The 279,091-nt window shown below is 43.7% G+C and overlaps 5 protein-coding genes and 1 long non-coding RNA gene across 12 annotated transcripts in view; 1 reads left to right on the top strand and 5 right to left on the bottom strand.

Moving 5' to 3' along the window:
- Window positions 1-36,001: 36,001 nt before the first annotated feature.
- Window positions 36,002-82,914, bottom strand: klhl8 (kelch-like family member 8). 3 transcript variants are annotated; one of them, XM_068038724.1, is made up of 10 exons: window positions 82,668-82,914; window positions 70,296-70,598; window positions 67,318-67,866; window positions 57,415-57,601; window positions 52,171-52,314; window positions 51,976-52,087; window positions 50,413-50,581; window positions 47,929-48,088; window positions 45,348-45,549; window positions 36,002-38,147 (listed from the first exon to the last, which is right to left on the bottom strand). In XM_068038724.1, exons 2-10 carry the CDS (start codon window positions 70,491-70,493, stop codon window positions 38,024-38,026), a joined length of 1,845 nt encoding a protein of 614 aa, XP_067894825.1. In that variant the 5' UTR covers window positions 70,494-70,598; window positions 82,668-82,914; the 3' UTR covers window positions 36,002-38,023. The 3 variants fall into 3 exon arrangements, with proteins under 3 accessions (XP_067894825.1, XP_067894835.1, XP_067894844.1); XM_068038734.1 differs by lacking the exon at window positions 82,668-82,914 and adding an exon at window positions 72,378-72,622; XM_068038743.1 differs by lacking the exon at window positions 67,318-67,866 and having other exon boundaries at window positions 36,004-38,147; window positions 82,668-82,909.
- LOC137373667 (uncharacterized) lies at window positions 82,754-142,937 on the top strand. Its single transcript, XR_010975668.1, has 3 exons — window positions 82,754-83,111; window positions 138,758-138,847; window positions 142,385-142,937. It is a non-coding gene; the product is annotated as an uncharacterized lncRNA (long non-coding RNA).
- On the bottom strand, window positions 95,088-111,468 carry LOC137373659 (flavin reductase (NADPH)-like). Its single transcript, XM_068038775.1, has 3 exons — window positions 111,279-111,468; window positions 110,892-111,093; window positions 95,088-95,325 (listed from the first exon to the last, which is right to left on the bottom strand). The coding sequence occupies exons 1-3, from the start codon at window positions 111,411-111,413 to the stop codon at window positions 95,192-95,194; spliced, it is 471 nt and encodes a 156-aa protein (XP_067894876.1). The 5' UTR covers window positions 111,414-111,468; the 3' UTR covers window positions 95,088-95,191.
- LOC137373646 (flavin reductase (NADPH)-like) lies at window positions 140,764-170,432 on the bottom strand. Of its 2 annotated transcripts, none has more exons than XM_068038758.1 (5): window positions 170,297-170,432; window positions 159,977-160,169; window positions 159,590-159,791; window positions 143,656-143,823; window positions 140,764-142,605 (listed from the first exon to the last, which is right to left on the bottom strand). In XM_068038758.1, the coding sequence occupies exons 2-5, from the start codon at window positions 160,109-160,111 to the stop codon at window positions 142,448-142,450; spliced, it is 663 nt and encodes a 220-aa protein (XP_067894859.1). In that variant the 5' UTR covers window positions 160,112-160,169; window positions 170,297-170,432; the 3' UTR covers window positions 140,764-142,447. The 2 variants fall into 2 exon arrangements, with proteins under 2 accessions (XP_067894859.1, XP_067894866.1); XM_068038765.1 differs by having other exon boundaries at window positions 159,977-160,119.
- A 67,743-nt stretch (window positions 170,433-238,175) lies between these two features.
- On the bottom strand, window positions 238,176-251,828 carry LOC137349123 (placenta-specific gene 8 protein-like). Its single transcript, XM_068014531.1, has 3 exons — window positions 251,720-251,828; window positions 241,681-241,805; window positions 238,176-238,265 (listed from the first exon to the last, which is right to left on the bottom strand). The coding sequence occupies exons 1-3, from the start codon at window positions 251,826-251,828 to the stop codon at window positions 238,176-238,178; spliced, it is 324 nt and encodes a 107-aa protein (XP_067870632.1).
- Window positions 251,829-270,591: 18,763 nt separating this feature from the next.
- LOC137373624 (flavin reductase (NADPH)-like) overlaps window positions 270,592-279,091 on the bottom strand; it is a 67,375-nt gene continuing 58,875 nt past the window's right edge. For 3 of the 4 annotated variants that reach the window (XM_068038690.1, XM_068038701.1, XM_068038681.1), the window contains exon 5: window positions 270,592-271,363. In XM_068038690.1, the coding sequence (XP_067894791.1) occupies window positions 271,206-271,363 (158 nt within the window). In that variant the 3' untranslated portion in view covers window positions 270,592-271,205. Of the gene's footprint in view, window positions 271,364-276,357; window positions 276,804-279,091 lie in introns of those variants that run through there. The other variant, XM_068038710.1, reaches the window with a different exon arrangement.

Below are 279,091 nucleotides of genomic sequence, written 5' to 3'. Positions count from 1 at the left end.
GGGAGTGCTGCTCTCGACAGCATGTCAGCATTGTCCATCTGTTTCCCTTGCTTGTCCGTCATGTCCAGATGATATCTCTGTAACCAGAGTAACATTCTTTGCAGACGCTTTGGTGCAACTAGTAGTGGCTTAAGGAAAATGCTTTGATGTGGCTTGTGGTCGGACTCGACTGTCACTATGTCTCTTCCAGGTAGGTATTGATGAAAATGTTCACAAGCAAAGACAATGGCCAGGCACTCTTCCTCGATCTGAGCATAGCGCATTCCGTTTGCGTTAACACCCTGGATGCAAATGCAACTGGTTGTTCTTGCTGCATTTGGGTTTCTCCAAGTCCTGTCTCGCTGGCATTGCACTGCAGGGTGACTTCTCATTTACGCCGTCACTAGTTGCTTGATTTTAGTGAACGCTGCTTCTTGTTCTGTGCCTCAATACCACTCACTGTCCTTGGCAGTGAGTTGGTGTAATGGTTCACACTCCAACGACAAATTAGCCAATAATTTTGCTAAATAGTTGACAAAACCAACAAATCATTGCACTGCTTTTACATCTGTTGGTCGCCGCATCGCTGCTATTGCTCTCACATTTTCGGGATCTGGGGAAAGACCTTTTGTTATCAGTTTTTGACCTATGTACTTGACTTCAGGTATCTTTAATTGCAATTTTTTTCTTGTTCAGCTTCAGGTTCATCTGGCGAGCTCTGTCCAGCAGTTGCGCTGGATTTTGATCATGGCCAGCAATAGCTTCTTCCATTATATCTCTGCATCCATAAACTAGCAGATCATCCACTATAGCTTCCACTCCGGGAAGATCACTAACTATCTCACGCTGTCTGCATTGATACTCCTCTGGAGCCATGGAAATGCCAAACAGCATGCGTAACCATCTGTATCTCCTGAACAGTGTCCAGTATGTAGTTGGAAAGCTGCTGCTTTCATCCAGCTTCACTTGTCAGTCACCATCCTTCACATCTAGAGTAGTGAAGATTTTTACCGTTGCAAGTTGTGGCAAAATTCCTTTGATGGTTGGCATGGGGTAGTGAGATCTCTTCAGAGCTTTATTTAGATCCTTTGGGTCGATGCATACTTTCAGCTTTCCAGGTTGTTTCACTGCTACCATGCTGCTAATCCATTCCATTGGGGTTGTCACTTTCTTGATTACTCCCTTCTTTTCCAGCTCTTCTATCTTGTCTTTCTGGCTGGCCTTCAGGGCAGCTGGAACTTTCCTCAACAGATGCTGAATTGGTCTTACCCTCTCATCTACTTCGAGATGATATTCTCCAGGAAGACATAAATCTCCAGGTACATAACCTGGGTAGCAACCTTCAGGGATTTAATAGGGCTGTTAAGAAGGCATATGGTGTGTTAGCTTTTATTAGTAGGGGGATCGAGTTTCGGAGCCATGAGGTCATTCTGCAGCTGTACAAAACTCTGGTGAGACCGCACCTGGAGTATTGCGTGCAGTTCTGGTCACCGCATTATAGGAAGGATGTGGAAGCTTTGGAAAGGGTGCAGAGGAGATTTACTAGGATGTTGCCTGGTATGGAGGGAAGGTCTTACGAGGAAAGGCTGAGGGACTTGAGGTTGTTTTCGTTGGAGAGAAGGAGGAGGAGAGGTGACTTAATAGAGACATATAAGATAATCAGAGGGTTAGATAGGATGGATAGTGAGAGTCTTTTTCCTCGAATGGTGATGGCAAACACGAGGGGACATAGCTTTAAGTTGAGGGGTGATAGATATAGGACAGATGTCAGAGGTAGTTTCTTTACTCAGAGAGTAGTAGGGGTGTGGAACGCCCTGCCTGCAGCAGTAGTAGACTCGCCAACTTTAAGGGCATTTAAGTGGTCATTGGATAGACATATGGATGAAAATGGAATAGTGTAGGTCAGATGGTTTCACAGGTCGGCGCAACATCGAGGGCCGAAGGGCCTGTACTGCGCTGTAATATTCTAAAAAAAAAAGACATCCTAAACCTGTAAACACATTATTGTACTCCTCTAGGATCTGTTCTGCAGTCAACGGTTAAGTGTGCTGTGACACTTTGCAAATCTCTTTTTGCACGTTGAGGGTTACCAGTCCAAGCTTTAGACTTGCTCCAGTTGAGATAAGTGGCTTTTGCTTGCTGTCTATGATCTGGAACTCCAGATCTTTGTTCTTGTCATTGCATTGGGCTCTCAGAGTAATTTTTCCTCTCAGCACACGTATAGTGCCATCATAGAGCCTCAACCTTACTTTTGAGGGCTTCATTTTTGGATCACCATGTTGAGTCACTTCGCACAGGTCTGTGAAGGTCATAATAAAAACAAGAAATGCTGGAACCACTCAGCACTCTGTGAAGGTCATGATGTTGCATGATGCACCAGTGTCTATCTGACTCTTTATGTTGACTTGATGTTCACCTTTTGCAGTCATCATTCCAACAGTCACAAACCATTTATCATCCATCAACTGAACCAACCTGTTGTATGTTGTATAGTGAGTCATCAGAATCTTCAGCTGATATCTCTCCAGTGGCCATCTGTACCTGCTTGTTGTGCTTCCTTCTAGCCAAGCACTTGTGTGCAAAATGATTTGGCTTCTTTCAGAAAAAAACCCGCTGCTTTCCCCACACTGGGCACACCTTCTTCTCCTGTGTATGATGTCCTCTGCAGTATTTGCATCCTGCCCTTTGTCCATGATCTTTCTGCCCTTTCAGCCAGGAATGTCTATCAGCATAATGCAAGGCCTGGTCTGTTCTGCCATGAATATGCTCTAACTGCTGATTTACAACCTCAGCGCTTCTGCACATGTCGATCGCTTTCCTGAGAGTAATTTTCTCCTCTCTCAGTAGACATGCTCTCACTGTGGAATCTCTTATGCCTAATACAATCCTGTCTTTAATTAGATCATCTTTTAGTTGCGCAAATTCACAGGATCCTGCGAGCTGTGTTAATGCAGTCACATATTGATCAATGGACTCCTTTTCACCTTGGGGCCTAATATTGAACACATACCATTCATATGTTACGTTCACTTGGGGTTCAAAGCATGCCTTCAAGGCTTTCAAAATTTCTGCAGTCCATTTTTTTTTGTTCTTTGGAGAGATTTATGGTGGAATACATTTTGTAACTGTCTCTCCCCAACAGTAACAAAAGTGTAGCTACTTGTAGCTAGTCTGGTTTGTTAATTAAATCTGTCACAGCTTCATAATTTTTCCATTGCGAGTGGAAAACTGCCAGTTCTGCTTCATATCACCTTTCATTTTGACTGGCGCAGGAGAGGAAGAGTTGCAGCCATTGTGTCATGCCCAGTGCTTTCAGTGCTTCTTTGTTCCTTTTCTGTGGCTTCCTGTGGCTTTTAGCAACTTTGAACATTCCTGTGTTCCTCTTTTAGTAGCTGTGCTTCTATACCACTCTTCAATCGCAGCTCCACTCTGACACCACATTACGAACTCACATAGCAACTGCCTTGCTTGTACTGTCTCTTTATTGAACTGCCCTCTGATGGATGCCTGCAGTGAGTGCCTCATGGTAGAGGTCAGATGACTGTGGCAAACCAGGAGGCACATTGGTACAGTATTACATTTCTCTCCCAAACAGCTGTACTGTATTTTGCTGCCTTAAAGACAGTTTTAGTGCAGCCATAGATGATCTGGCAGCTCTGCTTTTGGGGCTGGAGGGCAAGGAGGAGTTCCCAAGACTGGAGTGAACAGGAGAAGCTGGACAAAGAGGGCACTGCACAGGAGGCCTCACCCACAGCGGGTCTTCAACGACAACTTCTTCTAGCTGAATTTCACTGAGGAACAATGTCTCAGGCACATTCACTTCACAAAGGAGGCTTTCACTGAGCTACATCACCTGCTGCAGCCACAACTCAAGCCTCAAACCAAGGTATGGCTGACACTCCCTGTGGGGGTGAAAGTCAGTGTTGCCCTTAACTTTCATGCAGCAGACTCCTTCCAGGCTGCAACAGGTGACATCAGTGACATCTCCCAGTTTGCAGTCCACAGATGTATCAAGGAGGTCACTGAGGCACTTTACACCAGAAGTAATATCTACAACTCATTTCCAATGGACAGAGCAAAGCAAGACGAGAAAGAACTAGGCTTCGGTTGCACAGCAGACTTCCCCAGGGTGCAAGGTGCCATAAACTGCACCAACATTGCCTTGCATGCTCCCCACCACCAACCTGGCATCTTTATCAATTAAAAGGGATTCCACTCCCTCAACGTACAGCTGTTTGTGACCACAGACAGTGCAGGTCTGAGCCTGATTTCCTGGCAGCAGTCATGGCTCATCGACCCTACACTAGTCCTTTGTGCCACTTTTATTCCAACTAGGCCATTATGTTATAGGCTGGCTACTGAGCTACAAGGGATATTCCCTTCTAACATGACTCATGATTCCTGTCAGGAACCCAAGCACAGTTACAGAGGTGGCTACAATGAGAGCTATAATGCTACCTGCTCAGACAGCATTTCCACTATGTGGGCTATTTGAGAGGAGCTTTGCAGTATAACACTTACTCACACAAAGACTAGTGAAAATCATAAACTCTCTTCCCCAAGAAGGCTGTGACTACTGGGTCAATTGAAATTTTCACGACTGAGATCAATAGATTTTGTTAGGCAAGCGTATCAAGGAAAATGAGTCAAAGTGGGTCAATGGAGTTGAGCTGCAGATCAGCCATGCTCTGATTGAAGAGCAGAACAGGCTCGAGGGGCTGAGTGGTCTACTCCTGTTCTTATGCAAATCCCACATATTCTCGTCTCTGCAGCGGCAGTTGTTCACTTCCACCTTTGAAAGTCTAAGAGATTTATCTGTTACCATGGCAACAGGCATTTGTTACCACAGCAACAAGTCTTTCACACATGTGCAATGGCTTTAGTTTGAACTCACTGCATGGTTCCTTGTGTAGAAATATTAACTCGTGATTTAAACTTTAGGAGCAATTAATGTTCTACTGCACCCTCATGGTTTATTAAAACCTTAGCTAATAAGAAAAGCACAGTTGGTTAAAGTGCTTAGACGAGGGGAGTCTGTGACAATCCCAAGTGGGGCAGAGTCTCTTTTACCTCACCCGTTGAGCCCCCATTAGCAGGAGTGTGGAACTCGGTGGAATATTTCAGCAAAAATTTTAACTTGTTAAAATAATGAAGTTGTTTTTGATATCAGCCACACTTGACTGCCAGCAGGCAGTGGTATTAAGTTGAACGTTGCTTGTCAAGTGACTACTGTATTATGATTAAGAATACCATAGACGACATGTCAAACCTTCTGACACAAACAAAACAGAAAACAAAATAAACATCAAGAAAGTTTTTCAATAAAAGTTCTTTTGAAAATTGTGTGGCTCAGTGGCACCACACATTGAGCACCCACAAGTGACCATGTTCCCATTGTGCTACTGTGGAGAGATGCCAAGCAGATGCCAAATGTTCCTCCCAAAGACAGAAGGGTAGAATCAGGCTGGCTGCTCTTGAGCATCTTCTAGTGGCCATCTTAAGAAGAACACTGGCAGAAGCCTGAAAACAGGTCATCAGCCTCTTCCTTCTTTTCTGGCACAAATTGTTGCTGTTAAAGGGGCACTAATACCATCAGGAGAAAAAGGGTCAGGAGCTCAATAGTTCAAGAAAATTGAAATTGTTTCATGAATTCAGTAAATAAACAAATTAAGAATCAATAATGTATGGCACTTAGACCTAACTCCCAACTATCTAGTCATTGGTCCTCCATGCACCACAATACCTCTTCAGCTGTTGCTTTGCTCTACCATTCCTTCACTTCTACTTTCAACGTCCTCACTTCCAGTGAAACCATCTCCACCCTGGTCATTTTTCAGGTACAAACCCCATCTTCGCTCTCTCAAGTTCAAAGCGCGTAAACTTGAACGTACCTAATGTACAACTGCCTTAGATACCTGTTGCCAGACCGGCCATTACCACTGCGCATCGCATTCTCCTCTACCAAATCTTCCCACTATGCTAGGACATCCTGGAGATTAAAGGTAACCCTAAGCTCCTTTTCTCTCCTATCAAGCACTTCCTTAAAGCCATCTCCCCTGCCTTCTTCACCCTCAGCTCTAAGAACAAGTGCAAGGGACTCAGAAAATTTATTTGTCATCAAAGTTGAGTTCATCCACTCAGCTTCTTTTGTTGCTTCCCTTCTCCCCAATTTCTTTGCCCACAAAGGAAAACCTTACCTAATCTCCCCTCCCTGGCCATGGATGCTTGTGTCTGTTTAGTTTCTCCCTCATTTTCCCCCAATGGTGACTCCAAACACAGCTCATCTCTATGACCCATATCCTCAAACATGTTCCTATTACACTCCTGACCACTAAACCTCCCTTCCTGGCCTCCATACTAACTAGCATGGGGAATGGTTCCCTCTCCTGAGCCACTCTCCCCCTCCTTTCAATACCAACATCATCAACCCCTCTTCAAAAAAAAACACTTCCTTGCCCCTCTGTCCTTGCTAATTACCATCCCATTTTCAATTACCTTTTCCTCTCCTAGGTTATGAATGTATATTCTCATGCTTCATATCCATGTCCTTTCTGTAACTCCCTCTTTGAATCCAATCAGATTATTGCTCTTTCCGCAGCACCAAAACAGTCCTAACCAATGACATGAACAGCATGCTTTGTAACTGTGCCCTTGGTGTATTAATTCTTGTTGACCTCCTCAATCTACCTGCAGACTTTGAAGTGGTTGGCTATACCAATCTCTTCCAATGGCGCTCCATTGTCTGGCTCAGGGGAACTGCTCTCACTTGGTTCCAGTCTTATCGATCTGATTATAACAAAAGCATCTCTAGCAATGGTTTCTCCTCCCACCCCAACATCACTAACTGAGGAGTCCCTCAAGGATCCAGCTTTGCCCCCCTGCTCTTTGTGACTGTTGTCTCAGGCTGAACCAGACTTTTAGCAACCTCAATGTCCTGTGCAACTGCAAGCTGAGTTTCCAACGCCTCCTATATCTCAGTCATCATAAAGGCTGCCTACTTCCACCAATATATTATCATGTGTCTCTGTCCCCATCTTAGCCCCTCTGTTGCTGAAACCCTCACTCAAGCCTTTGCCACCTCAATATTTGACGATTCCAATGCCTTTCCGGCCAACCTTTCAACCTCCACATTTTGTGAACTTCAATTCATTCAACTGTCCGTATCCTATCCCCCACCAAGTCCTACTCACCCACCACTCCTGTCCTCATGACCTGTATTGGGTCCAGGTCCATCAACCCCTCAAATTTAAGATTCTCAACCTTCTATTTAAATACCTTTATGGCCTCATTCTTGATTATCTCTGTAACTCCCTCCAGCATTACAATCCTGCCTGAATTCTGCATTCCTCTGATTCTAACTTCTTTTGAATACTTCCATCCCTTTCCCCATCATGGAGGTCATGTTTTAGCTGCCCAGGCCCCATTCTCTGCTATAATTCCCGAATTCCACCTGCCTCTCTACTTTCTTCACTTCCTTCAAGACCCTCCTTAAAACTTGTCTTTTTGACCAAGATTTTGGCTACCCAAGCAAGGGTGTGGAAGGTTATCGGGGGTAGGTGGAAATGTGGAGTAATCAGTTCAGCCATGAACTTATTGAATGGCGGAGCAGGCTCGAGGGGTCGAGTGGCCTACTCCTGCTCCTAATTTGTATGTTCGTATGCACCCCTCCTAATATTTCCTTCTGGGGCTCAATGTCAACTTTTCCTTGCATTTCTGTGAAACCTTTTTATGTTAAAGGTGCTATATCAGTACAAGCTGCTGCTGCTAGAGGAAATCATGCTGTTACTATGGATAAACGAAAGCAACTGAGGTTACATCTTAACATGAAGAAATTTCTCTCTCAGTTTTGGTGTAACTCTAGCAATATTTGATCAGATATGGATGAGTTAAAAAAAGTTAGAGTACATGTCCAGAATATTTTTTCTTTATCTTCAGACCAAGCCTTTAGTCAGCATTCAAACTCTGATTTTCAAAACATCGAAACAAACTTGTTTTAATTTTCCATTGCAGAGTAAACAAAGTCAGGAATTTTTACAATTGGAAATAGCCAGTATTAAAAGTATTACACCATTCTGCCTGTTTAAATGCAAATAAAAATCAGGTGTTTTTTTCATGGTAGGCTGTTTTGCAATGCCAAGTTACACACAAACGACCAGCTGAAAATCTACCTCGCTGTGTAGGCATGGTGCCCTCCTGGATCTGTTATTACACCAGATGATGTACAGCAAATCTCCTTCTACTTTTCCCAATATTTACATCTCTAGTCAGTCAATAATAGCTTTCAGGAGGCCTATGATTCAAAACTGTGTTTTCAAAACCATATGTGTCTAGACACAGTACATGGTTGCCATGCAACGGTAGTGTTACAAGCTGCATATTAATTAATCACAGCAATATGTGTGACCAGAAGTAATTGCAACAACTCTCGAAATAATGGACTATGGAGAGTTGGGTGGCACAGTGGGTTCGAATAACACCTTTTCATCTTTCAGACTGGATTTGAAAGACAGTTTCAACATTTGCTTTTGCTTTTCTCAGGAAAATTTTGCAACTTTGATTAACAGGAAATGTGATAATATAGCAACCTTACGCTTTAGAGGGACTAAAATATCATCGGCAGAAAAATCCATGTGGCTTGACGTGATCGCTCACTGTGAAAGCTTGGCAGAAGCCCCGGAGAAATGTGACAAACAGCTGTACGAGGTTTCTCCAGGGTCACCACTGATCTTCCACCAATGTTACACAGAAACATAGAAAAATAGGAGCAGGAGTAGGCCATTCGGCCCTTCGAGCCTGCTCCGTCATTCAATACGATCATGGCTGATCATCCAAACTCAGTACCCTGTTCCCGCTTTCTCCCCATATCCTTTGATCCCTTTAGCCCTAAGAATGGAAGATTGGGAACACCTGTGGAAATTATGCCCTCATTAGTTCCAAATATTGCTAAAAAATCTATTTAGTACAAGATGCAAATATAGAATCCAATAAAATGACTACCATTGTTAATGATTTGATGGATGAGATGGTTTTTCTATCCTGTTCACAGCATTGAGACTGCTCTGCTTAATGTGTAGTATTTTCTGAGACTCCTCCTCAGCCTATCCATTACATTTAACATGGCAAATTTCTTCCACTGCTTCCCCTCTGTGACCCAGCTCAGTGGGTTTGCCCCACATTTCCACTTCTACCTGTCTCAACACAAAATATAATCACAGTCTTAGTGCGGCTGCAAATGGTATTTAGACTTCTGAGCAACATTCCCTCTAAGCCGTGTGGGTGCATGGCCACGTAGCAATCGTGAATGTGCCACGCAGGGTACAAACAGGCCGTGCACAAGCAACGGACACTTTAAGACACTTTGTTTAAGATAAACCTGCCATTAAAGAAATGTCCTTCCATACATTCACTAGAATTATATTCCTATACCGTAACATGTGTTCTACTGGTGACAGATTAGAAACCTGTCAATCTGCTTTTTGCCTCCAGGTGGCAGTGTTTGCGAGTTGATGATTTGTTTCATTGGCCGGAATTTTACGCACCTCCCCGGGTGCGGGCTAGAGGCTGGAGTGGGGAATGCGTAAAATCAAGTGGGAGGCGGGGAATGCCATTCCTATCACCTACCCGCCCCTGCTGCCATTTTATCAGCAGAGGTGGAAAATGGTCTGCCTGCCCCAGGCCAATTGAGGCCCTTAAGTGGCCAATTAATTGCCACTTAAGGGCCTTCTCCCACCACCGCTGATATATTACCAGCGATGGCTGGGCACTTCACCAGCTTAGGAGGCTGTCCAGTAATACATGGTGGCCTCCTTGCAGACTCAGAGGCGGGGCCTTCCTGATCGGGTACACTGCGCCCTAAGGAGAGCCCCCCCCCCCACTGGCACTAGCAGCACCCACTGTGAAATATTTGGTTCTTTATGCTGCCACCGTATAGAGTCTAGCCAGAGAGGTTCTTAGACTGTATTGTTTAAACATTAATTTTTATTCTATAGTAACTGTATACACGAGCCTGTTTGTTTCCTTCAAAAGCCACGCTGTAACTGTTCTCGAGTCTTCCCACATGATTTCTTACTTCATCATGGTGAGCGGTAATCTTTACATTCTTTCAAGAATAACCTTTTGATACCCTTATACTACATCTCCCCCCAAGTCTGTCATCACTATCAAACCCAATCTTTCCTCATTCAACATCCACACACACACTGTCCATCCTGAAGGAATCAATGGATAGCAATTAGAAGTGGAAACATGTGGCTGATTTTCCCCTCCCTAAACCAGGGCACTATTACCACCCTAACAAGACTAACTCACTCTACATCATGTCAAAAGTTGACTTCCTTACCTCCATGAGTTGCACATTTTAGAGTTGACCTGGCTAAAAAATTGGCCTTTAGAGCCAGTACTGAAATCAGATAGGTAAAAGTGTTATGATTCTAGTGAAAAAAGGCCATATGGATTATACAAAAAGGAAAAGCAAAGTTCAGGTAATTAGGTAAGGAAGTCAACACGATGTAGAGTTAGGTAGTCTCGGACAGGGTGGTAATCATGTCCTGGTTTAGGGAGGGGAAGATCAGCCACAGGTAATAAACTAAAATTGAGAAAGAATAAGGAAGGAGGATGAGTTGGGGAAAGAGGAAACGGCGTGTCATTTTTCATTTAAGTTTTTTTAAAGTGTTTAGTTATGCTGGGTTAATATAACAGTCATAATACTACTCCTAACATCTGAGCAGTGTTATTACTGTTATAGAGTCATAGGGCTAAATTTCATTAGTGCGCTGCACATCGCAGCACTTCGAAGTAATCGGCCTTCTGAAATGGAAGTGCCGCCACTGAGTCCCCATGATATTTCGCACGGGGCTCATTTAAATGATGATGTAGAGGGGGTGGCCGCTCCGTCCCCGGTAATGGCGTCCGGTGCCACCGTGCAGGCGCTGGAATCCTTTTTAAAGGGCTTCAAGCCCTTAGCAAAAATCTGAATTTTCAAAGAGAAATGATTAATTGTTTAATCAAAGCTGGAGGCCCTTTCCCAACCACCCCCCCCATGGTTGTTTTATAGGCCAATATGACAAACAATAAATAAACCCCGAACTTTTCCCCCCAACCTCGTAACATTTGCCCTTCAACCCCTTCCCATCATCCCCACAGTGAATTTAAAGGTTCTCCCCACTCCCCCCACTCCCCACCCTGATCATTTCAGACCTCCCCCCTTCCCACCAGTGTCTCGCCTTGGAACTCTGTACGGAGTTCCGAAGGCACGCGCGTTGCGGCTGGCAGCTGTAAAATCGGCATGGGAAGGCCGCCGGGACAAGGTAAGTTGATTAGCATCTTATCTTAATTAATTTGAATATTTAAATGAAGGCCCCGCCGCTTGGCGGAGGGGTGGGGTGGGGGGACCGCACCGAGGCCTTGCCGTCGCCGGTTAAATGTGGTGATGCCTTGTCGGCGTCAGAGGTTGTGGCGGGCCGCTGCCACGAGTATTTTACAGGCCTCCCTGCCACAAACCCTGACGTTGAGGGGCTGGTAAAATTCAGCCCATGGAGTCTAGCCAGAGAAGATTTGCCAGAATATTTCCAGGGAGGAGGCGCAAAAACTTTCTTCCTCACATTCCCCCTGCATCTCTTGCCCAAAACCTTAAATCTCTTTCCCCTAGTCCTTGTACCATTAGTTAATGGGAACAATTTTCCCTTGTCTAACCTATCTAAGCCTGTCATAATCATGTACACCTCTATCAAATCTCCACTTAGTCTCCTTTATTCCAGGGAGAACAATCCCAGCTTTTCCAACCTAACTTTATCATCAAAATCCCTCCTCCCTGGAACCATTCTGATAAATCTCCTCTGCACCCTCTTAAGGACCCTCACATCCTTGCGAAAGAGTGGTGATCAGAACTGGATACAATATTCTAGTTGGGACCTAATGAGAGCTTTATAAATGTTTAGCATAACTTCCCTGCTTTTGTACTCTATGCCTCTATTTATGAAGCTCAAGATCCCATCTGCTTTATTAACCACTCTCTCAATATGTCCTGCCACCTTCAAAGTTCAATGTACATGCACCCATAGGTCCATTTGTTCCTGCATACTCTTTATAACTGTGCCATTAAGTATATATTGCCTCACCCTATCCCTTCTGCCAAAATGCATCATGTCACACATGTCTGTATTATACTCCATTTGCCACTTGTCTGCCCTTTCTGCTAGCCTACCTATGTTCTGTTGCAGGCAGTTCATACCATCCTCACTCTTTGCCACTCCTCCAAGTTTGGTATCATCAGCAAATTTTGAAATTTTACTCTGTATTTCAAGATCCAAGTCATTTATATAAGGCAAAAAAAGAAGCAGTGGTATTGCACTGATCCTTTGGGAACACCATCCTCTAGTCTGAAAAACAAACATTTACTATGACTTGCTGTTTTCTGTCCTTAACCCAATTTTTTTTATCCAATTTGATGCTGACCTTCCTATTCCATGAACCTCAATTTATGTTAACCAGCCTTTTATGTGGTACTTTATCAAACGTTTTCTTAAAATCCATGTAGACAGCATCCACCGCGTTCCCCTCATCAGTCTTCTCTGTTACTGCATCAAAAAATTCAATTAGATTAGTCAAGCATGATCTGCCTTTTACAAATCCATGCTGATGATCCTTAATTAACTCGAGACTCTCCATGTGCCTGTTGATTTTTTTCTCTGATTATTGTCCCTAAAATATTACCCACTACTGATGTTAAACTAACTGGCCTGTAGTCGTTACAACTGTCCTTACATCCTTTCTTGAATAAAGGTGTCACATTTGTCACTCTCCAAACCATTGACACTTCCCCCATATCTAGGGAAGATTGGAAGATTACGGCAAGCCCTTCTGCTATCTCCAGCCCGATTTCCTTCTGCAACCTGGGTTGCAATGCATCCCGTCCAGGTGTCTTATCTACCCTAAGCCCTTTCCATTTTCACCTCCCTCTCAATTTTTACCCTGACAATTGCCTCTACTCTCTCCACTTCTACCAATTTTTTGTCACATTCCTCTTCCTTAGTAAACACTGGTACAAAGTACTCATTAAGTATTCTAGCCTTGCCTTGTGCCTCTAAGCATATATTAGCCTCTTTGTCCCTGTTAGGTCCCACTCCACCTCTTACTACCCGCTTACTATTTACATGCCAGTAGAGATTTTTGGTTTCCTTTTTATGTTGACTGTCATTCTGTTCTCATATTCTCTCTTTGCCAGTCTTATGTTCCACTTCACCTCACCTCTCAATGTATTGTATTTGTACTGGTTCTCACGTTACAAATTCACCGGATATCCATCATACACCCTTTTTTTGTTTAATCATAATCGCTATCTCCCTCATCCAAGGAGCCCGATTTTTGGTTCCCCTACCTTTCGCCCTTATTGGAATGTACCTAACCTGTATCTGAAGCATTTCTTCCTTAAAGATAACCCATTATTCTGTTACAGTTTTTCCTGTCCGTCTTTGTTTCCGTTGTATCCTGGCTGGATCCCTTCTCATCACATTGAAATTAGCCCTCTTCCAATATAGCCGTTCTACCTTATATCATTCCTTGCTTTTCTGCATTACCAGTCTAAACCTTACAATACGATGATCACTCTTATCCACTGCTCCTCCACAGATACCTGGTCCACTTGGCCCACCTTATTTCCCAGCGTCAGATCCAGCAATGCCTCCTTTCTAGTTGAGCTGAGAATATACGGATCAAGGAAGGTTTATTCCAGCATCTCAGTGATGGTACTTTTGGTTAGCCTCACTGTGGCAGCTTCCTTAAGCTCAGTGATCTATATCCATATCTATTCCCAGTCAGACGGCTCTGGTACACTGCACTTACCCAGGGCCACATCTACTGCCAGACATGCTATTCTGTTATCCTCTGGTGCAGATATCCTGGAGTGCCAAATAAGCAACCCGCCTCACACCAAGCACATGGAGTAACACCTCAATTTCACCATCTAACAAACTGGGGTGGGGAGTCCTATACCACTCCACCACGTGGGCACAGGTTCATTTCCTCCCTCCATGAATGTATTGTTACCCGAAGTTTTGCTAATACCTTTTTAAAAAAACTTCTTTGTTTTCCTGAAATAATTTTTTTGCTCACCAGAAAAAACATCCCCATCCGAAACAGTTTGACAACCAGAAATGTTTGCCCTCCACCGTATCCACCCACTTCATTTTGTGGCCACCTTTGCTTTAAATGGCTGGCTGCTGTCCCTGACATAGCCATAAATTCTGCTGTCCCCTTCCCCACTTATTGAGCTCCCATAGATGGGGGTATCCCAAATAGGAACTTGCTGTACAGTGTTAAGTAGGCAAACCCTGGAAGTTGCAGTGGGTTTGTACTTTCAAAATTATGAGGTGCAGAATACTTAGCCTATAGGTCTCATAGCCTAACTCCCAGAACCAGAACCTCCACTAATGCTCAGTTGATAAAGCCTAAATGTAAACTTGATAAAGGCACCAGGTTTCAATTCTCCTGTGCTGTATATTATGAGGAAATTGTCCTGTCAATATATAACAATCCAGTCACATGCATCACACATTAATGTTGCAGCAAACTGAAACAAAACCAGAAGCTGCTTGGCTTTGAGAAACATACCACATTTACCACTTTAGCTAATTTACATAGAAAGCATTTGCTAGAATTTTGTCTTAGGATAAATTTTAACTGTCAGAAGGTTCGAAATAGAATAGATTTTACGAGGTCAATCTGGGACATTAATACTTAGCTCAGTGACTGATAGCTTTTTAAAGATTGCTAATTTTTCTCATTTTAGCCGGGAATGAATAGAGAAAAATTAAAGACTGCCAATAAATTAAATCAATTGTTTTCTGTCAGAACTAGAGATCTTTTTGTAATGAGCAATCATCACTGACCACAAATGGTAAATAATGAATAGCAATTACTCTTGGATTAATGCCCTTTTACTGTATGATGTTGGTAAAAATCAATGGATATTTTCAGAATCAATGACTGGTTTCACAAAATGGTGCCTTTGTGGAAGAACAACACAGAATGGAATAAAGAATCAACTTGCAGGATATGCCGCCACAGGGTTGGTGTTTCGGTCAATCTTGCTGCTAAATTCTTAATCTCAGCCTCAGTACTGGGAGGGGTTGGGGAAAGGGTAGAGATCAGATTGCTTTCTTACAAGCCAAGTGGAAATTGAATGTCCCAGGACATTTTACAACACTCCTGGAGACTGTTTCAGATCAACCTTAACAGAAGTCTAGTAGCAGCAGCTGTCTTCTGCAATATAGTTGGTGCAGAACTTGGAGAAACTGCAGGAGGAAACTAGGAAGAGTTTTGTTTAATTCAAAAGGAAAACTGTGCTTCAAGTCTTGTTCTTTTAACGCTATAATCAGTGGTGGAAATAATGCAAAAATGCCAAGTTAACTTTACACAGTGTATGCTGTTACGCCAACTTGCTTTGTTGAATGATAATTTTCTTCAATCCACTGACTGGAGATCTGAATTTATATTTTTGAAGAAATTTTATAAAGAACAGATAAAAGGATGGCCACCTAATTTGCAACACTGTATCCAACTTTGCAAGGCCTGTGAGGAAGGAGACAAAATGTCTGCTCATGCCAGCAAGATCCGAGACCCAGAAAGTTTAAGGGAACAGCTTGTTCTTTTTCTTTTAGCAAGAAGAAATACTGCTAACTATTATGCTAGAATCACTGAGTGACTGCCATGTGACAAGCCTCTCCCCATCAAAAAAAAAGCAGAAGCATCTGGCCTCTGACACATGCAGTTCCAAGTGGGGGTCCCCCCCTCTCTCTCTCTCCATTCCAGCTTGCAAGCTTCAAATCCTGCCTGTTGACTGACCACCTTTGCATACTCCAGCTACAATCAGAAACCCCATTGGGAAATAATCTGTGTCGCTTTCTGAAACAGACAAAGTAACATTAACTAAGATACAGCTAGAACAGAGGAGACTAGAATTAGAATTCCAAGAAAAAGGAAGAGCTTCCTACAGACAGAAAAGAGGAGAGAGAATTCCAGGAAAGAGTAATAGAAATGGAGGAAAGAGAAAACAAAACCACCGAATCTGTCATCTATCTATTCAAACTAAAAGCCTCAGGAACACTGAATTCATCTGGAAGCCAGTTGAATCACCAAACTCCACAGACTGTATACCTTTTTTCTATGGACTTTAACTCAACCAATCTACCTTTCCCCACTCTGTAACCTATTCACATGTGTGTAAACCCCTAGTTTGTGTGTGCGTGTGAGAGTGAAAGTTAGCACGTAGTTTATTATTTTCATTAGTTCAGTTTAGGTACAATAAAGTTAACCTCTTTCTTTGTTAAACTCAAGAAAACCTGTCCGATTGGTTCTTATTATGATCATAGCAAGTAAGTAATCCAAAACCTACTGAATTGGCCAGTACATCCACCTTAAGAAAGAATTAAACCTGTTGTGGTCAAACAAGGGCAGGGAAAGGAGGGAAACCCTTCAACCCCTCCTCACTTGACCATAACAGAAATTTAGGGTCTCGCATCCGGGATCAAACCCAAAGACAAATGGAAAATTGGAAGCGGGAACTAAATAGATCCCTAGCAATAATTTTAAAATGTCATTTCAGGTTTTCCTGTGCTTTTCAGTGTTATAGTACTAAAATGTTTACATTCAAGGCCAGTGCCTTCCAAGAACAGAGTGAAGTAACTTGGGCCAGGTTAAAAGCCCTACCGGTTAAGAGTTGAGGAATGTTAGAAACTGCTATCCGTCCAAGAGCTAGTAAGTCCGAAATCCTAAAACTTGTGGCCAACAATTTTAAAATTGACACTGAAGAACCAGAGACAGGCATAGAATCTGAAACAGACAGAGTAACATTAACTAAGATACAGCTAGAACAGAGGAGACTAGAATTAGAATTCCAAGAAAAAGGAAGAGCTTTCTACAGACGGAAAAGAGGAGAGAGAATTCCAGGAAAGAGTAATAGAAATGAAGGAAAGAGAAAACAAAAGAGATTTCCAAAGGGAATTAAGGCAACTTGAACTGAATAGGAGAAGACCCAATTTAACCAGTGAAGGCACCACTAATGAGGGAACTACCCCTAGCTCAGGAACGAGTGCTGAGCTCTTAAAGTTCTTCCAACTGACACCAAAGTTCAATGAGGAGGATGTGGAAATATTTTTCATCTCTTTTGAAAAGCTTGCAAAACAGTTGAAGTGGCCAGTAGACAGCTGGAGACTGTTATTGCAGAACAAACTAACATGAAAAGCCCATGAGGCTTAGTCACTGTTGCTTGATGAGAGTTCATCAGATTATGAAATGACTAAAAATGCTATCTGAGTGTATATGAGCTAGTACTGGAGACGTACCGCCAAAAATTTTGAACTCTCCAAAAGCATCCAGAACCAACTTTCATCGAGTTCGAAAGGGTTAAACAACTTGCTTTCAACCAATGGATATGGGCACTTAAGATAGAGTCCACCTGTGAAAACCTCAGATAGGTGATCCTCCTCAAGGAGTTCAAAAACTCACCTCTCCTTTCCATAAGAAACCACATGGAGGAACAAAAGGTTCCAAGAGCCAGGCAAGCAGCAATCCTGGTTGATGATTATACACTTGTTCATAAGCCCTTTCCCCAAGGGAAACTCTTCCCTAGTCACCTCCAAAAACCTGAAAAAGATAGAAGGTGGGAGACTGATAGGAGGATGAATAGCCATGGGCAAGAATGGAGAGCTGGAAATACAGGGGGTCCTCCTCAGACCAAAAAGAAAGGTGCTGAAAACAGGCATGAAGCCCGAAAGCCTGTATGTTTCCATTGTAACAAGGCAGGTCACCATAAAGCTGATTGCTGGAAGTTACGGGGAAACCCAGAGGTTTAGTCAGGGTACACCAGACCAGTGCAGGAAAAGGGGTCCTGTTGGAAAACACAGCATACCAGGCTGTGGCTTTACTGCTGCAGTAAAACCCAGTAAACCTACTGCTGAGTGTGCGGGAAAACTTAACAAAATCCCAGAGTTACCAAGAGTTTGTGTCCAGAGGAAAAATGATCCCACCTTGTGCTGAGAAAAGGCATGACCTTCCCCCCAGAGAGCGCATTGAATGCTAAAGTGCTAGTAAACAGTATTGGAGGAAGACACATGCCCATATCTTTATACCGGGTGCATCTGGAGTGTGACCTTGTTTCAGGACCGGTAACCCTGAGGATTGTCCCTAGTTTACCTGTGGACGGGCCAACCTGCTTCTGCGTAATGATTTGATGGGGGCGAAGGTGATAGCTTCCCCAGTGGTTTTAGAGAGACCGAAAAAGGTCAGGGAGACAGAGCAGTTACAGGAACAGGTCCCTGGCATTTTTCCTCACTGTGTGGTGACCCAGTCCATGGCCAAACAAGCTACGTCAGAGGAGGATGAACTGGCACTGCAGACGGATAACCTGACTGTCTGGTTATCTGAAACCTTCTTTGGGAAGTTAGAGAACCCAAAGGATGGGTCAAACAGGTCTTCCTTGGTCAAGGCTTAGCAAACCGATTCAGGGTTAAAGAAGTTAGCACAGACTGCCCAAACTGAAGCTGAATCAGAGGGAGTTCCAGAGATTACTATTTAAAGAATGAGGTGCTGATGAGGATGTGGAAACCTCCTCACAGACCTGCAGATGAAGAGTGGACAGTGGCTCACCAGGTAGTGGTGCCAGTGAGGTACCGTAGGGAAATATTGAGAATAGTCCACGAGATTCCAATGGCTGGACATGTCGGTGTCAGAAAAATCCAAGCCCACATCAGACAGCATTTTCCCTGGCCACAACTCCACAAGGATGTGTAGAGTTTTGTAAGACTTGCCACATGTGCCAGGTTGTAGGGAAGCCTCAAACTGCAATAAAACCTGCACCCCTAATTCCCATACTGGCTGTTGGGGAACTGTTCAGCAGATGCTGGTACATTGTGTGGAGCCCCTGCTAAAAACAAAAGGGGGCAACCAGTATTTTCTCACCTTTATGGATGTGGCTACCCAATTTCCAAAACCATCCCTCTAAGAGCTATCTTTGCCAAGTGGAGTGGCTAACCCAATTCTTCACCTGATTATGGGCTGCTTGCTGAGATCCAGATCAGGGCACAAATTTTATGTCCAGTATTTTTAAAAGGTCATGGGTAATCTGGGCATAACCTAGCTGAAGTCCTCAGCCTACCACCCACAGTCACAAGGGGCTTTGGAACAGTACCACCAAATCCTAAAGACAATGATCAGGGTATACTGCTATGATCACCCCCATGACTGGGACAAAGGGCTGGGATTTCTTCTGTTTGCTACTATAGACTTACCCAATGAGTCTACTAGCTTTAGTCCCTTTGAATTAGTTTATGGACACGATCCTCTAAAACTAATCATGGAGAGGTTTTTGGGACACATGGAGTAATCTTCCCTGTTAGACTACATCTCCATGTTTCTAAAAACCTCCCAGACAGCTATGAAAAGGCAGGTGGATAAACATGCCAAGCCCAGAACATTTCAGCTTGGAGACCATGTGTTAATGATTAGATTAGATTAGAGATACAGCACTGAAACAGGCCCTTCGGCCCACCGAGTCTGTGCCGAACATCAACCACCCATTTATACTAATCCTACACTAATCCCATATTCCTACCAAACATCCCCACCTGTCCCTATATTTCCCGACCACCTACCTATACGAGTGACAATTTATAATGGCCAATTTACCTATCAACCTGCAAGTCTTTTTGGCTTGTGGGAGGAAACCGGAGCACCCGGAGAAAACCCACGCAGACACAGGGAGAACTTGCAAACTCCACACAGGCAGTACCCGGAATCAAACCCGGGTCCCTGGAGCTGTGAGGCTGCGGTGCTAACCACTGCGCCACTGTGCCGCCCCAATTACCAATACAGGGAGAACCATTGAAAGCCCACTTCAGTGGCCCGTGCAGAGTAGTAAAGAGAATTAGCAAGGTGCATTATATAATTGACACCCCAGATCATACAAACATATGAATTAGGAGCAGGAATAGGCCACTCGGCCCATTGATCCTGCTCTGCAATTCAGTAAAATCATGGTTGATCTGATTGTAACCTCAACTTCATATTCCTGCCTACTCCCAATAACCTTTCACCCCCTTGCTTATCAAGAATTTATCCACCTCTGCCTTAAAAACATTCAAAGACTCTGCTTCCAGATCGTAGGAAAAAGCAAAGGCTGTGCCACATCAATATGTTAAAATGGTATCACAGCCGGGGAGGGGATAGGCAAGCACAGGTCTGTCAGGCAGTCAGGAAAAGAGGAGGGTGAAAGTAACAGTGAGGATGAGTTAGAGGGAGGCCTGGAGGATTCCCAAATTGAACTCCCTGCCATCCGGTTAGCTAACACTGAAATGTTAGGGAAATTAGACACTTTACTCTACTATTTAAATGCAGAACAGAGAAGAGACCTAACAAGGCTGCTCACAGCATTTAAAGTGATCTGTAGGGACAAATCAGGGCGCACAGCCCTTACCCTTCACAATGTGGATGTAGGAAAGAACCCTTCCATAAACAAATGTTATGAAAGTGTTTCTATTTCAAAAATTTTTTTGAAGACTTGTATTTTAGAATTATGGACATTGGTTCATTTGGGGAAACTGAAAAGATTCCATGGATGTGTTACATTTTAGAACGGTCACTGAGAGGTCTTGTTTGAAAACAAACCTTTACTGGATGTCATGTGCCTTAAGTTCAATAAACAACAGAAACCTTGATGACTTGGGGAAGATATTTACAGAGAAGTGGCATGTCAAGATTTATGGTGGTCAGGAGGTTTCGCTTTTGGGATATTGTTTTGGTTCAGTTGGAGTGTGGACTGTATTGAAAGCAGTTGGATTTGTAGCCTGCTGAAAAACACCCAGCTCCTCTTTCTCTACCTCTTTGGAAATACCCTGCGAATCCAGTGTGTGAGAGCTAAAACCCCTGATGTCGTATTTCTCCTGAGACACTCCTGGAAGGCCTGCCAGATTACTTTTTGATGCCACCTGAAAAGAATTGCTCCAGAAAAGATCCCAGTGACCCATCTATGTGTACTCGAACACCAGATTGTATGCCAGTTTTGGGGCAAAACATATCTTATCCTTTTTCTTCAAGAATTAGCAAGTATTTGGCCAAAGTATTCTCTTTCATAAGAACTAGGAGCAGGAGTAGGCCGTCCGGCCCCTCGAGCCTGCTCCGCCATTCAATAAGATCATGGCTGATCTTTTCGTGGACTCAGATCCACTTACCCGTGCTCTCACCGTATCCCTTAATTCCTTTATTGTTCAAAAAGATATCTACCTTAGCTTTAAAAACGTTTACTGAAGAAGCGTCAACTACTTCACTGGGCAAGGAATTCCATAGATTAACAACCCTCTGGGTGAAGAGGTTCCTTCTTAATTCAGTCCTAAATCTGCTCCCTCTAATCTTGAGGCTATGCCCTCTTGTCCTAGCTTCACCTGCCAGTGGAAACATCCTCTCTACTTGTATCTTATTTATTCCCTTCATAATTTTATATGTTTCTATAAGATCCCCCCTCATTCTTCTGAATTCCAATGAATATAATCCCAATCTACTCAGTCTCTCCTCATAAGCCAACCCCCTCAACTCCGGAATCAACCTAGTGAACCTCCTCTACACCCTCTCCAGTGCCAGTACATCCTTTCTCAAGTAAGGAGACCAAAACTGCACACAGTACTCCAGGTGCGGCCTCACCAGTACCTTATACAGCTGCAACATAACCTCACTGCTTTTAAACTCAATCCCTTTAGCAATGAAGGACAAAATTCCATTTGCCTTCCTAATTACTTGCTGTACCTGCAGACCAACCTTCTGCGATTCATGCACAAGGACACCCAGGTCCCTCTGCATAGCAGCATGCTGCAACTTTTTACCATTCAAGTAATAATCCTTTTTACTGTTACTCCTACCGAAATGAATGACTTCACATTTATTAACATTGTATTCCATCTGCCAGACCTTTGCTCACTCACTCAATGTATCTATGTTCCTCTGCAAAGTTTCACAGTCATCTGCACACTTTGCTCTGCCACTCATCTTAGTGTCATCTGCAAACTTTGACACCCTACACGTGGTCCCCAACTCCAAATCATCTATATAAATTGTAAATAATTGCGGTCCCAACACCGATCCCTGAGGCACACCACTAGTGACTGATTGCCAACCAGAATAGCACTCATTTATCCCCACTCTCTGCTTCCTGTTAGTCAACCTATCCTCTATCCATGCTAATACTTTACCCCTAACGCCGTGCATCCTTATCTTATGCAGCAGCCTCTTGTGCGGCACCTTGTCGAAGGCCTTTTGGAAATCTAGGTACACCACATCCACTGGGTCCCCATTGTCCACCTTGCTCGTAATGTCATCATAGAATTCCAAAAGATTTGTCAAGCATGACCTGCCCTTCATGAACCCATGCTGCATCTGCCCAATGGGACAATTTCTATCGAGATGCCCTGCTATTTCTTCCTTGATAATGGACTCAAGCATCTTCCCCACTACAGAGGTTAAGCTAACCGGTCTATAATTCCCCATCTTTTGTCTACCTCCCTTTTTAAACAGTGGTGTCACATCTGCTGTTTTCCAATCTGCTGGGACTACCCCAGAGTCCAGCGAATTTTGGAAAATTACCGCCAGTGCACCTGCTATTTCTCCCGCCATCTCTTTTAGTACCCTGGGATGCATTCCATCAGGGCCAGGAGACTTATCAATCCTTAGCTCCATTAGCTTGCCCAACACTACCTCTTCCGTAATAATGATTGTTTCCAGGTCCTCACCTATGTTCGTCTCTTTGTCAATTACTGGCATGTTATTAATGTCCTCCACTGTGAAGACCGATACAAAATACCTGTTCAATGCCTCGGCCATTTCATCATATCCCATAACTAAATTCCCCTTCTCATCCTCTAAAGGACCAACGTTTACTTTAGCCACTCTTTTTTGTTTTATATATTTATAGAAACTTTTTCTATCTGTCTTTATATTCTGTGCTAGTTTTTTCTCATGTTCTATCTTACTTTTCTTTATAGCTCTTTTTGTGGCTTTCTGTTGACCTTTAAAGTTTTCCCAATCTTTTAGTTTCATGCTGTTTTTGGCCACTTTGTATGCCTTCTCTTTCAATTTGATAGCCTCTCTTATTTCCTTAGACACCCATGGCAGATTACCCCTTTTCTTCCAGTCCTTCCTTTTCACTGGAATATACTTTTGCTGAGCACTTTGAAAAATTGCTTTGAAAGTCCTCCACTGCTCGTCAACTGTCCCACCATAAAATCTTTGTTTCCAGTCTACTTTAGCCAAGTCCTCCCTCATTCTATTGTAGTCCCCCTTGTTCAAGCGTAGGACCCTGGTATTGGATTTTATCTTCACACTCTCCATCTGTATTCTAAACTCAACCATACTGTGATCACTCCTTCCAAGAGGATCCCTAACTATGAGGTCATTAATTATTACACAGGACTAGATCTAGGATAGCTTGCTCCCTCGTCGGTTCCATTACATACTGTTCAAGAAAACTATCACGGATACACTCAACGAACTCCTCCTCAAGGCTACCCTGACTGAGCTGGTTCGACCAATCTACATGTAGATTAAAATCCCCCATGATAATTGCCGTACCATTTTTACAGGCATTAGTTATTTCTTTGTTTATTGCCCGCCCCAATGTGATGTTATTATTTGGTGGCCGATAGACTACGCCTATCAATGACTTTTTCTTCTTAGAGTTTCTAATTTCCACCCAAATGGATTCAACCTCATTCTCCATAGAACCTATATCATCTCTCAGCACCGCCCTGATGTCGTCCTTGAATATCAGAGCTACACCACCTCCCTTACCTTCCTGTCTGTCCTTCCGAATAGTCTGGTACCCCTGGATATTTAACTCCCAGTCGTGACCAACCTGTAACCATGTCTCCGTAATGGCTACCAAATCATATTCATTCGCGATGATTTGTGCCGTTAACTCATCAACCTGGTTACGAATTCTACGAGCATTCAGGTAAAGTGCCTTTATGCTAGCTTTCTTACCCTCATGATTTCCAACATCTCTAATAATAACTCCTGAGTTATCCTTCCTTTCTGCTTCTTTCATAGTCTGCCTTGAACTTAAACCCTCCTGCACACATGTTAACCTGCTGCTTACCTTTTTATTTACCATCATACTCCCTTTTGTCTCTGTTGTGCAAAAGATCTCTGCAGCGAGATATTTTCTTTATTTTTTCTTTAACCAGTGCATGTGTGAGTGTGTGTGTGATGGGTATTCAAAAAGGGAACTTTCATATTTCAATCTGTGTGTTAATGCTTTACTTCATTACTGGATAAGTCTTGTCTTATAATAAACTGATAATTTTGTTTTTAGTAAAGAAACTTGGTTGGTGTATTCTGGGATAAAGAGTCAAGTATATGATTGACCATATCAGTAACTGGGTAAACATTTAAATATATGTTGTGACCTGTGGAGAAGTGAAACTGGAAAAGACAGTGTACTCCTCTTACTTCAGTCGGAACACAAAATTCCTATTGCCTAGGTCCCAGGAAACTGACCCAAGTTCTGGAGGAAATTCAGCATATACTGGAGCACAAGCTGATTGAGCCCAAACAGAGCAGTTGGAGTTCCCAGTTGTGCTGGTGCCCAAACCCGATGGGTCAACAAGGCTCTGCATTGATTACAGAAAGATTAATGCAGTGACCAGAGCTGATTCCTACCCAATTCCCTGCCTGGAAGACTGTGTAGATAAAGTAGGAAACACCATCTACATAAGCAAAATGGTCTTGTTAAAAGGGTACTGGCAGGTTCCCTTAACCACCCGAGCTAAAGAGATTTTGGCTTTTCTCACCCCAGATGGCTTATTCCAGTGCCAGGTGATGGCCTTTGGATTAAAACATGCCCCAACCGCCTTCCAAAGGCTGATGAGCCAGGTAGTGGCTGGCCTGGCCAATTGTTTCGTGTACCTGGATGATCTGTTAGTGTACAATGACCCCGGGGGGAAACCACCTAGACCAGTTAGAAGCCCTCTTCCAAAGGTTACAGTCAGCTGATCTGTGGTAAATCTTGCAAAGAGTGAGTTTGCTAAAGCTCAAATAACCTACCAAGGGCATATTGTGGGTCAAGGGCGAGTGTTGCCCAGAGCAGCAAAAGTACAGGCACTGATAAATTTTCCCATCCCCATGACCAAACAGGAAATAATGCGATTTTTGGGGATGTGTGGGTTTTACTGCAAGTTTGTCCTAAACTTCAACGCTATAACCGCCCCACTGACAGACTTATTATGGAAAAAAGCAAAGGTAGTGTAGTCAGGGAGGTGCCAAACAGCTTTCGAGAGGCTGAAAGTCATCTTAACCAATGAATCGGTGCTTGCAACTCCAAACTTTAATGAACCATTTAAAGTGGCAGTTGAGGCTAATGACCTAGGGGTAGGTGCTGTCCTGCTCCAAGATGATGAGTCAGGCATTGAGAGACCAGTTGAAAATTTCTCCAAAAAATTAAACAAACATCAAACATCAATCAAACAAACATAAACAAACATCTACTGTGAAGAAGGGAGCCCTGGGACTGTTGCTGGCTCTCAAACATTTTGAGGTATATGTCCAAAATGGATATAAAGAGACCGTAGCTTATACTGACCACAATCCTTTGACCTTTGTAGAAAGATTCAAAACACAGAATTAAAGGTTTTTTCATTGGAGCCTGCTTCTGCAACCTTACCACCTAAAGATTGTCCACATTGCAGGAAAAACAATGTGATAGCTGACACTTCATCCAGGGTTTAGCTCAGCACGGAACCAACCTGAATATATAGAAAAACTGAACCAGAACATGGCTATGACAGTGAGACTGATGGGTATGTGTGTACAGTTTCTTTTTAATTTGCGACCTCATAATGAAATGTTCCTTCGACACGTTTCATTTTGCGTGGTGGGGAGATGCCACGTCAATTTGCTTTGTTGAATAATAATTTTCTTTAATCCACTGACTGGAGACCTGAATTTATATTTTTTGAAGAAATTTTTTAAAAGAGCAGATAAAAGATGACTTTGCTAGCAGCTTAAGATGACCACTTAATTTGTAACACTGTATCCTGCATTGTAAGACCTGCAAGGAGGGAGACAAAATGTCTGCTCATCCCAGCAAGAACCAAGACCCAGGAAGTTTAAGAGAACAGCTTGTTCTTTTACTTTTAGCAAGAAAAAATATTGCTAACTACTATGCTTGAATCACTGAGTAACTGTCTTGTGGCAAGCCCTTCCCTATCTGTAGTTTTAAGCTTATGTTTCTCTGCAGCAGCAAGGAGAAGCATCTGGACTCTGACAGGTGCAGACCCAAGTGGGGGTCCCTCTCTCTCTCCATTCCAGCTTGCAAGCTTCAAATCCTGCCTGTTGACTGACCACCTTTGCATACTCCGGCTACAATCAGAAACCCCATTGGAGGAAATCATCCACATCACTGTCTCCAAGAGACCCACTGAATTCATCATCTATCTCTTCAAACTAAAAGCCTCGGGACCACTGAATTCATCTAGAAGCCAGCCAAATCATCAAACTGCACAGACAGTATATCTTTTTTTCTATGGACTGGACCTCAACCAATCTACCCTTCCCCACTCTGTTAGCTATTTGTGTGTGTGTGTAAACCCCTAGTTTGTATGTGTGTGTGTGTGTGTGAGTGGAAGTTGGCACTTAGTTTATTATTTTCATTAGTTAGGTTTCGGTACAATAAAGTTAACCTTTTTCTTTGTTAAACTCCTACTGAATTGGCCAGTACATCCACATTCAGAAAGAATTAAACCTGTTGTGGTCAAACAAGGAGCGGGAAAAGAGGGAAGCCCTTCTCCCCCTCCTCATTTGATCGTAACAATGTAGATAGCATCACATTCAATGCAAGAATATTGGTAAAGAAATCAAAAGTATTACAAAGAAAACAGAGAGCTCAGGAAACTTGCATTGCTACGAAAAGCCACTGCAGTCAAAAGATCCCTGCTGCTGAATCATCATTTTCTAGTCATACTAATACATTGGTCAGTTGATGAATACATTTTTTTACATATACAAGAGGGTATGAGTTGCAAGAGAGATTTCAGAAACGAATTCCACAGTGCCAGCTATGGGCCAGAGCCTGCAACTAGATTAATAACAGCAATGTTGGTCATGTTTATTTGCAACAGTCGTGGGTTTGACCAAATGTTTGATTGGTCCCCTTGAAGGACAAGACACATCCAGCAGTTTGTCTGTATGTGTAATTTGATCCAGTCATTGTCAGACAGGCAGGCTTCAAAGAACAAAGAACAAAGAACAGTACAGCACAGGAACAGGCCATTCGGCCCTCCAAGCCTGCGCCGATCTTGCTGCCTGCCGAAACTAAAACCTTCCGCACTTCCGAGGTCCATATCCCTCTATTCCCATACTTTTCATGTATTTGTCAAGATGCCTCTTAAACGTCGCTATCGTACCTGCTTCCACCACCTCCCCCGGCAGCAAGTTCCAGGCACTCACCACCCTCTGTGTAAAGAACTTGCCTCGCACATCCCCTCTAAACTTTGCCCCTTGCACCTTAAACCTCTGCCCCCTAGTAACTGACTCTTCCATCCTGGGAAAAAGCTTCTGACTATCCACTCTGTCCATGCCACTCATAACTTTGTAAACCTCTATCATGTTGCCCCTCCACCTCCGTCGTTCCAGTGAAAACAATCCGAATTTATCCAACCTCTCCTCATTGCTAATGCCCTCCAGACCAGGCAACATCCTGGTAAACCTCTTCTGTACCGTCTCCAAAGCCTCCACGACCTTCTGGTAGTGTGGCGACCAGAATTGCACGCAATATTCCAAGTGTGGCCTAACTAAGGTTCTGTACAGCTGCAGCATGACTTGCCAATTTTTATACTCTATGTCCTGACCAATGAAGGCATCTTGACTACCTTATCCACCTGCGTTGCCATTATCAGTGAACTGTGGACCTGTACGCCCAGATCTCTCTGCCTGTCAATACTCCTAAGGTTCTGCCATTTACTGTATACTTCCCACCTGCATTAGACCTTCCAAAATGCATTACCTCACATTTGTCCGGATTAAACTCCATCTGCCATTTCTCCGCCCAAGTCTCCAACCGATCTATATCCTGCTGTATCCTCTGACAATCCTCATCACTATCCGCAACTCCACCAACCTTTGTGTCGTCTGCAAACTTACTAATCAGACCAGCTACATTTTCCTTCAAATCATTTATATATACTACAAAGAGCAAAGATCCCAGCACTGATCCCTGCGGAACACCATTAGTCACAGCCCGCCATTCAGAAAAGCACCCTTCTACTGCTACCCTCTGTCTTCTATGACCGAGCCAGTTCTGTACCCATCTTGCCAGCTCACCTCTGATCCCGTGTGACTTCACCTTTTGTACCAGTCTGCCATGAGGAACCTTGTCAAAGGCTTTACTGAAGTCCACGTAGACAACATCCACTGCCCTTCCTTCATCAATCATCTTCGTCACTTCCTCAAAAAACTCGATCAAGTTAGTGAGACACGAACTCCCCTTCACAAAACCATGCTGCCTCTCGCTAATAAGTCCATTTGTTTCCAAATGGGAGTAAATCCTGTCCCGAAGAATCCTCTCCAATAATTCCCCTACCACTGATGTAAGGCTCACCGGCCTGTAATTTCCTGGATTATCCTTGCTACCCTTCTTAAACAAAGGAACAACATTGGCTATTCTCCAGTCCTCTGGGACCTCAGCTGTAGCCAATGAGATACAAAGATTTCTGTCAAGGCCCCAGCAATTTCCTCCCTTGCCTCCCTCAGTATTCTGGGGTAGATCCCATCAGGCCCTGGGAACTTATCTACCTTAATGTTTTGCAAGACGCCCAACACCTCCTCCCTTTTGATATCGACATGACCCAGACTATCTACACTCCCTTCCCTAGACTCATCATCCACCAAGTCCTTCTCTTTGGTGAATACTGATGCAAAGTACTCATTTAGTACCTCGCCCATTTCCTCTGGCTCCACGCATAGATTCACTCCTCTATCCTTGAGTGGGCCAACCCTTTCCCTGGCTACCCTCTTGCTCTTTATATACGTGTACTGCTGCTGTGATTGAATAGTGTGACTGAGGAAGGCGCAAATCATATACCAACAGTGAAATGGTTGAATGCACAAATTGGAGCTGTAGTTAGCTTTGTGAAGATCCTCTGTTATCTAGTGTCCTGCAATTGTAATCATAGTTGCTCTTGGCTGGTTAAATAAAAGACATATTCTAATTAGTCGGTTAGTTACTTCTTTGGAGTTTTTTTGTTTCTTTCCTTTCTGGAAGTGATAAAATTTATTTTACTCAATGAAGGAATGAAGGTCAAGGCTACAACTTAAGGACAGAAACATTCATTAAAATAGGATATGAAAACCAAGAAGTGCAAATACTCAATGGTCTCCGGATCTCAGTGGTGCTAATGTAACAGGAAGCTAGTAAGGAATTGCTTGTCAATAAACCAATGGATGCATGTATATTGGTGTGTGGGGTGTGTGTATGTGAGGACATGTACTTGAAGAGGACTAATTTACAGGGTTATGGGGTAAAAGCTGGTGTGTGGGATTAAATTGGACATCTCTTTCAAAGAACTGGCACAGGTGTAAGAACATATGAACATATGAAATAGATGCAGGAATAGACCATTTGGCCCCTTGAGTTTGCTCATCATAACCTTTGACTCCCTTGTAGATCAAAAATCTTTCTAGCTCAGCCTTGAATATATTCAATGACCCAGCCTCCATTGCTCTCTGGGGGAGAGAATTCCAAAGATTAATGACCCTCTGAGAGAAGAAATTCCTCCTCATTTCCATCTTAAATGGGAGACCTCTTATTCTGAAACTGTGCCCCCTGCTTCTATATTCCCCCACAAGAGGAAACGTCCTCACAACATTTACCCCATCAAGCCCCCTCAGAATCTTATATGTTTCAATTAGATCACCTCTCATTCTTCTAAACTCCAATGAGTATAGGCTCAACCTGCTCATCCTTTCCTCAGAAGACATCTTCATTCCATGAATCAATCTAGTGAACCTAGTGAACCAAGGAGACCAGAACTGGATGCAGTAGTCAAGGTGCGGTCTCGCCAATGCCCTGTACAGTTGTAGCAAAACTTCCTGACTTTTATACTCCATTCCCCTTGCAATTAAGGCCAACATTCCATTTGCCTGTTGCAGTGCTGTAAGATTCAGCATATATGTGCTGTAGCTTCACGAGGTTGGCACCTCATTTGCAGGTACACCTGGTACAGCTCCTGGCATGCTCTTCCATACTCCATTACACCAGACTTGATGGTATCAATTTTAAGACTGTGGCTGGGATCTTGGATTGAAACATTAGATTGCTGAATCCACCACTCAGGGTTGAGGTGGTCCTAAACTTCCATCGCCAGACATGCTGGAGTCACATCAATCTCAAAAAGACATTGTTTATCTCCCCCTCCCATATCCTCCCACCCCAACCCCCTCCCTCACAAAGAGAATAGCCAGTAACTGTTATTAGAGAACTCACACATGTGGGTCTGAGGCTTCGCTTGATGGACAGCAAAAACCAGGAACTACTTACAAGTGGCCTGATAAGCAGCACAACACAACATTTAATGTATGAGTGCATTACTGTTACTTTTTGGAATGCAACATGAACAGTATTATAACACCAATTAAAGATTTGCAGCTTCAGCAGTAGCTGCCTGGCTTCAGGCTCAGCAGGGCAAAGTAATACACTTCATGCAGCAGGCTTTAAGGAAGGCAAAGGAGCCCCAGTTTCTGCAATGCAACAGGCTCAGGAATGGCAACAACGTGCTTCAGCAGCCTGGTCCCACTTCTGGTCTCCTGCTCCTGGAGCCTCCTGCCTGAAATTGGCCTGTGAAAGCACATTGTTTCCGAGCTTATTATGTTGCCTTGTCACGCCTGGAGTCTGGAAGCAGGCAGCTGTTGCTGCTTATCAGGCCACTTGTAAGTAGTTCCTGGCTCTTGCTGTCTACCCAATGAGACCTCAGATCCATATTTGCTTCAGGTTCCAGGCTTGCTAAAGCAACATAACAGGCTTGAAAACCAACGTGCTTCAGTGAGCAGGCCCCACTTCCAGTTTTCTCTCCAGTCAGCACTTTGGAGTCTGGGCACATGCATGGCCGCAACTAATCAAGGACATATGCGCTATCCCAAACAGGGTGCTCATGAGCAGAGGAACTGATGCACCTTGCAAGTGTCTACTGTTACGACCGAGGCGGGAGGAGTGCACTGTCCTTTCTAGTTCCACTTCTCCACAGGTCACAACACAAATTTAAATAGTTACCCAGTTACCAATGCGGTCCGTCAGATATTCTACTCTTTATCCCAGAATAAAATAGTGACCAGGTTTCTTTAATAAACAACAAAATTATCAGTTTATTATCAAACAAGACTTATCCAGTAACGAAGCAAAGCATTAACACACAGATTGAAATATGAAAGTTCCATTTTTAAATTCCCCATGCGCGCACACTGAACAAAATACAGAAATCCTCTCTGCAGAGGTATGTTACAAAAAAAAAGACAAAAAAAAAGAATACTTTGGTCAAATACTTGCTAATTGTTGAAGAAAAAAGAGAAGATATGAAAGGAAGTCACTTTTGGTCTGGCATCCAGGTATACAGAGATAGGTCACTGGGACCTTTTCTGAAGCAGTTCTTTTCAGGTGGTGTTGAGAATTAATCTGGTAGGTTTTTCCAGCTTCTCAGGAGAGATGCAGCACTGTGGATTTTAGCTCTCCCACGCTGAATCTTTGCAGGGTTTCTTCAAAGAGGCAGAGAAAGAGGTGAGCTGAGTGTTTTTTCTTTGGCAAGTTGATCCCCAACTGCCTTCAAAACAGTTCACACCCCAACTGAACTAAAACAGTATCCAAACCCCAACACTAGAGTCAACCTCTTGACCTCCATAAACATTAACATTTCTCGGCTTTTGTTCATAGCTGTCTTGAGGTGGTGGCGGTGGGGGAGGAGGGAGTGGGTGGTGGGGAGGGTCACAAGATGAGGCTGTATAGGATATTCTCAGTCCCCCAGGAGCTATGCAGATAATTTTTCACAGGGTGTTCTCCCGATTGTCCATTGTAACTTTGGCAGATGAGCCATGGAAACACCAGAAAATGGCTTCAATTCTTCACGCTGCTTTACAGAGTTTGTGGGGCCTTTCGTCAAATTTAGAGAGGACAATTGGGAGAACCCCTGCATGAATTCAAACCCTAAGTCTTTCTGCCCTATTAATGGTGAAACCATAAATCCCAGAAAATGGTATCTGACTGCTATGCAAGTAGCACTCATTCACATGGACAAGTTTGTGCTGATTGCACATTAATAGATCTCTTCTATTCATGGGATTTGAGGGTTAGCCGATGTTTGGCCACATACTAGTCATCAATAACACAAGAAAAGTTTACTTTTCTCTCATATTTCTGGCTGGTTTCCATGGGAAACAAAGGAATTATCCTTACTAAAAAGGCATCAGTGACCGACACTGGGATTGTTTGAAAGGATCAGCTCATCAGCCAATGAGAGAACACTGGAACATAGGAGCAGGAGTAGGATATTCAGCCAATCAAGCCTGCTTCACCATTCAATATGATCATGGCTGATCATCCACTTCAATGCCTTTTTCCCCACACTATCCCCATATCCCTTTATGTCATTGGTATTTAGAAATCTGTCAATCTCTGCTTTAAACATACTCAATGACTGAGCTTCCACAGCCCTCTGGGGTAGAGAATTCCAAAGATTCACAACCCTCTGAGTAAAGAAATTTCTCCCCATCTTGGTCCTAAGTGGCTTCCCCCTTATTTTGAAATTGTGTCCCCTGTTTCTAGATTCCCCAAAACTACACACAGTACTCCAGGTGCAGTCTACCCAAGGTTTTATACAATTGAAGCAAGACTTTTCTACTCCTGTACTCAGCTCCTTTTGCAATACAGGCTAACATACCATTAGCCTTCCTAATTGCTTTCTGCACCTGCATGTTAGCTCAGTGACTTATTGACAAGGACGCCCAGGTACCTTTGTACATCTACACTTTCAAATCTCTTACCATTTAAGAATTATTCTGCACTTCTATTCCTCCTACCAAAGTGGATAACCTCACATTTTTCCACATTATATTCCATCTGCCATGTTCTTGCCCACTCATTGAGTCTGTGTAAATCCCCTTGAAGCCACTTTGCATCTTCCTCACAACACACATCCCCACCTAGTTTTTTGTCATCTGCGAACTTGGAATTACTACATTTGGTCCCCACATCCAAATCATTGATATATATTGTGAACAGCTGGGGCCCAAGTACTGATGCTTGCAGTAGCCCACTAGTCACAGCCTGCCAACATGAAAATGACCCATTTATTCCTACTCTCTGTTTTCTGCCTGTTAACCAATCCTTAATCCATTCCAGTACATTACCTCCTATCCCATGTGCTTTAACTTTGCTAAGCAACCTCCTGTGAGACTTTATTAAAAGCCTTCTGAAAATCCAAGTATACTACGTCCACCAACTCCCCTTTATCAATTGTTAGTAACATCCTCAAAAAACTCCAACAGGTTTGTCAAACACGATTTCCTATCCATAAATCCATGTTGACTATGCCCAATCAGACCATTATTATCCATTCCTTCATGGTACTTCATTGACTTACAAGACAGTACTTTTTCTATATATTTTATCAGGTTGAGGGTGACCTTGGCAAGGCCATGTTTATTACCCATTTCTAGTTATCCTGACATGATGACAGTAATCTTTTTGGAGCAACTGTTTCAGCATTTTTGTACACAAAAATGTTTCATCAGTAAACAGAGGAATTTTCAGTGTTCCCCACAGGCCACCAAATGGGTGAATAACCATCAAAGGAAATATAGACAGAGCAACAAAGCTTGAAAAGATTCATTAATGGCTCATTTAAATTGACTGAATCAGTAATAATTTCCTTGGCCTTTAGCTAGAATAGAAAAGTCACAGAACTTGTAGCGAATTTTATAAGCTGCTCCGAGAATATTAAGTCCCAACTTTCTACTTTCGCACATCTGGCAGTGACATCACAGCAGACCTGCCAGATTTAAGGTCAGCAGAAAGGAAGACTTTTGTTTAGAAAAAAAGCTTCCCCCCAGCAGTTGGCCTTAGCAAAACCAGCAAGTTTATCTTGTGGGTCTTGTATAGCCATTGACAACATCAACACTAAGTGCAATGGAAAATCCATTAAAAAGTTTTTAGCTTTACTAAGAGTATATTTTGATTCAATATAAAAACAGCACAACACATCCCTGTCTGCTACATTTTGGGCAACACATGTGTTTTCATACATGAAATTCTGGATCACATTTTTTTGACTCAAATTTGTTTCCCCAAAGTAAAATATCCAGTCCTCCCAGTAATATTCTTCACATACTAAAAGTGCATTTAAAAATTGCATATATCACGATTTAAATGTATTTATAAAATAGTCTAATTTCTTTCATCAATACTTTCCCTCCCCTATCCCCACCCAGAGCTGTGTTTCTTGCAAAAGTCTGTGCTTAGAGTTGAGATTCTTCCCAGATCTAAACCTTTATAAAAATTGGTTAAATCAGGACAAATATGGAATCCTGTTCTGAGCCCCTAACTCTAGGAAAGGGGTCAACGCCTTGGTTGAGGCTGCAGTAAAGACTTGCCAAGTAGATCTCGAGATTAAGAGGCTTTAGTTAAGAGGAGAAAATAGACAAGCTGGAGTTCTTTTCATTAGCAAAAAAAAAACAATTGAACAATCTAATAGAGACATTTCAAAATATTAGATGTTCTGATGAAGCAATATCAGGAAAAATGTTCTTCGGTCAGTGACATGGTAACTAAAAGACAGGAAGTCAAGATCACCAAAAGAACAAAGGGAGAAGTTAGGAGAATTGCTTCCCACCCAAAACCACAGTATTATTTGGTAAAGCGAATGCCCAAACAGAATCCTAATAGCTTTTAAAAGGGAGCTGGATAAAATTTGAGCAAGAAAGGGTCTAAGTGGACAGCTCTTTAACCACAATGGGGCGGCACAGTGGTTAGCACCGCAACCTCACAGCTCCAGCGACCTGGGTTCAGTTCTGGGTACTGCCTGTGCGGAGTTTGCAAGTTCTCCCTGTGACTACGTGAGTTTCCACCCACAGCCAAAGACTTGCAGGTTGATAGGTAAATTGGCCATTGTAAATTGCCCCTAGTGTAGGTAGGTGGTAGGAGAATGGCAGGGATGTGGTAGGGAATATGGGATTAATGTAGGATTAGTATAAATGGGTGGTTGTTGGTCGGCACAGACTTGGTGGGCCCAAGGGCCTGTTTCAGTGCTGTATCTCTTTTTAACAAGAAGTCACTACTCTCGCGCTGCTAAATGTTCTGATCCTGGACCCTAGTAGTAGATTCATTCTAAATACACTTCTGACTTTTGATGGTTATACAGCATTCATCATCTCATGGGTATGACAGAATGGATCAAAACAGTGATTGATGTTAAAACAGTGGCAGAAGTAAAATCTGATGGACTACACTCTTAATAAAACACAGAACATAACAGTAATGCTGGGATTAAAACTCAGGTTCTCTGGATTATTGGTCCTGGCCTCTATTACCAGACCAGTAACATAACTATTACTCTATCATACCTCTGTAATCTGGGTAGGAGAGAATTAAAGTTGGTTGCAGCAGAGGAGTTTCTCTGATATGTAAACAGAGTACTTTAGATGCAAAACTGAGACAACACAAAACCACTGGCAGGAGGGTGTAACTGCAGCTAAAAAGTTTACTTAAGTGGTTTTCATTAGAATTTGGACATAGAAATTTAAAATGAAAATAGTTGACAGCAAGGTTTTTAAAAATATATTATAGATAGATAATATTATAGACAATGTCAGTGCCCAAATTATAACAAGGTAACAAATCTTATTCGTAGACAAAGATTATGACACTGCAAAACACTTTTCCTCTCAAAAGATTTAATGTAAATCAACATTTCCAATAAAAAAGTAGTTAAATTTTATTGCATTTTGAAATAGTCACACAACCACTATTAAACTGTTACAAACAATTTACAAATGGTAACATTACAATAACACAAAAAACTTTAACAAAAAATAAATGCTCTTTCATTTCAAATAAGCGTAACATTATTTTGGTGTTTCTCATTTAACCTTTAAGCAATTATTCATGCTTCCAATTATTACAATGAAGCCCATTCCAACAGGAAAATGATTGCTGAGAATACTAAATTAAAGACCATTAATTTTGGATCAGTTTATAAATCTATGCATCCAGATTTTTAAACAATACATTGCATAAATATACTTAATGGTTAAATAATGACGTGGATTCTCCCTGCTGCCATATTATTTACCAGCTCAGAAAACAAATGGTCATGACAAGAATTCTTAGAATTGTTATACAACCACAAGCATTCACAAAAATATATTATTTACAGTCTTTGTATGCCACCCCACATGATGTGAATTCTAACTTAATGTGCTCTGATTGCTCAATGACAACACATTTCTTATTGCTATAAGATTATCTTAAATTAAAAATAAATTTGTGATCAGAAGTTCTGTATGTATTAGCTTTCTCCCATCTCCTTCCCAATCCTAATTTGGGAGATTATTTTTCTGACCCTCTAAGTCTTCTCTGTACTACCCACAATTCTTCAACCAAGAGGCCTTTGCCAATACTCCTGTGTAAGTGGCCACAAATGAAGCCTGGGCTGAAGTTGTCCTTGTGTTTTAAATGCCCTGTGCGGGGAAGCACATTTCTGAAAAATAATCTGCTGTGATTAGGAACTCTCAGAGCTTTCCCAAATTTAAATAGGAGAAATGCATTGTGTAATGATCCCCTTTTGTTTTATTCACAAAAATCTATAATTCCTTCGTCCTAAAAATAAAACTGCAAACAAAACAAAAATCAGTGTCACTGTTAATTCATAGAGATCTGAAGGTATGTCAACTAACTAATGCAATGTTTAAGGTGCGTGTTCACAGAGTTTGGAGAGATATGATATAAAACAGGGATCAAAGATACTATTGAAAATTATAGCCCATCCTCCTCTCCCAAAGAAAACTAATTTGGAAATTGTTACTGCTTTCAACTTGCACAGGAGTGCAAACCACTGACAAGCACACAGGGCTTCAGTTTGGACATTAAGCTAAAGTCAAAAATAGGAACCTATTATTTAGTTAACCAATTTGATAATTGCAAGATCTTTTGTAAAAATCATGTTAAGAATTCAAGAAAACGAGATATATAAATCATAGCACTCTTGTAAATCTTATACATAGTACTAGCTAATAAAGGAATTGTGCACAATTGCATTTAATGTCACAAAACCGGTGAATTATTGCTTGGTAAACTTCTTGCTGAACATCCAGATAACTATATACAGCTTAGAAGTTTTACAGAGAAAACAAGGCCACACATATACCACGAATGACTTATAAGGAGAAAACGGAGGCAGAGGAGAAGGCGGACAAAGTATATTTAATGTTTCCTTTAAAAAGATACTTCATACCAACAAACCCATTTTCAATGTGAAATACAATCTACAATATTTGTGCTTTTCGCTTGTCACCTTTTAAAACTGCCACCAAGAATGTTTTTCTTCAGCATCTGTTCATGGTGCTGTACTACTAGGAATTCTACTACTAGATTTATCTGTCTGAGGCTACTACTGTGGTTCATGCCAGTAAGTTCAATTCACAAAGAGCGAGTGCATTATGCATTCAATGCTGTTTTGTGAGGTTCCAAAGGAGCAGCACTGCAATTGAAGATAACCAGGGAGGTGGCAGAACCACTTCCATTCATTACAATGCAAAATATCACCATTTAGAAGAGTTCTGTGAAATCAAATCTTTCAAGAAAATGCTATGTATTCTATACATATATATTGAAACAAAATTACATCAGAGTATATGATCAATTTTCCCTGCCTTCTTTCTAATTCTGCAAATAACTGGCTACGCAGAATGGAGATTTTCCTCTGTAACATTATTTTCTTCAGAAAACTCCACTGTATTCCATGTCAATTGTAAGTCACATGCAGTCGACAACATTGCTGGATCCTTGACCCACATCTCTTATTTGGCTGACCAAACAGGCACACACAGCAACTCCAGCTCCAGCCCTGCAGTGTGAAATAGATCCAACCAATTCCCACCTATAATATAGGAAAGTATAAGAAAAAGAATAAACAAGACATTATGAAAAACACCAGTTATTAATTTCCTCCTTCCAAGAAGAGGTTATCCATACTGATGCTTACCATTCTAGTATCCCTAATGCAGGAATGCATCCTGATAATTGTCTCTCTCACCGAAGTATCTTTTGTGAGCCTACTCTGGTGCATCCAGCAAGGAAACGAAATTGAGTTAAAAGCAGTGACAAGAATATATAACCCAGGTTGACAGCATAGCAGCCCTTGCATCAATCATCACGCTTCCCACTATTTGTATTCCCACTAACTCATATGCAGAGACAGAGAGGAAAGATATTCATCAGAATATTAGATATTAATCACAATGAGCAATCATAGATGATTCTTTGGGGAAATAGTTTGGTCTTCTACTTTTCTTTGTTCTCCACAATCCTACTGACAAGTTAGAAAATGTTGTAAACTACACATACATGCGAACCATCCATGCTGAAGATGGACAGTGAGTATTTTGAGGGCACATCTGCAAACCCACTTTTGCAGGTGAAAATCAGATTAGGTCAGGTACCTCCCCTCAACCCAGAAACACTTCCAAGTTTCCAGTGCCTGTCGTCACTGCTGCTGCATGCGGTGTGTGGAAATTCTTATGAGATCAGGAATTCTTACCCAGAGCAGAATTCAATGACTTACAGCAGTGACCAGGGGTGGTGGAGCAGGGGGTGGATGGGAGAAGGGTGACAGGGAAAAGAAAGAGGGAAGCATTTAAAAGGAGTGTACAGCCATAACTGGAACGTTACTATGAAGGTCAGTTTGGGATAATGCCTCTGGTCAAAACGTAATGGATTCAGGTTTGAATCCAGGCTGACAGTCACTGTGAGAGAGCTGCATTTTTAGATGTCCCAGCTTAGGGATAAGATGTTAAACCAAAGCCCCATCTGCCTATTTGAAGAGAAGCAAGAGATTCTCCTGGTGTCAACATTTGTCTCTCAAATCAATACAACAAATTGGTTGCTATGTTTACAAATGAAAGAGAGAGAGCGGGGAGAGGCTTCATTTCAAACAGAGCGGGGAGAGGCTTCATTTCAAACAGAGCGGGGAGAGGCTTCATTTCAAACAGAGCGGGGAGAGGCTTCATTTCAAACAGAGCAGGGAGAGGCTTCATTTCAAATCTAGGTGGTCAGCAATTTAGTGGGAATAAGGTCAAAGGAGCAGGAGGTGGATCCCGTGCTCAAGATGAGCACAGAGAGGACAAGAGAGGAGATGGCAGAGAAAGTAGTGTGTTCAGGGCAAGGGGAACCTTCAGGGAAGTTTGTCATGGTTGGCTACCATACCTTCGGTCCCTTCATCTAAGTCATTTATATAAATTGTAAAAAGTTGAGGCCCCAGCACTGATCCCTGTGGCACACCACTCATTACATCTTCCCAACCAGAAAATGGCCCATTTATGCCTACTCTGTTTCCTCTTAGCTAGCCAAGGTATGGTTGCTAAATTTGCTGATGACACAAAGATGAGCAGGAAAGTAAGTTGTGAAGAGGACATAAGGAGTCTACAAAGCGGTTTAAATGAGTGGGCAAAGACCTGGCAAATTGAGTATAATGGAAAAATGTGAAATTGTCCATTTTGGCAGGAAGAATAAAAAAAAGCATATTATCTAAATGGTAAGAGATTGCACAGCTGAGATGCAGAGGGATCTGGGTGTCCTAGTGCATGAATCACAAAAGGTTAGTATGCAGGCCCAGCACGTAATTATGAAAGCTAATGGAATGTTATCGTTTATTGCAAGGGGAGGTTATGCTTCAGCTATACAGGGTAGACCGCATCTGGAGTACTGTGTACAGTATTGGTCTCCTTATTTAAGGAAGGATGCAAGTGCGTTGGAAGCAGTTCAGAGAAGGTTTACGAGACTAATACCTGGAATGGGCAGGCTATCTGATGAGGAAAGATTGGACAGACCAGGCTTGTATCTGCTGGAACTTAGAAGAGCAAGAAGCGATTTGATTGAAACATATAAGATCCTGAGGGGTCTTGACAGGGCGGATTTGGAAAGGATGTTTCCCCTTGTGGGAGAATCTCGAACTAGGGGTCACTGTTTAAAAATAAGGGGTTGCCCATTTAAGACAGAGATGAGGAGAAATTTTTTCTCTCAGAGGGTTGTGAGTCTTTGGAATTCTCTTCCTCAAAAGGCGGTGGAAGCAGAGTCTTTGAATATTTTTAAGGCAGAGGTAAATAGTTCTTGATAAGCAAGGGGGTGAAAGGTTATCAGGGGTAGGCAGGAATGTGGAGTAATCAGTTTAGCCATGTACATACTGAATGGTGGAGCAGGCACGAGGGGCCGAGTGGCCGACTCTTGCTCCTAATTCGCATGTTCATACGACTATGAAGCACTCGCCGATATTCTGGTGATATGAAAAATGATACATAAATGAAAGTATTTTTTCTGGATTTGACTCCTCCATTTATTAAATTTTTCAGAACAAGAACATTAATTCAATTTTTAAACTTCTCAGGTGATAGATTATCACTCGCTGTTGGGAGAAAGAAATTTTGAAACAAAATAAATAGAATTCATTCCAAATTGTAAGAGTGCAGTTTTCAGTAAAATTGAGCAAATCACCTTCTTTTGTAGATGGGGAAAAGACTCATTACTCATTTCGATGTAAATTCTGAAGTATTGGAAAATTCACTAAGTATAAAGATCAAAATTTTCTGGAGAGGTAATGCTTACAGACACCCCTGTCTCTCCAGAAAATAATCTTGTGCCATCAGCATTTGTATCCATATTTCAGATTTTCATGTGCTTATTGTTTTTGTTCCTTTAATAGAAAGGGATGTTGAGGTTAAAAACCCCTGTATTTTCAGTATAATCACTTGTTTTTACATGTTATTAACTTATATTTTAGGGTTGTCTGAAAGGTCAGTTTTTTTGTGGGTTGTTGAAGTGGTCCGTATGCTTATTTTCTGGGTTGAAATTGATGGCGAATTCAACAGAACAAGTCTGTCCCCTTCCATCACGCAAAACCTAAAGACTCCCTCTGCTCCCCTGCCCTCTTTGTACCAGAAGCCTCAGAATTTATCTTTCTCCAATCTGCATCCCACCCATTTGTCACTGCAACTCTCGTATCCTCAGTCTTGCAGTGAACGAATGGGCTACAGCAACAGAGTTATCATGTGTTTCTCAATACCAGCAGAAATAGTCTATTGCCTTCACTAGTGACGCTCAAGATAGCTTTAGCTAATGCTCCCTATTACAAGACTAAAAAGGGAGCGGCAGCATAGTTGAAAAGAGCCAGAAAGGTAGCAGATGGACATGAAGTGCACATTAGGCATGGAGAGGATACTCTGGCCAACAGTAGGGTCATGGTCAAGGCACTTGGAAAATCATAACATGATTAGGCAGAATCAACACTGCCTTATTTACTCTCCCTCAACCAGGTCGGTCTCCCAGTACGACCATTATCCCCGCCCCTGAAAGTCCAAGGGACGCAGACTTGAATAGATATTTCATTCCACTGGTTTAGCCAGCCATTCACTGCCAGATCCAGCCCCTTATCAGGTCAAACTTGTCTGCTAAAACTGCTCACTATTCTAGGATCATTCTGGATTGCAAAGATAACCTCCGGCTTCTTTTCTCTACTGCAAACCGTCTCCTTAAACCCCTCTTCCCTCCAACAAGTGCGAGGAGCTCATGGACTTTCTCAGTTGGTAAAATTGAGACCATCTGATCTCCCTCCCCCCTAGCCAACCATGACAAACTTCCCCGAAGGTTCCCCTTGCTCTGAACACTCTACTTTCTCTGCTATCTCCTCTCTTGTCCTCTCTGTGCTCATCTTGAGCATGGGATCCACTTCCTGATCCTTTGAACCTATTCTCACTAAACTGCTAACCACCTAACTTCCCTTCCTGGCACCTATATTAGTTGATATTGTCAATGGTTCCCTCTCCTCAGGTACTGTCTCCCTCTCTCCTTCAAATCTGCCATCATCACCCATCCTCAAAAAACCAACCCTTGATCCCTCTGTCCTTACAAAGTACTGCCCCATCTCCAGCCTCCTTTTCCTCTCCAAAGTTCTTGAACATGTTGTTGCCTCCCAAATCCGTGCCTATCTTTCCCTGAACTCCATGTTTGAATCTTTCCAATCAGGTTTCCACCCCTGCTACAATACCAAAACAGCTCTGAACAGTCACAAGTGCCATCCTATGTGAATGGGACAAAGTTAAGCTATCCTTCCTCATCCTTCTCGAGTGCCTACAGCCTTTGAAACACTTGACTACACCATCCTCCTCCAACACAGCTCCATTGTTGTCCAGCTGGGTGTGGCTGCACTCGCCTAGTTCCACTCCTCTCTAACCAATCATAGTTTGCAGTGTCTTCTCTTCTTGTCCTGCACTGTTACCTCTGGAGTCCCACAAGGATCTATCCTAGGCCCCCTATTTCTCATCTACATGCTGCTCCTCAGCGACATCAGACCGAAAGCACAGGGTTAGTTTTGAAATGTATACTGATGACAACCAGCTCTACCTCACCACCAGCCGTCCACTGTCCCTAAATTATCAGACTGCTTATCTGACATCCTGTACTGGAAGAGCAGAAATTTCCTCCAATTAAATACTGGGAAGATTGACGCCAATGTCTTCAGCCACCGCCACAAAGTCCGTTCCCTCACCACCAACTCTATCCCTCGCCCTGGCAACTGTTTGAGGCTGAACCAGACTGTTCATAACCTTGGTGTGATATTTGACCTCGAGGTGAGCTGCTGACCACATATCCGTGCCATCACTAAGACTGTCTATTTCCAACTCTGTACTATCGTTGGACTCTGCCCCTGCCTCAGCTCAGCTGCTGCTGAAATCTTAATCCATGCCTTTGCTACCTCGAGACTTGACTACTCTAATGCACTCCTGACCAGCCTCCCACGTTCTACCCTCCATAAACCTGAAGTCATCCAGAATGCCTCCCGTGCACTAACTCACACCAAATCCTGTTCACCCATCACCTTAGCACGCTGAGCTACATTGATTCCTGGTTAAGCAATACCTCGATTTAAAAATTCTCATTCTTCTTATCAAATCCCTCCATGGCCACGCCCATCCGTTTTTCTGTAATCTCCTCCAGCCCTACAATTCTCTGATATCTGCAAACCTCCAATTTGGCAATTTTGAGGGTGTAACTAGCGGGGTAAATAAGGAGGAACTAGTTGATGTAGCATAGGACTTTTAAAAGGCATTTGATGAGGTGCCCCACAACAGGTTGCTACACAAGATTAGGGCTCATGGGATTAGCGATAATTTATTAGCATGGATTGAGGTCAGAAAAGTGTGTTCCGGAATAAATGGGTCATTTTCAGGTTGGCAGGCTGAAATTAGCACAGTGCTGCAAGGATCAGTGCTTGGGCCTTGGCTATTTGAATTCTACATCAATGACTTAGACAGGAGTGGGGCACCGAACGTAATGTGTCCAATTTGCTGACAACACAAAGCTAGATGGAAAGCAAGCTATGAGGAGGATACCAAGAGGCTGCAAGGGATATAAATCAGTTAAGTGAGTAGGTAAGATGGCAGATAGATTATAATATGGGGAAATGTGAAATGATCACTTTGGTAGAAAGAATAGGAAAACATTTTTTTTTAAAAAAAGGGTGAGACTAGTGAATGTTGGTATGCAGAGGGATGTGGCTCTCCTCCTACACAACTCACAGAAAATTAGCATGCAGGTACAGCAAGCAAATTAAAAAAGCTAGCCTTTATTGCAGGGTCATTTGAGTATAGGAGTAAGTAAGTTTTGCTGCAATTATATAGAGTTTTGGTGAGACCACACCTGGACTACTGAATACAGTTCGTCTCCTTGCCCGAGGAAAGGATATGCTTGTATGCGAGGGAGTGCAACGAAGGTTGACTAGATTGATTCCCAAGATGAGGAAGTTGTCTTATGAGGAGAGATTGAGTAGAATGGGCCTATATTTGAGTACAGAAGAATGAGAAGTGATCTGATTGGAATGTATAGAATTCTTGTAGAGGGCTTGGCAAGGTAGATGCTGAGAGGCTGTTTCCCTTGGTTGGAGATTCTAGAACTAGAGGTTGTAGTCCCAGGAGAAGGGGTCAGCCATTTAGGACTGAGATGGGGAGAAATTTCTTTAATCAGAGGGTTGAGAATCTTTGGAATTCTCAACTTCAAAGGGCTGCAGATGTTCAGTCGTTGACTATTGCCAAGGCTGTGATCGAGAGATTTATGAATGCTCAGGGAATAAAGGGATATGGCAGCAAAGTAGAGCTGAGGTAGAATATCAGGCACAATCTTACTGAATGGCACTGCAGGCTCAAGGGGCCGTATGGCCTACTTCTGCTCCTATTTCTTACATTCTTAAAGGTAGCAGGCACAAGCAGCATCAAACACTATTAGATCACAAATAGGTAAAATCTGATCAATAAATTGTCACGTGGAACTGGCAATTTTTAGTGTCTAGACAATCAAATCAAAACATTTAACAAGACAGTTAATTTCATAGCAGTGGTCTTAGTCACAAACTTTCTATTATTGTGAGTTTTATTAGCAAATTAAGTGGCATGTGCTGGCACTAATTTCAAAAACATTTACAGTGTATACATTAAGAGCCAAGACAGCACCATGGGATTCACTATCCAAAAATGAAGCATTTTCTAGTAGAACCTGGATGATTACATTATCTATGGGGTGGGTGGAGGCATCATAATACACATTGGCCTGCTTCAAATAACCAAGTTATGGAAATGTTCTGTAAAGCACGGAGTGGATTAGAGTAGTTGAAGTTGTAAAAGTTGTGATTCACAGCATGCTGGTGTTACAGTGATACAATAGTAGGTGAGGTTGTGTTCCTATTCATTTTAATGTTGGGAGAGGAAGAAATCATCAGGTGAAATCAATTTTCTTCCCCCATTAGCATTTTGGGGATATCTCTAGAATCTGTACCAGGGAAGGGCAGATAGGTTCTCTTTTCTGAGAGTCCACAACACCAACTTATACAAAATTCACATTAAATTTGTTCCACCTGAAATTTATGTAAATGCTTGGGATGCAGGTCAACCAATGTTTTCCTGTCTAGAATGCTCATTAATGGACTTTGCTACAAAAAAATTACAATAGTCTTCACAGAGAAAAAAAAACTCAATGCCAACATTGCCACATTTTGTACCACATATCAATTGCTGAGCAACCAGAGAGGCACATTTACCTGTTCATCACTGGATCATAAGCTTCCACAGTATTCAGATAAACGTTGCCATTGTGACCACCAACTGCGATGATTTTACCCATTAGAGTCGCCACCCCAACACCACCACGGGGCGTCGTCAGCTCCGCCACATACTCCCACTTGTTTTTACGAGGGTCAAATCGTTCCACAGAGCTGAGTGGAGAGTTATCATCAAAACCACCTGAACATAAAGAACAAACATACCATGGGCACAAAGGGGTAGAGACAAAACAGCTGCTGCAATGGTGGAACAGTGTGAAGAATTGCCATGTGGTGGGATATAGGTTAGGCGCTTTTCCAGCATTGGAAGTTCCCAATCTTGGCAGCTTGGGTGGGGGGGTGGGGGGGGGGGGGGGGTGGACACTGAGCTCAGTCAATCATCTGTGTTACTTAAAAGGGAAACAGAAACTGACAGGCTCTTCACTAAACCACAGTTGTGCACAAGATAGCAGCGAATCAAGAGTGTTATTGGCAGTGAGCTGGATCCTGCTTCCCAGCCACAGGAAGGTGAAGGAAAGGAGAGCTTATCAACTTCAAAAAGCAGAAACACAAATGAAAATTATGTATACAAGAAAATTAAAGTTCTATTCTCAAAATTACAAAACAATAAAAGAAAGATAGGTAGATCATGCTACTGGGGGTATTCTATAGGCCTTCAAATAGTGAGAGAGATAGAGGAGCAAATCTGCAGGGAAATCACAGAGCTTTGAAAGAACTATAGAATGGTGATATTGGGAGACATTAATTACCCAAATATTGATTGAGTTAATGTTAAAGTAAAGGGTAAGGAGAGTGATAAATTTCTGAAATGGGTTCAGGATAACTTCCTTGACCAGTATGTTCTTGGTCCAACTAGGAAGGAGGCATTGCTGGATCTGGTGCTGGAGAATGAGGTGAGTCAAGTGGACCAAGTGTCTGTGGGAGAACATTTGGGCAAGAGTGATCATTGTATCATAGGGTTTAGATTAGCAAGGAGAAGAGCAAGGAACAACCTAAAGTAGAAAGTCTACATTTGAAGAGGGCTAAATTCAATGGATGAGAAGGGATTTCGCCAGGATAAAAATAGAACCAAAGACTGACAGGAATATCTGTAACGGAATAATGGGTGACCTTTAAGGAGGTAATGTTTCAGATACAGGCTAGGTACATTACAACAGGGGTGAAAGGTAGGGGAACCACAGTCAGGGTTCCTTGAATGACAAAGGAGAGACAGAATATGAACAACAACAAAAAAAAAAAAGAGGGTGTATGATGCATGTCAGGTGAATTCTTCAAGTGAGAACCAAGTCAAATACAGTAAGTTAGAGGGAAGAAAAGGAAAGTAAAACTGGCAGAGAAAGAATGTGAGAATAAAATGGCATATAGTAAATGTAAATAGTAAGCAGATAGTAAGAGGTGGGATTTACTGAGGAAGAGGATGCTGATAAAATATCAATGGAACTGGAGATGGTAGAGGTAATGGATGGGGTGAAAATTGAGAAGGAGGTGGTATTGGAAAGGCTGGCTATGCTGAGTGAATAAGTCACCTGGTTTGGATGGCTTACATCCAAGGTCACTAAAAGAAGTTGGGGTGGAGATAGCGGAAGGGCTTATCATAATCTTCCAATCTTCCCAAGAGATGCATAAGGATAAGAAGAATTTTTTAACGTAGCAAATGGCGATGACCTGGAACTTGCTGCCTACGATGGTGGTGGAAGCCCAGACGATCAATGACTTCAAAAGGAAATTGGTTGGGCACTTGAAGGAAATAAACTTGCAGGGCACCAGGGTTAGTGTGGGGGAATGGGACTGACTGGATTGCTCTACGGAGAGGCGGCATAGACTCAATGGGCTGAATGGCCTCCTTCTGTGCCATAAATGAATCTCTGAGGTTATTTTATTGTAATAAGAGTCAAATTAATATAACACTAAATAAATCAATGCAGCAGCAGTTTCAACACTAATTCAAAGACTGTCCAACCCAGAGAATGTGCTGCGTTTTCTTCTTCTGGAGACAGTGGAGCTGAACAGAAGGCGGTAATTACTTCTCTGAAACAGAATCATCCTCCCAAATTTGTTTCACGAGAAACAGAAGTTAAGAGTAAATGAGCTCATAAATGGTGTACCGGGAAACAGCAAGTTATTCCACACGTCATTGGCTTCTCTTGATCCACAACATGCATTGCATTGCTCCTTAAAGGCTAAACAGTGTAAGATTAGACTCATGTATATATGCATTACAAGTAGATAGTAATCACATTGCAACAGTATTATTGCAATGGTAAGCCAATTGGGATATTTAAATGCATCAGAGTTCACCACAAGTAGGTCCCACACAGCTTCTAGTAACATTTCCATCTTTCTCTACTCTTCATTTCTTTCCTAGTCTCCAAGTATTGTGCACAGTTAAGCAGGCTACCTTTTGCTAGCTTCAGCCAATGTCTTTCTGAATTAGCCATAAGGAGGCTACATGAAGGCAATCCAGGAATGACTATATTTTGTCACCATCTTGTAATTCCATTGGTTCATATTTACGTTGAGCCACTTATCTTCTGGAAGATTATGTAAAGTTAATACTCACCTACTATGTACAGGCAGCCATTTAGCTCACCAACTCCATTTCCAGCTCTTCTTTGTCCCATGTCCTTAATTTCCATCCATTTGTCTAAGTAGGGATCATATCTCTCAACGCTAGATAAAGATACCACCCCGTCATTCCCACCAACAGCATACACATAGTTCTAAATGTGCAGAAATGAACAAAAGATTAGATGCAGTCACATCATGAAACAGGAAAATGAGCTGGAGTAGGAAGCTACATGGAGACAAGAACCATTGCTACAGACAGAACTCAGTATTGTGTTCACATAATTTTGGCTGCTTGGAGGCAAAACAAGAATGATGCAAACAAGATATGATAGGGTTAAAACTCCATTTTTAAATTTTCTGTGTTCAGATTGTTGACTAAAAAAAATGGCCAAAGTCTAAAAGGGCTATTAAATGAGGCAAATTACTTTATTTTCTTGTGTTTATGACTGTTTTAGACTCAGATTTTTGACAGATGCAACAGCCAATTGCCACATCTAAAGAAACCACCCAACCTTTTGGCTCAGGTCGGTGGATAAAGGCTCTTTAGAATTGGCAAGTACTGACCATGACATCAGCACAGCAAAGGGTAGATCACCTTACTTGTGAGATCAAAGCAGTTAAGAGTAAAGGCCAGGCAAAATCCTAAAATGGGAAAGCAAGTAACAGTCTCAGTCATACTTCTGATCTTCAAATACAAGACATGATTTAACCTACTTTTTTGACAGTGAGAAAGGAACACCAAGAAAGTTGATTTGCCAGCTAATCATCCCCCAATGTGTGTTTTAGTCCTAAAAATTGAATATTCAATCTTGGTTAGCTGCGACTAAGGTTCAAGACAAGATTAAAACAATGGTTTCAGCTGCAATGTGGACTAGGATATCCTTAACACCCATTGCTAGTCTGCATATACAATCATGCAAACTTAATGCCTTGGTGTGGTCTCTGGGGCTGTTGCCACAGTTAAATCCAGGACAGTTGCCAGAGAACAAATTTTGCCCAATGAATTGGATAGCTTGCATCCAGGATTGGTAACGCTGGTTGGATGGGTTGATCATGTGACATTCCCTATTTTCCCCCATCACATTACCTGCATTTTTTTAAAATCACTTCTCACTGCAGCCACCCATTGTGTTATCCTGCATCCACCCTTCTCTCTTCCTGTCAATCAACTGCCCCCACCTGCAATCTGGCCCAAAACCCCATTCAGAATCCACATGGGTGATTCAAAATTGAGGGGAAAACTAGAATGCTGTAAATGCAAAGGTTAATTCTTCAGCTTTAATTTCATAATCCCCCTGCAGAGCCTTTCCCACCCTCCCAGTTAATCGGCTGATTTTACCATCACTGTCACCATATTTCCTAGATTCTCTCCACTGCAGATGGTCTAAGGTGCAGAAGGCGTAAAGTTCCTCCTTTCTTGGTTACTAGCAGCAGTACCCCGGACAGCACCACTCAATTCCGGACTATCCAGGAGGGTTGGAAACCCTACTTGCATCTCTTCTGTTTGCTGCACTCTCCTATGCAGTCCCTTGCCCACTGGTGCCATGATCTGGGCTGCACTCCTTCAAGGTGTCCTCACTCCCAGCAGTCTCCAAAGCTGAGTACTGGTTTGAGCGTAGCACACACCCCGAAGACTCCTGCACCTCATGTCTCTTCCTACTTTTCCGGATGGCCACCCATCTACTAACTCTGACTGCCTGTGGGGTGACCACTCCTGGAATGCATGATCCAGGAAACTCACATCCTCCCTGATGTTCCACAGTGACTCCAACTGCCCATTAGCTTGAAAATCCTGAGCTTGAACTCAAGCAGCTGGAGACACTTCCTATACACGTGGCTCCCCCAAGACACATGAAGTGTCCTGAAGTTCCCACATGGTGCAGAAATTGCAAGCAACAGGTCTCAGCTGCCCATCCATGATCTAAGAACAAACCTCTATTCCCTTTTAGAATCTAGTCAATACCTTGTAAAAAATTATTAATTTTAATTCATGCCTCTAGACCTGCTCTGAGCTAATACTCTTAATACTAATTCCTTTACTATTATACTTACTGATTGAAATTTTATTAGTTTAACTAGTTAAGCTATAAATTCAATACAGTACGTTATAGTTTCCTAGTCCAAACCACTGCCCTAGTTTTAAAATAAAATCTAATACTCAACCAAGCAATCACCTACCTGCTGTTCTCTGATGTTACTCTTTGCTTTTTTGAAACTATACCAATCAGGTCCATTCTGTCCCCTTGCTCGCTCTCTCTTTTATCCTCTGCCACCACTGCAGCTATTTCTGATCAGGTCCACGGTGTTTTTTAAAAAGTTTATTGCTTTAGAATTCATATTCATAACTTTTCAAGGGATACCAGAAACAGTCTTCATTGCACTGTGGTATGCTATTACGTCAATATCTAAACCGTTTTGATAATCTTCCTAAACTGTTCAGAAATAAAGATAACTAGGTATACAAAATTGTGCTTACCCTGAGCGCAACTGAACCTACACCACCCCTTGGTGTGTTCATTGCTGCCACAGTGCTCCACAAGTCTGAGTCAATGTCATATCTCTCAACATCACTAAAGCACGTATGGTCATCTAAACCTCCTATGGCATAAATTGGACCCCCAAGGGAAGCCAGTGAAATGCCCCTCCTGTAGATATTAAAATCACATCAACTTATTCATAAATTATAAAGCTATATAGAATATAAATATATTAAAAAAAGACCAGCTTTGAAAGAAGTTACAATTTTCTGTGTTCCTCATTCAATATTAGGAAAGAGAGTACGCTTACAAACTCCATTAGGGCAGCAAAAATAATACTGGCAAAGTAGAAGACAACTTGGAGGTAGACATTTAAGCATATTTTGGCTAATGCAAGTAATCTCTACCCAATATCTGTCTGCGTTTACACTACATCATGATCACTGCTGGCAAGTGTTAAATTATTTCATTCTCCAGCACTAGAAGCCTGTCCACCAGGAGCAGTGAGAACACATATGGTGCAACTGAAGAAATTAATATTGTGAAAATAAAAGACCAAATTATCATTTTGCAAAAGGTCTATAAAAGTGAAAGGGCAAAACAGCATACAAACCAAATGGAAAGGACTTTTCTTTCACAAAAATCTATAATTCCCTAGATTTCTGAATATTTCACAATATCTTCTGCCTGTTTACCATACAATGCCATTGGGGTTTCAATTGCAAATCACACTGACAAGCTGTAACATCATAACCTGGCATTTGGACAGGTCAACTGGCGAGTTTGACAGCAAGGGATTGAAATTGCCACATTAAAAGGTGGTGTTAAACATCTTACAGTAGTTATACAGTGTCATAGTAGTAGTGCTAAAATAATTTATTTAGCACCTTCACCACAGAAAAAGTCCCAAGCTAATTCTCACAGATGTGAGGAAAATGGATGCAAGTTCAAAGAAATGATGAGGAGGAGTAACCAAATGCTTGGCCAATGAGGTGACTTTTAAAGGAGGGTCTTAAAAAGTGAAGAGGCAGATAGGTTTGGGAATGGAATTCCAGAGTGTGGGATCTAGGCAGTTGAACACAGTCAACAAAGGTAGGGTGAAGGAAGTGGCCAGGAACAGAATTTGAAGAGAAGGGGTGTAGAGCTGCAAGTGATTAGAGGTAGGCAACGGCCTTTGAGATTTAAAGACACTGGTAAAAAAAAAAATTGAGGCACTGGGGGACCAGGCGCCAATGTCAGTCAGCAAGGACAGCAGTGATAGGTGAGTGGGACTTAGTGCAGGATAGGATACAGGTAGCGGATGCCCTGGAACAAGCTGGGTGCTCCCAAACTACCACCAGATTCCTTCCACATGCAAGAAAGGGCTCATCCCCAACTCCTTTCTTCCTGTTCTAAATTACTGAAATGATTACTGCTTCAAGTTATAATGACAATTAGTACTCTGTCAAGTCTTGTTAAGTGGGCCAGCATTTTACTGTACAGGTTTGAGATTTAGGTTATCATACTAAAAATCAAACCAAAGCACCCAGAATTTAAATGCATCTATTTAAAGATAACCCTACCTTTTAGTGTTCATGGAAGCTTTCATCATCCATTTGTTTGTCTGTGGATCAAATACTTCCATACTGCCTAAATGTTCATTTCCATCATGCCCTCCAACTGCATAGATTTTTCCTGTGGTTCAACAAAGTAAGAACTGTTAGAAAAGTTATGAGTTTATCAAACATAAATGGAATATTTTAAAAAATATTATTCACCATCCACTGAGATTACTCCAACATGTCGCCTTCGGCTGTTCATTTCGGGTGCAAAGAACCAGCTGTTTTTGCTAATTGAGTAACACTCGATACTACGGAATGGATCACCTGCTCCTCCTCTGCCACCGACACAGAACAAGACACCTGTGGCAAGTAGATTAAAGATAGGTACTGAATTTTCTTGCTTTTATATGAAACTAAGAACTTCACCTTTTAGAACAAAATAATAAATGTCAACCATAAATCCTCATATAAAATGGAGTGAATTATAGTGGCTACAAATAGATTCTAATTCAGATCAAGTTTCCCCTTTAACTTATTGGTGCTTTTACAATGTATATGCCATGGACAAGCAGAAATAAGTTAGGAAAAGTAAATATTTGATGACGTATTATGCAAGAAATTTCTTTTTTGCCCCACAATCAGACCACCAGAAATCTGATTCAGACTGCAATATAGATTGATCTTGAGAAGTCAATATCCTAGTCTAGTGATTATTCAGGCTAAAGGCTTAACTTTTAAATGAAAATGAATAGATTAATTGGCAGAAACAGCCACCATTCTTCTCAGGGATGACATAAAATTACATGGGCCTGTTAACTTAGAATATGTAATTTGAATCAGTTTACAGCACTGTCCACTGAAATTGCGTTTGTTAAAAGTACTCACCTTCAAGGCAAACTGCATTAGAATTCTGGTGCTGTACCTACAGTCAATATAAGTAATTTAATATAACCTATTTTAACAGAATAATGCCTCTGGAAAAACTGCAGTTTTCCCAATTAATAAGACACTTTTGACAGTACTGTAATATGAAAATGGCTGATTGAAAACGTTCAAATTTCATGTGGTGGGAAACAAAGGGCCTGTAGATTTCTATTTAAATGAAAGATAATCATTTTCTAGCAAGATATAATCTTGTTCATGCACTAGAAAATGCATTTTGCCAAAACAGCTTTTACAAAAGTCTCCCTTTTCCTACCAGATTTAATTGCTTTTTTTTCTCTACCTATACACAGACAGTTTGATTTTTACCCCTTTCACCCTTCTTTGCCAAGTTGCCAATCTGCAACCGGGATAAAAAGACTCCGTGGGCAATTTAACCACTGGGTCATCACAACGGACCCCAACCCTGTGCCCGCCCAATGTCTACAGATGTGAGTTTCGAGCAGGGATTCACTGTACAACAATCAAGAGAGGGACAACAGTCCTATTCTTCCCACCCGAGACTGCCAATGCTGGTACCAACAGTCACCTCCACTTCTTCCCCCTTCCCACTTACAAGGTCTCAATTAGTTCAGCTAACTCAGCACAATCCAGAGCTAGAACACAGGTCTGTATGGCTCACACCAGACAACGATCTTACTCATCACATTACCATACCGTTTGAGGAGAAAATAGTCCAAAATAGAAAAAGACTTACAATAGAGAGAAAAATTTTACATTAGAATTGCTCATTACATACGTTCTTGTACACTTACATGACAAAAATGTCACAATAAACCTTCAAACCTAGCCATAAATTTGGCTCCAACATTATTTAGCTCCACCCCCACAATAATTTTCATTCAATTTCATTGCTTCAAGGTACAACACATACGAACATATGAATTAGGAGCAGGAATAGGCCACTTGGCCCCTCGAGCCTGCTCCACCATTCAATAAGTTCATGGCTGAACTGATTTCTCCACATTACCACATACCCCTGATAACTTTTCACCCCCTTGCTTATCAAGAATCTATCTACATCTTCTTTAAACATATTCAAAGACTCTGCTTCCACAGCCTTTTGAGGAAGCGAGTTCCAAAGACTCACGACCCTCAGAGAAAAAATTTCTCCTCCTCTCGGTCTTAAATGGGCGATCCCTTATTTTAAACAGTGACCCCTGGTTCTAGATTCTCCCACAAGGGGAAATATCCTTTCCACATCCACCCTGTCAAGACCCCTCAGGATCTTATATGTTTCAATCAAGTCGCCTCTTACTCTTCTAAATTCCAGCGGATACAAGCCTAGCCTGTCCAATCTTTCCTCATAAGGTAGCCCGCCCATTCCAGTTATTAGTCTAGTAAACCTTCTCTGAACTGCTTCCAATGCATTTACATCCTTCCTTAAATAAGGAGACCAATACTGTACACAGTACTCCAGCTGTGGTCTTAACAATGCCCTGTATAGCTGAAGCATAACCTCCTTACTTTTGTATTCAATCCCCTCGCAATAAATGATAAAATTCTATTAGCTTTCCTAATTACATGCTGTACCTGCATACTAACCTTTGGCGATTCATGCACTAGGACCCAGATCCCTCTGCATCTCAGAGCTCTGCAATCTCTCACCATTAGATAATATGCTTCTTTGTTATTCTTCCTGCCAAAATGGACAACTTCGCTTCTTCCCACATTATACTCCATCTGCCAGATTTCTGCCCACTCACTTAACCTATCTATATCCCTTTGTAGCTTCCTTATGTCCTCTTCACAACCTACTTTCCTACCTATCTTTGTGTCATCAGCAAATTTAGCAACCATACCTTCGGTCCCTTCACCTAAGTCATTTATACAAATTGTAAAAAGTTGAGGCCCCAGCACAGATCACTGTGGCACACCACTCGTTAAATCTTGCCAGCCAGAAAATGACCCATTTATGCCTACTGTTTCCTCTTAGCTAGCCAATCTTCTATCCATGCCAATATGTTATCCCCTACACCATGAGCTATTTTTTGCAATTACCTTTAATCAAGCAATTATCAAATGCCTCCTGGAAATCGAAGTAGAATACACCCACTGGTTCCCCTTCATCAACAGCACATGTAACTCCCTCAAAGAACTCCAATAAATTGGTTAAACATGATTTCCCTTTCACAAAACCATGTTGACGCTACCTGATTACCTTGAATTTTTCTAAGCGCCCTGCTATAACATCTTTAATAACAGCTTCTAACATTTCCCCTAAGACAGATGTTAAGCTAACTGGCATGTCGTTTCCTGCTTTCTACCCCCCTCCCTTTTTGAATAAAGAAGTTACATTTGCTATTTTACAGTCTAGCGGAACCTTCCCTGAATCTAGGGAATTTTGGAAAATTAAAACTAACTAATCAACTATCGCACTAGCCACTTCTTTTAACACCCTAGGATGAAGGCCATCAGGACCCGGGGAATTGTCAGCCCGCAGCTCCAACAATTTGTCCAGTACCACTTCTCTGGTGATTGTAATTTTCTTGAGTTCCTCCTTCCCTTCCATTTCCTGACTTACAGCTAATACTGGGATATTACTTATATCCTCTATAGTGAAGACCGATGCAAAATACCTGTTCAATTCATTTGCCATCTCCTTATTATCCATTATTAATTCTCCAGACTCACTTTCTGTAGGACCAACAATCACTTGAACTCTTTTTTAAATATCTATAGAAACTGTTACTATCAGTCTTTATATTTCTAGCTAACTTTTTCTTGGACTCTAATTTTATGTTCCTCATTAATCTTTTAGTCAATCTTTGCTGTCTTTTACATTCTGTCCAATCTTCTCACCTGCCACCCATCTTTGCACAATGATATGCTTTTTCTTTAAGGTTGATACTATCTTTAACTGTTTTCGTTAACCACGGATGGTGGAATTTTTCTTTTTCGTTGGAATGTATCTATTCTGTGTATTCTGAAATATCCCCTTAAATGTCTGCCACTGCATCTCTATTGACCTATCCCATAACCTAATTTGCCAGCTTACTTTAGTTAGCTCTGTTTCATGCCCTCATAATTGCCCTCATTTAAGTTTAAAATACTAGTCTTGGATCCACTCTTCTCTCCCTCAAACTGAATGTAAAATTCAAGCATATTATGATCGCTGCTACCAGGGGCACCTTAACTATGAGGTCATTAATTAATCCTATCTCGTTGCACAATACCAGGTCTAGTATACCCTACTCTCTGGTTGGCTCCAGAACGGGTATTGTTCCAAGAAATTATCCCGAAAACATTCTATGTACTCCTCATCTAGGCTACCTCTGCCCATCTGATTTTTCCAGTCCATAATGTAGGTTAAAATCCCCCATGATTATCGCCTTACCTTTCTGACAGGCTGCCATTATTTCTTCCTTTATTCCCTGTCCTACAGGTGGCCTGTACACCATTCCCACAAGTGACTTCTTGCCTTTATGATTTCTCATCTCTACCCAAACTGCTTCTACATCCTGGTTTCAACTTAGGTCATCCTTCTCTATTGCGCTAATACCATCATTAATTAACAAAGCTACCCCTCCACCTTTTCCTAGCTTCCTGTCCTTCCTAAATGCCATGTTCCCTTCAATATTCAGGTCCCAATCCCTGTCATCTGCAGCCATGTCACTGTAATGGCCATCAGATTGTACTTATTTATTTCTATTTGCGCTCTCAGTTCATCTATTTTGTTTCAAATGCTACGTGCATTCAGATACGGAGCCTTTAGTTTTGTCCTTTTATTATTTTTTTTGTAACCTTTAGCCTTATCTGTTGATTTACTCTTAGATTTGTACACTGTCCCTTCTTGTCATAGTCAGTTTATCATTTCCCATATTAATACCTTCCTTTCTTGCCTTGTCTCTACTTCTTGATTTACTGTATCTTCCCAAATTTGATCCCTTGCCCCCACTATTCAGTATAAGCACAGCTTCCAGCCACTTGACACTGTTCCAGTGTACAGCACTTATGATTTCTTTCGAGGAAATTTGCAACTGGAGCCTTCCTACCTTTGTCTAAACCCGTTTATCTGTTACTGTTCACAAAATGATCTTATGTATTCATCAATTGATATGGTGGACAAAGATTCCACATTTAGACAATATTTGCAATCCCAATTACTGTATGTAGATGTCATACTTGAAGACCTATATATATATTTAATTACGAAAGTATATCAGTGGTACTTATAATATAGCCTAGCCTAGAGGTCACTGCAGCCCACTTACCCCTCATCAAATGTGCTGCCTCATCTGTCTGCAGGCCTGTATTTGGACCTTACCATTGCCAGCCACTGGCAAGGTGGGGGTGGGAATGTAGATTGTATATGGGAGATGAATGTTACAGATATTTCATGAAAAGTTTGAAGAAGTAGGATTATAACAGCAACTCCAATTCAAAAAAGGTGAGATTAGCCATTACAGCTCCTGTTACTATATTAATAGTTGGAAACCTTCCCCATCTCTTTAAGAATTTAAAAAAAACTGTATTAGAGTATATCTGATCGAGTCAAGTAAATAAAAGTTTTGTTACCAGCAGTGTGTTTTCTTGATGTTGTACGCAGGGAATATTCAAAGTCTGGTACTGGCTTGTTGCTCAACTGAAGATGGTAGTTTCTAGCTTCATCCAATAGGTCCCTGCACTTCAAATTCTGTTTGATTATGGTTTCTTTAGCCACAACCCCCATGAGAAACTCAACAGGCAATAAAGGCAATCGAACCTGTCAGCAAAGCGCAGAAGTTTATAAAAATATCTACATGTTACCCTATATTCATACAGTATTTAAATTATTTCAATCTACACTGGCCTACATAACAGTTACTGCACTTCAAAAGTAATTTAATGTGTGAAAAGTTGTGCGATGTTGACAATGTGATGAGGCACTAATAGCTTATATTACTTCCAAATTGGTGCATGTTTGTGTAGCTGTTACTGTAACTGCAACTGTTTTTAACTCTATTTTCCATCCCCTTGTAAATGAACCGTTGTCTACTTAAATTACAAGTAGATTTTGTATGGAGCTGCAGAAACCAAAAGGACTACTTTTGTGAAATTGCAAAAGGTACAGTGGATTTTTTTCCCTTCTAAAAATATAGCCAAAAGGGACTCTCTGTTCCTGCTGTATTTAGCAATACTATCAACAATTAGGCTTGAGAACAAATATAAAAATATTCATGAACTTCAACATAGTGTTATGACCAGGTGAGAAAGGGGTCTCAGGCTCCCCTCTTGCCCCTTTCCTGGTTTGGCTGTAAAGTGAAACACCGTGATTTTATCTTACCCCCTCAGTGAGCCCCTTTGCTCACTGCACTCTAATTGTAATTGTAAATAAACCAATCAGACAGGTTTTCTTAGGTTTAAATAAGAAAGATGCAAGTTTATTAACCTTATCTCTCACTCGGTTAAAATTACTAAAATACGCAACGCAACCACACTAGCATGCATACGTGATAACCACACACACAAATAGATAGAGGGGAGGAAAGAATTTGTGGGGGGGGGGGCAGGGGATTGAAGTAGAATTCGTAATAAAGGGAATTCAGTTACTGGCTGGAAATGTCCTTGATTAAAGTTGAAGTCTTGGAGTTCTCGCTGGGGCTCACTGCACAATTTCCAACTTGCTTCGCTGGTACCAGAAGGCTGAAGAAGTGCTCTGTCTTGAGGCTGAAGCTGCTACCATGTATCTCTAGGACTTCGCTAGAGAGAGAGAGACAGGGAGAGACCTTCCTTCTCTTTTGTCTTCAAATCACAGTCAAATTGTTACCTTTCTGTGAGGCACAATTCAAACAGTCCCCGGTCTGGCCAGCAGGTAAGTCATGCGACCATCTCCATTTGAAATAGCAACTTCTCAGAGGGTTGCTGGATTTTAGAGTCTTCCAGACATTCGGTTTTGGGGGCGGGGGGAAAAGGGGTGTGTGTAGAGGTTTGTCTCTTACAAAGTCAATGCCTCTCAATGTCTTTTGATCATCACTATTGACAAAACCCATCTCGCTAATTGAATCAGGCAGCATTCCCATTGTCTCTCTATTCAACTGTCTCTCAGAATGCAAATGTGCAACCCTGTTTTTAGTTGTTCAACTCGGTGGTCCTTTTGAACAAGCTATGTTCAATGTCCAGTAAAAAAGGTTCAAGTAGTGCTTCATATGAGAAAATTAATATGCTTCCATTTGGCAGGTGTGATGTGCCTTTGTAGGAAAGATTTTTTTTTAAATTGATCAACACCGATGTAAAGTAAAAGATAAAAAGCAGAATGTTAATAGATCTTAGATAACAGAAAATGCTGGAAATACAAAAGAGTCAGGGAAATCAACACTGATTGGGACCCTTCAACAGGGCTAACAATTCTCTTTTAATAAAGCGCAAAAGTTCTCAGATGACAGCATTCAGAATGTTCTCACTTTGATGAAAACACTGAAGTGTTCAACAGTAGAGTTTCATGTAAGTTCCATGGTGTGAGAACATACCCCTTATCCCTTCTATTTACCATTTTACTCATTGCCATCATGCTGGTGGTTCTTCCCCCTCTTATACCATACACTTCCTTGAAGCATATTAATGTGAAAGATTTAACTTATGAAGATTTTTTCTAATGACATTGCATTTCTCAGCCACCATTCCTTCAATTCTGGAGGCAGTATAAACACTTGGTCATTTGGAAAAAAAAGTTTATTATAACTCATATTAGGGTCATTTTCAGGTTTGATTTCTGTTGGGAAGAACCACCTAATTACAACTGGCCGAATCCCTACTGCCGCTGCCGTACTGTTTGATCACAAAAAAAGGAACAAAGGAAGACTTTTATTTATATCTTGGCTTTTACAACCTAAAGATGTTCCAAAACTCTTTAAAACCAATGAAGTACTTTTAGAGTGTGGTCACACGGCATCCAATCTTTGCACAGCAAGTCTCCAGAAACAGAGTGATAATGATCAAGAAATCGGTTTTAATTATGTTAGTTAAGCAATAAATCTTGGCCAGGTCACTGGAGATAACTCTCCTGCTCTTCCTCGAATAGTATCAAGGAATCTTTTACATCTACCTGAGCGCGCAGACACGGCCTCGTTTTAATGTCTCATCCAAAAGATGGCACCTCCCGACAGTTCAGCACTCCCTCAGTACTGCACTGGAGTGGCAGCCTAGATTTTGTGCTCAAGTCTCTGGCGTCAACTGTTCAGTAAGATTACCAATGACAAATTTATCTCTGCTGTTAATTTCCCCTTCATTTTTTTGATTCATTCATGGGATGTGGGCATTGCTGGATAGGATAGCATTTATTGCCCATCCCTAATTGCCCTTGAGAAGGTGGTGGTGAGCTGCCTTCTTGAACCCCTGCAGTCCATGTGGGATAGGTACACCCACCGTGCTGTTAGGAAGGGAGTTCCAGGATTTTGACCCAGCGACAGTGAAGGAACGGCGATATAGTTCCAAGTCAGGATGATGTGTGGCTTGGAGGGGAACTTGCAGGTGGTGGTGTTCCCAAGAATCTGCTGCCCTTGTCCTTCTAGGTATAGGTATAGGTCGCGGGTATGGAAGGTGCTGTCTATGGAGCCTTGGTGCGTTGCTGCAGTGCATCTTGTAGATGGTACACACTGCTGCCACTGTGCATCAGTGGTGGAGGGAGCGAATGCTTGTGAATGGGGTGCCAATCAAGCAGGCTGCTTTGTTCCGGATGGTGTCAAGCTTCTTGAGTGTTGTTGGAGCTGCACCTATCCAGGCAAGTGGAGAGTATTCCATCACACTCTGGACTTGTGCCTTGTAGATGGCGGACAGGCTTTGGGGAAATCAGGAGGCGAGTTACTCGCCACAGGATCCCTAGCCTCTGACTGGCTCTTGTAGTCACTGTTTTTATACGGCAGCTCCAGTTCAGTTTCTGATTAATGGTAACCCCCCAGGATGTTGATAGTGGAGGATTCAGAGATTGTAATGCCGTTGAATGTCAAGGGGGAGATGGTTAGACTATCTCTTGTTTGAGATGGTCATTGCCTGGCACAAATGTTACTTGCCACTTATTGGATATTGTCCAGGTCTTGCCACATTTCTGTCCACACGGACTGCTTCAGTATCTGTGGAGTCACGAATGGTGCTGAACATTGTGCAATCATCAGCAAACATTCCCACTTCTGACCTTATGATGAAGGGTAGGAAATTGGTGAAGTAGCTGAAGATGGTTGGGCCTAGGACACTAACCTGAGGAACTCCTGCAGTGATGTCATACACAATTGAAAACTCCAAATGTACCTCATTTGAATCAAGAAGTGACTAATGACTTCACATTGTTCAACTTCCTTAGTCTTTTCAGAGAACGTGGAAACCAAGGCTAAATTATTTTCTTTCCGTCAGCCAGTTGTCTGGCACACACCAAAACCCATCACCATGCACAGGAGCCTCTACAACAAGCTTTTGTGAGATCCGCACAGAGAGTTTCTGTTCTCCAATGTGCAAAGAAAGAGCGCTCACCACTTACCATGCTGATAGCTGCCCAGAGCTTTTGTGGGCTTTTGAGCAGAAATTTGCTAATTGGACGTCTGATCCAGTGCGGTACTATCTACAAGGCATCTGTGATGTGCACAAGCAGGTCAAGCAAGAGCAAGGCACTTTATTCAAGAATTCTCACATCCATGCATGGATGAATTTCAGCACACAAAATGTAGGGACAAGAGGCAGACAGCCAACCAGCACCCAGGAGGCTGGTTGTCAATTTAAATATTTTAATGAAGCTGCCAGTCTCTGATTTTACAAGTTTTACAGTGGGCATCTGGGATGTGAGGCGAGAACAGCTTCGGGGACAAGTTAAGTGCCTTCACGACAATACCTGTGGGCCAGACGAGCTGCAGTGCTTCGCCACCAATCCCCCAACTTCGCCCAGAGCAGCAAAAGGTGCCAAAAGATGCACGCTGTGGAGTTAGAACTTCACAATATGTGGGGAAACCTGCACTTCTGTCCACTCCTGCCTAACCTGCCGCTGTTAATCTCCAGGCCACAGAGTCTAAACCAGAAATATGAACCAGGAATTATAATTTTATATTAAGTACAGAAAGCAAAATAAAGATTAGGAAAGAAAAACAGGATCAAGGGAAAGAGATAAAACAGAGACAGAGAACGCTTTTTAAAAATTGCATTTTTAAAAAGTCTCTAACATTTTTTAAATTCTGAAGGAATGAGGCTCTACATTTGTAAAAATTAAAGTTTCAATGTCAGATCAGTTGTTTGGCAGTAATTTTGACTTTGCACACCATTAAAAATTTGCTTACAAGTGAACGCAGCAGATGGTAACTTTTTTGGCATGTTTAGTGGGTAACTAGTGGGCAAGTGCCACAACTTCATGCCTTTACGTAGATTTCAATGCTGAGTCTATCAGGAGGTACTGTTACAGCACAACCTTTGAAGAAGCAGGGTAATTCAGACCACAACCTTTGGATTTCTGTGACTAACTATGCATGTGTACACTCTGGATGTTGCTCTCCCATTTACACCTTGTGTGAGACTCATCATTATACTCAATGCAAAATCTGTGCCTTATATGTCAACTACTAGATGAATGACTTAAAACCTTGTTGCAGAATAGTCGTGATGCAAATAGAAACATAGAAAATAGCAGTAGGCCATTCGTCCCTTCGAGCCTGCTCTGCCATTAATTATGATCATGGCTGATCGTCCAACTTAGTAACCTGTTTCTGCTTTCCCCCCATATCCTTTGATCCCTTTAAACCCAAGAGCTATATCTAACTCCTTCTTGAAAGCATACAATGTTTTTGCCTCAACTGCATTCCGTGGTAGCGAATTCCACAGGTTTACAACTCTCTGGATGAAGTAATTTCTCATCTCAGTCCTGAAAGGGTTACCCCGTATCCTTAGATTACGACCCCTGGTTCTGGACTCCCCCACCATCGGGAACATCCTTCCTGCATCTACCCTGTCAAGTCCTGTTAGAATTTTATAGGTTTCTAGGAGATCCTCCCTCACTCTTCTGAACTCCAGCGAATATAATCCTAACCAACTCAATCTCTCCTCATACGTCAGTCCCGCCATCCCAGGAATCAATCTGGTAAACCTTCACTGCACTCCCTCTATAGTAAGAACAACCTTCCTCAGATAAGGAGACCAAAACTACACACAATATTCCAGGTGTGGCCTCAACAAGGCCCTGTATAATTGCAGCAAGACAGCCCTGCTCCTGTACTTGAATCCTCCCACTATGAAGGCCAACACACCATTTGCCTTTTTTTTTTAAACCACCTGTTGGACCTCCATGCTTACCTTCAGCGACTGGTGTACGAGAACACCCAGGTCTCACTGCATATTCCCCCCTCTCAGTTTATAGGCGTTCAGATAATAATCTGCCTTCCTGTTTTTGCTACCAAAGTGGATAACCTCACATTTATCCACATTATACTGCATCTGCCATGTATTAGCCCACTCACTTAACGTCCAAATCATCCTGAAGCCTCTCTGCATCCTCCTCACAACTCACCCTCCCACCCAGTTTTGTGTCATCTGCAAATTTGGAGATATTACATTTAGTTCCCTCATCTAAATCATTAATATATACTGTGAATAGCTGAGGTCCTAGCACCGATCCCTGCGGTACCCCACTAGACACTGCCTGCCATTCGGAAAAAGACCCGTTTATTCCTACTCTGTTTCCTGTCTGCCAACCAATTTTCTATCCATCGCAATACACTACCCCCAATCCCATGGGCTTTAATTTTACATGCTAATCTCTTATGTGGGACTTTGTCGAAAGCCTTCTGAAAGTCCAAATAAACCACATCCACTGGCTCTCCCTCATCAACTCTACTAGTTACATCCTCAAAGAATTCTAGTAGATTTGTCAAACATGATTTCTCTTTCGTAAATCCATGCTGACTCTGTCCAATTCTACCACTGTTCTCCAAGTGCTCTGCTATAAAATCTTTGATAACGGACTCTAGAATTTTCCCCACTACCGACGTCAGGCTGACTGGTCTATAATTCCTTGCTTTCTCTCTACCTCCCTTTTTAAATAGTGGGGTTACATTAGCGAACCTCCAATCTGTAGGAACTGTTCCAGAGTCTATAGAATCTTGGAAGATGATCACCAATGCATCCACTATTTCTAGGGCCACTTCCTTAAGTGCTCTGGGATGCAGACCATCAGGCCCTGGGGATTTATTGTCCTCCAATCCCATCAATTTCTCTACTCATTGATTTCCTTCACTTCCTCCCTCTCACTAAACCCTGGGTTCCCCAACATTTCTGGTATGATATTTGTGTCCTCCTTTGTGCAGACAGAACCAAAGTATGCATTTAGTTGGTCAAGAGTCAAAGCTTAGTGCCTCCAAAGTTAGCAGACAATCTTCTAAAAATAAATTAACAGCTGCATGAAACAAATGATAAATGACTGCACTATGAACAGCAAATACAGTATACCATTGATAAAACTGTGTAACTTGCAGAGTTTGTTTGCACTTTTGCATGTGTGGAAAACACAGTCTATTGTGTAGAGGGAAAAGCATCACAGTGCTACAATTTTTTTTTTCCATTGTCCAGGTTAACTCTACCTAGAATCATCGTGGACAATTCTGAGATTGAAGTAAAACTGCATGAAAAGAACATACCTGGGATGCAAGTTTGCCGCCCAAAATTCTTGGGGGCGTACTTTGCCGGCATGCGCGGCAGGGCAGGACTTCCAGTCGTCAGTCTATCGCATTTTTGACTCTGCCCCAAACTCCATAAAGGGGAAGGGTACAAGTGGATGTACCATAGTGCTCCCTCGGCTTCAGAGTGGCACCTTTGCACTCTCTTGGGGAAGCAGGCAGAGCCATTCTAGTTGAAGATTCAGGACTTTTATTTAAGGAAAAAGGTAGTATTTCTCACTTTGTACTTCCCCAATGAGACTGAGAGTTCCAGTTCAACTAGACAATATCCTGGCAAATAAAAACAAAGTGCTGGAAATACTCAGCAGGCTTGGCAACCCGCTTGATTGGCACCCCATCTACAAACATTCACTCCCTCCATCACCGACGCACAGTGGCAGCAGTGTGTACCATCTACAAGATGCACTGCAGCAATGCACCAAGGCTCCTTAGACAGCACCTTCCAAACCCGTGACCTCTACCAACTAGAAGGGCAAGGGCAGAAAATACATGGGAACACCACCACCTGCAAGTTCCCCTCCAAGTCACACACCATCCTGACTTGGAACTATATCACCGTTCCTTCACTGTCGCTGGGTCAAAATCCTGGAACTCCCTTCCTAACAGCACTGTGGGTATACCTACCCCAAATGGACTGCAGCGGTTCAAGAAGGCAGCTCACCACCACCTTCTCAAGGGCAATTAGGGATGGGCAATAAATGCTGGCCTGGCCAGTGACGCCCACATCCCATGAATGAATAAAAAAAAAAAAAATCTGTGGAGAGAGAAGCAAAGTTAACGTTTCAGGTCTGTGACCTTATATCAGAACTGTCAAAGGTTACAAAAGAATTCTGTTTTAAGCAAGTGAAGGGGAGGGGGGTGGGGGAGAGAACAAAGGGGAAGGCGTTTGATAGGGCAGGACAGATTAAATAACAAAGCTGTCCTGGGTCAAAGGCACAAAGAGTGCGTCAATGCTTGTGGTGAAAGACAAAGCATTAGTCCAGAGAGAGTGTTAATAGAATAATGAGCAGCTCTTACTACATGAAAAGCAGAACACATGGTTAAAAAATAAAATACTTTTAAAAAGGCCAGTAATGCTCTGAAGTTACTGAACTCAATGTTCAGACCAAAAGGCTGCAGAGTGCCTAATCGAAAGATCAGGTGCTGCTCCTTGAGCTTGCGTTGATGCTCACTGGAACACTGGAGCAGGCCAAGGACAGTAACGTTGCTATGACAGCAGGGGCGTGTGTTGAAATGGCAAGCAAACGGAAGCTTGGGGTCATGCTTTCAGACTGAGCGGAGGTGCTCAACAAAGCAGTCACCCATTCTGCATTTGGTCTCCCCAATGTAGAGGAGACCACATTGTGAACAGCAAATACGGTACACTAAATTGAAAGAAGTACAAGTAAATCGCTGCTTCACCAGAAAAGACTGTTTGGGGCCTTGGATAGTGAGGAGAGAGGAGGTAAAAGGGCAGGTATTACACCTCCTGCGATTGCATGAGAAGGTGCCGAGGGAAGGGGACGAGGCAATACTTGCTTTGGGGGCAAAGGAAAAACAACTGCCGAGATATGGCAGGTGAGACCTTCCCGTCAATCCCACCTCCTTTTCTGACATCTGCAAGGGTGGATCTCAATTAGTGCCTTCCCCTACCTCCGTTGGAATTTTATGACATACAAAATGGGCACAGAGCCAGCAGAAACACATCCAGTCTCAAAGTTCAACCCTTCCACCCAGTTTACATAGTTGCAGTGCCCCCAATAGCCCAAGCATTTCAGGGGATTGATCTCCTAGAAGAAAACAAAGATTTTCTCTGAATAAAACTTGCATTTATATAGTGCTTTTAATGCAATAAAACGTCCCAAAGCACTTCACAGCAGCACTATAAAACAAAGTATGACACCAAGCCACAAAAGGATATTAGGTCAGATGACCAAATGCTTGGTCAAAGAGGTAGGTTTTAAGGAGCGGCTCAAAGGAGGAAAGTGAAGTGGAGAGGTGGAGAAGTAGGGAGGGTATTCCAGAGCTTAGGGCCTTGGCTACTGAAGGCATGGCCATCAATGGTGGAGCGATTAAAATCAGGGAAGCACAAGAGGCCAGAATTAGAGGAATGCAGATATCATGGAGGCTTGTGGGGCTGAAGGGAATTAGAGAGATAGGGAGTGGCGAGGCCATGGAGGGATTTGAAAAGGATGAGAATTTTTAAAAATCAAACTTTAATTTAAATCTGAACTTTAAATCAAAAAAATTAAACTCTCTAAATGCAAAGTCAAATCTGTAAACAAAAGTCATAATCAATGGCACCATGACCAGTCATCCAGCATTTGCATTTTCAAGAACAGACATGGATGAAGGGTAAAACAGTGATCAAAACTATGTGCAGGTGACAAGGACATCCAGGAGATATGGGACCACCAGTGAACTATCTGAGTAGCAACGATCAAAGATACAGATTATAGTACTCTTGCAATTTTGTTACTCACCTGTTTGTCTGGCATTTTATTTAACTGCAGTATAACTTTTACCTTCTTAATGCCCTTAAGATCCTCTACATGCTGCTCGAGTACACCTGTTCATTAAGCTTCTCATTATAAAAAGAACTGCAATGGTGATCAGAAGTCACCTAAAAAACTATTTTTCTACAGCATTAATACCATTGCATAAATAGTGTTTACTGAATGCGACATTGAACCTTGAACATTGATGTACAGAGCAGTAAGTTAATAATACTTCATTCCACTGTAAATAAGTAGGTAGCCCTCTTGAACTGTGTCAAAATGAATTATCTCCAACTTCCAACTAAAAATTAATGTCAGCTTACCTGGGCAACAACTTGATCCAACCACTTGGTGTGATGATGTGGATTTGAGTGCAGCCACTTCATAGCAGCATTATATACTTGCTTTTCTTTCTCCACATACAAATCATTGGACGAAAGGAGTGCAATGAGGTGTTTCGGTGAAACATTTACAAAGTCTTCACATTCTACTACTTCATTAAAATGTTCACAGGCGTACTTATCAGCCATGCCCATCAAGTCAACTCGGTTATGACTCTCAGCAAATGACCGGACCGCTAAGCAGTTTGATGGGTGAAAATGGGCTTTCATGTATTCACAGCATGCCTTGGCCACAAGCTCTACCTGCAGAATGCAAGCTGCATAGAGAAGAGGTTGCACGTTGTCTACAGTAAGTGTAATCCTGGAGCAATAAGCAAACTTGACAAGGTCATCCATTGCATCGCCATCAAAATCTTTAATCTCTATCAGGTCCTGCTTGGCTTCAGCCATTTCAGAAAGAAACATTGCTCTGAAGTATGGAATCACACAGGCTAGCACCAATTTGTGGCATGGGATTAATTTGGACCCAACCTATTGGGAAGAGGGAGCAAAGAATATCACTTCAGTAGCTCAATTTAAAATGGAGATAAACCCAGAGTAGTCTTTGGGTGTGTTCACCACCAAAAAGTGCCCAGCTCTACTAAGCTGGGAATGATAGCTAAAACAGATCACTTTTCCTTACAAAACCACAATATGCAATAAACAGCAAATTACACTTGTAAGAGGTTAACATGAATATTCTGACCAACTACCTGATTTTGTAGTTTTGACTATACCTAATCAGATAAATTGATTTGTACATGTACAAAATTAAGTTTAACACATTAGGTGTAAAATCCAGCTCTTGAAAAGTGGAAAGATCAATTCCAATATTATTATTAATAAAAAGCAAAAATTTGAATTTACACAGAAATTACCAGCGACCCCAAAAGAGAAGTTCAATAAGAGTTTGAGTGTGATATGTGTGAATACATACACCATAGGCAATTACTGCTCTGACTTGAAGAAAGGGGTCAGATAGCTTTAAAAAACATTAGAATTAAAATGATCCATTACTAGTAATATCAGAAACAGTTAATCCTTAGTTTGGAAAGCTGGTAATTTGCAGCTCACTTGCAGCTAAACTCTAGCATCCCAGTTACAAGTCACCCTGTGATATTATTGCTGGGATCAGCATGAGTCCACCTTAAATAGTAAGTGAGAAATATGAGCTGCTCCATTAATGTATGTCAATAGAATTACATAGAATGCACATTACAGACACAAACCATTCAGCTCAGCTGATCTATGCTGGCGTTTATGCTGCACAAAAGCCAATGACAGAGCCATTACTGTTATTACCTGTGATAGCCTAATTATTTCAAGGAAGATATCTCAAATGACTATTTAACTCTCTTCACTAGAAGATCAGGACAGCGGCGAGAATTGTGTCACCACAAAACTCTCATGAATCTGTTACGTAATTGGACAATTTTACTACCCTTCAAATACGAATTTTTAACACACTAATTTCAGTACTTTCCCTAAACCAACTAATGACAAATACTGTAGTAATTACCTATAGTTCGATGATTTTCATCAAAGCTCACAATTGTCAAAAAAATTAAGTTTGTTGACATTAAGCAAAGCAGTCATAAATCAACTATTGCATTTTTTTTAAAACAAAAAATTGAATTGAAAGACAAATAGTGTTTTTTAACCCTTATTCCAATTTTACACACAGATATTTAAGCACCATTACGTCCTCAACATTGACCAGTTAGCTACATTAACTATTTTGTGTATTGGTGATCAGCAAATCTAATACAATCTGCATTACACCAAAGGACTCCAATATATTTCTGACAGGGCTGGATTAACACCTACTACCCCATTTGGAACATGCAAAATTACACCAGGCTAAGCAGAAATTTGTTAATCACTGGAATAATTGTCCACATTATTCAAATATACACTATGAAGAGGATAGTTAGACTGCCTTTATAGTTCTAGTGGGTTGCTGCAAAGAAATTTTAACATAAAATCAGAAGCATAACTAGTATTCTGACTCCCAAGACATTTTGGCCAAGAAGTAAAACCACTTCCAGTAGGTGGTTTCACACCTCTCTGTCTTTGCACCAGTGTAAAAGAACTCAGGACTCATGTTGGACAGCCTGGTCAATTTATAAAACTAACTGCAGAATCCTTTTAATGCTATTTTGAGAATGTGGATGCTGCTGCCCATGCTCTCAAAACATTAAACATTTGTGAGCTAGGGATCAGAGCTTTGTGTATTTGCTCCTACCCAAGCTTTTCCCTGGTTAAGCTCAGTGCAACAAGACCCAGTGACCCACAACCTGGTATATACTCTGTGGCCTTTATTAGCAAAACAATAAAACAAACCCAGAGGGAACTGTATTAAGGGAAGGTACGACAGAGAATTTAACCCTGGTGGTCTACAAGAATCCATAGTGCAAGTCAGAAATTTCCCCATACCATTACAAGCTCCAACAATCCTGACTGAGCAAGTGATAGCGTGGTGCCAACACTTTTACAAACAAGGGATACGTGATGACACAGCCGGGAAGAGTTCCATAAGCAGCAAAAGCAGTGGATTAAATTCTGCCACGAGAAGGCTGAGAACACACTGCAGTGCAGCTGCTACAAATCTTGCTTCTGTTGGGCATAAATTCTGAAATGCTCAGAGTTGCACTAGTACATTAAGCCATTGGAACATTATTATTCATCATTTTCTAGATTGCACCAATTGTTAAGTGAGCCCCTGTGATTGCCAGCCCAGAAAACAAGTTAATTTATCACTCCAAATGAATGTTTACAATTAATATGTCCTCATTACGAGATTTTTAAGATCAATATTCAGATGCTAAATTACTTTCCACCAGAAAACGTCAGGATTTTGATGAGATGAATGATGCTCTAGGATAAATGCACAAAGATAGAGGGGCAAGTACTCCTCTCACCTTCAATGTTACATCACATAGTTCTTTGGCTTCATAGAACTGATAGAGCGCGCGGTGATATTCCTTCCAAGCTTCATCTGCTTCAAAAAGAAAACAGCCATTTGCTTCGGTGTCATGGTTAAATGACCTATTGGGAAGCTTCCTGTTCTTTAGCTGATGATGCTTCAAATTTTCTGGAATCATATCACTTGAAGCCATTTCTTCAAATATTATTAGTTCAGCTGTAAGTATCTAATGGAGACCTTCAAAACACAACCTGTTGTGGATCAAGCATCTCGGTAATATCGGCAAATGCATTCTTTCCTGGGTAAAAAGAAAACACCAATTAATTAGTAATTTCACAAACTCACATCCACATCAACACTATGCAGTATTTGTTAGCCAGTTTCAGTCTGAGAAAAACAGAATACTACAAGCTCTCAGTTTTTTTTTTATTAACAGTGAATAATGTGGGTTATTTTTAAAACCATGTGGTGGCAGTGGAATTTTTTGTTTCATTGTGATGCATTTCATATTCCAAAAAATTATAATTCCATATGCTGCATTCCTCTAAAATCAACTTTTATAACTGGGGTTTCCAGAGCCAAGGGAATCCATTTGGAATCTGTGAGCTCACAGGATTTACCAAGGTGTTATTTTAATTGCTGTATATAAACTGTAATAAATATCTTCTCCAATAAAAAACAGTACTTCCTTCAGGTAGCTGTTGCTGTCTTTTGGAAATTAAGGCAGTAGATTCTTGGAAATGTGTCAATATTTGCAACTTGAAAAGAAATCACTGAACAACAGATGTGTGCAGATGGAATAGCATTTTGAAGCTCCAAAGCATATTGAAACAGCGGCGGGGCACCATCAGTTCCTCTTGCTTTATACTCCTGACATTTCTCCCTCGCTTTCCTCCTTTAAGACACTATTACTCATCAGACCTAATATCTCCTTATGCGGCTTGGTGTCATACTTTGTTTTAGAATGCTCCTGTGAAGCACCCTGGGACATTTTATTACATTGAAAGGTACTATATAAAGTTCTTCTTGTTATTGATCATATCTGCAATGCTGTTGAGGAAGTCACTGTGTTGGGTGGGTGGGGGCAGTTGTATCCTTATAGTGACAGAAGGAAAACTGCTCTGGTCTGCGGTTTCAAATCTATGGAAACTAGTTTTAAGCAGCACTGTTGGAACTTTGAGTTCACACACAGTTGCTAAAAGAGACATGGAAAAAAAGTCAAATCCAAACCTGAATTCCTTTTAAGTTTTCAGTGTGTATTGAGTCACGTTTTGAGAAGCAAATTTATAAAGAACAAATGTACACTCATTTCTTCTGAGCCTAGAATCAAAAATTCCTTTTCATTTTGAAATAAGAGCTAGTCTCTGGATTGACTTCAATGTAAGATACAACCAGCAGAAACAACCTTCCAGTATTTATCCTTGCAATGTGTTGAAAAACTTTCAGATTCCCCCTTACCTTTCTACGTTCAGTGAAAAAAGACCCAGTTTTGAGTCTTTCTTCATAACTATAACTTCAATAATATAAAATGTCAATGCATATCGAGAAAGACCAGGGATAGTGATTTCCAGTAGATAGTTCCACCTGAGGAGCAAACACTGGCATAGGTCCAATGTGTCCCCTTCTGGATGAGAATCTTTAAGATTAAAACCACATGTTCACTCAAGTAGATCCACTTTGAACACAGAAGTAACAGCAGCCAATCTGTCTCCCAAAAATATTTTTCATCGCTTCTATGCTTTTTGAAAATACATGATTACTATCTTGTGCATTTCTCAGATTATATTTAAATTACTCAAAAGCCAAGCACCATACAACATTGAGTTAAGAAAACATACTGCTGAAGAACACGGTACAAAACTCAATACTGTAGTCAGGCGCCAATCTGTGAGGAGTTAACCCCTTATTCACAACAGGATCGGATGTGACAAAAGTTCTGTTGCGAAGGTACTTATTGAGACAAAGTAAGAACAAGTTTATTAAGTTTCATGTAAACTATGGCAATAAACTCAGGCAGCGATTTACAGTCTAACGTGGGCTATATACTTCCCGTATTAGTCCTGCACAGGGAACATACATTTTCTCTTGCAGCTTTTCGTCTTCAAACTTTTGTTCTTTTCTCTGTTTTCTTGTTTCTGGTTCTCTCCACTGTGCAAACCTGACCAGGAGGGTCTCTTTTATCCTGGCTCTTATCCAATTAACCCCTCCCAGTGCTCTATCATGTTCATCCCCGTGTGATCATGCCCTGAGCATGCTTTTCTTGGCCAATCAGGTGTTTGTTCACATGGCTGCCACCAACCTTACACAATTATGTAATGCCCTTAATTTCAACACTGTCTTATTTCCTCCTTATCTCAAGATTTTTACATCTATATAAATGCAAGTTTTTTTTTCTGAATGTGTAATGCACCATTCAGTTATTTCCCAACACAAACATGCCATTAAATCAATCATTCTCTTAAAAGGCTTTCTAAAAGTCCTTCAACCTTACATAGGCACAAAATGTTTCTTAAAACCCTTGCTTGGGCAATCTTTGTTAACCTGAGCAGTCCTATTATAAATTTCGAACTGGATCTTTGCTAGTGGACAAATGCAGCCTATAGTTCAGAATAATGTGAACTGTTTACGCTGCAAACAAAATCGAGCACAATGGTAAATGGAAGAATTTGGAATGATAATAGTTAAACAAAGGAACCCTGGCACCTCCAGGCTAATTATCATTAGTACAAGTGAGGACATGGAATGAAGTAAGTGCAGTAAAATTTAAATGGTGCATTGCGAAGGTTCACATTCCTTTTTGAAAGTCAGTGATTCTTTCTTTTCTTCTTTTGGGCCTCCTTATCTCGAGAGACAATGGATACGCGCCTGGAGGTGGTCAGTGGTTTGTGAAGCAGCGCCTGGAGTGGCTATAAAGGCCAATTCTGGAGTGACAGGCTCTTCCACAGGTGCTGCAGAGAAATTTGTTTGTTGGGGCTGTTGCACAGTTGGCTCTCCCCTTGCGCCTCTGTCTTTTTTCCTGCCAACTACTAAGTCTCTTCGACTCGCCACAATTTAGCCCTGTCTTTATGGCTGCCCGCCAGCTCTGGCGAATGCTGGCAACTGACTCCCACGACTTGTGATCAATGTCACACGATTTCATGTCACGTTTGCAGACGTCTTTATAACGGAGACATGGACGGCCGGTGGGTCTGATACCAGTGGCGAGCTCGCTGTACAATGTGTCTTTGGGGATCCTGCCATCTTCCATGCGGCTCACATGGCCAAGCCATCTCAAGCGCCGCTGACTCAGTAGTGTGTATAAGCTGGGGGTGTTGGCCGCTTCAAGGACTTCTGTGTTGGAGATATAGTCCTGCCACCTGATGCCAAGTATTCTCCGAAGGCAGCGAAGATGGAATGAATTGAGACGTCGCTCTTGGCTGGCATACGTTGTCCAGGCCTCGCTGCCGTAGAGCAAGGTACTGAGGACACAGGCCTGATACACTCGGACTTTTGTGTTCCGTGTCAGTGCGCCATTTTCCCACACTCTCTTGGCCAGTCTGGACATAGCAGTGGAAGCCTTACCCATGCGCTTGTTGATTTCTGCATCTAGAGACAGGTTACTGGTGATAGTTGAGCCTAGGTAGGTGAACTCTTGAACCACTTCCAGAGCGTGGTCGCCAATATTGATGGATGGAGCATTTCTGACATCCTGCCCCATGATGTTCGTTTTCTTGAGGCTGATGGTTAGGCCAAATTCATTGCAGGCAGCCGCAAACCTGTCGATGAGACTCTGCAGGCATTCTTCAGTGTGAGATGTTAAAGCAGCATCGTCAGCAAAGAGGAGTTCTCTGATGAGGACTTTCCGTACTTTGGACTTCGCTCTTAGACGGGCAAGGTTGAACAACCTGCCCCCTGATCTTGTGTGGAGGAAAATTCCTTCTTCAGAGGATTTGAACGCATGTGAAAGCAGCAGGGAGAAGAAAATCCCAAAAAGTGTGGGTGCGAGAACACAGCCCTGTTTCACACCACTCAGAAGGTTCACATTCCTTTTTGAAAGTCAGTGATAGTCCTCACATAATCCCTACAGTGCTGAGAACTGGGTGTCATTATCCTCCAAGAAATCTTTGAGGTATAGCAGACCTTGCTTTTTGGAGTGACTGTTTCAGGTTAATTTGCTTATTGAAGCCACTGCAATCCTTTGCAGCTAATGTGGCGAGAAATTACCAGAAATTTTCATTAAATGACTTTCCAACAAGAGTGAATCCAATCACAGCAGATACAATTGTCTGAAAGCTTCAGCTGCTGGGAATCTAATTTGCTGCTTTATAAGCAAATTATGTTCCTATTTGGTGTATAGCCTACATTTTTCCCCTTGCAGGATTAATGAGGTGCCAATCTAAAAAATGGAAATTTGCAGACTTTTGTGCAAAAGGAAGAACTGGGGTATAACAGTATTTTCCAGTACTGTGCACGTCTTTCCACTCCTTCCCAACACCCCTTTTGGTTCCATTTTATGGAGTTTTTACTTGGCTATGCTTCTAAAACAAAAGAAAAAAAAGACTTGCACTGATATAGTTCTTTTCAAGAGCACTGAATGTCTGTCTCAAAGTAGTTTACAGTCAATGAAGTACTTTTGAAATGTAGTCACTGTTGTATTGTAGTAAACATGGCAGACAATTTGCACACAGCAAGCTACCATAAACAGCAATGTGATAATGACCATTGATTGGGAGATAAATATTGGCCAGGGCATCAGGGATAACTCCCCTGCTCTTCAAAACAGTGCCACGGGATCTTTTACACCCACCTGACAGGACAGATGGGCTTTTGGTTTCACTAGAAAGATGGAATCTTAGATAATGCAGTGCTGCTTCAATAATGCACTGGAGTGTCAGGTTTGATTTTTGTGCTGACGTCCTGGATTGGGACATGAACCTACAGTCTTGTGACTCAAACACAAGAGTGTTACCAATTGAGCCACGGCTGTCACCTTGCAAACAAACACAATTGCTGGAAATCTAAAACAAAAGCAGAAAATGCTGGGCATGCTCAAGCCAGTCAGCTCAAGAAGAAAAGACAGGTTAACATTTTGTGTGTAACCCTCTGTCAGAACTGAAAATTCCTGAGATTCAAGGAGATTGGGGTTGCCACGATGCTCCCAAAATTTTGTTGCTGCCTTTTTGCTTGAAATGACTCGAGGGAAGAACCAGCAGAAAGGCAAACAAGTACACAGAGTGCAGTTTAGTTCAGTAGTGTAAAAATATGAAACTTGTGCCAGAGCAGTGTTCTTTTAAAAAAAATAGCTGTACAAATCTAATTTGCTATTAAGTGTCTAGATTAGACATTTCTCACTATGCCAAGTGACAGAAACAGATGAAGTAACTCCTGATAGAAGAGGTAGACGAACCAACAATTCACTAAATTGGAATTTATTGCTATAAAAGGAAATGCTACACTTATGTTCTAACAGATTAAACATGTTTATCCTTATATGAATCAGTGGAAATCAAGAGGACTGTGGATGAGAGAAAGTATAAACAGCTGCTGAAAGATTCTGGCTACCCTTGACTTGTCCAAACTCAATTTTTAAAAAACTGCTTCAGAATATAATGGAAGCAGGTGGTGCGCCCAAGACTTCTCCACAAAATAACAATGAAATTTAATTGCAGTCAAATTTCAGCATATTATTTATGCACCCCGAAAGGAAATTGTCCTACAAGTTGCCTCTGATGTCCTCCAAGGATCTATCCTTGACCCCCCCTTCTATTTCTCATCTATATGCTGCCTCATAGCGACATCATCCGAAAACACAGCATGAGTTTCCACACGTACGCCAATGACACCCAGTTCTACCTCACCACCAGCCCTCTCGACTCTTCCACTGTTGCTAAATTATCAGATTGCTTGACCGACATCCAGTACTGGATCAGCAGAAATTTCCTCCCATTAAATACTCGGAAGACCAAAGTTATTCTCTTCGGTCCCTACTCTGATCATTTGCGACCCTGTTCATCCCTCTTCTTGGCAACTGTCTGAGACTGAACCAGACTGTTTTCAGCCTTTGTGTCACTGCTGACCCAGAGATGAGCTTCAGAACACATATCCACATCAGTAGGATCAGCCATTCCCACCTCCATAACATTGCTAGAAGCTGCTCCAGCCTCAGCTCATCAGCTGCTAAAACCCTCATTCATGCCTTTGTTATCTCTAGCGTTACGACCAGGTGAGAAAGTCTAGGGTTCCCTTTCAGCCTTCACCTGGTCTTACTGTAACAAGGTTTTATTTTTAAATACACTGTGTTTTAGCTCCCCCTTGGTGAATCCTTGTTCACCGCTTTCCAATTAACTGGCAAAGAAATCAGCATATCAGGCTTTCTTAGGTTTAAAGGTGAAATTTTATTAAATTTAAACCTCTAATTTGGTTACACCTATGGCTACATGCTGCGCCCCACGCTAGCATGCATATGCAATATGCACATGCAAATAGAGACAGAAAAGAGAAGAAAAATGAAGTGGAAAGGTTTGAGGCAATATCTGAAGAGTTTTTGTTATGGGTCTTTGAGCTCACTGTAGAGTCCTTGCTTGTAGTTAGATCTTGCTTTTCGTTGGGGCCCAATATTCTTCTTAAACCTTATTGACTGTAGGAGACTTTTCTCTCTTGGGATTCATGTGTCTTCAGTCAGATTTTGGAATTCCATGAGAAAGAGATGGGAGCAGACAGGAGAGGCTATGGCAAGCCAGCCAAGAGAGGTCTTTTCAATCCAGCAGCAAAGAGCTTTCTCCAGGCTCTCAGTTCAAAACTCTACAACAACCAGCCAGGCATGTGACTAACTGGTCTGACCATGTGTTTGTGGATTGAATTGGAGCAGGGAATAGCTCCTTTGTCTACAAGCAGTGTCTGTTAATATGCAAAAATGTCTTTCCAGTCAGGGGCCTGGTAACCCCTTGTAACAGGCCTTCTCTTCTTCCCAGCAATAATTTGAAAATTATTGCCCATATGATGAAATTAATATGCCTCATTCTTGGCAGGTGGGGGCCTTCGTGACACTAGACGTGACTATTCCAATGCACTCCTAGCTGGCCCCTCACAATCTACCCTCTGAAAACTTGAGGTCATCCAAACCTCTGCTGCCCTTGTCCTTACTCGCACCATGTCCCTGTTAAGTGGTAGGTTTTAAAGATTGTCTTAAAAGGAGGAAAGAAAGTGCATTTCAAAACTGACCTACATTGGCTCCTGGTTGAACAACACCTCAATTTTAAAAATCCCATCCTTGTTTTCAAATCCCTCCATGGCCTCAGCCCTTCCTAAATCTGTAATCTCCTCCAGCCCCATATCCCTCCAAGATATCCGCGTTTCCTCCAATTCTGCCGTCTTGACCATCCCTGATTTTAATTGCTCCACTATTGGCGACCTTGCCTTCAGCAGCCAAGGTCCTAAGTTCTGGAATTCCCTCCCTAAACCCCTCTGCCTCTTTTTCCTCCTTTAAGACACTCCTTAAAACCTAATACAAAAGCAAAATACTGTGGATGCTGGAAATCTGAAACAAAAACAGAAAATGCTGAAAATAGTCAACAGGTCAGGCAGCATCTGTGAAGGGAGAAACAGAGTTAATGTTTCAGGTCATGACCTGAGTATTTCCAGCATTTTCTGTTTTTTGCTCCTTAAAACCTACCTCTTTGACCAAGCTTTTGGTCATCTGCCCTCATCTCATTATGTGGCCTAGTGTCAAATGTTGCTTTATAACACTCCTGTGAAGTGCCTTGGGACATTTTATTACATTAAAGGTGCTATATAAATATAAATTGTTGTTGTGATATCATAGTATCATTTTTCAACAACACTGGAACAATAGTTTATATGAAACTGTGAAAATGTCAGCTCGAGTAGCTCATGATGCATTAACTTTGGCATTTGGTGCTAAAAAGTAAGTAAGGATCACACAGTAAAGCCTGTCTTGGGTATAAATTTAAAACCCGACCCGACCACAGCCAACCTGAACCTGGCCTGGGCCCGAGCCCTTTAATTTTTCCACACCCAACCTGACACGAATATCATTTATCCGTTCTGGCAGCAGGCTATTCCTGCAGATGGAGTTGTGGGAAATCATGGGCAAGCCTGATCCTGTGAGTTCCCAGAAGCAGCACTGTCCAGGCCGACCAGAGCCCGAATGCTGGGCTCTGAAAATAGACCCGACCCGAACCTGACACATGTAGTCGGGTCTCATCAGACTCAGGTTCAGGTAGCCAGGCTTTATCACATAGTCAACACGGTGAAACATTAAAAGACTGCTGTATGTGTGTACATAGTGGCAGATGGATGAGGAGCTGTTGGGACGGCAATGCAAAATGGAGCATAGCTTGCAGTCAAAGGAGAAAACAAAGGCAAGTAATGGGTATTCTGACAGCAACCTGATGTTTTAATCTAGTTTTAAATTCTTGGTTCCTGATCTAGTAGTTACTTTGCGAAGCTGGTTAGATTTTTGTAGAGTAATGCACTTTCCTGACTCTCAGCTCGTGAAGGCGAGGTCCTTATTTTAAAAGGCATCTTAGGCATTGCAAACTGTAAGGGTGTACCACAGGCAGTAAACAGTTAATTTTCCCACACCAGACATTTGTTATTGTTTGCAGTAAGCCCTCCTCTCCCTTTTAAAATACCCCTCCAGCTCTATTGTGTCACTTTAACATTAGGAAAAGAGATTGCCAGCAGCTGAAAACTGAGGGCAAGCAGCAGGCCAAGTGCCAGATGGAAAACTTTAAAAAGAAATCCCAACTATCAAATAAGCTTTGTTCTGCTATAGGTTCAACTTAACCAAGTCCCAGTGGAAAAGACCACTTTAAAATATAACTCACCAATTTTCACTGAAAAATTTGGCAAACTGGAGGGAGGCAACATTGGTACTCACAAGAAAATCCAAAATTTATTGTTGACAAATTCTGCTGTTTAATAATGAATGATTCTGGAACGATAATACCTACTTCCAGCATTGTAACATTGACCACCTCCAGCCGACCTCAGTCCATCTGCTGCTGAAACCCTTATCCATGCCTGCGTCACCTCCACACTAAACAATTTCATTGCTCTCCTGTCCAACCACCCATTCTCCACTCTCCTTAAATTTCAGCTCATCCAAAACTCTGCTCTCCTAACTAGCATCAAGTCCCACTCACTCATCACCTGCACACCTGCAATGACCTACACTGGCCCAACATCTCAAATTTAAAATTCTCATGCTGTTAAAATCCTTTTGATGCCTTCTCCTTCTCTGTAATCTCCTCCAGCCCGACAACACCTTCCCTGAACACTTTGTTTCTCTTATGCCTATCCTTTGCAACCCTGGTCTGGAATTCTTCCCTCTTCTCCTTAAGACCCAACTCTTCAACCAAGATATTGACAACCCCTCTAAATATCTCCTCCTTTGGCTTGGCATCCATTTATTGATTACACTTCTGTGAAGTGCTTTGGGACATTTTCTACATTAAAGGCATTATATCAATGCAAATTTTTGCAGTATACTGTAAACTAGGTTCAGACTCTGTAGACACCCAAGTGTCATCATCACTATGATTAGCTTTCCACCAGGATCCCTACATTCCTTGTGTACTACATTGAAACTATATTCCTTGTATTTCTGTGTACATCATTTTTGGTTATTTGTATAACTGGAAAAGGACCACAAGTGCTTTAGGTATGTGAACTAAGGCAGATAAAGTGCACCATTTAGCAGAAACCTTTTCAGATAGGGGCAGAATTAAGGAAATGAATAGATGTGCAACTTAGAATGTAAAAAAAAAAGTGCTATCACAATGATATAATAATCCTTTAATTGACATCAGCTTTCTTGAAAAGCTTTTGGCAATTTATTTAAAGTTTTACATTCCTACAAAAAAGAAAACCTCATTACAATGTCTTCTGTACAATTTCAGAGAAGACAAATTATCCAATATAAAAGTAAAAAAACAAACCAGTAACAAATCAGAACAGCTCACAAAAAGACAACAAATAACATGATAAGAATGGGGGTTGCAGAGGATACGATTCAGAATTGGATTGTCTCAGAAAAACTACAAACATGAGGAGCGGAGGAGTGATGAGGTTACAAAGGGGGATAAGACACAGAGTGGAGACCAGTACAGAACCAAAAGTTTTCCAAACAAATGAAAGTGTTTTTGCTAAATCCACTTGAGCCTTTGAGACGCATGAAGTGTTCAGATTTAGCTACATGGGAAAGCAAAAGAAAAACAAGCAGCTGTGTTTGTTTATTATTCTCAATACAACAGAAACTCACTTGCTACAAACTGCCAAACCATAACATTCCAGGAAGAGGCTCCAGATCCCCAGAATAAAAATTAGAACAAGAGATCATAGCTTTAGGATAAGGGGTAGCAGATTTATAACAGATATGAGGAGAAATTACTTCTCTCAAAGGGTCGGGAGTCTGTGGAATTCACTACCCCAGAGTGCGGTGGATGCCGGGACATCAAGTAAATTTAAGGAGGAGATGGACAGATTTTTTAATTAGTAATGGATTGAAGGGTTATGGAGAACGGGCAGGAAAGTGGAGTTGAGGCTGAGATGAGAGCAGCCATGATCGTAATGAATGGCGGAGCAGGCTCAAGGAGCTGAATTGCCTACTCCTGCTCCTAGTTCTTATAAGCAGCACAAGAACAATGGGGAACACAGCTTCAAGCCAAGTCCTTAAGAACTCCAGAAGGGGGTAACCCAGGACATTCCCACAACAAATGGATCAAGGTACCTAGCTTTCCATTTTCAGCCGGCCCAATGTCGGACACTGACAGATACCCATCACTGCCCTTAGGAATCTTCAAATCAAGCTATTGAGCAATGTTCCTGCAGGGTTTGCCTCCTAGGGAAGTACACTTCCTACTTAGCAAGTCCAGAGAGCTTGAGTACAGATTGGTAGAGCCAAGATTTAGAGACCACCCTCTCAAACTCAAGTGTGCAGAGCTTCTGCTGGAGTTTAATCAGCTAAAAACATGCAGCTGCTAATTGAGCTGACAATACTGAGGCTTCAACTTGCAGAGTTATCTAGATCAGTAAGAACTCCGACCCCAGTGATAGCTCTATCCACCAAGGTTCCATCAGCAAGTACTGCAGACTTGCCTATTTCAGGTAATAGATTACTGAAATAACCACAGAGGGTTGATTTGGTTACAAGCTTACATTACCAGGTGTGTATTCTTTGAGCCACTTCCAGCCCACATATCAGCACTACTCGCCATCAAAACTTACCCAGTTAGAAAAGTCATGTGGGAGTTCTTTGCAGCCTTACTGAATTGAGAAACTAAGGAAGACATGACAGGAATGTTGTGGATTATTATTTGGTGTCTCTCACTTCCTCCCCCTGGGCCAGACTAAATACAAAACCAGGAAAAAAATTTACTAATTGTTATTAAAGGCACAAAAACCTCAAATTGTTTGGTGGCAAGTGAGATGACAAAGGTTGTTTTCCCAGAGAAATGCCCTTCCCAGCACAACCTTTTCTGGTATTGCTTGCTTTATGGTAACCAAAACAGTGTTCTTTAAAAATAATTCATTAAAATTCAGATTAATTCTCCTATACTGCTGAGTTCCCAAATCATAGGAGGAGTTGGCCATTCATCCCCTTGACCTGCCCAGATATTCAACTGGATCATGGCTGATCTGTACTTCAAATCCATTTGCGTGTCTTTGCTCCACATCCATCCCTTGATCTTTACAAGGAGTTGTAGGGAGGTCAACTGAGTGGGAAAATGAGAGAGTCTTTAACAGATCACTGAATTTTCTACTGTACTGTGAAGTGTTTCGGGGCAGGCCTGAAACTAGTCGCCTACCCTCTCGATTCATGCTGCTTCGTGATCCAAGGGAGGATAAATGAACATTTATAACTGTACAAAAAAGTAGCTCTTCATTTTTCCCATTCCGTGCGTTGTTCCATCGGTATAAACAAACATACGTGTTGAGGGAGTTTATCTGGCGTGTGACTCCCAACCTGGAGCAGCGAAAACCTGACAACATATTCAGCCGCCACACTGCGCTTAAATACAAAGCTGCCTTGAGGCAAACAGCCTGGAAAGTCGCTGGAGAAAATTATTCCGCAACCCCGAGAAAGTGAGAGGAAACACAGTTGTTTACAAAACACACAGGCGCCCAAAACATTGCGTTGAAAAATAAAACCGAGCCCAGTTGAGATACAGAGCATGGGAGTTTACTCTTTGTCCATAGCAATACTGAACAAGCATTAACCGGCTCTGATCCTAAGCCTCACAATAATGATTAGTCAGGCTGCATTTCAGTAAAAATCAGATAACACGGCATTTTGTTGGTTTAGTTTTTAAAACTAACCAACTATTTATCTGGGCTGAAGCGGCTCTTCCATTCTCAGACATACCTTTTCCTGGTGTGATGTTTGTGCAGCCATAGCAGAGGGAGCCAGTGCCCGGAGAGCGGCCCGAACTCTCAAGCTCAGCCTCAGCCCAATCCGCACCGGCACCAACCGCTGCCCCACCCCCACACAGCACTTCCGGACTGCCCGGGTGGGGTGACAGCCGGTCCCGGTCCCCCCTTGACCCCGGGGCCGATGTTCCGGGTGCTTCTCCTCCCGCCCCTGACGCGCGAGCGCAATCGCCCTCAACAGCAAACGCTGCTGGAAGCTGAAAGCACCGAGTGCAAAATACGCAAGCTCAAACTGTTGAACAAATGAGTTGAAAGTTCTGGCATCTTCTATTTCACCAGTCGATCCATCTGTTCCTTTGATGCAATTCAACTGTCCCAAAGAGTCCACATGCCCTCTGCCTGCTATGAACCAGGCCATTCTTCGCAGCTAATAAACCAGGTACCCTTAAAGTCTCCGTGTTACTCTTGTAAGCAACCTTCTCTAGTTTCTTAGACATTTGATGAAAGATTGAAAATGCATGTTGCACGCCAATAACCTGCCCGAAAACGAACCTCTTCACATCAGAGTAAACATACAAGTAAATACTTGAAATTGTAAGGCTAAGTCCAACTTTTGTTCTTTATGCCCAGCCTTTTTACAACAACAGCACATCTGATTGCTCATAATTAACAGGACTATTTGTTGTCTGCCATAAAACCCAATTAAGTAACCACTTCATGAGTAGCATAACTTAAATCTTCACCTGACCCCTTACTTTTTTTTAAAATTCATTCATGGGATGTGGGCGTCGCTGGCCAGGCCAGCATTTATTGCCCATCCCGAATGGCCCTTGAGAAGGTGGTGGTGACCTTCTTGAACCCCTGCAGTCCATTTGGGGTAGGTACACCCACAGTGCTGTTAGGAAGGGAGTTCCAGGATTTTGACCCAGCGACAGTGAAGGAACGGCGATATAGTTCCAAGTCAGGATGGTGTGTGACTTGGAGGGGAACTTGCAGGTGGTGGTGTTCCCATGTATTTGCTGCCCTTGTCCTTCTAGTTGGTAGAGGTCGCGGGTTTGGAAGGTGCTGTCCAAGGAGCCTTGGTGCATTGCTGCAGTGCATCTTGTAGATGGTACACACTGCTGCTACTGTGCGTCAGTGGTAGAGGGAGTGAATGTTTGTAGATGGTGTGCCAATCAAGCGGGCTGCTTTGTCCTGGGTGGTGTCGAGCTTCTTGAGTGTTGTTGGAGCTGCACCCATCCAGGCAAGTGGAGAGTATTCCATCACACTCCTGACTTGTGCCTTGTAGATGGTGGACAGGGTTTGGGGAGTCAGGAGGTGAGTTACGCGCCTCAGGATTCCTAGCCTCTGACCTGCTCTTGGAGCCACGGTATTTATATGGCTACTTCAGTTCAGTTTCTGGTCAATGGTAGCCCCTAGGATGTTGATAGTGGGGATTCAGCGATGGTAATGCCGTTGAATGTCAAGGGGGAGATGGTTAGATTCTCTCTTGTTAGAGATGGTCATTGCCTGGCACTTGTGTGGCGCGAATGTTACTTGCCACTTATCAGCGACATTGTCCAGGTCTTGCTGCATTTCTACACGGACTGCTTCAGTATCTGAGGAGTCACGAATGGTGCTGAACATTGTGCAATCATCAGCGAACATCCCCACTTCTGACCTTATGATTGAAGGAAGGTCGTTGATGAAGCAGCTGAAGATGGTTGGGCCTAGGACACTACCCTGAGGAACTCCTGCAGTGATGTCCTGGAGCTCAGATGATTGACCTCCAACAACCACAACCATCTTCCTTTGCGCTAGGTATGACTCCAGCCAGCGGAGGGTTTTCTCCCTGATTCCCATTGACCTCAGTTTCGCTAGGGCTCCTTGATGCCATACTCGGTCAAATGCAGCCTTAATATCAAGGGCAGTCACTCTCACCTCACCTCTTGTTCAGCTCTTTTGTCCATGTTTGAGCCAAGGCTGTAATGAGATCAGGAGCTGAATGGCCCTGGCGGAACCCAAACTGAGGGTCACTAAGCAGGTTATTGCTAAGCAAGTGCCGCTTGATGGCACTGTTGATGACACCTTCCATCACTTTACTGATGATTGAGAGTAGGCTGATGGGCGGTAATTGGCCGGGTTGGACTTGTCCTGCTTTTTGAGTACAGGACATACCTGGGCAATTTTGCACATTGCCGGGTAGATGCCAGTGTTGTAGCTGTACTGGAACAGCTTGGTTAGGGGCGCGGCAAGTTCTGGAGCACAGGTCTTCAGTACTATTGCTGGAATATTGTCAGGGCCCATAGCTTTTGCAGTATCCAGTGCCTTCAGCCATTTTTTGATATCACGCGGAGTGAATCGAATTGGCTGCAGTCTGGCATCTGTAATGTTGGGGACTTTAGGAGGAGGCCGAGATGGATCATCAACTTGGTACTTCTGGCTGAAGATTGTTGCAAATGCTTCAGCCTTATCTTTCGCACTGATGTGCTGGGCTCCCCCATCTTTGAGGAGCCACTTCCTCCAGTTAGTAGTTTAATTGTCCACCACCATTCACGGCTGGATGTGTCAGGACTGCAGACCTTAGATCTGATCCGTTGGTTATGGGATCGCTTAGCTCTGTCTATCGCATGCTGCTTACGCAGTTTGGCACATAAGTAGTGCTGGGTTGTAGCTTCACCAGGTTGACACCTCATTTTGAGGTATGCCTGGTGCTGCTCCTGGCATGCCCTCCTGCACTCTTCATTGAACCAGGGTTGGTCTCCCGGCTTGATGGTAATGGTAGAGTGGGAGATATGCCGGGTCATGAGATTACAGATTGTGGATGAGTACAATTCTGCTGCTGCTGATGGCCCACAGCGCCTCATGGATGCCCAGTTTTGCAATGCTAGATCTGTTCGAAATCTATCCCATTTAGCACAGTGATAGTGCCACACAACACGATGGACGGTATCCTCAATGTGAAGGCGGGAATTCGTCTCCACAAGTACTGTGCGGTGGTGACTCCTACCAATCCTGTCGTGGACAGAAGCAATCTGCAGGCAGATTGGTGAGGACGAGGTCAAGTATGTTTTTCCCTCGTGTTGGTTCCCCCACTACCTGCCGCAGACCCAGTCTAGCAGCTATGTCCTTCAGGACCCGGCCATCTCGGTCAGTAGTGGTGCTACTGAGCCACTCTTGGTGATGGAGATTGAAGTCCCCCACCCAGAGTACATCTTGTGCCCTTGCCACCCGCAGTGTTTCCTCCAAGTGGTGTTCAACATGGAGGAGTACTGAGTCATAAGCTGAGGGAGGGCGGTAGGTGGTAATCAGTAGGAGGTTACCTTGCCCATGTTTGACCTGATGTCATGAGACTTCATGGGGTCTGGAGTCGATGTTGAGGACTCCCAGGGCAACTCCCTCCCTACTGTATACCACTGTGCCACTACCTCTGCTGGTCTGTCCTGCCGGTGGGACAGGACATACCCGGGGATGGTGATGGCAGTGTCTGGGACATTGTCTGTAAGGTATGATTCTGTGAGTATGACTATGTCAGGCTGTTGCTTGACTGGTCTGTGGGACAGCTCTCCCAACTTTGGCACAAGCCAGTAAGGAGGACTTTGCAGGGTCGACAGGGCTGGGTTTGCCGTTGTCGTTTCTGGTGCCTAGGTCGATGCCGGGTGGTCCGTCCGTCAGGAAACATAGAAAATAGGAGCAGGAGTAAGCCGTTTGGCCCTTCAAGCCTACTGTGACACTTTCTCCTCCTTTGAGCATCTCGTCTTGTTCCAAACTCTCACCCCTCATTCTCTACTGACCGCTCAAGAACAATAAAATTTTTCTCACCAAGATATCTTCACCCCTTTCTCTCTCAGCCTCTGCACTGAGTGACTTCTCAGAATAAACAGATATCCCTCGGCTTCTTTTCTCTACTGCAAACCATCATCTTAAACCCCTCTCTCCTGTCTGGTCCACCCTCACATCCGTCAATGTGTGAGGCACTCATGGACTTCTTTGTCACCAAGATTGAGACCATCTGATCAGCTGCCTCTGCTGTATCTCTTACTGGGCCGAACTTCCTCTAAAGCTTCCCCGTTCCCTAGCCCTGAACTCATTTTTATTTTCTCTGCTATCTCCCTTCATGCCCTCTCAAAGCTCATATTGTTCAGGAGACTCACCTCCTGCTCCCTCAACCCTATTCCCACTGAACTGCTGACTACCCACCTTCCCCCCCACCCCATGTTCGCTGATATTGTTAATGGTTCTCTCTCTTCAGGTACTGGCCCTCCCTCCTTTAAATCTGCCATCATCACGCCTCTCCTCAAAAAATCAAACCTTGACCCGACAATCCCTGTGAACTATTGCCCCATCTCTAACCTCCTTATCCTCTCCAAAGTCGTAAGCGTGATGTTGCTTCTCGTCTTTCCCAGAACTTGTAGATACATAGAAAATAGGAGCAGGAGTAGGCCCTTCGAGCCTGCTCCGCCATTCATTATGATCATGGCTGATCACCCAACTCAGTTACCTGTTCCTGCTTTCCCCCCATATCCTATGATCCCTTTCCCCCACAAGAGTTATATTTATATATTTATTTTATTTATTTAGAGATACAGCACTGAAACAGGCCCTTCGGCCCACCGAGTCTGTGCCGACCATCAACCACCCATTTATACTAATCCTACACTAATCCCACATTGCTACCACATCCCCACCTGTCCCTATGTTCTCCTACCACCTACCTATACTAGGGGCAATTTATAATGGCCAATTTACCTATCAACGTGCAAGTTTTTTTTGGCTGTGGGAGGAAACCGGAGCACCCGGCGAAAACCCACGCAGACACAGGGAGAACTTGCAAACTCCACACAGGCAGCACCCAGAATTGAACCCGGGTCTAACTCCTTTTTGAAAACATACAATGTTTTGGCCTCAACTGCTTTCTGTGGTAGCGAATTCCACAAGCTCACCACCCTGTGAAGAAATTTCTCCTTCATCTCAGTCCTGAAAGGTTTACCCTATATCCTTAGACTATGACCCCTGGTTCTGGACTCCCCCACCATCGGGAACATCCTTCCTGCATCTACCCTGTCAAGTCCTGTTAGAATTTTATAGGTTTCTATGAGATCCCCATCACTCTTCTGAACTCCAGCGAATATAATCCTAACCGACTCAATCTCTCCTCATGCGTCAGTCCCACCATCCCAGGAATCAGTCTGGTAAACCTTCACTGCACTCCCTCTATAGCAAGAACATCCTTCCTCAGATAAGGAGACCAAAACCGCACACAATATTCCAAGTGTGGCCTCACCAAGGCCCTGTATAATTGCAGCAAGACATCCCTGCTCCTGTACTTGAATCCTCCCACTATGAAGGCCAACATACCATTTGCCTTTTTTACCGCCTGTTGCACCTGCACGCTTACCTTCAGCGACTGGTGTACGAGAACACCCAGGTCTCATTGCATATTCCCCTCTCAGTTTATAGCTGTTCAAATAACAATCTGCCTTCCTGTTTTTGCTACCAAAGTGGATAACCTCACATTTATCCACATTATACTGCATCTGCCATGCATTTGCCCACTCACTCAACTTGTCCAAATCACCCTGAAGCCTCTCTGCATCCTCCTCACAACTCACTCTCCCACCCAGTTTTGTGTCATCTGCAAACTTGGAGATATTACATGTAGTTCCCTCATCTAAATCATTAATATATATTGTGAATAGCTGAGGTCCTAGCACCGATCCCTGCGGTACCCCACTAGTCACTGCCTGCCATTCGGAAAAAGACCCATTTATCCCTACGCTTTGTTTCCTGTCTGCCAACCAATTTTCTATCCATCGCAATACGCTACCCCCAATCCCATGCGCTTTAATTTTACACGCTAATCTCTTATGTGGGACTTTGTCGAACGCCTTCTGAAAGTCCAAATAAACCACATCCGCTGGCTGTCCCTCATCAACTCTACTGGTTACATCCTGGAGGAATTCTAGTAGATTTGTCAAGCATGATTTCCCTTTCGTAAATCCATGCTGACTCTGTCCGATTCTACCACTGTTCTCCAAGTGCTCTGCTATAAAATCTTTGATAATGGACTCGAGAATTTTCCCCACTAGCGACGTCAGGCTGACTGGTCTATAATTCCCTGTTTTCTCTCTGCCTCCCTTTTTAAATAGTGGGGTTATATTAGCTACCCTCCAATCCGTAGGAACTGTTCCAGAGTCTATAGAATCTTGCAAAGTGACCACCAATGCATCCACTATTTCTAGGGCCACTTCCTTAAGTACTCTGGGATGCAGATTATCAGGCCCTGGGGATTTATTGGCCTTCAATCCCATCAATTTCCCCAACACCATTTCTCTACTAATACTGATTTCTTTCAGTTCCTCTCTCTCACTAAGCCCTGTGTTCCCCAACATTTCTGGTATGATATTTGTGTCCTCCTTTGTGAAGACAGAACAAAAGTATGCATTTAGTTGGTCAGCCATTTCTTTGTTCCCCATAATAAATTCCCCCTTTTCTGACTGTAACGGACCTACATTTGTCTTCACCAATCTTTTTCTCTTCACATATCTATTGAAACTTTTACAGTCGGTTTTTATGTTCCCCGCAAGCTTGCTTCGTACTCTATTTTCCCCTTCTTAATCAATCCCTTGGTCCTCCTTTGCTGAATTCTAAACTGCTCCCAAGCCTCAGGACTGTTTTTTTTTCTGCCAAATTTATATGCCTCTTCCTTGGATCTAATGCTATCTCTAATTTCCCTTGTAAGCCATGGTTTGGCTACCTTTCCCATTTTACTTTTGCGTCAGACAGGGATAAACAATTGTTGCAGTTCATCCATGCGCTCTTTGAATGTTTGTCATTGCCTATCCACCGTCATCCCTTTAAGTAACGTTTCCCAATCCATCATAGCCAACTCGCGCCTCATACCTTCATAGTTTCCTTTATTAAGATTCAGGAACCTAGTCTCAGAATCAACTCCTTCATTCTATATCTTGATATAGAGTAAAGCTCCCTCTACACTGTCCTCGTCAAACACTCCCAGGAAAAAAAAAAGTAAAAACAGGATTGACTGCTCTCATAGAAACATAGAAAATAGGAGCAGGAGTAGGCCTATCGGCCCTTCGAGCCTGCTCCGCCATGCATTATGATCATGGCTGATTATCCAACTCAGTAACCTGTTCCCGCTTTCACCCCATATCCTTTGATCCCTTTAGACCCAAGAGCCATATCTAACTCCTTCTTGAAAACATACAATGTTTTGGCCTCAACTGCTTTCTGTGGTAGCGAATTCCACAGGCTCTCCACTCTCTGGGTGAAGAAATTTCTCCCCATCTCAGTCCTGAAAGGTTTACCCCGTATCCTTAACTATGACCCCTGGTTCTGGACTCCCCCACCATTGGGAACATCCTTCCTACATCTACCCTGTCAAGTCTTGTTAGAATTTTATAGGTTTCTATGAGATCCCCCCTCACTCTTCTGAACTCCAGCGAATATAATCCGAACCGACTCAATCTCTCCTCATACATCCGTCCCGCCATCCCTTCGCTGCACTTCCTCTATAGCAAGAACATCCTTCCTCAGATAAGGAGACCAAAACTGCACACAAGATTCCAGGTGTGGCCTCACCAAGGCCCTGAATAATTGCAGCAAGATATTCCTGCCCCTATACGCGAATCCTTTCGCTATGAAGGCCAACATGCCATTTGCCTTTTTTATTGCCTGTTGCACCTGCATGCTTGCCTTCAGCAACTGGTGTACGAGAACACCCAGGTCTCGTTGCATATTCCCCTCTCGCAGTTTATAGCTGTTCAGATAATAATCTGCCTTCCTGTTTTTGCTACCAAAGTGGATAACCTCACATTTATCCACATATACTACATCTGCCATGTATTAACCCACTCACTCAACTTGTCCAAATCACCCTGAAGCCTCTCTGCATCCTCCTCACAACTCACCCTCCTACCCAGTTTTGTGTCATCTGCAAATTTGGAGATATTACATTTAGTTCCCTCATCTAAATCATTAATGTATATTGTGAATAGCTGAGGTCCTAGCACTGATCCCTGCGGTACCCCACTAGTCACTTCCAAACCCACGACCTCTACCAACTAGAAGGACAAGGGCAGCAAATACGTTGGAACACCACCACCTGCAAGTTCCCCTCCAAGTCACACGTGATCCTCAACGTTTGGTCCAGAAAACCATCCCGTATACACTGCATGAATTCCTCCTCTACGGTATTGTGACCAATTTTATTTGCCCAATCTATATGCAATTAAAGTCACCCATAATTACAGATGTTCCTTTATCGCTCATGACTGTTCAAGGTTGTAACCAATTCCTTTCCTTCCCAAAGTTATCTACTTCTTGTAAAATTGACCGTCCACGCACACTCCTCGCGCCCGCTCCCCCACCGCCTCCCACATTATCCACATAGTTGACCACAAGTTGGGAAAGTGACTTGTTATTAATTAAACCTGTTCGCAAACAATCATCTTGTAAACCGTGGCGCGGAGTCAATCCCCTTGGCCCCTTTATTCCCTGCACCCACTTGATCCTGGCTGTCATGTGGGACTAAGTCCTCTTAATTCAGGCTCAGGCTGGGTGTTTGGGATATCGGGGTTACAGGAGAGCCACCCTCCACTTAATCCACGTTGCTCACGCAGGATCTTCCACTTCCGCGATGGTTGGTTTCCGGAGTTTCTCGCTGGCTCGATGCCCGAGAATCTCTATACTTATTCTCTTTCTTATCTCTTCAAAACTGAGCTGTCTCTTTCCGGTTGGTTTAAGCCTGCTCACCTCATTCGTATCTTCTCCTTATTGGCCCAGGCCCAAAGACCCCGGTATCACACCGTGTCCAAATAAGGCTCTATTCCTGTGATCTCTCCTTTGTCTTGTCACATAAATTAATTAGTTCAAACTGGTTTTTTACCAGCACAGGCCAGTGTCGGAACCCAGGTTACTATAGTTCAACAAGCAATCCAACAGTTTGTAACAGGTTCTGTATTTCTTGTAGCCCCTGGCCAACAACCTTTACTGTCCCAGGAGCATTATATTACAAAATTGTGCTCGTGGGGCAGCAAATCACACTATTTGTGGTAAGTGCAGATGTTCACGGAATTTGTTGCGAGTTGTTGCATTGGAACTCATCACTTGTCCTAACACAGGACATTTGTGAAAATGAATGGATTTATGTTTGTAATTGAAGCATTAATTGAAATAGTGCTGCATTTTACTGCAGAAGCAGTTCTGGAAAGAATGGCCCACTCTTTGTGGAAGCTCTCTACCTCCCAGATCATGTACGTCATGAAAGAAAGAAAGACTTACATTTATATAGCACCATTCACAACCTCAGGATGTCCCAAAGTGCTTTACAACTAATGAAGTACTTTTTAAAGTGTCATCACTGTTGTAAATGAAGGACATTTGGAGCCAATTTGCACACAAACGACTGAAGGCACTGGATACTGCAAAAGCTATGAGCCCTGACAATATTCCAGCAATTGTACTGAGGACCAGTGCTCCAGAACTTGCTGTACCCCTAGCCAAGCTGTTCCAGTACAGCTACAACACTGGCATCTACCCAGCAATGTGCAAAATTGCCCAGGTATGTCCTGTACACAAAAAGCAGGACAAGTCCAACCCGGCCAATTACCGCCCCATCAATCTACTTTCAATCATCAGTAAAGTGATTGAAGGTGTCATCAACAGTGCCATCAAGCAGCACTTGCTTAGCAATAACCTGCTCAGTTTGGGTTCCGCCAGGGCCACTCAACTCCTGACCTCATTACAGCCTTGGTTCAAACATGGACAAAAGAGCTAAACTCAAGAGGTGAAGTGAGAGTGACTGCCCTTGACATTAAGGCAGCATTTGACCGAGCATGGCATCAAGGAGCCCTAGCAAAACTGGAGTCAATGGGAAATAGGACAAGAACTCACCACTGGTTGGAGTCATACCTAACGCAAAGGAAGATGGTTGTGGTTGTTGGAGGTCAATTATCTGAGCTCCAGGACATCACTGCAGGAGTTCCTCAGGGTAGTGTCCTAGGCCCATCCATCTTCAGCTGCTTCATCAATGACCTTCCTTTAATCATAAGGTCAGAAGTGGGGATGTTCGCTGATAATTGCACAATGTTCAGCACCATTTGCGACTCCTCAGATACTGAAGCAGTCCGTGTAAAAATGCAGCAAGACCTGGACAATATCCAGGCTTGGGCTGATAAGTGGCAAGTAGCATTTGTGCCATACAGGTGCAGGCAATGACCATCTCCAACAAGAGAGAATCTAACCATCTCCCCTTGACATTCAACGGTATTACCAATGCTGAATCCCCCACTATCAGCATCCTAGGGGCTACCATTGACCAGAAACTCAACTGAAGTAGCCATATGTGGCTACAAGAGCAGGTCAGAGGCTAGGAATCCTGTGGCGAGTAACTCACCTTCTGACTCCCCAAAGCCTGTCTATCATCTACAAGGCACAAGTCAGGAGTGTGATGGAATACTCTCCACTTGCCTGGATGGATGCAGCTTCAACAACACTGAAGAATTTCGACACCATCCAGGACAAAGCAGCCCGCTTGATTGGCACCCCATCCACAAACATTCACTCACGCCATCACCGACGCACAGTGGCAGCAGTGTGTACCATCTACATGATGCACTGCAGCAACACAGCAAGGCTCCTAAGACAGCACCTTCCAAACCCGCGACCTCTACCAACTAGAAGGACAAGGGCAGCAAATACATGGGAACACCACCACCTGCAAGTTCCCCTCCAAGTCACACACCATCCTGACTTGGAACTATATCGCCGTTCCTTCACTGTCATTGGGTCAAATTCCTGGAACTCGCTTCCTAACAGCACTGTGGGTGTACCTACCCCAAATGGACTGCAGGGGTTCAAGAAGGCAGTTCACCACCACCTTCTCAAGGGCAATTAGGGATGGGCATTAAATGCTGGCCTAGCCAGCGATGCCCACATCCCATGAATGAATTAAAAAAAAAAACGAGGTCCCAAAAACAGCAACCTATAATGACTAGATAATGTGTTTTCGTGGTTTTTTTTGTTTGTTCTTGGGATGTGAGCGTTGCTGGCAAGGCCAGCATTTTTGTCCATCCCTAATAGCCCTTTAGCAGCTGGTGGTGAGCCACCTTCTTGAACCGCTGCATCCAATTGGTGTAGGTACACCCACAGTGCTGTTAGGAAGGAAATTTTAGGATTTTGACCCAGCGACGGTGAAGGAATGGTAATATAATTGCAAGTCAGGAAGTTGGAGGGGGACTTGTTGGCAGTAGTGTTCCCATTTGTCTGGTACCCTTATTCTTCTAGGTGATAGTGGTCAGGGGTTTGGAAGGTGCTGTCGAAGGAGCCATGGCGAGTTGCTGCAGTGCATCATGTTGGTTGAAGGTTAATATTGGCCAGGACACCTGGAAGAATTCCTCTGCTCTTGTTCATAATAGTGTCACAGGATCTTTTACATCAGACAGGGACAGACTGGACTTCGGTTTATGCTTCGTCTGAAAGAATATCTTCAGGCAAAAGCTCCTGTCGTCGTGTATTTCATCATCACAAATATTGTTCATTACCTTGAATGCTTCTAATAATGCAGTTTCATGTTTAAATTGCAACATTGGGCTGAATTTTGTTCTGGTGACAGGGGTCCCGGCAGCAGACCGGAAGTTGGGGGTGGCGGTGGAGACCCTGCTGTGACCCTCTGTCGGACTCCCGTAGCTATTTCAAGGCGGGCAGGCAATTAACTGCCCGCTGTTGGGGAACACTGTTCCTTTAAAGGATGTGCTCCTGCCTCCAAGAGTTGCTGGCCAATCAGAAGGCCGGCAACTCTGCAGTACTGGCAGCGCCACTGGGAAGCCCTGCAATACCGAAGATGTCGGAGACCCAAGAAGAGGTGAGTGGGGTCAGGATTGCTGGGCACATTTAGACAGGCTCCAGCAATGGGGCGGGTTTGGTGAGGGTGGGGATTGTCTTGGCGGCATTTCCCCATGGTGGCGGCCCCCTCAGCCTTCAATTAAATTACGGTAGATGTGGGAAGAGGCTCTTAAGTGGCCATTAATTGGCCTGGGGCGGGCCTTCCCTGCCCGGGACTAAATTGGAAGGCATGGGAAGGCATTGGGCACTCTGCCCCCACCTTCCTATGCAATTTATGGCCCCCCCCGCCTCTGTTCCCATTACTAGGGGACCCATAAAATTCAGCCCATTATTTCCAAATAATTGCAATTGGTCGTCGGAGATTCACTCAAAGAAATGAGGAGCATAAAGTGAAATGTTTCGCTGTACTATTTTTAAAACTGGATGCCATTGTCTGTTATTAAGTATTGTAATCATGAGATGTGCAGGGGCATATATTCAGATTATCACTAATTTTACTGGCACACTGCATTTAGCACTTTAATCAAACAGAATATTTTATTGAGATTAAGTTTACTGTACAAACTCCAGAGTTAGTTTAACATCACCATCAATGAGATAAAATCACTTATGTAATCCATGGACCCAGGTAAATTATATGATTTTTGCATAATCTGCTATGTGTAGCTTTTTATGCTACACTCCAACTCTATGTGGTGCGAAGCAGTTTTCCTTTGTGCTGACGCTGCAATCCATTATCATGACTTGACTGTGGAAGGAAGCTGAGTGAGATTCCCTGGAGGTGCTGGTTAGTTCAGATCTTTTGCACCCTGTGACGGAAATCACACATGCCAAATAGAAAAATATTAATTTCATCATATGAAACTCTGCTTGAAAACTTTTTATTGGATATTACAGATAACTGTTAAAAAGCAGAACTGTATCTCTAAAATGGCCACGCACATTGTATTTTGAGAAGACAAAAGCTGGCTGAGAGACAGAAGTAAATTACCCCAGTCTCGCTTAAACAATGAGGGTGCTCCCTGATTCAATTAACGAGATTGGTTTTGTCAGTAGTGGTAAGCAAAAGACGTCAACCTCCTTTGACTTTGTAAGAGCCAAATTCCCCTCCCCTCCCCCCCCCCCCCCCCCCACCCTGCTACCGAGTATGTCTGAAAGACTCTGAAATTCAAACAACCCTCCAGGAACTGCTGTTTCAAACAAAGAGATGGTCAAATGACATACCTGCTGGTATAACACTGAGGTTTTTGAATTGTGTCTCAGAGAAAGTAAAGCGACTGCAACTGAACTGCAAGAGAAAAGCATCTCTCTCTGTCTCTCTCTCCAGCAAACTCCCAGGGAAACCATGGTGGCAGCTACCAAGCCTCAAAACTACAGAACTTTACAGGTGACCATTAAGCAGACAAACGAAATCTCTCTTCAGCCTTCTGGAACCAGAGAAGCAAGCCTGAAATTGTGCACGTGGCCCCAGCAAAGCCTCCAAGACTTGAACTTTAATTAAGGACATTACAACCCAGTATTTGCATTCCACTTATAACCAACTTTACTTCAACCTCCCGACTCTTTCTTCCCCTCTGTACTGATTTTTGTATGTGTGTGCCTCGCGTATGCATGTGAGCGTGGATGCGTCGCCTATTTTAGTAATTTTAACCGGTTTAGATTGTTACGGTTAATAAACTTCCATCTTTCTTGTTTAAACCCAAGAAAACCTGTCTGATTGATTCATTTGTAATTATATTTGAGGAACCGTGAGCAAGGGCTCACTGAGGTGGTAAGGTAAAATCACTGTGTTTAAAAAGGTAAACCCTGTTATGGCTAAACCAGAGAAGGGGCAATGGGGAACCTGAGACCCCTTCCTCACCTGATTGTAACAGGCCACATTATCCTCCTGAGTTAGCATCAGTGCAGAGTAACAAAAACAATGCTAAGTTTGTGGAGTATTCTTTATTCATTCATGGAATGTGGGCACTGCTGGCAAATGAGCATTTAATGCCCAACCATAATTGCCCTTGAGAAGGTGGTTAGCTGTCTTCTTGAACTGCTGCAGTTTATGTGGTGTAGGTATACCTACAGTGCTGTTAGGGAGGGAGTTCCAGGATTGTGACTCAGCAACAATGAAGGAACGGTGCTATATTTCCAAGTCAGGATGGTGTATGACTTGGAGGGGCACTTGGAGGTGATGGTGTTCATATATGCCTGTTGCCCTTGTCCTTCTAGATCAGGGGTCAGCAAGCTGCGGCTCCAGAGCAGCATGCCACTCTTTAACCTCTCATTTGCTGCTCCCAACCTTTTCCAGTTGGATTGTATTAACACGAGAAATGTCTAAAAAATTTAAGTCAAGAAAAGTAAGAGCTCTGTTGTTATCGTGGGGATAAAAGGCTAATCATTATGCTGCACTTTATGGTTTCAAGTGATAATTTTAACGAAAAGCATCGTGCTCTAAATGAACCCATTCAAGTGGTATAGCTACACCATGGTTATAGATAATGCGTTTGATTCGAGGAATAGGGTTTATGTTTGCAACCATTATTGTTTCTAATATAGTTGAGATGATAGATTATTCTGAATTTTTATCTTGAGAATCAATAGCCAATAAAATTGTTTTAATTCTGCACATCTTAAGTTAAAATTTGTTTTAAAGATGACCTAACTGACAAAATGATAGCAAAAACAGTCCAAAAAATGATAATTCAGAGTTAGGTCTACTTTAATTTCATTTTTTTATAGCGATACACAATTCAGTACATGTATTTTATTTATTATCTATGTAAATAATGCATTTTACCAGAGACACTTGGCAATTTACCAAGTATTTGGTTTAGAAATGCTGAATTTTCATCTTGTGGCTCCCAGTAGTTTTTATTTTAGGCTTTTTTTTAAAAAAGGTTCTTCAGGTAAAAATGGTTGCCGGCCCCTGTTGTAAGTGGTAGATATCGCGGGTTTGGAAGGCGCTGTCTTCGGAGGCTTGGCAAGTTGCTGGAGTGCATCCTGTAGATAGTACACATTGTAGCCACGTTGCACTGGTGGTGGAGGGAGTGAATGTTTAAGGTGATGGATGGGGTGCCAATCAAGCAGGTTGCTTTTGTACTGGATGGGGTCAAGATTCATGAGTGTTGTTGGAACCGTGCTCATCCAGGCAAGTGGAGAGAATTCTAATGCACTCCTGACTTCTGCCTTGTAGATGGTGCAAAGGCTTTGGTGAGCCAGGAGGTGACCTAATTGCCACAGATTACCTGGAGTAATTGGGCGTTTAATTGTATTCTGGCGGTGGGCATTAACTGGGGATTCACCTGTGCTCTTATAGGAGCAGACTGAAACTGTGGTTAATGGATTGGAGGTGCATGATATTGTCATGCCCAGTAAAGGCATGTCCCATTCATAACTTTAAACAGGGACTGTATCCTGCATAGAATTTTCTGGAACTGAATTTTTCTTTTGTTTTAAATGAACCACAGTGGACATGGACTGCAAAGATGGCTGCCGAAGGTCAGCTGACCTGACCCATGTATTCAAAAACTGACTCTCTGTCTCGAAAGGACAAAAGGATACCTTCCAGACTTAGAGCTGTCATCAATGCCCATCCTGAAACCATCAGGAGAATTGAATGGGTTTCTCCTGAAACAAAGAAGGTGATTGTCTTAACACTCCTCAGGATGAATATCTTACAACAATAAACCAGGATGGGCGAAGTCAACTTAGACCCCCACCGTATTTGGAAAAGGAACTGTGAGAAGTCACATGGTGGGGCAGCCAGTTTGGTCTCCTTTTAAAAAAAATTAAAGTACAGACTGCAGAAAAAGCAGCAAGCAGACCAGGGAGTACCATCATGCCTTAAAAGAACTGGAGGCTGTAACATCTTAAGGTCTCCAATGTTAAACTCCTGAAAGCTTGCTGTGGAAGGATAATGCTGGAGCCTGTCTTTACTCGATTTCACATTTGTTGTACAGAGTAAAAGGATTACAAACATGTAGCTCTTCACTCAAACCCCTCACCAGTCTCAGTAAGTGTCTGCTTAGAAGTGCTCAAGTAAGACCCCAATTAACACTCTCCACCTACATATAATCAAACAATTGATACACACTTAACAGATTAACAACCAAACCTGTTCCTTTCCAAGTCCACCAGTACAGAAAACCAACTTCTTAGTAATGGGACGACAAGCAATTAACTTCACGACCTGCTGAAAATCCATCTCTTCGAGCGAATCCTACAACAACTTTGATTTACGACTCTGGCTATCGAATCCAGCTCACTACGCTTCAGGAGTGAAAACGCCGCCTTCACTGGGCCACAATGTGTGCCTTTTCCCCAAGTCGAGCTAAATCACATGACTTACGAACTATTCCTTTGCTTGTAATTTGTAAAAGTATACTATCCTTTTAATGCCTTCCTTTCTCGAGTGTGTGTGTGTGTGAGTGGTGAGTGAATGACATAGCGTTAGACTTTCAGATTGAACGTGTCAATGAAAATAATCCTCTTTATTTAAACCTGTGAAAAGTGTGCTCTTTGTTATTCAAATTGGCCGCACACTCGGGTTAAGAACCACATACACCTTCCTTGACAAAAACACACTGATTATGGACAGTAAAGGGAAAAGAACTGGGATTTCAGTTCTCCCTCAATTCTGTCCCTAACAATATGTAATGTATGCCTCTGTAAATGAAAGCTTGTAAGTATATAAAGACGAGAGACGAGGTTCCAGTTATATCCTTCACTGTCTGGCTTTCTGAATTATAACATAAAAGCAGAGGATGGTTGCCTAAAGTGAAGGTTAGAAACTACAATTTTTTTAACATGATCTGTTAAATGCCATTGAGGCCTGGTCAGAATTTGATAGATTTCAGAAAACAGATGGCCATTCTATGAGTCACACTTACGAGAAGTGCGACAATGAAACATCACAGACTAAAACTGAAGAGTTCTAAAAATTGACTTTGCCTTTTCAAGAAAATGGACAATGCTGCAAAAGATGGCCGCATGTATATTTGAATATTGCCAGACTCTCTGTTTTGAACAAGGAATACCTGCAAAGCTAAGAGGTGTCAATTGCATCCATCCTTAACCCATCCTGAATTGAATGGGTTCTATTGAAACAAAGAAGGCATGAAGTGAAAACATCATAACCGGATTATTCTCATCCTGGGCCGTTGTGTGATCACCATGAGGGAGAGACCAAATTGTGTCCTACCAGAAGATGATGTGACAAACTTTTTACCTTAAAAAGACAGCCCTCAAAGAGAGAGAAAGAGAGACTCCCAGAAAAGAAGCATCACCAAACAGCTTGTCCAACTAAGGGCTGGGAAAAAAGTCTAGCATGCAGAAGGGAGGCACCCTGCTGTTTCAATTTATCCAGCAGTGAATTTGGAAGTGATCCTCTGTCTTCAAACTGAACTTTCAACCAAGACAGAAATCTGCAAATCCCTCAGGCCTGCAACCAACAAGAACTTGACTTCCGAGAGAATTCAACAGGTTTACCGTAAACCCTGAAACCTTACCTCAACTGAAAACCACCTTACCCCTTTTCCTCTTTATCTGTCTCTTGTGTGTGTGAGGGAATTCGTGAATGGCTGCGGTTGCGACATAAGGCATATTGCTCAATAAATAATTGATCTTATGTTTTAAACCTATAAGAAAACCTGTCACTGTTTGTTTATTTGACAAAACAAATAAGACAAATCAAACCCTAACAACACAAAACATTTGCTGCAGTCAGATGGGAGTTGAACAGTGGGAATCACCGACACCTCTCACCATGTGGCTGTAACATATAAAAGAATATATTATGGACTTTAATAAATTGTATAAAAGGTTGACAGTTTAATTTGGGGATCCCTGGATCAGTGCTAGTGTTTAAGTGTCTTATATGGACAGGCATCTGGTTCTAACTGACATGCGGTTCTCTGAGAAGGAGAATCTGTTAGATCAAATATTTGCTAGTTTAAAAAAATCCCGGGGAAGCAGTCATTCCCTTCAACCTTCATGGAACAAATGAGAAGTTCCGCTGTGAAACGAAGAATAGAAGACTCGATGGTGACCAGATTTTAAAATCGTCCTAATACTGTACACCGGCATCAAGGCAACGGAAGGACTAAAGACAGATAGAATGGTGATGAAAGCATGCATAGCAGATCCACTTATATCAGCAGAAAATTAAATTGCAAGAATAGCAATGGACGAATGAATCCCAGGAACTCCAAGGATAAGTTAATAGGTGCTTTAGGTGTGACTGTAAGCATCGTGCGGTGAATTGCCCAGAGTGAAGGGCAAGGTCTTTGAAATGACACATGATGAAGATAATGCCAAATCTGAACAAATTATGCTGTTCACAAGGAGTTTTAATCCTGTGATGAATGTATTGGTAATGAGCTCTAATTGTGTGGTATTATATAGTGCGTGTACTTCATCAGTATGCGGGATAGATTGATTAAAATGTCATCTTGATTCACTAAGTAATGATGATCGATGCAAGGTTAAGGGATATAAAATTACTACTTGCTTTAGCTTTGATCATACTACCTGAGGTCACTAAAGAAAATTGTAACTCGATGTAAAATAGCTGGAGGAAGCCATTTGTACTGATGCAGTCTCTAGTGAGACACCTATACTTTTGAGTAAACCTTCAATGAAATAGGCACAAATGGAATTTGACATGGAGCATGATAAAGCAGTTATTTTTGGGAAATCAGTTTATCTGCACTTTACCCAGTCAGGACAATATTCCCTTAACAAAACATGTTGGGTTGGATTTTACCTTAGGCAGAAGGGAATTCGCCACCAACTTTCATGTTGGTGGCGAACTCGCATCCGCCTAGCCCGGGGATTCGCCCCGCATTTTACTAGTCCCCGGGCTTTAATTGTCCTGAGGCGGGACTTCCACCCACTTGAGGGAGGAGGTCCCGCCTCAGTGATCTGCTGGCCAATCAAATGGGTGGTAGCTCTTAGGCCCAGTAGCACCAATGGGAGCAGTGGCCACTGCTGGGACTGCAGCCCAGCCAACGCCATGGAGCCTGGAAGGGAGATAAGTTGGGCTTGCCTTACCAGGGGATCGGTCCTTCCCTAATGAGGCTGGGGTGGCCGTTTGGGGGGAGGGGGGGGTGCGTCTTGGGTCCCGGGCGTGGGTTGGGAGGTGGGGACGGCCCTCAATTGGACACCCTGTGCCTGATAGTCATGCATGCCCCCCCCACCCCGGGGTCGGAAAAGCCGGAAGCTATCGCTGGACGGCCTTTCACGTCCCCAGCATGCCCGCTTGCCACGGGTAAAATACCGGTGGAGGCGGGCGAGAGCCGTTAAGTGGCCACTTAAGGGCCTTGATTGGCCATGGACAGGCAGGCCGTTTCCTCCCACCACACCCCCGCCCGATGCCGTAAACATGACCGGAGGCAGAAGCAGGACGGGTAGGCCTCCCGGAGCCTCCCACTCAATTTTACACTGCCCCCATGCCACCATCCCACCCCCTGGGGCGGTGTAAAATTCAGCCCATTATTTCTCATCAGATTGTTAGACAAGTGTTAATGCTGCCAAGTAACAAGGATAAGAGAGAGAAAAAAAAAATGCTTACACTTACATACAATTTTTTCACCCAACTTGTCAATGCTTAAAAATCCTGCTAAAAGACGCAGGTATAGTTGATGAGGAGTATATGAGGCTGATGGAAGAGATTAGTGAAAATTGTGAAATTTCTAAGAAGTATCAAAAGATACCTTCACAGCCTATTGTAAGCCTTCCATTGGCACATGACTTTAACAAGGTAGTAGCCATGAATCTAAAAGTGTGGGTAAAGATAAAAATGTTTTTATCTTGCATCTTATTGACCTGGCTGTGAAATTTAGTATATTATTACATTGATATATAGCAAGGACAAGAAAGTTATTATTGATAAAATTATGGAGGAATGAATAGGGACTGGACTTGGGACACAAGCAAAGTTTTTGACGGATAGTGAAGGTAGATTTGCCAACAAGGAGTTCAGAGATAACAGATGAAAATGGGAAATATTGTCTTTTTGCTTGGATAGCTAAGAAAACAAAAGGGATTGTTCAAAGTACTCTGGCTGCCAAAACAGTGGCTCTCGTAGAGGTAGTGGATATGGGATTTCATTTGGCAATTTTTTAGGTGACTTCCTGCACAATGTGAGTACTGAGGGTAATATATCCATTGAATATTATGTAGGCAATCATTGATTGGCAGATTATATACAATCTACAAAAAATGTGAATGAGAATAGATTTTGGATTGACCTTGCTGGCTTGAAACAAATGTTGGAGAAAAAGGATATCTCTCAAATTACGTGGGTGGAAGCACAAGAATAAAGGAAATGCATGTACAAAGAAATTGTTAGGGGTTCTGGAGGAGGGGCATTTCACAATGCTATGCCTTGTATAGAGTATGGAAATCTTTTTTTGACAATTTGGCTGTACATATAAAGTTTAATTTTTCTATTTAGAGAGAGAGAAGGGAATCTGTTACCTGTATATTAATTGGGCGTCTAATTGTATTCACTAAGTGGGCATTAACTGGTGATTTATTTCTGCTCATATATATAGGCGCAGGTTGAAACTGTGGTTATTGGATTGGAGGTGCATGATATGTAATGTGTGCCTCTGTAAATAACAGCTTGTAGGTGTATACAGACTAGGCTCCAGTTATAACCTTCACCATCTTGTTTTCTGAATTATAACACTTGTAGCCACTTTATTTTTGTGGCTAGTCCAATGTTCTGGCTGCAGTATGTGGGAGATCCTGGATGCCATGGTAATCCATGGCAACTAGGTCTGCAGTAAGTCTCTGCAGCTTGAGGAGCTTCGGTTCAGAGTAGATGAGCTGGAGGCCGAGCTGCCAATATTGCAAAGCATCAGGAAGGAGGAATGTTACCTGGACACTTTGTTCCAGAAGGCAGTCACACCCCTTCGGATAGGGTTGTCTGATGTAGTCAGTGGTCAGGGGCAGGATGGTGTGACTGAGAGTCAGGCAGGTAAGGGGATTGCAAAGGTGGGAGTAGAGAAGCCTCAGCCCTTGCAATTGAGCAACAAGTTTGAGGTTTTGCAGCTTGTATGGACAAGAGCGAGGGCTGTAGTGTGGATGAGCAGGCTGACCATGGCACTATGGTATAGGAAGCCATTAAAGTGGGGGGAGTTAAAAGGAATGTAGTGGTAGTAGGGGACAGTACAGTCAGGGGGTTAGACAGTGTTCTCTGCAGCCAAGAGCGAGAGTCCAGAAGGCTGTGCTGCCTGCCTGGTGCCAGGGTTCGGGACATCTGCTCAGGGCTGGAGAGGACCTTGCAGTGGGAGGGGGAGGATCCAGTCGTTGTGGTCCACGTAGCTACCAACGACACATATAGGACTAGGAAAGAGTTTTTGCATAGTCAGTATGAAGAGCTAGGTGCTCTGGATTATTACCTGAGCCATGTGCAAATTGCTACAGAGTAAATAAGATTAGAGAGATGAATGCGTGGCTCAAAGACAGGTGTGGGAGCAGTAGGTTCCAGTTCATGGGGCACTGGCACCAGTACTGGGGACAGTGGGGGATGTACTGTTGGAACAGACCTCACCTGAACCGTGCTGGGAATAGAGAGGGCTTTAAACTAAATAGAGGGGGGAAGGGATCATGGAGGGGAAGATTGAATAAATTAAAGGGAAATGACAAGGCAATAGATCAAGGTAGCAATAAAGGTAAGGATAATCAGAGTATGGCAGGAAGGGGCAGTGATTGCAAACTTAAGAGTGTGCCAGCAGATAGGGCCAGAGTTTACAAAAACAGAAAAAAAACTGAATTATGGGCTCTGTATCTGAATGTCCACAGCATTCGCAATAAAACAGATGAATTGTCAGCTCAAATAGAAATTCATATGTATAACCTGATAGCCATTACAGAGGCATGGCTACAAGGAAACCAAAGTTGGGACCTGAATATCCAAGGGTACATGACATACAGGAAGGAAAGGAAGCTGGGTAAAGGTGGTGAAGTAGCTCTGTTCATTAAAGAGGGCATTAGTACTGTAGTGAGTGATGATCTTAGTTCTAAAGATCAAGATGTAGAATCAGTTTGGGTGGAACTAAGAAACAGCAAGGGGCAGAAAACATTGGTTGGAGTTGTTTATAGGCCACCAAACAGCAGTGGTAATGTAAATCACAGTATAAATCAGGAAATTAGATGTGCATGTAACAAGGGTAATCTAGTAATCATGGGGGATTTCAATCTACATATAGACTGGTTAAACTTTATTAGTACTAATGTTGTGGAGAACAAATTCTTGGAATGTATGTGAGATGGTTTTCTAGAGCAGTATGTTGAGGAACCAACTAGAGAACGGGCTATTTTAGATCTAGTATTGTGTAATGAAAATGGCTAATTAATAATCTTCTTGTAAATGAGCCTGTAGGAAAGAGTGACCATAATATGATAGAATTTGACATTAAGTTGGAAAGTGTTGTAGTTCAATCAGAAACTAGGGTCTTAGAGTCACAGAGTTATACAGTACAGAAACAGACCCTTCAGCCCATCGTGTCTGTGCCGGCCATTAAGCACCTAACTATTCTAATCCCATTTTTCAGCACTTGGCCCGTAGCATTGGATGCTATGGCATTTCAAGTGCTCATCAAAATACTTCTTAAATGTTGTGATGGTTCCTGCCTCTACAACTTCTTCAGGCAGTGTGTTCCAGATTCCAAATCTAGGCAAAGGAATTTATGAAGGTATGAGCGGCAAATTGTCTACGGTGGATTGGGAAACTATGTTAAAAGGTATAATAGTAGGCAGGCAATAGCTAACATTTAAAGAACTAATCCATAGTTTACAACAAAAATACATTCCTTTAATGCACAAAAACCCAGCAAGGAACGTGTTGTAACTAAGATAACAAAAGAAATCAAGAATCGTATTAGAGCCAAGGAAGAGGCGTATAAAGTTGCCAAAAAAAAAGCCTGAGATTGGGAGCATTTCAGGACTCTGCAAAGGAGGATCAAGAAAACGATTAAGAAAAGGAAATAGAATATGAGAGTAAACTAGCGAAAAACATAAAAATGGACTGTATAAGCTTCTATAGGTGTGTAAAAAGGAAAAGACTAGCAAAGACAAATGTGGGTCCATTATAAGCGGAGTCAGGAGAATTTATAATGGGGAATAAGGAAATGGCAGAGAAACTAAACAAATACTTTGTGTCTGTCTTCACAGAGGAAAATACTAAAAACTTCCCAGAAATAATGGAGAATCAAAGGACTAGTATAAACGAGGAACTGCTAGATATTAATATTAGTTAAAAAAAAGTACTAGAGAAATTAAGGGGGCTTAATTAGATAAATCCCCTGGACCTGATGATCTACATCCCAGAGTGTTGAAAGAGGTGACTGAAGAGATGGTGGTTGCATTGGTCATCTTCCAAAATTCTCTAGATTCTGGAGCAGTTCCTGAAGATTGGAAGATAGAAAATGTAACCTGACTTTTAAGAAAGGAGGGAGAGAGAAAACAAGGAACTACAAACCTGTTAGCTCAACATCAGTAGTAGGCTATAAACTGAGAGAGGGGAATATGCAGCGAGACCTGGGTGTTCTCGTACACCAGTCACTGAAGGTAAGCATGCAGGTGCAACAGGTGGTAAAAAAGGCAAATGGCATGTTGGCCTTCATAGCAAGAGGATTCGAGTACAGGAGCAGGGATGTCTTGCTACAGTTATACTGGGCCTTGGTGAGGCCACACCTGGAATATTGTGTGCAGTTTTGGTCTCCTTATCTGAGGAAGGATGTTCTTGCTATAGAGGGAGTGCAGCAAAGGTTTACCAAACTGATTCCTGGGATGGCAGGACTGACGTATGAGGAGAGATTGAGTGGGTTCGGACTATATTCGCTGGAGTTCAGAAGTGTGAGGGGGGATTTCATAGAAACATATAAAATTCTAACAGGACTTGACAGGGTAGATGCAGGAAGGGTGTTCCCGATGGTGGGGGAGTCCAGAACCAGGGGTCATAGTCTAAGGATACGGGGTAAACCTTTCAGGACTGAGATAAGGAGAAATTTCTTGACCCAGAGAGTGGTAAGCCTGTGGAATTCGCTACCACAGAAAGCAGTTGAGGCCAAAACATTGTATGTTTTCAAGAAGGAGTTAGGTATAGTTCTTGGGTCTAAAGGGATCAAAGGGTATGGGGCGGAAGAGGGAACAGGTTACTGCGTTTGGAGGATCAGCCATGATCATAATGAATGGCGGAGCAGGCTCGAAGGGCTGAATGGCCTACTGCTTCTATTTTCTATGTTTCTTCCCACCCTCCTCTCTTTCACTTGCTCAAAAGATAATACATTTCTAACTCTAAAGTAAAAGCAAAATACTGTTGATGCCGGAAATCTGAAATAAATACAGAAAGTGCTGGAAATATTTAGCACGTCTGGGAGCATCTGTGGAGAGAGAAGCTGAGTTAATGTTTCAGGTCGATGACCTTTCATCAGAACTGGCAAAGGTTAGAAATGTAATAGGTTTTGAGCAAGTGAAAGTGTGGAAGAAGGGAAGAAGAACAAAAGGACAGGTCTGTGATAGGGTGGAGGGTGGGAGAGATTAAATGACAAAGGTATCATAGAACAAAAGGAAAAGGGAGTGGTAATAGTTGTAGTAAAAGACAAAGCGTTTCTCCGGAGAGAGTGTAATGGCAGCATAATGAACAGCTCTGTCTGAAAGCAAAAACATGAAAAACAAGTTTAAGACCAAGTCATGGTCTGAAATTGTTGATCTCAATGTCGAGTCCATAATATCATAGGAGGCCAGAAGGCTATAAAGTGCCTAATCAGAAGATGAGATTCTGTTCCTCGAGCTTATATTGAGCTTCACTGGAACACTGCAGCAAGCTGAGGACAGAAATGTAGGTGTGAGAGCAAGGTGATGAATTAAAATGGCAAGCAACTGGAAGCTCTCGTAGAATGCTTGTGGACTGAGCGGAGGTGTTCTGTAAAGCGGTCACCCAATCGGCGTTTGGTCTCCCGATGTAGAGGGGACTGCATTGTGAGTAGCAAACACAGTACACTAAATTGAAATAAGTACAAGTAAATTGCTGCTTCACCCAAAGGAGGTGTTTGTGGTCTTGGATGGTGAGGAGAGGAGGTTAAAGGGCAGGTGTTTCAAAACAACACATCTAAATAACATAAAGCAAGTCATTTATAATCATAATGCTATTATAAATATTTCAGAGAGCTTATGTTCCACCTGTTTATTAAATCATGAAAAATTGTTGGTGTAGTAAATTACCAATGGAACCGGACAGAATGCAATTTTGAAGGTACCGCACCACTGGTAGAACAGTTTCCCCTTAAATGTGTCTGTGCTGTTCAGCTCAATTATTCCTTTTGTTGGCGAGTTCCACATTCTTACCACTCTTTGGATAAAGAAGTTTCTCCTGAATTCCCTATTGGATTTATTGGTGACTATCTTACATTTATCTCCCCTAGTTTTGGTCTCCCCACAAGTGGAAACACCTCCTCTATAGCTACGTTATCAAATCCCTTCATAATTGTAATGACCTCTATTATAGAGAAAGAGCACCAGCATATTCAGCCTTTCCTGATAAGTAGGTCTTCTCAGCTCTGGTGTCATCCTTGTGAAACTTTTTTGTACCTTCTCAAATGCCTCTATATTGTTTTTATAATGTGGAGACCAGGACTTTAGTCGAAATGTGGTGTAAATAAAGTCCTACACAGGTTTGACACAACGGGCTGAATTTTAACAGCCCTCTAACGTCAGGGGGTCGTGGTGGGGGGTGGAGTGCCCGGAAAGCTGTTCCAGGAGAGGCCCGCCTCAACCCCCAACGCTGAGAAGGCCCTGCCGCATTTTACCGGCAGTGGCAAGGCCTCGGTGCTGCCCCCCGCCGCTCGGCGGCAGGGCCTTCATTTTAATGTTAAAATTAATTTTAAAACTTGCAAATAAACCTAACTGGTCCCGACGGCCGTCACACGCCAATATTCCAGCCATCAGCCGGAACTCCCGTACCTTCAGAACTCTGTTCGGAGTTCTGAGGTGAGACACTGGTGGGAAGGGGGAGGAATGAAATTATCAGGATGGTGGGGGGAACGGGAAAAACACTTTTTATTGGCTGTGGGGAGGGTGGGAAAGGGTTGAAGGGCAAATGTGACGAGGTTGAAGGGAAAGTTCGGGTTGGGAATAAAGTTAATTTTCGTGATATAGACAAATAAAAAAAATATTGTGCTGGGGTGGGGGATTGGTAAAGGGCTTCGAGCTTTTAATTATTTTTTTGAAGAAAATGCACAGGGCTTGAAGCCCTTTAAAAATGGCGCCAGCACCTCCACGGTGGCACTGGACAGCATTGCCGGGGACAGAGCAGCTGCCCCCTCTATGTCATCGTGGGGCAGCCGTTCCACCCCCTCCATTTAAATGAGCCCCTGCTTGAAATATCATGGGGGCTCAGCAGCGCGCAAGTCGTGCATGCGCCACACCTACTTTCAAGCGAGCTTCTAAAATTTAGCCCAACATCTCTGCTTTTCACTTCTAGCCCCCTAGAAATGAACCCAATGCTTAGTTTGTTTTATTTATGGCCTTATTAAACTGCGTCACTACTTTTAGTGCATCTGTACCCCTAGATCTGTATTGTGCACAATTCACAAGTTCCTTCAGAGTACAATCTAAATCTTCTCTAAACAAAAATCTCTGAAGAGTGTCTTAGTGTACACACTAATAGTCCATGTCCTGCAGGTCTTGGCACATGTTCTTCCAAGTAACTATTGTAACAATGGGCTTACCAAAAAGTAACTTCCTGTTAATCAAAAAATACCATACCAAATGCTGTTCTAGTATAGCTACAACACTGGCATCTACCCAACAATGTTGAAAATTGTCCACATATTTCCTGTCCAAAAATAGCAGGACAAATGCAATCTGGCCAATTGCCGCCCATCAGTCTACTTTCAATCATCAATCAGAGACGTTGTTGACAATGCTATCAAGTGGCACTTACTCACCAATAACCAGCTCACCAATGCTCAATTTGTGTTCCGCCAGGGCCACTCGGCTTTTTAAAAAATTATATTTAGAGATACAGCACTGAAACAGGCCCTTCGGCCCACCGAGTCTGTGCCGACCATCAACCACCCATTTATACTAATCCTACACTACCACATCCCCACCTGTCCCTATATTCCCTTACCACCTACCTATACTAGGGGCAATTTATGATGGCCAATTTACCTATCAACCTGCAAGTCTTTGACTGTTGGAGGAAATCAGAGCACCCGGCAAAAACCCACGCAGACACAGGGAGAACTTGCAAACTCCACACAGGCAGTACCCAGAATTGAACCCGGGTCGCTGGAGCTGTGAGGCTGCGGTGCTAACCACTGCGCCACTGTGCTGCCCTCTGACATCATTACAGCCTTGGTCCAAACGTGGACAAAAGAGTGAACTCGAGGTGAGCTGAGAGTGACTGCCGTTGACATCAAAGCAGTATTTGACTGAGTGTGGCATCAAAGAGGCCGAGCCAAATTGAAGTCAATGGGAATCAGGTAAAACTCACCACTGGTTGGAGTCATACTTAGCACAAAGGAAGATGGTTGTGGTTGTGGGAGGCCAAGCAGCTCAGCCCTCAGTACATCACTGCAGGAGTTCCTCAGGGTAGTGTTCTAGCCCCAAACATCTTCAGCTGCTTCATCAATGATCTCCCCTCCAACATAAGGTCAGAAGTGGGGAAGTTTGCTGTTGATTGCACAATTCCATACGCAATTCCTCAGATACTGAAGTAGCGCATGCAGCAAGACCTGGACAACATTCAGACTTGGACTGATAAGTGGCAAGTAACATTTGTGCCAGACAAGTGCCACGCAATGTCCAACTCCAACAAGAAAGAATCTAACCATCTCCCCTTGATATTCATCCATCGCTGAGTCCCCAACCATCAACATCCTGGGGGGTGACCATTGACCAGAAACATAACTGGACCAGACATATAAATACTGTGGCTACAAGAACAGGTCAGAGATTCAGAATTCTGTGGCGAGTAGCTTGTCTCCTCACATCCTAAAGCCTGTCCACCATCTATAAGGCACAAGTCAAGAGTATGATGGAATACTCTCCACTTGCCTGGATGGGTGCAGCTCCAACAACACTCAAAAAGATTGACATTCCATCCGCCATCTTAAACGTGCACTCCTTCCACCACCGATGCACAGTAGCAGCAGTGTGTACCATCTACAAAATGTGCTGCAGCAACGCACCAAGCCTCCTTCAACAGCACCTTCCAAATCTGTGAACTCTACCACCTAGAAGAACAGCAGCAGCTTTGTAATGGAAACTTTATTCACCACTCCTCACTACCAATAGCACTGTTGTTACATCTTGACAAGTTTACTTCGGCATTATTCATAATAAATATGAACATAGTCTAAGAAGGACTCACGTTTTGTATACCAGGATGTCATTGCTATAATTTGAGTCACTTTTGCCGCACGCATAGCAGCAACTATAGCTTTTATTGATTCCGTATATCCAGTAACTCTGGAAAATATGCTTATTGGGAACCCAAGACAGGACATGATGACATCCTGCTCAGTAAGGTGCTCTACAAGGCTGTCAGCTGAGAAGATATTTGCTTCCACCACCTGCAAAAAAGTTAATAATGTATAAGGAGCAGTTTATAACGGATTGTGAGTTGTCTTCTTTATTAGAAATTAAAACCCAATAAAATTCTTCATTTAGTATCATTCTCTCTGTTGAGGAATCTGCCATTGTTAATAAGTGGGCTTCATTGGAGTACACAAAAGAATTCTACATTACCAATAATTACCTTCAGGTTATCATGCTGAATGGTAAGCTTGCTGGGAGTTCTTACAACAGCTTTCACCACATGGCCCTGTTCTAGGGCTTGTCTCACTAGAAACTGGCCAGTTTGTCCTGTGGCCCCAAGCACTGAGAGCTTCATTCTTCAATCTGAAAGCAGCAGTCACGAAGTTACACAGACTATCAGCAGATGGTCATACCTACAATTAAAAATGCAATTTTAAATGGAATAATAATTTCCTTTTAAATTTCTATCACATTGTCACAATCATGTACTGACCATAAGAACTCAAATGTTCTCTTCAATCTACACATAAATTGTCAGAAGTAAAGGAGGGGCTGGATTGTGCAGTTGTCTAAAAAACACTACCCTTTCACTTTTGGACTTTGGCTTTGAAAACAGGCCATCAACGGGTGCAAAGCCTCTTACTGTTGGCACAATCTTAATTCAATTCCTGCTAGTGTGAGTTCTCAGCATAAAAATGTGAATGACATTCTCACTCAGAACTGAGAGGCATAATGATGAGTCATGTGTGAAATGGGGTGCACAGTATCCCCCTTAGAATACATTCAAACTCTACTTGTTAGCTGCTGTGTTGGTCCATTCCATAGCAAATGTTACATTTGGAATAGTGCAATTTTTTGGAATTTGTTTTTCTACGTAACTGATAATTAAAACTTGAAAATTTGTGTTAAATGCAATTAAGGATTCATTATCTATTTTGTTGTTGCTCACTTTGATGGTTTATAGTTCCAAGATACTGTATCACACAATAATGTTCTTTAAGGGTAAACCTCTTTTGCACTTTTCATTTCCCAAAATAAAATAAAAATTCTAATACAGGTTAAATTGAAGTAGAATTAGAAAAAACACAGAATAGAGCATTTCTTGGTGAATACGTAGCATTATGATTAATCTAGAATGTTCCCATGTTATCCCCTTCCTAATAGCAGCTCAAAACTAAAATCACCAGATTCTCTTTCCCAACTTTATTGCCTTCTTTCAACCATCTAACAACAAGTTGGATTGATAAATGGATCTTCTTAAACAGATATAACCTTTGCTATTGATTCCATGTGCTTTACATTACTCCTTGTCAAACACTTCAGTTTAAACAAGTGGGCTGAATTTCACAGAGCCCCCGACGTCAGGGGTTGTGGCGAGTTGGGGGGGGGCTGGAAAATGCATCCGGGAGAGGGCGGCCACGCACCCCAACACCAAGAGGGCCCTACCCAATATTGTCGGCGGCAGCGAGGCCCGGTGGCGCCCCCCCCCCCCCCCCGGTCGCTCGGCAACAGGAGCCCCATTTAAATATTGAAATAAATTAAAGTCCATGAATTAATTACCTTTACATTCTCTAGCCAGCGGAAAAGCCCCTGGGAAGGACGGCATTACCCCTGAAATAATTAAGAGTGCTGAGCCTGCTATACTTTCAGCAGTCCATGAACTGCTTTGCCTGTGCTGGGACGAGGGAGCAGTACCACAGGACATGCGCGATGCCAATATCATCACCCTCTATAAAACCAAAGGTGACCGCGATGACTGCAACAACTACCGTGGAATCTCCCTGCTCAGCATAGTGGGGAAAGTCTTTGCTCGAGTCGCTTTAAACAGACTCCAGAAGCTGGCTGAGCGTGTCTACCCTGAGGTACATTGTGGCTTTCGAGCAGAGAGATCGACCATTGACATGCTGTTCTCCCTTCATCAGATACAGGAGAAATGCCGCGAACAACAGATGCCCCTCTACGTTGCTTTCATTGATCTCACCAAAGCCTTTGACCTCGTCAGCAGACGTGGTCTCTTCAGACTACTAGAAAAGATCGGATGTCCACCAAAGCTACTAAGTATCTTCACCTCATTCCATGACAAGATGAAAGGCACAATTCAGCATAGCGGCGCCTCATCAGACCCCTTTCCTATCCTGAGTGGCGTGAAACAAGGCTGTGTTCTCGCACCTACGCTGTTTGGGATTTTCTTCTCCCTGCTGCTCTCACATGCGTTCAAGTCTCCAGAAGAAGGAATTTTCCTCCACACAAGATCAGGTGGCAGGTTGTTCAACCTTGCCCGTCTAAGAGCGAAGACCAAAGTACGGAAAGTCCTCATCAGGGAACTTCTCTTTGCTAACGATGCTGCATTAACATCTCACACTGAAGAGTGTCTGCAGAATCTCTTCGACAGGATTGCGGCTGCCTGCAACGAATTTGGCCTAACCATCAGCCTCAAGAAAACGAACATCATGGGACAGGATGTCAGAAATGCTCCATCCATCAATATCGGCGACCACTCTCTGGAAGTGGTTCAAGAGTTCACCTACCTAGGCTCAACTATCACCAGTAACCTGTCTCTCGATGCAGAAATCAACAAGCGCATGGGAAAGGTTTCCACTGCTATGTCCAGACTGGCCAAGAGAGTGTGGGAAAATGGCGCACTGACACGGGAAACAAAAGTCCACGTGTGTCAAGCCTGTGTCCTCAGTACCTTGCTCTACAGCAGCGAGGCCTGGACAACGTATGTCAGCCAAGAGCGACGTCTCAATTCATTCCATCTTTGCTGCCTCCGTAGAATCCTTGGCATCAGGTGGCAGGACTGTATCTCCAACACAGAAATCCTCAAGGCAGCCAACATCCCCCGCTTATACACCCTACTGAGTCAGCGGCGCTTGAGATGGCTTGGCCATGTGAGCCGCATGGAAGATGGCAGGATCCCCAAGGACACATTGTACAGCGAGCTCGTCACTGGTATCAGACCCACCGGCCGTCCATGTCTCCGCTTTAAAGACATCTGCAAACGCGACATGAAGTCCTGTGACATTGATCACAAGTCGTGGGAGTCAGTTGCCAGCGATCGCCAGAGCTGGCGGGCAGCCATAAAGGCGGGGCTAAAGTGTGGCGAGTCTTAGAGACTTAGCAGTTGGCAGGAAAAAAGACAGAAGCGCAAGGGGAGAGCCAACTGTGTAACAGCCCTGACAACCAATTTTATCTGCAGCACCTGTGGAAGAGTCTGTCACCCTAGTATTGGCCTTTATAGCCACTCCAGGCGCTGCTCCACAAACCACTGACCACCTGCAGACGCTTACCCATTGTCTCCCGAGACAAGGAGGTCAAAGAAGAAGAAGACTCCCGCTGGCGGCACTCCCATGCCTTCAGATCTCTGTCCGAGGACCCGAGGCATAACACTGGTGGGGAGGGGGTAGCAGGTATGTTTCTCAGTGCGGGAGTAGGGGGAGTGGGGTCAAAGTAATATAATTGCTGTCGGGGAAGGTGGAAGTGTTATAGTGTGAAGTTTATGCATTTTGCAGGGAGGAAGGTCATGTGGACAAAGTAAGTGTTTTGGGGGGAGGGAGGGCAAGAAATTAATGTAATTGTTAATGGGGGGGGTGGGAGAGGGGCAGAATAAATGCATTTAACTTTTTTTTTCAGATTTTCTTTAAATATGTAAATTGAAAGTTAGGGTTCGAAGCCCTTTAAAAATAGCGTCAGCGTCTGCGCACAGGCAACTGACGCCATTGCGGGGGACGGAGAGCCTGCCTCCTTTTTTTAATTCATTCTTGGCATGTGGGCATCGGTGGCTAGGCCAGCATTTATTGCTCATCCCTAATTATCCTTGAGAAGGTGGTGGTGAGCTGCCTTCTTGAACCACTGTAGGTACACCCACAGTGCTGTTAGGAAGGGAGTTCCAGGATTTTGACCCAGCGACAGTGAAGGAATGGCGATATAGTTCCAAGTCAGGATGGTGTGGCTTGGAGGGGAACTTGCAGGTGGCGGTGTTCCCATGCACTTGCTGCCTTGTCCTTCCAGTTGGTAGAGCTCGCGGGTTTGGAAGGTGCTGTCTAAGATGGTACACACTGCTGCCAGTGTGCGTCGGGGGTGGAGTGAGTGAATGTTTGTGGATGGGGTGCTAATCAAGCAGGCCGCTTTTTCCTGGATGGTGTCGAGCTTCTTGAGTGTTGTTGGAGTTGCACCCATCCAGGCAAGTGGAGCGTATTCCATCACACTCCTGTAGATGGTGGACAGGCTTTGGGGATTCAGGAGGTGAGTTGCTTGTTGCAGGATTCCTAGCCTCTGACCTGCTCTTGTAGCCACAGTATTTATATGGCTACTCCAGTTCAGTTTCTGGTCAATAGTAACCCCTAGGATGTTGATAGTGGGGAATTCAGTGATGGTAATGCTATTGAATGTCAAGGGGAGATCGTTTGATTATCTCTTGTTGGAGATGGTCATTGCTTGGCACTTGTGTGGCACAAATGTTACTTGCCACTTATCAGCCCAAGCCTGGATATTGTCAAGGTCTTGCTGCATTTCTACACGGACTGCTTCAGTATCTGAGGAGTCACGAATGTTGCTGAACATTGTGTCATCATCAGCGAACATCCCCACTTCTGACCTTATGATTGAAGGAAGGTCATTGATGAAGGAGCTGAAGATGGTTGGGCCTTGGACACTACCCTGAGGAACTCCTGCAGTGATGCCCTGGAGCTGAGATGATTGACCTCCAACAACCACAACCATCTTCCTTTGCGTTCCAACCAGCGGAGAGTTTTCCCTTGATTTCTATTGATTTCAGTTTTGCTCGGGCTCCTTGATGCTATATGCGGTCAAATGCTGCCTTGATGTCAAGGGCAATCACTCTCACCTCACCTTTTGAGTTCAGCTCTTTTGTCCATGTTTGAACCAATGCTGTAATGAGGCCAGGAGCTGAGTGGCCCTGGCAGAACCCAAACTGAGCGTCACTGAGCAGGTTATTGTTAAGCAAGTGCCGCTTGATAGCACTGTTGATGACACCATTCATCACTTTACTGATGATTGAGAGTAGGCTGATGGGGCGGTAATTGGCCGGGTTGCACTTGTCCTGCTTTTTGTGTACAGGAAATACCCGGGCAGTTTTCCACATTGCATGGTAGATGCCAGTGCTGTAGCTGTACTGGAACAGCTTGGCTGGGGGCGTGGCAAGTTCTGGAGCACAGGTCTTCAGTACTATTGCTGGAATATTGTCAGGGCCCATAGCCTTTGCAGTATCCAGTGCCTTCAGTCGTTTTTTGATATCACGCGGAGTGAATCGAATTGGTTGAAGTCTGGCATCTGTGATGCTGGGGACTTCATGAGGAGGCCGAGATGGATCATCAACTCGGCATTTCTGGCTGCAGATGTTGCAAATGCTTCAGCCTTATCTTTCGCACTGATGTGCTGGGCTCCCCCATCATTGAGGATGGGGATATTTGTGGAGCCACCACCTCCAGTTTTTTGTTTAATTATCCACCACCATTCATGGCTGGATGTGTCAGGACTGCAGAGCTTAGATCTGATCCATTGGATATGGGATCGCTTAGCTCTGTCTATCGCATGCTGCTTACGCAGTTTGGCACGCAGATAGTCCTGTGTTGTAGCTTCACCAGGTTGACACCTCATTTTGAGGTATGCCTGGTGCTACTCCTGGCATGCCCTCCTGCACTCTTCATTGAACCAGGGCTAGTTTCTTGGCTTGATGGTAATGGTAGAGTGGGGAATGTGCCGGGCCATGAGGTTACAAATTGTGGTTGAGTACAATTCTGCTGCTGCTGATGGCCCCCAGTGCCTCATGGATGCCCAGTTTTGCATTGTTCGATCTGTTCGAAATCTATCCCATTTAGCACGGTGGTAGCGCCACACAACACGATGGAAGGTAGGACTACGTCTCCGCAAGGACTTTGCGGTGGTCACTCCTACCAATGCATCTGCGGCAGGCAGATTGGTGAAGACGAGGTCAAGTATGTTTTTTCCTCTTGTTGGTTCCCTCACCACCTGCCGCAGACCCAGTCTAGCAGCTATGTCTTTTAGGGCTCGGTCAGCTTGGACAGTAATGGTGCTACCGAGCCACTCTTAGTGATGGACATTGAAGTCCCCCACCCAAAGTACATTCTGCTCCCATGCCACCCTTGGTGCTTCCTCCAAGTGGTGATCAACATGGAGGAGTACTGACTCATCAGCTGAGGGAGGGCGGTCGGTGGTAATCAGCAGGAGGTTTACTTGCCTATATTCGACCTGATGCCATGAGACTTCATGGGGTCTAGAGTCAATGTTGAGGATTCCCAGGGCAAAGTGGCGCAGTGGTTAGCACCGCAGCCTCACAGCTCCAGCGACCCGGGTTTAGTTCTGGGTACTGCCTGTGAGGAGTTTGCAAGTTCTCCCTGTGACCACGTGGGTTTCTGCCAGGTGCTCTGGTTTCCTCCCACAGCCAAAGACTTGCAGGTTGATAGGTAAATTGGCCATTGTAAATTGCCCCTATTGTAGGTAGGTGGTAGGAGAATGATGGTAGGAAATATGGGATTATTGTAGGATTAGTATAAATCGGTGGGCTGAAGGGCCTGTTTCAGTGCTGTATCTTTAAATAAATAAATAAAAAATAAACTCTCTCCCAACTGTATACCACTGTGCCACCACCTCTGCTGGGTCTGTCCTGCCAATGGGACAGGACATACCCGGGGATGCTGATGGCAGTGTCTGGGACATTGTCTGTCAGGTATGATTCCGTCAGTATGACTATGTCAAGCTGTTGCTTGATTAGTCTGAGGGACAGCTCTTAAGGAGGACTTTGCAGGTTCGAAAGGGCTGGGTTTGCTGTTGTCATTTCTGGTGCCAAGGTCGATGCCGGGTGGTCCGTCCAGTTTCATTCTGTTTTATTGACTTCGTAGCGGTTCGATACAACTGAGTGGCTTGCTAGGCCATTTCAGAGGGCATGTAAGAGTCAACCTCATTGCTGTGGGACTAGAGTCACATATAGGCCGGACCAGGTAAGGACAGCAGATTTCCTTCCCTAAAGGACATTAGTGAGCCAGATGGGTTTTTACAACAATTGACAATGGTTTCATGGCCATCATTAGACTAGCTTTTAATTCCAGATTTACTAATTGATGTCAAATTCCACCTCTGCTGTGGTGGGATTCGAACCGATGTCCCCAGAGCAATACTAGTAACTGGGTTACTAGTCCAGTGACAATACCACTACAACACTGCTCTTCCCTAAGTCATCGGGAGGGCGGTGGGGGGCACGTCTGCCCCGGCTATTTAAATGATCCGTCGTGCTTTATATCGCAGCGGCTCCACGAAGTGCGACCCGCACGGTCGGGCCGCCATTGTTTTTGCCTACCGCTGATCTCGGTGGCAGGACTATAAATTTCAGGCCAGTGTTTCTGAAATTAGGCCAAATTATCCTGGCCACATGTCATTGCATGAGAGAACTTTGTTGTAATACCACTTTTATTATATCAACAAAATACAGTATGTACAGTACTATTTTCCCATTTTGATGTAAAAATATTTTTATGGTAGACCAAAAGATGTATTTGAATGGGCTTTATTTTAAATCAGGAGTCTCTCGCTTCCCTTGCTAGCTAAATGGAGTGATGTGGTACTGAATCATCCAGGCTAGGAGGTCCCAATTTCAATCTCTGGTCTCTGTTTAGTTAACACTACAGTTGGCTTCTATCCTGGACTACAGAGCAGAGGATAAAACATTAATCGCCACTCCATGATTCAGCTGGAAAGTCAGGATATTGGGTGAGAACAGAATTGGGCTCAGTTACGATATCACTCAGTTTTCACTGATGAATCATTTTCAGCAGAAGAGCAGAAGAAAGAAAAAGGTCTTCAGAAAATCTTTGTGTCTAAGAAGAAACAGCACATGAATGTCCTTGGGGCTTGGAGTGGAGTACTGCTGTAAAAAGCAGAGGGAATAGAAAATTAGGCAGGATCCAAAAACACCAGGCATCCATCTTGAAGAGTGAAGCATAGGAATTCCTGCTGATGGGTTACCCCATTAAAGGTCTGACATCAAGAAGGAGGTAAAGAGGCTGGATAGCATCACCTGCCAGAATTGCTACTACTGCCACCTCCTTTATCATAAGTGACTTAGACACTGGTTTCTTGCCAGTGTCCAGAGCCTAAGTGGGAAAAACAAAGGTGCTCATGACCATGATCTTAGCCTGCAAATCTCCAGAAGGTTATGAGCTGAGAAAATGAATTTCATCAACAACAACTGGTATTTATATAGTGCTTTTAACATAATAAAACATCCCTAGGTGCTTCACAGGAGCAATATAAAGCAAAATTTGACAACAAAGCTCATAAAGAGATATTAGGGTGGAGTGACCGAAAGAGATAGGTTTTAAGGAGCATCTTAAAGGAGAAGAGTGAGGTACAGAGGGGGAGAGGTGTAGGGAAGGAATTCTAGAGCTTAGGGCCCAGGTACTGAGGGCACGGCCACCAATGTTGCAGTGATTAAAATCAGGATGGTCAAGAGGACAGAATTAGATGAGTGCGGATATCTCGGAGAGTTATGGGGTTGGAGGAGATTACAGAGATAGGGAATGGCTAGGCCTTTTGAAAACAAGGATGAGAATTTTAAAATTGAGCATTACTTAACCAGAAGCCAATGTAAGTTACTGAGCACAAGGGTGATGGGTGAATGGGACTTAGTGTAAATTAGGACGCAGACAGCAGAGTTTTGGATGACCTCACGTTTACAGAGAGTAGAATATGGGAGGCCGGCCAGGAGTGTGTTGGAATAGTCAAGGCTAGAGATAACAAAGGCATGGCTGAGGAAGATTTAAGCAGCAGATGAGCTGAGCCAGGGATGGGAGTTGGGCAATGTTACAGAATGGAAAAATGCGGTCTTAATGATGGCGTGAATATGTGTTTGGAGCTCATCTTGGGATCAGATATGGCACCAAGGTTACAAACAATCTGGTTGACCCTTCGACAGTTGCCAGGAGAGGAATGGAATTGGTGGCGAGGGAGCAGAGTTTATTGTGGGTACTGAAGACAATGGTTTTAGTCTTTACAGTATTTAATTGGGGGAAATTTCTGCTCATCCCATATTGGATGTTGGGCAAACAGTGACAATTTATAGACAGTGGAGGGGTCAAGAGAGATGGTGGTGAGGTAGAGCTGGATATTGTCAGCATATATGTGGAAACGACACTACGGCTGGAATTTTTCTGAGGCAGCAGAAGTCCCTCTGCCAGAGCTGAAAGTGGGAGGCGACCCTGCTGCAGCAGGCTGTGGAACCCGGGGCCAATTAAGAGGCTGCTGCCAGGGCTGCCATTCAATTAAGGACAGTGGCCCACCCCCAAGAGCTGCTGGCCCAATCAGAGGGCCGGCAGCTCAGTAGTCTCAGCAGTGCCACACCTAGCAGTGTCCATTGCTGGGGCTGCAGATGCTGGATGAGGGCACTTCAATGGCTGGATGCCCTCGAAGAGGGGTAAGTGGGGTTGAGAGTATCCAAGGCTTGGCAGGTGAGGGAGGGGGGAGTCGCTGAGGACAGGCGACGCTGTTTCTGCAGAGCCATGGGGTGCCCCTAAAGTGGGTCCCGACTCCCCAGAGTCCACTGGGAGGCCACCAGGTTTCACTAGGCGATCTCGCCACTCGGCAACAGGCCCTCCCGTCATAGGCAAAATGCCCATGGAGATGGACGGTGGTCCTTAATTAGCCACTTAAGTAACTCAATTCGCCTTTCAGTGGGCAGCCTATCTGCCAGCTTTCCCGCTGCTGGCAAAATAACATGGTGGCGGGAAGAAGTTGGGCACACCCCCCGACGCTTTACCTCGCCATTTTGCCAACCTTCCTGCCTCCTAGCCATCCCCAAAGGGCTGGTAAAATTCAGCCCAATGTCTTTTAAAAAGGAGGCTGATTTTCACAGCTTTTGCAATTATCAGTCATGCTGCTAGCTTCTTCCCAAGCATCTACTAAGTACCGTATTTTTCACCCTGCCCCCTCCCTGCCAAACCTCAGCTGATGCCCAAGATGGCCCACTTGCACCCGTCCCCTGTATTTATACAGCACCTTTAAGAAAATAAAACATCCCATGGCACTTCACAGGAGAATTATAAAGCAAAATTTGACACCAAGCCACATAAAGAGATACAAGAGATAATGACCAAAAGCTTGGCCAAGGTGGTAGGTTTTGAGGAGTATCTTAAAGGAGAAAAGAAATTTAGAGAGGCAGAAAGGTTTAGGAAGGGAATTACTGAGCTTATGCCCTAGGTAGCCGAAGCCACGGCCACCAATGGTGGAGTGATTAAAATCAGGGATGCTCAAGAGGCCAGAATTAGAGGAGCACAGATATCTCGGAGGGCTATGGGATTGATGGCGATAACAGAGATAGGGAGGGGCGAGGCCATGGAGTTACTTGAAAACAAGGATGAAAAATTAAAAATCAAGGACATTGCCTAACTGGGAGGCACTGTAGGTGAGCGAGTACAGGGGTGATGGGAGACTGGAACCTTATGTGAGTTAGAAGACAAGCAGCAGAACTTTGGATGACCACAGGTTTCCTGAGGGTAGAACGTGAGAGGCCTGCAAGGGGAGTGTTGGAATGGTCAAATCTAGAGGTTACAAAGGCATGAATGAGAGTTTCAGCAGCAAATGAGCTGAGAAAGGGCTGAAGTCAGGCAATGGTATGGGACTGGAAATAGACGGTCTTAATGATGACACGGAGATGTGGTCAAAAGTTCATATCAGGGTCAACTATGACACAAAGATCATGTTAGTCTGGCTCAGCTTTGGACAGTTACCAGGAGGAGACATGGAGATGGTGACCAGAGAACAGAGTTGGAGAGGGGACTGAAGACGATGGCTTCAGTCTTCCCAATAGTTAATTGGAGGAAATCTCTAGTCATCCAGTACTGGATGCTAGCTTCTTCCCCAAACAGCTACCAAACACCATACTTTGCATCCTTCACCACACCCGCATGCCTACATCCCCCGCCCCCCAGCAAAGCTCAGCTGGTGTCCAAGATGGCTCATGCTGGCACATGTACCCACCACTTTTATGTAAACAGTCTGCCCCTGGAACCTCTCGTGGGTCAGGCTTTCCTCCCATTGGGAATTTCAGTCCATCATAGATATGACAGCGAGTTGGAAAGGGGAACTATTGAATGATGGCAAAGCGCAAATGTTGATCAAGTAAATATTTTGTGATATAAAGTGAGTTAATTTCTGTCTTTAATCAAAAACTGGACTTTAGAACGTTCTGTATGATTAATACACTTTGTGGAATAGACGTAATGAACACATTATTTTGGTAATACATCCTTAAAGCAGCTCTTTTAATTGAATGCATCCACTTATCACATACTCTCATCCATGCTTTGCTTTAAATCTTTCTTTTTCTTTCTTTCTTCTTTTTGGGCCTCCTTATCTCGAGAGACAATGGATACGCGCCTGGAGGTGGTCAGTGGTTTGTGAAGCAGCGCCTGGAGTGGCTATAAAGGCCAATTCTGGAGTGACAGGCTCTTCCACAGGTGCTGCAGAGAAATTTGTTTGTTGGGGCTGTTGCACAGTTGGCTCTCCCCTTGCGCCTCTGTCTTTTTTCCTGCCAACTACTAAGTCTCTTCGACTCGCCACAATTTAGCCCTGTCTTTACAATGGTGTCGTTGTGCCCCTTTCAAATTTAGATAATGCCAAATTATGTTTCAAAAACCAGCTTTCATCATATTTTTCTGTCACATTAAAATCAATTTGTTTTGAAACATTTCTCTAACACATCCTTGATGATGTCTTTTCCTGGACAAAAGCTTTTCTCAGTAGCCACAAAAAGCCAAAACTCCATTGGCGATAAAATGACATGCACCGTAGCTCTTAACAGTATACAATACACGAATTGTGGCCTTGTTCTCTAGTTGATTAACGATTTGCACATTCCTGAACATTCAATCCAAATATTGACTATTGTTCTTCTTTGGATAACGAATCATGATGAGAGTTTGAATTTTTTAAGACGTCAAAAAATTTAGTTCGACATGCTATAATCTTAAAACTATCTCTAACCACCCTCTCTGTAACAAGTAGATCAAATTTCATTCCATTTGTGTCAGTGCTGTACTTCACCAAAAATATAAGTACAGGAAGATTCCATTAACAGCATAGAAAACTGTAATAAGAGTCTGTGTTTTTTTCCACATATAGAGCCTGCATTAATTGAGTATGATCTATTCTGTGGATAAAATGTACCACATGGTGGAATACTGAACCATATGACGCAAGAAGGGCCCAGCTTTAATCCCAATCTGTTCTGCACTGGTCACAATCATTCGTAGATAGGGAGCATTTAGAGTGGTCACAGTTGCCAACCTGTTCCAGGAAATCAGCCTGAGCCAGATCTCACCGATACAACAAAAAAACCTTCAAGAGTTCATTTACACTACAATTTATGATATAAATACACCCTGAATCTGGAGTCAGGGCCCAACCTGACACGAGAGATTCACTTTGGAGTTAGTCTGTGCCTTAATACTGGTTTATATTTATAGGAAAGAGCCCTTTCCTATCCTGAGTGGTGTGAAACAGGGCTGTGTTCTCGCACCCACACTTTTTGGGATTTTCTTCTCCCTGCTGCTTTCACATGCGTTCAAATCCTCTGAAGAAGGAATTTTCCTCCACACAAGATCAGGGGGCAGGTTGTTCAACCTTGCCCGTCTAAGAGCGAAGTCCAAAGTACGGAAAGTCCTCATCAGAGAACTCCTCTTTGCTGACGATGCTGCTTTAACATCTCACACTGAAGAATGCCTGCAGAGTCTCATCGACAGGTTTGCGTCTGCCTGCAATGAATTTGGCCTAACCATCAGCCTCAAGAAAACGAACATCATGGGGCAGGATGTCAGAAATGCTCCATCCATCAATATTGGCGACCACGCTCTGGAAGTGGTTCAAGAGTTCACCTACCTAGGCTCAACTATCACCAGTAACCTGTCTCTAGATGCAGAAATCAACAAGCGCATGGGTAAGGCTTCCACTGCTATGTCCAGACTGGCCAAGAGAGTGTGGGAAAATGGCGCACTGACACGGAACACAAAAGTCCGAGTGTATCAGGCCTGTGTCCTCAGTACCTTGCTCTACGGCAGCGAGGCCTGGACAACGTATGCCAGCCAAGAGCGACGTCTCAATTCATTCCATCTTCGCTGCCTTCGGAGAATACTTGGCATCAGGTGGCAGGACTATATCTCCAACACAGAAGTCCTTGAAGCGGCCAACACCCCCAGCTTATACACACTACTGAGTCAGCGGCGCTTGAGATGGCTTGGCCATGTGAGCCGCATGGAAGATGGCAGGATCCCCAAAGACACATTGTACAGCGAGCTCGCCACTGGTATCAGACCCACCGGCCGTCCATGTCTCCGTTATAAAGACGTCTGCAAACGTGACATGAAATCGTGTGACATTGATCACAAGTCGTGGGAGTCAGTTGCCAGCATTCGCCAGAGCTGGCGGGCAGCCATAAAGACAGGGCTAAATTGTGGCGAGTCGAAGAGACTTAGTAGTTGGCAGGAAAAAAGACAGAGGCGCAAGGGGAGAGCCAACTGTGCAACAGCCCCAACAAACAAATTTCTCTGCAGCACCTGTGGAAGAGCCTGTCACTCCAGAATTGGCCTTTATAGCCACTCCAGGCGCTGCTTCACAAACCACTGACCACCTCCAGGCGCGTATCCATTGTCTCTCGAGATAAGGAGGCCCAAAAGAAAGAATATTTTTGCATTGATGCAAAGTTGAAACTACTTTGAACCAGGGCTAAATTTGTAGTATAATTGCACCCTAAGTCTGTTTTGTTATTTTATGTTTGTCCCTGACTCTTTCCATTCAGAGCACTGAACTGTCAATATCAGGAGAAATATTAGGAGCAACATTTGTCATAAGAGTGTCGCAGGCTGCCCAATATTTAAATCTTAAACATTTTGAATCAACACATGTTAAAACAGTTCATATTTGTATTGTTTTTTTATTAACTATTTGAACATGTGACAATATAGAGACCATGCTTATAAACAAAAAAATTCAAAGACTGTCAGATCTAATAAGTGGCATTTTGCACTTCTGGAATTTCATGTTGCTCAGTAAATCAGGACTGTTCACTGGAAGAAAAACTTGCATTTAACAAAGTTTTTCACATCCTCAGGATGCCTCAAAACACTTCACAACAAATTCATTACTTTGGAATTGTTGTTATGTGGACAAATGCAAGTCAGGGGTCAATAGTCAAAGTATAAAACGAAAACTGAAAATGTTGGTATTACTCCAGAATAGACAAGTCAAGGTTTCAGCTGTGGAGAACACCCTGTCCATAGATGCTGCTGAAACTATTTTCCGATATGTTTGCTTTGGTTTCAGAATTGCAATGTTGTAGTTTTTTTGATTTAACTAACTATGACTTTGGATTTTATCAACGCTGGCAAGAATTAATAAGAATGCACAACCAATGTTTTACTTAGTAACATAGTTGACAACACAATTTAACAGGATATAACTCACTTAATGAAAAATAAATCACAATGCAGTTGTTCCCTTGAATGCTTATGCTGGTGAATAACTAAGCTTGTCAATGTTGTATGTGATGTCCTGAAAATCAGTGTCTCCGCCTTTTAAAACATTCCACAAACAACGCTGTTTGACTGATGGAGCCCAGCCCTTCAACCTCCACCCTACCCTCAAGTAAAAGGCTATTTTTCTACAGCACGAGAAAACATTGCATCAATAGTGTTTACTGAATGCTGTATTGACACTAAAAATTGATGTACAGTGCAGTAAGTTAATAATTCTTCATTTCATTGTAAATAAGTAGATAAACCTCTTGAACTGTGTCAAAAGGAAGTATCTCAACTTCCAACTACATCTCCGATCTCCAACTAAAAATTGGTGTCAGCTTACCTGGGCAACAACTTGATCCAACCACTTGGTGTGATGATGTGGATTTGAGTGCAGCCACTTCATAGCAGCATTATAGACTTGCTTTTCTTTCTCCACATTCAAATCACTGGACGAAAGGAGTGCAATGAGGTGTTTTGGTGAAACATTCACAAAGTCTTCACATTCTACTACTTCATTAAAATGTTCACAGGCATACTGATCAGCCATGCCCATCAAGTCAACTCGGTTGTGACTCTCAGTAAATGACCGGACCACTAAGCAGTTTGCATAGGGAACATAGGACTTAGGAGCAGGAGTATGCCATTCGGCCCTTCACGCTTGTTCTGCTATTCGATAAGATCATGGCTGATCTAGTTGTGGTCTCAACTCCACTTTCTTGTCTGCCCCCCATAACCCTTGACACCCTTGTCTATCAAAAATATAACTCAACCTTGAATAAATTCAATAACCCTGCCTCCAGTTTAATGGGTGAAAATGGGCTTTCATGTATTCACAAGCTCTACCTGCAGAATGCAAGCTGCATAGAGAAGAGGTTTCATGTTGTCTACAGTAAGTGTAATCCTGAAGCAATAAGTAAACTTGACAAGGTCATCCATTGCATCACCATCAAAATCTTTAATCTCTATCACCTCATCTGGTGGCCTCATTACTGAAAGGATGTAATTACACTAGAGAGAGTAATGAGGAGATTTACAAGGATGTTGCCAGGACTGGAAATATGCGGCTATGAGGAAAGATTGGATAGGCTGGATTTGTTCTCCTTGGAACAGAGAAGGCTGAGGGGAGATTTGATTGAAATGTACAAAATTGTGAGGGGCCTGGATAGAGTGGATGTGAAGTGCCAATTTACCATAACAGAGAGGTCAGTGACGAGGGGGACATAGATTTAAAGTGATCGGTAGAAAGATTAGAGGGGAGATGAAGAAAATGTTTTTCACCCAGTGGGTGGTAGGGGTCTGGAACTCACTACCTGAAAGGGTAGTAGAGGGAGAAATCCTCAACTCATTTAAAAAGTGTCTGGATATGCACCTCAAATGCCGTAATTCTCAGGGCTACGGACCAAATGCTGGAAAGTGGGTTTAGGCTGGGTGGCTCGTTTTTCGGCTGGCGCAGACACAATGGGCCAAGTGGCCTCTTTCTGTGCCGTAAACTTCCTATGATTCTATCAGGTCCTGCATGCCTTCAGCCATTTAAGAAAGAAACATTGCTCTGAAGTATGGAATCACACAGGCTAGCACCAATTTGTGGCCTGGGATTAATTTGAACCCAACCTATTGGGAAGAGGGAACAAAGAATATCACTTCAGTAGCTCAATTTAAAATGGAGCTAAACCCAGAGACTTTGGGTGTGTTCATTGCTTGAAAAGTGCCCAGCTCTATTAAGCTGGAAATGATAGTTAAGACAGATCATTTTTTCTTACAAAACCACAATATGCAATAAACAGCAAATTATACTTGTAAGAGGTTACATGAATATTTTGAAAGCTTCCGATGAACTAACTGATTTTGTAGTTTTGACTATTGTTACAAAAGTGGTTCCATTTAAAAAAAGAAATTTTGAGGACTTGTGTTAAAACTGAAAAGATTCCATGGATGTGTATTTTTTACCAAGTTCACCGAAAGGACAGTTGAGATGTTGTTGAAAAACCGCCTGTGATGGAGGTCATGTGCTTTGGGCTCAGTAAACAACAGAACCGTTGGTGACCTGGGGAAAAATGGGTATCGAGAAGCCACATATAAAGGTTACTGGAGGGCAGGAGGTCGATTCTCGGTTTGGGGTTCGGACATCGTTTTCAGTTTCGTTGGGGTGTGAACTGTTCGAAGACAGTTGGTGCATTTCCTGCCAAGGAAAAAGAAACCACCCAGCTCACCTCCTTCTCTACCTCTTTGAAGAAATCTTGCAGAGATCCTGGGCTGAAATTTATGAGCATGCTGAAAATCACAGCGTCACACTCTGATCTCAGCAATCTTCCCACGTGGATGTGCCGTCGCTGAGCCCCCTCAATATTTCGCACGGGAGCTCATTTAAACGGAGGGGGCGGAGCGGCCACCCCCGATGATGTAGAGTGGGCAGCTGCTCCATCCCGGCAGCGGCGTCAGGTGCCACCGTGCAGGTGCAGGTGCCGGCACCATTTTTAAAGGGCTTCAAGCCCTTCAGGTAAATTTAAATATTTAAAGGTCCTGCCGCACTAATATTAGAAATAAAACTTTGCATCCCCTCTCCCACTCCCCCAATGAGTTCTCAATAAATAAAACTACCTATGTCCCCAGAAAACCAATTTTTTAAATGCTGAACTTTAACCCCCGACCTTCAGAACATTTGACCCTCAACCCCTTCCCACCATCTCCACAACCAATCAGAGCAGTTTTCCCCGCTCCCACACCCTTCCCGATCTGAAGATTTCATTGCTCCCTCCTCCCCACCAGTGGCATGCCTTGGAACTTCGAATGGAGTTCCGAAGGCGCAGGAGGTCCGGCCACTGGCCGGAATATCAGTGTGGAACGGCCGCCGGGACAAGTTTCGTTCACTTGAATGCACCGAGGCCTCACCGCCGCCGGTAAAATGCGGGGGAGCCTTCTCAGCATTGGGGGTCATGGCAGGCCTCTCCCGGAAGAATTTTCTGGGCCCCCCCACCACAACCCCTGACGCCGGAGGCCTCTTAAAATTCAGCCCCTAGGGACTGCTAATGGGAAAGCTGAAACCCCTGCATGCATAGCTCCTGAGAAGCTGGGAAAAAATCTTGCGATTCAAGTGTGTGCTGGCAGAAAACCCTGATGCCACATTTCTCCAAGAAAGCCTACTAGACTAATTCTTGACATCTCCAGAACAGACTGCTTCTGAAAGGATCCCAGTGACCTGTCTCCGTTTACCCAGATGCCAGACCAAAAAAGGGACAACTGACTTCCTTCCATATCTTCTCTTTTTTTCATCAAGAATTAGCAAGTATTTGGCCAAAGTAGTCTTTTTTCTCTTTTTTTCATCAAGAATTAGCAAGTATTTGGCCAAAGTAGTCTTTTTTGTCTTTTTTTTGGAACAGACCTCTGCAGAGAGAATTTCTGCATTTTTACAGTGTGTGTGTGTGTAATTGGAGAATTTAAAAAGGGAACTTTCATATTTCAATCTGTATGTTAATGCTTTGCTTCATTACTCGTTAAGTCTTGTTTTATAATAAACTGATAATTTTGTTGTTTATTAAAGAAATCTGGTTGGTGTATTTTATACTGGGATTAAAAAATAGAGTATATGATTGGCTGTATCGGTAGTTGGGTAAACATTTAAAAATGTTGTGACCTGTGGAGAAGTGGAACTAGAAAAGACAGTGTACTCCTCCCGCCTCAGTTGTAACACTATACCTAATCAGATAAATTGGTTTGTACATGAACAAAATTGAGTTTAACACATTAGATGTGAAATTCAGCTCCTGAAAAGTCAAAACATTAATTATAATAATTTCATTTATGATGCAAAAAAACAAAAATCAAAATTTACACAGAGATTACCAACAACCCCAAAAGATGTCAAGTTCAATAAGAGTTTGAGTGGGTGTGTTATGTGTGATGTAACATACCATAGGCAATTACTGCTATCACTTCAAGAATGGAGTCAGATAGCTTAAAAAAAACTTATTTGAATTAAACTGATCTATTACAAGTAACATCAGAAACAGTTAATCCTTAGTTTGAAAAACTGGTCATTTGCAGCTCACTTGCAGCTAAACTCCAGTCTGCCAATTACAAGCCACCCAGTAAGATTATTGCTGGGATCAGCACAAGTCTGCCTTCAACAGTAAGTGAGAAATAGCATTAATCCATTCATGTATGTTAATAGAATTACACAGAATGTACACTGCAGATACACTGGAGTCTACTCGCACACTAGGTCAGACAGCAAGCTCTACAATCTATCAAGGCTGAAAGCAAAGACAAAAACACATTGTGTCCTGATCAGAGAACTCCTCTACACTGATGTTGCTGTGCTAGTCGCTCACACGGAAACTCAGCTACAAAGACTCATGGACCGTCTCTCCCATGCCTGTAACTTGTTCTCCTTGACTATAAGCATCAAGAAAACCGTGGTCATGGGACAAGGAGTTGTATCATTGCCCTGATCACACTAAATAACACTCCACCGGAAGTGGTTAGCAAATTCAGATACCTTGGGTCCATGGTGACAGACAATCTGTCCTTTGTTGCAGAGCTCGATACACACATAGGGAAAGCAGCTATCGCCTTTGGCTGACTTGTGAAATGCACATGGGATAACACCAAGCTGACCCTTAGGACCAAGCTGATGGTTCATAAGGCCTGTGTTCTCAGCACCTTGCTGTATGGCTGTGAAACATGGGCGACTTACAGCTACCAGGAAAAGGAATCTCAATAATTTCCATCTTTGCTGCCTGTGGCGCATTGTGGGTACATCCTGGCAGGACAAAAATCACAAATGCAGCAGTCCTCTCAAAGGCAGAGCTCCCAAGTGTGTTGGCACTAATCAAACAGAGGCAGCTTCGGTGGATTGGACATATCCACAGGATGGAAGACGATTGTATACCCAAGGACCTTCTGTATGGTGAGGTAGCCTGGGCCAGGCGACCAGTGGGGTGCCCAAAGCTCTGTTTCATGGATGCTTACAAGCGTGACATGAAGGCCTAAATGTCGACTATCACACCTGGGAGTCATTAGCTGGCAAAAGAGGGAAATGGCGACAAATCCTGTGGACTGGTGTGCACTACCACGACGACCAGTTGCGACAGCGGCTTGACAATAGGTGCCAACATCATAAACAATAACTCACAGCTTCACATGCAGCATTTAGAGTTATACAGCACTGAAACAGGCCCTTCAGCCCACCAAGTCTGTGCGGACCAACAACCACCCATTTATATTAATCCTACATTAATCCCATATTCTCTAACACATCCCCACCATTCTCCTACCACCTACCGACACTAGGGGCAATTTACAATGGCCAATTTACCTATCAACCTGCAAGTCTTTGGCTGTGGGAGGAAACCGGAGCACCCGGCAGAAACCCACGCAGTCGTAGGGGGAGCTTGCAAACTCCACACAGGCAGTACCCAGAACCGAACCCGGGTCACTAGAGCTGTGAGGCTGCGGTGCTAACCACTGTCCCGCCCACTTGTGGCAGAACTTGTCTCTCAAGGATTGGCCTTCACAGCCATCGGCAAAGGTGCACCAACAGAAGACACCCCACCTAAATGGATTGTTGCTGCATGTCCGTCATCTTTCATAGATGGAAGGATGCCAACCAACACTACAGATACAGGCCATTCTGTCAGAATTTAAGGGATTCGAACTTGATACAAATTGGTTACAACAAACCTTCTACTGGCACACAACAGAGATTAACACATTACAACATCTAGGCAGTAACTTACAGAGCCGTACAGATCATATATCACCTGCTGGATAACTGGACAGAGAAGCAAGTGCAGTCTTGTTTGTTGGCTAAGTAGGCGTTAGGCTCTAGCCAGCATTAACATCCACCTACACAAGATAAGGTGTCTTCTCCTTGACTTTTATGCCCATAAGTGCTGGTGATGTGACTCAATAAGACTAATCATTTTTGTCCACACCAGCGCAAACTTTGTTTTTTCTGCTTAACCAGCAAGTTTAAACATTTTGAGCTCAATTTCACAAAGGTATTTCCCTTTCTTATTCAATATTTTGTAAAGTCATTGGCCAGAATTTTATCAAAGGGCAGGATGTCCTGCTTGTGGCAGTGAGGAAAGTGGGACCTGAGCCTGTGCGGGCAGATGGCGGGACCCTTGGCGGTATTTTATCAACAGTGGCCAATTAAGACGTTGCCACCCGGATTGCTATCCAATAGAGGACAACGGTGCACCTCACAGAGGTGCCAGCCCTCTAATCGGGCCAGCAGCTCAGCAGCTTCAGCACGCCACCGATAGAGGTGGCCACTACCGAGGCTGCAGGAAGATGAGGGCGCCTCCATGCTGAAGCACCCTCGAAGGCAAAGTACGATTTTTTTATTTACCATGCTGGGGCCAGGTAGGCAAACCCCAGTGATCGAGGGGGTGCAACTTCCAGCAACTGCGCTGGAGCTGTGGGGGTGGCCATTGTCACCGGAGCTGGGGGTGGGGGGTGCAGGGGTTCCTCCATGGGCCACGGAGCGACCATAAAGGAGGCTCCCTCCCCACAGGAACCCGCTGGGAGGCCACCAAGGTTTACTGTAAAATGCTGGTGGGTGTGAGAGTGGCCTGTAATTAGCCTCTTAATTGGTTTAATTAGCCACTCACCTCAAGTTAGCGGGCAGCCACTCCGCTAAGGTTCCCACCGCTGGTAATATCCCGTGGCGGTGGGAAGAAATTGGGCTCACCACCCAACACCTTCTGCCATCATTTTACGAGACCTACCCCTCCCAGCCCATCTCCAGAGGGCTGCTAAAATCCAGCCCATCCTATTTTTTGCTGGCTTGTGCATGCGCTGGCTGTGTTGGCAAGAAAACCCCAATACAGAAGACATTATACACTTACAGTGAAGAAAAATTTGCAGTATAAATAAATGGAAAAGCAAACAGGACAAGTCACAAAAGATAGCAAGAAATAGCAGGATAAGAATGGGGGTAGCGGAGGATAAGATTTAGAATTGACTTTTCTCAGGAAAACTACAATCTTGGGCAGAGGAGGAGTTATAAGAGTTTGCAAAACAAGAGTGGAAACTGGTACAGAAACAAAAGTTTCCAAACAAGATAAAGAGTTTTGGCCAAATCCACTTGAGCCTTTGAGACAAATGAAGGTGGACAATTAGCATACATATGTACGAACATACAAATGAACATATGAGTTATGAGCAGGAATAGGCCATACGGCCTGTCAAGCCTGCTCCGCCATTTGATAAGATCATGGCTGATCTGATTGTGGCCTCAACTCTACTTTCCAGTCTACTCCCTATTCCCTTTGACTCCCTTGTCAATCAATAATCTATCTAACTCAGCCTTAAAAATATTTAATGACCCTGCCCCCACTGCTGTCTGGGGAAGAGAATTCCACAGGCTAACGATCCTCTGAGAGATAAAAATTTCTCCTCATTTCTGTCTTAAATGGGAGACCCCTTATTTTTAAACTTTGTCCCTGGTTCTCTCATAAGGGGAAACATCCACTTAGAATCCACCTTGTCAAGTCCCCTCAGGACTTTATATGTTTCAATAAGATCATCTCTCATTCTTCTAAACTGCAATGGATACAGACCCAATCTGTCCAACCTTGCCTCATAAGAAAACCCCTTCATCCCAGGAATCAGTCGAGTGAACTAAAGGCCTGCTCAGGTTGGGAAAAAGAACCCGACCTGAACTCGACCAAATCACAGCGGACCCGAGATCGACCAGGCCCAAGCCCCTCTGATTTTGACCCGAGCCCGATCTGACCATCCCTTTACTTACCTTCCGACTCGGAACCTCCAGGAAGCTGCAGCGCATGCGTGATGATGTCATAATGACATCACTCACTCACTGCGCAGACTCAGTTTCGTCCCGGACTCCCAGCTCAGGTAAGTTTTTTAATTTCTATACTTACCAGCAGAGCACTTACCGTGTGTGTCCGGCCTGACCCGACCCGGCCCGACCTGGACTCGGCCCGACCCAACCTGAGCCCGAAAGCCGGATCCGGAAGATGGGCCCGACCCAACCCGAACCCGACATATGTTGTATGGTCCCGTCGGGTTCGGGTCCGGTAGCAGGCATTTAGAGTGAACCTTCTCTGAACTGCTTCCAATGCAATTATATCCTGTCTTAAGTAAGGAGACCAAAACTGTACACATTACTACAGATGTGGTCGCACCAATGCCCCGTACGACTGTGGCAAAACATCCTTACTTTTATATTCCATTCCATTTGCCTTCCGAATCACTTGCTATACCTGCATACTAACTTTGTGTGATTCATGTACCAGGATACCCAGATCCCTCCGTACTTCAGAGTTCTGCAATCTCTCTCCATTTAAAAATATACAGCTTTTCTATTCTTCCTGCCAAAATGGACAAGTTCCACCTTTTCCCACATATACTCCATCTGCCAAAGTTTTGCCCGCTCATTTCACCTATCTAAATCTCTTTGCAGACTCCTTATATCCTCCTCACGATGTACTCTCCTACCTATCTTTGTGTCATCAACAAATTTAGCAACCATACATTCAGTCCCCTCATCCAAGTCATTTATATAGATTGTAAATAGTTGAGGCCCCAGTACTGATCCCTGTGGCACCCCACTAGTTACAGCTTGCCAGCCTGAAAATGACTCATTTATCCTGACACTCTGTTTCCTGTTAGCTAACCAATCCTCTATCCATGCTAATATATTACCCCCTATACCATGAACTCTTATTTTGTGTAGTAACCTTTGATGTGGCTTCTTATCAAATGCCTTTTGGAAATCTAAATACACCACATCTACAGGTTTCCATTTATCCACTTTTCCTGTTACTTCCTCAAAGAACTCTAGTAAGTTAGTTAAACATGATTTCCCCTTTACAAAACCATGTTGACTCTGCTGGATTGCATTAAGATTTTCGAAATGCCCTGCTATCACCTCCTTAAAAATAGATTCTAGCATTTTCCCTGTGACAGATGATAGACTAACTGGCCCGTAGTTTCCTGCTTTCCGTCTCCCTCCTTTCTTGAACAGAGGTGTTATTTTCACTATTTTCCAATCTGATGGGACCTTTCCAGAATTTAGGGAATTTTTGAAAATTACAACCAATGCATCTACTACCTCAGCAGCCATTTCTTTTAAGACCATAGGATGTAGGCCATCGGATCGTGGGGACTTGTCAGCCTTTAGTTTTGATAGTTTTCTCAGAACCCTTTCCTTGGTGATTGTAATTGTTTTAAGTTCCTCCCTCCCTTTCACCTCTTGATTTGCAGAAACTCAAGAGGTCCCAAAGGGCTTGGCCAATTAAGTACTGTTGAAGCGTAGTCACTTTTGTAGGAAATGTGGCAGCCAATTTAGGCATCGCAAGTTCCCACAAACAGCAATGTGATAATGACTAGATAGTGTGTTTCGAGATGTTGTTTGAGATATTGGCCAGGACACTGGGGAGAATTGCCCTGCTTGTCTTCCTAATATTGCCATGGGATCTTTTATGTCCATCTGAAAGGACAGACAGGGCTTTGGCTTAACGTCTTATCCAAAAGAGAATCTTTAGGCAAAAGTTCCTGCAGTCTGTATATTCAATCAGCACAAGGATTGTTCATTACCTTGTATGCACCTAACAATGCAGATTAATGGTTAATTTGCAACATTATTTCCAAATAATTACTTCTGGTCATAGGAAAATTCACACAATGAAATAAGGAATACAAAGTGAAATGTTTCAGCATACTAATATTAAAACTGGATGTCATTGTCTGTTTTTAAGTAATGAGGTTGTGAGATGTGCAGAGGCATATTCAGATTGTCACTAATTTTACTGACAGTCAGCATATAGCACTTAATGGGGAGAACATTTTTATTGAGGTTAATTTCACTGTACAAATTCCAGTATCAGTTTAACTCTTCAATTAGTGAGATAAAATCACTTATTTAATACTTTGATCCAGTTAAGTGATATGATTCTACATAGTCTGCCACTTGAAACTTTTTAGGCTACACCACGGGCACATTCACACTCCGACTCTACGTGGCGCAAAGCAGTTTGCCTTTGTGCTGACACTGCAATTCACTATCATGACTTGACTCTGATCGGAAGCTGAATGAGATTCCCTGGAGGTGCTGTTCTATACTCCAAAGTTAGCATCAGTTCAGTAATTTTCATTCACAACAATGTTAAACTTGTGGGACTGTGTTTTTATCAGAAGCCGCAGGTTCCAACATCAGTACCGAACACTGGTGGGGCTTCCGTCGGGGCCATGAGCGGCCAGCCGCACGTGATCAAATGGAGGCCAGCCAATTAAGTTGAATGAGGTGCAGAGCTGTTCAATTCAGTGATCGGCGGTGGGGGGGAGGCGTAGACACTGGCGTGAGCTGATGCCACAGCAGGTGCTGACACCCATATTTAAAGGCCAAGTAGAAGCATTTCTTCAGGGGGGAGAGGCTGCAGAATGATGGCAGAAGAATGACCGCAGACAGCCCCATAATTTAGTGATGCCTTCCTCCAGGTTCTCTTACAGGATGCCAGGGAAAGGCGGGAGATAGTATTTCCTAGGGATGGGAGGAGGAGAGCTGGGCACCTAACCAAGCAAGCCTGGCTGCAGATAGTGGAGGAGGTCACCAGTTATGGGGTCACATCAAGGACCTGCATTCAGTGCCGCAAGCGGCTCAATGATCTCATCCATGCAGTAAAAGTGAGTACCTGTAAAACCTTCAGCTCTTGGGCCTTGTATTTGTCAGAGGAGAAGGGTGTGTTGGGTTGAGAGGGAGTGCCCACCCTAACAGGGCAAAGGGTCAGGGAATACAGACAATCTGCCTGAGGCATGGCGAAATGGTGCTAAGAGACCCTCATGAAGTCCCCGGAAAGGGGCCGCATGTTGGAGATATTGTGTGTCCCTATTAGTAACAGCTGAACTACCAGCAGCACATGTCTTGGCCTTGTCCCTGCTGGGAGACCAACAACATTCATCTTTGTGTCTGCAGGAGAAGATAGCACACAATCACAGAGAACGGGCCAAGACCAGCAGTGGACTGTCAATTCTCTATGTCCTGAACCCAATGGAGCTGGATACCACGGAACTGGCATGGCTGCAGGACGGACGGTGCATTGTGGATGGAGAGACAGGCGCACCTTTCCAAGACAGTGGGCTGGTTTGGCGGCGAGCTCAAAAAATGGCGGACGGCCCACGCGGACAGCATACCAAAGAGCCGCCACAATCTTAATTGCTGTGGCTCATTTACATAGCCGGGGAGACCCGTCCGTCCCAATCATGTGGCGGGGCGGGCTGTCCATCCCCGGCAATGCCATCAGCTGCCTGTGCACAGGCGCTGATGCCATTTTTAAAGGGCAGTCAGCCTTGCCAGCTTATTTAGATATTTAAAGACATATTCAATAAAATTAAATAAATACATTTCTTTTGCCCCTCTCCCACCACCACCCCGCCAATAACAATTACATTAACTATTTGCCCTTTTCCCCCTCAAAATGCACAAAGTTTAAAGTACATCCCTCCCCACCATGCCCTACATACATGGCATTTATTTAACCCGTTCCCATACCACACCAACACCCCGTACTGACAAACATCCCTCCTCCCCGCTCCCCACCAGTGTCGCGCCCTGTTTCTTGGAACGGGGATCCGAAGGCGCGGGCATGCTGGCCACTGTGCCGAAGCTCGTGGTGGACCCTCAAGATCTGAGGTAAGTATAGTATATGTAAGTACATTAATTTCAACATGGTGATTGTGGTCCCGTCGCCGAGCAGTGGGGGACTGCCACAGTGTCTCGCTGCTGCCAGGAGGATCAGGCCAGGCCCTGCCACCCTGCCAGTGTCTAAGTCCGTGACAGGCCTCATCCGCAGCCATCTTCAGGCCCCCCCCACCCCACAATCACGGATCTCAACATCGAGACCTGCTTAAAATCTAGCCCTGTGAGTAAGGTTGCCATGGAGCACAAAGGAGCATCAGCAGTGATGGTGCCATGCTGCTCATGAGGTATCCGGTGGCAACAGGGGTTTCCAATGTAGGGGTGTTTGCTATATTGGGAGGGGAGGCCCCTGACACTTCAATGTCTCTGTTCTCTCGTGCAGGTCACCTAGAACATCCACAGTGAGCCTCCAAGACTCTGGGAGAGCCTGCAACCTCTGAGAGGAGGACAGAGCCTCATAGGGTGCATCATCACCTCATAGCCCCGCACCCTCCACCAGCACAGATATTCTCACATTGGTGGGTTTGCACTGGCTGTTAGATTCAGGCCCACAACCTGGTGGACACAGCACAAATACACTGGAGCAGCTGACAGAGGCTGTCACAGCCCAGGCCTCTGATAGCTGGAGGACTGTGGGAGGCCAGGCCCGTGCTGAGCTCCAGGTTCATGACGTGCCTTTGGTGTCGGCAGCATCACGGGAAATGCTGCAGCTGCAGCGAGAGGTCAGATGCCATAGGCTATGAGTGCCCAAGGGCAGACGATGGAGGAATCCATGCGGGCCTTGGGTGCTGCACTGTCTGGCTGGTGCATGAATGGTGCCCTCCACTGATAGATTAGCAGCTCTCCTGGAAAGCCACATCCAGCAGAGCACTCAGTGTCTGCAGGATATTTGTGCGGACCAGCATACCCTTGTTTTGACTATGAGCTCAAGGCAGCAGTGGCAAGGTGAGAGGGAGCTGGGGAACCTGAAGTCATAGCCAGGTCATCTAGCCTCTCAGGTCAGCAGAGGGGCAGAAGTCTGCCAATCAGGGTAGGAGGAGAGCCTGCATCCCGCCCACCCCTGCAGCTGGGGGCTCCTCTCAAGGTGCTCCTGGTGCAGGCAGCAATTCCTCTGCCCTTCTGCCAGATCCTCCTTCATCCCTGACACAGAGGGTGGTACTGCTTATGTGCAGGAGCCCTCAGCAGGCCAGGGCATTCCAAACCTCAGACATCCAGAGGACGACCGCCAAGTTCATTCCTAGCCAAGGGGCAGCAAGGTCAGCAGCCTGCCTCCAGCTGACAGTGCAGGGGGAACACTGCGTAGGAGTGCATGTAAAAGAATAAAGAAGAGCACCTAGAAGCACCGGGGATTCATAGGTGAATGTGTAATGTAAATAGAAAGGGTAGAATTTGGTGTCAGGGGCAGTAAAGATTATTATCTATCATACAAGATCTCCTTCCTCTTATTTATGATCTTTGACACTTCATTTTAACCCTGCCTCTGTCCAGGGGCTCGAGGCGAGGGATCATGTTGCAAGGAGTCAAGTCTGGAGTCTTGTCAGCTGAGTGCTTCGCACCTGGGAGCTGAGCTACATAATGGTAAGTCTTTATTGGTCAACCAACAACTGGCAGTAAGGATCAAAGGAAATGAGAATATATAAGGGCATCGTGAGCCTCGCTTGCACGTATCTCATGGCATTTCTCCTGTTGTCCCTGGGGTCCTTCATCTGGTGATCCTTGGCCTCCTTACTCCTCTGCATCCTCATCATCTGAGGACGCAGCACACTCCTCAAAATCCTCACTGTTCAATCCCCCCACCCCCCGTGGCGACAGGTTGTGCAGTGCACAGCAGACCACCACGATATGTGAGACCCTCGCTAGGACATACAGAAGAGCTCTACTGGACCGATCTAGGCACCTGAATCTCATCTTGAGTAGACCAATGGCTTGCTCCATGGTCACTCGCATTGTTCCTCTCCTCTGCATCCATGCGTGCGTTCCTCATAGGCGTCAGTAGCCATGTCCCCAGTGAGTAACCCGAGGATCCATCCCTGAAGGTGCGCAGGAGGCCAGAAAAGCTCTGGCACCTGGGACTGCCTTAAAATGTAGGCAATGTGGCAACTTCCTGGGAAGCATGCACAGACCTGCAGAATCCATTTACAGTGGTCTCAGACAAGTTGTACATTGAGGGAGTGGAATGCCTTCCTGTTGATGAAGGCCACTGGCTGGTGTTCAGGAACCTTGATGGCCATATGCATGCAGTCGATGACACCCTGCAACTGGGGGAGTCCAGCGATAGCCCCGAACCCAATGGCCCTCTCAGCCTGAGAGTTGGGATCAGCGCAGAAGCACACATAGTCGTCGGCCCTCCTGTAAAAGGGCATTGGTGACCTCCTTGATGAATGGATGGGCTGCCGACTGTGAGATCCCGCACATGTCTCCAGTGAATCCCTGGAATGATCCAGCGGCATAGAAGTTCAGTGTCATGGTGACCTTCGGCGCCACTGGCATTGGATTTCCAACAAGTTCCCTGGGGCTCAGCTCATCTTGCATCAGAGCACATAGGTCAGTGACAGCCTCCCTGGAGAGGCGGAGTCTTCATTGGCACTGCCTCTCTGACATCTGTAGGCAGTTGAGCCTCAACCGATAGACCCTCTCTGGACGGTACCTCTGTCTGCATGGAGGATGCTGCTGGTTTTCCCTCTGCACCCATCTCTACCATCTGGAGGCTGATACTGACCCTCCTGTGGGTTCACAGGTTGTTGCAGTACTTTTGCTGGTGCCTGGACCTCCCACCTACTCTGGTGCACCGTCTCTTCAATGGGGCCCTGAGACCTGGATGAATGAGGCCCACGATAGGTGGCCTTTCCCTGAGTCCAAGGCCTTCACTACCAACGACCATTCCCCCCTACTTTTCACCTCTGACAAGGTAGCACTTGCCCGATGCCCCCCTGGTATGGCACCCCTGAAGTGCTGGTACTTTTGACCCACTCCTCAAACAATGCCTGATATTCACCCTTCTCCACCCAGCCTGGTAGTGGATGCTGTCTCTCGATGGCCTCCCCTTGCAGACAGCAATGAACTCCCACCTCCATGTTGCCTCTGTCAACCAGGTGAGGATTTGAAGCCCCGTGATTCCTGAATGCCATTAATAAAATTTAAAACCAAGAATAAAATCGCTTTCAATAAGCCTTTTAACTACCTTAATTGCCTGCCCACCACATTGATGTCTGCTCTCCACCTCAATATTTGCTGCCATCCATAAAATTGGGATGGGATGTCATGATGTCGGACTTCTGGTCCGGCATCTGTCGTCCCAATTTAATGCCTACCCCCCTCCACCCCACCACCTCCGTTCCTGTCCACAAAGTACAATTAAAATTCTGCCCATAGAGTAAGTCACAACTAGGTTTTAATATGCAAGAAGGAAAAACAGAAAATGCTGGGAATACTCAGCAGGTCTGGCAGCATCTGTGGAGACAGAAACAGAGTTAATGTTTCATGTTGATGACCCTTCATCAGAAGTCCTGCAAGTCCTTTTATTTCCAATATAACTGTGTATTCACATCTTACTGATGGATTACAATACATCATAAAGCAATATTGATTAACATGTTTCTACGGTTTATGTTTGGTTAAATAAAGTTTTAATTGGATGGTAAAGCAAATCTTGTCCATAAAAAGGTAAATGTTACAGAAATATTTTTATCTTAGCAATCAAATATGATGGAAATAAGGCACATTTGAAATATCTTCCAAACTGGGTGCATAAAGCACTTTATTTTTGCAAAATAGCATGTTAACAGAATCCATAGTATAATACCTCAGTTGTCATTCATTATGAATTATTAGTGATTATTTTTGTTAATATAGGCTGGGCGGTATATGAAACACTGATCAATCCCAAGTTTACAAAAACACATTGATTTTGATATTGATTATACATTGGGGGATACGGTATTCCTACCATTACTTACATCCCCCTTAGGTTCGACTTCTATTTAAAACCCTCATGTTCTCTGAATTAATCTATTTCCCTGCATACAGCTAGTTTTTAACTTACATACGAATTAGGAGCAGAAGTAGGCCATTCAGCCCCTTGAGCCTGCTCTGCCATTCAATAAGATCATGCTTGATCTGTTTGTGTCTCGAATTCCGCACTCCCATCTACCCCCAATAGCCTTTGATTCCCTTATCTAACAAGAATCTATCTACCCATGCCTTAAAAATATTCAATGGTCCCGCCTACACCACCTTCTAAGGCAGAGAGTTCTAAAGTTGGACAACCTGCTGAGGAGAAAACATTTCTCCTCATCTCTGTCCTAAAAGGTCGACCCCTAATATTAAAACAGTGCCCCCTAGTTCTGGACTCACCCAGAAGAGGAAACATCCTCTCCACATCCACCTTGTCAAGACCATTCAGGATCTTATAAACTTCAATCAAGTCTCCCCTCACTCTTCTAAACTCCAGCGAAAACAAGCCCCTGTCCAACCTTTCCTCATAAGACAACCCACTCATTCCAGGTATCAATCTAGTAAACCTCCTCTGAACAGACTCCGACGCATTTACATCCTTCCTTAAATAAGGAGACCAAAACTGCACACAGTATTCGAGATGTGGTGTCACCAATGCCCTGTATAACTGAAGCATAACATCTTTACTTTTATTTTCAGTTCCTCTCGTAATAAAGGATAGCATTCCATTAGCCTTCTTTATTACTTGCTGTACCTTAACTTAATTTAATTCATGTCATTAATACAATATATTACTCAAAACAATTTGAAATATTATCAGGTAGTTTTATATCATGACCTTTTCAAGTTCTAGTGTTTAATAACACATTTCGAATTAATCCCATTTAAAATACCAATAGAGAAAAGTGAACACCAGCTTGTTTCATCATTGTTAACCCTAGAGACAGCCTAAAACTGCAATGCAGCTAAAGCTTTACAATCATAAACTAGTGCTGAAAGAAAATAGACCTAAGATCACTTGGGTTAATCCTTTAATTTGCAGTAACTCATTTGGTAACATTTATATTCTATTACTTATGTCTTTGTTTTGACTTCCTTACCCTACATCTCTGCTTTTCTGTTCTTGTCATTACATTTATTCTGTTTATATATATATTACAGGATTTGGCTGGGAAATTGGGAATAATGAAAAGAGGCTCCCACTCTAGTGCAGCGATACATATTTCACTTTGTTACCATGACCACAGGCTTCTTTATCCATGGATCATCTTTAAGGAGTGAAAGCATAAAGCGAGCAACATCTCCTGGTCCCATTGAATTTGCAATGGGAATTCCATCCGAATCTGGCACAAAGTACCCTTCATGAATTAATAATTCTTTATCTATAGAAAATTAAAGAAGGAATAATGAAGAAATATTGATAACATGTATGGTCTTAAGTCACTCATAAGCATTGTATCATTGAAATGGAAAGGAAGTAATTAATCTCTATCATAATGAGGAATTCAAAGGAATCAATAACACCACAAGTTCCTAAAATATTGTTTATCTTTTCTACATAATTAAAGGAAGCACAAAAAGCCCCGTTGGTTAGCTGTAAATACTAACATCAACATTCGTTGTACCATTTTAAGATCAATTCTTGTCAGTGTACCCCAGAAGACAATTCAAACGAAGGAAGGAACCTTAACCCCCCGAAAGATGGGTGGGTTCAGACAGTTGGGGTTTAGAAGATTTTTCGATTGCAATTACATCTCAGCTTGGACTTGCCCATTTCCAGGTGGTGTATCCTGTGTGGTTTCAGCAGAGCCAGAGGCAGGCTGCTCAGATCCCAGCCCTGATTGCTGAGATCCTCTTGACCGACACCTTCTGGGTTTTAGAGCCCCTGAGGGCCTCAGCAAAGACTGCTCCACCTTCACCTGTGCAGGGGTAGATTCAGCATTGTGAGACGAGGCAGCATGTCAGCTACTGACTGAGGTTGGGTCAGCAGGTGAGAACTTGGAGCACTTTGAGTGGCGTCCCCTCTCACCATCATCCCTCTTCTAATGCCACAGTGCCACATCACTCCTAATGTCTCCGAACAAGGTAGTTTTCACAAAGCAGAATCAAGCACTTCACTGTTGGTCCCTCCTTTCCTGAGAGAAGTATAACAGGTGGCTGAATCGATATTGTCCATTTGGCACCATCACCCAAAATCAAAATTACCCAAAGTAAGTATGAGCAGGAGCAGCATGAAAAAAATCAAAATAAACTTTGGGAATCCTTAAAAAATAACAAATAACCAAGCAACCTAAAAATGGAATAATGAGAAACAAACTGGAAAAATAAAAAGGGAACCACCTTGAGTCGAGATTTGTAACACAATCCCATCTTACAAAGGTACATTGGATGGGGGAGGAGGGGAGTAAAATTGATAAAAACAAGATTTTAACCTGTTTTTGCTGCACGCTGAAGCTCTGGTGGTCTCACTACAGTCCAATTGAGATCCTGGCATTCATTGTTTAAATAACTTTCTATCTCTTGCATGTTGATCAGTATGTTGCGGATCACGGGAATCAAGAACCATCGCAGCGTCCAGGAAGTCTGATAAGAAGTTTCAACTTTAAAATGAACACAATGCTTTTATTCCAAAAGGACTGCAATATTTCCTTGACATAAACTCCATATATACGAGTTTATGGAGTACAGAAACAAGAGTGGGCTATTTAACCCCTCCAGTCTGTTCTACCATTTAATGAGATCATGGCTGATCTGTGACCTAACTCCACATATCCGCCTTTGCCACATATCCCTTAATACCTTTGGTTAACAATAATCGATCAATCTAAGATTTAAATTTAACAACTGATCGAGCATCAATAGCCATTTTGAGTTCCAAATTCCCACCACCCTTTTTGTGAAGTGTTTCCGAATTCCAGTGCTGAAAGATTTGCCTGTAATTTTTAGACTCTGCCCCCTAGTCCTGGATTCCCCAACCAGTGGAAATAGTTTCTCTCTACCTATATTATCTGTTCCCTTTAATATCTTGAAAACTTCAATCAATTCACCCCGAATGTTCTAAATTCCAGGGAATAGAACCCAACTTTGTGTAATCTCTCCTGCTAATTTAATCCTTGGTGTCCAGGTAAATCTACACTGCTCTCCATCCAAGGCCAATATATTCTTCCTAAGGTGAGGTGCCCAGAACTCCTCAAAGTTCTCCAGGTGTGGTTTAACCAGAGCCGAAACATGACTTCTACCCCTTTGTAGACCTGTAGATATTAAAGGCCAGCATTCCATTAGCCTTTTGGATTATTTTCTGTACCTCTTCATGACATTTTAAATTATCTATGTACAAGGCACCCAAGTCTATTTGGACCTCCACTATTTTTAGCGTTTCACCATTTAGAAAGTACCTTGTTCTATCCTTTTAGATCCAAATTGTACGACCTCCATTCTGCCTACAATGAAATCCATTTGCCTATTCACTTAATCTATCAATATCTCTTTGTAATTTTATGCTTCTATCTACACTGCTTACAATGCTGCCAATCTTGTGTCATCAGCAAATTTGGGCATGTGGCTTTCTATTCCATCATCTAAGTTGTTAATAAGTACAGTGAATATTTGAGATCCCACAGAGATCCTTGTGGGGCCTCACTAGTCACATCCTGCCAATTAGAGAAACTGCTCATTATCCCTACTCTCTGCCTCCTGTCGCTCAGCTAATGTGCAAAACAGGTCAATAATTTGCCTTCAATTCCAGGAACAACAACTTTAGCTAACAGTCTCTTATGAGGGACTTTATCACATGTCTTCTATAGTACATATAAATAACATCCAGAAACAGTCCTCTGTTCAAACAGGTTCATCAGCCATGACCTACCCTTTACAAATCCATACTGGCTCAGTCTGATCAGCTAAAAATTTTCAAGATATTCAGTCACTCTATCTTTAGTTATAGACTTCAGCAATTACCAGACAACAGATGTTAGGTTAACTTTATAATTCCCTGGTTTCCTTCTGTCACCTTTCTCCACATGCAGAGTGACATGCACAATTTTCCAATCTAAAGGAATGGTTCCTGAATCGAGAAAACTTTAGAAGATGCTTGTAGCATGAATGGTGCAAATTGGACCAAGGATCTGTGTAGTCACAGCTCTGTTCAGATACACAAATGGGTCACTTGGCAGGAGTCAAATAGCAATCAAACCCAAAAGTGTTCATAATTGTTCAATTCTGAGTCCAATGGACAGAAGATTTAAAATATCTCCTGCTTCAAGATCTTTATCCCACCCAGCCTGTGGTTCCTCCTCTCTGAGCAGCCCCTTGATGCTCCAAAATTCCAACCCCCCCCCAACTATATAGGAACCTCTATTGTGTTGCGACAGGCATGAGTAGATGGGCACAATATTTTATTCTGGAATTTGGGATATGGTTACAGTGGGAGCAAGGCAGTGGGTGAAATCCTGCTCCACCACATTTCTGGTGGCACAATGGTGCCACTGAAAATACTATCATCCAGATCCATTTCATCGGCTTACATAAAATGGAGAATAAAACTAATTAACACTCAGTATCTATCAATGTGTTTTTTTTAAAGAATTAGCAATGATTGTAATATTTGAAGGACAGAATTGTGCAAAACTAAAAGAGAAACGTAGTAGGCAAGAATCATGCTTGTTCTAGATACAAAGGAACAGAATTTACATGAAGGCCATTTTAAGTCTGGACTATAAAACCCTGAGCATTATTGCTATTTCCAGACCAGTTAATTTCAGTGGAGAATAGAAAATAGTTACGGGGAGGTAGACACATGAGAGCAGACAGAGGAGGTCCTACTTAACTGAGCACTGAAACCTACACGTTTTTGGTTTAGATTAAGAAATACACGAAAACTGTACTCAATTCATTTTAGTCGGACATCCACCAGATCTAGTCTTCCACTTCGGAATATGCAAAAATTACAGACAGACTGAGTGCAATACATAAAAGCAACACACTCAGTGAAATCATAGAAAGGCTAGAAAGATTGTTCTTCAAATGGTTCTATGTGCAACAACACTGGCTGATGTAGCATGGAGTCATATAGACCCAAAATGTCCCAGATTCTATTCCCCGTCCCTGCGGAATTTACAGATCTCATTATTGAGACAGCAGCTGAGGTTTGAGAACTCTCTTTGTACCTTTGGGCTGTGCAGTCCTGCCACACCCAGTCGTGAATGGTGGTGGACAATGAAACAACTAACTGGAGGAGGTGGCTCCAGAAATATCCCCATCCTCAATAATGGGGGAGCCCAGTACATTAGTGCAAAAGATAAGGTTGAAACATTTGCAACAATCTTCAGCCAGAAGTGCTGAGTTGATGATCCATCTCGGCCTCTTCCTGAAGTCCCCAGCATCACAGATGCCAGACTTCAGCCAATTCGATTCACTCCACGTGATATCAAGAAATGACTGAAGGCACTGGATACTGCAAAGGCTATGGTCCCCGACAGCATTCCAGCAATAGTACTGAAGACCTGTGCTCCAGAACCTGCTGCACCCTTAGCCAAGCTGTTCCAGTACAGCTACAACACTGGCATCTACCCGGCAATATGGGAAATTACCCAGGTATGTCCTGTACACAAAATGCAAGACAAGTCCAACCCAGCCAATTACCGCCCCATCAGTCTACTTTCAATCATCAGTAGAGTGATGGAAAGTGTCGTTGACAGTGCTATCAAGCGGCACTTGCTTAGCAATAACCTTCTCAATGACATTCAGCTTGGGTTCCGTCATGGCCATTCAGCTCCTGACCTCATTATAGCCTTGGTTTAAACATGGACAAAAGATCTGAACTCAAAAGGTGCGGTGAGAGTGACTGCCCTTGAATTCAAGGCAGCATTTGACTGCGTATAGCATCAAGGAGTCCTAGCCAAACTGAAACCAATGGAAATCAGGGGAAAACTCTCCGCTGGTTGGAACGCAAAGGAAGATGGTTGTGGTTGTTGGAGGTCAATCATCTGAGCTCCAGGACATTACTGCAGGAGTTCCTCAGGGTAGTGTCCTGGGCCCATCCATCTTCAGCTGCTTCATCAATGAACTTCCTTCAATCATAAGGTCAGAAGTGAGGATGTTCACTGATGATTGCACCATTCGTGACTCCTCAGATACTGAAGCAGTCTGTGTAGAATTGCAGCAAGACTTGGACAATATCCAGGCTTGGACTGATAAGTGGCAAGTAACATTCGAGCCACACAAGTGCCAGGCAATGACTATCTCAAACAAGAGAGAATCTAACCATCTCCCCTTGACATTCAATGGTATTACCATTGATGAATCCCCACTATCAACATCCTGGGTGTTACCATTGACCAGAAACTGAACTGGAATAGCCATATAAATACCATAGCTACAAGAGCAGGTCAGAGGCTAGGAATCCTGTTGCAAGTAACTCACCTCCTGACTCCCCAAAGCCTGTCCACCATAAAGGCCTGCTCGGGTATGAAATTGAAACCCGACCCGGGCCTGACCCAACCAGATCACATCCAACCCGGGCCTGAGCCCTTTGATTTTCTCCCCACGCCCGACCCGACCTGACTACCATAATAAAGTTAATTATATCAAACAGATTATTGTGCTCTACCTTGTCCAAATATTGTGATCGTCCATTCTGGTAGCACGTTTCCCGCCTAGGCGTCCTGGCTGAATGTTCAAATTTTGAAGATTACTTCCCTCCCTGAGCAAGGCAGCACTGTGTCCAGGTCCATCCCGACCCGAACCAAGCCCGAATGCCGGACCCGGAAGAGGGACCCAACCCGACCCGAACCCAACACATGTCGTCGGGTCTGGTCGAGTTCGGGTCGGGTAGTCATGCTTTAGTCCACCATCTACAAGGCACAAGTCAGGAGTGTGATGGCACAGTGGCGCAGTGGTTAGCACCGCAGCCTCACAGCTCCAGGGACCCGGGTTCGATTCCGGGTACTGCCTGTGTGGAGTTTGCAAGTTCTCCCTGTGTCTGCGTGGGTTTTCTCCGGGTGCTCCGGTTTCCTCCCACAAGCCAAAAGACTTGCAGGTTGATAGGTAAATTGGCCATTATAAATTGTCACTAGTATAGGTAGGTGGTAGGGAAATATAGGGACAGGTGGGGATGTTTGGTAGGAATATGGGATTAGTGTAGGATTAGTATAAATGGGTGGTTGATGTTCGGCACAGACTCGGTGGGCCGAAGGGCCTGTTTCAGTGCTGTATCTCTAATCTAATCTAATCTAATACTTTCCACTTGCTTGGATGGGTGCAGCTCCAACAACACTCAAGAAGCTCGACACCATCGAGGACAAAGCAGCCCGCTTGATTGGCACCCCATCCACAAACATTCACTCCACCACTGACGCACAGTGGTGGCACTGTGTACCATCTACAAGATGCACTGCAGCAATGTACCAAGGATCCTTAGACAGCACCTTCCAAACCCGCGACCTCTACCACCTAGAACGACAAGGGCAGCAAATTCTTGGGAACACCACCACCGGCAAGTTCACCTCCAAGCCACACACCATCCTGACTTGGAACTATATTGCCATTCCATCACTGTCGCTGGGTCAAAATCCTGGAACTCCCTTCCTAACAGCACTGTGGGTGTACCTACCCCATGTGACTGCAGCAGCTCAAGAAGGCAGCTCACCACTACCATTTAAAGGACAATTAGGGATGGGCAATAAATGCTGGCCTGGCCAGCGATACCCACATCACATGAATGAATAAAAAAAAAGATGGGGAAAACAATTAGCCAGAGCTGTTGTTCCTGATTCTACTCAGTGACCTCTGTTGGAAAGTATATTTGTGCAGACATGTGCTGAGGACAGAGTTAGACTTTGTTGCTTCGATGTCCATGAACAAATGAAGTGTTTAACATCTAGGCTCAGACATGGAAGGATAGCCACTTATGTGTGGTACGGTGGACTGGGAGCATCTGTAAAAACATATCCTGCAATGAGCCTCTCGAAAGGCGGAGAGAAAATTGAAAAGTAATTTAAAAAAAGAGAGATTAGCAAAATGCAATTCAACCAGCACAAAATAGACACTGCCTAATCCACACAATGGCACACCAGCCAAAGGGAAGGCTCCATTCAGAAAGGCAAGACCCTAGCTAATATAACGATGCAGACATACAGGCCCCGAACTTGACTGGGGTGGATTCAGACAGGAGTTATGGTCTGCACGCTGTGGAGTTTTTCCATCAGGTTACCTGACAGGTAGCCAGCCTCACTGACAGGCTTGGCTCCCTGTTGGGCTGGGAATACTCCAGAGGAGGCTGCAATCCAGGAGCTGGCAGGGAGCCTGCTGTCATGATAGTGATAGTGTGAGGGGTGGGTCTCAAGCTTTGGTGGTTGGGATCAACAATCATGGGAGAATGGGGAAGCAGGTTAGCTTGAGGCGCCAGGAGGAATCATTACTCACATCCTAGTCCTCAAGCAGTACTGGAAAGGGACTCTTGCGCACTGCAGTCCTCACCTCCCTTTAGCTGCCAAGTTTCTTGAGGCTCTGGAAAACCCAACTAGTCAACGTTAAACCTAGAAGACAGATAGAATTTGAGGCACAATGCTTCATTCTAATTTTTAAATGGGCAACCCACCTCCTGGGAGCAGGCTAGTTGCCTCACCCCCACTGTCCTACCTCCGTTAAAACCAGATGTGGGCATCTCATCTGACCCAAACCCATCCTTTTTTGAGCTTTGAAATTCCCCCAGTCTTTTGCACAACAGTAGTGATTCAGGATTGTGACTGCAAGGAATCAAAGTTGTGCTGGTCACCAAGGTATAAGAACTTAGAAAGGCCCTGCCAACAAATCAATTCTTACATACACTAATTCTTAATACATGATGTTCTTTTGTATGTTTGGTTCTATAGGAACGGTGGTGGAGGCAGAAATCCTCAACTCATTTAAAAGGTACCTGGACATGCACCTGAAGTGCTGTAACCTGCAAGGCTACGGACCAGGTGCTGTAAAGTGGGATTAGATTGTGCGGTTAGTTTTTTTACCTGGCGCAGACACGATGGGCTGAATGGCCTCCTTCTGTGCTGTAATTTTTCTATGGTTCTTTAAAATTAACTTTGATTTCAAAACAACACATCTAATAGCATAAAGCACTTCATTTATAATCATAAGACTCACTCTAAATATTTCAGAGAGCTCATGTTCCACTTGTTTATTACCTATATGGAACTGGACAGCGTACAATTTTGAAAGCACACCACTGGTAGAACAGGATCTGTACAGACTGATTTCATTTTAAAGTACCCTCTCAGGAACAGAAAATACCCAAAAGACATAGCTAGCTCTATAGAATATGTGACAGAGAATTCGCACATTAAAAATTAAGACTGTATTCATCACAGCTGAGAAGATTAATGGAGTCCAATAGAAATGTTCAAAATTCAGACAGTTTTAGAGGATAAATAGTAAAACCAAATATTTCCACTGGTCCGTAAATTGGTAACAAGAAGACATCAATTCAAGATTATGACTAGAAACAGAAGGGAGGTCAGGAAAATGTTGTTACCCAAAGGATTATTAAGATACGATTTGACCAAATAGAATTGAAGGCATCAATTACAACACCAGAGGGAGTTCGATAAATGCACGAAGAAGAAAAATATTGGGCTGGATTTTACGTTGGGCAGACGGGAGCTGGCCACCGCCTAAAAGTCGGTGGTGACCCCCCTTCCGCCTAGCCTGGGGCTCCGTCCCGCATTTTACAGGTCTCCAGGCTTAACCCGCTTGAGGGAGGAAGTCCCGCCTCATTGAGCTGCCAGCCAATCAATGGGCCGGCAGATCTTAGGCCCAGCAGCGCCACCGGGAGCGGTGGCCACTGCTGGGACTGCAGCCCAGCCAAGGACATGGAGCCAGGAGTCCACGTAAGTTTGGGTTGTCTCGCCAGGGGTAATCGGTCAGGCCCCGACGAGGCAAGGGTAGTTGGGGGGAAGCAGGGCATCTTGGGTACTGGGGTGGTTGGGGAAGCAGGGGCGGCCTTCAATTGGGCACCCTGTGCCCGATTGTCAGGGCCCACCCCTGGGTGCTGAGAGGCCGCCATCTTTTCCCGGGCGGCCTTTCCCGGCTCCAGGACACCTGCCTGTCATGCATAAAATCCGCATGGAGGTGGGCGAAGGTCCTTAAGTGGCCATTAATTGGCAACTTAAGGGCCTTGATTGGCCTGGGGCGGGCAGCCCGTTTTTTGCCCTCTCCCCCGCCCGACGTAAAGTGGGGCTGGAGTGGGAAGGCTTCCTGGAGCCTCCCGCTCCATTTTACGCCACTCCCCCCGCTACCATCTGGCTCGCTGGGGTGGCGTAAGATTCCGGCCATTGAAGAGTATGGGCAAAGAACAGCAAAATGGGATTATAGTAGGTAAAAGAAAAGAAAAACTTTCATTTATATGGTATCTTTCATGACCTCAGGATGTCCCAAAGTGTCTTACAGCCAATAAATTGCTTTTATTTTGAAGTGTAGTTACTGCTGTAATATAGCAAACCGCTGGTGAGGGAGTGAACAGAGGCCTCTTACTGCGACAAAATATTTATGATAACAGAAAATTCTAAAAATGCACAGCAGTATCATCAGAAACAGAAAGAGGTCAATGTTATGGGTAGGACCCTTCATCAGAATGGTTCTCATGAAGAATTCCAACTGAAATGTTAACCAATCTTTCTCTTTCAAACACTGACAAACTACTTTGCAGTTCTAGAGATTTCTGTTTTTCTTTCAGATTTGTAGCATTTCTTTTTATGGACAGAATTCACACAGTGATTTAAATGCTCTTTCCAAAAAGGGTTTCTCACTCTTGAAGGCATACAATTTTCTGGAGACACTTTGGGGTACGGATGGTAATATGGCTTTATATGACATTCAAAGAGAGTGGAACAAGGGCTAGGAAAATAATCTGCCCTTTACTCTTGAAAATGTTATAAATGGGTAAAAATAGCATTGATCGAAGTGTAAAAAAATCAAAATAATCATTGAAAAGCAAGATTGGATCTTTTCCCCTTCGATTTTCTTTCCTTTTCTCCCTCGTTGTTGTAAAGACAATGAATTTCACTGAGGTTCTGGACATCCACAGCCTCTGATAGACTTCCACTACCTCACTTATTCTGATACCTTCTCCACTGATTGACAATCTACCTGACAGCATTGATATTTGAATAGCACTTACTCTGATCAATAAATTCGATTGGACCACCTGCCAACGGCATGTGGTGGGCCCCACCCATCTGATCTCTGCCTGAATTGTACATCACCTCCTTTAAGGACAAATGTTATATAGAACTACAGTCAACAGGATAAAAATAGGTCATGTAGAACAATTGGTCTACGTCAGCGTTTATGGTGCACACAGGCCTTCTCAATTCCTCTCAGTATATCCATATTTCTTTCTCCCTCATGTACTTATCCAGCTTCCCCTATATGCGTCAGTGCTATTTGCCTCAACTACACCTTCTGGGCACGAGTTCCACATTCTTACCACTCTTTGCATTGTTACGGTCAAGTGAAGAGGAGTCAAAGGGCTTCCCTCTTTTCCTTCTCCTTGTTTGACCACAACAGGTTTAATTCTTTCTTAAAGTGGATGAGCTGGCCAATTCAATAGGTGTTTGATTACTTATTTGCTAAGAACATAACGAGAACCAATCGGACAAGTTTTCTTGAGTTAACAAAGAAAGAGGTTAACTTTATTGTACCTAAACCGAATGAATTAAATAATAAACAATGCACCAACTTTCACTCTCACACACACACTAGAGATTTACACACACACAAATAGGTTACAGAGTGGGGAAAGGTCGATTGGTTGAGGTAGAGTCTATAAAAAAGGTATACAGTCTGTGAAGTTTGGTGATTTGACTGGCTTCTAGCTGAATTCAGTGGTCCTGAGGTTTTTAGTTTGAAGAGGTAGATGATTGCTTTGGTGAGTCTCTTGGAGATAGCAATGCGGATGATTTCCTCTAACGGTGTTTCCGATGGTAGCCAGAGTATGCAAAGGTGGTCAGTCAACAATCAGGATTTGAAAGCTTTCAAGCTGGAATGGAGAGAGAGAGCGAGAGGGACTCCTTCTCCCCCACCCCTCCCACCACCCACTTAGGGTCTGCTCATGTCAGAGTCCAGTTGCTTCTTCGCTGCTGCAGAGAGAAACATCAGCTTAAAAGCACAGATAGGGAGGGGCTTGTCACATGACAGTCACTCAGTGATTCAAAACATAGCAATTAGTATTTCTCTGCTTACTGAGGGAACAGGTAGTTCCTTTAACCCTCCTGAGTCTTGGTTCTTGCTGGGATATTAGCATACATTTCATCTCTCTCCTCACAAGCATTGCAGTGTTGTAAACTAAGAGATCATCTTAAGCTGAAGGGATGACTTTGCTGGCAGCTTGTCTTTTTAAAAATGTCTTTCAAAAGAAATATAAATTCAGATCTCCAGTCAGTGGATTAAAGAAAATTATCATTCAACAAAACACATTGGTGTAACAGCGTGAAGAAGTTTCTCATGAATTCCATATTAGATTTATTGGCAACCATCTTATATTGATGGCTCCTAGTTTTGGTCTTCCCACAAGTGGTAACACCTTCTCCCTGGCTACCTTATCAAATCCCTTCATAATTCTAAAGACTTCTATTATAGAGTCAGAGCACCAGCATATTCAACCTTTCCTGAAATGTATATCTTCGCAGCTCTGATATCATCCTTGTCAATCTTTTTTGCACCTTTTGAAGTGCCTCGATATTCTTTTTTAATGTGGAGACCAGGACTGTCCTCGAAATGTGCTCTAACTAAAGTCCTATACAAGTTTGACATGACAGGCTGGATTTTCGATGCGATCTGGTGGTGAGAACGGGTGCGGGCATGGATTGAATATTGCATTCCCGGAAGTTGTTTCAGGATACCAACACTTCCGGAACACAAAACCATTTTGAAAGGGATGCTGGGAGGGGGTGAACAGGAAACTCTGATGCCTCAAATTAATTGGTTGTTGAGCTCATTGAGGAGCTCATTGAAAGGCTTGTCAGGAGCAGTTTGTGATACTCAATAGAAGGACACAGGGAAATTGCAATATCTGGATCTCGGCATGGTGCAGAAGTTGTTAACAGAACACTGCAGGGATGGGAGGTGTGGGGGCATAAGGGCTATTGGAAGGGCTATTTAACATATTTTAGAAGCACAGAATAAAGCTCAGTTGCTCAAACAGTAGCGCAGACTAGCCATCGCTGGAGCTAAAAGACTTGCGTTTGTTAGAAGTGAGTGATAGGAATCTGGAGAGGGACATGAGGCCGCTGGCATCACTTGGGCTGGTGGGGTTGGCAGGGGAAGGCCTGGTGAATGAATGGGTGACAGCTGAGGGAGTTCAAATGGGAATAGTCCACTCTGCCAGGACAGAGCAGCCAGGATGAGCTTCAGCAGATGCAACCTCCTGGACAGGAGAAGGCCAAAGGAGAACCGGGGAGGTGGGGGGGGGGTTGTGGGCTGCAAGGGGACGAAGGCGCTACTCAAGACATCATGTGTATCATCCAAGAGTCAGCTACCTGCAAATGACAAAGCACCAGTACCATAGGAGGCTGGGCCTATCCAGGGAGATGGTCTCAGACATTTGTGCTCTGATCCATAATGGCCTGTGACCCTGCAGCCTCCATGGCAGTCCCCTACCTGCAGCTGTCGAGGTCACCATGGTGTTGAATTTTTATGCAACGGGGTCATTCCAGGGATCAGCTGCGGACCTGGGTGGCATCTCGCAGTCGGGAGCTCATCATGCTATCAGGCAGGTCATGGATGCCATATTCCGGAGCGTGGGGGACTACATCCGCTTTGACACAGATGGGCCTGTGCAGGCACAGAGGGCATTGGAATGGATTCCCTCAGGTCCAGGGGATCATCGAGTGCACCAACACACCAACCAGCCAGATTCCTGAACAGAAAGGGATACCACTTATTGACTGTCCTGCTGGTCTGTGACCAGAGAAAGTGAATCTTACAGGTGTGCGCCTGGTTCCCGGGCAGGAATCGTGACTCTTTAACCTGCAAGAGTCCCAGGTGCTGCATCTCTTCAGGCCCACATCCAGACACTGTGGGTGGCTGAAGGGTGACAATTGGTACCCCTTGAGGGGTGGCCCCTTCATCTGTCGCTTCAACAGACTCAGCCCCTTCCTGGCACCCTTGGAAGCTGGATGAGGCCACCAGCGGGGACGCAGCTGGCATCCACTCCAAGCATCTTAGCACCACTGAATGGTCAATAGTACAGAGAGTCTCACGCTTTCTGTGAAAATCAGCACGCTGCTCTTGCATCCACTCAGAGTGATGCTGCGTAAGGCTCACCAAGAGGTTGATCAATCTCTCAATGGAGGAGCTCAGACATTCAAAACCCTGAGTCATGATGGAGCACATGTGCTGCATGGACTCCTCCATTACCTGCCCATGGCTCCTCAAGGCCTCAGGGATCTCTAACAAATGAAAACTTACCTGCCTAACCCTCCTCCTCCTGCTCACATGTGATGAGAGTTTCACCCAGTGCTCCCCGTTCTAAGCTAGTTGGTGGCCTGACTGCCGTGAGCATGTCTGCAATGGTGGAAGGTGCTGAGGAATAATGTGACAGTGCTGGCTCCGGTAGCTCTCCCCCTACCAAGCATGATGCCAATATTTGTCCTTCGGCACTGTGCACCCTCCCCCCACCCCCCCCCCCCCCCCCGCCCCTACCCCCTCAGCTACTGGCCCTGTGGGAGACACAAGAAGGTAGTTATTAGAACTCAGCCTACTCATCATGTGCCCCCAGAACAAGCAACTCCATAGAAGATATCGGTCAAAGAGCCAAAGCACGCATTAGACATGAGCTCCTCCATGCGCTTCACCCCAAGATAGAGCTATCAAATGACCCTGTTGACCTCAGCTTCCCATCTCCCCTTTGCCCACAGACTGGCACATTGGCACCTTGGCAATATCCAGCACCATCTCCTCCATTGGCGTTAGAATGTGCAGCTCGGGTACACCACTACCCGTTCTGACCATTTCGAGAGCATTGTGGGCTCTCTTTTCCTGCAGGATGAGGAGAGAAAGATTCATGAGTAGGCTGCCCTCCCTCAACTATTCCAGCATGACATTCACATTAACTGGCACATTCCTCATTGATGCCCCTTCTGAACATTGCCCTATATGTGAGGTTGTCTGCTGTCTCAGTGATACAACTGGCCACTTGATCTGGCAATGTTGGGGAGACCTATGGACATTCTGTGGGTCCAGTTCAGCTGCATGCTGCTGTATACAGAACTGCTCGCCTGGCACCCGGGTGGCACTTGCCACTCATCTTTCCAGGCCTTATAAGGTCATTGAATCTCTTCCAGTGTTGGACCCATGTCATTTGAGTCACTCCCCTACCGCACTCCTTGCCCGCCACCCCCATCCATGCGTTTTTTGTTTCTCTTGGTGGGTTCCTTCTCCCAGATGGAGATAAGACGATATCACAGCTGTAACTGATAGGCTCCGTTAATATTTTGAGGGAGGTGTCTGAGAATCGTGGGGCTGCCTGTGAATGCCTACCCATTCCATCACTTTTTGTGAGGTCCCCTACTGCTCCATTTCTTCAGTAAGCGGCAAGCCCAACCATGGCTGCTGCTCTCCTTTTCAAAAGACCCTGCTTCACCAAGAGCGGCCTCCATGCAGTTCCTGACGCCACTAATTGAGAACCACTCTTGCCCCCCTGGCCAACATCATTTGAAAATAGCATTGTAATAGTGACACTGCCGTGGAGCAGGGTCAGGGTCTGGATATGATCTGGGTGTTGGGTTCCTGACCCCGGAATGAAAATTCAGGCCAACATCGCTGCTTTTCAATTCTATCCATCTAGAAATGAACCCCAATGCTAGGTTTGCTTTATTTATGGCCTTATTAGTCTACATTGCTACTTTTTGTGATTTGTGTATCTGTATCCCTAGATCCCTTTGCTTCTCTAACCACTTAAACCCTTCTTAACCAAGGACTATGTTCCTTGTTCTATTTTAAAAACTCTTCGATAAGCTACAATTTCCTTTGTCAGCTCTTTTTAGGGCTCTGGTGCAAATTGACTGGCAATCTTTGTTCAACACATTAACATATCTGACAAATATTGTTAACATGCAACACTTTACCCATGTATCCAATGTTGAAGTAACAAATCAAAGAAAATCCATAGAGAACACTAAATACTGCCTTGTGCACAATTCACAACTTCCTTCAGAGTACAATCTAAATCTTCAATTATATCTGCTCACAAGGCTACTACATTTCTCAAAATAAAGAACTCTGAACAGTGTCTCAGTGTACACTCCAACAGTCCATGTTCTCCAGGTTTTGGCACATGTTCTCCCAAGTAACTATTGTAACTATGGGTTTACTAAAGAATAAAATATACCATAGACTAGTTCAGCTCCCATGCCAGTGTGTGAGCAGCCAAACCTCCCTCTAAAGTTCATCCCTGCCCTAGCCCTGAACACATCTTTCTCTAGATTCTCTCCCATCTCCCCTCATGTCCACTCCAACTCATCTTGTCCATGAGACCCACTTCCTGCTTCCTCAACCCTATTCCCACTAAACTGCTGATCATCCAGCCTCCCTTCCTGATGCCCATGTTAGCTGATATTGTTACTGGTTCTCTGTCTTCAGGTGCTGTCCCTCTCTGCTTTAAATCTGCCTTCATCACTCCCTCATCAAAAAAAGCAACGTTGACCTCATCGTCCTTGCAATCTACCGCCCAATCTCCAACCACCCTTTCCTCTCCAAAGTCCTTGAAAGTGTCCTTGCCTCCCAAATCTGCTCCCACCTTTCCTGGAACTGCATGTTTGAATCCCTCCAATCAGTTTTCTTCCCGCCACAGTACCAAAGCTGCTCTTATCAAAGTCATAAATGACATCCTATATGACTGTGACAAAGGTAAACTTTTCCTCCTCGTCTTTCTTGATCTGTCTGTAGCCTTTGACTACACCATCCTCTTCCAATGCCTCTCCACTGTCATCCAGCTAGGTGGGACTGCTGTCACCTGATTTCATTCTCATCTATCTAATGGCAGCCAGAGTATAATCTGAAATGGTTTCTCTTCCTGCTCCTGCACCATTACCTCTGGTGTCCCTCAAGGATCTATCCTCGGCCCTTCCTATTTCTCATCTGTATGCTGTTCTTCAGCGACATCATCTGAGAGCACGGCATTAGTTTTCAGACGACACCCAGCTCTACTTCATCACCACCTCTCTTGACTCCTCCATTGCTGCTAAATCATCAGATTGCTTGTCCGACATCCAGTTCCGGATGAGCAGAAATTTCCTCCAACTAAATATGGGAAAGATTGAAGACATTAACTTCAAACCCCATTACAAACTCCCTTCCCTAACTACTGACTCCATTCCTCTCCCTGGCAATTGTCTGATGCTGAACCAGACTGTTTTCAACCTTGCTGTCATATTTGACCCCAAAATGAGCATCCAACCATATATCTGCACCATTACCAAGATTACTTCCACCTCCGTAACATCATCTGACTCGCCCCTGTCTCAGCTCATCAGCTGCTGAAACCTTCTTCCATGCCTTTGTTATCTCTAGACTAATCCAGTCGTGGCCAGTTCCCATGTTCTACCCTCTGTAAACTTAAGGTTATATAAAACTCTGCTGCCCATGTCCTTACTTGCACCAAGTCCTGTTCACCCATCACTCCTACGCTCACTGTTGGGGTCCTGGTCAAGCAATGTCCTGATTTTAAAATTCGCATTCTTGTTTTCAAGTCCCTCTATAGCCTCACCCCTCTTTTAACTCTGTAAACTCCTCCAGTCCACAACCCTCCGAGATACCTGCGCTTATCTAATTCTGGCCTGCTGGCCATCCCAGCTTTTAATCGTTCCACCATTGGTGGCTGTGCCTTCAGCTACCTGGACCATAAGCTCTGGAATTCTCTCCCTAAACCTCTCTGCATCTCTACCTCTCTTTCCTCCTTTAAGACATTCCTTAAAACATACCTCTTTCATCAAGCTTTTGGATATCTGCCCCTTTGTGGCTCGGTGTCATATTTTGCTTTGTAACACTCCTGTAAAGTGCCTTGGGATGTTTTATTACGTTAAAGGTGTTATGTAAACACAAGTTGTTGTGGTTGTTAAGACCAAATGTAGTCTTCAGACTCTTCAGGAGTTAGAGGGCAGTTATAACTGAACCAGAGCATTAAGGTCCCCATTTTCAAGCCATACATTGTTGTTATTTTTATATTTCCATTATAAATTCCAATACCCACATTTATAATGGAAACTTGTCGTGTTGTATTCATCAACTCTCACTACCAATAGCATTGTTGTTACATCCTGACAAGTTTACGTAGGCAGTTTCCATTATAAATATGAACACAGTCTAAGAAGGACTCACTTTTAGAATACCAGGATGTCATTGCTATAATTCGAGTCACTTTTGCCGCACGCATAGCAGCAACTATAGCTTTTATTGATTCCGTATATCCAGTAACTTCAGAAAATATGTGTATTGGGAACCCAAGACAGGACATGATGACATCCTGCTCATTAAAGTGCTCTACAAGGCTGTCAGCTGAGAAGATATTTGCTTCCACCACCTGCAAAAAAGTTAATAATGTATAAGGAATAGTTTATAATGGATTGTGAGTTGTCATTTATATTAGAAATTAAAACCCAATAAAATTCTTCATTTAGTATCATTCTGTCCGTTGAGGAATCTGCCATTGTTAATAAGTGGGCTTCATTGGAGTACACAAAAGAATTCTACATTACCAATAATTACCTTCAGGTTATCATGCTGAATGGTAAGCTTGCTGGGAGTTCTTACAACAGCTTTCACCACATGGCCCTGTTCTAGGGCTTGTCTCACTAGAAACTGGCCAGTTTGTCCTGTGGCCCCAAGCACTGAGAGCTTCATTCTTCAATCTGAAAGCAGCAGTCACGAAGTTACACAGACTATCAGCAGATGGTCATACCTACAATTAAAAATGCAATTTTAAATGGAATAATAATTTCCTTTTAAACTTCTATCACATTATCACATTCTAGTATTTTCTGTAAGAACTCATGCTTTCTTTTCAATCGACATGTAAATTGTCAGAAGTGAAGTTGGGGCTGAATGGTGTAGTGGTCTAAAACACTGCCCTTTCACCTTGGGACCTTGGCTCTGAAAACAGGCCAGACTAACTGGCGCAAAGCCTCTTTCTGTTAGCTGCAAATACGCTAAGTGAAACGAGTTTGCATCGTCTTAACTCAATTCCTGCTAGTGCCTGTCCACAGCCTAAAAATGTGAATGGCATTCAGGGCAGAGAGGTGTAAAAATGGGGTTTACAGTATTCCCCTAAGAACTGAGTTCAAACTCTAGTTGTTAGCTGTTGTGTTCTTTTATTCCATAGCAGATATTCCATTAGCGACATTGCAATTTTTTGTAATTTGCTTTTTATATAGTTGATAATCAAAGTCAATCATTGAGTACATTCAAGACAAAGGTTGATAGCTTTTTGGGTAGGAAGGGAATTAAGGGATACGTGGATAGTTCAGGAAGGTGGAGTTGACATAAAAGATCAGCCATGATTTTGTTGACTGGGGAAGCAGGCTCGAAGAGCTAAATGGCCTACTCCAGCTCCTATTTCTGATATATAAATTTTGAAAATGTGTCAACAAATGCAATTAAAGAATTATTGGGTTGGATTTTCTTCTCCTGTTGCCGGGAAGAAAATGGCAGCCCGTACATGTGGGCCACATGCCGCTGTCTTTCTCATGGTGGCCCAGGATAATGAGCCAGTCGGGCCACCCACCCCTCCCAATCAAATGGAGAGGGTGGGCTCTGCGACACTCATTTAAATTTTTAAAGAGCTACTTCTCCCAATGTACCGCTGAACAATCTATCGCCCCAATTCCCCCCCATAACAATTAAATCCAATATTTGCCCTCTCCCCCCACCAGAACACTTACCTTCAACACTTGATCTTTCCCCCCAAACTGATCAACCTAACCCTAACCCACCCTCCCCTACACTAGTAATTTACATCTGACCCCATTTCCACCTCACCACCAACCACCCCCCACCACAGCACAAAAAAAATCATAAATTCCTCCCTTCCCCACCGCGGCAGTGCCTGCTTTCACTGGACGGGAAAGTGAAGGCGTGAGTGCCAGCTGCTGCCCGGAAGATCGCAGCCCAAAGGTAAGATTGTGGTGAATGATATTTAAATGTATTCATTTGATTAATTTAAATTTGTTAATCCGGGTCCCATTGCCCAGCAGCGGGAGGGCCACCACGGAGCCTCACCCCCGCCGGGAAGATCCTCCGCCCATCCCCCCCACCCCTGCCATGGAGCACAACGTCGGGAGCTCAGTAAAAATTCGGCTGTTATCTATTTTGTTGTTGCTCACTTCCATGGTTTTAGTTCTAAGATACTGTACCACACAATAATGTTTTCTTAAGGGTGAATGTCTTTTGCATTTTGCACTCGCAAAACAAAATAAAAATTCTAATACTGGATAAATTAAAGTAGAATTAGAAACAGACATAGAATCGAGCATTTCTTTGCATTATGATTAATCTAGAATGTTCCCATGTTATCCCCTTCCTAATAACACCACAAAAGTAGTTTCAACAGTTTCTCATTCCCCACTTTTTTGCGTTTTTTTCACCATTCAACAGCAGATTGGATTGAAAAATGGGTTGTCTTAAACAGATGTAATCTTTGCTATTATTCCACCTCAGCATTGATTCCATGTGCTTTACATTACTCCTTGGAGTTTAAACTAGTGTTTCTGAAATTGGACCAAATTATCCTGGCTATATGTCATTGCATGTGAGAACTTTGTTGTAATACCCAATTTTATTATATCAATAAAATATATATATAGCACTACAATTTTATCCCATTTCAATGAAAAATTATTTAAAGTATAATTCAAAAATTATTCAAGTACATCTTTTGTACTTGAAAGATGTACTTGAATGGGTTTTGTTATAAAACAGGAGTCTCCAGCTTCTCTTGCTAGCTAAATGAAGTGATGTGGTACTGAATCATACAGACTAGGAGGTCCCAGATTCACTCTCTGGTTTCTGTTTAGTTAACACAACAATTGGCTTCTATCCTGGACTACAGAGCAGAGGAAAAAAGACACTAATCTCTACCCCATGAGTCAGCTAGAAAGTGCACTTCAGGATCTTGGATGAGAACATGATTAGACTCAGTTATGATAGGTAAAATTTTAACTGCCAAGGGGGTGTAGGTTCGGGTGCACACGAGGGTTTAAATCCACAAAAAGTAGCGGCGGGTTGGAACCCCAACATGATCCCGCCCACTTGTTTAACCCAGGTGAATTTGCAGGCAAGCAGGAAATCCCTGGTTGGGTAAGTAATTAAAATATTTAAATCCCCAATTAACTCAGGATTTAACTCAGAATTCTGGCATAAACAGCCAATGCACAGGTCTTTGAGGTGAGAGCACAGAGGAGAGTCAATGTTCAATGAAACTGACATACTGGAAAGGCTTGTGCTCACAGGACTTGCTTTGGCAGCCTGATTTTACTGCTTTAAAGGTGATTTCCAACTTTTTTCCAACTTACATTGAACTTTACTTACCTTGATCTCAACCTTTCTGCTGCCAACCTTCACTGCAGCATGAGAGTAACTTATGCAGCTATAGCAGGGAACTCTGATGAAGAAGAGGAGCAACTGCACCAACAGAAGCAGGAGTAACAATAACAGCAGCAGCTGCCATCTCCGTAGCCGCATGCCGCTCCACAGGGCAGAGAGGATGGACACAGAGCTCCAGCTCAAAGGAGGCAATATCCCCACATAGAGTATAGAGGCAGAAGAGCAGCTTCCTGGATATGATGGAGCAACAGCGCCTTAGGAAGCTGAACCATTCACGACTGGTCATTGCTGACATCTACAGCCTCCTGGAACAAGATCTCCTTCCAAGTGGTCCTGAATTTCTTCATCTCTGGTTCGTCCAGGAGCAACTGGTGACTCTGCAGGACTACACAATTTGCTGCCCACAAGAGCATGTCCCAGGTCATCAGTGCCTTGTTTTCCAGCTCCATAACTTATGTACGCTTTGTCACAGATGAGGTGAGTCAAACAGAGAGGGCTCGTTCATTTGCTGCAATTGCTGGATTGTCACAGGTAAAGGGAGTCATGTACTGCACACATCTGGCAATCACAGTGCCCTCAGATCAGCCTGGAGTGTTCACCAATCACAAGGGATTCCGTTCCCTCAATGTTCAGATAGTTTGAGACCCCTGGAGGGTTTTCCTGCATGACTGTGCAAGATATCCTGGAAGCTGCCACGATTCCTTCAGTCTATGCAGTCACAGCTGCCACAGGGTTTTGCTCCTCCACAAAGTATGCAGGTGACTCCTTAGAGACAAGGGTTACCCTGTGAGGACTTGGCTGATGACTCCAATGAGGAACCCTACCATTGATGCAGAGGACAGATACAACAGGAGCCATATGACCACAGGGCGATCATTGAGAAAGTCATTGGGTTGCTGAAGATGTGTTTCAGGTGCAATTACTGATCTGGGGATGCCCATCAAGGGTATCCAGAATGGTAATGGTCTGCTGTGCCTTGCCTGCTGTAGTCATGGTTCCTGCAGCCACTCACCTGACTGCCAGAGAAGCCCACGGCGATCTCCTAAAGGCACACTTCACCTAATCTGAGTGTATGAGGCCATCTGACAGTGGCAGTGCTCCCAACCCCCAACACAATTCATTCCAAAAGTTAAACATCCACATATATGCCTAAGGAGGAGGAGGGGCAAAGGATAGGAATTGGGAGCACCTTGAGAAGAGCCCCCACTGCCACGTGCCCTTTCTTCATCTTTCTCTTATGGCCCACCTGCACTTCCCTGCTAGCCAAGAGCTGGAGAGCACTTTGCTGCATTTCATTAAGGCACTGAATGACCAAAGTGAGGCTTTCTTCCATCCTGTGTAAAGTGCAGATTGAGTGTGCAGGCCATTGGTCTGGAACAACATCCACTCGGTGGTTCTCCATGCAGGTGGCCACTCTTTCCATGGAGGTGGGCTCATTGCAAATTCTTGAGACATCATGTTAATCATATTAGAAATGAACTCCTCCAATCTCTCTCATTGCCTCTGGAAACGCTGACAAAAGCACACTCATTTTCAATTGCTGCTCCACAAATTCCCTTTTTGTGGATGACCCCCAAGGCTCAGCATCTACGTCCAGCTGAGCATTGCTTGGAGAGTCTATTACCCTGTGACGGGGACTCTCCACTGCTGTCCCTATCCCCAGCACCTGCTCCTGCTCACATGTGACAACCTATCTCTCTTTAATGCAGGACCCACTGAGATGAATGTATCTGCACTGGTGGAGGGTGTGCATAAGTCATGTGACAGTGCTTCCTCAGAGTACTTGTCCTTCTCTGACGACTCCTCAGCCTCCTCCTGCAGAAGCTCCGCCATCACATTTGAAGGACATGTAGGACATGAAAGATATAAGTGAATGCTGACATGAGGAAAGGGTTCAAACTTGACATAGTGCATATCAAGGCATTTCAGTTAATGGTGACATCAATTCAACATGAGTGACAGTTCAGTGCCAAGTGTCAGTGTGATATCTCACGCTGTCACCAGGTCTGTGGGCCATCTCCATCTCTCCATCACTGACACCTAATGTCTATACTACCCTGCCAATCTCCAAGCCAGCCTTCTCCACTGTGGTCAGGTTGGCAATGCCTGCAGGTCCACTCCCAGTTCTATATCTCTCCCTGGAGTTGTGGCTCTCTTCAGCAAAAGGAGAAGCCAGAGAGTTATGACTTCGAGAAGTGGAATGTATGGAGAGAATGAAAAGAGGAGGGTGACTGTGGGAATGAGTGCAAGAGGGAAATAGGATGATGGTGAGTGTGAATGTTGCGATGGAGATTTGAGGAAGTGCCTGAAAAGAGAAAGGAATGTGTGGAACTGCAAGGTGTGTCGGTCAAAGGAGTGCTGTGCCGGGGAATATTAGGGAGGTTAGACAGTGACACTGACACCTGAGAGTTGTATGCCACTCACCGTCCTGGCTTAAGGAGGTCATTAAACCTTTCTCGACACTCTATCCAGGTCCTCGGCAGCAACTCTCCTGCTGCAGATAGCCTTGGCCACATCCAGCCCGCCTGTTTCGTCAGTGTGGCTTGGCTCTTCCTCCCATTCTGAGGAAACAGCACGTTGCTTCTGTCTCTCACTGCCTCCAGCATCATCTCAAAGGAAGATCCAGAGAACTGGGGCTGGCAGACCTCCCATGTCATCCTTCCACTTATTCACTTCCAAGAGCCTTCATACTAAAGGTTTCCTGCCACCAATCTGACCCCTACCAGGGTCCCTTTAAATAAAAATCCTTCGGTTGACAGAGTGTGGGTCATCATCATGTCTGTGCTCTGTGATTGGTTGGGAAACCCGGATGTGGGATGCTAATATTGTGGCTGAGTTAAACAGCCACAGCAAAGACAATTTCAACTACAAATGGGTTCCTGGGCTGCTACTGGCACCCCCTCCTGTGTGCAGGTCGGTTAAGTTAAGATTCCGTCCGATATCCCCAACATTCACTACCTGAATTTATAAATGAGAAGATTCGGGTTCCCAGCACCCATGAAACTGTATTTCCAGGTGAATCATTTTCAGGAGAAGAGCAGGAAAAAGAAAAAATGAGCCTTCAGCTCAGTTTGTGTTCCACCATGGCCCTCAGCTCCTGACCTCATTACAGCATTGGTTCAAATATGGACAAAAGAGCTGAACACAAGTGGTGAGGCGAAAGTGACTGCCCTTGCTATCAAGGCAGCATTTGACTGAGTATGGCATCGAGGAGCCCTAGCAAAACTGGAGTCAATGGGAATCAGGGGGAAAACTCTCCGCTGGTTGGAATCGTACCTAGCACAAAGGAAGATGGTTGTGTTTGTCGGAAGTCAATCATCTGAGCTCCAGGACCTCACTGCAGGAGTTCCTCAGGCTCAACCATCTTCAGCTGCTTCATCAATGACCTTTCTCAATCATAAGGTCAGAAGTGGGGATGTTCGCTGATGATTGCACAATGTTCAGCACCATTCGTGACTCCTCAGATACTGAAGCAGTCCGTGTAGAAATGCAGCAAGACCTGGACAACATCCAGACTTGGCTGATAAGTGGCAAGTAACATCTGCACCACACAAGTGCCAGGCAATGACCATCTCCATCAAGAGAGAATCTAACTATCTCCCCTTGAAATTCAATGGCATTACCATCGCTGAATCCCCCACTATCAACATCCTGGGGGCTACCATTGACCAGAAACTGAACTGGAGTAGCCATATAAATACCGTGGCTACAAGAACAGGTCAGAGGCTAGGAATCCTGTGGCAAGTAACTCACCTCCTGACTCCCCAAAGCCTGCCCGCCATCTACAGGGCACAAGTCAGGAGTGTGATGGAATACTCTCCACTTGCCTGGATGGGTGCAGCTCCAACAACACTCAAGAAGCTCGACACCATCCAGGACAAAGCAGCCCACTTGATTGGCATCCCGTCCACAAACATTCACTCCGTCCACCCCCGACGCACAGTGGCAGCAGTGTGTACCATCTACAAGATGCACTGCAGCAATGCACCAAGGCTACCCAGGCAGCACCTTCCAAACCCGCGACCTCTACCACCTAGAAGGAAAAGGGCAGCAGATGCGTGAGAACACCACCAAGTTCCCCTCCAAGCCACATGCCATCCTAACTTGGAAATATATCGACATTCCTTCACTGTTGCTGGGTCAAAATCCTGGAACTCCCTTCCTAACAGCACTGTGGGTATACCTACCCCACATGGACTGCAGCGGTTCAAGAAGGCAGCTCACCACCACCTTCTCATGGGCAATTAGGGATGGGCAATAAATGCTGGCCTGGCCAGTGACGCCCACATCCCATGAAATGAATTTTAAAAAAGACAAACTATGAGATGACATAGCTCCTGAATTTCTTTGGGGCTTGGAGTGGAGTAGTGCTGTAAAAGGGGCAGCAGATGATGAGGGAATGGAAAATCAAAATGCTCAAGAGGCCAGAATAAGAGGATTGCAGATACCTCAGAGGGTTGTGGGGTTGGAGGAGATTACAGGGATAGGGAGGGGTGAGACCATGGAGGGCCTTGAAAACAAGGATGAGAATTTTAAAATTGAGGCGATGTTAACTGGAAGGCAATGTAGGTCAGCAAGTACAGGTGAACGGAACTTTGCACAGGACACAGGCAGCAGAGTATTGGATGACCACAAATTTACAGAGGGTAGAATGTGGGAGGCCTGCAAGGGTTACATTGGAATAATCAAATGTAGAGATTTCAAAGGCATGGATGAGTGTTTCAAAACAGATGATCTAAGGAAGGGGCGAAGTCGGGTCATGTTACAGGATTGGAAATTGGCACTCTTGGTGATGATGTGGAGGTGTGGTTGGAAGCTCATCTCGGGGTCAAACATGATACCAAGATTGCAAACAGTCTGGCTGAGCCTCAGACAGTTTCCATAGAGAGAGATGGATTTGGTGACCAGAGAAAATAGTTTGGATAGGGGATTGAAGACGATAGCTTCGGTCTTCCTAATAATTATTTGGAGGAAATCTCTGCTCATCCAGTACTGGATGTTAGCTTCTTTCCCAAGCAGCTACCAAGCACCATACTTTGCACCCTGCATCCCAACCCACCTCCCGCCCAGCACAAATCCCCCCCCCCCCCAACCCCAAGCAAAGTTCAGCTGACGCCCAAGATGGCCCATGCTGGCACACGTACCCACGACTTTTATGTAAACAGCCTTCCCCTGGAACCTCTAGTGGGTCAGGAGTTCCTCCCATTGGTGGGAATCTCAGTCTACCATAGATATGACAGCAAGTTGGAATGGGGAACTTTGGTCACACGGTAACTATTGAATGATGGCAAAGCACAAATGTTGGTCAAATAAATATTTTGTGATATAAAGTGACTTTGATCAAACCTGAATTTTAGAACAGTCTGTACAATTAATGCACTTCGTTGAATAGACTTAAATATCACATTATTTTGGTAATATATCCCTAAAAGGACTTTTTTAATTGAATGCAACCACTTATCACATACGGTCATCCATGCATTGATTTTAAAAAGACACTCCAATGGTGTCATTGTGCCTCTTTCCAATCTAGATAAAACCAAGTTACATTTCTAGCACATTTCCTTGCTGATGCCCTTTCCCAGACAAAAGCTTTTATCAGTAGCCACAAAAAGCCTGAGTTCCATTGGAGGTAGCATGACACACACTGTCGTTGTTAACAGTATACAATACACAAACTGTGGGCCGTTTTTTTCTTATTTGATTAACAATTTGCACATTCCTGAACATTCAACCCAAATGTTGACCAATGTTCTTCGCTGGATCACGAATCAAGAGGAGTTTGATTTTCCTTAAACATCAAAAGATTTAGTTCCCGACATGCTCTAATCCTAAAACTGTCTATAACCAGCCTCTCTGTAAAGTAAGATCAGAATTTATGATGCTTCATTTTTGCACTTGACATCAATCCAGTTGTCACAAACTAGACAGGGACTTCATAACAAATGAAACATTAAAGATTTCCACATATAGAGCCTGCATTATTTATTTATTTAGAGATACAGCACTGAAACAGGCCCTTCGGCCCACCAAGTCTGTGCTGACCAACAACCACCCATTTATACTAATCCTACATTAATCCCATACTCCCTACCACATTCCCACCTTCTCTCAATTCGCCTACCATCTACCTATACTAGGGGCAATTTACCCCATGGCCAATTTACCTATCAACCTACAAGTCTTTGGCTGTGGGAGGAAACTGGAGCACGTAGCAGAGACCCACACGGTCACAGGGAGAACTTGCAAACTCCACACAGGTAGTACCCAGAATTGAACCCAGGTTGCTAGAGCTGTGAGGCTGTGGTGCTAACCACTGCGCCATTGTGCCACCCATTGAGTAGGATCTATTCTGTGGATAAAATGTACCATACAGTGGAATATTGAACCATATGAAGGAAGAAGGGCCCAGCTTTAATCCTAATCTGTTCTGTATTGGTCACAAACATTCTCGTACATGGAGCATTTAGAGTGGTCACAGTAGCCAACCTGTTCCAGGAAATGAGCCTGAGCCAGATCTCATCAATACAATAAAAAAACCTTCAAGAGTTTATTTATACTACAATTTATAATATAAATACACCCTGAATCTGGAGTCAGGGCCCAGCCTGACACCAGAGATTCACTTTGAAGTTAGTTTGTGCCTTAACACTGATTTATATTTTTGCATTGATGCAAAGTTGAACCTACTTTGAACTGGGGCTAAATTTGTAGTATAATTGCACCCCAAGTCTATTTTGTTATTTTATGTTTGTCCCTGACCCTTTCAATTCAGAGCACTGAACTGTCAACATCAGGAGAAATATTAGGAGCAACATTTATCATGAGAGTGTCGCAGGCTGCCCAATATTTAAATCTTAAACATTTTTAATCAACACATGCTAAAACAGTTCCCATTTGTTTTGTTGCTTTTCTCGCTATCTGAACATGTAACAATATAGCGATCCAAATAAAAATCAACGACTGTCAGTTCTAATAAGTGGCATTTTGCAGTTCTGGAATTTCATGTTGCTCAGTAAATCAGGACTGTTCACGTTTAACAAAGTTTTTCACATCCTCAGGATGCCTCAAAACACTTCACAACAAATTCATTACTTTGGAATTGTTATGTGGACAAATGCAAGTCAGTGGTCAATAGTCAAAGTATAAAACAAAAACTGAAAATGCTGGTGTTACTCCAGAATAGACAAGTCAAGGTTTCAGCTGTGGAGAACACTCTGTCCAAACTACTGCCTAAACTACTTTGCAATATATTTGCTTTGGTTTCAAATCTTCAATGTTGTAGCTTTTTCGTTTAACAAACTATGACTGTGGATTTTATCGACACTGGTAAGAAATAATAAGAATGCACGACCAATGTTGTTACTTGGGTTTAATCCCAAATCAGTTATGATCTAACTAGAAATACAACAATCTTACATATTATAAGTATTAAAATTCTCCAGCGTGTAATATAGTTGACAACACAATTTAATAGGATCTACTCACTTAATGAAAAATAAATTGCAGTACAGTTTTTCCCTTGAGTGCTATTGCTGATGAATGATTAAGGTTGTCAAAGTTGTGTGCGGCGTGTTGGCAATCAATGTCTCTGCTTTTTAAATCATTCCACAAACAACCCTTCAACCTCCACCCCGCCCTCACCTAAGTGACTATTTTTCTATAGCACTAATACCATTGCATCAATAGTGTTTACTGTATGCCACATTGACCCTGAAAATTGATCCACAGTGCGTTAAGTTAATAATTCTTCATTCCACTATAAATAAGTAACTAAGCCTCTTGAACTGTGTCAAAAAGACTTATCTGTAACTTCCAACTGCTTCTCCAATCTCCAACTAAAATTAATGTCAGCTTACCTGGGCAACCACTTGATCCAACCACTTGGTGTGATGATGTGGATTTGAGTGCAGCCACTTCATAGCAGCATTATATATTTGCTTTTCTTTTTCCACATTCAAATCACTGGGAATGATAGTTAAAACAGATCACTGTCTTTAATAAACAGCAAATTATACTTGTAAGAGAATATTTTGAATGCTTCTGATCAACTAACTGATTTTGTCATTTTGACTATACGTAATCAAATAAATTGATTTGCACATGATCAAAATTAAGTTTAACAAATTAGGTGGGAAATCCAACTCCTAATAAAAAATCCAACATTCTAATAATTTTATTCATTATACATAAAAAGCAAAAGTTAGAATTTAAACCGAAATTACCAGCAACCCTAAAAGAGAAGTTCAGTTAGAGTTTGAGTGGGTGTGATATGTGTGATGACATACACCATAAGCAAATACTGCTCTGACTTGAAGAATGGAGTCAGATAGCTTTAAAAAAACTTATTTGAATTAAACTGATCCATTACTAGTAACATCAGCAACAGCTAATCCTTAGTTTGAAAAGATGGTAATTTGCAGCTGACTTGCCAATCTGCCAATTACAAGTCACCCAGTAAGATTATTGCTGGGATCAGTATGAGTCCGCCTTAAACAAGAAGTGAGAAATAGCATAAATCCATTAATGTATGTTAATAGAATTACATAGAATGCACAATATAGATACAGGCCATTTGGCCCAACTGATCTATGCCAGTGTTTAGGCTGCACACAAGCCAATGACAGAGCCATTACTGTTATTACCTGTAGTTTTTTAAATTCTTTCGTGGGATATGGGTGCCATTTGCAATGCCAGCATTTGTTGTCCATCCCTAATTGCCCTTGAACTAAGTGGCTTTCTGGGCCATTTCAGAGAGCAGCTAAGAGTCAACCACATTGCTGTGGATCTGAAGTCACATGTAGGCCAGACCAGGTAAGGGCAGCAGATTTCCTTCCCTAAAAGACATTAGTGAACCAGATGGGTTTTTTATGACAATTGATGATAATTTCATAGCACCATTACTAAGACTAGCTTTCAATTTCAGATTTTTAATTAATTAATTGATTGAATTTAAAGCCACCATGGTGGGATTTGAACCTGTGTCCCCAGGGTGTTAGCCTAGGCTTCTAGATTACTAGGTCAGTGACATCTCCACTATGCTACCATCATCATAATGAGCCTAACTATTTCAAGGAAAATATCTCAAGTGAATATTTCACTCTCTTCACTAAAAGATCAGCACAGTGGGAAGAATTTTGTCACCTCAAAACTCAAATGAATCTTATGTAATTGGACAATTTTATTACCCTTCAAATATGAATTTTTAGCAACGCACTAATTTATCAGTAATTTCCCTAAACCAGCGAATGACAAAGATAATACTGTAGTAATTACATGTAATTCGATGTTTTTCATCAAAGCTCACACATCTCAAAAATATGGTGGGGTGGGGGGGGGGAATTTTATGCTCTCTGTCACGTTGGATTTGGTGGCGTGTGGGGTGATATAATTAGGCGGGGGTGTTTTTTCGGATTCCCGATGGTAGGATATTTTAGATGAATTAAGTCGGCAGCGGGTTTGCGGTGTTCCGGGGCTCCCCCAGTGCAGTGGTGAATTGCAGCTTTGCATTCATTTAAATAATATGAATACTCATTACCCTATGCATAGTTACAATTTAATCCTACCTGCCAGATTAAGTGAACAGCGAGCGATATTCCTGGGCCACCTGGTTCACAATTGTTTCAACGTGGCGTGCGGCAGTCAGATTTGTGCAGTTTATTCTCAGGTCTGTGCTCTTCTCTCTTTAACTCATCCACTAAACTAACACCAGCATTGGAATGGATGTTTGCCTCCAGTCCCGCATTGCAATGAATATTTACTTTTACGCCAGCATTGGAATGGAGGTTTGTCTCCAGGCTCGGCGCCAGCAAGGGTGAATCTTTTCAGGGAATGGCGGTAAAGGCATGGGTGGATGCTACACGGAGGATCAGGGCAGGGTAGTCAGGGAGCGAAGGGTGGGGCGATTGGATGTATTGAGGAGCAGGGGAGGGTGGAATGGAGCGTCCAGGTTGTTGAATGGTTGATGTTGATGATGAAGATGCCTGTTGTCGGCAGCAGAGATGGTGGGTGAATTAGATCAGTACAATGTGAAGATATTTGACAAGGGCCTAAAGGGAGGAATGAGTGCTGTCAATGTCAGGGAGATATGGGGAAAATTCGGGGTACTGGCTAGCAGAGGGAATGGTCACAATTAATGGGGGAAAATAGATTCTGCATGGAGTGGGGCGAAAGTGAACTCTAAGGGGTGGATATTCCACAGCTTCATATGGAGGGGAACGGGACTCGGCAACAATTCTAAGTTCGATGTGATAAGGTTCAAGGGTAAGAGTTGGCATGTCGATAGTGTCAGGCAAACCCCCCCACCTGCCAAGATTGAGGCACACTGGATTTCACCACATGAACATTAAAACTTAAAAATTGCAAGTTCCTGACTGGAAAGATATTTGCATAGTAACAGACGGCGTTGAAATAATGGGGACCCAGTAGTTGCTTCCCCAATACACAGAAGTGGTCAGACCAGTTTTAGTCACATGACTAACTGGCTGTTGCAGAGAATTTGAACTTCCAGCAAAGGATTTGAAGAGACAAAGCCGTGTGCTCATGGACTGAGAACACCTCCTCTCCTGTCTACCCTCATCTCACTCTCACCAGCTTCAGAAACCATTGAAGACATGTAAACTCAAAGAGGGAAAAAAATCTCCTACGTGAATAAGGTTTACAGAAGATTACCGGATCCCAACGAAACACAAGACCATAACTTTTATCAAGCACTACAGCGAGCTTGAGAAACAGTAACAAGATATTGCCTCAAAGTGTTCTACTTATCTTTTTTTCTGGTCTTTCTATCCCTATTTGCATGTGCGTATCGCGTGTGCATGCTAGCGTGGGCGCGTCATATATCTGTAGCTGTTAACCGCATTAGAGTTTAAGTTTAAGGTTTAATAAATTTCATCTTTCTTCTTTAAACTACAGAAAGCCTGTTTGTGCTTATTTCTTTGCCTTATAATTGGAAAGTTGTAAACAAGGATTCACAAAGGGGAGCTCAAAACACAGTGTGTTTAAAATTAAACCCTGTTATAATAAGACCAGATGAGGAAAATAACAGACTGCTAGACACCTTTCGCTCCTGGTCATAACAATAGTAACGGGAGTAGGAATGGGGTGGGGGGGGAGGGATGGCATGAATAAATTGACGATTACATTGCGCACGATAATGGGAGGAGGCTCAATGGTAACAGAGGGAAGGGTAACGGTAACATTGTGTGGGTCAAGGGTGAGGGGTTCAAGCTGGAAGGTTGCAGGAGGAGGTTGGAAGGTGGAGACACTTGCCCTGAATTCCACACACACCATTTTCTCCAGCGATAATGGAAACCACGTGGACACTTAAGGAGAGTGGGAGGACAGTACAGGATAGGCATGTTCTCGGGTGGCAGTATCAAGTGGCCATATTGCTGTATGATCTGCATGAGTGGCCATACTGCTGGATGAGAGGGCCAGGCGACCATACTATCGAGTGAGAGTGTTGACTCTCAGCAAGAGTAGGCACCGAGGGCCTTTAGTGCATAAGTCGAGAGGAGTAGCAAAGGCAAAAGTGCCAAGGCAACTTAGTCTCTGCAAGGACAGCACTCTGGAGGCCTACTGATCATCTGGCATGGGTCTCAGACACCCTGTATCTTTGGACCCCCGTGGCGTGATGCGGCACCTCCAACAAAGGGAGGGCCAGGAGGCAGCTACGTCTGCCCATGAAGTTCCATGATGAGAGCAGCAGCACTGGCCATGCTAAGAAAAGCCCACCTGTGTACCAAACTCAAATCAGCTACCTCCAAATGTCCGAGCGGCATTGTCAGCAAAATAGCTATAAAACAAGAAATGGAAGGGAGGGAGGAACTCAAGAAAATTACAATCAGTACAATGGTACTGAGCAAATTGTTGGAGCTGCAGGCTGACAAGTCCCCAGGTCCCAATGGACTTCATTCTAGGGTCCTAAAAGAAGTGCTAGTGAGATAACTGATGCGTGGTTTTAATTTTCAAAAATTCCCCAGATTCTAGGAAGATTCCATTAGATTGGAAAATAGCCAATGTAACTCCTTTATTCAAAAAGGGAGGGAGACAGAAAGCAGGAAACTAGAGGCCAGTTAGCTTACCATTTGTCTTAGGGAAAATGTTAGAAGCTATTATTAAAGACATTATAGTATGGCATTGAGAAAAATTCAAGGTAATCAGGCAGAGTCAACATGGTTTTGTGAAAGGGAAATCATGTTTAACCAATTTATTGGAATTCTTTGAACAAGTAACATGTGATGTGGATAAAGGGGAACCGGTGGATCTAGATTTCCAGAAGGCATTTGACAAGGTGCCACATCAAAGGTTGTTGCAGAAAATAAAAGATCATGGTGTAGGGGTAATATATTGACATGTAGAGAAAATTGGTTAGCTAACAGGAAACAGAGAGTAGGCATAAATGGGTCACTTTCTGGTTGGCAAGATATAACGAGTGCTGTGCCACAGGGATCAGTGTTGGGGCCTCACCTTTTTGCAATTTATATAAATGACTTGAAGGGACCAAAGGTATGCTTGCTAAAAGTGCTGATGACACAAAGATAGGTAGGAAAGTAAGTTGTGAAGAGGAAATAAGGAGGCTACAAAGTGATATAGATAGATTAAGTGAGTGGGCAAAGATTTGGCAAATAGAGTATGATGTGGGAAATGTGAATTTGTCCAATTTGGCAGGAAGAATAAAAAAGAAGCATTTATCAAAATGGTGAGAGATTGCAGAGCTCTGAGAAGCAGAGGGATCTGGGTGTCCTAGTGCATGAATCGCAAAAGGTTGGTGTGCAAGTTCAGCAAGTAATTAGGAAAGCTAATAGAATGTTATCGTTTATTGCAAGGGGAATTGAATACAAAAGAAGGGGGGTTATGCTTCAGTTATACAGGGCATTGGTGAGACCACATCTGAAGTACTGTGAAGCGTATTGGTCTCCTTATCTAAGGAAGGATGTAAATACATTGGAAGCAGTTCAGAGAAGGTTTACAGACTAATACCTGGAATGGGTGGGTTGTCTCCTGAGGAAAGGTTGGACAGGCTAGGCTTGTATCCACTGGAGTTTAAAAGAGTAAGAAGCGACTTGATTGAAACATATAAGATCCTGAGGAGTCTTGACAGGGTGAATGTGGAAAGGATGTTTCCCCTTGTGGGAGAATCTAGAACTAGGGGGTCATTATTTAAAAATAAGGGGTCGCCCATTTAAGACAGAGATGAGGAAAATTTCTTTCTTTCACAGGGTCGTGAGTCTTTGGAACTCTCTTCCTCAAAAGGCAGTGGAAGCAGAGTCTTTAAATACTTTTAAGGCAGAGGTGATGAACAAGGGGGTGAAAGGTTATCGGGGGTGGGCGGGAATGTGGAGTCGAGGTTAAAATCAGATCAGCCATGATCTTATTGAATGGCAGAGCAGGCTCAAAGGACCGAGTAGGCTACTCCTGCTCCTAATTTGTACGTTCATATGTTCGTATGTACTGCAGCTCTCCAGGGAGACCATCACCGACTTATGCGCCATGCTGCAGGACAAGCTGCAGCCTATGGGATTCGGTAGTCACCCTGTGCCAGTGGCCCTGAGGATCACTTTTGCACCTAACTTTTATGCATCTGGATCTTTCCCACCAGGGACATGTATAGGGTGTCCCAGGCAGCAGCCCACCACTGCATCAAGGAGGTGACCAATGGCCTGTTCAAGAGTGCTGGTGACTAAGTGCACTACTGGATCAACAATGAGATTCAGGCCGAGGGGGCGATAGGATTCGTGGCCTTTGTTGGATTCTCACAGGTGCCAGGTGTGATAGACCACGCATGCTCCAACAGACCAGCCAGCTATCTTCATCAACAGGAAGGGCTTCCATTCCATCACCGTTCAACTGATCTGTGACCACCGAAAGTGTTCCCTGCAGGTGCGGGAAGCAGCCACAATGCCTACATACTTCAGCAGTCCCAGGTTCCACAGATTTTCAGGCCCCCCTCTCGCCTTCAGGGATGGATTCCCAGGGGCAGGGGCTACCTATTGAAGACATGGTTGCTCATGCCTGTGACGAACCCACGCACTGCTGCAGAAGAGAGATACAACACTTGCCATGGCTCCACCCAAATGACCATCGAGCAGGTTATTGAGCTGCTGAAGATGAGATTCTGTTGCCTGGATCGATCCAGTGGAGCCCTGCAGTATGCTCCAGTGAGGGTCTCACGTACTATGGTGGTCTGCTGTGCTCTGCGCAATCTAGCACTGCAGAGGGGGGAGGGCCTTGCATGAAGAGGACAAGATGTATCCGACAAGGAGGAAATGGAGGAAGGTGATGAACAGACAGCACTGGATCTTGAACCCCTTGTATCAGAGGCCAGGCACATTGCGCAATGGGCCAGGAAGGCAAGAGACAATCACATACTTACCCACTTCCAGCCACCATGATGGCCTCACAGAGTGAAATCAATAAAGACTCACCTCAGTGCATTCAGTATGTTGCTTCCGTTCTATTTGAGTTCTGTCCCTAGTGCCCAGCTTAACCATGCACTCTGGCACATCTGAGAACATTACCAAAGGAAGGCTGTGCCTACAATGGCAGGCCAATAACGGAGAAGGTTGAAGTCAGTATCTCACATTTAAGACAAGAAAGAATAAGCATTTTCCACAATAAATGTTAACTTCAATAATGAAAAACTTTATAACAGAAAACAAATGGCAAATGACAGACACCCGTGAAAGCCAAAGTGTATCTCTGTGGTTTTCTTTATCCATTTTTGAGTGCTTCTATGAGGTGTGACTCCTGTGCTAGGAGCTGGGCTGGAGGCAGGCTGCTGATCAGGCTGGCCCTTGGCCTGTGATGACTTTGGCGACCGTCCTCTGAGGCCTGGAGGGCCCCGGCTGCCTGAGGGTTTCCTGCTCAAATGCAGTACTCTTCTTAGGCGTCATGGCTTCTGGAGCTGGGCCCACTGGTGGAGGGGCTGAGGAGCCGCTGTCCACGCTCAGAGTGCCCTGAGGGGAGCCCCCAGATGCGGAGGACAGTTTCTCCTCCTCCCTTTCAAGGGCCACAATTTGCAAACGATTACTTCACACACTTTGCGGAAGAATGGGAATTTGTTCACCTAACAAGCTCTCCTAAGGGTCCACAATCAAATGGAGAAGCTGAGCGAGCAATCAGAACCATTAAAATAATGTTGATGAAAAATCAAGATTTCTAATTGGCATAATGGCATACAGAACTATTCCATTATTGTGCAGATTAGCGCCATCAGAACTCTTAATGGGAAGGGAACTTTGAACATAACTTTGAATTCTACCCAAGAAATTACTTCCAGGACTGCAAAGCAAGGATTATCAGAAAGTACCAGACAAAGAAAAGTTATATTGAAACAAACAGACCCATAATTGTAACAGAAGGTACCGTATGAGAAACCTACCAAAGTTATCAGAAGGGCAAAAGGTATGGGTACGAGACCAAAATAAAAAGGGGGTGATTCTCCAGAAAGATGAAAATCAAGAGCGATTTTATTTAGTATGAACTCAAGAAGGTTCTATACGGAGAAATAGAAGGAATCTTATTCCTTTACATCAAAGACATTAATTGGTCATATATTTAGATGACTCAGATGGTGAACTGAAAATTCAAAAAGCACTGAATGCTACGAACCCCAACGAAAGCAGTCCAAGTCAAGAAACAAGGGATCAGAGAAAGACCAGCAATCTTCCACATCTGATGACAACAAGATCAGGGAGAATTGTGAAGCCTCCTGATAGGTTGAATCTATGAAGTCAGAGACTTGGGGGGAGATGGGGTAGCATGTAATAAAAAAGTGAATGTATGCAAATATATATTGGAATAAAGACTTGGGGGAGATGTAGTATAAGGGTATCAAAGGGTTAATCTTGAGAGAATGTAAAGATTACCGCCCACCATGATAAGCGATCATGTGGGAGAAATTCGTGGACAGTTACAGCATGGCTTTTGGAGGAGACACACAGGCTAGTGTGGAGTATATATAGTTACTATACAATAAAGATTAATATTTAAACACTGTAGTCTAAGAACCGCTCTGGCTAGACTCTATACGGTGGCAGCATAAAGATCCAAATATAAAACACTTCCTGCTGATCAGAGAAGGACGAGGACCCGGAGAAGACTCCAGGCACCTCATCCTTCTCGCACTTTGACACTACTATGTTGAGCTCATGGCCAAGGCAATGATGTGGGGTCTGCACATATTTGTGGGATCTGGTTCTCCATGAGGATCGCTAACTTCTTGATGGAGGAAGCCACGTACTCGCACGCCTGAGACACGACAGCACACATAGCATGGATGGAGAACTCCATCGTCCGCTCATTGCTGCGCATTGCCTCAGGCAGCTCCACCAGATATTGCTTTACAACTCTCTGCAACTCCAGCCTGCCCTGTGCTGTTGACACCAGAGGCTTGTCATCAGCCTGGGGCTCAGCATGGGTCTGGCCACCCACAGTCCTCCGACTGTGAGAGGCCTCGGCTGCCTCAGCCTCAGCCAGCTCCTCGGGCTCATTGCGTGTGCATTGCTCTGATCAGCTTGTGACCTTGATTGTACAGCTGAGCAGAAATCCACCAAGGTGAATGTAAATGTGCTGGTGGAAGGTGGAGAGTCATGTGACAATGCATCCTTGACTGCTCCTCCTTAGAGCTTGACACCTGTCCCCCTTCAGTTGGAGCTTCCTGCAGACGCCGACCTGCATGAGAGATCACAAACATGTGTGGGTTCGGCATTGCAGATTTTGTCATGCCAGCCATGCATGATGTGCATCTCCAGAAGAATGTTCAATGTTTAGTTCAGTTCAGTTCAGAGATACAGCACTGAAACAGGCCCTTCGGCCCACCGAGTCTGTGCCGACCATCAACCACCCATTGAATGAAGACAATCCTCACTGTCTGGCACGGAGACTCCAGTCTCACCATCTGCTATTAAGCAGCCTCCCTGGGTCCCCAGTAGCTCCAGTGCCTCCTCCTCAGCCATGGAGAGAGGCTGTATCTATGGAATTCATGCACCAGCTATCTCCCTGTTGTTATGAGCCCGCTTGTCCTGCAAGTGGAAAGAGGGAGATAGTAAGACTTTGCAGGAAGAGTGAGTGAACAGTGCTGCTAGTGACAGCCACTTGTCCGCTGCTGGGGTTGCCTACATAGCTGCTCCCCACGTCTGCTCTCAGGGGTGGTTTTGGGGGTGAGCTGTGAAAGAAGGTGGCCTGTGGCTGAGATACAGCCATGCATCTGGCAGGATGTGGTGATGCCTAACCCCCTTTGCCAGCACCTTTGTGGTGCCTCCCTCCAGAGCCACATACAATCCCCAGAGAGGAGAGAGGTGTGGAGCACTCACCTTTGCAGAATGAAGAAGGTTGTTGATTCTCTTTCTGCACTGCACCATGTTCGGTGAGGGGTGGGGGTGGGGACGTGATCCTACGGCTGCTGATCTCCTCTGTGATCTCCATGCATGCTTGCTTGGTCAGGCAGGAGGATCTCTTCTTGCCATCCCTGGGGAAAAGGAGCTTCCACCTTTCCCTTGCAGCCTGGAGGAGAATCTCCAGGGAGGAATTGTAAACTGTGGGACCACCTGGTGTCTTGCCTCAGCCATTGTGCAGTGTCCTTCTCCGGAGACGGGGGATGGGGGTGTCCAGGAGTTACTACCACATCGGGTTCAGCAGCAATCAGCAAAGAGTAAATGACTCAAAGGCAGCAAAGCAAGCAGGACTGGCAGGGCTTTAATAATCTGAGACCATAATCATTGTCTGTGAGCCCGCCTCGGAGTCCATCCCCCCCGCCCTGTGCCTCCATTATGATAATTGGCCACACAACACGTGATTGCATTGGGCCGTCCGCACACGTGACGAGTGACAACAGTGCCCACTTCCGGGTCTGCCACCACGACCCGTGAGGCGTTCACTTAATTCAGCCCAGTGTACCTACACAATATGGACTGCAGCGAATCAAGAAAGCGGCTCACCACCACCTCCTCAAGGGCATTTAGGGATGGGCAATAAATTAGGGATGGGCTTTGCCAGCAACATTCACATCCCAAAATGAATTTTTAAAAAATTAATGGGACAAATCCCCTGGACCTGATGAGCTGCATCCTAGGGTTTTAAAAGAGGTGGCTACAAAGATAGTGGATGCATTGGTTTCGATCGACCAGAATTCTTTAGATCCTGGAATAGTTCCTAAGGATTGGAAAGTAGCAAACATAACCCAGCTATTTAAGAAAAGAGGAAGAGAGAAAACTGGGAACTATAGGCCAGTTAGCCTAACATCGGTAACAGGCAAATTGCTGGAATCTATTATTAGGGACGCGGTAACAGGGCAAGAGTAATACCATGAAGCAGAGTCCACACAGATTTATGAGATGGAAATTGCATTTGACAAATCTGTTAGTTTTTTGTGAATGTAACTAGTGGAATGGATAAGAGGGAACCCCAGTGGATGTAGTGTATTTGGATTTTCAAAAAGCTACAATAAGGTACCACACAAGAGGTCATTACACAAAATTAGAATTCATGGGAATGGGGATAATATGTTAGCATGGATTGATGATTAGTTAATAGACAAAAAACAGAGAGTAGGAATAAATGGGACATTTTTAGGCTGGCAGGTTATAACAAGCAGGGTACAGCAAACATCAGTACTAGGGCCTCAGCTATTTATAATCTATATTAATGGCTTGATGAGCAGTCTAACAAATTTGATTGAATTTTTCGAGGAGGTGACTAGGTGTGTAGATGAGGGCAAAGCAGTTGATGTAGTCTACATGGACTTCAGAAAGGCTTTTGATAAGGTCCCGCAGGGGAGATTGGTCAAGAAGGTAAGAGGCCATAGCATCCTGGGCAATTTGGCAAATTGGATCCAAAATTGGCTTAGTGGCAGAAGGCAGAGGGTGATGGTCGAGGGTTGTTTTTGCAAGTGGAAGCCTGTGACCAGTGGTGTACCACAGGATCGGTGCTGAGACCCTTGCTGTTTGTAGTATACATTAATGATTTAGACGTGAATATAGGAGGTATGATCAGTAAGTTCGCAGATGACACGAAAATTGATGGTGTTGTAAACAGTGAGGAGGAAAGCATTAGATTACAGGACGACATAGATGGACTGGGAAGATGGGCAGAGCAGTGGCAAATGGAATTTAATCCTGAGGTGATGCATTTTGGGAGGACTAACAAGGCAAGGGAATATACAATGGATGGTAGGGACCCTAGGAAGTACAGAGGGTCAGGGGGACCTTGGTCTACTTGTCCATAGATCATTGAAGGCAGCAGCACAGATAGATAAGATGGTTAGGAGGGCATATGGGATACTTGCCGAGGCATAAAATATAAGAGCAGGGAGGTTATGATGGAGGTGTATAAAATGCTAGTTAGGCCACAGCTGGAGTACTGTGTACAGTTCTGGGCACCACACTATAGGAAGCATGTGTTTGCATTGAAGAGGGTACAGAGGAGATTCACCAGAATGTTGCCTGAGCTGCAGCATTTCAGCTATGAAGAGAGACTGGATAGGCTAGGGTTGTTTTCCTTAGAGCAGAGAAGGCTGAGGGGGCACCTGATTGAGGTATAAAAAATTATGAGGGGCATAGATAGGGTAGATAGGAAGAAACTTTTTCCCTTAGCGGATGTGTCAATAACTAGGGGGCATAGATTTAAGGTAAGGGGCAGGAGGTTTGGAGGGGATTTGAGGAAAAAAAAAATTCACCCAGAGGGTGGTTAGAATCTGGAACACACTGCCTGAAGGGGTGGTAGAGGCAGGAACCCTCAAAACATTTAAGAAGTATTTAGATGAACACTTAAAATGTCATAGCATACAAGGCTACGGGCCAAGTGCTGGAAAATGGGATTAAAATAGATAGGTGCTTGATGGCTGGCTCGGACACGATGTGCTGTATAACTCTATGATTCTGTGACTGATTGTAATGTAATGGCCAGGTGAGGAAGGGGTCTCAGACTCCCCTCTTGCCCCCTTCCTCATATTTGACTGCAACAGGGTATTTTCCTTTTAAACATTGGTTGTGTTTACCGCCTCCGTGAGTGTTTTACCTTTTTCCTTTACTGTGAGCATGAAAGAACCAATCGGACAGGTTTTCTTGAGTTTAAACAGGAAAAAGGTACGTTTATTATACTTAACACTCTAACCCGATTTTAAAATACTCAAAAAATACGCTACACATTCACGCACACATTCTCACGAGAATCATAAACACACTAATAGATTACAGAGGGGAAAATAGATTGGGTTTAAAGTCCAGAATAAATGGAACTTAAATACAGTTTGTAAAGTGGATGATCCAGTAGTCCTCAGCTAAAACTGTATTCTTGAAGTTCTTTGTTGATCAAAGTTAATTTTGGCTGGCTTGTTTTGCTCAGAGCTTTCCTCAAGGCAGAATCTGTAGTTGGCTCTCTTCCCCTGGTCGTTGGCTGTAGCAGTCTGTATGCTTGGGGTGTCCCCCAGTGGCAGGCAGTTTTCAAACTTGATGTTTTCTGGGGAGAGTGAAAGAGAGAAAGGGAAGCACGCAGCTTTCTGCTGCAGCACGCTCAGTTACTGCTTGTCTTCTGGCTGTGTAACAAAACTTCTATTTCTTCAGAGATGAACAGGCAGTCACATAATTTTCTCAATCTCCTTTGTTTCTAATGAAGTTGCTCTGAAATCTTCGAATGAAATTCAAGATTCGACAAGCCTGAGGTTCTTTCAAAGTCAATGTTTGAGGATGGCATTGATTGCTATTCTATTGAAGACATTTTAGGTAATTCAATCACTTCCAGCAAACCATTGTCCTGGCTGGGCTTTTTGTTTGACTTTTTGTCTCCAGTTCAATCTCCTGGTATTTCAGATGTAAATGGCAGTGGCCATCTTGGCTGCTAGTTTTGTAAAAGTTACTGTAGGATTTTTTCGCCATTAAAAGTCTAAGGTGAGATTCCAATCAATAAAATTAATGTTTCTCCTTTGGCATATAGGGTTTTCTTGACAGTAATGTATCCAAATTTGCTGACGATACAAAGTTAGGTGCAAACATAATTGGTCAGGAGGACGCCAAGAGGCTGCGGAGGGATATAGACAGGTTGATGAGTAGACATAAATATGACAGATTGAATACAATGTTGTAAAATGTGAAGTTATCCACTCTAGTAGGAAAAATAAAAAAGCAGACTATTTTATGAATGATGAGAGACTGGAAAATGTTTGCATTCAGAGATGTTCTTGTTCATGTTCTTGTACATGAATCATAGGATGTTAACATGCAGGTACAGCAAGCAATTAGGAGGGCAAATGTTATGTTAACTTTTGTTACAAAGGGATTGAAGAGTAAATAAGTCTTACTACAATTGTACAGGACATTGGTGAGGCCACAGTTGGAGTACTGTGTGCAATATTGGTCACTTTACCTTCGGAAGGACATACTTGGCCTAGACGGAGTGCAAAGAAGGTTCACCAGACTGGTTCCTGGGATGAGGGTATTGTCCTATGAGGAGAGATTGAGCAAACTATATCAATATTCCCTGGAGTTTAGAAGAATGAGAGGTGATCTAATTGAAACTGTAGTATAAGGATGTTCAGGGTTAATACCAAAGACAGTGAGAGAGACCCCTCCCACTGTATGAGCGATGAGACAGGCTTGAGAAGAAGGTATAGTAGCATGAAGGATGCTAACTTAGGTGGCTTGTAGAGAGTGCATATAGTGTTACGAGAGTCCATATTTTTGTTAAAACTTGGAATGTATATTTTTAAAAACTGTAAAAAATATTTCATGGACATAGAAACATCTGGAGATAGCTAAACTTTATGTTTGCTTTAAAAAAAAAAGGCAAGGTCAACAAGAGGTTCCTGGTTTTGACCAGTAAACAAATACTGGAAACTAGGCAATTTCAAGGAAACCAGCAGGGGATTTTGACCTCAGAGCCACCCTTTGTGTGATAAGAGAGAATTTATGATTGTCATGGGACTTGCTTAGAAAAATTTTAGTTTCACTTTGAACTGTTAAAAGATGCTGGTTTTTGGACTAAAAGCAGGCAGTTGGAATTTGCAAATGGATCTGCCAGGAGATCAGAAGAAAAGCATAATAACTGTTACCTCTCTTTGAAGAATCCTTGCGAGTGTAAAGCAAAAGCCTGTATGAGTGGTACAGTTGCCTCCTGCATTTTTGAAGAAACCCTGAATATTTTCAGAAGCCTTACATCTTTAAAAGGACTTTTGCATTGAATGTGGGTGAGAACTGATACCTGTTGCCGCACAGCTGATGGAAGACTTATGTGAAGCCTTCTGCAGTTGAATTTCTTTGAATGCCTACCCAACACAGACTGTTCATCAACCTCACCTGGAAAGACTTTGAGTGGCATCTAACTATTTGACTTTGGGACACCTCACCAAACCAAAGGACTTCCTTCCAGATCATTGCTGTCTAAGTTTCTTTTTTATTCCTTCTATTTCTTTATAACAGCTATAAACAAAAATACCTTTTTTTCTGGTTAACCGGTTTTTGGATGTATGTGCATGAGGGCAAGGGAAAAAATAAGGAGCTTTAATATCTCAATTCGCATAGATATTTACTTCATTATTGGTTAAGAATTGGTTTTATAATAAATGGATAATTTTTGTTGTTTATTAAAGAAACCGGGTTGGTGTGCTTTATTCTGGGGACAAATACAGTATTTAATTGGCTGTTTCAGTAAGTGGGAAAATTTATTGATATGCTATGACCTGTGGAGAAGTGAGACTGAATTAACAGTGCACTCCTCCGGCCTCAGTCGTAACAATAGTAACTGAGAATCATCAAGAGTTGTTAATTAATCTTTACCTGAGTCCTAGACTTTCTCTAAAATGCCTCGACAACTCTATGCAAACAACTAACCCAACATGGCGGCAGCTGTGAAAGCAACCAGGAGAATTTGAAGATCTCCTTACATTTGGAAGAAACAACAGGGGGAAAATAGAGCGAGTTCAAGAGAAATACTGGCCCAATAATTTAACAAAACTACTTACCTACAGAAGAGGCTGAGAGAAGCTCCACAGCTGTGGTGAGAAATAGGCTGCATCACAGAATAAAGTGTGGTTGCCTGCAAATAAATTCTAGCGATCGGGTGAGTTACAGTGCCGACGGTTGAGGAATCACATTAAAAGCCTTTGAAGGGCTTAAAGTAATTTTCTGAAGGCATCATGCTAGAAAGAAAATGGGGAAAAACCCAATCCTTCACTTGGGGAACATGAGGGCAAAGTGTGGGAAACCCACGAAAAGCGAGCGAACTGCCGGAAAGTGCGGGAAACCCCTGAATACAACAGGGACACTCCATTAACACAACCAAGCCTGAAAAAAAACAAATAAACTGAAGTTCTCAGAGAAAGGGGAAACTCTAGAACAGCCTATTAAAACAGCAGGGAACACTCAAGAACACCTGTGACAATTCATTAAAGGAGAACACTCTAAATAAAAGTCTATTAAATAAGATAAAATGGATCCAAAATTGGGAATGCTGGAGAGTTTCCAAAATCAAGAGGGACCCAATCAGATTCAAAACTGGGTATTTAGGAGAAAAAGGTTTCTGAGGTTCAGAATCGCTTCGCAACTTGTTACCAAAGTGCTTCCATTTTTTGTTAAATATTTTTTTGAGGACTCATATTTAAATGGTGGAAATGGATTTGATTTTGGAAGGCTCAAGATTTCATCGATGCTGGACTTTGTTTTGTTGTTGACAGTTCACTGAAAGGACACTGAGATGTGTTTGAAAGCAACTTTTACTGAATGTCACATGCCTTACGATAAATAAACAACAGAAACCTTAGTGACCTGGGGAAGATGTTTACAGAGAAGTTACGTGTTAAGATACATAGTGGTCAGGAGGTTCTGACCTGCTGTTTAATTTCACTTCTGAGATATTGTTTTGGTTCAGTTAGGATGTGGACTATGTTTCAAAAGCAGTTGAAGATCAGCCTGCTAAGGGAAAAAAACAGCTCATCTTTCCTGCATCTCTCTAAGAGACCCTGAGAGGTCCAGTGTGTCAGCTCCTCTTTCCTTCTGTCTTTGAAAAAACCCTGCGTATTCAGTGTGATAACCAAAACCCTTGATGCCACATTTCTCCTGAGATGCTGGAAAAAACCTGCCAGATTAATTTTCGACACTGCCTGAAAAGAACTGCTCCAGAAAAGATTGCAGTGACCTGTCACCACATACCCGGATGTCAGACTAAAATGGACAACTGACATCCTTCCATATCTTCTCTTTTTTTCTTCAAGAATTAGCAAGCATTTGGCCAAAGTATTCTTTTTTTGTCTTTTTTTGGAACATGCTCTGCAGAGAGAATGCCTTTATTTGTTTCAGTGTATGTGTGAGTTTGTGTGTGGGGTATTTTAAAAGGGAACTTTCATATTTCAATCTGTGTGTTAATGCTTTGCTTCATTGCTGGATATGTCTTGTTTTATAATAAATTTATAATTTTGTTGTTTACTAAAGAAACCTGGTTGGTATATTTTGTTGAGGATAAAGAATAGGGTATATGATTGACCGAATTGGTAATGGGTATACATTTTTAAAATATATGTTGTGACCTGTGGAGAAGTGGGACTAGAAAAAACAGTGCACTCTTCCCACCTCAGTTGTAACAAACTCCACATAAAATCTGAAGTGGAGTAAGTGAACACACACCTGAATGCAGTAGGAACGATTGCGGATTGCATAATAGTCTGCGAAGGGATCAATGAAGATACCAATAATTTCAAAGAGGTACTCCAAGCCTTTGATAAATATTTTAATCTCTGTACCAATAAAAACTTGGAAAGAGTCAAATTTAATAAGCGGACGCAGATGATTGGCGAATCTGTAGACTCCTATATTAATGACCTGTATAGATTGGCAGAAGATTGTGAATATGGGGAATTAAAGGAAGAACTAATCAGAGACAGGATACTCATCAGCATAGGGGATGAAGCCTTGTCTGACCTGCTGCAATCCAAGGAAGACCTTAAACTGGAAAAGGCCACTCAAATGGTATGACAGGTGGAAGTTCGCAACCAGAATAGGGACATCCTACAAGCGAAAGATAAACCGTGGATAGGAAGGAGTCCAATGCCCGTACAGCTGCTAAAGCCAAAGCCAGGAAAACACAGAAAAAACATATAGCTGAGAAGGCGCATGACATAAGAACACCTTGCCAACATTGTGGAGTCAAGCAGACCCACAGATGAGAGCACAGCCCAACAACTAAAGCTGAGTGTTTTAAATGTGGAAAAACTGGACACCTTGAGAAGATGTGCCACACCCCACAGCAAAATGTCTTCATTTAAAGAAGAAGACTGGCATGCAAAGCGCAGTGAATCAAGTACAGCAATACCCACAAGTGAAAGAACCAAGAGAGTTCTTGGGAGAAATCCATAATCCAGACCAAGATTTCTGGATGGCAAACATCTACATGAATGGACACCTCACAGATTTTAAGCTTGACAAAGGGGTTAGTGTCATCGTATTGTCTGACCAAGAGCCTTGGGTGAAGAGACATTACCTGCAACTAACAGATATACAATTGCATGGTCCAGGCGGGACACAACTGACAGTAAAAGGCAAACTCCAAACCACTCTTCAGCATAAAGGCAGACAACTTATGTCTAACACAATTGAAGAAATTTCTTTACTGAGCAGGAATGCATGCTTACAACTGCAGCTGATTGAAAAGGCAGCCGATGTCAAGCAAAGGTAAACAATTCCTTATTATCACCAGCAGAATTACTAATGGGAAGGAAGTTAAGAACACAGCTTCCAGTATTGCCTCAACAATTAATGCCTGGACTGAAGACTTAAGAATATGAGAAAGTCCAAGAAAGAGAAAACTCTTACAGAAGGAAACAAATCCAAAATTATAATAGGAGATTTCAAGGGAGAAGCTTAACCAAATTAAACAATGGTCAAAAAATCTGGATATGTGACCTGGAATGAGAAGGTACAGTAATCCATCAACATGAGGCCTATCAGTGATCATATATTATACGAACGAACGAAGGGAACATAAGAAGAAATCGGAAGAATATCATTTCCATTCAGCAAAAGCAACAACCAATAATCCATCTACAAGATCCTGTTGAAGATGAACAAACCCAAACTGAATGAAATACTACAAATGAAAAACCAAGTTAGCAACCTAGACTTCCTACAAAGACTACTGATCATCCCAGATAGATTACAACCAGATCAGGGAGAGTTGTCAAACCTCCGATGAGCCTTGTGGTCATGTAGCGCTTATCTCCTCAGCGCTTCTTCTTTGACACCATCTGAAGCACTGTGTATGATGCTCAGCTATGTGAGAAACTTGATGCTCCAGCAAGGCTACATGTTGACCAGTTGGCGACAGCTGGCGTGATCCTTTAAGGATGCTGATGGTTTAGTTTAGTTTAGAGATACAGCACTGAAACAGGCCCTTCAGCCCACCGAATCTGTGCTGACCATTAACCACCCATTTATACTAATCCTACCCTAATTCCATATTCCTACCACATCCCCACCTGTCCCTATATTTCCCTACCACCTACCTATACTAGGGGCAATTGCTAATGGCCAATTTACCTATCAACCTGCAAGTCTTTGGCATGTGGGAGGAAACCGGAGCACCCGGAAGAAACCCACGCAGACACAGGGAGAACTTGCAAACTCCACACAGGCAGTACCCAGAATTGAACCCGGGTCGCTGGAGCTGTGAGGCTGCGGTGCTAACCACTGTGCCGCCGTGCTGGCGGGTAGGAGAACAACTCAGTTCCATGACACTTGGATGGTTCTAAGGTCAGGTACAGGCCGAAGCACCTTAAGTGCCTCAAGCATGGTTGAGAACTCTGTGCCTACTCCTGCCAAGCTGGTAAAGCGTTGCCATGTACTTGTCACCATACATTTTCCAGGGATGTCCTGATGTCTCTCGTGACCCTAATACTACAGGTATTCTCAACTTCCTTACTTCTAATGGAGTATCTATTGGATCACAAACTACCAAAAATCCGAGATTGTGCAAGGTGTTACTGAAGACCAATATGGACAGCTTAACATAACCATGAAAGCAGATGTCTGATCTTTCCAAAGCGCAGATTCGGATGAGTGAATTGACATCCACCAGCTCACACTCTTTGGCTTGATACTCTCTGAAGAATTGGTTGGTAATAGTTGACTCTTCCGTTCTCGTGTCAATTAAACACAACGCTTCTACCCCACCAAATCTCACATCAACTGTTGGGCAGGTTCTTACTGCTTTATGTAAGACCGAGCCTCTTCCTCACCCAGCTCACAGTGGAAGGTTTGACTAGTTTATCGTCGGTTGACGGAGGGGGGATGCAGTTACGCTTGATGGGGTTCCTGTTTCTACTGCCAGTGGGGTCTGGGACTGTGAAATTCATTGTAAGTACTTCAAATGGCCTAGTAGCCATCAGGGATACCATGCTGGGATAAAGCTGCTTCCCTGCTTTGGCCAAAGTACACCTCCCATAGCTCTGACAGTAGTTGGCAATATCAGCAGCTATCCCTGATCAGTAATATTGCTCTCTTTTCAGCACAGTGGTCTTTTCTGATTCCTGGTGGCATTCCTGATCGTGAACTGCTTCCAACAAGTGAAACTTGAGACTGCGGGGGAGGATGAATTGCTTCACCTCCCTCCTGTTGTCGTGAACAAGTTGATCGAGAACGCCATCTTCCTCCCTGATCCTTTCCAGCACCTCAACAGTTCACGAGCCCGATTAGACTCCTTCAGAAGGTGGTGTCAGGTGCGTGGATGTTGAGTTTTCCCATAGAAGTGAAGTCTACTGATGTCTGCATCAAAAAGTTGAAGCTGCCTGAGGTTCTCCTTTGAGATAAACGGCAAAGGTGAAACTGTGCGTGGCTCTACCCTTCTGGAACAGGTCTGAATCTCATTCATAAGCACATTGGTGACACTTTAACAAATCCCTGCCTGGATTTCATAAGGAATTGGGGTATGAATGCAGCCATTTTCTGGAGGCAGATGCATGGCAGCAGCCGTAGTCTCCTCGAACCTGGCAGAGGTGGGTGTTGAGGGAGGGGGGTTGCAGTTACACTTGGTGGAGTTCCCGTTCCTGCTGCCAGTGGGGTCTGTGGTTGCTAAAGGCAGTCTCATTTAAAATACGAAACAACTGTTGCAATTCCAGCACCTCTTTGAGGTCTCTCTTGGGTGTGATCAGCCTTGGGGCTTGCTTTGGTGATAGGATAGTACCTGCGTCTGCTGCGTAGCAATCTGCTCCGCTTGTCTCTTCAGCATGATGCTTACATCAGCATCAATTGCTGACAGTCACCTCTCTGATGATAGCCCCCCTCTGGGTCTTGGTAATCCTGTCCTTTCCCATGATCTGGATAATGTGATCACACACGTCAAAGGAGGACAGTTGGGGCTTGTCACTGATAAGTGTCCTCAGCTCCATCTGAATGTTTTCATCCCTCACCACTTCCGTTAAGCGATTTTTCAACTGAGTTTCTCTTGTTGGATTGAAGGAGGAATCCTGGAGGCAATTCAGTCAAACAGCTTTACCAGTTCAAGGGATACTGAGATTAAGTCTTCTCCTTCAGGCTGCTGATAACCGTAGAATTTCTGCTGCAGCTGTGGCAGACTGCTGCTATCGCCGAACACCCTTGTCAGGACTTCAAAGATCAGTTGTGGGCTCTTCTGGACATCAATACTTCTCCCTAGTATTACTCGATGGGCTTTCCCAAACAGCTGCTCTATCAAGAATGCCATCTGCTTCCTCTCATTGAGGCCCCTGGATGCCAGGGCCATCTGCACATCCTCGATCCAGTCTTCAGCTGAAGAATCACTCGAGATTCTGATCTCCCTCCAAATCTATGCAGCTTCCTTTCAGTTGGTAGATAGAATATGTGTGAAGGGAGACTCCTTCCATCCTCTACTGAGCTAAGGGAGAACCCATTGGGAGCCTCTTCCTGGTCTCTGACTAGACGTTCAACTTCATCCTGCAAAGCCTGGACTTGGAGCTGCTTTGGTCCCCTCCATGAACACAGCCTGTTCCAGCTCATCAATCATATGCTCTATCTCTGCCAAGCGCTTTTGCATCTCTTCAGACATGCTTAGACACTGAAAGTCAAGTGAGGTGTTTAGCAATGATGATGTCATCTGCGATGCCCACTGGGTAGAAGTGACTGCCTGGATCTTGTCAGCCACACACACACAAAAAAACATTTTGTAAGGTTTGGTGCCTGCGTTGTGGAATCCTGCCGACTACACCAAAAATGTAAACGCAGGACAAAGCACACTGAACATGTGACGGTTGCAGCTCAGTGTCTCTTTATTCCACTGGCACCAAACATGAAAAAACACTCAAAGCAAAAAGCTTATCGTAAAGAAGCAAACTCAATACAGTGGACGACTATTGCTTGCCACCCCGAAGCAGTAGATCTGTTGAGAGCTCAACTCCTTGTTTTGAATCAGCAGGGTTGCAGACTTGATTGTTAAACAGAGGGACGCAGGAATGCCTCGCTTCAGCAGGAGTCCAGGTTTGTGATCTTGAACGATTCTCTCCCAATCTCTTATCCCACTCTTCACAAGGGGTTTTAGATTTAAATATTGTAATTGAAGCACTACAAGAGCAAGGTTGAGAGCAGGCATGCTTGTGGCCCTCCTGTTGCTTGTTCCACTTGAGTCCATGTGTCACAGATTACCTTGATATTCAGATCACCAGAGCCCTCTTCAGCATCTCATGGCTTCTCGATCTCTAGGGCTTCTGTGCTACCTAGTTAGCCCCACCGTGGCCCTAAGTAGCTGGATGCACACCCCAATTCCCTCTTGCTACCACTGTTTCCCATAAACATTAGGCTGTTGCCGCTGGCTCTTTCTTCTCCTTTCCAAACTCCTGCCTGCTGCCCATGGCTGTCTGGCTTCACCCTCGAACCTGCTAAGGACACTGCTCCAGTCCCCGAAGGGACTTCCAGGCCTGAAAACTGCCCCAACCCGGTGTTCTTCACCACCACCACCACCTACTGGCCTGAAGGTGCACACCCTGAGGAGAGTGTCCAATGAAGCAGAAGCTGCTCCAAACTCCAAGGAAATGCTCACAGCAGCAGATGAGGAGACAGCGTGATCCTCCCGCTGCATACAGCTTACATGTCAATTCTCTGAAGCAACAGAGATAGATCTCACTGATTTACTGGGCAGTCCTCTCAGCAAAGATGACACCAAACAGCCACAAAGTTCCTCAAAACTATGACCTTCTTCAGATGGATTTCTGACTCCTGACCTCCAAGATATAAAAAGCTGATTTGCACTCAATAGCAGTTTCCCTACAACCCCGAACTCCACCGACCGTCTCCACCTAAACAGCACACTCCTCAGGAAGTTCCATAGTTCTGCTCACAACAGCCTTGATGGCATAGCTCCACTGGTGTCACCATATGTAACTGAAAACCGCTACAACAACTCATATCTGCCAATGGCCAGCTCACGGAATCAGTTTTCCTTTTCTACAGCTTCTCTGCTAAAAATACTACTAGCTACAGCCACTACAGTTCTGCAGTCTGTAAAAACTGAGCTTGAATAGCTCTAGTCACATATTTCTGATCAAAAGACTCTGTGCTTGTTTTATCTGGTCCAACCAGTTCTGTTCCTCCAGAGCACTGAAGTTTTTTTTGTTTCATTTTCAATTCAGGGTCTTTCTCAAAAAACAAGCTTTGAAACCAGATCAAATACAATGGAAACAAGGAACATTTGAAACAGCCTCCAAAATGGATGTATAAAACATTTTAATTTTGTGAATGGCATATAAACAGAATCCATAGTACAATATATTCCTTATTCAATCATTGTGAATTATTAGTAATTATTTTTGTTAATATAGGCTAGGCGGTAAACAAGACACAGATCAATCCCAAGTTTACAAATCACTTTGATTTTAATATTGATTATACATTCAGACACATTCCTGCCATTACTTACATTATCACTACATTTGACCTTTTTTTAAACCCTCATGCTCTCCGAACTAATCCAGATCCCTACATGTAGCTAGTTTACAAACTAATTTAATTCATGTCATTAATACAGTATATTACTTTTTTAAAAATTATGATATTATCAGGTAGTTTCTGATCATCACCTTTTCAAGTTTTTGTACACTTTATTAATAACATATATCGAATTAATCCCATTTAATATCCCAATAGAGGAAAATGAACACCAGCTTGTTTTATCATTGTTAACCCGAGAGACAGCCTAAAACTGCAGTGCACCTAAAGCGTTACAATCATAAACTGGAGCTGAAAGAAAATAGACCTAAGGTCTCTTTGGTTAATCCTTTAATTCCGAGTAACTTGGTTGGTAACATTTCTATTATCTTATTTGTCTTTGTTTTTACTTCCTCACTCTACATCTCTGCTTCCCTGTTTTTGTCTTTACATTTATCCTGTTTATATAGAGCCTCTTACAGGATTTGGCTGGGAAATTGGGAATAACGAAAAGGGGCTCCCACTCCAGTGCAGGAATTTATCTTTCACTTTGTTACCATGGCCACAGGCTATCTTATTTGTCTTTGTTTTTGTTCTCTGGAGATTCTTGGGTGCAAACCCCTTTCCTGCTTTAACATTTGGTTGTATAGTGTATGTTAACTTATTATAGGTTTGTGTTCTTTTAATGTTAAGCTATTTTATGCTTTCTCTTTTTCAATTCAGAAGCAAGTTTTTATTTATTTGTTCATGGGATGTGGGGGTCGCTGGCAAGGCTAGCATTTGTTGCCCAGCCCTAATTGCCCTTGAGAAAGTGGTAGTGAATCGCTGCCTTGAACCACTGCAGTCCATGTGGTGTAGGTACATCCAGGAGGGAGTTCCAGGATTTTGACCCAGCGATGATGAAGCAACTGGGATATATGATGGCCAGCACAGACACGATAGGCCGAAGGGCTTATTTCTGTGCTGTATGACTCTATGACTATATGTCCAAGTCAGGATGGTGTGTGACTTGGAGTTAACTTGCAGGTGGTAGTGCTTCCCTTGTTCTTCTAAGTGGTAGAGGTTGCGGGTTTGGAAGGTGCTGTCGAAGGAGTCTTGGTGAGTTGCTGCAGTGCATCTTGTAGACAGTACACACTGCTACCACTGTGCGCTGGTGGTGGACAGCGTGAACGTTTAAGGTGGTGAATGGGGTGCTGATCAAGTGGACTATTTTGTCCTGGATGACATCGCGCCTTTTGGGTATTGTTGGAGCAGCACTCATACAGGCAAGTGGAGCGTATTCCATCATACGCCTGACTTGTGGTGTATAGATGATGGACAGACATTGGGCAGTCAGGAGGTGAGTTATTCGCTACAGAATTCCCAGCCTCTGATCTGCTCTTGTAGCCACAGTATTTATGTAGCTGGCCCAGTTAAGTTCTTGGTCAATGGTGACCCTTGGGATGTTGCTGGTGGGGCAGTCAACGATGGTAATGCTGTTGAATGTCCGGAACAGGAGGTTAGATTCTCTCTTGTTGGAGATGGTCATTAACTGGCACTTGTGTGACATGAATTTTACTTTGCTACTTAACTGCCCAAGACTGGATGGTGTTCAGGTCTTGCTACATGTGAGCATGGATGGCTTCATTATCTGAGGAGTTGCAAATGCAACTGAACATTGTGCAATCATCAGCAAGCATCCCCACCTCTGACCTTATGAGGAGGGAAGGTCATTGATGAAGCAACTTAAAATGGTTGGGCCTAGGAAACTATCTTGAGCTCCTGCAACGATATCCTGGGACTGAGATAATTGGCCTCCAACAACCACATCCGCCATCTTTTGTGCTAGGCATGACTCCAGCCAGTGAACAGTTTTTCCCCGTTTTCCACTGACTTCAATTTTGCTAGGATTCCCTGATACCACACTTGGTCAAATGCTGCCTTGATATCAAAAGTAGTCACTCTCACTTCACCTCTGGTATTCATTTCTTTTGTCTATGTTTGGATCAAGGCTGTAATGAGGTCAGGAGCTGAGTGATCCTGGCGGAATCCAAACTGAGCATTGGTGAGTAGGTTATTGGTGATTTAGTGCCACTTGATAGCACTGTTGATGGTGCCTTCCATCATTTTGCTGTTGATTGAGAGTCGACTGATGGGGCAGTAATTGGCTGGATTGGATTTGTCCTACTTTTTATGGACAGGACATACCTGGCAATTTTCCACTTTGTCAGGTAGATGCCAGTGTTGTAGCTGGACTGGAACAGCTTGGCTAAGTGCATGGATAGTTTGGAGCACAAATCTTCAGCACTACAGCTGGGACGTTGTCAAGGCCCATAGCCTTTGCTGCATTCCAGTGCGCTTTGCAGTTTCTTGATATCACGCAGAGTGAAGCAAATTGACTGAAGATTTACCTTTCATCAAGCTTTTGGTCGCCTGTCCTTCTTCTTTGGCCTCCTTATCTCGAGAGACAATGAGTAAGCGCCTAGAGGTGGTCAGTGGTTTGTGGAGCAACGCCTGGAGTGGCTATAAAGACCAATTCTAGAGTGACAGACTCTTCCACAGGTGCTGCAGATAAAATTGGTTGTCGGGGCTGTTACACAGTTGGCTCTCTCCTTGCACTTCTGTCTTTTTCCTGCCAACTGCTAAGTCTCTTTGACTTGCCACTCTTTAGCCCCGCCTTTATGGCTGTCCACCAGCTCTGGCGATCACTGGCAACTGACTCCCACGTCTTGTGATCAATGTCACAGGTCTTCATGTCACATTTGCAGACGTCTTTAAAGCGGAGACATGGATGGCCGGTAGGTCTGATACCAGTGATGAGCTCGCTGTACAATGCGTCCTTGGGGATCCTGCCATCTTCCATGTGGCTCACATGGCCAAGCCATCTCAAGCGCCGCTGGTTCAGTAGGGTGTATATGCTGGGGATGTTGGCCTCCTCGAGGACTTCTGCGTTGGAGATATGGTCCTGCCACCTGATGCCAAGGATTCTACGGAGGCAGCAAAGATGGAATGAGTTGAAAGATTACTCTTGGCTGACATACATTGTCCAGGCTTCGCTGCCGTAGAGCAAGGTACTGAGGATACAGGCTTGAAACACGCGGACTTTTGTGTTCTGTGTCAGTGCGCCATTTCCCTACACCCTCTTGGCCAGTCTGGACATAGCAGCGGTTATCTTTCCCATGCACTTGTTGATTTCTGCATCGAGAGACAGGTTACTGGTGATAGTTCAGCCTAGGTAGGTGAACTCTTGAACCACTTCCAGAGCGTGGTCACCGATATTGATGGTTGGAACATTTCTGACGTCCTGACCCATGATGTTCGTTTTCTTGAGGCTGATGTTTAGGCCAAATTCATTGCAGGCAGCCGCAATCCTGTCGATGAGTCTCTGCAGACACTCTTCTGTGTGGGATGTTAATGCAGCATCATCAGCAAAGAGGAGTTCCCTGATGAGGACTTTCCATACTTTGGTCTTCGCTCTAAGATAGGCAAGGTTGTACAACCCGCCATCTGATCTTGTGTGGAGGAAAATTCCTTCTTCTGAAGACTTGAACGTATGTGAGAGCAGCAGTGAGAAGAAGATCCCAAACAGTGTAGGTGCGAGAACACAGCCCTGTTTCACACTACTCAGGTTAGGAAAGGGGTCTGATGAGGCACTGCTATGATGAATTGTGCCTTTCATATTGTCATGGAATGAGGTGATGATACTTAGTAGCTTTGGTGGACATCCGATCTTTGCCGATCTAGTCTGAAGAGACCACGTCTGCTGACGAGGTCAAAGACTTTGGTGAGATCTATGAAGGCAACGTAGAGGGGCATCTATTGTTTGCGGCATTTCTCCTGTATCTGGCGAAGGGAGAACAGTATGTCAATGGTGGATCTCTCTGCTCAAAAGCCGCACTGTGCCTCAGGGTAGACACGCTCAGCCTGTTTCTAGAGTCTGTTTAAAGCGACTCGAGCGAAGACTTTCCCCACTATGCTGAGCAGGGAGATTCCACGGTAGTTGTTTCAGTCACCGTGGTCACCCTTGTTCTTCTAGAGGGTGATGATATTGGCATCACGCATGTCCTGTGGTACTGCTCCCTCATCCCAGCACAGGCAAAGCAGTTCATGGAGTGCTGAAAGTATAGCAGACTTGGCACTCTTGATTATTTCAGGGGTAATGCCATCCTTTCCAGAGGCTTTTCCACCGTCTAGAGAATCAATGGCATCACTGAGTTCCGATTTTGTTGGCTGTTCGTCCAGCTCATCCATGACTGGCAGAGACTGGGCTGCATCGAGGGTGGTCTCAGTGACAACATTTTACCTGGAGTACAGTTCTAGGGAGTGCTCCACCCAGCAGTCCATTTTCTTGCGTTGGTCAGTGATTGTGTCCCTGATTTAGACTTGAGGGGGGCGATCTTCTTGATGGTTGGCCCAAAAGCTCTCTTAATGCCATCATACATTCCTCTGATGTTTCCTGTGTTGGAGGCCAGCTGAATACGACTGCATAGGTGTTGCCAGTGGTCATTTGCACAGCGCCTGGCTGTTCTTTGTGCAGTGCCTCTGGCTACTTTAAGTGCTACAGATGTTAGCTTGCTGGGGGATTTCTTGTATTCGCCTGTCCTAATAATAAGAGAACAGGCCATCTTAGATTTAGTAATGAGTAACGAGTCTGAAATAGTTAATAATCTAACAATAAGAGAACACCTAGCTAACAGTGACTATAATGTGATAGAATTTGGTTTTAGGTTTGAGAGTGAGTAGTGAGTCATGAACCAAGGCTTTAAACTTGGGTAAAGCTGACTTCGGAGGAATGAGGCAGGAACTGACCACAATAGACTGGGCAGAACTATTAATGGATAAATCTATGGATGGACAGTGGGAGATTTTCAGACAAGTGTTTGGTAAAATGCAATACTTGAAATAACCTTTAAGGGAAGGAGCTCTGCTTGTGTAATTACACAACTTTGGTCAACAAGAGAAGTGAGAGATAGTATGAAAGTAAACGAAAACGGCTTATAGGAAGGCAAAGGACAGTAGAGATCCTGCGGAATTGGAGAGATATAAAGGACAGAAAAGAGATATAAAGAAAGTGGTAAGAGCTGCCCAAAGGGAATATGAGAAAAAGTTTGTGAGGGATATCAAGGACAAGACTAAATATTTTCACAAATATTTTAAGAGAAAGAGGTTGGTTAAGAGTAATACGGGCTTCTGAATGACAGACACAGGTGATATAGGTAATTGGAAGTCAGAAAATGACAGACTTTCTAATAGCTACTTTGTACCAGTCTTCACAGATAATGAAGATAAAGTACCAGAGATGCAAGAAAAATCAAAGGGAGGAACTAACAAGATATGTTTTTTTAAAAAAGGTGCTGGAAAAACTGATAAGACTAATGATAGATGAATCTTCAGGGCTTGATGGTTTCCATTGCAGGAAGAAGTAACTTCCTTGATTTTGTTTTGAACAGCTTAATCAACCTGTCCTGCCAACTTCAAAGATTTGTGTATGTGAACCCCAAGTTTCTGTTCCTGTGCTCCATTTAAAATTGTTTCATTTCCTTCCAAATTGCATCATTTTACACTTCTCTGCATTAAATTCCATCTACCGTTTCACCAGTCTGTCTATGACGTTCCAAAGTCTGCAACTGTCCTCCTCATTGTTTACTACATTTCCAAGCTTTGTGTCATCTGTAAACTTTTAAGTCATGTCCCGTTCCTAAATCCAGGTTATTAATATATATCAAAAGAGCAGTGATCCGAATACTGACCTCCGGGGAACACCACTGAATACTACCCTCCAATTTACTACTTCCTGCTTTCTGCCTTGCAGACTATTTCATATTCATGCTGCCACTGCTCCATTAATCCCAGGTCCTTCAATTTTGTTAACCAAATCTATTGTGTGACACTTATGAAACACCTTTTGAAAGTCCATGTATGCAACATCAACTTCATCATTCTTCGTTATTTCATGGAAACACTCAGTCAAGTTAGTGAGACACAATTTGTCTGTGACAAATCCATGTTGGCTATGATTTATTAATCCATGTTCTTCCAAGTGGCAATTAATTTTCTTCCGGATTGTGGTCTCTAGAAGTTCCCCCAGCACTGGTGTTAGGCAGACTAACCTGTACTTGCCTGGTTTAGTACTCTCCCCATTTTTGATCAGGTTGTAACATTTGCAACCCCCCAGTCCTCTGGTATTTAACAAGTATTGAAAAATTGTGACCAAAGCCACTACTTCCACCCTTACTTCCCCCAGCAACCTGGGATGTATCCCATCTATTTCCAGTACCGTCAACTATTCTATTTCCTCCTTCATCTATCTTTATCCTATTCAATTTCTCTAAATCCTATACCAATGACTTAGATGAGGAGAGCAATGACATGGTAGCTAAATTCGTAGATGACACAAAGGTAGGTAGGAAAATATGTTGTGAAGAGAACATAAGGAGGTTGCAGACCGATGTAGGTAGGTTGAGTGAGTGGGCAAAAATATGGCAGATGGAGTATAATGTGGGGAAATGTGAAGTTGTTCATTTTGGCAGGAAGAATAAAAAAAGCAGAGTATTACTTAAATGGAGAACAACTGCAGAATTCTGAGGTGCAGAGGGATTGAGGGGTTCTAGTGCATGAATCACAAAAAGTTGGTATGTAGGTACAGCAAGTAATAAAGAAGGCTAATGGAATGCTATCCTTTATTATGAGAGGAATTGAAAATAAAAGAAGGAAGATATGCTTCAATTATACAGGCAGTGGTGAGACCACATCTCGAATACCGAGGGCAGTTTTGGTCTCCTTATTTAAGGAAGGATGCAAATGCTTTGGAGGCGGTTCAGAGGAGGTTTACGAGATTGATACCTGGAATGAGCGAGTTGTCTTATGAGGAAAGGTTGGACAGGCTGGGTATTTTTTCACTGGAGTTTACAAGAGTGAGGTTTATAAGATCCTGAATGGTCTTGACAAGGTGGATGTGGAAAGGATGTTTCTCTTGCAGGTGAGTCCAGGATTAAGGGGCAATGTTTTAAAATTAGGGGTCACCCTTTTAGGACAGAGATGAGGAGAAATGTTTCCTCTCATAGGGTGTGCAACTTTGGAACTCTCTGCCTCAGAAGGTGGTGGAGGTGGGGTCATTGACTATTTTTAAGGTGGAGCTGGATAGATTCTTGTTAGGCAAGGGAATCAAAGGTTATTGGGGGTAGATGGGAATGTGGAATTCGAAACACAATCGGATCAGCCATGATCTTATTGAATGGCGGAGCAGGCTCAACATGCAGAATGGCCTACTTCTGGTTCTAATTCCTATGCTTAAATGTTTGTCCTCCTTTACTGTGGTATTGGCAGCATCTGTTACAACCAGGTGAGGAAGGGTTCTAGGGCTCCCCTCTTGACCTTTTCCTGGTTTGGCTGTAACAGGATTTAACTTTTAGAGCGCAGTGTTTCTAGCTTCCCATCAGTGAGTCCTTGCTCACCGCTCTCTAATTGTAATTGTAAAAGAATCAACCAGACAGGTTTTTTTAGGTTTAAACAAGAAAGGTGTAAGTTTATTAACCTTAAAACTCTAACTCAATTAAAATACTAAAAATACGCGACACAACGATGCTAGCATGCATACGCGATAAACACACACACAAATAGAAAAAGAGCAGGAAAAATAATTAAAGGGGAAAGGTTTGAAGTAGTAGATGGAATTCAGCTACTGGTTTCGGGTTGGATGTAAAGTCTTAGCTTGAAGTTAAGTCTTTCAGTTCTCATTGGGGACGAGTGCACACTTTCAAACTCATTTAGATAGTACCAGAAGGCTGCAGGATTCTTCTGTTTTGCGGCTTGAATTACTTCCGTGGGTCTCTGGAATTTTGCATGAGAGAGAGAAAGAGGTCTTGCTTCCTTCTTGAAGTTCAATTGCAGTCTGTCGCAAAACTTTTCTGTGAGCACTATTCAATTAACTCCCAGTTTGACGAGCAGCTTAGTCATGTGACCATCTGTTTGTTTGCAACAGCAGCTTCTTGAGGGTTGATGCATTTCAAAGCTTTCCACTGATCATCTGGCTAATTGGATCAGGGAATACTCGCATTGTCTTTCCATACAAATGACTTTTAGAATGCAAATGTGCAGCCATGTTTTCAGCCACTGTTCTGTGGTCTTTTTAAAACAAGTTATGTTCAATGTCCAGTAAGCCTTCAAATAATGTTCTATATGATGAAATTAATATATTTACTTTTGGCAGGTGTGGTTTCCATCACACATTCCCTTCTTTAGTATAGACAGCTGCAAAGTAGTTATTTAGTACCTGAGCCATGCCCCCGACTCCACAAGGAAGTTTCCTTTTAGTCCTTAATCGGCCCCACAATCCCTTTACTATCCGTGTATGCTTTATATATTTATAAAAGACATTAGGGGTCCCTTTTATGTTACTTGGTCATCTTTTCTTGTAGATTCTCTTTGCTCTTATTTTTTCAGTTCTCCTCTGCACTTCTTGTGTTCAGCTTGATTCACTACCATATTGTTAACCTGTCGTTTTTCGTAAACCTCCTTTTCCTTTTTAATCTGCATTTCTTTAGTCATCCAGGGAGCTCTAACTTTGGATGTTCAATCTTTCACCCTCAGGAATGTGTCTTGCTCGAACTATCTCTTGCTTGAAGACTTCTGATTGATTGTTCATTTATTGTTTTACCTGCCAGACTTTATTTCCAATCCACCTGGGCCAGATCTTTTTTCAGCTCACTGAAATTAGCCATATACCAGTTGAGTATTTTCACCTTTGATTTTTTTCTTTGTCCTTTTCCAGCCTGCGTCGCTTCCCTCCTTTCAGCCATTCACTTGCACTCCAGTGGCACCTTCCCCACCGCTTCTTCAGGCAGTGCGGTGAGAAATGATCAGCCGAGGGAAAGGGGTGGAGCAGCGAGGCAGGGAGTGAGCAGCCAAGGGGGGGAAGTGGTGATTGAAGCAGGGATGGCAGGACAGAGTGTGGCACTGTTCGGGTGGAATGGAGGCGGCTATTGAGGGGGGAGGACGTCATTGCTTGGTGACATCGTTTGTAGGCATGCGCGCATTCATACTGGCAAGCTGGCAAATGTTCACACACACTGATGATGTCCGCGATCGCTCTGTGCACGCTCTGCACTGTCAGGAGTCACTTTAATTACAATAGTATGTAATCAGCAGTGTAACTTCTTCTGCTCCTTAACTCTAATCAATTAGATGCTGTCTTTGAATGCTCAAGTATGTCATCCCTTTCCAGGGCTGTAACAGTATCTCTAATCAATACTGTGCTACGTTCACCTGTTTCATGGTTTGCATTAGTTTTCTAGAGGTAACTTTTAAATTTGAAATTGAATTTTTTAATGCAAGACAAATGATCACACCTGGTTTGAGAAGCTGACAAACAAATCTGGGGTGGTTACAAATCAAAGGGTAGCCCATGTTTATTTAGTAACATCATAATGGGGGCCATCAGAGTTTAAATTATTCGTACAATTTCCCAAAACAATGAGAAGATTTAAAGTTGGAGGTAATAAGCTTAAATTGGTATCTGGGACATCCCATTATATCACATTTCTATTGAGATAGATGTTGCTAGGGAGATGGGTCAGAGGTGCTTTTTGATCTGTGTGTTTGCTGAGGCTGTCAGTTGACTTTGGGACAAGCAGTTTGGCTTTTGGAAACGCAGGTTGCATTTTAGAAAGGCCCATGCTCAAGCTGGGAAATCCAGATTTGCCCGGTGTTAAAGGTGATCTGAAGGATTTGTCTTGTGGCGTAATTCGTTCAGAAATAACTGGGAATTTGATTTTCTCCTTTTATAAGTTAAAGTCCCCAACAGCATCAGAACAACTGGCATCCATCTCTTTTTTTCCTTCCTTATTTCTCCTGAGTACGTTGTAGCCAGGAATGTTAAGCTCCCATTTCTGCTCTTGTTTGAGCCAGATATTTCTAATTGCCACTATATCATAATCCCATGTGGCAGCTTGTATCGACACTTGGTGCATTTATGCATATTCAGTCTAAACATATCTTCGTCTACCTTAGATTGCTACCCGGTCTGGTCCTTTATTGTTACACTGGTATGAGGTGACTCTGGAGATCTTCCCTCTACAACTTCCAACGTCATAGTCCCACAACCCTGGACTGCCCGCTTCTACCACCATCCCAAAATCCACAACCAGGACTGTCCGAGTAGATCCATCGTTTCAGCCCCCTGCCCACTGAACTTATTTCTTTCTATCTTGACTCTATCTTTCCTCCCCTGGTTCAGTCCCTTCCCACCTACATCCGTGACTCTTCTGACACCCCACTGTGCTTCCTGGATCAAGAAGTGAGCAAACCAGAGAAACAAGCTATTAAAATTAAGATTGCACTGGGCAATGAGGGCTTGAAATGGATCAACACATCAGGATTGTCAGCTGAGGATCATAAGGACCCTAGCAAATTATGGACATTCCTGGAGGAGCAACTCAAGGTGAAAGTAACTTTCTGAGTACATAGGCTTGAGCTTATGACCTTCCAGTAAAGGCAAGATGAGTCCATTGACCAGTTTGTTGTAAGGTGCCGAGACAAAGCTCAAGAATGCAACTTCACAGATATTGAATTACCGGAATGGGTTATAGAGCCGGTAATGTTGTCCACCCCACTAGAGACCTTTCAAAAAGACCTGCTAGAAAAGAAGAAAGGGCACACCATAATTGCATTACTCAATGATGAAAAGAAATTTGAAACTATCGTGGCTGGGTGGCAACAGTTACAAGTGTTGGGGGTGCGTACGACAATTAGTATGGTATCCAAGGGCTGGATTTTAAACCGGGTGGATGGGAGCTGGTCACCGACGTAAAAGTAGTTGGGGAAGCAGGAGCTGCCCTCAATCGGGCATCCGATTGTCAGGGCCCCCCTGACGGTGCGTTGAGAGGCCCCTAGGTGTTATTGGGTGTCCTTTCACGTCTACTGCCACAGTTAAAATACTTAAGGGCCTTGATTGGCCTGGGGCGGGTGGCCTGTTTCTCACCCCCCACCATCCCCCCACCCCGGCCCACATAAAGTGGGGCGGAGACAGGAGCAGCCCGCAAAGCCCTCCCAGAGCCTCCCGCTCAATTTGACACCATTTCCCCCCCGCTACCATCCGGCTCGCTGGGGCGACATAAGATTCCGGCCCAAGGTTCAGCAGTCTGCTAAGGCCTTGAGGCAAATGTGGCCTGACCCACCCAATTCACAGTTGTCCAGCGTACCAGGTCCAGTGCAAAGCTTGTGGCGTGTGAGGACATTGGGCAAGGCAATGCAGAAGGCCAAACTCAGATACTGCACACAGGAATAGTGGCAGATAAAATGCAGTGAAAACTTCCGTAAAACAGGAAGGCAAATGCAACAAAAGATATGCCAGCACACAACAAAAGCCTCAGAAGATACATCAGGTCAGCAGAAAGACAGGTAGTCAGGAGGACACAGACGAAGAATACACTCGTGCAAACAGCGAGCAAGCAGTAATCTGGATCAACACGTCAATGCTATAGCTCAATCTGAGGCATTTGCTATGATCGGGAGTATATGTCCGCAGAAGAGTGGCAAACATAAGCTCAGAGTAAAAATCGACCCCGGATCAAGTGCAAATATTCTGCCCATCCGTATACTGAAGGATATGTATCTAAAGAAATGGGAATCTATGGTGCAACCCACCACAGCTAGACTGACTGCCTACAATGGTTCTTCAATCACGCGCATTGGAGCGATAACCTTGCAGTGCAGGTATGAGAGCTCAGAATGGCTACCACACGTTTTATATTGTAGACACAACTGGACCAGCGGTTAAAGGACTTCCAGTATGCCAAAATTTATGAATCGTTACATTATATGAGGTCAGCATCACACTGAAAGGCATGGAAGGTTGCAACACTGTGTGAATTGTGTCTGTCAGAGACCTGAAACGGCTTTACCTGGACAGGTTTGATGCCATATTGCACGTGAGGGAGGATGCAATTCCTACTATCAACATGCCACAGAAATGCAGTGTGCACATTCAAGAGAAGCTTAAAGTGGAGTTGGATGAGATGGAGCACAATGGAGTCATCCACAAGTGCACCAGCATTCTGATTGGTGCAGCTCTATTACCTGTGTGCTAAAGAAAGATGGCAATCTCAGGATTTGCTTAGCCCTGCAAGGACTGAATTTAGCCCTCAAGAGATGCCCACACAAAATCCTGACCCTGGAGGAGCTGAATCCTAAGTTTACTGGTGCTAAGTATTTTTCAAAGCTCGATGCAATGCACAGCTACTGGTTTGTCCAATTAGCTAAAAAGTCACAATGTTTAGAACGCCATTCGGGAGATACTGTTTCAGACCGTTAACGTTTGGTCTGTGCATCAGCCAAGACATTTTCCAACAATAACAGAAAATGTCCTGGGCTGTATCTGTATAGCCGATGATATTGCAGTGATGGGGTGGACCAAGGCAGAGTATGACCAAAACTTGCATTTGCTAATGCTGGCTGCTTGTCTTGAGGGCCTTGTGTTCAATAGCAAGAAGTGGCGGTGGGCGAATCAACTTCTTTGGGTTGATATATTCCACCACAGGGATATGCCCAAACCCAGCTAAGATTGAAGATGTCAGAGCCATGCCAACTCTTCAGGACTGGGAAGACCTACAATGGTGTCTAGGGCTGTTCAACTTTTTGGCCCCGTAAATCCCCAATTCCGCTGCGCGTGCAGCATGGCCTAGGGAACTGCTGTGTAAAGATACTCCTTACTGGTGGTAGCAACACCACCAGCAGTTGTTCGAGTCCTTAAAGTTAGCTCTGTCAAGTCAAGACAGCGTGCTGCAGCATTACGACCTGATCCAGAGACATTGCTCGAGGTTGACGTGTCCCAGAAGGGATTAGGTGCTTGCATCATGCAGGAAGGGAAGCCAATCACCTTCACCTCGAAGAGTTAGTGACAAATCCAATCCAATTCCTCTAACATCGAGTGTGAAAACTCAGCTCTGGTTTTTGGTATCACTAGGTTTCACAGCTACTTGTTCCGAAAATATTTAACCATAGAGACTGACCACAAGGCAATTGAAACCATATGGTTCAAACCGCTCATGAGTGCTCCTCCGTAGTTGCATAGACTTTTGGAGAAGGTTGAGGGCTTCGATTGTGATGCACGATATAAACCGGGCAGCAAAATGGGCACATCCGATACTCAGAGCAGGTTACTGAACCCAAATAAAGATGCAGATATCTCACCAGATTTGTATGTCCATGGTATGGATACTGAGATTGAAGATGTCCTCAAGATCGACCTCATGAGTTTTGGACCCCACAAATGTGAGGAACTAAAAGATGAAACAGCACAAGACCCTAGCCTATCATTGTTATGGAAGGTGATTGTGGAAGGATGGCCTGGTACCAGCCAGGAAATAACCGAGTATCCATGCTGTTTCTGGTCGTATCGAGATAAGCTCGGTCTAGCACCAGGGTGATTTTCAAAGGGAAGCAAGTCCTGATACCTGAGGCTCTGCATTCTGATATTCTAACCCGACTGCATCAAGGGCATTGAGGAATAGAACGTACCAGATGGCTTGGCAGAGACGGTCTACTGGCCAGGAATCATCAGTGATGTTGAGATGGTGGTGAAATCCTGTGAGGTATGTCAAAGTTGTCAGCTAAATCAACAGAAGGAACCCTTGATCCCACATGAAACACCTTCAAATCCATGGGTGAATATTGGAACGGATTTATTTCACATTCAAGGTGATGATTTCCTCCTTGTTACGGATCACCTTCACCCAGGTTTCTGTTCATCGGGCAGCTGCAAGATATGTCAAGTGCAGTGGTTGCTGTTACGGTCATTGCTCTGTTCAGCCTATCTGGCATGCTGAAAGAAATCATTGCCGATAATAGGCCGCAATATGCAGGAAGACCATTCTAAGAGATGTGTGCCAGGTGGGGAATTCATTAGGTGACATCGTCGCCGCATTATCCAAAGTCCAACGGCATGGCTGAACACAATGTGCGCACCATCAAATCACTAATTTTAAAGTGTAGGCAGACAGAAGAATATGTCAAGGTTGCAATGCTGCACCTCCCGGCTACTCTATTGAACATGGACTTAATGTCACCTGCAGAGCTGATGTTTGGAAGGCAGGTAAGAACTACCCTGCCCAGTCATTATCTCTCTAAGTTTTTCACAATAAAGGATATACATCTTTCTAAACAAAGGAAGAAAAAGACATCGTATGACAGACAAGCGGGACCAGAATTGGCTCAATTGCGAGTAGGACAGAAGGTCAGAATCCTCAATCGTGCATCGGGAACTTGGTATCCTTCACAGGTTGCTAGGATATGCGACCAGCCAGATCGTACGAGGTCCAGACACACAGTGGTGCGATTCTCAGACGGAACCAAAGTCAGCTCACAGAGCTCTATGACAATACTGCATGTGACAACCCTGTGGCATCATGGACATGTTCAAAGACAAAGCCTGAAGATGAACGAACAGAGGCTACGAGCACAGAGGAAGAACATGCTAACCAGAGTTCTGAGTCACCTGAGTCTCAGAAGAGTCGTCAAAACGAGCTCAGCTCTGAGAAGAGGTTACAACAACAAGATCGGGATGAGTAAGCAAACCTTCTCTATGTTTTAGAGAGTATTAAACTTACTTACTTGTAAATAGCATTTTGGTTTAATCCTGTATAGTTAGTCCGAACTGCAACATCATTCTATATTGTACATATCATTTTATCTTCAGAAAAAAGGGGGATAATGTGGCAGAAGCTGTAAGTGAATGTCATGGGAGAAAGTGATGTCATGTCACATATGACCTTGGAGTTGTGGGTGTAGCCTGACATAGTGAGATGTGTATTTGTGAGCTTCTGTATGGATATATATGTTCTAGTTAAGTTATAATAAATATCGATGTTTTCTTTGGATATTACTTGTAGTTCTGTGAGTCTTACAATAATTCACATACCAAAGGAACAAGTAATATTACAATTTCTTTTAATACCTTGGGGTGGAAACCATCATGTGCTGGAGATTTGTCTGAGATTTGTCTATACTGAGTCCCATTATTTTCTCCATTATCATTCTTTAAAAATTTGCATTAAATCTACTAAGTTCCTCCTCTTGGCATTTTTAGATTCCCTTTACTGCTGGTATTTTGCCCTCTGCTTCCATTGTGAAAATGGATAGAAAGTTTAATTTAACGAGTCTGCTATTTCTTTATTAGCTATCGTAGGCTAATTTGCATATATCTTTAATGCACCCACATTGCTCTTTTAACACTCCCTCTTAATAAATTTTTAATTTTTGTTAGCTTTAATATCCCATACAATTTTGTTTTCATATTTCTTTTTGCATCTCATTACTTATTTATATTCCTTTGTTGCTTTTTATAGCTCTTCCAGTCTGCTGGGTTTCCATTTTTCCAAGCATTGTGTAAGCCTTTTCTTCTAACTTGATGCTGTCTTTATCGCATTTGTTGACCATGGTTGCTCAGCTACATAAGTGGAGCTTTTACCTTTCAGGGATGTGTGCTGGTTTTGTGTTGTACCAAATACTTTGAATATTTCTCATTAACAGTTCAGCCCAGTTTACTGTGGTGAATTCATTTTTCATCCATTCAAAGTTTACTTTATTTAAATTTAAAACCTTGGTTTGTGACTCTCCCTCCTCCCTCTCAAACCTAATATAAAGCACAATGATATTACAGTCACTATTTGTAAGATGCTCCCTTACCATTAGATTGTTCACTAATTCTGGTTCATTGTTCATCACTAACTCTATGATGGCTTGTTTCCCTATTGGTTCTAAAACACATTGGCCTGGAGTTTCCTCTCAATCGCATTATTTTTCAGGTCAATTTGACCAAAATTGACCAAACAAGCGCAAAAGATTGAAGAATTTCAAGCGCAGATTACTTCCAATGCAAATTGAATTTCCGTGATCTGTTGTGCTAGTTTAATAACATTGCGCTAGAAGTTGACCCTGCCCAAAAAACTGAACATGCCCACAGATCAAATTAATCACCATGGCAGGTTGCTGCTAATTGCGCCCATTTGCGAGTTTTTGAAGTGGCTCTAAACATTACACTTTTTTTATAAATGCACAAGGACACTAAATAGGCATATCCTAAAAGCTTTTGAGTTTTTTAAAATTTACAAATATAACTAAAATTACGAAATACCCAATGACATAAGGGGATGTGAGGATAGTGTGGGAAAAAGGCATTGAAGTGGATGATCAGCCATGATCATATTGAATGACGGAACAGACTTGATGGGCTGAATGGCCTACTCCTGCTCCTATGTTCCTATAGCTAGGAAAAGGATCTTAGTAGTTTTTTTAGTCATTTTAAGTCCTCCATTTTCAACACTACAATGTCTTCCCAAATCAGTACTGCCACCCCACTTCCCTCTTTGCTTCCCTATCTTTTCTGGACACTTTCTATCCTTGTATATTAAACACCCAGTCCTCACCATTTTTAAGCCTCGTTTCCATTATTGCCACCACACAATATTCCCATACTGCTATTTGTGCTTGCAGCTCACCAATCTTATTCGCAACACTTTGTGCATTTACACACATGCATTGAAATCCTGTCTTTGCATTCTTCATAGTCCTTCTCCGTCCACTCCCATCTAATAATGAACTACTCCCTTCTCTAGTACTGTCTAACACTCTCACATTACGCACCTCTTTTCTAATTCTATATGCTGGTACCCACCCTCCCGCTAATTTAATTTAAACCCTCCCCAACCACATTAGTGAATCTCCCCACAAGGATATTGGTCCCAGTCCTGTTGAGTTACAACCCATCTCATTTGAATCGGTGCCTTCTGCCGCAGAACTGGTTCCAATGCTCCAAGATTCCAAAGTCCTCCCTCCTGCACCATGCTTCAAGCCACACATTGAACCTCACTATCTTCCTATTTCTACTCTCGTTAGCACATGGCACTGGGAGTAATCCAGAGATTACAACCTTTGAGATCCTACTCTTTAACTTCCTCCGTAGTTCCTGAAAATCTGACCATAGGACCTCAATATCTGCCCTTGCTATGTCATTAGTGCCAATGTGTGCCACAACTTCTCTGCAGAATGTCCTGCACCCTCTCTGTGATGTCCTTTACCCTGGCACCAGAGAGACAACGCACCATGCGGAACTCACGATAACGGTTACAGAAATTCCTATTTGTCCTCCAACTATGGAATCACCTATAACAGCTGCACTTTTGCACTTTGCTGTACAGTCCCTTGCCCATTGGTGCAATGGTCTGGACTGCACTCCTTCAAGGTGTCCTCACTCCCAGCCGTCTCCAAAGCTGAGTACCGGTTTGTGGGTAGCACACACCCCAAAGACTCCTGTAATTCCTGTTTCTTCCTACACTTCCGGATGGCCACCCACCTACTGCCTGTGGGGTGACCACCTCCTAGAATGTACGATCCAGGAAACTCTCCTGCTCCCTGATGCTCCGCAGTGATTCCAGCTGTCCCTCAAGATCAGAAATCCTGAGCACTAGCTGAAGCAGCTGGGGACACAACCTCTACGTGTGGTTCCCCCAAGACAAGTGAAGTGGCCTGAAGTTCCCACGTGGCACAGGAATTGCAAACAACAGGTTGCAGCTGCCTGTCCATGATCTAAAAAACTCCCTCTATTCCCTTTTTAAACAATCTGATTAGTATCCTGTTTATACAGGATACTATATACTATATATTTATACAGGCCACAGCAGCCCGAGGAGCAGCAGGACCGGAGGTTTAAAAAAAAACGAGCCAAAACCCGTGAGAGAGAGAGAGAGAGGAGCCAGAGCAGCCTGAGGAGCAACAGGACCGGAGGTTTCAAAAAAAGTGCACCAAAACCCGTGAGAGAGAGAGAGAGAGAGAGAGGAGTCAGAACAGCCCGAGGAGCAGCAGGACCGGAGGTTTCAAACAAACTTGCCAAAACCCGTGAGAGAGAGAGAGAGGCGCCAGAGCAGTCCGAGGAGCAGCAGGACCGGAGGTTTTAAAAAACGCGCCAGAAATGGGAAGGTAAGTTGAGCTATAAAGTACTTACCTCGTGATTCAGCGAATGCGGACACGGGGACTGCTGGGTAAGTGAACTTAAATATTCCGCTCAGTCCGCAAGCAGGACCCTGAGCTTCTGGTTGCTTGCCATTTCAACACTCCCCCCTGCTCTCATGCTCACATCTCTGTCCTGGGATTGCTGCAGTGTTCCAGTGAACATCAACGCAAGCTCGAGGAACAGCATCTCATCTACCGATTAGGCACACTACAGCCTGCCGGACTGAACATTGAGTTCAATAATTTCAGAGCATGACGGCCCCCCATTTTACTTTCATTTTTAGTTAGTTTTTCTTCCTTTTTTCTTTTTTTTACATTCTTTTTTACATTTTTTACAATCCTTTTTTTTTTTGCATTTATTTCATTTCATCTTAGTTTGTTCAGTTTGCTTACCCACTGTTTTTTTCAGGTTTGCACTTGCTGCTGTTCAATAATCAGTGTATTTACACCTAATCTGTACTAATGCTTTGTCTTTCAACACACCATCAACATATTGTTTGCCTTTGCTCCGTGACCTTTTGGTCAGCTATATGGCCTGGTCCAATCTGCACCTTCTCCTTTGTTATCTCTTGCCCCACCCCCACCTCACTTGCTTATAATCTGTGACTTTTCTAATATTTGTCAGTTCCGAAGAAGGGTCACTGACCCGAAACGTTAACTCTGCTTCTCTTTCCACAGATGCTGCCAGACCTGCTGAGTGATTCCAGCATTTCTTGTTTTTGTGTTAAATATTCGGGCAGTGGCTAAACCCGAAACACTACAAGTGAAGTGTTTCCCACCCATCCTCCTCCTCTAACCAAAAAAAAAGGACTCTTGTGTGGAGGGTTTGGTAAGGTCAGGTTTTCCTTTATTTTTTTTAATTCTCTGTTGTCAATTTAGAGCAGAGGGGATGGAAGCTAGGGCAGTTGCATGCTCCTCTTGCAGGATGTGGGAGGTAAAGGTCACCACTTGTGTCCCTGCTGACTTCACCTGTGAGAAGTGCACCCAACTCCAGCTCCTCACAGATCGCGCTAGGGAACTGGAGCTGGAGCTGGATGAACTTCAGATCATTCAGGAGGCTGAGGGGGTGATGGAGAGCAGTTATAGGGAAGTAGTGACACAGGATAAAGGTAGCTGGGTGACCGTCAGGGGAAGGAAAGGGATTAGGCGCACTGTGCAGGGATCCCCTGTGGCCGTTCCCCTCCATAATAAATATACCATTTTGGATACGGTTGGGGGGGGGGGGGGGGACCTAACAGGGGAAAGCCACAGCGGCCAGGTCTCTGGCACTGAGCCTGGCTCTGTGCCTCAGAAGGGAAGGGGGGAGAATAGGAGAGCGATAGTGATAGGAGATTCAATGGTTAGAGGAACAGACAGGAAATTCTGTGGTCGCGAACGAGACTCCCGGATGGTATGTTGCCTCCCGGGTGCCAGGGTCAGGGATGTCTCGGATCAAGTCTACAGGATTCTTAAGGGGGAGGGGGAGCAGCCAGAAGTCGTGGTACACATTGGTACCAATGACATAGCTAGGAAAAGGGATGAGGACCTGAAAAGCGAATATAGGGAGTTAGGTTGGAAGCTAAAAGGCAGGACGAGCAGAGTAGTAATCTCAGGATTGATACCGGCGCCACGTGCTAGTGAGGCTGGAAAAGAGATCGAGTGCAGCTGAACACGTGGCTACAGAGCTGGTGTAGGAGGGAGGGCTTCAGATATGTGGATCATTGGGATACCTTCTGGGGAAGGTGGGACCTGTACAAGAAGGACGGGTTGCATCTGAACTGGAGGGGCACCAATATCCTGGGCGGGAGGTTTGCTATAGCTCTTCGGGAGAGTTTAAAATAGTTTGGCAGGGGGATGGGAACCGGAGCTATGGATCAGTGGATGGGGTAGCTGTTGAGCAGGCAGATACAGAGTGCAGAGAGTCTGCGAGGAAGGTTAGACAGTTGACAGGGCAAAGTTGCAGCCAGTATGATGGGTTGAAGTGTGTCTATTTTAACGCAAAAAGTGTCAGGAATAAGGGTGATGAACTTAGAGCATGGATCAGTACTTGGAGCTACGATGTTGTGGCCAATACGGAGACTTGGATATCACAGGGGCAGGAATGGATGTTGGATGTTCGGGGTTTAGATGTTTCAAAAGGAATAGGGAGGGAGGTAAAAGAGGTGGGGGAGTGGCATTGCTAATCAGGGATAGTATCACAGCTGCAGAAAGGGAGGTCGTCGAGGAGGGTTTGTCTACTGAGTCATTATGGGTGAAAGTCAGAAACAGGAAAGGAGCAGTCACTTTATTGGGAGTTTTCTATAGACCACCCAATAGCAACAGAGACACGGAGGAACAGATTGGGTGGCAGATTTTGGAAAGGTGCAGAAGTAACAGGGTTGTTGTCATGGGTGACTTCAACTTCCCTAATATTGATTGGAACCTCCTTAGTGCAAATAGTTTGGATGGAGCAGTTTTTGTCAGGTGTGTCCAGGAAGGTTTCCTGACTCAATATGTAGATAGGCCAACTAGAGGGGAGGCTATGTTGGATTTGGTGCTTGGCAACGAACCAGGCCAGGTGGCAGATCTCTCGGTGGGAGAGCATTTCGTTGATAGTGATCACAACTCCCTGACCTTTACTTTAGTCATGGAGAGGGACAGGAGCAGACGGGATGGGAAAATATTTAATTGGGGGAGGGGGAACTACAATGCTATTAGGCAGGAACTGGGGAGCATAAATTGGGAACAGATGTTCTCAGGGAAATGCATGACAGAAATGTGGAGGTTGTTTAGGGAGCACTTGCTGCGACTGCTGGATAGGTTTGTCCCGATGAGGCAAAGAAGGGATGGTAGGGTGAAGGAACCTTGGATGACAAGAGATGTGGAACAGCTAGTCAAGAGGAAGAAGGAAGCTTACTTAAGGTTGAGGAAGCAAGGATCAGACAGGGCTCTAGAGGGTTACAAGGTAGCCAAGAAGGAACTGAAGAATGGAGAGCTAGAAGGGGACATGAAAAAGTCTTGGGTAGGATTAAGGAAAATCCCAAGGCGTTCTACACTTATGTGAGGAACAAGAGGATGGCCAGAGTGAGGGTAGGGCCGATCAGGGATAGTGGAGGGAACTTGTGCCTGGAGTCGGAGGAGGTAGGGGAGGTCCTTAATGAATACTTTGCTTCAGTATTCACTAGTGACCTGGACGTTTGTGAGGACAGCGTGAAACAGGCTGATATGCTCGAACAGGTTGATGTTAAGAAGGAGGATGTGCTGGAAATTCTGAAAGACATGAGGATAGATAAGTCCCCGGGGCCAGACGGGATATACCCAAGGTTGTTACAGGAAGCGAGGGAAGAGATTGCCGCGCCTTTGGCGATGATCTTTGCATCTTCACTGTCCACTGGAGTAGTACCAGATGATTGGAGGGTGGCAAATGTTATTTCCTTGTTCAAGAAAGGGAATAGGGATAACCCTGGGAATTACAGACCAGTCAGTCTTACGTCGGTGGTGGGCAAATTATTGAAGAGGATTCTGAGAGACAGGATTTATGATTATTTGGAAAAGCATAGTTTGATTAGAGATAGTCAGCATGGCTTTGTGAGGGGCAGGTCATGCCTCACAAGCCTTATTGAATTCTTTGAGGATGTGACAAAACACATTGATGAAGGAAGAGCAGTGGATGTGGTGTATATGGATTTTAGCAAGGCGTTTGATAAGGGTCCCCATGGTAGGCTCATTCAGAAAGTAAGGAGGCATGGGATACAGGGAAATTTGGCTGTCTGGATACAGAATTGGCTGGCCCATAGAAGACAGAGGGTGGTAGTAGATGGAAAGTATTCAGCTTGGAGCTCGGTGACCAGTGGTGTTCCGCAGGGATCTGTTCTGGGACCTCTGCTCTTTGTGATTTTTATAAATGACTTGGATGAGGAAGTGGAAGGCTGGGTTAGTAACAAAAACAAGAAATGCTGGATTCACTCAGCAGGTCTGGCAGCATCTGTGGAAAGAGAAGCAGAGTTAACGTTTCGGGTCAGTGACCCTTCTTCGGAACTGACAAATATTAGAAAAGTCACAGATTATAAACAAGTGAGGTGGGGGTTGGGCAAGAGATAACAAAGGAGAAGGTGCAGATTGGACCAGGCCACATAGCTGACCAAAAGGTCACGGAGCAAAGGCAAACAATATGTTAATGGTGTGTTGAAAGACAAAGCATTAGTGCAGATTAGGTGTGAATATACTGAATATTGAACATCAGCAAGTGCAAACCTGAAGAAAAACAACCTGAAAAAAACAGTGGGTAAGCAAACTGAACAAACTAAGATGAAATGAAATAAATGCAAAAAAAGATTGTAAAAAATGTAAAAAGGAATGCAAAAAAAAAAGGAAGAAAAAATAACTAAAAATGACTAAAAATGAAAGTAAAGTGGGGGGCTGTCATGCTCTGAAATTATTGAACTCAATGTTCAGTCCGGCAGGCTGTAGTGTGCCTAATCGGTAGATGAGATGCTGTTGCTCGAGCTTGCGTTGATGTTCACTGGAACACTGCAGCAATCCCAGGACAGAGATGTGAGCATGAGAGCAGGGGGGAGTGTTGAAATGGCAAGCAACCGGAAGCTCAGGGTCCTGCTTGCGGACTGAGCGGAGGTGTTCTGCAAAGCGGTCACCCAGTCTGCGCTTGGTCTCCCCAATGTAGAGGAGACCACACTGTGAGCAGCGAATACAGTATACTACATTGAAAGAAGTACAAGTAAATCGCTGCTTCACCTGAAAGGAGTGTTTGGGGCCTGGGATAGTGAGGAGAGAGGAGGTAAATGGGCAGGTATTACACCTCCTGCGATTGCAAGGGAAGGTGCCCTGGGACGGGGACGAGGTGGTGGGGGTAATGGAGGAGTGGACCAGGGTGTCGCGGAGGGAATGATCCCTTCGGAATGCTGACAGGGGAAGGGAGGGGAAGATGCGACTGGTAGTGGCATCACGCTGGAGGTGGCGAAAATGGCGGAGGATGATCCTTTGGATATGGAGGCTGGTGGGATGAAAAGTGAGGACAAGGGGAACCCTGTCACGGTTCTGGGAGGGAGGGGAAGGGGTGAGGGTAGAGGTGCGGGGAATGGGTCGGACACGGTTGAGGGCCCTGTCAACCACAGTGGGGGGAAATCCTCGGTTGAGGAAAAAGGAGGTCATATCAGAAGCACCGTCATGGAAGGTAGCATCATCAGAGCAGATGCGTCAGAGACGGAGAAACTGGGAGAATGGAATGGAGTCCTTACAGGAGGTAGGGTGTGAAGAAGTGTAGTCGAGGTAGCTGTGGGAGTCAGTGGGCTTATAATGGATATTGGTAGACAACCTGTCCCCAGAGATGGAGACAGAGAAGTCGAGGAAGGGAAGGGAAGTGTCAGAGATGGACCATGTAAAGGTGAGAGAGGGGTGGAAATTGGAAGCAAAGTTGATAAAGTTTTCTAGTTCGGGGCGGGAGCAGGAAACGGCACCGATACAGTCATCAATGTACCGGAAAAAGAGTTGGGGGAGGGGGCCTGAGTAGGACTGGAACAAAGAATGCTCGACATATCCCACAAAAAGACAGGCATAACTAGGACCCATGCGGGTACCCATAGCTGGGTTAGTAAGTTTGCCGATGACACAAAGGTTGTTGGAGTTGTGGATAGTGTGGAGGGCTGTTGTAGGTTGCAACGGGACATTGACAGGATGCAGAGCTGGGCTGAGAAGTGGCAGATGGAGTTCAACCTGGAAAAGTGTGAAGTGATTCATTTTGGAAGGTCGAATTTGAATGCAGAATACAGGCTTAAAGACAGGATTCTTGGCAGTGTGGAGGAACAGAGGGATCTTGGGGTCCACGTCCATAGATCCCTCAAAGTTGCCACCCAAGTTGATAGGGTTGTTAAGAAGGCGTATGGGGTGTTGGCTTTCATTAACAGGGGGATTGAGTTTAAGAGCCGCGAGGTTATGCTGCAGCTCTATAAAGCCCTGGTTAGACCACACTTGGAATATTGTGTTCAGTTCTGGTCCCCTCATTATAGGAAGGATGTGGAAGCTTTAGAGAGGGTGCAGAGGAGATTTACCAGGGTGCTGCCTGGACTGGAGGGTATGTCTTATGAAGAAAGGTTGAGGGAGCTAGGGCTTTTCTCATTGGAGCGAAGAAGGATGAGAGGTGACTTGATGGAGGTGTACAAGATTATGAGAGGCATAGATAGAGTGGATAGCCAGAGACTTTTTCCCAGGGCGGAAAGGGCTATCACCAGGGGGCATAATTTTAAGGTGATTGCAGGAAGGTTTGGGGGAGATGTCAGAGGTAGGTTCTTTACACAGAGAGTGGTGGGTGCGTGGAATGCACTGCCAGCGGTGGTAGTAGAAGCAGATTCATTTGGGACATTTAAGCGACTCTTGGATAGGTACATGGATGATAGTAGAATGAAGGGTAGTTTGATCTTAGAGTAGTTTAAAGGGTCGGCACAACATCGTGGGCCGAAGGGCCTGTACTGTGCTGTACTGTTCAATGTTATATGTTCTATGTTCTACTATTGATTTTAATTACTACCTCTAGTCCTGCTCTGTGCTTACACTCTTATTGTAACACTTACTGTTACACTACCCCGACTGAATATTTTAAATTTTCCAGCTCCTATTTTGAACCATTACCCTCCCTGCTGGTCTCACTGGTCTCTCTCTCTCTTTTAAGCTCCCACTGGTCTCTCTCTCTCTCTCTCTCTCTCTCTGTGCTGCCACTCTTTTATGCTCCCTGCTGGTGTCTCCAACTATAGAGTGGTGATATTTGGGGACTTTAATTACCCAGATATCGATTGGGATAATTTTATGGTAAAAGATAAGGAGGGGGAGGAATTTCTGAAATGTGTTCAGGAGAACTTTCTTGAACAGTCTGTTCTCAGTTCAACTAGAAAGGAGGCATTGCTGGATCTGGTGCTGGGAAATGAGGTGGGCCAAGTGGACCAAGTGTGTGTTGGGGAACACTTGGGTAAGAGTAATCATTGTTTCATAAGGTTTGAAATGGAATACTATGCAGTCATATTCAGCTGGCCTCAGACACCGGAAACATCACAGGAATGTATGATGGCATTAAGAGAGCTTTTGGGCCAACCATCAAGAAGATCGCCCCCCCCTCAAATCTAAATCAGGGGACACAATCACTGACCAACGCAAGCAAATAGACCACTGGGTTGAGCACTACCAAGAACTGTACTCCAGGGAGAATGTTGTCACTGAGACCACCCTCAATGCAGCCCAGCCTCTACCAGTCATGGATGAGCTGGACGTACAGCCAACAAAATCGGAACTCAGTGATGCCATTGATTCTCTAGCCAGCGGAAAAGCCCCTGGGAAGGACGGCATTACCCCTGAAATAATCAAGAGTGCCAAGCCTGCTATACTCTCAGCACTACATGAACTGCTTTGCCTGTGTTGGGACGAGGGAGCAGTACCCCAGGACATGCGCGATGCCAATATCATCACCCTCTATAAAAACAAAGGTGACCGCGGTGACTGCAACAACTACCATGGAATCTCCCTGCTCAGCATAGTGGGGAAAGTCGTTGCTCAAGTCGCTTTAAACAGGCTCCAGAAGCTGGCCGAGCGCGTCTACCCTGAGGCACAGTGTGGCTTTTGTGCAGAGAGATCGACCATTAACATACTGTTCTCCCTTCATCAGATACAGGAGAAATGCCGCGAACAACAGATGCCCTTCTACATTGCTTTCATTGATCTCACCAAAGCCTTTGACCTCGTCAGCAGACGTGGTCTCTTCAGACTACTAGAAAAGATCGGATGTCCACCAAAGCTACGAAGTATCATCACCTCATTCCATGACAATATGAAAGGCACAATTCAGCAGAGCGGCCCCTCATCAGACCCCTTTCCTATCCTGAGTGGCGTGAAACAGGGCTGTGTTCTCGCACCCACACTGTTTGGGATTTTCTTCTCCCTGCTGCTCTCACATGTGTTCAAGTCTTCAGAAGAAGGAATTTTCCTCCACACAAGATCAGGTGGTAGGTTGTTCAACCTTGCCCGTCTAAGAGCAAAGACCAAAGTACGGAAAGTCCTCATCAGGGAACTCCTCTTTGCTGACGATGCTGCTTTAACATCTCACACTGAAGAGTGTCTGCAGATTCTCATCGACAGGATTGCGGCTGCCTGCAACGAATTTGGCCTAACCATCAGCCTCAAGAAAACGAACATCATGGGTCAGGACGTCATAAATGCTCCATCCATCAATATTGGCGACCACGCTCTGGAAGTGGTTCAAGAGTTCACCTACCTAGGCTCAACTATCACCAGTAACCTGTCTCTAGATGCAGAAATCAACAAGCGCATGGGAAAGGCTTCCACTGCTATGTCCAGACTGGCCAAGAGAGTGTGGGAAAATGGCGCACTGACACGGAACACAAAAGTCCGAGTGTATCAAGCCTGTGTCCTCAGTACCTTGCTCTATGGCAGCGAGGCCTGGACAACATATGTCAGCCAAGAGCGACGTCTCAATTCATTTCATCTTCGCTGCCTCTGGAGAATACTTGGCATCAGGTGGCAGGACCGTATCTCCAACACAGAAGTCCTCGAGGCGGCCAACATCCCCAGCTTATACATACGACTGAGTCAGCGGCGCTTGAGATGGCTTGCCCATGTGAGCCGCATGGAAGATGGCAGGATCCCCAAGGACACATTGTACAGCGAGCTCGCCACTGGTATCAGACCCACTGGCCGTCCATGTCTCCACTTTAAAGACGTCTGCAAACGCGACATGAAGTCCTGTGACATTGATCGCAAGTCGTGGGAGTCAGTTGCCAGCGTTCGCCAGAGCTGGTGGACAGCCATAAAGGCGGGGCTTAAGAGTGGCAAGTTGAAGAGACTTAGCAGTTGGCTGGAAAAAAGACAGAAGCGCAAGGGGAGAGCCAACTGTGTAACAGCCCCGACAAACAAATTTTTCTGCAGCACCTTTGGAAGAGTCTGTCACTCTAGAATTGGCCTTTATAGCCACTCCATGCGCTGCTCCACAAACCACTGACCCCCTCCAGGCGCTGACCCATTGTCTCTCGAGACAAGGAGGCCAAAGATAAGGTTTAGATTCGTAATGCAGAAAAACAAGGAACGGAATAAGATAGAACATCTAGATTGGAAGAGGGGTAATTTCAACGCGATGAGAAGGGCTCTAGCCAGGGTAAAATGGAACCAAAGACAGATAGGAAGAGCTGTATCGGAACAACAGGTGCCTTTAAGGAAGGGATGCTCGGGTACAGAGTAGGAACAGTCCAAGGATAAAAGGTAAGGTAACTAAAAACAGGGCTATTTGGATGATGAGGGAGATAGAGATTATGATGAAACAAAAAAGGGGGTGTATGATACATGTCAAGTGAATTCTTCAAGTGAGCGGAGAGGAGCCGGACCTGAGTGGGAGCACAAGAGTAAACAGCTTCAGGAGTTGATGCGTGCTGACTGAATTTGAAAAAATTCAAACTGTGACATCACAGGAAAGCTGATTGGTTAGTGAGTAACTGCTGTTACGGAGTATCTGTAAATAGCTAGGTTCGTACACTGCTGTTCAGGTGTGTGTGTAAATAGTGTTAATAACTGAAAATTAGAAAAACATAAAATTAAAATTTATGTAGCTACCATATAGTTAAGACAGGCAAGCAGAAAGGAAGTAAAAAGCTGGTGAGTCTACTGTTCTGTTTTATTTTAAGCGGTAAGGTTTATTGTATTACCAAGGTTTAAATTAGTGTAGTAAGTGCAGGTGAAGAGAGGCATTAATTAAAAAGTAATTGAGCAATTAATGAATAATTTATTTAAAACACAATAAGGATGACAGGACAGGTGATGTGTTTCAGCTGCACTTTGTGGGAGCTCGTGGACACCAGTGTGATTCACAGCAACCACGTCTTCAGTAAGTGTCTATACCTGGAGGAGCTTCGGCTCAGAGTTGATGAGCTGGAGGCTGAGCTACAGACGCTGCGATGCTTCAGGGAGGGGGAAAGTTATCTGGACACTTTGTTCCAGAAGGTCGTAACACCCCATAGGACAGGGTCTTTTGATTTGGTCAGCGGTCCGGGACAGGAGGATGTGACTGAGAGTAAGGCAGGTAAGGGGAATCGAGAAGGCAGAAGCGGAGGAGCCTCAGACATTCTTTCAGCTTGTATGGTTGAGAGCAGGGGTTACAGGGTGGATGAACAAACTGACCATGGCACCATGATACAGGAAGCCATTCATGAGGGGAAAGTAAATAGGAATGTAGTGGTAGTAGGGGATGGTATAGTCAGGGGGATAGATACCATTCTCTACAACCAAGAGCGAGAGTCCAGAGGCTGTGTTGGTTGTCTGGTGCCAGGGTTCGGGACATCTGCTTGGGGCTGTAGAGGAATTTGTAGTGGGTGGGGGAGAATCCAGTTGTTGTGGTCCATGTGGGTACCAATGACATAGATAGGACTAGGAAAGAGGTTCTACACAGGGAGCATGAGCAGCTAGGGGCTAAATTAAAAAACAGAACCTCAAAGGTAATAATCTTTGGATTATTACCTGAGCAATGAGCAAATTGGAGTAGGGTAAATAAGATTAGAGAGTTAAATATGTGGCTGAAGATTAGTGTGGAAGATGGGTTTCAATTCATGGGGCACTGGCACCAGTACTGGGGAAAGTGGGAGCTGTACCGTTGGGATGGTCTTCACCTGAACAGTGCTGAGATCAGTGTCCCAGTGAATCGTATAACTAGGGTGGGATCAAGGGATCAAGTGAGAGAAAATATAATAAGTTAAATAGAGAGGACAAGACAAGAGAGCAAGGTAGCAATAAGAGAAATAATAATCAGAGCATGGCAGAAAGGGACAGAATGTACAAAATTAAGAGTGTGCAAGCAGCTAAGGCCAGAGGTTGTGTAAATCGTAAAAAAGACAGAACTAAAGGCTCTTTATTTGAACGCACATAACATTCAGAACAAAACAAATGAATTGATAGTTCAAATAGAAATAAATATGCATGATCTGATAGCTATTGCAGAGACATGGCTGCAAGATGACAAAGGCTGGGACTTGAATATTCAAGGGTAGATGACATTTTGGAAGGACAGGAATCTAGGAAAAGGTGCAGGGGTAGCTCCGTTAATTAAGGATGACATTCATTCAATAGAACCTTTATTCTAAAAATCAAGATGTAGGGTCAGTTTTGGTCGAGATAAGAAATAGCAAAGGTACGAAATCACTTGTGGGAGTAGTTTGTAGGCCCCCTAACAGTAACCGCACTGTAGGACTGGGTATACAGGAACAAATATTGGGGCGTGTGTGAAAGGTGTTTTTTTTTAATTCATTTGTGGGGTGTGGGTGTTGCTGGCTAGGCCAGCATTTATTAACCCATCCCTAATTGCCCTTGAACTGAGTGGCTTGCTAGGCCATTTCAGAGAACATTTTAAGAGTCAACCACATTGCTGTGGGTTTGGAGTCACATGTAGGCCAGACCAGGTAATGAAAGCAGACTTCATTCCCTAAAGGACATTTTTACAACAATGGTTTCATGGTCATCATTGTAACTTTTTTTTTAAATTCCAGATTTATTAATTGAATTCAAATTTCACCATCTGCTATGGTGGGATTTGAATCCATGTGCCTAGAGCATTAGCCTGGGTGCTGGATTTCTAGTGCTGTGATATTACCATTACACCACCTCCTCCCCCAACTGGGATAAATATGGGTGATTTGAATCTGCAGATAGATTGGAGGAATCAGATTAGCAAAGGTAGCCTGGAAGGTGAGTTCATGACGCGTTTCCAGGACAGTTTCTTAGAGCAGCACATTCTAGAGCCAACCAGAGAGCAGGCTACTCTAGATTGGGTAATGTGTAGGATTAAATAATGAACTCATAGTAAAGGTGCCCCTAGGTAGCAGTGATCACAACATGATCGAATTTCGCGTTCAGTTTGAGGTTGGGAAAAGTGGATCGAAGCCCAGTGTTTTCGGGTTTGAAGTCAGAGCTGGCTAAAGTAACTGGGAAATTAGATTAAGGGATAGGTCAGTCAAGATGCAGTGGCAGACATTTAAAGAGATATTTTATAACACCCAGCAAAGATGCATTCCAGTGAGAAAGAAAGACTCTAGGGGAAGGACGCACCATCCATGGCTAACTAAGGAAGTTAAAAATAGTATCAAATTGAAAGAAAAAGTGTAAGAGTATTGGCAGGTCAGAAGATTGGATGGAATATAAAAAACAGCAAAGAACGACAAAAGAATAATGAAAGAGAAATTAGACTACGAGAGAAATCGAGCTAGAAATATAAAAACGGTTCTAAGAGTTTCTACAGGTATTTAAAAAGGAAAAGAGCAAGTGAGTCTGGGGAGTTAATGATGGAAAATAAGGAAATGGCGAAGGAATGGAACAAGTTTTTTGCATCTGTCTTCACTGTAGAGAATAAAAATAAAATCCCAGAAATAATTGTGATGCAAGAGTTGAAAGGGAGGGAGAAACTTAAAACAATTACCATCACCAGGGAAAGGGTACTGAGAAAATCATTAGAACTAAAAGCTGACAAGTCCCCAGGTCCTGAAGGATTTCATTCTAGGGTCTTAAAAGAAGTGGCTGCTGAGATAGTGGAAGCATTGGTTTTAATTTTCCAAAATTCCTTAGATTCTGGAAAGGTCCCAACTTGGAAAATAGTGCTATTCAAAAACTGCTATTCAAGAAAGGAAGAAGACAGAAAGCAGGAAACTACAGGCCAGTTAGCTTAACATCTGTCATGGGGAAAATGGCAGAATCTATTATTAAGGAGGTTATAGCAATTCATTTAGAAAATCTCAGTGCAATCAGGCAGAGTTTTGTGAAAGGGAAAATATGTTTGACTAATTTATTAGAGTTCTTTGGGGTGACTTAATTGAGGTGCACAAAATTATGAAGGACCAAGATAGAGTAGACAGGAAGGACCTGTTTCCCCTAGCGGAGAGGTCAATTACCTGGGGACACAGATTTAAGGTAATTGGTAGAAGGATTAGAGGGGATATGAGGAAAAATGTTTTCACCCAGAGGGTGAGGAATGGTGGTGGAGACAGAAACCCTCAATTCTTTTAAAAGATACCTGGACATGCACCTGAAGACGCAAGTTCTCCCTGTGTCTGCTTGGGTTTCCGCCGGGTGCTCCGATTTCCTCCCACAGCCAAAGACTTGCAGGTTTATAGGTAAATTGGCCATTGTAAATTGCCCCTAGTGTAGGTAGGTGGTAGGAGAATGGTGGGGATGTGGTAGAGAATATGGGGTTAATGTAGGATTAGTATAAATGGGTGGTTGATGGTCGGCACAGACTCGGTGGGCCGAAGGGCCTGTTTCAGTGCTGTATCTCTAAATAAATAAATAAAATAAATAAATAAAAATAAATAAATGAAGTGCTGTAACCTGCAAGACTACGGACCAGGTGCTGGAAGGTGGGATTAGATTGGGCGGCTAGTTTTTTCGGCTGGTGCAGACATGATGGGCTGAATGGCCTCCTGTGCCATAATTTTTCAATGGTTTCTATGATTTTTTTCTAAGTGGATAAAGGGGAACCTGTGGATGTGGTATATTTGGATTTTTAGAAGGCATTTGACAAGGTGCCACATCAAAGGTTACGAACATATGAATTAGGAGCAGCAGTAGGCCGTTCAGCCCGTCGAGACTGCTCCGCCATTCAAAATGATCATGGTTGATCTGTCGTGTTTCGAATTCCACACTCCCATCTACCCCCAATAACCTTTGATTAACAAGAATCTATCTACCTCTGCCTTAAAAATATTGAATGACCCCGCCTTCGCCACCTTCTGAGACACAGAGGTCCAAAGTTGCACAACCCACTGAGAGAAAAAATTTGTCCTCATCCCTGCCATAAAAGGGTGACCCCTAATTTTAAAACAGTGCCCCCTATTTCTGGACTCACCCAAAAGAGGAAAATCCTTTCCACTTCCACCTTGTCCAGACTGTTCAGAATCTTATATACTTCAGTCAAGTCTGCCCTCACTCTTCTAAACTCCAGTGAAAACAAACCCAGTCTGCCCAATCTTTCCTCATGATACAACCCACTCATTCCAGGTATCAATCTAGTAAACCTCCTCTGAACTGCCTCCAATGCATTTACATCCTTCCTTAAATAAGGAGACCAAAGCTGCACACAGTATTCGAGATGTGGTCTCACCAATGCCCCGTATAATTGAAGCATAACATCCTTACTTTTATTTTCAATTCCTCTCATAATAAAGGAAAAGCATTCCATTAGCTTTCTTTATTACTTGCTGTACCTACATACTAACTTTTTGTGACTCATACACTAGAACACTTAGATCCCTCTGCATCTCGGAATTCTGAAGTCGTTCTCTGTTTAAGTAATACTCTGCTTTTTTATTCTTCATGCCAAAGTGAACAACTTCACATTTCCCCACATTATACTCCATCTGCCATATTTTTGCCCACTCACTCAACCTATCTATATCGGTCTGCAACCTGCTCATGTCCTTATCACAACATACTTTACTACCTATCTTTGTGCCATCTGCAAATTTAGCTACCATGCAATTGCTCTCCTCATCTAAGTCATTGATATAAATTGTAAAAAGTTGAGGCCCCAGCACAGACCCCTGCAAGACTCCATTCATCACATCCCTGCCAATCAGAAAAGGACCCATTTATGCATACTTTCTGTTTTCTGCCAGCCAGCCAATCCTCTATCCCCCCTATACCATGATCTACTTTTCACAATAACCTTTAATGTGGCACCTTGTCAAATGCCTTCTGGAAATCCAAGTACAGTACGTCAACGGGCTCCCCTTTATCCACGGCGCATGTTACTCCTTCAAAGAACTCCAACAAATTGGTTAAACATGATTTCTCTTTCGCAAAACTATGCTGACTATTCCCGATTCCCTTGAGTTTTTCTAAGTGCCCAGCCACAACCTCCTTAATGATCGATTCTAACAGCCTCCCCACGACAGATGTCAAGCTAACTGGTCTATAGTTCCCTGTTTTCTGCCTCCCCCATGGTGTCGGGAGTAACATATTATCATGGATAGAGGATTGGTTAGCTAACAGAAAACAGAAGGTAGGCATAAATGGGTCATTTTCAGCTTGGCAAGCTTTAACTAGTGGAGTGCCACAGGGATCAGTGCTGGGGTCTCAACGATTTACAACCTATATCAATGACTTGGATGAAGAGAAGAATGGACAGTTGCTAAATTTACTGATGACACAAAAATAGGTAGGAGAGTAAGTTGTGAAGAGGGCATAAGGGGCTGGATTCTATGAGCTCGCTGCTGATCTCGGGCATTCCGTCCACGACAATGGCATCAGCTGTCTGTGTGCAGGAGCTGATGCAATTATAAAGGGCAGTCATCCCTACCGGGATATTTAAATATTCAAAGACATGTCCACCCAAAATTAAATAAACAATTTTCCAACATCCCTTTCCCACCCACCCCCCATAATAATTACATTGACTATTTGCCCTTCCCCCCCACAAAAACATTTACCTTTAACATCTGACCTTCGCACCCCCCCCCACCCCCAAACCTGCACAAATTTTAAAATACAACCCTTCCCACCATCCCCAAGACCAGTGACATTTATTTGACCCCTTCACCTCCACCCCCGCCTCCCGCACTGATAATCATACTTCCTCTCCCCCCTCCCCACCAGTGTCGCGCCTTGTTTCCCCGGACAGGGATCTGAAGGCGCAGGAGTGCCGGCTGCTGCGCTGAAGATCGCGGTGTCCCCTCGAGATTGCAGGTAAGTATATGTTAATGTATTAATTTAATTAATTTGCATATGTTGATTGTGGTCTCATTGCCCAATGGCAGGATCGGGGTTGAGGTGGTGCACCACGATTCCTCGCTACTGCCGGGAGGATCAGGCCGGGCCCTGCTGACGTCAGGGCCATGGCGGGCTTCATCCAGAACCAACTTCAGGCCACCCTCCTGCCACGGATCTCAACATCGAGGGCTGCTTAAAATCCAGCCCAAGGAGTCTGCAAAGGGATATCGATAAGTTAAATGAGTGGGCAAAGATTTGGCAGATGGAGTATAATGTGGGAAAGTGTGAACTTGTCCACTTTGGCTGGAAAAATAGAAATGCAACATATTATTTAAATAGATTGCAGAGCTCTGAGATGCAGAAGGATCTGGGTATCCTAGTACATGAAACACAAAAGTTAGTATGCAGGCACAGCAAGTGATTAAGAAGGCAAATGCAATGTTGTTGTTTATTTCAAGGGGCATGGAATATAAAAGTAGAGATGTTTTGCTACAGGTGTACAGAGCATTGATGAGACCACATCTGGAGCATTGTGTACATTAATGATCTTGCCGCAGGGCAAGAATTATAGCTGGGGGAAAGGAAATTATGATGCGATTAGGCAAGATTTAGGATGCGTAGGATGGGGAAGGAAACTGCAGGGCATGGGCACAATCGAAATGTGGAGCTTATTCAGGGAGTAGCTACTGCGTGTCCTTGATAAGTATGTACCTGTCAGGCAGGGAGGAAGTTGTCGAGCAAGGGAGCCGTGGTTTACTAAAGAAGTTGAAGCGCTTGTCAAGAGGAAGAAGAAGGCTTTTGTTAGGATGAGACGTGAAGGCTCAGTTAGGGCGTTTGAGAGTTACAAGCTAGCCAGGAAGGATCTAAAGGGAGAGCTAAGAAGAGCGAGGAGAGGACACGAGAAGTCATTGGCGGATAGGATCAAGGAAAACCCTAAGGCTTTCTATAGGTATATCAGGAATAAAAGAATGACTAGAGTTAGATTAGGGCCAATCAAGGATAGTAGTGGGAAGTTGTGTGTGGAATCAGAGGAGATAGGGGAAGCGTTAAATGAATATTTTTCGTCAGTATTTACAGTAGAGAAAGAAAATGTTGTCGAGGAGAATACTGAGATTCAGACTACTCGGCTAGATGGGATTGAGGTTCACAAGGAGGAGGTGTTATCAATTTTGGAAAGTGTGAAAATAGATAAGTCCCCTGGGCCAGATGGGATTTATCCTAGGATTCTCTGGGAAGCCAGGGAGGAGATTGCAGAGCCTTTGTCCTTGATCTTTATGTCGTCATTGTCGACAGGAATAGTGCCGGAAGACTGGAGGATAGAAAATGTTGTCCCCTTGTTCAAGAAGGGGAGTAGAGACAGCCCTGGTAATTATAGTCCTGTGAGCCTTACTTCGGTTGTGGGTAAAATGTTGGAAAAGGTTATAAGAGATAGGATTTATAATCATCTTGAAAAGAATAAGTTCATTAGAGATAGTCAGCACGGTTTTGTGAAGGGTAGGTCGTGCCTCACAAACCTTATTGAGTTTTTTGAGAAGGTGACCAAACAGGTGGATGTGGTGTATATGGATTTCATTAAGGCGTTTGATGAGGTTCCCCACGGTAGGCTATTGCAGAAAATACGGAAGTATGGGATTGAAGGTGATTTCGTGCTTTGGATCAGAAATTGGCTAGCTGAAAGAAGACAGAGGGTGGTGGTTGATGGCAAATGTTCATCCTGGAGTTTAGTTACTAGTGGTGTACCGCAAGGATCTGTTTTGGGGCCACTGCTGTTTGTCATTTTTATAAATGACCTGGATGAGGGTGTAGAAGGGTGGGTTAGTAAATTTGCGGATGACACAAAGGTCGGTGGAGTTGTGGATAGTGCCGAAGGATGTTGTAGGTTACAGAGGGACATAGTTAGGCTGCAGAGCTGGGCTGAGAGATGGCAAATGGAGTTTAATGCGGAAAAGTGTGAGGTGATTCACTTTGGAAGGAGTAACAGGAATGCAGAGTACTGGGCTAATGGGAAGATTCTTGGTAGTGTAGATGAGCAGAGAGATCTTGGTGTCCAGGTACATAAATCCCTGAAAGTTGCCACCCAGGTTAATAGGGCTGTTAAGAAGGCATATGGTGTGTTAGCTTTTATTAGTAGGGGGATCAAGTTTCGGAGCCACGAGGTCATGCTGCAGCTGTACAAAACTCTGGTGCGGCCGCACCTGGAGTATTGCGTGCAGTTCTGGTCACCGCATTATAGGAAGGATGTGGAAGCTTTGGAAAGGGTGCAGAGTAGATTTACTAGGATGTTGCCTGGTATGGAGGGAAGGTCTTACGAGGAAAGGCTGAGGGACTTGAGGTTGTTTTCGTTAGAGAGAAGGAGGAGGAGAGGTGACTTAATAGAGACAAAAACAAAGAACAAAGAACAAAAGAACAAAGAACAAAGATAATTACAGCACAGGAACAGGCCCTTCGGCCCTCCAAGCCTGCGCCGATAAGACATATAAGATAATCAGAGGGTTAGATAGGGTGGATAGTGAGAGTCTTTTTCCTCGGATGGTGATGGCAAACACGAGGGGACATAGCTTTAAGTTGAGGGGTGATAGATATTGGACAGATGTCAGAGGTAGTTTCTTTACTCAGAGAGTAGTAGGGGTGTGGAACGCCCTGCCTGCAACAGTAGTAGACTCGCCAACTTTAAGGGCATTTAAGTGGTCATTGGATAGACATATGGATGAAAATGGAATAGTGTAGGTCAGATGGTTTCACAGGTCGGAGCAACATCGAGGGCCGAAGGGCCTGTACTGCGCTGTAATGTTCTATGTTCTATGTTCTATCTCCTTACCTAAGAAAGGATATAATTGCATTGGAAGCAGTTCAGAGAAGGTTCACTCGACTGATTCATGGGATGAGAGGGTTATCTTATGAGGAAAGGTTGGACAGGTTGGATCTGTATTCATTGGAGTTTAGAAGGATGAGAGATGATCTTATTGAAACATATAAGATCCGTGGGGACTTGACAGAGTGGATGTTGAAAGGATGTTTCCCCCTGTGGGAGAGACTAAAACTAGGGAGCACAGTTTAAAAATAAGGGTCGCCATTTAAGACGGAGATGAGGAGAATTTTTTTCTCTCAAAGGCTCATGAGTCTGTGGAGCTCTCTTCCCCAGAGAGTGGTGGAGGCAGGGTCATTGAATGTTTTTGAGGCAGAGATTCTTGACAAAGGGAGTCAAAGGGAATCGGTTCGGGGGTAGGCAGGAATGTGGAGTTCTGTCCACAAACAGATCAGCTAGGATCTGATAGAATGGTGGAGGAGGCTCGAGGGGCCAAATAGCTTCCTCCTGCTCCTAGTTGGTACGTTCGTATGAGAACGAGGCCATATACAATAAGTTGAGAGGGGAGGTGAAGAGGAAAATAAGACTGACAAAGAGAAAATATGAGAATAGAATGGCAATCAGTGTAAAAGGGAACCCAAAAATCTTCTACTGGCATGTAAATAGTAAGTGAGTGGTGTAGGTGGAGTGGGGCCTATTAGGGACAAAGAGGGTAATATATGCTTAGAGACATAGGACGAGGCTAATATACTTAATGATAATTTTTTATCAGTGTTCACTAAGGAAGAGGAATCTGACAAAGTATCAGTAGAAATGGAGAGAGCAGAGGCAATGGATAGAATAAAAATTGAGAGGGGGAGGTACTAAAAAGGTTGGCTATGCTTATAGTAAATAAGCCACCTGGTCTAGATGGCTTGCATCCCAGTTTGCAAAAGGAATTGGGGATGGAGATAACAGAAGGGCTTGCCATATTCTTCCAATCTTCCCTGGATACAGGAGAGGTACCAGAGGATTGGAGAGTGGCAAATGTGACACCCTTATTCAGGAAAGCAGTCCTAGTAACTACAGGCCAGTTAGTTTATCAGTGGTGGGTAAGGTTTTGGAAACAATAATCAGGGAAAAAAATCAACAGGCACTTGGAGAGGTTTGAGTTAGTTAAGGATAGCCAGCATGGATTTGTAAAAGGAAGATCATTCTTGATTAATCTCATGGAATTTTTTGATGAAGCTACAGCGAAGGTTGATGAAGGGAATGCAGTGGATGTTGTTTATATGGATTTTAAGAAAGCATTTGATAAGGTACCACATAAAAGGCTGGTTAACAAAATTGAGGCTCATGGAATAGGAGGGTCAGTGTCCAATTAGATTTTTAAAAATTGACTTTAAGACAAATACAACAGCGAGTTGTAGTAAATGGTTGTTTTTCTGACTGAAGGATGGTAGAAAGTGGTGTTCCTCAAGGGTCAGTGCTGGGACAACTTCTTTTTTTGCTGTATATAAATGACTTGGATCTTGGAATACAGAGTAAAATCTCATAATTTGCCGTTGACACCAAACAGGTGGTATGGCAAACAGTGAGGATCATCTGAACCACCTGCAATAGGACCGATAGGCTAGCAGAATGGGCAGAGAGGTTGCAGATAGAATTTAATACTGACAAGTGTGAGGTGATGAATTTTGGCAGAAGGAATAGGGAGAAGTAATATATACTTAATGGCACAGTTCTAAAGAGTGTGCAGGGACAGAGACAGCTGGGGGTGCATGTGCATCGATCTTTAAAAGTGGCAGGACATATTGAGAGAGTGGTTAGTAAAGTATATGGGATCTTGGGCTTCATAAATAGAGGCATTGACGACAAAAGCAGGAAAGTTATGCTTAACTTTTATAAAGTTCTGGTTGGGCCCCAACAAGAGGCGGCACAGTGGCGCAATGGTTAGCACCGCAACCTCACAGCTCCAGCGACCCGGGTTCAATTCTGGGTACTGCCTGTGTGGAGTTTGCAAGTTCTCCCTGTGTCTGTGTGGGTTTCCTCCGGGTGCTCCGGTTTCCTCCCACATGCCAAAGACTTGCAGGTTGATAGGTTAATTGGCCATTATAAATTGCCCCTAGTAGAGGTAGGTGGTAGGGAAATATAGGGATAGGTGGGGATGTGGTAGGAATATGGAATTAGTGTAGGATTAGTATAAATGGGTGGTTGATGGTCGGCACAGACTCGGTGGGCCGAAGGGGCTGTTTCAGTGCTGTATCTCTAAACTAAACTAAAGAGTATTGTGTCCAGTTCTGGTCACCACACTTTAGGAAGGATGTGAGGGCTCCTGAGACGATGCAGATGAGATTTACCAGAATGGTTCCAGGGATGGGGGATTTTACCTACAAGCTAGTTTCCTCTCTCTATTTTTTTCCCTTTTTATCAACTTTTGATTTCAGGTACAGAAAGAGAAATGAAGAAAGGGAAAGAAATATTGGATTAAGAGTGAGGGGAAAGAAATATTGGATTGAGAGAGAGTGAAAAGATAGAAAGGAAAAGTTAAAAATAATGCAATTTTAAATGTTAATTTTTTTAAATATCCAACTAGCATTAAACTTGAAGGAAAGGTCCACAATTGCAATAGTTCATTTTCATTGCCAGAGGTGTTCAGTGGGAATAACACTTAGCACATCGTTGAAAGAATATCTGACAGCTAATCAGGCTTAATTAAATATGCACACTTCAGACTGTATCTGGAAAGAGCAAGGAAATGGGATTAGAATAGATAGTTCTTATGTGAGCTCGCACCAGCACAGGCACGATGGGCTGAATGCCTTCCATTTGTACCAACATTTCTATGATGTTCTGGTCTTACAGCACCCACCATTCTAAATGATTCTTATAGTAAAACATACAAAGTTAAATTTGTATTGTTTTTATTTGAATACAAAATTAATTACACTGGATTTGCTGTAATCTGCAATTTCTCAAAACAGTTGTACACGATAATAACCAATTTTCTCTTTTCTTGATTTATTGGGTATTCTAAAGATGACATAAGGAGGCCGTTTTCTTTCTGTATTGCAGAATTTAACAGAAACTCAGTATGCTGCGAAAGGACATTTAAGGATAGAAATTCCAGTCCTGGGTGGGAGGTGGGGTGGGTTGGTCGGGAGAAATTGCATTTTGGGGCAGATTCAGCAATGTAGCAGTCATCATTTTTTTATACTGTCAATGTGATCATTCAGGTCATTCGAATTGTTGCTGTACGAGTGACTTTTCTTTGAAAAGCATTATTTTTGTTTTAATTTCATGATCTATGTGGTATTAAATATGAAAAAAACAACAAAGAATGGTCATTGAATGAAACTAGTTTCACATTTGGGGGCTTCATGGGAAATGACTGCAAAATAATTCTAGAAAATTGCAGATTTGGGATCTGACGTGAAGAAATGAATTCTCAGTTTGAAGCAAGTTTAATTGGGCTATTCTGGGTTCATTCACTAACATCTGATTTTTGTCTAATTTGGATCAGCCTGGTTTTGAGTTGGTCTGCTTCTTTCAACAACATTGATTTTAACTACATTTTGGGAAAATGAACTCTTCCATCAGAGAGAAAATCTGTGGCACTGTTCTGTACATCTCGAGAGCAGATCCAGAGCATCGCTGGTACAAGCTGAGGAGAGTTCCCATGCAGGCTATGAAATAGTATGTGACTCTGGGGATAAACATCTCAGGGCGATGACTAAAAAATTTTAAAGGAAAAAGAAATTACTGAAATATTGTGTGTCAGATCTTAATCAGTTGTTGCTGCAATGTTTGATTTGTTTGCTTCCGTTGCTCATTCCATCAATCTTCATTTTGTATCAGAGGAATTATACCTGCCAGTAAAGAAAGCTCATTAGTGGAAAGTAAGAATAAAATCAAAGTAAAGCATTTTGTATGAGCCTTCACAGAAAATAAGAAATAGGGGCAGAAGTCGGCCATTCAGCCCTTTAAGCCTTCTCCACCATTCAATATAATGAAGGCTGATCTACGACCTCAATTTCACCTTCTGAAACTGATAGAAAAGTACTCCTCTTCCCTTCTAACTCTTCTGTCGGTGCTGACCTTATGCTTCCACAGGCACTAGCAGTCTCTGGTACTTTGCCTAACTGCACATCCTTCATGTATCAGCCTAAACAGCGAGTGTTGGTGGACTATTCAATATTGAGGAAAGAGCGGGTGCTCATTCTAGTCATCATCTGAAGTTCATGTACAAGCAGATTCTTGCAGAATTCAGAAAAGACGACCTTGGCTGATTTGACTCTTCGATGCCCAGGGACATGACAGCCAACTGTAGTGGGATCAGTTATTGTAGTTATGTAGTTATCTGAAATCAGATAACAGCACAGTACAAGGATTGAACGGAGGACATTCCTCGTCTATGTGTCTCTGTACCATCCATATGGTATATTTACCAACTACACCATATGGTGTACGTTATGGGAGTCTAATATGTATCTTCTCATTGGAAAGCTAAAACATTACAATGATAAGCTAAATGAATTTGGTTCCATCACTGCTGTCTTCACATATTGATATTTTCACATTTGGTCCAGTGAATTGTTAAATTCCATCTCAGAGGGGCAGCTGTACATATCCTTTATCAGACACATAATAATGTCACTAGTAAACTGGTGCTGAAAAAAATCTGGAACCTCAATATCTCCATGCTCCTTTTTACTGTTCCCTTTATATTGTGTTAGACTATTATCAGATACATGATGTCAAAGACACTTGTCGTGCAGGCCCCCACCTGCCAAGAATGAGCCACATTAATTTCATCACGGGAAAGGACTTGCTTTAAAAAAACCCACCAGATCCTTGATTGGAAAGACATTTGCATATTAACAGACATTGAAGGCAGGGAAGCGCATTCCAGGCCCTGCTAAAGATAATAAAATAGAAAGAGCCAAGACATGGCCAGACCAGTTAGTCACATGACTAATGTGCTTGGCAGCCTGGGTTTTTCTGAATTGTGCAGTTTGAACTGACAGAAAGCAGAATGCTCCTGGACTGAAGAAGATCTCTCCTGGTTGTCCCATCACAGCCTCTCCTGTCTGCCTGCTCCCATCTCTTTCTCACCAGCTTCTAAATCCACTGATGATGTATGAACCCCAAGAGAGAAAAGTCTCCTACAGCGAACGAGGTTTAAGAAGAATACTCGGCCCCAATGAAAAGCAAGATCTACCTACAATCAAGCACTCTACAGTGAGCTCAAAGAACCGTAATTACAAGCCCTCTTCAGTGATTGCCTCAAACTTTTCCACTTTAAATTTCTTCATTTCTTTCTGTCTCTATCTGCATGTGTGTATCGCGTGTGCATGCTAGCATGGACACGTCGTGTATCCATAGGTGTTAACTGAATTAGAGTTTAAGTTTAATAAATTTCAATATTTCTTCTTTAAACCTAAGAAAGCCCGTGTGTGCCGGTTTATTTGTCTTATAATTGGAAAGCAGTGAACAAGGATTCACCAAGGCGAAGCTAAAAACACGGTGTGTTTAAAATTAAACCCTGTTACAGTAAGACCAGGTGAAGGCTGAAAGAGAACCCTGGACCTCTTTCTCACCTGGTCATAACACACTGAAGAGGTTGCTACTATATCTGTGATCTCCGTAATGGAAAAACTAATATTTACATATATAAACAGTTATATGAACTTTTTAAAAAGTCTGTCCTAAATGAACCCATATCTTTTTAAGTAGCAATTAATTTTAACCTATATCAGCCTCTAAAAGATCAAGCACTACCAATCTTAAGCCGACTGGGCTATAGTTACCCAATAGTTCCTTCATCAGCAGAGGCGTTGTAAAGGCCACCCTCCTGTTCTCCGGCACAATTTCATAATCGAAATATGTTTGAAGATTATTGCCAGAGCCTCCATCAGCATCCTCGGATGTATGTGATCAGGAGTCTCTTCCACTTTGGATTCCACAAACTTTATCAGTACTACTTTTGTATCTATAATTATTCTACCAAATTAGCCCACCTTTACCTTTTATACCCACTGGAAAAACAACTTAAAACACACAATTTCTACTTAACAAAGAAAAGAAACACATGGAAAGATGTTGAAAACAGTGCAATGATCCATATTAAAATTGGCAGTAGAGACAGCAATCATCTGTTGACGCATTATCATTCTGCTCAGATGATAATTGTTTGCTGATCCCCTGACACACTGAAGCAGAAGTCAGTGATCAGGGAGGAGACACCCTAATCCACCCTCCTCCAACTACTAAACTAGAAAACCACACTAAGGTCCCCTCCTCCAGGTGAGGAAAATTAACCAGCTGTAAACACCCTCAGCTAGAATTCAATCCTGTCTCAAGGCAAAAATTGAATGTTGCGCCCTTCCGCCCTTCCTTGCTAAAACAAAAATTCATCTTCGGGCACTGCTGAATCAAAATTAGCACCCTGCACCTTACCTGGATGAAATCGCACTGAGGCACAGCTTCATTGAGACAAACTCCCCTGAGTCTTTTCTATCTCCATCCTGTGCCCTTGCCTGCTCCTAACAAGGGTAATGCAATAATTGTGGATGACTTTAATCTTTATATAGGCTGGGCAAACCAAGTTGGCAAAAGTAACTTGGAGGATCAGTTCATGGAATTTGAGACTGTTTTCTAGAACAATATGGCAAGGAATCAACTGGGAAACATGTTATTTAGACTGTGTGTTGTGTAATGAGATGGGGTTAATTAGTAATCTTATAGTAAAGCATCCTCTGGGAAAATGTGATCATATTATGATAGAATTTCATATTTCATTTGAGAGTGATATGGTTAAATCTGAAACTAGGGTCTTAAAATTAAACAAAGCCAATTATGGAGGTATGAGGGGTGAGTTGGCTAAGGTAGATTGAGAAATTAAATTAAAAGATATGATGGTAGATAAGCAATGACAAACATTTACAGAAATAATTCATAATTCTCAATGAATATACATTCCCTCGATGATTAAAAACTCCACTGGGAAAGTGGTATGACATGGCTAACTAGAGAAGTTAAGGATAGTATTAGATTAAAAGGAGAGGCTTACAATGTTGCCTAAAAGAGTAGTAAGCCTGAAGATTGGAAGAGTTTTTAAAATCCACGAAGTATGATGTAGAAATCGATTTAAAAAGAGAAAACAGAATGAGAGTAAATTAATATAAATTGTATTCTGCTGCATGAAAACACATATCAGTGGAAAAAAGAAAATTGTATTTATATCATTTTATCACCTCTGGTTAGATCTCAAATCACTTCATATATAATGAATATCTGCAGCACAGGGATGATTTTTATGTAGGCAAACAGAGCAGACTTTTGTGCACAACAAAGAATAATAAAATGAGTGATCAGTTCATCTGTTCTTTTTTTTTAATAAAAGAGATACAGCACTGAAACAGGCCCTTCAAGTCTGTGCCAACCAACAACCACCCATTTATACTAACGCTACAGTAATCCCATATTCCCTACCACCTACCTACACTAGGGGCAATTTACAACAGCCAATTTACCTATCATCTGCAAGTCTTTGGCAGGAAACCAGAGCACCCGGCGAAAACCCACACGGTCACAGGGAGAACTTGCAAACTCCGCACAGGCAGTATCCAGAATCGAACCCAGGTCGCTGGAGCTGTGAGGCTGCGGTGATAACCACTGCGCCACTGGAGATGATAAGGAAAGAGGAAAGTTCCCCAGGAGAAACTTCCCACTATTTTCTGAATAGTACCATAGAATCTTTAACATTTCACTGATTGAGCAGATGGAACCTTAGTTTATTGTCTTAGCTGAGATATTAATCTCATCTTGATCTTGATTTTCTATGTATATCCTGAAGTTGGTCTTGAATCCTCAAGCTTTTGATTCAAGACGACAGTACTGCCAATTGAGCCAACCTGACACAGAAGATTTTTAACTGGTTTCCTCTACTTACCATATGATCTGCAATATATCCAGAAAACCTCTATCAAATTCAGCGTTGATTATTTATTTCTCTTTTAATTTGGCAAAGAGAGCATGGGAGGCAACATAGAGAGTTCCAGTAATCACCGCAGAGGGATCCCTGTAAAAAAATTTATAAAGTACAATAAATAAACACCAACATATTCACAGCTACTTGTACTTATTTTTATATATTTCCGCAATCTCTCTTTATTTCGTCATCAGTCCACTTCTTCTTGTGCAGCTTGGGTGTGGGAGAGGGGAAAAATGGGTTTAGGTTGATCTGGGCTCTAGACTTCATTGTTATTCCTTAGTCTGAGAGGAATGCCAGCTGATAATGTCACTCTTTCCTGTATCTAAAATTGAACCTTTCACCCTTCCAATATAATGCAATAATTAATTGTATTTATATGGCACCTTGTTACCACACAGCATTCAAAGTCTTTCACAGAATAAATGTTTTTGCAATGTCCTGCCTGTTGTTACATAGGCAAATGCATTAGATATTATGCAGACATCATGCAAAATTCTAATATATCAGATTAGTGTGTTAGAAGTGATTAAAGATTTGTTATATCCTATGCCAGATAAGTTATCATGCCTGGACTTGGAGACGTAGTTGACCAAAATCCTAGTGAACCCAAGATGCTGCAGATTTCTCTGGTATATTAGTGATTTAAGATTAGAAGGTAAAAACTATCAATACTACTGCTTTGCTCTGTTAAAGATTACATCTGATGGTCTTTGCATCAATCCAGTGGACTTCTCTCATGGGCATGAGATTCCCTCATTAGTGATCATTGTGTCCTCTGATGGGTGTTCCTGGGTCCTTAGCAACAGCTTGCAGATTTCCAGGTCCAGAATCCGGGTTCCTTCTGCTGGATATTCCAGTCTCCATTAGGAACTGTCCTGTTTTTCCCTTAGTTGAGGCTTCATTATCAATAGTCCATCCTTCTTCTAGTAAATGAACCAGCCTCTCTGAAGGATGCTTACTCCAAGACCACCCACTTCCTATATACAATTGTTTCTTAGGAAACTAGTTTTATGTATAGCTGTTACATCACTGAAAGACTTACATTAAATAAAACTTTGTGAGATTTTGCCATTTTAATTATGAGGAAAGAAGGGAGAGAAACCTGAAAAACCTAAAGATGAAGGAGAACTAAAAATTTCCCCTATACTGTATTGCTTTTCAGTTGAGGGATTTATATTACTTTCTTTCTGACCTGTTTCTAGACAAAGTTGGGTTTAGGTTCAGGATTACAAGCTATGTACAGATAAAGCTGTACCCTAGTTTCATTGGTGGAGCTCTTTCGTAATATTTGAAAAAGGAAAATGCTGTATTGTTTTATGTATCATCTCCTATAATTCTCAGTTAAATATTTACCCATTTATTCCCAGTCATTTGTATCACTCTCAGGCTTCAGTCCCAAGTTTCTTATCACTATCTTGCTAGTCCTCATGTTCTGGTTTAACCATGCTTGTACTAATGGACTTCTGGTTTGTATGCATTTCTTTCATTGTTAATTTTACTGGATTGTATAAAAAATTAAATAAAAATATGTCAAAATAATAAAGTAATGAGAGATTACAGAAAATTATGAAATCTTTTGAAGACGTAAATATCACAACAAACCAGCCTTTATGGTGTTGGTTGTCAGTATGCAACCGTATGTACTTACTGACTGCAGGAACTCTGAAATGGTTCAATCATTGTATTATGAAACAGTAAAACTTCAAACAGGCATTGATATGTTAGAGAGGGTTCAGGAAGAGTGACAATAATGATTCTGGAACATAAAATTCAAATTTATACAACTTGCATTTATATTGCATCTTTAATATGTAGCAAGGCACTGTACAGAAGTATAATCAAACAAACATTGACACAGTGAGCTGTAGACGTTTATACAGGGAATTTCAGAGCTTAAGGTCTAGATGACAAGGTACAGCTGCCAATGGTGGAGAAAAAGAAGTGGGGAATACACAAGAGGTGAGATTTGGAGGAATGCAGAGTTCTGGGAGGATTGTAGGACTGAAGGAGGTTACAGAGATAGGGACGGGCAAAGCCATGGAGGGATTTGAAAACAAGAATAAGGACTTTAAAATCAAGGTATCGGTGTACCTGGAGCCCATGCAGATCAGCGAGTACAGGGGTGATGGGTGAATGGGACTAGATATGAGTTAGAACATGGGCAATAGAGTTTTGGCTGAGCTTAAGTTCATTGAGGATGGAAGATGAGAGGCTGACCGGGAGAGCATTGGAATATTCATGTCTGTAGGTAGCAGAAGTATGGATGAGGGTTTCAGCAACAGATAAGCTGAGGCGAGGTGGAGACAGACAATAGTAAAGAGGTGGAAGTAAAGATCTTTGTGATGAAGAGGATATGAGGTTGCAAGTTCAGGGTCAAATAGGACAAGGACAAGGTTATGAACTGTTTGGTTCAGTCTGACATAGTGACCAGGAAAGGGCTGGAATCAGTCGCTAGGGAACAGAGTTTGTGGTGGGGTTCAAAGGGCTTCAGTATTCCCAGTGATTAAGTCAAGGAATTTTCAGCCCATCAAGAACTGGATCTGACAACATAGAGTCAGTGGAGGGCTTGAAAGAGGTGGCGATGAGACATAGCTGAGTGTCGTCAGTATACATGCGGAATCTGATATGTTTTTGGATGATGTTGCTAAGCAGCAGCATGTAGATGAGAAATAGGAGGGGGCTAAGGATAGATCCTTGGAGGAATCCAGAACTGCCAGAGGTGGGTGAGAAGAGAAACCATTGCAGAAGGTATTCTGACTATGACTCAATAGTTAAGAATGGAACCAGGTAAATACAGTCCTACTCAGCTGGACAATGAAGGAGAGGAGTTGGAGGAGGATGGTGTGGTGCAAAAAACTTGCAGAGCTGATATTGTTTTCATTGAAAAAGAAAATGAGAAAGGGACATGATCCATATATTTAGAATACTGAAGGGCAGAGGTGATGTCTCTGTAAATAAGCTATTTGATTTAATTTGCAAATGCAAAACTAAATGGCCCAAGTTTAAAATGGATGAGCTTAATGCAAGACTAAAGATTAGAAGAAACATTTTCCAGATAAAAGTGGTAGATATGTAGAATAACTTTCTAGCAAAAGCATTTGTGGATTATATCTTCAAATAGGAGCTGGATAAGTATCTGTTGGGAATGGGATCGGTAATGATAGGGATAGGTACAGATTGACATGACAAATTCTCCACAAGACCAATGGTTCCTGTGCTATTGTGTTGGGGGCTGGTGGTTGGAGTAAGAATGGTTTCTGGAGATTGGCAGGTCAAAGTTTAATAATGGACATGTGACAATAAATAAATATTCTGGAGTTTTGCTTATTTATCTTTGGGAATCAAGGAATATTTATGCAGAATTTTTCCCCAGGAAATTAAATGAGAAGGGTAGCATCTATAATAGGATAGATGTTCTGTTTTTAAAAAATATGGGCTTAAGAACCAAATGGCTTTTTCTTATTTCATCCTTTTATATGTTTTTATAATCTGACCTACTTACAGAAATGTTGTATTTTGTTCTGACGAGAGTTCTCATGGCCATGGAAGTACCACAGAGACAACACTCGCCCATGTTTCCTGCAATTTGACAGCCAAGGCAAATTGTACAGAACAAACCACAGCAACCTAGAAATAACAAGAGACAGCATAAAATACAAAGATATCTCAAATTCTGTTGGAGACAAATTAATGTTTTGGGTGCAGATTATACTTCAAAACACAAATTTGAAAAAAACATCCTCACTCAAAATGATGGTGCATTTTCCACTGATGCTGCTAAACCTGCTGAGTGTTTCTAGCATTTTCTGTTCTTTTTCAGATTTGAACATCAGCAGTATTTTGTTTTTTGTGTACAAACTCTCATTACTGTAACTGAATGAGATGCACCATTTAACTGACAGTAGTGACCTGCTTCAGTAAAATTCCTGTCTTTAATAGCTGGCACTGGGCAGGGGGTGTAGTGGGGGGGCAGGGGGTGGGGGGTGGGGGGTGGGGGGTGGGGGGTGGTGGTGTCAGTTAGCTGGCTAGCTAGTATGTAATGTAGAAAACCACCAACAACCTGGGTTCAGTCCCCATACTAGCTGTGGTAGTTCATGGAGGCCTAGTTGCTCACCTTACCCCACACTTGAGGAGTAGTGACTCTCAAGCTATACATCACCAACTGTCTCTCTTTAATAGAGAGCAATGACTCTGGCTAGAATAGTTTGCACTTTTTTTCCCTGAAGAATTGATGTTTCTTTTACACAAGTAGGATTTTGTTTGTTAAAATCAGATATTTTTAAACAAGTTGCGTTTATATAGTATCATTAATGTAGAAAAACATCCCAAGGTGCTTCACAGGAGCATAATCAGACAAAAAGTGACACCAAAGAGGATATTAAGATGGGTGTCTAAGAGCCTGGTAAAAGAGGTAGGTTTTAAGTTGAATGTTACAGAAGCAGCGAGAGAAACAGAGCTGGAGAGACAGCGAGGGATGGAAGATCATTCCAGATCTCAGAACCTAAATAGCTGAATGCACAGCCATCAGTGCTGGGGTGAAGTTGGGGATGTACACAGGCCAGAGTTGGAGGAACGCAGAGTTCTCAGAGGTTTGGAGAGCTGGAGGAGGTTATAGAGATAGAGAGGGGTGAGGCCATGAGGGATTTGAACAGGAGGATGAGAATTTTAAAATGAAAGCATGAGTGGACCGGGATCCAATGTAGTTTAATGAGCACAGGGGAAATGGATGAGCGAGACTTGGCGTGGACTACGATAAGGGCAATAGAGTTTAAAATGAGCTTAAGTTAATGGAGGTGGAAGATTCGGGGCCAGCCAGGAGAACATTAGAATAGTTGAGTCTGCAGGTACAAAAGCCTGGATAAGGTTTTTGGCAACAGATAAGCTGAGGCAGATGTAGAGAGAAGCGATGTTATGGCGTTAGAAGCGGGTAGTCCTAGTGATGGTGAGGATATGGGATCGGAAGCTCAGTACAAGGTCCAAAAAGGATGCTGAGGTTGCAAACAATCTGGTTCAACCCGAAACAATGGCCAAGAGGAGGGATGGAATCAGTGGCAAGGGAACAAAACTTGGGTTGGGGGCTGAAGATAATGACTTCAATCCTGAAATTGTAGCTTGTCTACAATGGATGTTGGTGGCAATGGAGGGGTTGAGAGAAGTAGTGATGGTAAGATTTGCATTAATTATATACCTTTCATGACCTCAGGACATCCCAAAACAATTAAGTACTTTTGGAGTGTAGTCCCTGTTGTAACATAGGAAATGCAGCAGCCAAATTGCATACCACAAGGTCCCACAGACAGCAACAAGTTAATGACCAGATAATCTGTTACGTTGTTGAGGGATAAATATTGACCAGGACACTGGGGAGAAGTCCCATTGCTTTTCTTCCACTAACACTAAGATTATTTACAGTCACCTGAGGGAAGACAGGGCATCTGTTTAATATCTAATCCAAAAGGTAGAACCTCCAGCAGTGCAGCACCAGAGTATCAGCATAGACTTTGTACTCAAGTCTCAGAAGTGGGATTTGAACCCACAAAGCTCTGATCCAGAGGGGATAATGTTACCACTGAGCAATGAGTTGACACCTACATATGTGCATGGAGTTTAGAATGGTGGTTTCTAACAACCAAGTAGTAGTCCAATGGCAGAAGCTAGTTGTATTGTAGTGGGAGTCGAGGTAGAACACCTTTACAATGAAAGGAATGTTGTCCTTATTTTACAGCCTATGATGCAAATGCTTAATGTACTCCTATCAAACTCCTTTCACTGTTTTTTTTGATTGAAGAATTTGATAGACACACGTTAAGCATGAATATAACCATACCTACAGTCATTTGCAGGGTTATATTTGCAGTATAGCAAAATATTGAAATTAGTCTTTTCAATCAGCTCCCAGGCAAAGTTCTAAAGTTTATAGTGATCAATAGAATGGGACATTGTGCCTTGATCCTGTCTGTATACAAATTACAAATTGGGAAAATATTGTCCAAAGCATTTAAAGAACTTGGGATAAAATTTCCATGGGAGTTTTCCCAATCGCCTGCCATTTCCAGTGGAAACCCTATAGTAACACTATGCAGTTTATGCCGTTTCGCCAAGGTATCCACCAATCTTCCAATTAAAGTTACGGCAGGAGATTGAGAAACCCTGGTGGAAATTCTGGGCATTTATTCTGTATAAATTGAATCATAATTCAAAATATTTTGAGGGAAGGATTTTTCCTCCAATTTTGCTCCTATTGCTCATTTCTTTATTTTTACTAGGTTATAATTCTTCAGGTATTAGCTTTTCCTTCCCAAAATATACTTTATTCATAAAAATCTGGAAAAAAATACATTACAAAGGAGATCAAAACAGCACCAAGTCAGACAATACAAAAAGTGCAAAGGAGATCAGTATCCTTCAATACAGGAGTGAGTTGCCTCACAAGCCTTCCCATTTCATTTTACATGCCATGTACATTTTAAAGCAAACAAATATTTTACAGATACAGTTCGAGGGGTCTTCCATGGATCCAGCCCCTCAGTTCACTTTGGTGGGAGGATCATCACACAGTGGTCTTTCCCCATTGAGCCTTTGCTACGGCTGCCCCAAGCTTTAGTGCGTCCCTCAACACGTAGTCCTGGACCTTGGAATGTGCCAGTCTGCAACATTCGGTCGTGGACAACTCTTTGCGCTGGAAGACCAGCGACTTTCGAGCAGACCAAAGGGAGTCTTTCACCGAATTGATAGTCCTCCAGCAGCAGTTGATGTTTATCTCTGTGTGCGTCCATGGGAACAGCCCGGAGAGCAGACTCCTGTGTTACAGAGCTGCTTGGGATGAACCTCGACAAAAACCACTGCATCTCTTTCCACACCTGCTTTGCAAAGACACATTCCAGAAGGAGGTGGGCAACTGTCTCTTCCCCACCACAGTCACCTCGAGTGCATTGTGCGGAGGGGGTGAGACTTCGGGTGTGCAGCAAGGATCTGACGGGGAGGGCTCTTCTCACCACCAGCCAAGCTACATCTTGGTGCTTGTTTGAAAGTTCTAGTGATGAGGCATTCTGCCAAATGACTTTGGCAGTCTACTCAGGGAATCATCCGACAGGATCCGCCATCTCCTTTTCCCGTAGGCCTTGAGGACATTCCGTGCAGACCACTGCCTGATGGATTGGTGGTCAAAAGGTGTTTTCCCGCAGAAACTTTTCCACGAAGGATAGGTGGTACGGCACAGTCCAACTGGATGGAGCATTCCGCGACAATGTGACCAGACTCATCCTTCACAACACCGGGAACAGATAGAACCTCAGCACGTAGTGACACTTGGTGTTTGCGTACTGGGGGTCTGCACACAACTTGTTGTAGCCACACACGAAGGTAGTCATCAGGAGGAGGGCGATGTTGGGTACATTTTTCCCGCCCTTATCCAGAGGTTTGAACATAGTGTCCCTCCAGACCTGGTCCATTTTGGATCCCCAGATGAACCGGAAAATGGCTCAGGTGACCGCCACAGCGCAGGAGTGGGGTATAGGCCAGACCTGCGTCACATACAGCAACAATGTGAGTGCCTTGCACCTGATGACCAGGTTCTTACCCACAATGGAGAGAGATCGCTGCTCCCACATGCTCAGTTTATGTTGTACCCTAGCTACTCGCTCCTTCCAGGTTTTGGTGCATGCCCTCGCCCTTCCGAACCATACCCTCAACACCTTCAGGTAGTCTGACCTAACAGTGAAGGGGACAAAGGATCGGTCAGCCCAGTTCCCAAAGAACATGGCCTCGCTCTTGCCGTGGTTAACTTTTCCCCCGAGGCTAGTTCGAACTGGTCGGTGGAGTTGCAGATAATGATGAGGATTGTCAGAGGATACAGATCGGTTGGAGACTTGGGCGGAGAAATGGCAGATGGAGTTTAATCCGGACAAATGTGAGGTAATGCATTTTGGAAGGTCTAATGCAGGTGGGAGGTATACAGTAAATGGCAGAACCCTTAGGAGTATTGACAGGCAGAGAGAACTGGGCGTACAGGTCCACAGGTCACTGAAAGTGGCAACGCAGGTGGATAAGGTAGTCATGAAGGCATACGGCATGCTTGCCTTCATCGGTCGGGGCACAGAGTATAAAAATTGGCAAGTCATGTTGCAGCGGTACAGAACCTTAGTTAGGCCACACTTAGAATATTGCGTGCAATTCTGGTCGCCACTCTACCAGAAGGACGTGGAGGCTTTGAAGAGGGTACAGAGGAGGTTTACCAGGATGTTGCCTGGTTTGGAGGGTATTAGCTATGAGGAGAGGTTGGATAAAGTCGGATTGTTTTCACTGGAACGACGGAGGTGGAGCGGCGACATGATAGAGGTTTACAAAGTTATGAGCGGCATGGACAGAGTGGATAGTCAGAAGCTTTTTCCCAGGGTGGAAGAGTCAGTTACTCGGGGACATAGGTTTAAGGTGCGAGGGGCAAAGTTTAGAGGGGATGTGCGAGGCAAGTTTTTTTTTTTTTTACACAGAGGGTGGTGAGTGCCTGGAACTTGCTGCCAGGGGAGGTGGTGGAAGCAGATACGATAGCGACATTTAAAAGAGACATCTTGACAAATACATGAATAGGAAGGGAAAAGAGGGATATGGGCCCCGGAAGTGCAGAAGGTGTTAGTTTAGGCAGGCATCAAGATCGGCGCAGGCTTGGAGGGCCGAATGGACTGTTCCTATGCTGTACTGTTCTTTGTTGGTCGCAGATGCTCATCAGTCTGCGCACAGACAGCGGATCCGAGCAGAAGACAGTGATGTCATCCATGTACAGGGAGGTTTTAACCGGAGTGCCTCCACTGCCTGGGATTGTCACCCCTCTTATGCTCACATCCTTCCTAATAGACTCAGCAAAGGGTTCAATACAGCAAACAAACAAGACAGGGGAGAGAGGACAGCCCTGTCTGACTCCAGATTGGATCAGGAAACTTTCTGATTCCCACCCATTGATTGAGACTGCACTACTGATGTTTGTGTAGGGCAGTTTCATCCAATTGCAGATTCCCTCCCCAAACCCCATTTTGGAAAGCACGTCCATCATGCAGGTGTGCGATATCCTGTCAAAAGCCTTCTCCTGGTCCAGGCTGATGAGGCAGGTATCCAACCTCCTGTCCTGTACATAGGCGATCGTATCCCTGAGTAGCGAGAGACTATCGGAGGTCTTCCTGCCGGGTACAGTGCAGGTCTGATCGGGGTGAATCACCAACTCTAGAGCAGACTTGACTCGACCGGCTATGACTTTGGACAGAATCGCCGCCAATTTCTGATTTCTGCCCTCTCCCCCCTTCCGCTTGTAGATGAGGGTGATGATGCCGTTCCTCATGGATTCTGACATGCTGCCGGCCAGGAGCATACTCTCATATACTTCCAGGTCAGGGCCGACCCAGTCCCACAGGGCCGAATACAACTCAACCGGTAAGCAGTCGCTTCCGGGAGTTTTACTCGTCTCAAAGGACTCGACGGCCTTTGTCAGCTCGTCCAGAGTTAGCGGCTTGTCCAGTTGCTCCCGCATGCTGTCATCTAAGACCTCGGTGATAGATGACAGGAAGGACTGGGAGGCTCTGCTGTCTGTGGGCTTCGCGTCATACAGCCCAGCATAAAAGGATTTGCTAATCCTTAGTACGTCGGACTGCGAAGACGTTACCGAGCCATCCTCTTCCTTCAGGTTGCTGAGAACAGAGCTCTCTGTGTACCTTTTGGAAGTAGTAACGCGAGCACGTCTCATCCTGCTCAATGGAGTGGACTCTGGACCGGATGATGATCTTGGATACCTCCATGGCAAAGAGCGAGGCCTGCTGGCTCTCTTCACCTCTTGGAGGTCCTCCTTGACCTCGACCCCCATCGACTGCAGCCGGAGCAGATTTTGCATACTTTTCTGGAGTCGGGACATTTCCCTCTGTCTCTCCCTCTGAACACCTTTGTGGATAGAGAACCTCTTGATGTTCTCCTTGATCGCCTCCCACCAGTGAACGGTCCTCCAACCTTTGTAATCCCTTTTGAGTCCCTCAACGTTCTCTGGGATTAGCAGTGTAGCATTGAGCTTCCACGTCCCCCTGCCAACCTGCTGGTCGTCCTGTAAGTGACAGTCGGCCAGTAAGAGGCAGTGATCGGAGAAGAACACTGGCTTGACGTCGATGGATCCGACCTTGACAGCACGGAACATAAACAGGAAGTCAATCCTGGAACGGGCAGACCCGTCCGATCTTGACCATGTATATCTACACTGTGCTCCGTCTACAGGTTTGCTGAAGACGTCATGCAGTTTGGCATCTTTAACTGTTTCTATTAGAAATCTGGACGTAGCGTCCAGTTTGCTGTCGTCACTTCCAGATCGTCCAGCTGCATCGATGATGCAGTTGAAGTCACCGCTTAGGATGACCGGCCTGGACGTCGCCAGCAGCAGTGGGAGCTGCTGGAAGATGGTCAGCCGCTCGCTGCGTTGTACCGGGGCGTACACGTTGATCAACCGGAGCGGAGCTTTGTTGTACATTACATCTGCTACGAGGCGGCGACCGCCCACCACCTCCTTAACTTCGGAGATGGTGAAGTTACCTCCCCGCAGCAGAATATTCAGGCCGGAGGAACGGCAATCATTACCCCCTGACCAGATCAATGGCCCGTGGGACCACCATCGCGACCACTGCCTGTAGGTGCCGAGATGTGGTATTCCACACTCCTGCAGAAACAGTAGGTCGGTTTTGACCTTGGCGAGGTAGTCCAAGGTTGAAACACATCGCGTAGTGGATTTAATGCTATGCACATTAATGGAAGCAATCCTTACACCCATTTTTTTAAAAGTTGGTTGTTGTTTCCCATACCATTTGTCCTTGCTAGTCCCAGTCCTTCGGGATGTTCCTGCATACCCATAGTGTGCGCAAGCTGTTTCACATTTGTTGGGCTCAGAAACCCCTCGTGGTTTTTCATGCAGGGTTTGTTCCACTGGGGTGACATCGGTGGGGGGGGGTGGGGGGGGTCTTGTAGGCAGCAAGGATTGGGTTGTTCTCTGCTGCTTCCCTCTTTTCCTCCTCAAAAACATCACTGCTCCCGGCTTCCCGGAGCGGAGGTGTGCCAGACGTGTCTTTGCTCTCGGTGTCCCGCAGCTGGGATGCGCTGGCCATGTCGTTAGGTGTGGCACTTTGGGGTTGGGGCACGCCGGGCCCATCACAGCTTCTAGTGCCTGGGGGGTTTTATCTTCCAGCTCCTTTGAGTTCTGCCACCTCTTTTGACGGGGCCGTCGTTCCAGCACTTCCTCGTCCAGTGATGAGGAGCTGCTGTAGTCTGTCTCAGACGGTAACCTCCTCTTGCCACTGGTTTGGGTGGTGGTCTGTTCCGCTTTTGGAGGTCTTTTCTTTGTGGTTCTCCTTTGTACCACTTGCCACTGACCTGTTTGTCCATCTGCTGCCTCCTCCTCCATTGATTCTTGTCCATAATCATATTTCTGAGGTAATTTGCTGCACCCCAAGTACTGCTGTGGCTGAGATCAACTAACTCGATTTGAAATTTTCTTGTTTATTTTCCTTTGTGTCACAACTTGTGATACGTTCACCCACTAAGCCATCAGGGGAGCTGTGGCAAGTTTTTAAAATCAAAAACTCAAACCCAAGCAGTTGGAACATCTGAAATAAAAACAAGAAATGCTGGAATCACTCAGCAGGTCTGGCAGCATCTGTGGAAAGAGAAGCAGAGTTAACGTTTCGGGTCAGTGACCCTTCCTCGGAACTGTATGACTGTATCGGTGCAGTTTCCTGCTCCCGCCCCGAACTAGAAAACTTTATCAACTTTGCTTCCAATTTCCACCCTTCTCTCACCTTTACATGGTCCATCTCTGACACCTCCCTTCCCTTCCTCGACTTCTCTGTCTCCATCTCTGGGGATAGGTTGTCTACCAATATCCATTATAAGCCCACCGACTCCCACAGCTACCTCGACTACACTTCTTCACACCCTACCTCCTGTAAGGACTCCATTCCATTCTCCCAGTTTCTCCGTCTCCGACGCATCTGCTCTGATGATGCTACCTTCCATGACGGTGCTTCTGATATGACCTCCTTTTTCCTCAACCGAGGATTTCCCCCCACTGTGGTTGACAGGGCCCACAACCGTGTCCGACCCATTCCCCGCACCTCTACCCTCACCCCTTCCCCTCCCCCTCCCAGAACCGTGACAGGGTTCCCCTTGTCCTCACTTTTCATCCCACCAGCCTCCATATTCAAAGGATCATCCTCCGCCATTTTCGCCACCTCCAGCGTGATGCCACTACCAGTCGCATCTTCCCCTCCCTTCCCCTGTCAGCTTTCCGAAGGGATCGTTCCCTCCGCAACACCCTGCTCCACTCCTCCATTACCCCCACCACCTCGTCCCCGTCCCAGAGCACCTTCCCCTGCAATCGCAAGAGGTGGAATACCTGCCCATTTACCTCCTCTCTCCTCACTATCCCAGGCCCCAAACACTCCTTTCAGGTGAAGCAGCGATTTACTTGTACTTCTTTCAATATAGTATACTGTATTCGCTGCTCACAGTGTGGTCTCCTCTACATTGGGGAGACCAAGCACAGACTGGGTGACCGCTTTGCGGAACATCTCCGCTCAGTCCGCAAGCAGGACCCTGAGCTTCCGGTTGCTTGCCATTTCAACACTCCCCCCTGCTCTCATGCTCACATCTCTGTCCTGGGATTGCTGCAGTGTTCCAGTGAACATCAACGCAAGCTCGAGGAACAGCATCTCATCTACCGATTAGGCACACTACAGCCTGCCGGACTGAACATTGAGTTCAATAATTTCAGAGCATGACAGCCCCCCATTTTACTTTCATTTTTAGTTACTTTTTCTTCCTTTTTTTTTTACATTCTTTTTTACATTTTTTTACAATTATTTCATTTCATCTTAGTTTGTTCAGTTGGAACATCTGTTCAGTACCTTAGAAGTAATTTAAAAAAGGAAGAAATTGCATTTATAATAGTGCCTTTCATCAGTGGAGCGAGGGTGGAGGGTAGGATCACAGATCCTACCACTACCATGAGGATCACCACTAATATATTGTACAGCCCCAAGGCAAGGGGACAGGCTGCACTCAGCTAATTTACATAATCCTTTCTTAATGGGATAGTCTTCCTTAAATTTTGTTTGCATTAAAATATTTTGACTTTTTTGAACTGCAGTTACTATTTGAATGGCCTTGTAGTGTAAAGAATCTAAATAATTAATGAAACAACAGCTCCGTATATTGTACAGGCATGTCAGATAAACAGCCATAGGCTGGTTTGGTTACTGGGTGATTTGTATGCAGCTTTTTAAGACTTTTGTATACAGAGTGGCCATAGTCACATAAACAAAAGGAAAACAAATTGCATTTATGTAGCGCAATTCACGTCCTCGGGATGTCCCAAACACTTTACAGACAATGAGGTACTTTTGTAACATAGGAAAGGATAAAGGATGTTTGAAAGAACAGAAAATGAACTAGAGAACAGAAAATACATTTAAATATGACTATGTCAGACGTTCCAAAACTATATACATAGATAGGGATTTTCTTACATATTCCAAAATCATCGCAACAGCTGTACAGTCCGGTGCTCCAATCCCTTTGTCCTGTGGAGACAGGCTGGGTCATTATCACTACGTTTCCTCCTCCAAACTGTGCCATTTTGGGGGGTTTCTTTTTTGTTTCAAAGGGACACACACAAAATCTAGAAACAATAAAGAGCTATTTTCGTGAAAAATGGGTGATAACAATGAATTCTGATACACAGCTCTAAAACTCTATTTCACTGCATTCTCCTAAGCCAAATATCTCATGCGACCCCTTTTACTAAACTTTTCCATCGACAGTCATTACTCTTCTCCTTAGAAAAAAACATTGGACTTGTGGGGAAAGCAACCACAATGGCAGTGCATTGGACTCAGCTAGAAAATGTGACCCTTAGTCCCAGCTAATAACACATTCACATCCAACCTTTCCCAAACTGGTGAGTGTCATCTGGGACAATTACCTGAAAAATGCCGCCTACCTTTCGTAGTGGTGGGGAGGGGCAGCTGGTGTTGTGAACAAGGACAATGAACCGTAACAGTTTAATTCATGAAATTAGTGTCATTGTGAAGAATTAATTTCAGCTGAGATGAAAGTCAAGAAAAATCAAGTTAAATTCACTGTCTAAATGAAGACAGACAGCAAGTGAAACACTGAGCACAGCAATGCTCCAAGAAACAGGTGGGTGTTATCTTTCCTAGGGAGGTAATACTTTATTTATTACATTGTCACTAATCCATAGTAAAAGGTTTTGGATTAACAAACAGGCTTGGTTTAGTTTTGCACATTTTTATTCCTCTTCCAGATCAGGACAGCTCCCTGCATTTGTTTTTTCACGTTAAACAAATAGTACATATCAACCTGTTATACTGGAGGCAGGAAACTGTGACTTTCCCATCTTGTGCTGTGCTATTCAACTCCCTGGTGATCAGCTCTTCCCAGAATAGATATAGTGGAGAATTTAAACCCCGAGCATGTGTGGGTTGGGGGAAGTAAATATTTTCAAAATCTCCAACCCTGACTCCAATTCGCCTTTAACCCGCCTACTCACTTTAAGTTGGAGGGTGAGAAACCCATCCACTCTCTGGATGTGAGTTGGTCGTTGAAATCTTTTAAGGCAGCTGTGTGTCTTTATTTTAATGGAATTTATTTATTTATATACTTCTGGTTTCTGAAAGGTAAAAGGAGAAGAAAAGGGCTGGATTCATGAAGTAAGTGCTTTTATTGCACTACTTGTGGATCAGCAGGAGTAGGAATGTTTCCTCCAGGTCCAACAAGCTTAACTTCACATGATTAGAGTCCCATGATGTCCGATTCATTCCCCACACTCCCCTGCGATGTTCGTTTTCCTCTGCACTTCCCCAATCCCAATTACCTGGCATTTACTCCCGGGCTGCTTTCCTGTCCAATAGGCAGCAAGCCTGTCAAACAGAAAACCTGTTGAGAACATGTAAAAGATGTCCGACAATTAATTTCTGCAGGAAGTCCAGGAATTCTATACTTCTGGGTTTCCCATCTGAAAACACAGCCCTTTACTCTCCTCCCGGCCTCAAGTATATATCAGGGTAATGGATTCAGTGTTGGGAAATACTCTTTTTCCTGCCACTAGTGTTCAGGATCAGTTAATAAATTGAAGTAATGTGCAGTGTAAGGACCTTCAAATTCAATCATGTTCGATGTTGCAACAAGCTGAATGTATGAAGAATTACACTTGTTAACAATTGAAAATATATATGGCCCAGGTTGTTATTTTTCAGCAGCATCTACCTTTGCTTAATTGTCATTAATTAAATATTTTCACAACACAGCTGGGGAGACAGTTATTTTCTGTAAATGGAAATGCTCCCCATTGGGAGCCATTGATTACCACACCACCAAATTGTGCCTTTCTTTTTAAAACACTCCTAAGTTCAAAGGTTCAGGAAGCTTTTCTCTCATTTTCTTTCTCTTCTCCCTTACAAATTGGAGTTTTCGAACGCAGCTCAATTGGTTGTGACCTGATACCTCAAGTCACTTTGGCAAATCTAATTGACCCAATACAGAAGCTGTATATTAACATGCCTCTGTCCTGCTTCAAAGAATCATAATAATAAAATGTGAGCAAAGAATATGTCTCAATTAGAAAAGGAGAACCATCCTTTGGCGATTACAACTGCATTTGATCGGCCACACTCCCCAATGCTTGTGTGACCCCAATGAGTGTCATATTTTATTATTGTCATAAAAACAGAAAATGCTGGAAACACTCAGCAGGTATTGGCAGCATCTGTGGAGAGAGAAACAGTTAACGTTTCAGTTCTGATGAAGGATCGCAGAAATTGAGCTTTCCTGAAATTTATGTTTTTATTTCAGATTTCTGGAATCTGCAGTATTTTGCTTTTGTATTTATGTTTTATTATTGATCTGGTTAGGAAATTAGCTGAGTGTCAGGAGACAGGGAGTAGGCATAATGGTCAGGCACTCAACTTTGTAAGAGATAAATAATGATGTCCCACAGGGATCTTTGTTGGGGCCTCAATTATTCACAATATTTATTAACAACTTAGATGATAGGATAGACAACCAGAAATCCAAGTTTGCCAGTGACACAAAGATAGATGGCATTGTAAGCAGTGCAGATGGGAGTATAAAATTACAAAGAGATATTGATAGATTAACTGTGCAAAACTGTGGCAAATGGTTTCAATGCAGGCAAAAGTGAGGTCATGCACTTTGGACCTAAAAAGTTTGGAATTCTAAATGGTGAAAAGCTAGAAACAGTGGAGGTCCAAAGAGACTTAGGGGTCATGAACAGATACAGAAAATAATGAAAAAGGCAAATGGAATGGTGGCCTTTACATCTGGAGGAGTAGAATACAAGAGGGTAGAAGGCATTCTATAACTATACAAATCCCTAGTTAGACCAGACCTGGAGTACTGTGTGCAGTTCTGGGCAGCACACCTTAGGAAGGATATATTGGCCTTGGAGGGAGTGCAGTAGAGATTTACTAAAATAATACCTGGACTCCAAAGGTTAAATTATGAGGATAGATTAAACAAACTAAAGTTGCATTCTCTGGAATTCAGAAGATTTTACTTCCCATTTCCTTTGCCCTACTATTTTCTTCTCCCTCTTAATCCCACCTTTCTTTCTTTCTTTCTTTCTTTCTTTCTTTCTTTCTTTCTCTGTATTTCACTTTCTGCACATGATTTTGTATTGAATTCAATGTTGTAGCTGACACTTGCTATTTCAGACACTGTGGGCTGAATTTCACTAGCCCTTAGACATCAGGGGTCGTGGCAGGGGGCCTTGTAAAATACCTGCAGGAGCAGCCTGCCATGACCCCTGACGCCGAGAAGGCCTCGCCGCATTTTACTGGCGACAGCGTGGCCTCGGTGCGACCCCCTCCCCCCCCCTGCTGCTTGGCGAAGGGGCCTTCATTTAAATATTAAAATTAACTAAGATAAGATGCTAATCAACGTACCTGGTCCTGGCAGCCGTCCACGCCAATTGTACAGCCGCCAGCCGCAACTTGTGTGCCATCGGAACTCCGTACAGATTTCCGAGGCGAGACAATGGTTGAGGGAGGAGGACTGAAATTATTAGGGTGGTGGGGGTGAAGGGGAGTGGGGAAAACCTTTTTTATTGGCTGTGGGAATGGTGGGAAGGGATTGAAGGGCAAATGTTAAGGGGTTGGAGGGGAAAAAGTGTGGGTTGCTAATAAAGTTCCTTTTGATGATAATGCCCCGTAAACAAACATTGGGGAAGCGGAGCTGGGGGTGGGAAAGGGCTGCCAGTATTCATTTAACTTTTTACACATAATGCTTCACAATTATCTTTAAATATTAAAATTTCTCCTAAGAGCTTGCAGCCCTTTAAAAATGGCGCAGGCGCCTGTGCGGTGGCGCAGACGCCATTGCCAGGATCGCAGATGTAGAGGGGGCAGCCGCTCTCCCCTTCCATTTAAATGAGCCCCCGCACAAAATATCGTGTGAGCTCAGTGACAGCGCCTCCATGTCGGAAGGCCACCGAGCTCAAAGCATGCCATCGCAATATGTGGCATGCTAATAAAATTCAGTGCTGTACACCTCTTTAATGATTCTTTAATCTGATTGGTTAAGGAAATACACAGTTGCTTGCCCTGTTCATACAGATCCCAGATTCCTTGTAGAGCAGGGTTGTCCAACTTACGGCCTGCAGGCCAGAATCCGGCCCGCCAAAGGTTTCCATCCGGCCCGCGGATGTAAACTGTTCCCAGGGCCGTTCCTCATCCTCGCCATGCCAGAACCGGCTTTTAAACTATTGCGCTGTCAGTTTCACAGGTCACAGAGAGTGGAACGCTCTTTTAAGGTTCTTTTTAAAGTCAGTTCTTTTTTAAAAAGATCATTATCAGTTTCACAGGTGACAGTCACTTACATCAGGAACAGTCGTTTCCCAATAGACTCGGGGTTTTCCAGCAGGTTCTGACTATTTTTTTTTAAAACACGCTCACAGCCTCCAGCTTAGATACTGGCATCGTGCATACATTAGAGGTCATATTGAGGAGGGATTAGCATGTAGTGAGGCACTGGGCATGAATGGGCTGCAGACAGGCCAGGGGAAAGGTTAGCATATGTGTCAGTCCCTGGAGGGCGAGGTCACAGACAGGTTCTGCTGCAGAGAGCTCAGCTGAAGACTTCGATGGGGCAGTGTACAGAAGAACACATGAATATGCACACAGAGATGCATTGGCAGGCCTGCTGTAGAGCCTGTTGTCACTGTCAAGGAACACAGCGGAGTCCGGGTGCAATATGGAAGCACAGAGCTTGTAGTCCATTCTTTTCGGCTTGGAAGTGGAAGTCAACTCCCGAGCAGAGATCCAGCAATGATGCAGCATCTGATGGCTGATGTCTCAGTTTCCAATGCAGTACAGGGAGAAGCCACCTGACATCCCTGCTGTAGTGGCAGATCAGACTGAGGTCATTACAGCCATTCTTGGTGCCATGCGGCTCAGACTGCTGCCATCATGGCTGTGGATACCAGTGCTCAAAGAGGGATGCAGAATCTCACAACAGCCCAGCAACCTGTGCTCCAGTAGATTGCTGAGGTGCCGCCCCAGAGGAGTAGCAGTGGCTCTGTGATGCAAAAACATGCTGTCCTCTCTCAGGAGGACAGCATTCATTCGCCCACTACTGCCACTCTGCCAGTGCCCTTGCTATGGTCTCTCAGCCAGCCAGCATAGGTTCCCCATGCTGAGGTTGTGTAGTCTGAAGCTGGGCCCTGAAGGCCCAGAGCTGCTTGAGGTCATCCTGCAAAACCATTTACAGCCTCCCACATTGAAAGTCAGCAGCCTTCCACCAGCCATGCTGCAGCCAGTGGGGTAACACTGCTTAGGAGCACTAGGCCAGGCAAAGGCACCCACAATACAGGCGCTAAAGGAAATTGCTGTAGTGGATTATAATTTTAGCCCCTTTCTGGGGCTGTCCCAGATCAGGTATACTTCTCAGATGATCACTCTCAATTTAAGATTGAGAAAGACAGATCCCAAAGACACATGAATGGGTCTGAAGGACTGATCTAACTCTCCCTAAAGCAAAGGAACCAGCTGAGAATATTATCGTCCTCCAAATGACCTTTTTAACAAGTTTCAGCCAGATTATAATAACCTGGATATTATGAGGGTGCAGGCATCTCTCCTCAGTAATATACCTCCCCGCTAAAGAGGTGGGTTCAAGAACTAGCAATACAGAAGATTATGTGAGACAAGACAAATTCTAATTTATATCCAAGTTTATTAAAGAACCTAACATGCAATTCACAGTCCTAGGCACAACCATCTTCAGCTCCTTCTTCAATGACCTTCCCTCCATCATCAGGTCAGAAGTGCGATGTTTGCTGATGATTGTACGATGTTCAGTACCATTTGCAACTCTTCAGATACTGAAGCAATCCATTCCCATATGCAACAAGACCTGGACAACATTCAAGCATGGGCTGATATGTGGCAAGTATCATTTGCGCCACACAAGTGCCAGGCAGTGACTATTTCCAAAAAGAGAGAATCCAACCATCTCCCCTTGACATTCAAAAGCATTACCATCACTGAATCCCACACCATTAACATCCTGGGGGTTACCATTGACCAGAAACTGAACTGGATCAGCCACATAAATACTGTGGCTAAAAAGAGCAGGTCAGAGGCTGGCAATTCTGCTGTGAGTAACTCACCTCCCGACTCCCCAAAGCCTGTCCACAATCTACAAGGCACAAGTCAGGAGTGTGATGGAATACTCTCCACTTTCCTGGATGAGTGCGGCTCTAACAACTCAAGAAGCTCGCGCCATCCAGGACAAAGAAGCCTGCTTGATTGGCACCCCATCCGTCACCTTCAACATTCACTCCCTCCACCACCAATGCACAGTGGCAGCAGTGTGTGCTATCTACAAGATGCACTGCAGCAACTCACCAAGGCTCCTTTGACGTTGGGACCCGTTATGGGGGAGGTGGGACCAGTACAAACTCGTCGGGTTACACCTGGGCATGACCGGGACTGATGTGCTAGGGGAGTGTTTGCTAGAGTGGTTGGGGAGGGTTTAAACTAAAATGGCAGGGGATGGGGACCTTTGCAAGGAGTCAGAGGACGCGGGATCAAGGACAAGAACAAAAGACAGAAAGGGGAATAAGAAATGTGATAGAGAAATCAAGGGCCAGAATTAAATAAAGCCACAGTGAAAAATAGTGGGAAGGGAACAGGTAATGTTAAAAAGACAGCCTTAAGGCTTTGTGCCTTAACGCGCGGAGCATTCGCAATAAAGTGGATGAATTAATCGTGCAAATAGATGTAAATGGGTAAGATATAGTCGGGATTATGGAGACATGGCTGCAAGGTGACCAGGGATAGGAAATGAACATCCAGGGGTATTCAGTATTTAGGAAGGACAGACAAAAAGTAAAAGGCGGTGGAGCTGCACTGCTGGTTAAAGAGGAAATTAACGCAGTAGTGAGGAAGGATATTAGCTCTGACGATGTGGAATCTGTATGGGTAGAGCTGAGAAACACTACGGGGCAAAAAACGTTAGTGCGGGTTGTATATAGACCCCCAAACTATAGTGGTGATGCTGGGCGTGGCATTAAACAGGAAATTAGAGATGCATGCGATAAAGGCCACATAAAGGTGATTTTAATCTGCATATAGATTGGGCAAACCAAATTAGGCACAATACTGTAGAGGAGGAATTCATGGAGTGTATACAGGATGTTTTTCTGGACCAATACGTTGAGGAACCAGCTAGAGAACAGGCCATCCTAGACTGGATATTGTGTAACGAGAGAGGAATAATTGACAAACTAGTTGTGCAAGAGCCCTTGGGGACGAGCGACCATAATATGATAGAATTCTTCATCAAGATGGAGGGTGATGTAGTTGATTCTGAGACAAGGGTCCTGAATCTTAGTAAAGGAAACTACTAAGGTATGAGGCGTGAGTTGGCTATGATGGATTGGGAAACGTTACTTAAAGGAATGACAGTAGATAGGCAATGGCAAACATTCAAAGAGCGCATGGATGAACTGCAATAATTGCTTATTCCTGTCTGGCACAAAAGTAAAATGGGAAGGGTAGCCAAACCATGGCTTACAAGGGAAATTAGGGATAGCATTAGATCCAGGGAAGAGGCATACAAATTTGCCAGAAAAAAAAAACAGACCTGAGGATTGGGAGCAGTTTAGAATTTGGCAAAGGAGGACCAAAGGATTGATTAAGAAGGGGAAAATAGAATACAAGAGTAAGCTTGCGGGGAACATAAAAACTGACTGTAAAAGATTCTATAGGTATGTGAAGAGAAAAAGATTGGTGAAGACAAATGTAGGTCCCTTACAGTCAGAAACAGGGGAATTTATTTTAGGGAACAAAGAAATGACTGACCAACTAAATGCATACTTTGGTTCTGTTTTCACAAAGAAGGACACAAATATCTTACCAGAAATGTTGGGAGAAACAAGGTTTAGTGAGAGGGAAGAACTGAAGGAAATAATTATTAATAGAGAAATGGTGTTGGGGAAATTGATGGGATAGAAGGTTGAGAAATCCCCATGGCCTGATGGTATGCATCCCAGAGTACTTAAGGAAGTGGCCCTAGAAATAGTGGATGCATTGGTGGTCATCTTCCAAGATTCTATAGACTCTGGAACAGTTCCTACAGATTGGAGGGTAGCTAATGTAACCCCACTATTTAAAAAGGGAGTTAGAGAGAAAGCAGGGAATTATAGACCAGTCAGCCTGACGTCAGTAGTAGGAAAAATTCTAGAGTCCATTATCAAAGATTTTATAGCAGAGCACTTGGAGAACAGTGGTAGAATCGGACAGAGTCAGCATGGATTTACGAAAGAGAAATCATGCTTGACAAATCTACTGGAATTCTTTGAGGATGTAACTAGTAGAGTTGATGAGGGGGAGCCAGTGGATGTGGTTTATTTGGACTTTCAGAAGGTTTTCAACAAAGTCCCACATAAGAGATTAGCATGTAAAATTAAAGCGCATGGGATTGGGGGTAGTGTATTGCGATGGATAGAAAATTGGTTGACGGACAGGAAACAAACAGTAGGGATAAATGGGTAGTTTTCCGAATGGCAGACAGTGACTAGTGGGGTTCTGCAGGGATCTGTGCCAGGGCCCCAGCTATTCACAATATACATTAATGATTTAGATGAGGGAACTAAATGTAATATCTCCAAATTTGCAGATGACACAAAACTGGGTGGGAGGATGAGTTGTGAGGAGGATGCAGAGAGGCTTCAGGGTGAGTTGGACAAGTTAAGTGAGTGGGCAAATACATGGCAGATGCAGTATAATGTGGATAAATGTGTGTGGTTATCCACTTTGGTAGCAAAAACAGGAAGGCAGATTATTATCTGAACGGCTATAAACTGAGAGAGGGGAATATGCAGCGAGACCTGGGTGTTCTCGTACACCAGTAAGCATGCAGGTGCAACAGGCGGTAAAAAAGGCAAATGGTATGTTGGCCTTCATAGCGAGAGGATTCGAGTACAGAAGCAGGTAAGTCTTGCTGCAATTATACAGGGTCTTGGTGAGGCCACACCTGGAATATTGTGTGCAGTTTTGGTCTCCTTATCTCAGGAAGGATGTTCTTGCTATAGAGGGAGTGCAGCAAAGGTTTACCAGACTGATTCCTGGGATGGCGGGACTGACATATGAGGAGAGATTGAGTCGTTTAGGATTCTATTCCCTGGAGTTCAGAAGAGTGAGGGGGGAATCTCATAGAAACCTATAAGATTCTAGCAGGACTTGACAGGGTAGATGCAGGATGTTCCCAATGGTGGGGGAGTCCAGAAACAGGGGTCATAGTCTAAGGATATGGTATAAACCTTTCAGGACTGAGATGAGGAGAAACTTCTTCACCCAGAGAGTGGTGAGCCTGTGGAATTCACTATCACAGAAAGCAGTTGAGGCTAAAACATTGAATGTTTTCAAAAAGGAGTGAGATATCGCTCTTGGGTCTAAAGGGATCAAAGGATATGGGGCGAAAGCCGGAACAGGTTACTGAGTTGAATGATCAGCCATGATCATAATGAATGGCGGAGCAGGCTCGAAGGGCCAAATGGCCTCCTGCTGCTCCTATTTTCTATTTTTCTATAATCATTAATCATGTTTTTTTAATTCAAATCCACTGGAGAAAAGTGTATAGCCTTAAAAATATTTAGGTAGATTCTTAAAATTTGGCAACCCTGGTGGAATTCTAGGAACTGGATAAGTGCCTGTGTTGTGTAGATCTTGACAGTTGGCAAAATGAAATCCTTTTTTTAAACACCATTTCTCTCACTATAGTCAGTAGATGAGACTGTAGCAAACTTCTCATAAAACTACCACCGAGCAAAAACATTTTTCTGGTATCTTCTAAATTTATTTGGACAACTCGTTGATTCCCATTTGTAATCTGCAGCACATTTTTATTGTCTACCTTGAAATAATGATCTGTTTAATTTATAGCATTAATATTTATATGTACAGTTTAACCACCACCTTTATAGATTATAAAGCAAAAGTTTCTCTAATTTCTCCTATTTTATCTCTTCTGCATTTGGGATCCAGTTTTGTTCCTCTTTTCTGTACTCTTGATGCAACTATATCTGTTTTGCGGTGTGGTGCAGTGTGAAAAACTGAGTACAGTATTCCAACTGGTCTGACTAGCAGAATGTGTAAAGCCTCAGTATAACTTCTGCAGATTTTTATATTCTGGCTTTATATTCCAACATTTTTTTAGTTGCTTTGTTATGTTGTCTGGACATTGAAAGTGATGTAACTACTAATAATCACTTTATAAGTCACCCTGTGTGAACTCAATTCTGTTAATTGCTTACATATATGAGTAATACTTTACATTTATCAGTTTAAATTTTCATTTACCATTCCAAGTTGCATAACCCTTTTGAACATTGTTTGCTACATCCTCTATTGTCTACAAATCACAGAAATTTGCAGTTGATTTTGATTCTTTTGATTATTTATGTGGGTTAGAAACAAACATTTTATTTTAACTGAATCCAGATAGTTGGTGGTTGTGAAGAGAGCAAGAGTGGCAGCAAACTACTTCAACTTTTGCAGAATATCTATTTATTGACTGTAAACAATAAAATATTTCAATATATTTGGAAAAATAGAGACATTTGTTGTGATAAGGAAGAAGAATTTTGTTCCTGGAAAAATATGTAAAGTTAAATTGCAAAGAAGATAAAAACTGAATGCAACAGGAGTAAGTCAACTTTAAATTCTGGGGAGAGAAAAAAAAATCAGTGGTTCAAATAGTTATGTGAATCAAATAGATAATAAATATTTTGCCTCAGTTTTAACAGCACTCAAGTAATCATGTCAGAATTTGAACAAAGAACAAGAACAAAGAACAGTACAGCACAGGAACAGGCCATTCGGCCCTCCAAGCCTGCGCCGATCTTGATGCCTGCCTAAACTAAAACCTTCTGCACTTCCGGGGACCGTATCCCTCTATTCCCATCCTATTCATGTATTTGTCAAGATGCCTCTTAAACGTCGCTATTGTACCTGCTTCCACCACCTCACCCGGCAGCAAGTTCCAGGCGCTCACCACCCTCTGTGTAAAGAACTTGCCTCGCACATCCCCTCTAAACTTTGCCCCTTGCACCTTAAACCTATGTCCCCTAGTAACTGACTCTTCCACCCTGGGAAAAAGCTTCTGACTATCCACTCTGTCCATGCCGCTCATAACTTTGTAAACCTCTATCATGTCGCCGCTCCACCTCCGTCGTTCCAGTGAAAACAATCCGAGTTTACCCAACCTCTCCTCATAGCTAATGCCCTCCAGACCAGGCAACATCCTGGTAAACCTCCTCTGTACCCTCTCCAAAGCCTCCATGTCCTTCTGGTAGTGTGGTGACCAGAATTGCACGCAATATTCTAAGTGTGGCCTAACTAAAGTTCTGTACAGCTGCAGCATGACTTGCCAATTTTTATACTCTATGCCCCGACCGATGAAGGCAAGCATGCCGTATGCCTTCTTGACTACCTTATCCACCTGCGTTGCCACTTTCAGTGACCTGTGGACCTGTACGCCCAGATCTCTCTGTCTGTCAATACTCCTAAGGGTTCTGCCATTTACTGTATACTTCCCACCTGCATTAGATCTTCCAAAATGCATTACCTCACATTTGTCCGGATTAAACTCCATCTGCCATTTCTCCGCCCAAGTCTCCAACCGATCTATATCCTGCTGTATCCTCTGACAATCCTCATCACTATCCGCAACTCCACCAACCTTTGTGTCGTCCACAAACTTACTACTCAGACCAGCTACATTTTCCTCCAAATCATTTATATATACTACAAAGAGCAAAGGTCCCAGCACTGATCCCTGCGGAACACCACTAGTCACATCCCTCCATTCAGAAAAGCACCCTTCCACTGCTACCCTCTGTCTTCTATGACTGAGCCAGTTCTGTATCCATCTTGCCAGCTCACCTCTGATCCCGTGTGACTTCACCTTTTGTACCAGTCTGCCATGAGGGACCTTGTCAAAGGCTTTACTGAAGTCCATATAGATAACATCCACTGCCCTTCCTTCATCAATCATCTTCGTCACTTCCTCAAAAAACTCAATCAAATTAGTGAGCCACAACCTCCCCTTCACAAAACCATGCTGCCTCTCGCTAACAAGTTTGTTTGTTTCCAAATGGGAGTAAATCCTGTCCCGAAGAATCCTCTCTAATAATTTCCCTACCACTGATGTAAGGCTTACCGACCTCATAATGCAGTAATATTGTTTAATTTTTTCAGCTGTACATATATGTAATTGATTATTATTCATTGCAGTTGGATTCTGAGCACGATCCGTCGTGCACTATTCCCAATCCAGATAAAATGGATGTATTTTTTGCTCCTTTACCTGTGCTGCTCTGAGCTGAGCACAAGGTGGAATGTGTGGACAGACCAGAATGACTCATCAACTACTGTGTCATTACAAAAATGTATTTGCACACACCTCATCACAAGCCGCTTCACTCTTCTTTTATTTCTTCTCTGCGTTTTCTTTTCCCATGCACTGTGATTTTGGAGATGGAGACTGATATCTGCAAGATGTAACAGAGAGAGGCTGGCGTGGTTGGGTTTGATATCCATATACACTCATTTTTCAACAGGACTTTGGATAGTCATCAATGACAGAAACCCTCGAAGAATTCCCCTGCCCCAGGAGTAGTGAGGTCAATTTAATATCTCTCTCAAGGCTAGGGATCAGCAACGTGTCTGTACACGCACACCAGTGTCTGTGGTAATTTTAAATGCCTTGCCGAAGCCTTTAAACTTGTGTTTTAAAAGAATGTGTGGCCAGCATCCATCCCGCCAATTCTCTGTGACTGACAGCCGGCTGCCTGTGGCTCAGCTTTGATTGACGGCTGTTCTATTAAAGTGTATGTCAGGCAGAGGGGGTAGGCAGAAACTGCATCTGACGGACGGCAGCCTCCAGCCTGTGATTGTTCAGTGTCTGAGACTGACAGCAGGCTGCCTGGGCGGGTGAGGACTGGTTGGTGGTTTGTGGCGTAGGCGTGCTGGGATCATAAGAATATAAGAAATAGGAGCAGGAATAGGCCATTCGGCCCCTCAAGCCTGCCCTGCCATTCAATAAGATCATGGCTAATCTGCCCCAGACCTCAACTCTTCTTTCGTGCCAGCTCCTCATAGCCCTCAACTCCCCGATATTTCAAAAATCTATCTGCCTCCTCTTTAAATACTTTCAGTGATCTAGCCTCCACAACTCTGGGATAGAGAATTCCAGACATTCACCACCCACTGAGAGAAGAAGTTCCTTTGCATCTCAGTTTTAAATGAGTGTCCCCTTATTCTGTAACTATGTCCCCTAGTTCGAGATTCCTCCACTCGTGGAAACATCTCAATATCTATCCTGTCAAGCCCCCTTAGAATCTTGTATGTTACAATAAGATCACCTCTTATTCTTCTCACTCTAGTGAATAAAGGCCTAACCTGTTTAGTAGTTTTATTTATTTATTTTTTTTATTTATTTAGAGATACAGCACTGAAACAGGCCCTTCGGCCCACCGAGTCTGTGCCGACCAACAACCACCCATTTATACTTACCCTACAGTAATCCCATATTCCCTATCACCTCCCTACACGAGGGGCAATTTACAACGGACAATTTACCTATCACCTGCAAGCCTTTTGGACTTATTGATAAGTCAATCCCTTCAACCCAGGCATCAGCCTAATGAATCTCTTGAACTGCCTCCAATGCTAGTATATCCTTCCTTAAATACGGGGACCAAAACTGTACACAGTACTCCAGGTGCAGCCTCACCAACACCCTGTACTGTTGTAACAAGACTTCCCTATTTTTAAACTCTAACCCCCCCGAGCAATAAAGGCCCAAATTCCATTTGCCTTCTTAATTACTTGCTGCACCTGCATGCTAACTTTTTGTGTTTCATGCACAAGAACACCCAGATCCCTCTGTACTGCACTTTCTTGAAGTCTCTCTCCATTTAAATAATAGTCTGCCTTTTGATTCTTCCTACTAAAGTGCATGACCTCACACTTTCCTACATTAAACTCCATCTGCCAAGTTTTTGCCCACACGCTTAACCTATCGAGACTCCCTTGCAGATTCCTTATGTTCTCATCACAACATGCCTTCCCACCTATTTTTGTATCGTCAGCAAATTTGGATATATTACACTCTGCCCCCTCCTCCAAGTCACGAATATAGATAGTAAATAATTGAGGCCCTAGGACTGATCCTTGTGGCACTCCACTGGTTACGTCATTCCAACTTGAAAAAGACCCATTAATCCCGACTCTCTGTCTTCTGTAAGTTAACCAATCCTCAATCCATGTTAATACATTACCCCCAATACTATGAACTCCTATCTTGTGCAATAATCTTTTATGTGGCATCTTATCGAATGCCTTCTGGAAATCCAAATACACTACATCTACCAGTTCCCCTTTATCAACTCTGCTTGTTATATCCTCAAAGAACTCTAGCAAATTTGTCAAACATGATTTCCCTTTCATAAAACCACGTTGACTCTGTTTGATTGCGTTAAGCTTTTCTAAATGTCCTGCTATTTGTTCCTTGATAATGGACTCTAGCATTTTTCCAACGACTGATGTTAGGCTGACTGGCCTATAGTTTCCTGCTTTTTGTCTCCCTCTCTTCTTGAACAGGCGCATCACATTAGCAGTTTTCCAATCCACTGGGACCTTCCTGGAATCCAGTGAGTTCTGGAATATTTCGACCAACGCCTCCACTATCTCTGCAGCCACTTCCTTTAAAACCCTTGGATGCAAGCCATCAGGTCCTGGCGACTTGTCTGTCTTTAGTTCCATTAGTTTTGTCAAATACTTTGTCCATCGTGATAGAGACTGTTACAAGATCTTCCCTCCCATTAGCTCCTTGTTTATCTGATATCTGTGGGATGTTTATAGTGTCCTCCACCGTGAAGACCAATGTAAAATGTTGGTTTAAATTATCTGCCATTTCCCTGTTGCCCATTTTCAATTCTCCAGTCGCATCCTCCAAGGGTCCCTTTTTCACTTCAGCGACTCTTTTTATATACCCATAGAAAATCTTACTGTTTGTTTTATATTTCTTGCCAATTTACTTTCATCATCAATTTTCTCCCTCTTTATTAACTTTTTAGTCATCCACTACTGGTTCCTAAAAAATTCCCAATCCACTGGTCTACCGCTAGTTTTCGCCATTTTGTATGCTTTAGTTTTTGATTGGATACTCTCCTTTACCACCTTTGTTAACCAAGGGTGGTTCATCCTTCTCATCGAGTCCTTCTTTTTGACCGGGATAAATTTTTGCTGAGCATTTGGGTGGAAATAAGGAATAGCAAGGGAAATAAATCACGGGTGGGAGTGGTCTATAGGCCCCCGAGGAGTTGCCTCTTGTAGGACAAAGTATTAATCAGGAAATAATGGAGGTGTATAAGAAGGGCACTACAATTATCATGGGTGATTTAATCTGCATATAGACTGGACAAATCAAATTGACAAGGGTAACATGGAAGACAAATTTGTAGAGTGCATCAGGGATTGTTTCTTAGAACAATAGAACCTACCTGGGAACAGGCTATTTTACATTTGGTAATGTGTAATGAGATAGGATTAATAAGAGATCTCGTAGTTAAGGATCCACTAGGGGGAAGCAATCATAACATGGTAGAATTTCAAATTCAGTTGAGGGTGAGCAACTCAGGTCTCAAACGAGTGTCTTCAACTTAAACAGGGGCAATTACAGAGGTATGAAGAAAGAGTTTTCTAAAGCGGGATGGGAAAATAGACTAAAGGGGAAGTCAGTGGATGAGCAGTGGCAAATCTTGAAGCAGATATTTCATAACACTCAGCAAACATTTTTCCGGTTAGAAGGAAGGACTCAATGAGAACGATGAACCACCTGTGGATAACAAAGGAAGTTAAGGAGAGTATCAAATCAAAAACAAAGGTGTACAAAGCGGTGAAAGCTAGTGGTAGGCTAGAGGATGGGAATTTTTTAGAAACCAGCAGCGGATGACTTAAAAAAAACTAATAAAGAGGGAGAAAATTGATTATGAGAGTAAATTGGCAAGAAATATAAAAACAAACAGTAAGAGCCTCTTCAGCTATATAAAAAGGAAGAGAGTGGCACAGTGGTTAGCACCGCAGCCTCACAGCTCCAGGGACCCGGGTTCGATTCTGGGTACTGCCTGTGCAGAGTTTGCAAGTTCTCCCTGTGTATGCGTGGGTTTTCGCCGGGTGCTCCGGTTTCCTCCCACATCCAAAGAGTTGCAGGTGATAGGTAAATTGGCCATTGTAAATTGCCCCTAGTGTAGGGAGGTGATGGGGAATATGGGATTACTGTAGCGTTAGTATAAATGAGTGGTTGTTGATCGGCACAGACTCGGTGGGCCGAAGGGTCTGTTTCAGTGCTGTATCAGTGTGGGACTCTTGGAGGATGAGACTGGGGAATTATTAACAAGGAAAATGGCAGATAATTTAAACCAATATTTTGCATCGGTCTTCACGGTGGAGGACACTATAAACATCCCAACAATAATAGATGAGCAAGGTGTAAATGGGAGGGAGGAACTTGTAACAATCTCTATCATGAGGGAAAAGGTGCTTGACAAACTGATGGGACTAAAGGCAGACAAGTCGCCAGGGCCTGAAAGCCTGCATCCAAGGGTTTTAAAAGAAGTGGCTACAGAGATAGTGGAGGCATTGGTCATATCAAAACTCACTGGATTCCGGTAGGGTACCAGCGGATTGGAAAACCGCTAATGTGATGCCCCTATTCAAGAAAGGAGGGAGACAGAAAGCAGGAAACTACAGACCAGTTAGCTTAACATCTGTCATTGGGAAAATGCTAGAGTCCATTATTAAGAAAGAAATAGCAGGACATTTAGAAAAACATAATACAATCAAAGAGTCAACGTAGTTTAATGAAAGGGAAATCATGTTTGACAAATATGTTAGAGCTCTTTGAGGTTTTGTTTTTATTCATTCATGGGATGTAGGCATCACTGGCCAGGCCAGCATTTATTGCCCATCCCTAATTGCCCTCGAGAAGGTGGTGGTGAGCTGCCTTCTTGAACCACTGCAGTCCATGTGGGGTAGGTACACCCACAGTGCTATTAGGAAGGGAGTTCCAGGATTTTGACCCAGCAACAGTGAAGGAACGGTGATATAGTTCCAAGTCCGGATGGTGTGTGACTTGGAGGGGAACTTGCAGGTGGTGGTGTTCCCATGTATTTGCTGCCCTTGTCCTTCTAGTTGGTAGAGGTCGTGGGTTTGGAAGGTGCTGTCTAAGGAGCCTTGATGCATTGCATCTTGTAGATGGTACACACTGCTGCCATTGTGCATCGGTGGTGGAGGGAGTGAATGTTTGTAGATGGGGTGCCAATCAAGCGGGCTGCTTTGTCCTGGATGGTGTCGAGCTTCTTGAGTGTTGTTGGAGCTGCACCTATCCAGGCAAGTGGAGCGTATTCCATCACACTCCTGACTTATGCCTTGTAGATGGTGGACAGGCTTTGGGAAGTCAGGAGATGAGTTACTCGCCTTGGGATTCCTAGCCTCTGACCTGCTCTTGTAGCCACGGTATTTATATGGCAACTCCAGTTCAGTTTCTGGTCAATGGTAGCCCCTAGGATGTTGATAGTGGGGGATTCAGCGATGGTAATGCCGTTGAATGTCAAGGGGAGATGGTTAGATTCTCTCTTGTTGGAGATGGTCATTGCCTGGCACTTGTGTGGCACGAATGTTACTTGCCACTTATCAGCCCAAGCCTGGATATTGTCCAGGTCTTGCTACATTTCTACACGGACTGCTTCAGTATCTGAGGAGTCATGCATGGATAGAACAAGCAGAGTGGAGAAAGGGGAACCAGTAGATGTAGTGCATTTGGATTTTCAGAAGGCGTTCAATAAGGTGCCACATAAAAGATTATTGCACAAAATAAGAGCTCAGGGTACTGGGGGTAGTGTGTTGGCATGGATTGAGGATTGGCTAACACACAGAAGGCAGAGAGTCGGGATTAATGGGTCTTTTTCAGGTTGGAAAGCCGTAACCAATGGGGTGCCACAAGGATCGGTCCTAGGGCCTCAATTGTTTACTATCTATATTAATGACTTGGAGGAAGGGGCAGAGTGTAGTGTATCCAAATTTGCTGATGATACAAAAATAGGTGGGAAGGCATGTTGTGATGAGGACACAAAGAACCTGCAAGGGGATATAGATAGGTTAAGTGAGTGGGCAAAAATTTGGCAAATGGACTTCAATGTGGGAAAGTGTGAGGTCATCCACTTTGGTAGGAAGAATAAAAAGGTAGATTATTATTCAGATAGAGAAAGACTACAAAATACTGCAGTACAGAGGGATCTGGGTGTTCTTGTACATAAAACACGAGGTGTATGCAGGTGTAGCAAGTAATTAGGAAGGCAAATGGAATTTGGGCCTTTATTGCTAGGGGGGTTAGAGTTTAAAAATAGGGAAGTCTTGTTACAACTGTACAGGGTGTTGGTGAGGCCGCACCTGGAGTACTGTGTACAGTTTTGGTCTCCATATTTAAGGAAGGATATACTAGCATTGGAGGCAGTTCAGAAAAGGTTCTCTGGGCTGATTCCTGGGATGAAGGGGTTGTCCTTTCAAAAACAGCTAAACAGATTAGACCTTTATTCATTAGAGTCTAGAAGAATGAGAGGTGATCTTATTGAAACATATAAGATTCTAAGGGGGCTTGACAGGGTAGATGTTGTGAATGGCATATAAACAGAATCCATAGTACAACATATTCCTTATTCATTCATTGTGAATTATTAGTAATTATTTTTGTTAATATAGGCTAGGCGGTAAACAAAACACAGATCAATCCCAAATTTACAAATCACTTTGATTTTAATATTGATTATACATTCAGACACATTCCTGCCATTACTTACATCATCACTACATTTGACCTTTTTTTAAACCCTTCATGCTCTCTAAACTAATCCAGATCCCTACATGTAGCTAGTTTACAAACTAATTTAATTTATGTCATTAATACAGTATAATACTTTAAAAAATTTATGATATCAGGTCATTTCAGATCATAACCTTTTCAAGTTTTTGTACACTTTATTAATAACATATATTGAATTAATCCCATTTAATATCCCAATAGCGGAAAATGAACACCAGCTTGTTTTTATCATTGTTAACCCGACAGACAGCCTAAAACTGCAGTGCACCTAAAGCGTTACAATCATAAACCGGAGCTGAAAGAAAATAGACCTAAGGTCTTTTAGGTTAATCCTTTAATTCCGAGTAACTCGGTTGGTAACATTTCTATTATCTTATTTGTCTTTGTTTTTACTTCCTCACTCTACATCTCTGCTTCCCTGTTTTTGTCTTTACATTTATCCTGTTTATATAGACCCTCTTACAGGATTTGGCTGGGAAATTGGGAATAACGAAAAGGGGCTCCCACTCCAGTGCAGGAATTTATCTTTCACTTTGTTACCATGGCCACAGGCTTCTTAATCCATGGATCATCTTTAAGGAGTGAAAGCATCAAACGAGCGACATCTCCTCGTGCCACTGAATTTGCAATGGGAATTCCATCCGGATCTGGCACAAAGTACCCATCATGCGTTAATAATTCTTTATCTATAGAAAATTAAAGAAGGAATAATTAATATTGATAACATGTACAATCTTAAGTCATTCATACGCATTGTATCATTGAAATGGAAAGGAACTAATTAATGTCTATCATAATGAGTAATTAAAGGAAATGAATGAAAACGAACTTCATGGGACAGGACATCAGAAATGCTCCATCCATCAATATCGGCGACCACGCTCTGGAAGTGGTTCAAGAATTCACCTACCCACGCTCAACTATCACCAGTAACCTGTCTCTCGATGCAGAAATCAACAAGCGCATGGGAAAGGCGTCCTCTATGTCCAGAGTGGCCAAGAGAGTGTGGGAAAATGGCACACTGACACAGAACACAAAAGTCCGAGTGTATCGAGCTTGTGTCCTCAGTACCTTGCTCTACGGCAGCGAGGCCTGAACAACGTATGCCAGCCAAGTGCAACGTCTCAACTCATTCCATCTTCGCTGCCTCCGGAGAATCCTTGGCATCAGGTGGCAGGACCATATCTCCAACGCAGAAGTCCTCGAGGCAGCCAACATCTCCAGCATATACACCCTACTGAGCCAGCGGTGTTTGAGATGGCTTGGCCATGTGAGCCGCATGGAAGATGGCAGGATCCCAAAGGATGCACTATACAGCGAGCTCATCACGGGTATCAGACCCACCGGCCGTCCAATTCTCCGCTTTAAAGACGTCTGCAAACGCGACATGAAGTCCTGTGACATTGACCACAAGTTGTGGGAGTCAGTTGCCAGCGATCGCCAGAGCTGGCAGACAGCCATAAAGGCGGGGCTTAAAAGTGGCAAGTCGAAGAGACATAGCAGTTGGCAGGAAAAAAGACAGAAGCGCAAGGGGAGAGGCAACTGTGTAACAGCCCCGACACCCAATTTTATCTGCAGCACCTGTGGAAGAGTCTGTCACTCTAGAATTGGCCTTTATAGCCACTCCAGGCGCTGCTTCACAAACCACTGACCACCATCAGGCGCTTACCCATTGTCTCTCGAGACAAGGAGGCCAAAGAGAGAATTAAAGGAACCAATAATACCACAAGTTCCTAAAATATTTTTATCTTTTCGACATGATTAAAGGCAACACAAATAATCCCATTGATTTGCTGTAATTATTAACACCTGGATACTATGTACCAACTTAATTTCAATTCTAGGCAGTATATCCCAGAAGACAATTTAAACAAAGGGAGGAACTTTAACCCCAGAGAATGGATGGGGTTTTGGTAGCTGGGGTGTTAAAGATTTTTCAATTACGACTGCAGTTCAGCTTGGACTTGCCCATTTCTAGGTGGTGTATCCTGTGTGGTTTCAGCAGAGCCAGAGGCAGGCTGCTCAGATTCCAGCCCTGATTGCTGAGAAGCTCTTGACTGACACCCTCTGGGTTTTGGAGCCCCTGAGGGACTCACCAAAGAGTGCTCCACCTACACCTGTGCAGGAGTAGACTCAGCATCGTGAGACGAGGCAGCATGTCGGGCACTGACTGAGGTGGGGTCAACGGGTGAGAGGTGGGAGCACTTTGAGTGGCGTTCCCATTTTCATGTCCCCTCTCACCATCATCCCTCTCCTGGGGCAGTGCCACATCACTATCATTCTGCTGCAAGCAGCTTGTTGGTGATCAATGAGGCCTTGTAAGGCCACGGACATGGCATCTGTCATAAAATCAGTGGTTACAGCACAGAAGGAAGCCATTCAAAACACTGAACCTGTGGTTGCTCTCTGCTAGAGCAATTTACCTAGTCTCACTCCCCAGCTTTTCCCTGTAGCCCTGCATTTTTTTTTTCCTTCAGGTGCTTATCGAATTGCCTTTTGAAAGCCACATTTGAATCTGCCTCCACCATACTCAGAGGTAGTGTATTCCAGATCATAACCATTCATTGTGTAGAAATACTTTTCCTCATGTTGTCTTTGGTTCTTTAGTCAATCATCTTAAATTTGTGTCCTCTGGTTCTTGACCTTTCTGCCAACGGGAAAAGTTTCTCTATATCTTCTCTGTCTAGACCCCTCATGATTTTCAACACCTCTATCAAATCTCCTCTTAATCTTCTCTTCCCCAAGGAGACCAACCCCAGCTTATCCAATCTATCCACATCATTGAAGCCCTTCATTCCTGGAAGCATTGGCGTAAATTTTTTTTATTCGTTCACGGGATGAGGGCGTTGCTGGCTAGGCCAGCACTTATTGCCCATCCCTAATTGCCCTTGAGAAGGTGGTGGTGAGCCACATTCTTGAACTGCTGCAATCCATGTGGGGTAGGTATACCCACAGTGCTGTAAGGAAGGGAGTTCCAGGATTTTAACCCAGCAAAAGTAAAGGAATGGCAACACAGTTCTATGTCCGGATGGTGTGTGGCTTGGAGGGGAACTTGTAGGTGATGCTGTTCCCATGCATCTGCTGCCCATGTCCTTCTAGGCGGTACAGGTCACAGGTATCGAAGGTGCTGTTGAAGGAGCCTTGGTGAGTTGCTGCAGTGCATCTTGTCGATGGTACACACTGCTGCCACTGTGTATCGGTGGTGGAGGGAGTGAATGTTGAAGGTGGTGGTTGGGTTGCCAATCAAGTGGGCTGCTTTGTCCTGGATGGTGTTGAGTTTCTTGAGTGTTGTTGGAGCTGTACTCATCCAGGCAAGTGGAAAGTATTCCTTGTGGATGGAGGACAGGTTTTGGGGAGTCAAGAAGTGAGTTACTCACTACAGAATTCCCAGCCTCTGACCTGCTGTTGTAGCCACAGTACTTATATGGCTGGTCCAGTTCCGTTTCTGGTTAATAATAACCCCCAGGATGTTGATAGTGGGGTATTCAGCGACTTAAATGCCATTGAATGTCAAGGGGAGATGGTTGAATTCTCTTTTGTTGGAGATGGTCATTGCCTGGCATTTGTCTAGCCCAAATGTAACTTGCAAATTATCAGCCCAAGCCCTGATATTGTCCAGGTCTTTCTGCATATAGACATGGGCTGCTTCAGTATCTGAGGAGTTGGAAATGGTGCTGAGCATTGTGCAATCATCAGTGAACATCCCCACTTCTGACCTTGTGATGGAGGGAAGGTCATTGATGAAGCAGCTAAAGATGGTTGGGCCTAGGACACTGCCCTGAGGAACTCCTGTAGTGAGGTGCTGGGGCTGACCACAACCACAACCATCTTCCTTTATGTTAGGTATGACTCCAGCCAGTGGAGAGTTTTCCTCGATTCCCATTGACTTCAGTTTTGCTAGGGTTCCTTGATACCACACTTGGTCAAATGCTGCCTTGATGTCAAGGGCTGTCACTGTCACCTAACCTCTTGAGTTCAGCTCTTTTGTCTATGTTTGGACCAAGGCTGTAAAGACATCAGGAGCTGAGTGGCTCTGGCAGAACCCAAACTGAGTGTCACTGAGCAGGTTATTGCTGAGCAAGTGCCACTAAAAGCACTGTCGACGACACCTTCCATCAATTTGCTGATGATTGAGAGTAGACTGATGGGGTGGGTAATTGGCCGGGTTGGATTTGCCCTTTTTGTGCACAGGTCATACCTGGGCAATTTTCCACATTGTCGGGTAGATGCCAGTGTTGTAGCTGTACTAGAACAGCTTGGCTATAGGCGCGACCAGTTCTGGAGCACAAGTCTTCAGTACTATTGCCGGAATGTTGTCAGAGCCCATAGCCTTTGCAGTATCCAGTGTCTTCAGCTGTTTCTTGATATCATGTGGACTGAATCAAAGTGACTGGAGCCACCTCCTCCAGTTAGTTGTTTAATGGTCCACCACCATTCATGACTGGATATGGCAGGACTGCAGAGCTTAGGTCTGATCCATTGGTTGAGGGATCGCTTAGCCCTGTTTATTGTATGCTGCTTCCGTTGTTTGGCATGCATGTAGTCCTGTGTTATAGCTTCACCAGGTTGACACCTCATTTTTAGGTATGCCTGGTGTTGCTCCTGACATGCCCTCCTGCACTCTTCATTGACCAGGATTGATCCCCCGGCTTAATGGTAGAGTGTGGGATATGCCGAGCCATAAGGTTACAGATCATGGTTGAATACAATTTAGTTGCTGCTGATGGATGCCCAGTTTTGAGTTGCTAGGTCTGTTTGAAATCTATCCCATTAAGCATCGTGGTAATGCCACACAATACAATGGAGGGTATCCTCAATGTTTAGATGAGACTTTTTCTCCACAAGGACTGTGATGTGGTCACTCCTGCCAATACTGTCCTGGCCAGATGCATCTGTGACATGTAGATAGGTGAGGATGAGGTCAAGTAGGTTTTTCCCTCTTGTTGGCTCCCTCACCACGTGCCGCAACCCAGTCTAGCAGCTATGGCCGAGGACTCGGCCAGCTCGGTCAGTAGTGTTACTGCCAAGCCACTCTTGGTGACGGACATTGAAGTCCACCACCTAGAGTACATTCTGTGCCCTTGCGACCCTCAGTGCTTCTTCCAAGTGGTGTTCAACATGGATGAGTACTGAGTTTCTGCACCCTCTCTAAAGCCTTCACATCCTTCAAAAATGCAGTACCCAGAACTGGACTCAAAACTTCAGCTGAGACCAAACCTGTGTGTCGGTGGTGAAGGGAGTGAATGTTGAAGGTCGTGGATGAGGTGCCAATCAAGTGGGCTGCTTTGTTCTGGATGGTGTCGAGCTTCTTAAGTGTTGTTGGAGCTGCACCCATCCAGGCAAGTGGAGAGTATTCCATCACACTCCTGACTTGTGCCTTATTGATGGTGGATAGACTTTGGGAAGTCAGGAGGTGAATTACTTACCACAGAATTCTCAGCCTCTGGCCTGCTCTTGTAGCCACAGTATTTATACGGCTGGTTCAGCTAAGTTTCTGGTTAATGGTGACCCCCAGGATGTTGATGGTGGGGGATTTGATAACGTGTTATGACCTCAGTGAGACCGTTAATGTTAAAATACGAGCTAAGAACCCCCAGACCAATTTAAAGAATTACACAGGATGGCAACATTTCAAGTTTTATGACTTTTATTTTCAAAACTAAAGTAAAAGAAATCCCCAATAACCAAATAGTACTTTGCAAGTAGCCAATACCCCAGATTACAAAGAAAGATATTTTCTTTACTTATTAAATTACTTGAAAACTTCACGCCAGAATTATACGTTACACAGTGCTCTTTGACGGTGAAATCTTTGCGGTTAAAAGTCCCAAATTCCTCCCAGTTGCAATGGGTTGGATCTCCCAGACCTTTTCAAAATCAGTGTCCTCTTTGCTCACTTCTCCAAGCACCTGCGACCTGGATCTCTGAATAAAGCATTTCCTGCTGGTCCTGCTGGTCTTCTACTTCTTCGTAAGCTTCAGTTTTCAAAACAGGTTCAAGTCTTCGCAGCCTTTCACTGCCTCAGGCTTCTGAGAGCAGGTGTTCCTTCTCTCTTTCTCTTGCGACCACATCCACTGCTTTCTTCTCTTACAGCTTGTCGGCCTTCAGAAAATCTGTTAAATTTATCTGGAACCACACGTCAATAACTTATTGCCCTGTTCCAATATGCCAAATCCAGAAGTCTGGTTTCACAGAGCCACCTCAGCCTTCCATTGTCCCCAGGTATTAACAGCTGCTTTGTACATTTGCATCTTAAGAATCACTGATCTCCTTGCTTATGACCAGAAAATCTGGGAGGGCGAAACCTATATTTTTTTTTAGCTATTACCACTGAAGTCTCTTTTTTTTCCCAAAAAGCTTTTGATCTGTCTTGTCCTTTAGCAGAGTGGATGTGAGGTCACCTGACCTTCTGGACTTCACCTTAAACTTTTAAAAATCACAATTTTTATAACAGTCATGTTACAAAGTCCAGCATTCACAACACTCCCCCACCACCATCACCACCTCTGCTAAAAATAGAAAAGTAATTACTGTAGTAAAGATTTTTCTTACAACATAATCACATATAACCTTGTAAACATTATCATTGTTAACATTTTACACTTCACACAGATAACAGCAATATTTTATAATTCTGACTTGTTGTCCTCCATTATACCCCTTTAAATTCTGGATAGAGCATCAGCAATTACATTGCCTCCTTCCTGCCCAACCTTAGGGTAAATGGTTGCAACATTAAATTCCACCGGAATAATCTGGCATTCTTGGTTTTGAACTGCTCTAAATGATCGGTGTAAACAGTTATTTCCCTTTGGCCATTGTTAACGTATACTTCAAAATGTTGAAAGACCAATATGAGACCTAAATCCTCCTCCTCAATAGTGTAGTACTTCTTCTGGTACTTATTGAGCTTTGTAGAAAACTAACTGACTGATCATTCGATTCCAATATCATCAGCCTGGAGTAATACTGCTCCTACTGCTATACCACTGACAACAATAGCTACCTCAAAGGGCTTGCCAAAATTTGGTACTGCTATAATGTATCATTTATTCACATGGCCTTTAACTTCTTTGACACCATTTAACAGAATCATGTCCACGGAATCTTCTCTCCCTTTTTTAATAAATTCTTCAGTGGAGTTACCACCGTACTGAAGTTAGGAGCGAACTTCCGGTAGAACCCACACATCCCTAGGAATCATAGTCTCTTCCTTTTTGTCTTGGGGACTGGAAAGTCTTTTATCTCCTGAACTTTAGCTTCCCTAGGCAACACTTGACCTTGACCCACTACATGCCCTAAATAGGTGACCTTAGCCTTAGCAAACTCACTCTTTGCTAAGTTTACTACCAAATTGGCTCTCTCTAATCCATCAAACAGAGCCTTTAAGTGTTTAACATGGTCTTCCCAGGTATCACTGTATACCAACAGATCATCAAGGTGCACAATGCAATTGCTCGGAACAGCAATCACCTGGTTGGTCAATCTTTGAAATGTGGCTGGTGCATTTTTCATACCAAACGGCATGACCTTACACTGAAATAGGCCACCTGGGGTCACAAGCAGAAATTTCTTTAGTTTGGTTGGTCAAGGGGACTTGCCAATATCCTTTCAGCAAGTCAATTTTGCTAATAAAGACTGAATTCTCCACTTTGTCAATACAATCCTCAAGTTGTGGGATTGGATAAGGTCTGTTTTAGATATTGCATTGACTTTCTGATAATACAAAATCTTTTGGAATCATGTGATTTCTGTACCAATAAACTGGTGAACTCCAGCGACATTGACTAAGTTCAATTATGTCATTCTTTAGCATATATTGAACCTCTGCATTGACCTGAGCCAATTTATCAGGATTGAGTTGAGTTCTGTTTAATGGGTGTAACTGCCCCTACATCAACCCCATGAACAGCCAGAGGAGTTTGACCTGGCTTATCTGCATATATTGCTTTAAACTCTTTTAACAGTTCAGCTATGTCCCTTTTGTGTTGTTCAGATAGTATAGAGCTGTATCTAAGCTAACATTTCTGTGTTTGCCAGTTTCACCACAGGGGGTTTAATATGACAGTTCTCAGTCTCTGCCCCTTCCTCCAGTTCCTCAAAAGTCATCTTTAACCTTTTCTTCTGTCATTTGATAAATAAATTTACTGGCTGACAAGGTTCATGGTCATATATCTTTTCAACATATTGACTTTTCCGTCTGGCTGGGGTGCTAACCAAATAGTTCATAGGAACATAGGAGCAGGAGTAGGCCATTCATCCCATCGAGCCTACTCTGCCATTCAGTATGATCATGGCTGATCATCCACTTCAATGCCTTTTTCCCACACTATTCCCCCTATCCCTTTATGTCATTGGTATTTAGAAATCTGTCAATCTCAGCTTTAAACATACTCAATGACTGAGCTTCCACA

This window comes from Heterodontus francisci, chromosome 1 (assembly GCF_036365525.1).
Source record: "Heterodontus francisci isolate sHetFra1 chromosome 1, sHetFra1.hap1, whole genome shotgun sequence".
Lineage (NCBI taxonomy): Eukaryota > Metazoa > Chordata > Chondrichthyes > Heterodontiformes > Heterodontidae > Heterodontus > Heterodontus francisci.
The sequence above is the reverse complement of the archived record's forward strand: the minus strand, read 5'-3'. Positions and strand labels throughout refer to the sequence as shown.

Excerpts from the sequence above, each read along its gene's own strand:
- LOC137373659 (XM_068038775.1), bottom strand. The coding sequence starts at position 111,413 with ATGAAGCTCTCAGTGCTTGGGGCCACAGGACAAACTGGCCAGTTTCTA. Across the intron at positions 111,094-111,278 it reads TTCAGCATGATAACCTGAAG|GTGGTGGAAGCAAATATCTT; the intron begins GTAATTATTGGT and ends ACTTTTTTGCAG. Across the intron at positions 95,326-110,891 it reads GACATCCTGGTATACAAAAC|GGTGCAAAAGATCTGAACTA; the intron begins GTGAGTCCTTCT and ends TTTCCGTCACAG.
- LOC137349123 (XM_068014531.1), bottom strand. The coding sequence starts at position 251,828 with ATGGCACAGTTTGGAGGAGGAAACGTAGTGATAATGACCCAGCCTGTC. Across the intron at positions 241,806-251,719 it reads TTGCGATGATTTTGGAATAT|GTTGCTGTGGTTTGTTCTGT; the intron begins GTAAGAAAATCC and ends TGTTATTTCTAG. Across the intron at positions 238,266-241,680 it reads GAACAAAATACAACATTTCT|GGATCCCTCTGCGGTGATTA; the intron begins GTAAGTAGGTCA and ends ATTTTTTTACAG.
- klhl8 (XM_068038724.1), bottom strand. The coding sequence starts at position 70,493 with ATGGCTTCAAGTGATATGATTCCAGAAAATTTGAAGCATCATCAGCTA. Across the intron at positions 67,867-70,295 it reads TATGTGATGTAACATTGAAG|GTTGGGTCCAAATTAATCCC; the intron begins GTGAGAGGAGTA and ends TCTTCCCAATAG. Across the intron at positions 52,315-57,414 it reads ATCAAGAAAACACACTGCTG|GTGTCTTGTTCTGTGTCGGT; the intron begins GTAACAAAACTT and ends TACTTGCCACAG.
- LOC137373646 (XM_068038758.1), bottom strand. The coding sequence starts at position 160,111 with ATGAAGCTCTCAGTGCTTGGGGCCACAGGACAAACTGGCCAGTTTCTA. Across the intron at positions 159,792-159,976 it reads TTCAGCATGATAACCTGAAG|GTGGTGGAAGCAAATATCTT; the intron begins GTAATTATTGGT and ends ACTTTTTTGCAG. Across the intron at positions 143,824-159,589 it reads GACATCCTGGTATTCTAAAA|TTGAAACTTCTTATCAGACT; the intron begins GTGAGTCCTTCT and ends TTCATTTTAAAG.